General features: G+C 42.0%; 1 protein-coding gene across 1 annotated transcript; it reads right to left on the reverse strand.

Annotated features, from left to right (window-relative positions):
* Positions 1-34,230: 34,230 nt before the first annotated feature.
* Positions 34,231-214,730, reverse strand: LOC124622404. Its single transcript, XM_047148092.1, has 6 exons — positions 214,675-214,730; positions 43,892-44,002; positions 43,206-43,342; positions 39,475-39,545; positions 39,206-39,289; positions 34,231-34,950 (listed from the first exon to the last, which is right to left on the reverse strand). Exons 2-6 carry the CDS (start codon positions 44,000-44,002, stop codon positions 34,829-34,831), a joined length of 525 nt encoding a protein of 174 aa, XP_047004048.1. The 5' UTR covers positions 214,675-214,730; the 3' UTR covers positions 34,231-34,828.
* Positions 214,731-288,358: the final 73,628 nt, after the last annotated feature.

Below are 288,358 nucleotides of genomic sequence, written 5' to 3' on the forward strand. Positions count from 1 at the left end.
TTTTTTTTTAGTGTTTATGTCTGTCTTTCACTACAGTCTTTTACGGCAGCAGCTTCCTCTAGCACAATGGTAGTTATTACCTGATACCTTAACACGTGTTTTAATGTACCGTCCCACCTCGTTCAGTTTAATTAATTTGACTGTGTTTATGGTACCTGCTCGACTGATATGGCAGAAGTTTCGAAAATTTTTAAATCAAGGGTATGGAAGAGAATACACCTTATCACTAAAATGACAATGCGGACGATTTGAATTTCAAATAACTAGTTACGATTATTCTTGGATTTGCGTAAGACCCATTTATACTGGCACTGAGGACGTCGCGGCAAGGTACAAATTATTTTTGTTAGCTTCAGAATAAAAAATTCGTAATCACCTAATACGACGACTAACGGAGCAACAAATTAATCTCTAACTGCAGTAATAATGGTGCTGCGACTCTTGACTATCACGAATCTGGTAGGGAAATTCCCTTTCTAAAGTACCTAATATTTTTCTTGGTTCAAATTCACCGAAATATTAGTACTTCTCAGCAAGATCCCACTAATACACTAATACAACACTGGAATATCACATTCATCACTATAAGAAGAAAAAAAAAGAAGAAAAGAAAGGAAAATAAAAAAAATTAAAGCAGTCTAAATTCATAAAGAGGATATCATTGAAATTGGTCGTATATACTCATTTCAGTACTTTTTACAAACTTTATCTTAAAAACTTCAATTAATGTTATTTTTACTCCAATTCGGATTGAGGGATTAACTACTTGTAAGGAATATAAACCTTCAGACGGAAATCAGTTTAATTTTTCTCTCACCCATTATTCATAGGGTGATATTCGGAATAAACAACAATAGGACTTAGATCCTGTTCTACTTAATAATTGCTTGGAAAATTGATCACCTCTGTCCACATTGACATACCGTGCCTATTTGTACTGGATGTCCCACTGTAAAGAGACCTCGCAAACGTATTGTAAGGCGTGTATATTTCTGTTGTCTATTGTCAAACCACAATTTATGAAAGATGTTTATATTTATTAATAGGATTAAGTACGAATAATTAATATTTGTCATGTTGGAAATAGTTGTAGTAGCAGGGAATGTCTGCACCAAAATATTGTTGGCAAGAGAGACCGCAAATTGACATAATTTTAAAAAGGGCGGGAGAGACCGCGTATAAATACATTTTAAGAAAAGAGCGGGAAAGACCGCGCATTGATACATTTTGTAATGGTAGCAGGGATTGTCTGCACCAGAAAGCATTGTTGGCAGGAGAGACCGCACTTTAGCGTTCGTAGGAAGTCAGTAGTAAGCGAGAAGTGAAGCGAGTCGGTAGCAAGCGAGATGTTGAGAGAAGCGGTGTGCCTGCCAGCCACCAGCTATGATTTACAAGAGATTATAAACGGATGTACAGAGACATCAGCTAACTATTATCATAAGAGGAACTAATATTATTGAATTATTTTTTTGGGAAACTCAAGACTACTGAAGGTATGTTTGCGCAATGCTAGTCGTAAGAGTATTGTAAAAGGTAAGTCCCATTAGAACGTTTGTAAAATCATTTCATTACCAGCAGTAATTATTTGAAGAAACGTTTTCAGAATATAATTAATTTTTGCCAGCAATGTTGCATTACTGATTATAATCCATCCCAAAAACCATCAACGTAAAACTTTGCAAAAATTTTATTTTTCTCAAGAAAAAGTGTAACTATGAATTACGTAACTTCAGTCAAATTAATTAAAGAATAACGTCAGCTTTGGTAATAAATACAGCCACTTATTATGACAGCCCACCAGGAGTTAATAGAGTATAGTAAACCAGAGTAAGTATATTCATGTCGGAGTTCGATGTAGCAGTCAGATGGCGATCCAGTAACAGTAAAAAAGGTAAGGAACAGCTTTGGGTTATTGCAGATAACGACTGAGGGCCACAACGACGACACATTTATGTTTCGTCGAAATAATCAGAAAATGACTTTTAATAAGCAGCAATTAAATTTGTATGCGAAGATTGAGAAATAGAATAAATTTCAAAGGGAGGATTTCATTTGTTATTATTGAGCAAGAGATAGAAATCCTAAGGTAAGGTGCATAGGTTATTGTAAAAGGGAAGGTTGCGTAACAAAAGAGATATAGAGGAGACGGTTATTGCGTAATAACAAAAGAGGTATAGAGGAGACGGGAAGGTTTCAGTATGTAGTAATTCCCCGAAATTGCACTGTGGACGTGGTAACACTGTACTCTGCAATATCGTTTGACGCAACAGTATGTCTTCCCGCGTAGCTTTGGCTGGAGCTCAGTGTTCAGTGTTTAGTGACAATGTATCGCTGTTCTGTCGAAGAGCGCGAGTTTCTTGTAGAGGAATATTAGGTTACTGGTTCTATTAAGACATGCCAGCAAATGTCTGTTGAACTGCTTGGTGACCAGCATACACGGTCTTAATGCTGCACACAAAATTTAGTGAAGAAGATTGAGACCAGTGGAACGATGTCGGATTTTGAAGGAGGCGGGTGGCCGCCATTATCAGAGGAAAAACTGAGTGACATGAAACAACGCTTGACGGTCTCTCCTGCAAATTCTGTTCGATGTTTATCTCAGGAATGTGGAATGTCACGGAGCACATGTTAGACAGGTGCGAAGGAAGCTGGCATGTATCCATGCAGATTTACACTTGTTAAGGAAATGAATCTCAATGGGGAAGTCAAACGCAGTACATTTTGCCATTGGTTCAAGCAATTTATTGCTCAGAGACCAGGAATACTGCAGTATACTTGATTCAGTGATGACGCTTGGGTCCACTTGCCTGTCTATGTAAACTCTCAGAATACACATTTGTGATATAACTAAAATCCACATGCACTGATCGAGCAACCGCTGCATTCACAAAAGATTGGCGTGCCCAGTACAACATCATAGCGTCGCATTATGGTACCAGCTTTTCTTGAGTCTACTCAGACAAGTGCAGTTTACATCGAAATGTTTCAGGAATTTGTGAACCAGCTGGACGATGAATAACTTATCCTCGGCTGGCACCAACAGCATGGCGCAACATGGCACACATTTCGAGTGACCATGGCTGCAGTCGAATCATTTTTTTCCTCGGCAGTGCTATTTCCAAAGGACTGCGTCCCCCAGGGACACCTGATGTAACACCACCTGACTTTTTCCGCTAGTGTGGGCTGAAAGGCAAGGTCTAGAGGAGAAAACCACACAATCTGGAAGCTCAAAAAAATGGTTCAAATGGCTCTGAGCACTATGGGACTCAACTGCTGTGGTCATTTGTCCCCTAGAACTTAGAACTAGTTAAACCTAACTAACCTAAGGACATCACAAACATCCATGCCCGAGGCAGGATTCGAATCCGCGACCGTAGCGGTCTTGCGGTTCCAGACTGCAGCGCCTTTAACCGCACGGCCACTTCGGCCGGCTAATCTGGAAGCATTATGAAAGAACATCATCCGTGAAATCCAGGCAGTGACACCAGAGGTCCTGGCAGCAACATTCGAGAATCTCCACAGCCATGTTAAGCTGTGTTTACAGGTCGAGGGCGGTAAGTTTCAGCAACTTTTGTGATTCAAGTTTATTTCCCAATGATCTAGCTATGACATGTTCAGTTCATTTCATTTCCCGATATTTATGGAAAGTCTTTAAGTGTTATTTAAGCAGATGTTTGTTCGTGGGGCCTCTTTCGAGCGGGTCGCCCTGTAATTATTCTCCATATAATGCAAAATACTTTCAAGTTCTTTATACTGCTAAACGTGATTAGTGCTCTTACCTTACAGTTTTACTGCTCCAGACGTGTAGTGGTAGCTCAGTGATAACAGTGTTTAATTTTTCCACAGTGTGATACTTCTCTTCGGAAAGCTAACACTTGTGGTGCTAGCAATAGCCAAGTGATCGCTGTTACTCGCCAGTACACAGCCTCAAAATTAGTGGCCCATGTAACCTGCATTGTAGCTCTAAACGAAAATAACTCCTTGCTCTCGTCTTTGCCACGCCAGAACCATGCATCCTCTCTCTCACTGTATCCCCCCCCCTCCCCCCTCTCTCTCTCTCTCCCAACTTACTCCTATCCCTCTGTCACACTCCCACGAGTTCCACTCTCGACGGTTACCACTCGACATCTCCCACATGATTTTGGTACAACGTCAAAGGTTCTGCTTCCCGTTCTCATTCAGTTTCATGACTCACGTAATACCAAGTCCCTCAGAGTACCAATATTGCTACTATATAGCTTTAATAAAAATAGTTCTCGTATTTCACGTAATATTGTAGTTAGAAACATATACACAGTTTGTATGTACTTCACAACAATTACGCAACATTCTATTTCGTCAGTCACAATGCCTAAACACACAAATACGCAAGCGATAAACAGACAAAATTAATACTCCAGTGGCGATAACTGTGTTGTAGCGTCGACTGTCATCCAGTTCATTCTTCCAGCTACCCAGATGCTGATTTCCTTGGACTTTCTTCGGATAACCTTCCCATTTCTTGTCAGTCCAATGAACCTGCAGCACCCGACTGTAACAAATTTCAAACCCTTCGATTCTTTAGCTTTCCATTTTTTCTCACAGTTTATAATTCAGTTCCATTCGGCGAAGAGCTCCAGATATATGTTGTCAGAAATTTGTTCCTCAAATTAAGACCTTTGCTTAATACATTCTAAGACAAAAAACAATGCACCACGAAAGGGCTTATGCAAATTGGTCACAAACTGATAATCATATAGGTACTGACGGAAAAAGCAAACCTGTAAACTTTGGAGGCCGATGGCTGCATGTGTGACACTGCAGAGCAATTCCACCGCACAGCTAGCAAGCAAAGTAAACAGGGAACGTGTCGGTACAATAGCACCAATTCTTAGCGAATTTCATTCGGAGTACCCCGCAGAATAATTACTATACCTCGCAGACAGGTGCTTGAACAATATATGCAAATATCGGCATTTGAGATAGGACGTGTAGATGGGCTAAAGTAGAAGGTTGGAGTAATCGGTGAGTCGCTCGACTTGTGAATATGAGCAATGCCACTATACAACGTCGTTGGCAGGATTGGGTGATACATGGCCGACCACAGCGCCACGCAGGAAGTGGTCGATCTAGAGAGACGATAGAATGTGACGACCGAGAAATCGCTGGAAAAGCACTCAGAGCCCTGGATTCAGCAATATCGTCGATCCAGTGTGCAGCTGGTGCTTCAGTGACCCCGGCTACCACTACTAGGCGGCCTACAGAAACGAGACAGGGTTCACGGCGCTCGATTGACATCGACCTCTGTACATCAACAAGCCCGTTTGCAGTGGTGTCTGGGACATTCTGGCTGGAATCTCATTAACTGGAGTAGAGCTGTCTTCAGTTGAGTAGTGCCGCTTCGAATTTAGTCCCGATGCCCAGCGAAGACGTATCTAGAGACACCCTTGACAGCGGTAGAATACCAACATGACTGGGACCACCATATGGCACGACAAACAGCGGTGATGATCTAGGATGCCATTTTATTCAATAGCGTGACTGGCATAAGTGAGATCCTTACAGCGTAGTGGTACGTCGATGGTATTCTGTGCCCCGTTTTGTTGCCCTTCTTGACAAGCCTTTGTGGTCTTGTATTTCGACAAGATAATGCACGTCTACACGCGGCGAGGTTTCTATTGCACGTCTTTTAAAAACGTCTGGATTGCTAAAGGGCACCCAACCTGATTGCGATTTTGACGAGCTAACATGCCAATTAGAGAGATTTTTTCGAGGTGATAATTAAACCGCAATAATTACCTGTCGTATTTACAATGCTTCAGCTCTGTACTATATTCATACAACCTAAATTGGTAAAAAAATGTCACTTATTGTCTGAAATATCACTTACTATTTCGAAAGAAATACTGTAGGACTGAGAACCAGCAACTTCCTGTACAGTTATGGGTGAAAATGTCGTGAGGGAGGAGGTGAGGAAGAGATATACAGACAGAATGGGGGAAAGGAGTAGATGCACGTAGGCGGGGAAAGGAACTGATAGACAGAGGTGGGAGGGGAAATGGATAAAAAATTAAGAGGCGGACATGCAACAAAGGGAGGAGACGAGGAAATAGAGAAAAGGAAGAGAAGGTGACGAACCTAGAGAGGGAGGAACATATGAGGGTGCTGTGGGAGGAGGAGATGGACAGAGAGAGGGAAGGAGAAAATGAGAAGATAAAGGAAAGAGGAGGAGGTGAATAGAGAGAGGGGACAGGGAGACGGCAGAGAAAGGAAAGCGGAGGAGATGGACAGGGACAGGGGGAGGCTGAGATGGATGAGAGGAGGAAGGAGGAAAGGACAGACAGAGGGGAGAAGGAAACGGACAGAGAGAGGAAAGAGGAGCAGGGAAGGTCATAGACAAACAAGAGATGATAAGATGGGCAGAGGGGAGGAGGAGGAGGAGGAGGTGATGGACAGTGAGATTTGGGACATGGGAGAGAGATGGCGGAGATAAGATGGACAAAGGGAAAGAGCGAGATTTACATAGAGAGGAGGAGGAGACAGACAAGGAAATGGGTAGGAGGAGATGGCTTAGAGGGAGTGAGGAAACACTGGAGGCATGTTTGAGACTGACTTGAGGAAGTGATGGACAGAGGATGAAGAATCACATAAGGAGTGGGTGGGGGTGGGGGGAGGAGTAGATGGACACAGAGAGGGGAAGGGGGAGTTGGAAAGGGAGGGGAGGAGGCGGAGAAGTACGGGGAGAGGGAGATGGAGGAGATGTCGTAACAGATTGTTGGAATAAATACATAGGTAACGGCGGGGACTCAGCTAATTAATGTATTATAAAGTAAAACATACAGGGTGACAATTACTGAACTATATGGAGAAAAACGTAAGTTAGCTACAAACTACGGTGTGCACACATTTTATTCGATATGTAAACGTCACTATAGACATGCGGATTTAGGTTATGACATGTTCGATATGTCATTGGCGATGATGTGGCGCAAACCAATTGCGAAATTCTGCATGACCCGCTGAAGTGTTGGAACGTCGATGCTGTCGATTACCTGCTGAAGGGGTGTTTTCAGCTCAGCAATGGTTTTGGAGTTATTGCTGTACACCTTGTCTTTAATACAGCCCCACAAAAAGTAGTTACATGTGTTCGGATCCGGAGCATACGGCGGGCAATCGAGAGCCATGTCAGTGGCCTCTGGGTGATCCAGAGACTGAATGCGGTCCCCAAAGGGACCGCACGATACTCCAGACGACGTCAAACAGGGCATCGAAGAAGCTTTTCTTTCCGTGACACCAGCAACTTTCGTCTCGTCTGCATCTCGGCTAGAACATGCATTTAGCTGTGCTTTCAGGAAAATGGGCACTCGTTTGAAAACCTTATTTAATCGATTGTTCAGCTACCAGAACCTATATCTGAACGCAGCCGGTTATATACAGTACGTTGCAACTTTGCAACTACCTCTAAAAGTTTGAACTTATCTAGCTCAATAAATTGATAGTAATTTCATTTCAATTGATATGTCCACGTTTTCAGTACATCGTTCATATTACAGAAGTAATTTTGTATTTAAAAAATTGTAACTCTTTGTTATGACCCACTGGAAAATAGCTAAAACTGAGTTAATAATTTCAAAGAAAGAGTAATGTTCCTCAAATTTACCAGGCTAAATATTCGTTTCATTTATTTTGTAAATTACATATAAGTCTGTATTATCTTTCTGAAAAATGTCACGTCTCTATGACCACATAGTTTCATTAGCTTCCTTAATGCATTATTAATTGCAGTGGTCTTGATCGTATTATAAAATTATAACAACTCAAAAATAAATAGTTTGGTTGACTAGCAACCATCCTTTGTTATAGTTGGTAACGATGGTGGTGTGCTTAGCATTGTACTTATGAACCAATTGCATGTGTGCATGACCTGAGAGTGGCTGATAATCAGCGCAGACTTGTTTTCATCTTGTTATTACATTGTATTGCGTTCAAGACCATTGAAACTCATAAGAAACAGCACATAATGCCATATTTACATTTTTTAAGACATCAGGTCTTACAAAATTTCATCGCGTACAATCTACGATAGTAATGACAAATAGCTACGGAGTATTGTAACATCTCCGATTTGTGTATCCCGCTCGATCGGGATCTGAATAGCAGACCAAATAAATATTAATTAATGTGACCGTGTACCTAATGGGGCTGGCAATCGCATTTGACTGCTACGGAGTTGTTACATTCCATTTTGTCCTTCTCAAATTCTGTAATAATGAAATGTCCGGTGACAAGAAGAAACGCCAACACAGCTTCACTAATCAAGGACCTATATTCGTCTCAAAAATACGCCAAAAAGAAGGAGACAGCCACTGCCTTCGTCATACATATTTCATAACGGCTAATCTCAGCACAGGCTTCTTCGTTATTCATAGTCGTCACACGCTAATACAATCCAACACTGCAATCCAACACTGCAATCCAAATGATGCTGGCGCGGTAGACGCGAAACCACAAATATCGGCACCGAAATATCACTGATCACTATCGTAATTATACTTCTTCACCTTCCCGTATTATTCTAACACAAAGGGGTTAAACCGCGGCGATGGCCACTCCCTTTGTCGGTAAGCCTTGTATCACAGCAACTGGCCTCCGCACGGCTCGGCCCGCAACCCGGAACTGACTTCAACTCACACTCGCTCACGCAACACGACACTATCGATTGTTTGCCCTATCGACCTGTGCCGAGTGCAAACTTATAGTGAGGACCTACGGACCCCTTGCAGTATGTATATTTGGTCGTTTTATGGCAGGATGATGAATCCTGGCAGCGGTGTTGTACTGAAGAACCCTTTTCCAGATTTGCAGCATCTCTGAGGCCGCACCACGAATAACTTGGCTCTCCGTCAAGTAGTAGGATATACTAAAAGATACGTACAATGACGAGATGTTGATCATGATAAAACTTTATTAATCGACATTACATTCCTCTGGGGCGAATTCTCTTTCGAAAACATAAGTTAACCACTTGAGTACCAAAAACTATTGCCAAAATTAAGGAATAGGGTATATAATTAAACACTGTGGTAGTTTATGTTGAAATTCTTTTATTTACTGTCTGGATCGACACTGGTTAAAAACTGACTTTCTGGAATTTGGATATGTCGATTTCAGGGCGAGCGTCGACCTCAGTCCGTATCTGGTTGACCAGGTCGTCACTGGGATTCTCGGCAGTGGTGAAGATGAATGCCATCTCGTGTGGAAAATTTAGAAAAATAATACGTCACGTGCAGCTGTTTCTCAATAGAATGTTAAGTATGAATTTAGGCTACGCAACGAATAATAGGAACAAAGGAAATGAAGGAATCCACAGAATATACAGGGTGTTTCAAAAATGACCGGTATATTTGAAACGGCAATAAAAACTAAACGAGCAGCGATAGAAATACACCGTTTGTTGCAATATGCTTGGGACAACAGTACATTTTCAGACAGACAAACTTTCGAAATTACAGTAGTTACAATTTTCAACAACAGATGGCGCTGCGGTCTGGGAAAGTCTATAGTACGATATTTTCCACATATCCACCATGCGTAGCAATAATATGGCGTAGTCTCTGAATGAAATTACCCGAAACCTTTGACAATGTGTCTGACGGAATGGCTTCACATGCAGATGAGATGTACTGCTTCAGCTGTTCAATTGTTTCGGGATTCTGGCGGTACACCTGGTCTTTCAAGTGTCCCCACAGAAAGAAGTCACAGGGGTTCATGTTTGGCGAATAGGGATGCCAATCCACGCCGCCTCCTGTATGTTTCGGATAGCCCAAAGCAATCACACGATCATCGAAATATTCATTCAGGAAATTAAAGACGTCGGCCGTGCGATGTGGCCGGGCACCATCTTGCATAAACCACGAGGTGTTCGCAGTGTCGTCTAAGGCAGTTTGTACCGCCACAAATTCACGAAGAATGTCCAGATAGCGTGATGCAGTAATCGTTTCGGATCTGAAAAATGGGCCAATGATTCCTTTGGAAGAAATGGCGGCCCAGACCAGTACTTTTTGAGGATGCAGGGACGATGGGACTGCAACATGGGGCTTTTCGGTTCCCCATATGCGCCAGTTCTGTTTATTGACGAAGCCGTCCAGGTAAAAATAAGCTTCGTCAGTAAGCTGCCCACATGCATATCGCCGTCATCAATCCTGTGCACTATATCGTTAGCGAATGTCCCTCGTGCAACAATGGTAGCGGCGCTGAGGGGTTGCCGCATTTGAATTTTGTATGGATAGAGGTGTAAACTCTGGCGCATGAGACGATACGTGGACGTTGGCGTCATTTGGACCGCAGCTGCAACACGGCGAACGGAAACCCGAGGCCGCTGTTGGATCACCTGCTGCACTAGCTGCGCGTTGCCCTCTGTGGTTGCCGTACGCGGTCGCCCTACCTTTCCAGCACGTTCATCTATCACGTTCCCAGTCCGTTGAAATTTTTCAAACAGATCCTTTATTGTATCGCTTTTCGGTACTTTGGTTACGTTAAACCTCCGTTGAAAACTTCGTCTTGTTGCAACAACACTGTGTTCTAGGCGGTGGAATTCCAACACCAGAAAAATCCTCCGTTCTAAGGAATAAACCATGTTGTCTACAGCACACTTGCACGTTGTGAACAGCACACGCTTACAGCAGAAAGACGACGTACAGAATGGCGCACCCACAGACTGCGTTGTCTTCTATATCTTTCACATCACTTGCAGCGCCATCTGTTGTTGAAAATTGTACCTACTGTAATTTCGAAAGTTTGTCCGCCTGAAAATGTACTGTTGTCCCAAGCATATTGCAACAAACGGTGTATTTCTATCGCTGCTCGTTTAGTTTTTATTGCCGTTTCAAATATACCTGTCATTTTTGAAACACCCTGTAGGATTAATGTTACAGACGAAAGTTTCCTCGATAACAAGTTCACTAAAACGAAATATGAAGTCAATGGAAGAACATCGGGTAGGATTTAGCTACGCCAATACAACTGAAGCAGATATATGTACAAAAAAATTGAGGTATACGTATTACAGACTCAGTTTGGGATGATATATATACAGGATGTTCAAAAAATAGTGTCGATTACTTTGCGAGGTGTATTACTTATCGAAACAAGAAAAATATAGCCAGTAACCATGTGTCCGGAAACGCATACTTCCTGAGATAAGCACGTGTTTATAGGGAGGGCAGTGCTGCGCTTCGTTGCGGATATTAGCACAGTCGTTGCATTGGCGCTCCATCAGATGTGTCGAGATTCAAGTCGTGTTGCAGGCTAATTTTCGTCGCGTTTGTGTGGCTTATTGTTCAGAACTGTTACCCATGGGTACATATCATGGTGCTTTACCTTCTCCCAAACGTGGATTCGCTTAAGTGTTGCCGGCCTGAGTGGCCGAGCGGTTCTAGGCGCTACAGTCCGGAACTGCGCGACCGCAACGGTCGCAGGTTAGCATCCTGCCTCGGGCAGGGATGTGTGTGATGTGCTTAGGTTAGTTAGGTTTAAGTAGTTCTAAGTTCTAGGGGACTGATGACCTCAGATGTTAAGTCCCATAGTGCTCAGAGCCATGTGAACCATTTTAACTTAAGTGTTCACTGTTAATGCGCAGTTTGTTCGTACAACTGGAGTAGTACATTTACATTTTCTCTCTTCCACCACTTGTTAGCAATGGAAGCCTACAACTCGACAAGTGAAATGGCGGATTTGGTATCCTACTGCGAAGTAGGATGAGTAATACTCACAGCGCAGAGTGCCCTCTGATAAGCTGTTGGCAGACGTGTCCAGCGTCTAAGGGACACAGGTACTCTTGCACCTCGGAAGACTGACAGTGGAAGACACACGCCCGACATAGAGGTGTAAGATGAAGAATAGCCTGGGACCAGTGTGAGGCGATTAGCAGCACCAGAAGATATGCTTCACTCTCTTGTCGAGGGGGGGGGGGGGCGGTACTTAACGAACAATTGCTGTACCGATATCATCTACAGCGCATTCAGGCCCTAAGGCCACACGATCATCATGGAAGACGATGACTCTGTCAACGGCATTTTGGACAACAGGGTTGTGGAGAGAAGTAGCGATTAGTATTAATCAATAATTCAAGAACAGTTTTAATCGCATTTATTATTGCTCGCTAACCGGTTTCAACCCTACGTAGGGGTCATCTTCTGGACGTTTACACCATTGGTCGACTGCTGGTGGTGTCACCCTGTCTACATAACGGCAGGAAACTATCTCAACGCCCAGAAGATGACCCCTACGTCGGGTCGAAACCAGTTGGCGGTATTATGACAATAATAAATGCGACTAAGACTGTTCTTGAATTACTGATCTGTCAACGGCTGTTGCAGAAGTGAGAAGCTGGTCCTCGGATCACATCCAAGATTTTATTTACCGACGAGGCAGAGTTCACACGAGATAGTGTTGCGAATTTCCATAACCAGCATGTATGGACAGATGTAAAGCCCCAAACAGCTCAGGAAAGAGGGCATTAACACCGATTCTCAATCAGTGTGTGGGCAGGCGTATTTGGCGATAGATTAATAGGGTAATACGTGCTATCACGAAGTTTAACGGGGGAGTTATCTGAACTTTCTCATTTATGTCTACATTGTTGCAGGCTGTGACACTGTAACAACGAATACAAATGTGGTTCATGCATGATGGCGCACCAGCACACTTCCGTTCCAATGTGCACGAACATCTGATACAGACATTTCGGGACCGCTTGATTGGGGGGGGGGGGGGGGCACTTTGGCTTACTCGTTCGCCAAAAATCAATCCTCTGGACTTCTGATTCTGCGAAAGCTTGAAGGAACTGGGCTGCGTCAAGCCAATCAACGATGTGTGGACACTACAGTGTGGCGTATTCAGTGACAGCAAGTGTAACAACGACAGGATGTGCTTCAAAGGCTGCGTAAGTCCTGAAGCCAGAGGGGCGAGGGATGCACTGTCGTGAATGGACGCCCCGTTGAACACCTTCTGTAAACACGTGTTTACGGCAGAAAGTATGCGTTTCGGGACCCATGTCGATTGGGGTTATTTTTCTTGTTTTGATCAGTACCACCAACTCTGAAAGTATTCTACACCTTTGTTTGACCACCCTGTACATAAAAAATCTTAATTTAAGTAAGATATTGCTGTCAACTCAAGGAGATCCTGGTTAAAGTTTTAGGGAGTACCGTTACGGAAAAGAGTTTTAAGAACACGTTTCGTTTACTATCGTTCTTTTGTGTTAGAAATATTATTTCCTTCTGTCTTAAAGACACTCAAAAACTGTTGCTGATATTATTTAAAGTAACCATAAACATATATTTTGTAGGTTTGCTATCAACTTACGGTAGTCATGCAGAATATCTCCATGGAGGCAGCGGACGTATACAGCCCACACTGTCTGAGGATGCACCCTCCGCCGGCATGGGCAGAACGAGAAGACCAGCAAAAACATCTGTTGGCAAAAACAACGTTCCCGTTTTATAGAAATTAGTGGAATATAAGATGTACAAGGAGACTCATGTGCCCATAATAATAGGTTTTATACAACTCACAATGCCTACGAAAACCACGAGCGAGGTTTTTGTATTCTCCTGCTCGCTACGAGCGAACTATGAGTCCTATGGAGAAAACTCAAGATGAAATTTCTGTAGGAAATTTAATGTAATTAAATTTTGTACTGGGATACGCATCCAATGGAGGCAACCGTTTCGACTGGCAACGCGTTTGAATGTCAATTTTGTACATATTTCTTGAATAATTCCTAAACTACGGCCTGTAGCGATAACTGAAACCTCCCCTTAGAAAAATTTATGAATGATTGTGCTGATAAACTCCTTACGTTATTTGATTTTCAAACAGCTGAGCAGATTTGAACGTACTCAGACATTGCGCTTTTTATTTATTCTGATCAACACTAAACTGACACACAATATTTTTAGCGCAACGCAATCTGACTTTCAATAATCCCTACAAAAGAATGGCCCTGACTAACAATAACCTATAACTTTCATGAATCATTTACCTCACAAAAACCTTCGTTACTCGAACTACTGCAATACAGCGAGCGCCAATACTCCAGCTAAATAAAAGATTATAACTACTGAAGTCACTAACTACTGGTAGGCATAGTTAGAAAATGAAAGATTTTAATAGAGAACAAACAATGCATTTACCTTATTTGTGTTCAAAAGGCATAATATATATATCAGTTCATGACATCCAGTCTTACAAATTTACTGTCTCTGATGGACACACGTCCAGATAATCCGCTCTCACAATTCTGCCATCTCTCTCCCCACATCCACCACTGCTGGCGGCTCGCATCCAACTGCACAACGCTACGTGCTGTTCACATCCAACTGCCCAACACTACAATAGCGAATATTCCAACAATGCCAACCAGCCGCAGACTGCACACAGCGCAGCCAGTGATTTTCATACAGAGCACTACGTGGCGTTACCAATATAGAAACCTAAACAGCCTACTACAATGCATATGCCATTACAGAATTTAGCTACACTAAATTTCCTACAAAAATGACCAATCTTATTTTATGTAGGATTAATAGTTTTCACGAAGCAAGCGAATGAATATGAAAAGTGGCATGTGGTGTTTGAAGGCATTGCAGGCTACATGAAACCCACAAGTAGGGGCAGCTAAATCACCATGTATACGACGCCATTTTAGCGTTTGTCGTTACGAAACAAAAGAAGCTGTTCGTTGCTCCAGCTAAAAACAAACACCTAGAAATAACGTCTCGTATAAATCCATACTTTGAAGACGTGGATAACGGATTAGAGGAAGAATGCTACTACGGTAAGCCATGCTAAATCAGTGACTAACTAGAAAGCGAAAATCAGAAGTCATAACAAGAGCCAGTATGCTGGTAAACGTCAGTTACTATATCTTCAGCATGTGAGATTTCAAACAGAATTCTGTCTGTTGACCGACACACGAGGGTTATCAGAGCGTGTGTTGCAATATCCCTTTCTTGTCCGTATAGCCTTGAACGTCTGAACTCGTCATATGTGTGGTGGATCGACGCTGCACCGTTGCATTAGTTGTGGGCCTATCTGTATCGACAATAGAACGGCGTCTGCGTCGAGATGGACGGATTCCTCACAAGTCATACCACATCTGTCCACTCTGCGCAAACTACATAACCTGCAGACCGTCAAATACCCTCACTAGCATGGAGGGAGACAACGTTTCCTGTTACGAAATTGGTCACACTTCAAGCTGCCCTGGAGGGAATATGTCGTGAATAACGAAAATCTATTTCAAATCAGGGCTAAACCTAGATATCCCGCGTATCACGAGCAGCAGCCTTAACAGTTAGGCTATCTGAGCATGCCTTCATCTCGCAAAAATGCATTAATTATCACTGAACTTTCATAAACTATAGCCAGAGATCCTCACAGTGAATATGTAACAACAACACCACTGGGATAAAGTTGTGGTAGAGAACTTTGGCTTTCCCTACACTAGGGACACAAATAAACTGAATTAATCTGACTGAGACAAAATGAACGCAGCCACTGGAACTAAAGGCTGTGAAGGTGTAATGACGTGACAGCTCTGGCAATCGTTCATAAATGCTGGGACAAGCAGAAACCTCGGGTATGAGTACCGACTTGACTCGATTTTCATTAGTTATGATATGTTCACTATACTGAAGTTCAGTATTTTCTGAACGCACTTTACTTATATCGTTTCATACCAGAGGATTTCGTGTCAATGAACTTAGTTCGCTGTGACCTGAATCGGTGGCATTGGTTAGACACTACAGCAGGAAACCCTAATCTCGCAGTCATCTGCGTCGGGCTGGACGGATTCCTCGCAGGTCATTCCATAACTGTCCATTCCCCGCAGACCATCAAATGCCCTCGCTGGCGTGGAGAGAGACAACGTTTCGTGATACAGAATTAGTCACAACTCAAGCTGCAAGTTCGGCAATCTGTGACGTTATTGATAAAACTGATATGACAATGGGTCTCGATTCCGTAGTAGGGGAGCGAGGGGGTTGTTGTAACAGCTTTCATGAAAACTAATATATCTTGAGATCCATTGATGAAATTGCTACTAAATAAACATGGACGGATGCCTTAACTCTCCCTCTACCAAATCAAGTAAAAATAATACCATAACTATTGGTCATTATTTTACAATAAATTATTTGCTAGAATAAGTGCGGTGTTACAACTTACCTCGTGCTTGGGGCAAGTTGTAACGTCTACCGGGGCAAGTAGTAACGACAATAAAAAAACAATAATACCTCTAATCATTTATTCTTTGTTTATTGTTAACAAAATTGACATCTTTCTAAAGTGGGTATTATGTAATTCTTATCAAAAATCAACTTAAATACACTTTTTAGGTAATCAGCACCTAAAAATTAAGTACTTAGCAGTTTTATTTACTTAAACACTGCTTATAATCATCATGGCACTTTTCAATCACAGTAAGTAATTAAATTATTTATATCTAAGGTATACTTCGTAATTATTTCTTTTTAATATCTATCTAACAAAGTATTGCACTTATATACGAATCAATATTTGGTGGGTTTTATTACAATTAAATTCAGTCTTCACATGAGCTACAATTAATACAAATAAAAGATATAGTGTCTCCTGTAACACATCCTACATGTGCCCACATCTTACAAATGCAACAGTCGACGCAATCTTCTTTATTTGAATCTGTGTAAGCGTCAACGCATACCAGACAATACCACTCTTCTGATTCAGATTCTGAATCTGAACATAAAATCTTTTTTTATTTTTTTAAATTTTTTTTTTAGCTCTGTGCACTCCGGTTTTATGTTTTGTTGATTTACCTTTGCCTTTCCCCTTTCCCTTTCCTTTACCTTTTCCTTTTAATTTTGTCACCTTTTTTCTGTTTTTTCTTCATCTTTTCCTCATATTCCTCTTGTAAAGCTTCTATTTCAGGAGTGTCCGTCAACATTGGAGATTTTCTTTTGTGTCTGCTATTTGTATTAGTTTTTCTTGGTGACGCCTTTCGTAGAGGTCTAATCTTCGATGGCGAAAAAAGTTATTGTAGACTGGAGCAACTCGGAATTTGGTTCTTTCGCAGTTTCGATTTGGTTTATAATTTCCGTGGTGCTGATATCTAATTCAGGGGCAGAATCTAATAGTTCTGGATTTTCAAGATTCAACGATAAATTTTCTGTGACATTTACGACATCTGGCTCTTGTGTACGATCTGGACGATCAGTAACATAAGATGGCGCAAAGTCGGAGGCTTGCAAAATATCAGCATTCAAATGCCACACACCAGGAGCTTTAAATCCACTCATACTATTCGCAGGGTTTAAGGCAGGCGGTAACGACTCTTTCACAATACCTGGGATGTCATATATTGTCAACGTTTTCCCCGGGTTGTTGTGCATCCATGCTGTCTGTGCCCTATTTATGTAATTTTTAAGAGGGCCTTACACTCCTATGTCTAAAGGTTGCAAATTGTGGGAGCAGTGCGGGGGAAGCGATAACATGATGACATTATTTTCTTTGGCTTTTTCAACAACTCCACTATTCACGTGTGAGCTATGGTTATCAAGTAGCAACAGAACTGGCTCTTCCTTGGTGGGTTTGGCGTGTTTGATAAAATGATCCATAAAAATGATAAATTCTTTTTCGGTCATCCATCCAGAGGAATTACCAGCTCCAATGCAATCTGGAGATCCACTACGAGTAAAAATTTCACAATATTTGAGCCTGGGAAAAACGAACATTGATGGGATAAAATTACCCGTAGCGTTAGAGGCACAAGCAAGTGTTACAACAATTCCCTTCTCAGCCGATGTGATAGCTCCAATTTGCTTTTGGCCACAAGCAGCTACTATTTTTTTAGATTTTTGAACCGTTGTGACCCCTGTTTCGTCAATGTTCAGTATTCGAGAAGCATTAAAATGATATTTTTGGAGAAGTCGTTGATATATTGCAAAGAATGAATTAACGTTAGTCTTATTGAACGACGTCGCTCGACTTAAAGACGTCGCTTCTGGTGTCCTTAAAAATGACTGTGGATTTCGGCGCATAAAATTTTGGAACCAGTCAGTACCAGCCATGTTATTTTGATGCCAAGAAGGAGGAATGTTTTTAGCATTAAGCTGCACATCGCATTGGTAAGCTAGTTTCCTTGCTTCTATAGGAAGTAGTTCAAACTATATTTCGGTGCAATTGAGTAGGTAGGAAGTCATCTTACCCTCTTCTTCTGCAGTAAATACTTTTGTAGGCTTAACATAACCAACTCTTAAACATTCATTATTCTTCTTTTTCTTTATGTACCTATAAAGAAAGACGCGACATAAACCGAAAGTCTGACTAGCTTTCCGAATACTGCATTTTTTTCCCTACAACTTCAGCTGCCGCTAACTCGTACACTTCTTGGCTTTGTGTTGCCCGCTCTTTCTTTTATACACCCTCATTCTAGAAGAAAGGAAAAAAAAAGTAGGTATCTACATCATAACGTGGGGCATGTTGTAACACGTTACAACAAGTTCCGGGATTTTTTTACAACTAACCTCATGGTATGATTTTTAACATTTATCAAGATAACTATTTAAACAATTTAGCAATCTGAGAAACTGTTACACATTATCAGAGATAGATAAATTTGAATGTAAATAAGATATAGAAAGTTTGCAATTAGTCGATAATAATAACGCAAACCAAAATGTTACGACGGTGTAATCTTATATTACCTGGCGAAAGTGAAGCGCGTGCACACTTCCCCTCACTGCACCGGCTGGGTATGGCAACATGATGCGGCGCGGTTTATATGTCAAATAGAGTCAAAGAAATACGCTACTAAAGTTTAAGACCCTAGTGAAAAGAACCTATTACTACTTACCCCTGTTACAACAAGCCCCTCGCTCCACTACTGAAGACGGTATGATCAGCTGAGATTTTACTACACGATATTCTGTCCACACACAGGAGTTCCACAAGTCCAGACAATGACCAGGCACACTTGATGAAGGCTGTGCAAGCTTACATCCAAGGACAGTGCCTGTCACCTTCCTATTAGATCTGTAGGCCACCGAAGGTATCTGGCGCATAGTTGAATGACATCTTGTCCGTCACTGATCTCTGCAAAACATTGAAAATCCGCTGTGGAATCACATATACAGATAAAAAGAACAGTAGGAACAAGGCTCCTTATTTGTTTCCATTTCCTGATTGCTGGCCTCTTGCTTAACAATCTCTTCCTCAGCAATACAGCTGGACGGCTTTATTAGATAATTCCTGATTATTCCTGACTTTCATTTTAATATGCTGCGTGTCGCATGGATACTCGTAGCAAAGTGTTTTCCTGTTGATCCGTTTCTTTTAATTTTACGTTTCAGATTCCTAACAAGAATAATCTTAAATCCGAAAAACAAGAATTTTGGAAGAAAACGACTTCCACCGTAATGAACGTGTTTCGGACACCAGTAAGTTTTACACCTAATTCAGGTTACATAATTTGACTCATGTTCTGGTTGATTATCGTTCGTTATTATTACAATATCCGTGTTACCCGGGGCACAGTCCCAGTTGCAGATAGCCTCTCTAACGGTTTCCAAGGCAACTAAAATTTTTTGACCAATTTGAAAAATTTAAAATGCTGTCACAATCTACTTATAAGAAGTGTAAGTCAGGTATTAAAGCTATAAAATGTTAATGTGTGTTGAGGTGAGGTAAATCACGACGCATAAATTACCCAGACCACATTTATTCACTATTTATAATATCATAATACCTGGGGACTTCCAACAAACCTCATGTATAATTTGAAATCTTCACGAATATTTTTCTCGCAGACACTCCCTACAAAATGATGAAAGAAAATTTTTTTACGCTTTCTACATTTCCACAGGTCATGTATTAAAATTGTAGCCTCAGACATGACGTTTTATTTATTTATTTTTTTAGTTGTTTACAACTACCTCTATTCGCAACATATTTTGCCGATGGTTTCCACATATACCACTGAATGTACTTGACATGTTATATCATTATACGACACGTGATTCAGGAGATGACAATTTATGTATAGAAGTTGGATTCATTAAGCAGTTGCGGGTGGGGGTTTACTAGAAGTAAACTGTTCTTCTTTCCAACCGTTAACTATCACACGGTATATATATAAATAAATTGTTGGAGTTTACTATCCGAGGTAACAGTCAGCCTTCTCTGTATCTAAACAGTAATTAATTTTCAGTTTTTGCAGAGAGCACAGAAAATGCTATTTTTTTAAAAAATCCGAGGAATATGTTTTAGATGTTTGGTTACTTACAGTTGCTCCGTGTGGGATGTCGTTACGTGACACCAGGTACTGCGTCTCCCTTATAGACAACTCTGTTCAAGGCTGCCTGTCTTGTATCAGAGGCACCTATGAACACTTTGAATCTTCTTAATATGTAGAACCAATTGCTCATGTACTGACCACACAGCGGCATGTGACATCTCTGGCAGCTGTCTTAGATACGACGGCTGAAGGTCGAATACAAAAGCGATTCAAAAGTCGTGTTAAGTAATTTCACAGACCAACGACAAAATACTTTTGATAAGTTTTTCTTACATAATTCCAAATTAGTAAAACATATGCAGTCTGAAAGGTGAGCAACGTAACTTTCCAATAAATGAAGGTTTTACTGAAGTAAAAAAACTCTTCATTGCACAGGAATTATGGGTCCATTGTCTTATATTCACTTTTATCACTTCTTTTTAGTCTAAAATAGATCATGATGATTTCTATTTCATAACAATTAGGACGTTGTTCAGAGACCACAAAAACGATGTTAGATGATTTTTCGACTTTAACAAACACAATTAGCCGAACTTACAAATGGCAGAAAAATTGAAATTGACATGATGTGAGCCTTAGTAATAAATAACGAAAATAGTCGTATTACGTCACGACTCGACCTTGGCAAGGTTACTCACGAACAGTTCGGTTAGCTGAGCTTTTTAAGCCTGAAAATGAAAATAATTTCTTCTTTATAGCCTCAGATAAAGTCTCCTGTAAAACAAAATGTAAGACAAGATGTTGGACACCAACGCATGCCATATACTGCAACTGAAAGTCATTAATGCAGGAACCATCAATAATGTAAATAGCGTCTGTGAAAGCCTGAATAATATCCTATATTACAGAGTTATCTCCGGTGAATTACCGATCGTATGTATTGGTGAAGCGACCAGTAGTATAGTATCTTCCTACAATATTAACATTCCAGCTTCCCTGATACCTTCTTAGCATCTATTGAATATCCTGAACAATGTGCTCAAATAACATGAGTACAATATTGTGGGAATAAATGAATGCGAATGTTCAAGATGCTCCAACGGAATATCGCCTTCAGTTTTCCAATATGTTGACTACAACTGAATTGCAGTGTGGGTCCTTTCTTAGTCCACTTACTTAGTAAGAACGTCATTGAATAATTCCTGAGCCTCGCTTTCGGTCCATCACTTTCGACTCAACGGTAAAACCGAGTATCGGTTTTTCAGTGTCATATCAACACCCATGAACCATGGACCTTGCCGTTGGTGGGGAGGCTTGAGTGCCTCAGCGATACAGATGGCCGTACCGTAGGTGCAACCACAACGGAGGGGTATCTGTTGAGAGGCCAGACAAACGTGTGGTTCCTGAAGAGGGGCAGCAGCCTTTTCAGTAGTTGCAGGGGCAACAGTCTGGATGATTGACTGATCTGGCCTTGTAACATTAACCAAAACAGCTTTGCTGTGCTGGTACTGCGAACGGCTGAAAGCAAGGGGAAACTACAGCCGTAATTTTTCCCGAGGACATGCAGCTTTACTGTATGATTAAATGATGATAACGGAATGGACAGTGTCTTGAAAGGAGGATATAAGATGAACATCAACAAAAGCAAAACGAGGATAATGGAATGTAGTCAAATTAAATCGGGTGATGCTGAGGGAATTAGATTAGGAAATGAGACACTTAAAGTAGTAAAGGAATTTTGCTATTTAGGGAGTAAAATAACTGATGATGGTCGAAGTAGAGAGGATATAAAATGTAGACTGGCAATGGCAAGGAAATCGTTTCTGAAGAAGAGAAATTTGTTAACATCGAGTATAGATTTAAGTGTCAGGAAGTCGTTTCTGAAAATATTTGTATGGAGTGTAGCCATGTATGGAAGTGAAACATGGACGATAACTAGTTAGGACAAGAAGAGAATAGAAGCTTTCGAAATGTGGTGCTACAGAAGAATGCTGAAGATAAGGTGGGTAGATCACGTAACTAATGAGGAGGTATTGAATAGGATTGGGGAGAAGAGAAGTTTGTGGCACAACTTGACTAGAAGAAGGGATCGGTTGGTAGGACATGTTTTGAGGCATCAAGGGATCACAAATTTAGCATTGGAGGGCAGCGTGGAGGGTAAAAATCGTAGAGGGAGACCAAGAGATGAATACACTAAGCAGATTCAGAAGGATGTAGGTTGCAGTAGGTACTGGGAGATGAAGCAGCTTGCGCAGGATAGAGTAGCATGGAGAGCTGCATCAAACCAGTCTCAGGACTGAAGACCACAACAACAACAATCAACAAACATGCTATATTTCGGTTTTGTCCTTGACAGGTGATGGATTTTGTCCGAGAGTTACTTGAAACATTTTTCGTCGTTTGTTAAAGCTATCAAAATGTGGTTCATTTTAGCAGATGTAATGGGCAGAATTTGAAATAGAATTTGCTGTGCATTGCACAAGGTTCTTGAACAACTTGTTTTCTCTCAACATTTCCTAGAATTTCAGACAGGCTGTTAGCTTGAAGCCAACTTGGTTCCTTGCCCTACTATGTTGTGTATTCATTATATTAGTAAAACAAATAGTATTCTAATTAGAATGGCTACAAATTAGTTTCTGAAGTATTCAATGTTAATTGTAAAAATGTTGTTTGAAATGGTTGTATTGTTATATTAGAATCCAGCAAACTAAAAGCCAAGTTATGTGCCTTTTTATTTAAATTGCATTTCATGCATAAACAGTGTTTCATTTATCGTTCATTTAAGATTTAATGAACGATAACTTAGCACACGTCCTTCAGATCCACACTTTAAACTCAATAAATACCAGTTCCTCTAAAAAGTCTTGATACAATCGTCGTTTCATCGAATACGATTTTATATTCTTTCTTTTATAATTTGACATCTGGTGTTATTTATGGATTGTTCTCAGGATATCAACCGAGTACCTTAAACTAAACTAAATCCGGCTCATGTGCCGAGAAGAACTCTTCAGTGAAATTCCTAGAAAGCTTTCATTCACATTAGCTTTTTGATAAAGAATTTAGTTTTCCATAGCTTAAAATATGTTGGAATTAGCTCACACCCATACTGTATCAAGTAATTAGAATGGTCTGGGCGAGGAGTGAGTTAGTGTAGTAAAAAAAAATGGCTCTGAGCACTATGGGACTTAACTTCTAAGGTCTTCAGTCCCCTAGAACTTAGAACTACTTAAACCTAACTAACCTAAGGACAGCATACACATCCATGCCCAAGGCAGGATACGAACCTGCGATCGTAGCGGTCATGCTAGTGTAGTAAGATTCGTTCATTACTTTAGTGGCTACTGAGCTATGCATTGCTCCTGTCCATTACTCTCCACTGTAATAATACGCTGGCTCAGTTATAGAGGGTCAAAACTGTGCAGGCTGTTCACGAAGAGAGCCTCTTTGTTTGATGTAAGGAAGGATGGTCGGAAATGCACACTGCATGAGATATTGACTGAACAAGGGACGTGAGATACGTGTTCCTGGAGTGACTGTGTCTGTGCATCGACACTGGTAATAAAATCTTGAAAACAAATGCACAATCCACTGCATGGTATCCGCGGTAGATCAGTTCGAATGCCGTTGCTTGAAGTCGAAAAAGTAGAGAAAGAGGAGGAATAGGTTAACTGAGTTGTAACTTCATCCCTAATGCTATTGTGGACAGCAGGAATATTAGAGAGTGCGGTGTTGTAACGCATGCACTGAAACTTGACGTCGTCAGTTTCAACAGCTGCCAGGGTATTAAGCTACAAGAAGTGACTTGTTCATATCTACAAAGACTAAATATTCTCTTCCGACTACTATTACCTTACGTCTAAGTACGCCACGTTTCTTCCATCTCTGTCATTTGTATCCTGAAGGGGTTATATTAATTATTTTTCGAACATAGCCGTAAACAACTTCCCATACAGGATAAATTGTCTGCGTTGTCCAAAATCTGATAGTATCATTAATTCAGTTCCGAACCATGCTCACCAATGGATCATTTGGATACAGTTGTGGATGTCTTTACAACTGCCAAACTGAATGAAGATATAAACCGTACACCTCCGTTATCTTTGTTTATACATGATGACTCGGTGATGATGCCACAAACATTTAGGGACGATGGAGGAAGATAATGTATATGTCTGAGCTTAGGGCTTCTAGTCTGGAAACGACCGAAGCGAAACTTATAAGCGAAAATCGTTGTCATATCACTGACTGGAATACACGTAAAGGCACTGTTGGTGCTAACAATGGCGGAAAGGGAAATTTCAGACGTAGTAGTATGAACAAAAACAGGGAAACAATGTCTGGTAAACGAGAACTCTACATACCTTGAGGGATATGATCACTTGTTCATCTTCGATAGTATGAAACATATATCTTCTACTGAACAAGTGCCCATAGCTCTTAATATAGGCATTTTAAATCCCATATTTAATGGATTTCCTTGTTTTGGCCCATACTACGGTCTCTAAAAATATAGAAATCATAGAGCTTGCAGTGGAAGAAATGTGTCTCAGAGTAGATGAAGAAGTCCTCATAACTCGTAAGGTATGAATTTTTGAGTCCGTATTTACTAGACAATTCTTTTTTCTTCTTTTGGTTCTGACTACCACCTATGAATGTGGCTCACCCTATAATCTTAGCAGCGACAGTACCGGTGCATGTATTTCACAGTTTCGGTTATAACCCTCGACTCGATCGTTTCCTCAAACTGATACCTTTACGTTTCTCCATCATCCCTAAAAGTTTGTAACATCATCATGGAATCATCTTGTATTTGAATGAGTGTGTAATCATCGTATGTGAGGCCTAAAATCAGAAGCCTAATCATTCGAACGGTGATACAGGAGATTGACAATTACTTTGACCTGATAATTTTATGCGAGTGACATCTGATACCAGCCGCTCTAGGTCAGATATAAATAGCAAGCAAAACGTTTATATTTTAGTACACACAGCTGTAAAGTTAAAGGGAGATAGTGGTAATCTATAAAAAAAACACCTGCAGTCAACAGTGTGTAGTAGTGATATTTACGTCAGCATGGAGATGTACGAACTACTCGCTGTTGAGAGGAATGTCGTTACACGTATTGCTAAATGCATTGAGGTTGACGGACATCATTTTGAGCATTTATTGCATTAATGCGGTATTTACAGGTAATCACGCAGTAACAGCATGCGTTCTCAGAGAGCCATATGTTTGTGACTATTACAGCGCCATCTACCACAAAGCGAAAAAAGTGGTCCAACTAAAACATTCATATTTCTTTACGTACTACACGAATATGTAATAAAGGCTGGGGGTTTCTATTTAGAAAAAGAAACGCAGTTGATACCCGTTTGACCTATGGCAGCGCCATCTAGCGGGCCAACCATAGCGCCATCTGGTTTCCCCCTTCAAGCTAGACAATTTTTTCGTTTGACGCTTATTTCGTGAGATATTTGGCCCGGTCACTATCAATGGACCGACCACTCTGTATACCAGCAAACAAACAATAATTAACTATATTTGTCAGGTGAATATCAAAACTTTATTACTACCTCTCGTATAGTTTGGGTCTGTGTCTGTACGAACTGACCGTCGATAACTACGCTACTGGTCTAGCCCACAACTGCTGTAGTTGCACCCAGGGCATGCTGCCGCTTCATACCGATTGCCGAAGATTCCAACTAAGGCATGTCCACAAGTGCAATCGTAAGTCTGGACGATGCTTCCGCTAAAGACAGACTAAAGGGCTGACTGGTTATAGGCGCCACCGAAATATTCTGGACAGAAACTTGTCAGAGCGCTAAGGGGTCATACCCAAAAGACACTGTCCCCTCTTAGGACACCGTCTATGCCTACTCACAGCAGTGTCGTTTGTATCGCCCCGTTCGGTACGTTCTGGTATTCGGAAATGTGCATTTCAACTGTCAGGACTGTCGTAACAATTTCTGTCCAAACAGTTCCCTTTTGTAGAGTTGGTTTCAAGTGGCGTGCCAATACGGAGGACGAACATCATGCAGGTGACAATCCTTCGGGGACTGGTTATCTAGCTGGAATGTTTTGTTATACGTTGTGTATGTGTGGCATCAGACCAGAGACAAAAGAGAGTCTCGCCTAAAGATAACACGAATTTGTGTAGCATGAAAATTTCGAAAGACTCAGAGAGAGAAGAAGTGATATACGATAGGAAGACAGAATCTCTGTAGCAAGAATACACACGATGGCTGAAGCGAGAGAGGTGGAAGAAGCAGACTGATATCGTCTCTGAGACAAGGGCTGTTCTACCGTTAAATACAGACAGGGAAGTGATGAAGTTTTTAAAATAATTATGTCGATTGGTTGGTTGGTTGGTTGTTTGGGGGAAGAGACCAAACAGCGAGGTCATCGGTCTCATCGGATTAGGGAAGGATGGGGAAGGAAGTCGGCCGTGCCCTTTCAAAGGAACCATCCCGGCATTTGCCTGGAGAGATTTAGGGAAATCACGGAAAACCTAAATCAGGATGGCCGGACGCGGGATTGAACCGTCGTCCTTCCGAATTATGTCGAAATGAATGTGGACAGTGAGATAATCATAAAAGGAGAAACTGACAGCGTTTTAAATTTGGTGACGTAGAGTAATTTGAATGAATTAACTTGAAGACAAAATACAAAATGATGATCTACGAAGAAGTATTACAGGAAAGTAGACACTTTCGTACGACTCCTCCTACGCCGCCAAGGTAGTGCTAAATTAGAGACAGTAGGAACTGCAAATGGAAACATTGTGGGAATAGACAAAGTTTAGGGCATACAGTACCACTACGCACGGTGCTGACTGTAGTTGAAATGTCATGATGGAAAGATAAGAACCAGTGAAGAAAGGGTAAAGGAAGTCATCAAAATGCTCGAAACGGTGCAGACAAAACAAGAAAATTTATATTCTGTCAAAGATCGCTGTTACTTTTTAGCCTTACCCCGCTTTGCTTCAGAAATAGTGACATGATTGCTTCTGTTTGTTTACTGTATCATTTCTGTTATAAATTATTGACAGTTAGATATAGGTCTTCGAGGATGGTAAGTTTTAATTTTGTTTGGTAAATATTAACTCAGTAGAAACGTTCATTTGTCATGACACATTTCTCCCGTTGCCATATTTAATTTAACACCACTTAGCTACATTGAACCCGTTTCCATTAATAAGCCTTGTCTTACTGTAAAATTTTTGTTCCATGCATCCCTTCATCTACAACGTAGCCACTACTTGATGTCCTACCAACCTGTAACTTCCATTAGCCGTTGTTTTGCAAAAAGAACCTCACAGTCTAAAGCCTACACCAATTCTATGACTGTAGTATACATTTTCTTGTTTTTCTCTAAATCCACCCATAGAACAACTAGTTTCGCAATGTTTGGTTCTTATGTAATAAGCCGGCCGGTGTAGCCGTGCGGTTCTAGGCTCTTCAGTCTGGAACCGCGTGACCACTACGGTCGCAGGTTCGAATCCTGCCTCGGGCATGGATGTGTGTGATGTCCTTAGGTTAGTTAGGTTTAAGTAGTTCTACGTTCTAGGGGACTCATGACCACAGATGTTAAGTCCCATAGTGCTCAGAGTCGTCTTAAGTAATAAAAAAAACTGCATGATGAAAATGGAAGTTTACTGTGTAATAATACAAATTATTACCTTTGTACACTGATTAGCCAGAAGATTAAGACCCATACCTAATAGCCGGTGTACCTACCTGTGGCCCGGGTAACAGCAGCGACGCGTCGTGGCATGGAAGCATTGAGGTCTTCGCAGGTCGCTGGAGGGAGCTGGAACCACATCTGCACGCACAAGTCACCTAGTTTCCGTAATTTCCGGGGAGGGGGGTGATGAGCTCTGACACCACGTTCTAACCACATCCCATATGTGTTCGATCGCATTCAGATCTGGCGAGTTGGGGGAAAGCGTATCTATTAGAAATGGCCACTGGGTTCTTCGAACCACATCACTACACTTCAGGGCTTGTGACATGGCACGTTACCTTGTCGAAGACTGTCACTGCCGTCGGGAACATGATCTATATGAAAGGGTGTACTTTGTCTGCAACCTGTGTACGGTGCCTGTTGATCATCATGGTGTTTCCCACGGGGTCCACTGGACCCATGGACGCCCGCAAGAATATTCCCCAGAGAATAAGAGACCCACTGCCAGCTTGTCTCCGACGTGCTGTGGAGGTGTCAATGAGCTGTTCCTTGGAAGATGATAGACTCGCGCCCTCCCATCGGCATGAGAAGAAGGTATCCGGATTCATCAGCCCACGCAACACTCTGCCATTCGCCAGGGTGAAGTGCCGTTGAACTGTGTGTTCAGACGTACTCAGCCTAGCATTAAAGCCTGCTGTTAGTTCCGCCACTGTTCGCCACCTGTCCTGTTTTATCAGTCTGCCCAGCATACAGTCGGGTCCACAATGGTTCGACAGAGTGTATCGACGTGTGGCCGCTCAGTCCCAAGATGTCTGGACTAGGTTTCACCTTGGTTTCGCCGCCTGTTGAAGACAGTCATCACAGCACTCTTCGAACACCAAACAAATCGAGCAGTTTCCGAAATGCTGGTGCCGAGCCTCCGGGCCATCACAGTCTGCCCTCAGTCAGACTCAGGCAGCTCACACTTCTCCTCCATTGCACACACAGACAGCGCGCTCTCTGCTACTACAAGAACCGTGCGTGTGCATGGCTGGCAGTTACTCCTCGCCAGGTGACACTTTTATTGCCTGGACGGGCTGATATCGATAACTGGTCGGTAGTCATAATTTTCAAGTTGATCAGTGTGTATTCCATTCTTGCAGCTGCTCCACCTCGTACTTAATTATGTACTCAGTTTGTAATGCTTCGTTCAAGTGAGTGTAAGTTATTCACTACAAATCAATGAGAATTGAAGTATAACACGTGATCTTATGTGAAGAGTTTCAGACTCCTCGTAACAAAATACGGTGGATATTCTTACTTTCTCGTAGACCTTCCCGTTAACGGCTTCGTGGTCTACGTTCGTTGCTGTTACTTAGAACATTGTGTGCAGCGGGAGACACCTCAGCATGACATATGCGACACGTATAGACGGCTCATTAGCACAGCTGTACATTACATATACACAGCTGACCATAAGTTTGTTAGTGCAGTTCTTCTAGGTACGTTACAACATGAATCGCCAGTGAAGCCTTTTAGACTGACACAAAATGATATTAAGTTAATAACAATAAGCGTCGGTCATTCTAGGCACTATCTGCTTGTGCTTTTTGCATTGACGCAATATGTACAGGAACATTGTAACACACTATAATTATTACAAACAGTAGCAATGAAGACACGACAGGTACATACCAACTTTCAGTATGCGAGTCAAGAAACAATGATAGAATTCACTTACCTTTGTCTGTCCTCTTACTGTGAGCGTAAAGTGAATTTATGGTATGTTACAACTTCCAAGTTGTTTCATTTAAGAAGTGTGATAACATTTACTTATACAAGTATTATGTAATCTCTTATAATACAGTATGAGCATAGATTGTGTTAACTGAAAATCTGTTACTACTCGTACTATTCGGCAATTCTACATTAAAGACTGAAACGGAGGCATTTGGCTTCGATCCTTTCTTTCGTTCTTTTTTGTATTTCCACCAATGTAACAGCAGTGTTGTCAAACCCAGCTCGCGCTATTCGTCCACGAGACTCAGAGGGCCGTAGATACGGGTTCCCAGGTAGATGCTGTGTTTCTTCACTTCCGTAAGGCGTTCTATATAGTTCCCCACAGTGTTTTAATGGACAAAGTAAGAGCATATGGACTATCAGACCAATTGTGTGATTGCATTGAAAAGTTCCTAGATAACAGAACGCAGCATTTCATTCCCAATGGAGATAAGTCTTCCGAAATAAGAGTGATTTCAGGTGTGCCACAGGGCAGTGTTGTAGGACGGTTGCTATTCACAATATGCGTAAATGACCTTGTGGATAACATCGGAAGTTCACTGAGGCTTTTTGCGGAAGATGCTGTAGTACATCGAGAGGTTGTAACAATGGAAAATTGTACTGAAATGCAGGAGGATCTGCAACGAATTGACGCGTGGTGCAGGGAATGGCAATTGAATCTCAATGTAGACAAGTGTAATGTGCTGCGAATACATAGAAAGAAAGATACTTCATCATTTAGCTACAATACAGCAGGTCAGCAAATGGAAGCAGTTAATTCCATAAATTATCTGGGAGTAGGCATTAGGAGTGATTTAAAATGGAATGACCATATAAAATTAATTGTCGGTAAAGATGATGCCAGACTGAGATTAATTGGAAGAATCCTAAGGAAATGGAGTCCGAAAACAAAAGAAGTAGGTTACAGTACACTTGTTCGCCCACTGCTTGAATACTGATCACCGGTGTGGGATCCGTACCAGATAGGGTTGATAGAAGAGATAGAGAAGGTCCAACGGAGAGCAGCGCGCTTCGTTACAGGATCATTTAGTAATCGCGAAAGCGTTACGTAGATGATAGGTAAACTCCAGCGGAAGACTCTGCAAGAGAGACGCTCAGTAGCTCGGTACGGGCTTTTGTTGAAGTACCTTCACCGAGGAGTCAAGCAGTATATCGCTCCCTCCTTCGTATATCTCGTGAAGAGACCATGAGGATAAAATCAGAGAGATTACAGCCCACACAGAGGCATACCGACAATCTTTCCTTCCACGAACAATACGAAGCTGGAATAGAAGGGAGAACCGATAAAGATACTCATAGTAGCCTCCACCACATACCGTCAGGTGGCTTGCGGAGTATGGATGTAGATGTAGATGTATTGATTTCGCCGTAAAAAAAGACTTACCTGACATACCATTCTCTTCTCTTGTCTTCTCTTTTTTCCCTTTTGCTTTGTTCGTGTTTCCGACGAGCCTCTATACCATGTTTTCGGATTTGTACGAAATATGCGATTAAGAATGTTCCGTCAGTTCTTGGTAGAATATTTTATACATTATGACGGAAAACGCAAGCGACAGGGATGTAACATACTACAACATTTATTATATCTTTCAGAAACCGGTTTTCGGCTGTTACGTCTTCATCAGGTACAAAGATAAATATGTGGTTGAGTGAATTTTTCGTAGCATCAAAGATTTTAAGCTTGTGCATCTAGTGAGTGTCTTTGTTTCCAAAGATGAAACATATTACTGTTAGACGTAGGAATAAAACGAGAGGAAGATTGTTTAAATAAGAAATTTGATACATTTACAAATTAAAAAGACAACAATTTATGATAATCGTTCTTAGAAGAAAATAAATTGAACAATAAATGTTGGTGACATTTCCAAGTCTGGCGATGAATAAAATGCTCTTGTCCGTAACAGGTCCTAAATAATAAGCAGCTTAGATACAAAAGTGAAATTAAGCAAGTAAGTGAAGCAAATATGATTATACAAAGTAAATTTTTTTAACATGATGAGAGAAATTATAGCAACTGAAATACGGAAAAACTGGGATATGTGAGTGAGGGGTAATGTAGGAGAAATTATAGCAACTGAAATACGGAAAAAATGGGATATGTGAGTGTGAGGGGTAATTTAAGAGAAATTATAGCAACTGAAATACGGAAAAAATGGGATATGTGAGTGTAAGGGGTAATTTACAACACGTCGTGGATGCGGTTGTGAATAGCGTCTGCAGTTTGCAGTGGCGAGTTAGGGAACTGTGTTTGGTCGTATAGTACTACCTTGGGCATATGCACATATGTGCATTAATTTCTATTACTGCAAGATAGTTCATCTGTCTTCTTTTATGGAGATGTTGCGCCTTGTACCCACGGGCTTTTTTTAAGTATGTGACCTGAAACAGTGGAGTCTCCTGTTCTAAGTATCCAGCTTTTGTAGTGTTCCTTCTAATCTTCTATCTAACAATTAAAATGTGGCTCTAGAGTATACTAAAATAGCAGCTCAAAGATGATATTTATTTCCCCATTTAACGAGCGGATTGTGCAAGAATACATTAACTATCTGGAAATGTATTAATCATTACGCATTACACAACGAAACCGACCGTAATGATGTAGTTGAAATAAGTCAGATGTGGACCTTAAAGCCTCGTAGAATAGCACGGAACAAGTTTACAGCCGCCCGTGGTGGCCGTGCGGTTCTGGCGCTGCAGTCCGGAACCGCGGGACTGCTACGGTCGCAGGTTCGAATCCTGCCTCGGGCATGGGTGTGTGTGGTGTCCTTAGGTTAGTTAGATTTAAGTAGTTCTAAGTTCTAGGGGACTTATGACCTAAGATGTTGAGTCCCATAGTGCTCAGAGCCATTTGAACATTTGAACAAGTTTACAGATCCATGCAGTAGCCTGTAGTGGAAAGCAACGAAACAAGATATTGAAGGGAATTCAAAAATGGTTACTTCAAGAGGAAACAGTACTCAGTATGAGCAAGGTAAGCACGGAGCAAGAGGTGGAGTGACTCACGTAAATCAATCCGAAAGAGAAATTGACAGGAATGAAATAATGATATAGAATTGAGAAAAAATTTCTTAGAGCGCAGGTTACTGTGGAAGTGATACATATATTGTATAAAAGCAGAGAAGAAATGCGAAGCGTTAAGAACTCTGTTGAATGGAAATAGCTTGTAACTTGAGTCGTCAGAAGCAACGTGAGAGGAAGGAAGGTCTGTGGAACGCTAACACCAGAAGAATGGGCAAGAGTGTGCGACATGAGTTATGTGTTCCAGAAGTAGTTAACACGGAACTAGGTGGCGAAATAGCACCCGAAAACTTTTAGAAGTAAACGAATATTAAAGCTGCTAGATAAATTACTGAGGACAAGATGCACGGAGACGAAAATTTTAATTAATTCGTGGATATAAAATAGTCATGAAAATAAAGAAGTGATGTACACAAGAACGAAGCAGTGACTTACTAGAGTCGTTTTCTTTGAGGGTGCAACAGCCATATGCTTATTTAATATTAACATGTGACTTGATTTATAAGATACTGATCAAAATTAAAATTTAATGCGCAAACATTTTTTTATGATGCCTTGTGCCACAATGTTATGCACAAATCATTCTGTCTTCTGAAATGACACTATGAAGAATATAGTATACAGCTGTTATTCATTAGTGCAGTGCATTACTGTCTATATGATTTGTCTGTTGTTGGGAAGACGACGTCGAAATTTTTTAATCACTACGCTTATGAGTACTTATACTCTCTATAGAGTTTCAAGCTACACATGTTTACACTGCATGCAGTGCACCACACAATCCCAGTCGTGACACCAATTGCTTGCAACCGTAGACGAGAAGTATGTACTCATCGTTTAACAAGTTTTATTTTGTGTTGAAATATATGTTCGAAAATAACCTACAGAAACTCTGTTTTTAGTGTCGTGTAACGGCTAATCACTGGAAGAATGCGTAACGCCTCTGAAGAACCCAACCGTGCTCTCGAGTGTCTGGTCGCCATCTGCAGTGCATCGAAGGCCATCGTTCCTCTGACAAGCGCACACGTATTTTTTCTACCGTCTCTGAGCCTGAGAATAACAATTTTGATAACGATTCTGTATTATATTTTGTCCTGTTGGATGTATCAAAATGTTTATGCCTTCGTTGACGCGAAGTAAAGTGCTGTGTAACTGCAATGAGGATAAGCTCCGGCCAGAGGTGAGATTCCTTTGCTGTATTGAGACATGATGGAGCCACAGATGTGTGCAGAATGCAGTTAATGCAAAGTTCAGCAGTTAAAAAGTTTTGGGTGATCTTGTTAAATCAGTATGTATAGCTCAGTTGTTGAGATACAGAAGTTAACTCGTTGCAAAAGTCAGCTTTATGTCGTAGACCAACGATAAAAGATAAAGTACATGGATAGAAAGTACTTCCCATCAGGAAGTAGGAACCGTTAAATCCTCGTTTCCTCAATATGTGCCTTAGTCTCGGCATGGTAGGGAAAAGAGAAATGACAACGCTATGAAGTACACTTTTCCATATATTTAATTCCTGAAACTTTGTTACAACTGCCATAGTTCGAAATTTGTTTACTGAAGCAGGAAGTGCGTTTGTTCTGTAAGAGCTGTTACACTTGACCAAAGGCTTCTAGAACATGGAAGACAGTTTCGAAAGGTTCCCCAAAGCGGGTACACAACCTTTCTTTGTGTCAACAGGTTTGTCATACGTTAACTTCTTAGATTGAACCATAGATAAAACTGACTAAGGCTAGTAACATAGAAACCATAACATACTAAAAAAATTACGCATTTACAGCAGATACCACCGTATCTTAAGTTGTTCGTTTTGGCGTACATTCTCTTTATCTGTACGTAGAAATAAATTTCCCAGACCGTGTCCTGGATGCCACTTGTTTTAATCTTTTTCTCAAACTACATACGAGTCTGAAATATGTTAAGTGAGAAATTGTGTTTAATAACATATCCTTTCAATGGTAAATAAATATACTTCCTATTTAACAACATTAATTAGCTGTTTCTATGGAAAATGAAATTTAACTTTAGGGTGAGAAATAAAAACGATATCAAAATGTACTACGTTAATAGTTTTTACCATGATTACAGCATTAACAGACCACTTTTTGAAACTTAGATCTGTCCACTTCACTGTGATTACCGACAATTTCCCATATCATCTCCATCAACTTGTCGCTGGGTTCCTTGACAGTTGTGAAGATTTGAGCCACTTCTGTAACAGAAACATTCGCTTTATGCAGTTCTCAACCGGTTAATTGACGGACAGGATTAAATGTGTCATGTATCCTTATAGCATGTGCAAATGCTGCAGATTACCGTAGATTTCCTTACAGCTACTGATGTAATGAATGCTCTTTCAGACTGAAGTTACTGCCAGGGTGAACTGACTAGAATAATACAATAATGTTTCCTAAATCTCATCTAAATTATCTCATGCTACTACAATCGTGCGAGCAAGAAATCTTTAACTGAAAAAGGCTTTGAACGTAAGAAATAAAAATTAAATTTAACGTCTTTTCGAACCTGTCATAAGTTCGGACTGGAGAAGAACTGGAAAAACCGGCAAAGTCTGTTTCAAATGAATTATTCCGGCATTTGTTTTAAGAGATTTAGGGAGATGTAAATGTCCAAAACATGAATGGCTGGATGTCGTTTTGAGCCAGCTTGCAACCAGATGAGTGTCCATCGTATTTCCAACGCTCCTCTCTGTCAGTGAAACTGGTCTGCAGATCGATGCCGAAAGTCATGTGAAAGTGTTAACATCATGTGACAAGAGGTGTTTGCTATCGTTGTACAGGGTTATTCTGAATGATGGAACCACTTTCAAAAATTCGTTTGTATTCAGGTACAAATACAAAATGAACAAGCTTTGTGCTAATGAAAAAAGGAAGTTTCAAAGTTTGTGGTGGGCGGTGACGGGCGGGCTGTGATGGTTTCAAAAGCGGCCGGTAGAGTTCGCACGGCATAGGACCGTCGTTCCGTTTCACTGTCAGTTGCGAGTCGGATGGCGACTATGGTGCACAAGGTTTTCTGCGCTCTTGAGTTTGCGAAAAGTGAGTGGCAAACACCAGCGCAGCGAGCATTTCGCACCAGATTCGGTGTTCGACCTCCAACTCACAAAAGCATTAGCCGTTGGTTTAAGCAATTTAAAGAGACTGGGAGTGTGTGCAAAGGAAGAACCATAGGCCAACCGCGTATGTTAGAGGTCGAAATTTACTTCGGAGAGCACTACATATGGCAAACATAAACCCTTCCTTGATTAAAATAATACAACAGATGTATAAAGATAACATTTGCCAAGTGGAAGTTGGTATTAAACTTTCACAGAAATTTAGAACAAGCAAAGGCATTTTACAGGGCTGTCCCATGTCACCATCATTATTTAAAATCTATATAGATATTAGCCTTAGAACATGGTCTCGTAAATGTAATAGTATGGGGTTAGAAATAAGAGATGGAGTCTATCTACATCATTTATTATTTACTGATGATCAAGTAGTCATAGCACATAATGGGGAGGATGCTAACTATATGTGCAATCAACTAGCAGTAGCATACAAAACTTGGGGTTTGAAGATTAATTACCAAAAAACAGAATACTTGACTAATGATTCAGATGAGCTATACATTGAAGGAAAGAAAATCAAAAAGATAAACACTTTCTCTTATTTGGGATCCATTTTAGAAATCGAGGGAAAATCAGAGTCAGAAATCAATAAAAGAATTAGTAGCGGACGGAGGGTCATTGGGATGCTTAACTCAGTCTTATGGAGCAGAAATGTAATGAGCAGAACTAAAAAATTATTATACAAAGCCATGTTAGAGAGTGTGGTTCTGTATGGAACGGAGACCTGGACAATTAACATGAAGCACATTAAAAAATTACAAGCTCTAGAGATGGACTTTTGGAGAAGATCGGCAAGAATCTCCAGGAAAGAAAAGATAAGGAACACCGAAGTAATAAGGAGAATGGAAATAAAAGACAGAAAATATGACGTAATGGATAGGAAGAAATTACAGTGGTACGGGCATGTACGACGAATGAAGAAAATCAGAATACCAAAATTGATACTGGAGTGGGAACAGGAGGAGAGAAGAAGAAGAGGACGACCTATGACCACCTGGCTCCAAAATGTACAGCACACAATGAGGAGAATGGGCGCAGAGGAAGAAGACACACAAGATCGAAACACCTGGAGGAATATTTTGAGAATATAGTTTAAGAACGTTGATTGTTTGCACTGTAATTTCCAAGTAAATTATTATGTTGGAGATAAGCCTCTGTAATGAGGAAAAGCTCAAAATAATAAATAATAAAAGCGACTGGGAGTGTGTGCAAAGGAAGAAGCATAGGCCGACCGCGTATGTTAGAGGATGAAAGTTTTAAACTGATATCGAACATTACGAAAAAAAATTTGAAACTTCCTCTTTTCATTTAGTATTTGTAGTTGAATAAATACGAAGTTTCGAAAATGGTTCCAGCGTTCAGAACAAACATGAATATGATCATTCTGGAAATAGTGTTACTACTACACTACGTTTGAAGGGGAAGAGATTCAGTAGGCAACGAAAAGGATAGAAATTTGTCTGATTAGGCCATACAAAAATTCAACGACTTTTTGTTATGATTGCGTGCGTCTTAATGGAACTGCGAAAACTGTCTTTTAAGGTAAAAGGAACTGCGAAAATGTGTTTTAAAGAAAAGAGACCTCTAATGCAACATACACTCCTGGAAATGGAAAAAAGAACACATTGACACCGGTGTGTCAGACCCACCATACTTGCTCCGGACACTGCGAGAGGGCTGTACAAGCAATGATCACACGCCGGCACAGCGGACACACCAGGAACCGCGGTGTTGGCCGTCGAATGGCGCTAGCTGCGCAGCATTTGTGCACCGCCGCCGTCAGTGTCAGCCAGTTTGCCGTGGCATACGGAGCTCCATCGCAGTCTTTAACACTGGTAGCATGCCGCGACAGCGTGGACGTGAACCGTATGTGCAGTTGACGGACTTTGAACGAGGGCGTATAGTGGGCATGCGGGAGGCCGGGTGGACGTACCGCCGAATTGCTCAACACGTGGGGCGTGAGGTCTCCACAGTACATCGATGTTGTCGCCAGTGGTCGGCGGAAGGTGCACGTGCCCGTCGACCTGGGACCAGACCGCAGCGACGCACGGATGCACGCCAAGACCGTAGGATCCTACGCAGTGCCGTAGGGGACAGCACCGCCACTTCCCAGCAAATTAGGGACACTGTTGCTCCTGGGGTATCGGCGAGGACCATTCGCAACCGTCTCCATGAAGCTGGGCTACGGTCCCGCACACCGTTAGGCCGTCTTCCGCTCACGCCCCAACATCGTGCAGCCCGCCTCCAGTGGTGTCGCGACAGGCGTGAATGGAGGGACGAATGGAGACGTGTCGTCTTCAGCGATGAGAGTCGCTTCTGCCTTGGTGCCAATGATGGTCGTATGCGTGTTTGGCGCCGTGCAGGTGAGCGCCACAATCAGGACTGCATACGACCGAGGCACACAGGGCCAACACCCGGCATCATGTTGTGGGGAGCGATCTCCTGCACTGGCCGTACACCACTGGTGATCGTCGAGGGGGCACTGAATAGTGCACGGTACATCCAAACCGTCATCGAACCCATCGTTCTACCATTCCTAGACCGGCAAGGGAACTTGCTGTTCCAACAGGACAATGCACGTCCGCATGTATCCCGTGCCACCCAACGTGCTCTAGAAGGTGTAAGTCAACTACCCTGGCCAGCAAGATCTCCGGATCTGTCCCCCATTGAGCATGTTTGGGACTGGATGAAGCGTCGTCTCACGCGGTCTGCACGTCCAGCACGAACGCTGGTCCAACTGAGGCGCCAGGTGGAAATGGCATGGCAAGCCGTTCCACAGGACTACATCCAGCATCTCTACGATCGTCTCCATGGGAGAATAGCAGCCTGCATTGCTGCGAAAGGTGGATATACACTGTACTAGTGCCGACATTGTGCATGCTCTGTTGCCTGTGTCTATGTGCCTGTGGTTCTGTCAGTGTGATCATGTGATGTATCTGACCCCAGGAATGTGTCAATAAAGTTTCCCCTTCCTGGGACAATGAATTCACGGTGTTCTTATTTCAATTTCCAGGAGTGTAGAAGTTAAAACAATAGATGGTGAGACGCTCGCAGAATCCCTCGAGCAATCTTACGGGGGTGTTATTGTCGGTGATTTGAGATCTAATATGTCCCGTTTTTTGTGTATATGAGTTTTGTGATGTCGTTACGGATAGTGATTGCTTCGGACGTTGAATACCTCCCAGTAGCCGTCATCTTAATACACGTGCAAAGTATGAAATGAATCGACAAACTGAATTTCCATCACACACATCGAAAATGAAAAACTACCGTAATAGTTCGTTCACGACACACACAACACAGTAGAAATGATTAATGGAAGAAGATGAGAGAGACTAACCATATCCCAGAAAACAGTAGCGGTCCATGATGAAATCCTCATGTGAGTACACTATGTTATACGGTCCGCTCAGTAGAGATTTCCCTGGAAAGAGAAGTAGATAAAAATGTTTATGTCTAGCTCCTCCACAAGAGTAAGGTAACTCAAAAACAAATGAGTTTGATAAGTTCTAAGAGCAACACGTGTGACCTGTTCTGCCAACCACGAAAAAAGGCTCTGCAGTTCTAGAAAACTAGCTTACATTTATGAAAGTATGAATTTGCCCTTACATACGCCTTCGTAGACCTTGTCTATCCTGTTTCCATTTCCTGTGGCTGATGCAACGCAGTTAAGGGGAAAGCTGAAAAAAAGAGAACAATACTAGTAAGTTTAAATGTATATATCTCACTCATGTGCAATATACTGATATTCTCTGTGGTAAATTCTGAAATTATTGCTAGGGCGCAGCCTTCTCGTTGAAATTGGCTCCAACGTTTTCCGAAGTCCTTCCAGCCAGTGCTGCAAACAATTGGTGTTTTATTATATTTTATGTGATTCTTTATAACAGTTTATGAATTTAGGAACCGAATCAAGAATTACATCATCCCATATGTAGTTTCCAAGGTGTGGCAGCTTAAAATGGCACACTGCACCGAAACAGAAACCCGAATTTGCTCTCCGCAAATAATTCTCTAATCGTCAGAGCAGGACAGCAGGTTATGCCAATATCTGTCCTACCGCAAGTTCACAGAATCACTCGTAACAAGCCATACAGTACTTGTGTCACATACCTGGACGAACGGATAACGCTGTCCTGCATGCAGGTTTGCTATCCTTCGAATTTCAGAACTGTGATCACTCCACCGCTGACTTTTAGATTCATTCTGTAGTTGTAACATACATTGAGTTTTCGCCTGCTGTCTCTGTGAATGGTGAACTTAATGGCGTGTTTCAGTTTACTGATACACCATGTTTATCGGCTGTAAAACCTGTGAATTTCAAAAATATAGAAAAATAGGCCCTATTTTGGTGATATATTTGCTGTGTAACATCATGGCTCCTGCATAACTGTGATTCACGTTCAGAATGCGTCTCAGCGTGAATTTATCTGTACAATCACCGGATCGAAGTACTTTCAATCGTTGTAAGATGCAGTCAAGTCGTTCGCAGTTTGATGCTTATTAAGAAAATCTAAAGTAATAAGGAAAGGAAAGTATTACAAAGTAAAGAACTTAAATCAACAAAACAAAAAACAACACAAGAATGAGGATACTGTATCAGAAATATTTACAGTCGTCCTCCTTATTACAGCCATCATTCAATTGTTCGGTTGAAGATACAGACAGCTGTTTTAGAAGTGTTGCAAACATTGAAAATTCCGGTAAAGAGAACTGTGTCTCTCAAGACTGCACACAGTTCGAAATATTTTTAGAAGCGTTTAGCAATCAACGGTTGCAGTAGCCCTTATAGCAAATTATACTTCGTAAACTATAAGTGACAACCAGTCTCTGAAAAGAACTACTTATATTACCAGCTGTCCCATAGGAACATAATGTCAAGAGCTGACAAACAAAAAGCTTGTTAAATATCTATACGCAATGTCCTTGTGAACGGATTAACATTTTTATTATTTGGTGTTTAACTTGCAGTTAGCAGCATATTCTTTTTGTATAAATTCTACTCATTGAGTGAGCAAGAAAATTAACACACAGACCGAGACTTAATGGCAAATTAAAACTGTTAATACACAAACAGGCAATACATGAAGCAGGCAAAAAGGAATACAAACGTCTCAAAAATGAGATCGACGGGAAGTGCAAAATGGCTAAGCAGGGATGGCTAGTGGACAAATGTAAGGATGTAGAGGCTTATCTCATCAGGGGTAAGATACAGCCTACAGGAAAATTAAAAAGACCTTTGGAGAAAAGAGAACCACTTGTATGAATATCAAGAGCTCAAATGTAAACCCAGTTCTAATTAAAGAAGGGAAAACAGAAAGATGGAAGGAGTATATAGAGGGTATATACAAGGGCGATGTACTTGAGGACAATATTATAGAAATTGAAGAGAATGTAAATGAAGGTGAAATGGGAGATATGATACTGCGTGAAGTGTTTGACAGAGCACTGAAAGACCTGAGCCGAAACAAGGCCACGGGAGTAGACAACATTCCATTAGAACTACTGACGGCCTTGGGAAAGCCAGTCCTGACAAAACTCTACCATCTGGTGAGGAAGATGTATGAGACAGGTGAAGTACCCTCAGACTTTAAGAAGAATATAATAATTCCAATCCCAAAGAAAGCAGGTGCTGACAGATGTGAAAATCACCGAACTATCAGTTTAATAAGTCACAGCTGCAAAATACTAACACGAATTCTTTACAGACGAATGGAGAAACTGGTAGAAGCTAACATCGGGGAAGATCAGTTTGGATTCCGTAGAAATATTGGAACAAGTGAGGCAATACTGACTCTACAACTTACCTTAGAAGAAAGATTAAGGAAAGGCAAACATACATTTCTAGCATTTGTAGACTTAGAGAAAGCTTCTGACGATGTTGACTGGAATACTCTCTTCCAAATTCCAAAGGTGGCAGGGGTAAAATACAGGGAGCGAAAGGCTATTTACAATTTGTACAGAAACCAGATGTCGGTTATAAGAGTCGAGGGGCATGAAAGGTAAACAGCGGTTGGGAAGGGAGTGAGACAGGGTTGTAGCCTCTCTCCAACGTCATTCAATCTGTATATTGAGCAAGCAGTAAAGGAAACAAAAGAAAAATTCGGAGTAGGTATTAAAATCCATGGATAAGAAATAAAAACTTTGAGGTTCACCGATGTCATTGTAATTCTGTCAGAGACAGCAAAGGACTTGGAAGAGCAGTTGAATGGAATGGACAGTGTCTTGAAAGGAGGATATAAGATGAACATCAACAAAAGCAAAACGAGGATAATGGAATGTAGTCGAATTAAGTCGGGTGATGTTGAGGGAATTAGATTAGGAAATGAGACGCTTAAAGTAGTAAAGGAGTTTTGCTATTTGGGGAGCAAAATAACTGATGATGGTCGAAGTAGAGAAGATATAAATTTAGACTGGCAATGGCAAGGAAAGCGTTTCTGAAGAAGAGAAATTTGTTAACATCGAGTATAGATTTAAGTGTCAGGAAGTCGTTTCTGAAAGTATTTGTATGGAGTGTAGCCATGTATGGAAACATGGACAATAAATAGTTTGGACAGGAAGAGAATAGAAGCTTTCGAAATGTGGTGCTACAGAAGAATGCTGAAGATTAAATGGGTAGGTCACATAACTAATGAGGAGGTATTGAATAGAATTGGGGAGAAGATGAGTTTGTGGCACAACTTGACGAGGGAAGGGACCGGTTGGTAGGACATGTTCTGAGGCATCAAGGGATCACAAATTTAGCTTTGGAGGGCAGCGTGGCGGGTAAAAATCTTAGAGGGAGACCAAGAGATGAATACATTAAGCAGAATCAGAAGGATGCAGGTTGCAGTAGGTACTGGGAGATGAAGAAACCTGCACAGGATAGGGTAGCATGTAGAGCTGCATCAAACCAGTCTCAGGACTGAAGACCACAACAACAACAACAACAACAATACACAAAAGTGTACTGACCCAAAGATTCTTGAAATTGTATGGACTGTTTTGATATTATCGCGTTTATCAAGAAACAATAATATTTGGCCAATCCTTCTGGGTATATGTGTATTTCGGAAGTGTCTACAAAATCCTTTTTGTTTTGGAATAGATTTTATTGCGATGGAGCACTAGGAGATCACTATCAACATGTGGTTGAATATCTCTTCTCTTACTTACTTTATTTACATTGGTACAGAATTCTGTTTCCGTTGCTGTCAGGGGAATGCATTATGTTAACTCAGTGAGGAATGTAGCCTTCTTAAGAAGATAAATAAATTATCACGTATTTATCGCTGTCCACTAGTATCTAGCCATTGTTATAACATGCCGAGCCTCACATAAAGCAGGTTATTCCAGTGACTTACAAAGGCACCTTGCTGAAGTTCCCGGTAAGGTTCATCTCGATCATGGTCTCCCCAGGCGACTGGACGTAAGTAACACAGCCCAGGTCAAACAGGCCGGGTACCTTGTACTGGTATTGCTGGTACCAGGGCTTCTCCTCCTGTGGATCCACGGCACAGCTTGTAAGTACAATAATCACAGCATGTGATATTAACTATTCCAGCTTATAAGTTGGAGCGTTAATACACTGATCAAGTGAAACTGTATAGGTTTTATGTTAAAGACTAAATTCTCTAACAGGTTCACGAGAACCGAATACGAGCTCAACGGACGAACGCAGGAAAGGATTTAACAACACACGTACAATTGAATTAGATATATAGCCAATACAACGTAGAAAATTTATGTATACGTTACACTGGGGCAGTCTAATGTGTCACGTGTATTAAAAATGTTATTTTCCTTTAGACATTGCTGTCAACTCAGGCAGTTCCTGACTTCAGGTTTTACTGACTCCTGTTACGGAAAAGATTGCAAAGAATGCGTTTTGTGTGACAATTTCTTCCAATTACTTTTTTACTGTCTTACATAAACTATGAATCTTATTTCCTTCTGTCATAAATACATTGAAAAATTGCTTGTAATATTGTTTAATCATAAAAGTATTGTGGGCTTGTATAATACCTTTCCTGTACTGCTACTAACTTACGGTAGTGATGTAGAATAACTCCGTGGAGGCATCTTGCAGTACACAGCCCACACTGTCAGAGGAAGCACCCTCCGCCAGCAAAGGCAGCACCAGGAGTAGCAGCGGAAACATCTGTCGGCAAAGACAACGCTCACTGTTTATCGAAATGAGTGGAATATAAGATATAGAGGGTGACTGAAATGCCCCTACCTACGGGTATAACCAACCCACAAGGCCTTCAGAAACCATGTGCTACGTTTTCATATTCTCTCGCTCGATACATGCAAGCTTTTAGTCCCATGAAAAAGTTGAACAGGTCGCTTTTACAAAATTTAATGAACATAAATATTGTACTGGGATACGCACCCGCTGGAGGCCAGCGCTTTCGAGTTAAACAAGAAAAATGCTTTTGGACATCACTTGTGTACGTATTTCTTGAATAGTTCGAAAACTACAGCTTCTAGCAGATAAAATCGTAGTGCAAAATTTTCGTACAAAAAAGTCCTGTCTTTTTTTATACAGGACCCTAGTTTGCACGTAGCGAGCGAAAGAATATGAAAACTAGCACGTGGTATTTGAGGGCGTTGCACTTTACATAAGACACGTTAATAGGGGCACCTGAAATCTCCCTGTATACGTCGTCATTAGCGATTATTTATTACGTAACAAACATATCGTAGCTAACGAAAGTCGCGTAACAAAAGAAGTTCTTCGTCGCTCCATCTAAACCATACACTAGAGTTGACGATAATTGGAATACCCAGAAACAACGTTTCGACAATATCCATACTGGAGGACGTGGATGACAGTGGACCCGCAACAAGTAATTAAGGCTAGAGGAAGAAGATCGAGACGGATTCAGAGTAGTGCCGTCTTATATGCGACAAGGGAACGCACTGCTAAATCAGTAACGAGCTAGAAAGTGAAACTGAGAAGACACAACAAGAGCCAGCATGCTGGTAAATGTCATTCACTACATCCTCAGCACGTGAGATTTCAGGTGGCGTATTGAGTCTGTGGATCCACTGGACACATGAGGGTTATCTGAGCGGGTTATTGGAACATCTCCTTCTTGTTCCTATTGCATTAAACATCTGTACTCGTCGTATGTAAGACGAATCGACAACGGAACTTTGCACTGGTTGTGGACCTGTCTGTGTCGACACTTCAACGGTGTCTTCTGGGGGGATGGACGGATGGCACGCAACTCATTCCATAGTCGTCCACTCTCAACAAACTAAAAACGCCACAGGCCGTTAAATGCCCTCAATAGCGTGGAGAGAGGCGATCTTTTGTGTTACAGAATTAGTCACACTTCACGGTGTCCTTGAAGGCATATGTCGCAGCTAATGAAAACCTGTTGCAGACCAACTCTAAACCTATATACCTCGCGTTTCACGAGCAGCAGACTTAAACTTAGGCCATTTGAGCATGCCTCCGGCTTCGAATAAGATCTTAATTATCACTGAACCTTCGTAACCTGAACCCAGTGGGTGTGTAATGTTAGCACCTCTGGAGAAGAGGTTATGGTAGAGAACTGTGGCTGGATTAGGGATACAAATAAACTGAATTAATTTCATTGAACTGAAATAAATGCAGTCACTAAAGCTGAAAGCTGTCAAGGTGTAATGAGATGAAATTAAAGCACCGGCTATCATATAACCCTGGGTTTGGTGTGGGGCGGCTGTGGGGAGGCTGGACTGCTGTGTCGTGCTGTGGGGTTGTGAACCACTGAGGGCCATGGCGGGACGAAGCCTCTCCTTCTTTTCTAGGTCCCCGGTTCAATACACAATACGCAATACACACAGGCAATCGCTCAGAAATTCTGACGATAAACAGACATCCCAGGTTTGAGTATTGGCTAGACACGATTTTCATTAGCTACGATATGTTCACTGTACTAGAGTGCAATGTTTTCTGAACACTCTTTGTTTATATCATTTCATACCAGAGTATATCATTCTAGCCACTTTCCGTGTCAGTGAACATGTCTCGATTGCCTTGTACTGAAGGCAGTCTGATCAGCAGAAATGAAATGATTACAGTTGGATTACTTTTTCTACCTTTATTACAACGGCAAAAAAATGAAATGATCGTGTGGCTTTGTTGAGGGTGAGAACCCATTTGGGGAAGGTCGATCGCCGAGTTTCAAGTCTTATTTCAGTGACGCCACATTGAGCTACTTCCATGTCGGTGATGATGAGATGATGATGAGGACAACACAACACTCAGTCCACGAGCGCAGAAAATCTCCAACCATACCGCTGCAGGGCAGGCAAGAACGTAACTACTCAGCTAAGAATGCGGACTGATCAGCAAAGGTTCTACTTCATGAGATTGTGTCCACACACAGCGATTCCACACGTCCAGACAATGACCAGTCCACTTTATGAAGACTGTGCAAACCTACTTCCAAGAACAGCGTCTGCCACCTTCGTATTACGCTTATTCGCTTGACCTGTAGTCCACCGAATTTACCTGGGACGTTGCTGAATGACATCTTGTCCATCACTGTCCTCTGCCAACAACGTTGCTAATATGCTGTGCAGTAACAAAAGAAAATGGATGAATGTTGCAAGACTCCTTACTTGTGTCCATGTCTGACGTTTTTCATTCGCGATTTCCGTTCAGAGGGACTTGAACTCTGGCCGCTGATTGGAGCCTCAGGAAAAGAACTGGACACCTTTATTAGTTAATTCTTGTCGATTCCTGACTTCTATTTTCAGCCTAGCCAAGTGTTTTTCTGTTGATTTTTTATTTTACATTTTCGAACATTAACAAGAATAAACTTAAATCTGAAAAGCTAAAATCCTGGAATAAAAAGCCTCCCACTCTATCGAACATGAGTCAGAGACCAGTAAGTTTTTCACTTAATTCAGGTTACATATTTTGACTCACGAGTTGGTTGGTTATCGTTCGTAATTGTTGCAGTATCTGTTCAAAATTGTTCAAATGGCTCTGAGTACTATGGGACTTAACTTCTGTGGTCATCAGTGCCCTAGAACTTAGAACTACTTAAACCTAACTAACCTAAGGACATCACACACATCCATGTCAGAGGCAGGGTTCGAACCTGCAGTATCTGTATTACTAAATGATTAACCGGCGGCAAACATCACTTGCGGGCTGCCTATCTAACGGCTTCCTGGGGCAACAAAAATTTATTGACCGAGTTAAAAGTTTTAAAATGCTGTTATAATCTCCGTATAAGGGGTATAATGTTGCATTAAATGGTTAACACAATGAGTCATGTATTAAAGCTATAAAATGGGAATAGGTCTTGAGTCGAGGTAACACACACGGTGCGTAAAATATCCAGACCACATTCATCCAATATTTGTATTATTAGAACTCTTGGCTACTTCTAATATACTTCATGTGTAGTTCAAACCTTCACGAAACTTTTTCTCGCTGACACTTCCTACAAAATGATGAAAGCAAAAAAGTTTTGCGTTTTCTACATTTTCGCCGCCCATGTTGTGAATTTGCAGCCTCAGGCATGACGTTTTATTTTTTTGCTTCTTTACCACTACTTTTACTGGCAACACATTTTGCGGATGATTTCCACGTATATCACGGAATGTATCTGACATTTTGTATCATTATGCGAGTTATTGTTCAGGAGATACGACAATTTATGTACAGGCATTCGATTCTTTTAATACTCGGGTGTGGGGTCTACAAGCTGCGTACTGTTCTCCTTGCCAACCATAACTACCGCACGGTAAGTATAAACAAATTATTGGTGTTTACTGTTCTAGGTAACAGGTAACCTTCTCTGTATCTAACTAGTAATTAATTTCCAGTTTCCACGGAGGGCAGAGTAAATGCTATTATTTCAAAAATCAAAGGAATATATGTTTGGTTACATAGGTTGTTCGGTGTGGGATGTCGTTATGTGACAACCAGGGACTACATCTCCCTTCAATACGACTCTGTTTAAGTTTACTAGAATGAAATTTTCACTCTGTAGCGTAATGTGCGCTGATATGAAACGTCCCTGGCAGATTAAAATAGTTTGCCGGACCGAGAACCCAGTTTCTGTGAAATTTGGAAGGTAGGAGACGAGGTACTGGCGGAAGTAAAGGTGTGAGGACGGCTAGTCAGGCGTGCTTGGGTAGCTTGCATGGTAAAGCACATGTCCGCGAAAGGAAGAGGTCCCGAGTTCGAGTCTCCGTCCGGCTCACGGTTTTAATCTGCCAGGAACCTTCTGTTCAAGGTTCTCCGTGAGTGGTCTAGTACCAGAGGCACCTATTTACACTGTGAAGGCAGCATACAAAGTGATACTTAATTACTTCACAATACGCAGAACCAGCTGCTAATGTGCTGAGCACACAACGACATGTGACATCTCTGGCAGCTTTCTTAGATTCGCACATGTGAAAGTCGAATACGAATGTGAGTCACACGGCACGTTAATTAATTTCACATTACAACGAGAAAATACATGTAATCAGATTTTCTTGTGTAATTGAAAATTAGTAAAACATATAGAGTTTGAGTGGTGAGCAATGTAGCTTTCATAATAAACGAATTTTTTATTCAAGATTAAAAAATCTCTTTATTGCACAGGAATTATGAGTCCATTTGCTTATATTTTCTTTCTCACCTACCTTTTATTCTAAAATAGATCCTTGGCGATATCTATTTGAATACAGTTAGGACATTGTGTAGGGCATATTTCAGTGACTAACGTTCCGTCTGCTAATCCTGGATAGCATCCTCAGGGACTACAAACACGATGCTAGATGATTTTCAGGCTTTAAGAAACTCAATCAGCCGAGCTTAAATAGAACAGAAAAATTGAAATTTGACGTGTTGTTGGCTTTAGTGTTAAACGACGCAAATCTAACTTTTCTACAGTACAAGTTCCATAAAACAAGTCTGTGCTGCTTTGAGACCTTATGCTTCTCTGAGATCTTTGACAGCGGTCGTATCAGGCTACGACTCGACTGTCACGTAGTTAGAGTGAACATCTCGGTTTTCTGACCTTTTTTTAAGATATAAAATCAACTGATTTCGTCTTTATAGCCTCTGATGAAGTTTCCAGTAAGACAAAATGTTTGACCGTGACACAACAGTTTTATACTAATAATACAGTAACCATCAAGGATGTAAACGACGACTGCGACAGCCTAAATATCATCTAGTACATCTTTCTTTCCGGCCAATTGCCAATTGTATGTTTTGATGAAGCGACCAATAGTAGTTTACCACCAAAACAGCATTCCAGGGGACCTGGTAACTTCTTATCATCACTCAGATGTCCTGATGAATGTCCTCAAATCATATCACCAAAACATTTGGAGAAAAAATGAATCAGACTGTTCAAGGCGCTCAAACATATTACCTTCTCGAATTTTTACACTATATTGACTACCCCTGAATTACAGTGTGGGTTCCTTCTATTGCCCAAGTACTTAGTAAGAACGTCACTGAATAATTCCCGAGCCTCCATTCTGCTTCATCACTTTTGATTCAAATGTGAATTCGAGTACTGTTCTTACAATGTAATATCAACAAACATGCCCTATTTCGATCTTGTCCTTGGTATAGGAGGAATATTGTCGGAAAGTTACTTGAAACATTCTTCATCGTTCATTAAGGCTTTCAAAATTGTTTAATTTGACCAGGTGTAACGGACAGAGATCGAGACAGAAGTTATGGTCGGATACGCAAGGTTCTTAAACAATTGATTTTCTTTCAAGTCTTCCAAGATTTTCTTGCAGGCTATGTAGCTCAAAGCCAACGTTGATCCTTGCTCTGCTCCTTCGTATATCCATTATGTTTTGAAAATAAATACTACACTAAATAAAATGGCTAAAAATTAGTTTCTGAAGTACTCAGTGTTTACTGTTAAAGTGTTATTAGAAATTGCTCTTTTGTTATATTAGCATTCTGAAATCTAAAAGCCAAATTATGTCCGTTTTCATTAAAAGTTCTATTCAGGCTTACACAGTATTTCAATCATCGTTCATCTAAGACACAGAGAATGAAAACTAAACACATCTAGTTGAAGTGCTAACTTTGAAAGCAATAAATAAAATTTTCCTTAATGTCTTGACACACTCGTCGTTACGTGGAACAATTAGGATTTTATACTATTTCTTTATAAATTTAAGGTCTGTTACTATTTATGAATTATTCTCGGGATATCAACCGAGTAACCTTAACAAGGTAAAATTTTGCTCATGTGCTGAGAAGAATTCTTCAGCGAAATTTGCGCAGAAATTGACAGTCGATTTATGATAAAGCATTTAGTTTTCCAGAGCTGAAAATGTTGCAATTAACTCACATCCATACATTATCAAGTAAGAATTAGACTCTGGGGAAGGATTGAGTTAATGTAAACAGATTCGTGAAAAATTTCGAATGTTCACGCTGTTGTCTTACGCATTATTCCTGTTTATTACTCGTCACTGTAATTAATTATTTTGATTTTCATACTCTGGCTCAGTTCTAGGGACTACTACAAACAATTAGGTCAATGCAGTACAGACTGTCTGCGATCAGAAACTCATTTTTTGGTACAAGGAAAGACGATCAGAAGTGAAAGTTGCGTAAGAACTTGACGAAACAATGAATGTGAAGTAGGCGTTAGTGAACTGGCCTTGTCTCTGCATAATCGCTGCTGATGAAGCGTTGAAAACCAATGCATAATCGATTGTGATGTGTCCACAACGGGTTTGTTCATATGAGATTGCCTAAAGTCTTTGGCGTATCAATACCAGTAGAAACAAGAGAGGAACAGGTTAACTGAGTTCTGACAGCACCCCTCATTACATTGTGTGTAACAGGAATATTACAGAGAGTGCGGAAATATTTTATGCTTTATTATAATGTATGCACTGAGAGTTTAAGTCGTCACTTTCAGCAGCTCCCATGATGTTAAGGTGATTCTGTAAGAAGTAAGTTGTTCATATCTATAAAAAAGTAAATATTCTCTTCCGACCACTAGTACCTCATGTCACGGTACTCCTGTACCATAGCTGTCATTTGTATCCTGAAAGGATTTTACTGATTACTTTTCGAACATAGTTGTCAACTATATCCCATGATGCTTTTCTGAGACACAGCACATTGTCTGCGTTGGCCATATTCTAACAGTTAAATTCGATCGGTTTGAAAGCATGCTCTATGAGTGAATCATTATGTGAGGAGAAAGTTTGTTATACAGTCGTAGAGGTAGTTACTATAGCGAAGTTGAATGAAGTTTAAAGCGGATACGTCTGTTTCCTTTGTTTATACATGATGACACCGGGACGATGTTACAAACTTTTAGGGATGATGGAGGAAGATAAATGTATCAATCTGAGGTTAGGGCTCCTAGTCTGCAAACATGTAAAGGCAATGCTGGTGCTAACACTGGCGGAAATGAAAATTTCAGAGGTGGTAGTATGAACCAAAACAAGAAAATAATGTCGGGGGAAGAAGGACTCTAAAGTACATACCGTAAGGGCTATGATCGGTTGTTTATCTTCGACACTATGAAATACATATCTTCTGTTGAAAAAGTGCTCTTAAGACATGCATTTTGAAGCCCATTTTTAAAGGACTTCCTTGTTTTGGCCCTACTACGTCCTCTAAAAATAAGAAAACCAATGAGCTTGCAGTAGAAGAAATGTGCCTCAGAGTATCGAAGATAAACACGTGCTCTCAGCGCTTGAGATATGAATTTTAGAGCCCATATTTACTACACAATTATTTTCTTGTTTTGGCCCTGACTACCATATCTCATTCTTGCCACCCTACAATCTTAGCAACAACAGCGCTGTTACATGTATTTCACAGTCAGAGGCAACGGAACAAGCTTTGGTTATAACTTTCTATTCGGCCGTTCCTTCAAACTGATAGCTCCCTGTTGGTTATCCGTCTTGGACTGACTGCAATTTAATGAAAAAGGATTACACCAGACGAATTTCGCTTTTATTTATAAAGTATCTCCGGTGGTTATTCGTGAGTCGTGCTTGGGTAGCTCAGTTGGTAGAGCACTTGCCCGCGAAAAGCAAAGGTCCCGAGTTCGAGTCTCGGGCCGGGACACAGTTTTGAACTGCCAGGAAGTTTCATATCAACGTAAACTCCTCTGCAGAGTGAAAATCTCATTCTGGACCCTGGCATTATTTTAGTAAGACTACGAATATGTAGTGAACAGAATGACGCTTAGAGGAGACATTTCCAAAGCCTTGTGCCAGTAACGCACAGCGAATGACTACCTGTTCTATTACATTGGAACATGAAACTGTCTTCGGTTCTATGTTAAAGGTCTCAGTTACATGTTGCGTAAACGAATGTGTGTTTCGAATGAATGCAGTTCCAGAATTCAATATTTTATTCACAAACGTTCTTATGCGTATTAAAACTTACTAAGCCTCCCTTTATCCAGACTTAGGCCGAAAACCCCTCTGGTACGGTTCATCTACATCTACATCATACGCTGCAAGCCACATAATCGTGTGTGGTGGAGGGTACTTTTGCTACCAGTATCTGATCCCTGCAACCCTGTTCCAATAGCGAATACTGCGTGGGAAGAATGATTGTCTCTAAGCTTCTGTATTGGCTCTAATGTCTCGAATTCTCATGGTCAATACGCGAGGTGTTTGTGGGGGGAAGTAATATGTTATCCGACTCCTCCTGACAAGTGCTGTCCCGAAATGTCAATAGTGACTCTCCGTGATGCACAACGTCACTATTGTAAAGTCTGCCAGTGGAGTTTGTTTAGCATCCGCGTAACGTTCTCTTGTCAGCTAAACGATTCCGTGACGAAACACACCGTTCTTCGTTGGATCTGCTCTATCTCCTCTATCAGTCCTACATGATAGGGATCCCAGATAGATGAACAATATTCAAGAACTTGGCGAAGAAGCGCCTTATAAGCCACGTCTTTCGTGGGCGAGTTACATTTCCTTAAGATTCTTCCGATAAAACGGATTCTGGTGTCTGCTTTTTCCAGTATCTGCTTTATATGGTCATTCCACTTATGGTAGCTCTAGATAGACAAGCCTAGATATTCTACGGTAGACGCTGTGTCCAGCTATTTGTCATCAACAGTGTAACTGTACAGTAGTGGATTTATATTCCTTTGTATACGCAATATGTTAAATTATTTACGTTCAGGGTCAACTGCCAGAACCTGCACCATTCATCGATTCTCTGCAGGTCTTTCTGCAAATTCATACTATCTTCAGGCGTTGCTACTTTGATATAGACAACTGCATCATCTGCGAACAGCCTGCCTGAAAGAGCATTCGACGCTTTCTACCATATCATTTAAACGGGGTGGTCCATTGATAGTGACCGGGCTAAATATCTCACGAAATAAGCATCAAACGAAAAAACTACAAAGAACGAAACTCGTCTAGCTTGAACGGGGAAACCAGATGGCGCTATGGTTGGCCCGCTAGATGGCGCTGCCATAGGTCAAACGGATATCAACTGCGTTTTCTTAGGTATGAAAGCCCATTTTTAATTACATATTCGTGTAGTACGTAAAGAAATATGAATGTTTTAGTTGGACCATTTTTTTCGCTTTGTAATAGGTGGCGCTGTATTAGTCACAAACGTATAAGTACGTGCGGACGGTATTTGCTTCGAGATACATTACCCGTGTTAAAATGGACCGTTTACCAATTGCGGAAACCATCGATATCGTGTTGATGTATGGCTACTGTGATAAAAATGTCCAATGGGCGTGTACTATGTATGCTGCTCAGTATCGTGCACGACATCATCAAAGTGTCGGGACCGTTCGCCAGATAGTTACGTTTTTTAAGGAAAAGGGAAGTATCCAGCCACATGTGAAACGTCAACCACGACCTGCAACAAATGATGATGCCCAAGTAGGTGTTTCAGCTGCTGTCGTGTCTAATCCGCACGTCAGTAGCAGACAAACTGCGCGAGAATCGGGAATGTCAAAAACGACGATGTTGAGAATGCTACATCAACATCGATTGCACCCGTACCATATTTCTATGCAACTGGAACTGCATGGCGACGACATAAACGTCGTGTACAGTTCTACTACCGGGCACAAGAGAAATTACGGGACGATGACAGATTTTTTTGCTCGCGTTCTACGAAGCGCCATACACCAACAGCGGTAACGTAACCGGCATAATATGCACTATTGGCAACGGAAAATCCACGATGGCTGAGACAAGTGGAACATAGCGACCTTGGCGGGTTAATGTATGGTGCCGCATTATGGGAGGAAGGATAATTGGCCCCCATTTTATCGATTGCAATCTAAATGGCGCAAAGTACCTGATTTCCTACCTAATGTTCTACCGACGTTATTACAAGATGTTTCACTGTATGACAGAATGGCGATGTACTTCCAACCTGATGGATGTCCGGAACATAGCTCGCGTGCGGTTGAAGCGGTATTCAATAGCATATTTCATGACAGGTGGATTGGTCGGTGGATTGGTCGTCGAAGCACCATACCATGGCCCGCAAGTTCACCGGATCTGACGTCCCCGGATTTCTTTTTGTGGGGAAAGTTGATCGATATTTGCTATCGTGATCCACAGACAACGCCTGACAACAAGTGTCAGCGCATTGTCAATGCATGTGGGAACATTACGGAAGGCGAACTACTCGCTGTTGAGAGGAATGTCGTTACACGTATTGCTAAATGCATTGAGGTTGACGGACATCATTTTCAGCATTTTTTGCATTATGGTGGTATTTACAGGTAATCACGCTGTAATAGCGTGCGTTCTCAGAAATTATAAGTTCACAAAGGTACAGTAGTGCTCAAAAGTATCCGAACGACTTGAATTGCATCCCCTGATTCACATGCAACCCACATAACGCAGCTGTCTAGCAGGTCCTCTAATCGCTCCTTGGTACAGTCGTTTGACTATTGAAAATGGTTCCAACAAGTCACCACTAGAAAACACTGCTCTGTATCTCAATAACCCTAGATGTAAAGTAATACTACCATACTACAAATAACAGGCAACACCTTATCACAGATAAGACTGTCCTTAAAGCTTGTAAGCTCACATTTATTACAATAAACGACATACCTGAAATTTCACCACTCTCATTATTACGTCAGATAGGTAATGCACGTAGTAAGTCCGTCGTAATCATGATTTCTTCTTCAAAGTAACATAACGTACTTATTATTTAACACAAAATGACATTAAAAATTTAAGTTATTCACGAGCAGCTAGTTGAGAATATGTTGTTGTTGTTGTTGTTGTTGTGGTCTTCAGTCCTGAGACTGGTTTGATGCAGCTCTCCATGCTTCTCTATCCTGTGCAAGCTTCTTCGTCTCCCAGTACCTACTGCAACCTACATCCTTCTGAATCTGCTTAGTGTATTCATCTCTTGGTCTCCCTCTACGATTTTTACCTTCCACGCTGCCCTCCAATGCTAAATTTGTGATCCCTTGATGCCTCAAAACATGTCCTACCAACCGATCCCTTCTTCTAGTCAAGTTGTGCCACAAACTTCTCTTCTCCCCAATCCTATTCAACACCTCCTCATTAGTTATGTGATCTACCCATCTAATCTTCAGCATTCTTCTGTAGCACCACATTTCGAAAGCTTCTATTCTCTTCTTGTCCAAACTAGTTATCGTCCATGTTTCACTTCCATACATGGCTACACTCCATACAAATACTTTCAGAAACGACTTCCTGACGCTTAAGTCTATACTCGACGTTAACAAATTTCTCTTCTTCAGAAACGATTTCCTTGCCATTGCCAGTCTACATTTTATATCCTCTCTACTTCGACCATCATCAGTTATTTTGCTCCCTAAATAGCAAAACTCCTTTACTACTTTAAGTGTCTCATTTCCTAATCTAATTCCCTCAGCATCACCCGACTTAATTCGACTACATTCAATTATCCTCGTTTTGCTTTTGTTGATGTTCATCTTATATCCTCCTTTCAAGCCACTGTCCATTCCGTTCAACTGCTCTTCCAAGTCCTTTGCTGTCTCTGACAGAATTACAATGTCATCGGCAAACCTCCCAAGGCTGTCAGTACTTCTATGGAATGTTATCTACTCCCGGGGCCTTGTTTCGACTCGGGTCTTTCAGTGCTCTGTCAAACTCTTCACGCAGTATCATACCTCCCATTTCATCTTCATCTACATCCTCTTCCATTTCCATAATATTGTCCTCAAATACATCGCCCTTGTATAGACCCTCTATATACTCCTTCCACCTTTCTGCTTTCCTTTTTTTGCTTAGAACTGGGTTTCCATCTGAGGTCTTGATATTCATACAAGTGGTTCTCTTTTCTCCTAAGGTCTCTATAATTTTCCTGTAGGCAGTATCTATCTTACCGCTAGTGAAATAAGCCTCTACATCCTTATATTTGTCCTCTAGCCATCCATGCTTAGCCCTTTTGCACTTCCTGTCGATCTCATTTTTGAGACGTTTGTATTCCTTTTTGCCTGCTTCATTTACTGCATTTTTATATTTTCTCCTTTCATTAATTAAATTCAATATTTCTTCTGTTACCCAAGGATTTCTATTAGCCCTCGTCTTTTTACCTACTTGATCGTCTGCTGCCTTCACTACTTCATCCCTCAGAGCTACCCATTCTTCTTCTACTGTATTTCTCTCCCCCATTCCTGTCAATTGTTCCCTTATGCTCTCCCTGAAACTCTCTACAACCTCTGGTTCTTTCAGTTTATCCAGGTCCCAACTCCTTAAATTCCCACCTTTTTGCAGTTTCTTCAGTTTCAATCTGCAGTTCATAACCAATAGATTGTGGTCAGAATCCACATCTTCCCCTGAAAATGCCTTACAGTTTAACACCTGGTTCCTAAATCTCTGTCTTACCATTATATAATCTATCTGATACCTTTTAGTATCTCCAGGATTCTTCCAGATACATAACCTTCTTTTATGATTCTTGAACCAAGTGTTAGCTATGATTAAGTCATGCTCTGTGCAAAATTCTACAAGGCGGCTTCCTCTTTCATTTCTTCCCCCCAATCCATATTCTCCTACTATGTTTCCTTCTCTCCCTTTTCCTACTGACGAATTCCAGTCATCCATGACTATTAAATTTTCGTCACCCTTCACTACCTGAATAATTTCTTTTATCTCGTCGTACATTTCACCTATTTCTTCATCATCTGCAGAGCTAGTTGGCTTATAAACTTGTACTACTGTAGTAGGCATGGGCTTCGTGTCTATCTTGGCCACAATAATGCGTTCACTATGCTGTTTGTAGTAGCTAACCCGCACTCCTATTTTTTTATTCATTATTAGACCTACTCCTGCATTACCCCTATTTGATTTTGTATTTATAACCCTGTATTCACCTGACCAAAAGTCTTGTTCCTCCTGCCACCGAACTTCACTAATTCCCACTTTATCTAACTTTAACCTATCCATTTCCCTTTTTAAATTTTCTAACCTACCTGCCCGATTAAGGGATCTGACATTCCACGCTCCGATCCGTAGAACGCCAGTTTTCTTTCCTCTGATAACGACGTCCTCTTGAGTAGTCGCCGCCCGGAGATCCGAATGGGGGACTATTTTATCTCCGGAATATTTTACGCAAGAGGACGCAATCATCATTTAATCATACAGTAAAGCTGCATTTCCTCGGGAAAAATTACGGCTGTGGTTTCCCCTTGCTTTCAGCCGTTCGCAGTACCAGCACAGCAAGGCCGTTATGGTTAATGTTACAAGGCCAGATCAGTCCATCATCCAGACTGTTGCCCCTGCAACTACTGAAAAGGCTGCTGCCCCTCTTCAGGAACCACATAATTGTCTGGCCTCTCAACAGATACCCCTCCGTTGTGGTTGCACCTACGGTACGGCCATCTGTATCGCTGAGGGACGCAAGCCTCCCCACCAACGGCAAGGTCCATGGTTCATGGGGGGGTGAGAATATGTATGAACTTCAAATGACACGACGAACCGTCTCGTTCTGCATATGGATTCAAACCCAGGCCATGCAGACGAAGCAAAGATTTCGTGACTAAGGGAAACTAACAGTCATTCCTGATTCGGTATACAGAGAGTGATATACCTCGATTTTAGACAGTATCAGTTAACAAATATCAACTTTAAATTACATAACGCAAACATTTTTAATGGACCCCCGAATTCCTACCCTGCACCTATTGTCCCTGTTAACGAACTACGAGAGATGTTAAATATTGCTTCTTAACAAGTAACTTACTTGAAATGGCATGAGGTAAAGCTTTGTGTTGGACAGGGATTCGAACCCAGAACCTAATCGGATAGATATCGAAGCACAATCAACTGTGACATATCGCATTTTCTCGGGCGGAGCTAGATGTTTTAACTGAAATGACGAGACGAAACACTAATTTTTTTCTTCCCAGGACTCCAACCCGGCACCTATCGCTGTTTTATTCTAGAGAAAACGAACGTTAAATATGGGTTTGTTGCACCAGCGACATGTGAGCATGTTTGAACTAGAAATAATATGACGAAGAGTTCAGTGCTGACTGGGAATAGAGCCCCACATATATCGTTGTTGACTACACACAAAGATACATCTGCTACCGAATTTTACTGCACCAGCAGCTGGGAATAACATCTTGAACTTACAGTGATCTCGCAAATAGTTCTGCGTCTCACTGGGAGTCAAAAACGTCAAATATCGTTAGTGTTGACAACGAATGAAAATACATTAAAAATCGAAATTATTATCCACCAGCAGATAGGCGTTCTCATGCTAGATCTTGATAATACATAAAGAAATCCTTAGTGCCGGGACAGGATTCTAACCCATTCACGCGCAATGTGTGGAGATGTTGAGGAATCTGCAGTTTTGGACAAACAACATTTTGTAGCTGAGCTGTATATGTCACGAAGGGAACAAATTCCGCGTTAAGGGCGGTCTGATTTGCATTCCCAGTTCAGAACCAATTTTATCGACATACGGAAGCTCTGATAAAAGATGGAATAAGTGTCCTGTGAGCCTATATAGCGTTTATTTCGCCACTAGATGTAAATGACTAGTATAAGAAAGATTACTGCCGATAGAGATTCTACATGTCGCCACTCCAGGCTTTATTGTGGCTCAACCTAACGTCTACTTGGTAGAGAAGGAATATCTCCCAATCTAAAATCACTAACCGAAGTTGGAATCGAACACACACCATATATAAATGAACCTCTCATCAGCCCAACAGACCACCAAATCCTCTTCAGAGTGGCTCATTTTTCTATCATAACGCCGTTGTGCCACACTGGCTGAGAATTCTGACACAGAGGCTCCCTTCATCAATTTGCAGCATGTTCAGTAAATTCATTTACTTGGTTGACCGCATCACCATGAACTAGCTGCCTTGGCTAGCCAGTGCATACATTCAACTTTATTTTGTAATCACCAAAATAAAATCACATAACTGCCACCAACACAGAACTGCCAACAGAGTAGGATGCAGAAATTTAAATAGGAAGTGTTCCTTTCCACTTGAGGTACTCTGTTGGGCTATCTGCATGTTGAAAACGTCGTACAGTGCAAAAGGAAAGGTATAACTGTTGTCTCTCATAAGTATTGACCTGGCCATATGCATTATCCCACAGCGCTGTGGAATCCAGAAGTTCTGTAGGATGTGTTGTTGACTTCTGGAGCTGTTACAGCTATGTGTCGGATAGTAGTGTAATGATAAATATCACGCTCGGTAGATAAGATGTCGCGAGTTCGAGTACATTCACAGCTTTTTTTTTTTTAAACGCAATTCTGCTGTCTACTAAAGTTATCAATCAAATGGAACTTGTAACATAATTCCCTTCACTTCTCACCGAAATAGTCGTATGTGGAAAAAGGGCTAACTTCTGCGACATTTTGTTCATTTCATGTTTAACACACAGCTAGACAGTAGGTGCTTTTGTATTATGTATGGGTAGAGCGCATTGTACCAAAATACGTCGGCAAAATATTTTCTACATTAGCTGTCGTCTGGTAGTGGTGTTTTATTCTTCTTCAAACCATGTTTCAGAGCTTTAACTCAGAACATGTTTTCTACATGCATGTAATCAATAAAGTTCATGTGCATTTTCAGACTGTTATAGATAACATCAGAGAATTCGCGTATATCGTTGATGATTAATTTCTCTCTCATGTTTACTATTGTTTTAACAACACTAAAGGAAACCTTAAGAAAATTGTGAGCTGTCTTATAAGAAATGCAATGAAACCAACCACAATAACCTTATGTCGAAAGTCTGTTTCAATAATACTGTGTATCTGTACACAAGCGTGCCTCTATCGTCACGATTTGGTTAAATAGTACTCACCTAGATTTTGATTGGGTCTGTGTTTAATTGGTATGCTGTGTCATACTCAAGATGTATGCAATTGTGATATTTCGTAAATAAGGTTATGTATTCCTAGAAACCCAAAATTTGCTTGATAGCAGTAGAAAGAGGCGTTAGCTGTTGTGCAGCATTGTAAGTTTTTCACCATGATCCGAAAGTATTTTCTTGATATTTCCTTAGCCATGTTCGATCTGACTGCTTGTAGCTCTTTCACAGAAAGGATAAAAACGCTACACTCAGTGCGACTGGAACTGCGAACCATAACAGACGCTGTTTTATAGCTCAGCACGTTACCACAGAGCTGGCGAAGAAGCATGTGGCTTAGTTTCCTCTTACGAGACCAACCGTGGCTAGAACTTGTAAACCGCTATTTGAGGGACAAGATTAGTTGCGATTTCCACGTGCAACGACTTTCCTGGGCTGAAAACCGTAAGTTTACAATCTTTTGTTACACCTCAACCGATAATAACTCAGATTATTCAATGGAAATGACAGGTAAAATCAAGTGAACTTTGAGACTTAATTCCGTGCACACCATGAAGTAACTCGTCGATCACAGAGTTGCCAAACATACATTGCCTTGTTGCCAAATCTCAGTTGCAATACCACCAGGAAGAAGACGAACCGATGTGATCCTACAGCGGGCTGGGAAGTGACCATAGCTGGTGTCTCCAAGTAGCGGCTGCAATGGCTTGGAATACGTCTGATTCGCATTTCTGTATCTATGTTTACGGACTGGAGCGTAGTTGCTAATAATACTCAGAACTGGCTGCAAACTAAGCATCATAAATCAGTACTTCCAGAGAGAGAGAGATAAAAATCAGAAAGAATGAGAGTGAAAGAGTAAAAAATTGTAAAGAAATTGAATCATGATGTGTAAAGAAATCATTCATTAAAATGACACATTCCACATTATTTCGAAATATCGTATTCATGATCTATTAAACAAGAATTAACCTAATGTAATCTAAGCTAATCATATCATATTGATGACTAGCCATGAAGAGTCATGAATTACCGATATTTTTGCTAGTACTAGTAACCAAATCTAAACTTGAAAAAAAGGACGACAGTTTTTTTAATAAATCGGGACTTCTTTCAAGACCCTTTCGTCCCTGTTAACTAACCACGAAAGATGTCTGATATACCTTTATTCTGAAGTTATAAAGTGTGCATGCATTTAAAGATGAAGTGCATGATGTGTAGTTCTGTGACGGAGATACGAACCCAACACGTAATTGGATTATTAACTAACTAAAATCAAATGTTTCGTATCCATTTTTCTTACCAGCTGCTAGGTGTTTGAATCTAAAATAAAGGATACAAACTTTTGTACCTAAGCGACAATCGAACTGCACACCTACCGTGCATCCACGAATATAGCTTAAGTATCAGTTGCTTATTCACCAATAGTAATACGTGTGCGTGTTTGAGCAGAAATAAGGACACTTATTGCGATTGTTGGCAACACATGAACAGACATTAAAAATGTACGTTAATTTTCACTAACAGGTCGGCGTGCACGTGATAGGGCTTGAAATAGAGTTATGAATATTTTGTACTGGATCAGGATTCGGACCCACATACTTACCTTTGGAGGAGACCTAGAGAAGATTGCACTCCTGAGAAAAGGAACGAAATGATTGAACTACACTGTTCCGAGAGATTCAGATCCTCGAAAGAGGAGATACGAATTTGAATCACAGTCCAGCACCAAATTTTTCAACGTCTCTAGTTCAATCAAGTACAAGTAAAGTAAGAGCCCTGTTTCTTTAAATGGCTATCGGTTCATCAAATAAAAAAAAAAATTTCTGATGTAAATAAGTTTATTTGCGACTATATTTCTGTTTACCATGACTTCCGCTACGTCATTTCCCAACGTAAACCGTCTCTGCCCTGTTGGTAATGAAGGAACGTGATGTTTAATGCGGATTCTGGATTATAACGCCTTTCTCTTGATGTTACCAGGGGTAAAGTAAATCTGCTTATGCCTCTTAAAAGTAAATGCCTGAACCCACGCATTGCACCTGTGATAGTTCGTTCCGCAAGACCATTGTGGGCACATTTCCCAGCCCCAGGAGTGTGCTGTAACAGATGATGTGTTTAGCTTACAAAATTAGTCAGGGTGGAAAAAACGCGAGTCTATTAAATGGTTAAGTGAAGCAAGCTTCTGAAGCGGAGATTATGCTGTTCTTATGTCAGCAGGATGTAAAGACTCTTCTAGGCATCATAGGCTCGAAGTGAAGCCATTTTGAAATTTTCACAAATTCAGCAAATTTCTTAGTTCGAGAAAATCCACTGGTAAGTGTGAAATTACCGGATAATTCGATTATTACCGTCATTATTACTATCACTTTCTTCATACCGCTGGTGGAACACTGTACTTCAAGATCATGTGATGCCTTTTGGTCACTATAGAACTTCCTCTGGGAAGTGCCGCAGTCTACAATGTTCCCAGATCGAGCACATTGCCGGACATAGGATTGTGAGAGGAGCACGACTGTATTGCCCACCTTGCGTGAACGACACGGCGGTCAATTTTTTGCTCTAAGACTGTATCTACAACACATATTGCACGCTGAAGACCCAGAAGAATTAAAAAACAAAAGTAGTTTATGAGAGCAACGTTAACTATAGCGTTCGAAGTATTCATAGTATTGTATACGTGTGTGTAAACGCCTTCCAATACCCACTCGAGGAAGATAAGGATACACAGTCTAGCTTCAATATAATAAATTCGCTTCAGTTTGCGGATGAACTCAGAATTAGCTTGATAATCATTTACAATATTTAGCAGTACTGTACCCATTTGTGTTAAACTCGTTTTCAACCAACGATTCCCACAGCTACAAGAACACTACTTGTGATACCTCATAGACAAAATACTTACGCAGTGCTATCAGACGAAAAGATCAGTCTGACACAAACTGTGGGAGGTTTTTTTTACAACCTTCGTACCTGGATAATGAGGTTTCTCCTATTTGAGATGTCTGTGAACATTGCTGATTGAGACGATTTAAGACGAAACTAAACTCCTTCACCTACGACAATGTTTAAAGAAATCGTCTTAACAGCACTAAATCGTGGTTTGTGAATCGTTTACCGGCCGTACTCTGCCGCATTCCTCTGGCTGGAAGGCAAAAAGCTTCCTAACAAATTTCACAGAAGGAAAAGAGGGACGAAATGTCTCCCACTGGAAGTTCATGTTGTTTTATTTAAACGATTACAAAATCAGGGAAAACGAACAGTCAGATTGTCAGTATAAGCACATTACTGTTGTCAGTATGATGTTGCACTGCCCAGGGCCTGTAATGACAAAGGGCTCGTTTAGGTCAGGCATATTGTATACAGAAGTGGAAGAGAGAACACCACTAAATTCTAATTCGTATGCATTGCATACACGCAGAAATTACTGTTACAGTATACTTATGGAGCCCAATGAGTGAATTGCGTAATTCCCGGTTAGAAAGAGCACTGGCAAACAGTCTTCGCTACATTAGGTTACTTAATCTGGTGTCACTCTGGGCTAGAATTTATGGTCAGAAACTAAGTGTAAGGTCAATGAGTCGGATGCGAGTTTTGCAACTGTGAAATACTTTCCTACATTACAGAAGCGAATATTAAATTTGAACTAATATTGCGAAAATTATGTACTTGGATACTTAGGATGAAAATCTTTCTGTTTATTGCAAAGGAAAACAATTGATTTTCTAAAACATTGTCTGTCATACACAACTAGAAACAGGTCATGCCGACCAAATCATATGGAAGAACTGACAGCGACGTATATCGGAAGGCAGTAAGATCTCTTGCCTTTTGGTTTGGCAGTACTCGATAGCTATTTCTAGGCGCAAGTAAATGAAGAAAGGCAGCACGTTTTTGTTATCAATTAACGTCTTCATCAATTACTTTAGTTTTAATGTAATCTACGAGTAATTACTGCTCTTTGATATTAACATAAAAAGTATTTCATAGACAGGGAAAGAACCGTGTTGGGTTCGTATCTCTATCACAGAATTTCACATCATGCACTCCATCTTTAAATGCATGCACACTTTGTTACTTCAGAATAGAGGTATATCAGACATCTTTCGCGGTTAATTAACAGGGACGAAAGGGTCTTGACAAAAGTCCCGGTTTATTACAAAAATTGTCGTCTTTTATTTTCAAGTTTAGATTTGTTTACTGCTATTGGCAAAAACTTCGGTAATTCATGACTCTTCATGGCTAGTCATCAATATGATACGATTAGATTAGATTACATTAGATTAATTCTTGTTTAATAGATCATGAATACGATATTTCGTAATAATGTGGAATGTATCATTTTAATGAATGATTTCTTTTACATACCACGATCAATTTTTTTACAATTTTTTACACTCTCTCCCTCTCTCTCTCTCTCTGTCTCACACACACACATATTTTTGTTTGTTGGTTGTGCTCGACTATCGGCGAGGAACGAAAACATCTGTGAATGAATTTCTTATTTTTGAGTACACTTACGAAAGAAATACAAAAGCAACTATAAGAGTTACTGATTTATGATGCTTAGTTTGCAGTCAGTTCTGAGTATTATTAGCAACTACACTCCAGTCCCTAAACATAGATACAGAAATGCCAATCAGACGCATTACGTATTCCAAGACATTGCAGCCGCGACTTGGAGACACCAGCTGTGGTCACTTCCCAGCCCGCTGCAGGATCACATCGGTTCGTCTCTTTCCTGGTGGTATTGTAACTGAGATTTGGCAACAAGGCAATGTATGTTTGGCAACTCTGTAATCGACGAGTTACTTCATGGTGGGCACGGAATTAAGTCTCAAAGTTCACTTGATTTTACCTGTCATTTCCATTGAATAATCTGAATTATTATCGCTTGAGGTGTAACAAAAGATTGTAAATTTACAGTTTTCAGCCCAGGAAAGTCGTTGCACGTGGAAATCGCAACTAATCTTGTCCTTCAAATAGCGGTTTACAAGTTCTAGCCACTATTGGTTTCGTAAGAGGAAATTAAGCCACGTGCTTCTTCGCCAGCTCTGTGGTAACGTGCTGAGCTATGAAACAGCGTCTGTTATGGTTCGCAGTTCCAGTCGCACTGAGTGTAGCGTTTTTATCCCTTCTGTGAAAGAGCTACAAGCAGTCAGATCTAACATGGCTAAGGAAATATCAAGAAAATACTTTCGGATCATGGTGAAAAACTCACAATGCTGCACAACAGGTAACTCCTCTTTCCGCTGCTGACAAGCAAATTTTGGGTTTTTAGGAATAGATAACTTTATTTATGAAATTCCACATTTGCATACCTCTTGAGTATGACACAGCATACCAATTAAACACAGACCCAATCAAAACCTAAGTGAGTAGTATTTTACCAATTCGTGTCGATAGAGGCACGCTTGTGTACAGATACTCAGTTTTATTGAAACAGACTTTCGACATATATTATATTTCTTATAATACACCTCACAATTTTCGTAAGGTTTCCTTTAGTGTTGTTAAATCAATAGTAAACATGAGAGAGAAATTAGTCATCAACGATATATGCGAATTCTCTGATGTTATCTATAACAGTATGAAAATGCACATGCACTTTATTGATTACATGCACGTAGAAAACTTGTTCTGAGGTAAAGCTCTGAAACAAGGTTTGAAGGAGAATAAAACGCCACTACCAGACGACAGCTAATGTAGAAAATACTTTTCCGACGTATTTTGGCACGATGTGCTCTACCCACACATAATACAAAAGTTTTGAGATGCACATACTGTCTGGCTGTCTGTTAAACCTGAAATGAACAAAATGTCGCAGAAGTTAGCCCTTTTTCCACATACGACTATATTCGGTTGAGAAGTGAAGGGAATTATGTTACACGTTCCATTTGATTGATAACTTTAGTAGACAGCAGAATTGCGTTAAAAAAAAAAAAGCAGTGAATGTACTCGAACTCGCGACATCTTATCTACCGAGCGTGATATTTAGCATTACACTACTATCCGACACATAGCTGTAACAGCTCCAGAAGTCAACAACACATCCTACAGAACTTCTGGATTCCACAGCGCTGTGGGATAATGCATATGGCCAGGTCAATACTTATGAGAGACAACAGTTATACCTTTCCTTTTGCACTGTACGACGTTTTCAACAAACAGATAGCCCAACAGAGTACCTCAAGTGGAAAGGAACACTTCCTATTTAAATTTCTGCATCCTACACTGTTGGCAGTTCTGTGTTGGTGGCAGTTATGTGATTTTATTTTGGTGATTACAAAATAAAGTTGAATGTATGCACTGGCTAGCTGAGGCAGCTAGTTCTTGGTGATTCAGTCAACCAAGTAAATGAATTTACTGAACATGCTGCAAATTGATACACGTAGCCTTCGTGTCAGAATTCTCAGCCAGTGTGGCACAACGGCGTTATGATAGAAAACTAAGCCACTCCGAACTGGATTTGATGGTCTGTTGGGCTGATGAGAGGTTCATATATCTACATTGTGGGTTCGATTCTAACTTCTGTCTGTGAATTTAGATAGGGAGGGACAGATTCCATTCTTTTCTGGCTACACCAAGTGAAGAAGATATAATGGCATTGTGGTCTGAAATTCACATAAAAAATGATATTCCTTCTCTACTAAGTTGACGTTTGGTTGAGCCACAATGAAGTCTGGTGTGGCGACATGTAGCATCTCTATCGGCAGTAATCTTTCTTATACTAGTTATTTACTTCTAGTGGCGAAACAAACGCTATGTAGGCTCACAGGACACTTATTCCATCTTTTATCTGAGCTTCTGTATGTCGATAAAATTGGTTCTGAACTGGGAATGCAACTCAGACCGCCCTTAACGCAGAATTTGTTCCCTCCGTGACAATACAGCTCGGCCTAAATTTGTTGTTCGTTCAAAACTGCAGATTCCGCAACATCCTCACACATTGCGCGTGAATGGGTTCGAATCTTGGTCCACCACTGAAGATTTCATTATGTATTATCAAGATCTAGCATGAGAACACCTATCTGATGGTGGATAATAATTTCAATTTTTAATGTATTTTCATTCGTTGTCAACAATAACGATATTTGACGTTTTTGACTCCCAGTGAGACACAGAACTATTTGCGAGATCACTGTAAGTCCAAGATGTTATTCCCAGCTGCTGGTGGAGAAAAATTCGGTAGCTGACGTCTCTTTGCGTGTAGTCATCAACGATATGTGTGGGGCTATATTCCCAGTCAGCGCTGAACTCTTCGTCATATTATTTCTAGTTCAAACATGCTCACATGTCGCTGGTGCAACAAACCCATATTTAAAGTTGGTTTTCTCCAGAAGGTGCCGGGTTGGAGTCCTGGGAAGGAAAAAGTTAATTTTTCGTCTCGTCATTTCAGTTAAGACATCTAGCTCCGGCCGAGAAAATGCGATATGTCACAGTTGATTGTGCTTTGATATCTATCCGATTAGGTTCTGGGTTCGAATCCCTGTCCAACGCAAAGCTTTACCTCATGGCATTTCAGGTAAGTTACTTGTTAAGAAGCAATATTTAACATCTCCCGCAGTTCGTTAATAGGGACAATAGGTGCTGGGTAGGAATTCGGGACCGTTAAAAATGTTTGCGTTATGTAATTTAAAGTTGGTATTTGCTGACTGATACTGTCTAAAATCGAGGTATATCACTCTCTGTATACCGAATCAGGAATGCCTGTTAGTTTCTGTCAGTCACGAAATTTTTGCTTAGTCTGGGTGACCTGGGTTTGAATCCATATGCAGAACGAGACGGTTCGTCGTGTCATTTGAAGTTCATACATATTCTCAACTAGCTGCTCGTGAATAACTTAAATTTTTAATGTCATTTTGTGTTAAATAATAAGTAAGTTATGTTACTAGACAGCTGCGTTGTGTGGGTTGCATGCGAATCAGGCGAAATGCAATTCAGGTCGTTCGGATGTGTTTGAGCATGACTGTACATGTATCACATTAGAACAATCGAAATGCAATGTTCAAATGTACCTACGTTCTGTATGTTAATTTAAAAAACCTACCTGTTACCAACTGTTCGTCTAAAATTGTGAGCCATATGTTTGTGCCTACTACAGCGCCATCTATCACAAAGCGAAAAAAGTGGTCCAACTAAAACATTCAAATTTCTTTACGTACTACACGAATATGTAATAAAAAATTAGGGTTCCTATTTTTAAAAAGGCGCATTTGATATCCGTTTGACCTATGGGAGCTCCATCTAGCGTTCCATCCATAGCGCCATCTGGTTTCCCCCTTCAAGCTAGACAAGGTTCGTTCTTTGCAGTTTTTTCGTTTGACTCTTATTTCGTGAGATATTTGGCCCGGTCGCTATCAATGGACCACCCTGTATATATTGTAAACAACAAAGGTCCTATCACACTTCCCTGTGGTACATAAGATTTTACCTTTACAACCATCGATTTTTTTCTGTTAAGAGCGACGGGTTGAGTTCTATCTAGAAGAAAGTCTTGAATCCAGTCGCAACTCTGCTCCGATACTCCGTAAGCTCGTATTTATTTTCATTAAACGGGAATGCGACACAGTGTCAGATGTCTTACTGAAATCAAGGAACACGGCATCAACCTGTGCGCCGTTGTCCACTGCGCTGTGGATCTCATGGAGGAACAAAGAGAGCTGAGTTTCACAGGATCTCTGTTTGCGAAACCCATGTTGATTTTTATAGAGGAAACGTTCGTTTTCCTAACACCGTCATAATTCTTGAGCGTAAAACATGTTCCATAATTCTGCAAAAGATTGACGTCAACGATATAGCGCTATAATTGTGTAGATCTGTCTTACGGCCTTTCTTAAAAACGGGGATGACCTGCACTTTTTTCCTGTTGTTAGGTACTTTTTGTTGCTCAAGCGATCTACTATAAATTTTTACTAGACGGAGAGCAAGCTCCTTCGCGTAATCTTTATAGAATTTTATAAGTATCTCATCCGGTCCTGACGCCTTTCGGCTACTAAGCGACTGTAACTGCTTTTCAGTTCCACGATTGGTTATCTCAATATCTGCCATTTCGACGTTCGCACAAAGATTGAAAGGAGGGACAGTGTTACGATCTTCCGTCATGAAACAACTTCGGAAGTCATTACATGCATTACAATCGAGGTCTGAAATGCATATTCTTTAAAAAATGTAAAAAGGGATTGAAGACTTCTAGTTCCTATGAAGTATCGCAGTGTGTAATATCAAAAACAGTATAAAGTAAACATAATCGTGTTAAGAAAGCAAATGAAAACATTACTGAAAAACATATGAGACAAGCAAGCAGAAGTTGTTGCTATGGGGAACGAAATGAGTAATTTTACAGTGAATGGATTTCTGTCTTAGTGTAAAAATACTTTATTTGTAAATATCCTAGACGTAACTGTAACGGAGTGCTAGTCATTTGTCTTTGTCTCATCCTGTACGCGGAATGAGACATTTCTATGGCTCAGCTTCCTATATTCTCAAACAGTTGTATTCCACAGAAAACTGAAAAAGCGTGGCAACTTAGGTGCTGCCCTTCTGTAGCTTTAAGTGCACTTCCCAGTCTAATTACTGTGACAGGAAGCCAACGTGTCTAGATATCTCTGTGTTCACTTCATTGGTGAACAATGTATGAACGATTGTTCCGTCCTAGTTCAATGAATATCTCGGATAGAAATTTAATTTTACACCTTAAACAGTTACAAATGTCAGAAAGAAAGAAATCAAAGTCCTTCACTGAAGTACCGAGAGCTACACGTGAGGCGTATTTTTTCATTCAGATAAAGACGAATAACTGTCGCTCTCGCTTCTGGTGGCATGTTTCGTTGATTTAGTGGTCCTGATTTGTAAGGTCTTATCGGACGAAGCTGCTGAGGTTATCTGTCCATAAACGTACGCACTACTTAAACCAACTTAAACTAACTTACGCTAAGGACAACACCCACATCCATGCCCGATGGAGGACTCGAACCTCCGAGCCGTGCCGACCGTGAGAAGGCGCCTAAAACCGCGCTGTCCTCATTTGGCGAAGAGTATTGCTGCAGCTTCGCGGGTATGATTTGGGCAGATGGAGGTCATTTCGATGTGGAAAAGGGAACTTGAACTTCCCTTAGATTTTATTTCAGATTTATTTATACACGAGTAACTACAATGCTAATTTTCCAACAATTCTATTAGTTGAAATGGTAGCAAAAAGATAGTATATATTTCCCCATTTAACGAAGGAATTGTCAAAGAATACGTTAACTCTCCGGAAATGTATTAATCACTATACACTACACAAAGACAGCCACGATAATAAGATAGACGAAATAAGACAGTAGTGGACCTTAAATTCTGCTGGAACGTTGACAGAACAGAACCAATGTTAAGATGCCTGCAGTAACCTGTGGTCGAAAGCAACGAAACCGGATATCACAGGGAATTAAAATTTTAACGATTGTTCACAGAGGAAACATTACTCAGTATGAGCAAGTTAAGTAGGTAATCCGAGGTGGAGTGACTCACATAAATCAGCTCAAAAAAGAAATTGACAGGAATGATATAATTATACGGGACTGAGAAAAAATGTTCCTAGTATGCAGGTTTCTATGGAAGTGACACACAGATGTATAAAACCAGAGCAGAAATAGGAAGTATTAAGAATTCTGATGAATGGAAATGTATTACAAACTGAGTGGTCAGAAAGAACATGAGAGAAAAAAAGGAGTGCCTTACTCCAACACTACAAGAATGGGCTAGACTGTGTGACGTCATTTGCGTCTTTCAGGAGCGGTCGAATAGCACCAGGAAACATGTAAAAGCAAACGAATATTAAAGCTGTTATATACATTACTGAGGACTAGCTGCGCGGAGATTGCAAATTCAGTAAAAACGTGGATATGAAATAATCATGAAAATAAATCTGGTATGTACACAAGAAGAAAGTAGTGACTTGCTAAAATGTCTTTTACATTTATGGTACAACAGCCATTTGCTTATTTAATATTAACAAGTGACTAGATTTGTAAGTTGCTGTGCTAGTAGTGAGGAAACACGGGGAAAAATGTTTTGAACGATTTCTTGTGCCACAAGGTCACGTAGATTCTGTCTTCTGTAATGACACTCTGAAGACAACGTTTTATAGGTGTTATTCACTAACAATCTAAAACCACTGAAGTAAAAGATGCTGAAATTTGATAACACTACGTTTGTGTCCTCTGTGGAAAGTGCTCGTTTAGCGGTTGTTGCCAAAGAGGGTAAAACGTAATTGAGGGCCTCCGATTTTCGGCTTTTTGTATCGATATATTAATCTAATCTTAGACGCTTTACGTCTGCAGCCGACATGATGAAATGTTATATCTCTAGAAGCGGAGATGTTATGTAAAACAGATAATAATGCAAGCTTATCAAGAACTGTATGTAAATATCAGTGTAAGAGCCTCAGCAGCGCTGGCAGATTAAATCTCAGAAAGGATAAATGTAAGTGAAATGGATGGCCTTGCATCGGGCTTGGATCGTCCGTAGGAGGAAAAGGAAAATAACACTGTGCAGCCACAAACCCACTAAGGGAGGGCATATGATCAATGGCCCATGACAGAGTATAGACGTAACGCTTATACCACGGATCACTTACACCTATATATACAGACCTACGTATATAGACCGTGTTTAATAACAGCCTTTTTTCTTTTTCTTCTGGGCAGAAGGGAGAAATTACCATACATAGTTCGTCTTAGTGTCATTTAGTCTTTCTTATTTCGTTCTTAATACCCCTTCACCAGATATGTTGTGAAGTGAGCAGAACCTAGAGATACTTACAACACACATTCTCTGACAGGTTCCACAGAACTATCTGTAATCTAGTAATCAGATATTATTGAAGTCATTTCGAGGTATTTTTGAACATTAGCTAGAAATTATTCATTTCTGAAAACAGCCATTATATGGAAACACCTTCTATTCCTATTCTCTAAAATATCAGATTAACCGTCTAAGCATTAGCAACTGATAATTTATAATTAGAGCAACACTTTAAGGCCGTATGGACTGTATTTATTACCGAAATAATTTCAAAATCTTGGCACAACTCTTGTGACACGTTTGGTACTTCCATACTTAAATGCAGCCTGGATGGAGATCATGCTCTGTCAACTACACCTGTTAATGTATTATACTATAAGTGCAGAAGTAACAGGCCACTGAAATATTTAATTCACCTTCAGTAAACACAGAATATACTAATTATCTTTTCCAGTTTAGAATTTTTTATGTTTGTGAAATAATCATTTCTTGTGGCAACTGTTCCTTGAGCACTTGTTTAACTTCCTACTGAGAGCCAAAACTATTCCTGCTTACCAATATCCGTACACTTGACGTAATACTTAAAAACGTTCTCATGGAAATGACGTTACACATAACATTCGTAACCAAAATCAAGTCCATGCTCCATATATTACTGTTAACTTACTAAGTGTGTTCTGCGGAACACACACACACACACACACACACACACACACACACAAATACACACACACACAAACACACGCAAAAATCATCTACCCATATTCATATGGGTTCATCTGATTCGATGCGTGCTTCAAACTAGCACAGAGTGGTTTCACGGTTTTTATAATGTAGGGAAAGAAAATGGTCGCGGCCGGTGCATCTGGTCGACACGTGCTTCAGTGTAACATAGCGCAGGTTATTATTTTTAATATGTTGTAAAAGGAATATTTTAAGAGAATCTGAAGATGCCCTACGAAGGCGAAACGCAATTTTGATTAAAGAAAAATTTACAAATAAAACTTTTTTTAATTCAAATTTTCCACATACGGACCGCCTAATGGAGTATAAGAAATTTCACTCTAACATTGTCATTTTTTATATAAATTAGTTGATCAGTTTTCTGATATATCACGCCATAATAACGCAAAAGACTTACGATATTCCAGTGAACTGATGGTCATCGACTCAATAATTATATTTGTTATATGTAGAGTACTTTGATCCTTATAGGGCTATACGTGGCTCATGGTTATCTTCAAAGTGCACCTCTTTGTACTGTTAAAATGATTATGGATGTGACGCATTTTTGAAGTTGGTGATTTAAAATTATGTTCTTTTAGGATTATGTTTGACATGTATCTAACAAAATGGTCAATAAGCTAGGAAATAAAGCAGCAAAAATATTCAGAAAACATATTTTAATTAGTATAGCAGTAATGTTTATTAATACCGAATGTGAAAAGTTTGAAGTAGGAAATAATCAGAAGTGAGAATACTGTTGGTTACAGACGAAAATGAGCAGTCAGAAAAAAAACTTTGACGAAACTTTATGGAAAATGATAACGCCGAGAAAAAGTTTTAACACATACGATACCGCACATGGCATTCTGTGAAGCCACACGATACTGCACATGGCATTCTGTGAATCAAAAACAATGCTCCACGAAACGCTGCATTTAACTACTGTTGATTATACGCCAGGCTACCTTCATACGGAGCCACTGAGATACTCTTTCTAGTGGTGCTTCCGCTGCAGAAGTATTAGTTTAAATGGGCACCGTAAGACGTGTGGCGCCACCACAATTCTTGCTGCCGACTACCACCACGGGTGGAGCAAAAGCGACACTGGGTCACCGCTGGCGGAACATTGTCTCCAAGAGCGGCCATTTAGTCTGCTATGTATGCTAATTCACAAGAAGAAAGCAGATCCAGTCTTGCTTCGACCTTTGAAACAGCAATTCGAAGATTCCATTCCAGCTGAGTTCGAAACCAATGTTTCATCTTGAACTAAAGACAGTAAACAGACGCGAAGGGTAGTAACACGTCCGCTGCCGGTCTTGCCGTATTGGGACATTCATTCCGAGTCGGCAACAAAAAAATTTCAAAAGACATCGATTTAAATTCTTTTCGAAGTGTTCTATTACTTTAAAGTTCTGTTGGTTCTTCTTGGTCCACCGTTGACAAGTGGTACGATATGATCGTATCGAATGGATTGTGGATCTAGTCATACTCAGATCAAGGCTCTGGAAATTTATTCTCGAACTGCTGACGAAGATTTTCGGACTGCACTATGCGAATTGCATTACTTTTAGCTACTCCCAACTCATTTTCCTCCACTGAATTATTCAGTTATCGTTCTCCATCCGTACAAGTTTTCTCTTAAATACAAGCACATTCTTCCTTAGAAAAATGATATTACTATTTTGGCCCTGAAGTGATACGTTAAGATCCTTTAGTTTCCGAAGAACATTGGCCAAATAGCACAATATTAGATGCCATTTTTCATCCAGAGACTGAGCCACACGTGTGGAACTACTGTTCAGTTGGAAAAGACGAACTTCATCCTTTAGCTCCACAATGCGACGAAGAGTTCTACATGAGACAACTAATGTACCTCCAAGAGCAGTAGAAGCGAACCATGCGTGGAATCCATCTCCTCGCAAAGAATGGAAAATAGTCTACTGTTTAAAGCTCGTGCTTTTACAATTTTTTTACAACTCTATTGCATCGTTTAGCAATTTATTGCTTTCTGTTGTACTACTTTAGGGGTCAATGCCTCCCTGTGAATCACGCAGTGTGTGAAATTTACAGAAGGAGAAAAAGTAAACACTCTCGTCATGAACCTATTTTTATTTCCAGTAAATGCTGCCACCCCATCCGTACATACACCAAAGAAACGAGTCCGTGACAGACTGGTGTCAACAGAAAAGGAGTTGTATATGTTTGACACTGCGTTAGTTTGCGGACGATCTGAAAGTTACTGTGATGTCAAGCTATTAGACTACGCTCGGATGTTAGCAAAATATGTATGTTTTAATTGTGTGTTATTTCAAGTGTGACGTGCTCATGTTCCCTTAAACATTGTATTTGACGTAACATCACTACGTGATTTTCAGTATTGTAACAAGCATGGACAATTAATAATGTTACAAGATGCTACGTTGACAGCGTATATCTGTCGAAACCGGTCATAGCAACGTAAAGAACTGCTAACGATCTTGGATAACTTGATTCTTGAGCAATAACAGAAAATGAATACACAAGAAAGAAAACGTCTTCGCCTGTAGTCTTACCAGGGATTTACAAAATAGAAAGTCCTCTGCATTTCATTTTCGTAATAGTAGCGTACAAAAATAAGAAGCCGGGAAGATTTCCGATATCAGAATTGTCATCAAATTACAGCTCGAATTTTGGCTCATGAAGACGTGGTAGCAATTTAGTTTTTATGTCAGTGACTATTGCATCAATATTACGAGCCACGATACCATGTTAGTGATATCGGCTTCAGACTCTTGCCCAACTTTCATCTTGCATGATTTTGCTGCAGGAGGTCCTAATTTCTCATCAATAATGTGTGACCATTTAAATGTTACAATTAGGTAAGGCGCCTCTATGAATGCTGTTAGAACTTTCTTAGGAGCCCATACATGTTGTTTGAGGAATCTGAAATCTACTTGTAGCTGGTGGTCATGACGCTTAAGAAATTAGGTGGATTTACCTACGTAGTATGGAAGTATTGTCTGCAGGTGTCTCTTTAGGTTTATGGGCTTCAAGGTGTCGTTAGCTACAATCTACGAGCAAAAAAGAAATTATTCAAAAGAACGCTGTTAAAGCCTAATTTCAGGTAATCAGCTTGAGATGTACGCACTTTGGTTTTGCATTTAGAGCTAACGTTGCTGATAGAAAATCGGAACAAGTGAAAGAAGTATGGAATTTGATGAAATTCCAATTTTTTTCTCCTTATTAGTGTAGGGTGACCAAACGTCCCGGAAAACCGGGATTGTCCCGGTTTTCATCCCTGTGTTCCGGTGTCCCAAAAATTTGTTTCGGGACGCTCAAAAGTCCCGGAATTCAGTTTTTAAATACATGTCGTGAAACTTTCTAAAATTTTTTGATTCCGCTATATTAAAGGAAATAAAACACAAGAAATTAATAAATTTTAGCTTACTTGTCTAAAACCTCCGTTGTACCATACTAGTAATCACAGTATCAGTATTGATACACTCAGGCAATAATTTACTTTCAGCGGTACTTTGGCCAACAAGTAGTAAGTTGTATTATTGTAACAGAGCTATGAAACCGTCCGATTGTCGTGCCACTTACTCACACACTCATTGTCAGAACGGTGTAGTAGTTGATGTTTTGTCAGACAAACTGCAATAGTTTTTTCTCGTATTAGTGGTATTATTGCTGCAGTACTGTGAAACTCAATGCCGAAACGTGCCTACAAGTTCTACATCTACATCTACATCTACATTTATACTCCGCAAGCCACCCAAAGGTGTGTGGCGGAGGGCATTTTACGTGCCACAGTCATTACCTCCCTTTCCTGTTCCAGTCACGTATGTTTCGCGGGAAGAACGACTGTCTGAAAGCCTCCGTGCGCGCTCTAATCTCTCTAATTTTACATTCGTGATCTCCTCGGGAGGTATATGTAGGGGGAAGCAATATATTCGATACCTCATCCAGAAACGCACCCTCTCGAAACCTGGCGAGCAATCTACACCGCGATGCAGAGCGCCTCTCTTGCAGAGTCTGCCACTTGAGTTTATTAAACATCTCCGTAACGCTATCACGGTTACCAAATAAACCTGTGACGAAACGCGCCGCTCTTCTTAGGATCTTCTCTATCTCCTCCGTCAAACCGATCTGGTACGGATCCCACACTGATGAGCAATACTCAAGTGTAGGTCGAACGAGAGTTTTGTAAGCCACCTCCTTTGTTGATGGACTACATTTTCTAAGCACTCTCCCAATGAATCTCAACCTGGTACCCGCCTTACCAACAATTAATTTTATATGATCATTCCACTTCAAATCGTTCCGCACGCATACTCCCAGATATTTTACAGAAGTAACTGCTACCAGTGTTTGTTCCGCTATCATATAATCATACAATAAAGGATCCTTCTTTCTATGTATTCGCAATACATTACATTTGCCTATGTTAAGGGACAGTTGCCCCTCCCTACACCAAGTGCCTATCTGCTGCAGATCTTCCTGCATTTCGCTACAATTTTCTAATGCTGCAACTTCTCTGTATACTACAGTATCATCCGCGAAAAGCCGCATGGAACTTCCGACACTATCTACTAGGTCATTTATATATATTGTGAAAAGCAATGGCCCCATAACACTCCCCTGTGGCACGCCAGAGGTTACTTTAACGTCTGTAGACGTCTCTCCATTGATAACAACATGCTGTGTTCTGTTTGCTAAAAGCTCTTCAATCCAGCCACACAGCTGGTCTGATATTCCGTAGGCTCTTACTTTGTTTATCAGGCGACAGTGCGGAACTGTATCGAACGCCTTCCGGAAGTCAAGAAAAATAGCATCTACCTGGGAGCCTGTATCTAATATTTTCTGGGTCTCATGAACAAATAAAGCGAGTTGGGTCTCACACGCTCGCTGTTTCCTGAATCCATGTTGATTCCTACATAGTAGATTCTGGGTTTCCAGAAACGACGTGATACTCGAGCAAAAACATGTTCTAAAATTCTACAACAGATCGACGTCAGAGATATAGGTCTATAGTTTTGCGCAACTGCTCGACGACCCTTCTTGAAGACTGGGACTACCTGTGCTCTTTTCCAATCATTTGGAACCCTCCGTTCCTCTAGAGACTTGCGGTACACGGCTGTTAGAAGGGGGGCAAGTTCTTTCGCGTACTCTGTGTAGAATCGAATTGGTATCCCGTCAGGTCCAGTGGACTTCCCTCTATTGAGTGATTCCAGTTGCTTTTCTATTCCTTGGACACTTATTTCGATGTCAGCCGTTTTTTCGTTTGTGCGAGGATTTAGAGAAGGAATTGCAGTGCGGTCTTCCTCTGTGAAACAGCTTTGGAAAAAGGTGTTTAGTATTTCAGCTTTACGCGTGTCATCCTCTGTTTCAATGCCATCATCATCCCGGAGTGTCTGGATATGCTGTTTCGAGCCACTTACTGATTTAACGTAAGACCAGAACTTCCTAGGATTTTCTGTCAAGTGGGTACATGGAATTTTACTTTCGAATTCAGTGAACGCTTCACGCATAGCCCTCCTTACGCTAACTGTGACATCGTTTAGCTTCTGTTTGTCTGAGAGGTTTTGGCTGCGTTTAAACTTGAAGTGAAGCTCTCTTTGCTTTCGCAGTAGTTTCCTAACTTTGTTGTTGTACCACAGTGGGCTTTTCCCGTCCCTCACAGTTTTACTCGGCACGTACCTGTCTAAAACGCATTTTACGATTGCCTTGAACTTTTTCCCTAAACACTCAGCATTGTCAGTGTCGGAACAGAAATTTTCGTTTTGATCTGTTAGGTAGTCTGAAATCTGCCTTCTATTACTCTTGCTAAACAGATAAACCTTCCTTCCTTTTTGTATTCCTATTAACTTCCATATTCAAGGATGCTGCAACAGCCTTATGATCACTGATTCCCTGTTCTGCACTTAAAGAGTCGAAAAGTTCGGGTCTGTTTTTTATCAGTAGGTCCAAGATGCTATCTCCACGAGTCGGTTCTCTGTTTAATTGCTCGAGGTAATTTTCGGATAGTGCACTCAGTATAACGTCGCTCGATTCTCTGTCCCTACCACCCGTCCTAAACATCTGAGTGTCCCAGTCTATATCTGGTAAATTGAAATCTCCACCTAAGACTATAACATGCTGAGAAAATTTGTGTGAAATGTATTCCAAATTTTCTCTCAGTTGTTCTGCCACTAATGCTGCTGAGTCGGGAGGTCGGTAAAAGGAGCCAATTATTAACCTAGCTCGGTTGTTGAGTGTAACCTCCACCCATAATAATTCACAGGAACTATCCACTTCTACTTCACTACAGGATAAACTACTACTAACAGCGAGGAACACTCCACCACCGGTTGCATGCAATCTATCCTTTCTAAACACCGTCTGTACCTTTGTAAAAATTTCGGCAGAATTTATCTCTGGATTAAGCCAGCATTCTGTACCTATAACGATTTCAGCTTCGGTGCTTTCTATCAGCGCTTGAAGTTCTGGTACTTTACCAACGCAGCTTCGACAGTTGACAATTACAATTCCGATTGCTGCTTGGTTCCCGCATGTCCTGACTTTGCCCCGCACCCGTTGAGGCTGTTGCCCTTTCTGTACTTGCCCAAGGCCATCTAACCTACAAAACCGCCCAGCCCACGCCACACAACCCCTGCTACCCGTGTAGCCGCTTGTTGCGTGTAGTGGACTCCTGACCTATCCAGCGGAACCCGAAACCCCACCACCCTATGGCGCAAGTCGAGGAATCTGCAGCCCACACGGTCGCAGAACCATCTCAGCCTCTGATTCAGACCCTCCACTCGGCTCTGTACCAAAGGTCCGTAGTCAGTCCTGTCGACGATGCTGCAGATGGTGAGCTCTGCTTTCAGCCTGCTAGCGAGACGCAGTATTCACCAAATCAGATAGCCGCCGGAAGCCAGAGAGAATTTCCTCCGATCCATAGCGGAGTTCAGTGACTGTTATTCCAAGGAATGGAATTTCATTAAGAAAGGTCCTTTTGATTACGAAGCAGAGCGTTCCGCATGTAACTGTTTTATTAGTATAAGTCATGGTGGACGTTCCGAGATACTTGATCACATCAGGTCAAAGAAACACATTAACAGATACAGTGCACCGAGCTGCAGTAAAACTCTACAAAATTATTTTGTGAAACATCAGTCAAATGAAGAGACGAAAGTTCGAGCAGCCGAGCTTATACTAGCCTACCACACGGTAAAACATCACCAAACTTATAGATCTAGTGATTGTATTAATAAGCTTAAGAGCATAATGTTTTATGATTCTTCCATTGCAAAATAGTTTACTTCAGCAAGAACTAGAGTGTCAGCCTTAGTGAAAGGAGTTATTGCTCCCCAGAGTGTAAAGGATGTCCTTGAATACATCAAAAAGTCTTCTTTCTACGGGATACTCACTGATGCCAGCAATCATAAGGCCACTAAAATATTTCCGTTTGTTGTTCAGTTTTTCGATATTAATCAGAGAATTCAGACCAAACTTTTGAAGGTGAGTTCCCTACCTAATGAAACATGTGACGAAATTTCAAGATTTTATATGAATACTATCGAAATGTTTGATCTTGAGAAAAATAAATGCGTGGCATTTTGTGGAGACAACACGAACACAAACTTTGGTGGTTTAACAAGACAAGGCAAATACAACGTATTTACCACAATAAAGGCAACATTGCATGAAAACATTGAAGGCATAGGGTACCCTGCACATGTTTTACACAATAGCGTGCGACATTTGATGACAGTTTAAGCTGTGGTGTTGAAACTATCGTCATGAAGGTATACTCATACTTTTACATATATAATGTTAGAACAGAGAGGCTTGAGCAGTTCTGTGATTATGTGGGAATTGAATATATGAATGTAATATGTCACTCGAAAACTCGCTTGTTATCACTGTTTCCAGCAGTTGACAGAGTAATCCGCCTGTTTGAACCGTTAAAAGATTTTTTTCCTAAATGAAGACAAAGCCCCCAAAATATTGGTTCAGTTTTTCAGCAACCCTTTAAGTGAAGCCTACTTATGGTTCATTCACAGTCAGCTTAGCACTTTGCAGCATGGGATAAAGGAAATTGAGGGAAGCACGAAAAGTGTAATAGAGGTAAATGATGTAGTGAAAAATACTCTGGAAACTGTTACTAAGAGGTGAGAACAGCAGTTCATTTCTTTTAATATTAAATCTGTCCTTAAAAGAGCAGAAGTATCAGAAGCGGCGGAAAGGAGTTTTAGAGAAGAAGTTAACAAGTTTTATGACATTTGTGTAGAATATCTCAGCAATTGGAGCGCCTCATATTTACCCTCATCGCCGGTGTTACTGAAGAGAGTGCCAAAATGGGAAAGTGTTGAACAGACAGTTTCTTATTTGAAGAGTAAAAAGATTGAAATCGTTGACTCCATTCTCTTTGATCAGTTCGGCATACTCACAAATTTTGTTGAAGAAAGCCTTCACAAGTGGAATAATGAAAAAAAACACCATTGGAATGTCTTGAGAAGTGGGTGAGTTTTTTAAAATCTGTGACTGTCTTCAGCATTACTCTGAGTTGGTAATAGTTGCAAGGTATTTATTTCCAATCCCAGCCCATAATGCCAATGTGGAAAGAATATTTTCGTTCATGAATATCCGGTGGACTGATGAAAGAAACAGAATGGAGGTGGACTCTCTTGAAGCAATCCTGCAGATCCTGTACAACTACAAAATGGCTTGTGCTGAGTTTTATCACTGTGTCTCAAAGAACAAAGACATGATCAAGAAGGCTGGAGGCAGTGAAAAATACCCTTTTCTCCAAGGATAGTCAATTCCATCTACAAGTGCTTAGTAATATTAAAGCTCATGTTAATATTAATTGATTAAAAGTTGAATGGCTGTAAAATTTTGTAAAATCGTAATAAATTTCTTTATTACTATATAAGTTTATTAAATTTCATTAATTATACAGATAATCTAGATTATATCAATCTTTTGTATCCTCTTATTAGTTGTAGTATTCGGGCTAACAAAATGTATCAACAAAACATTAATATTTAAAATTAAGAAACCTGGGTACATGTGGAATGAGGTGTCCATTGGCACCTGGGTGAATATGTCCCCGTTTTCACAGAAAATAATTTGGTCACCCTATATTAGTGTCACGTAGTGTCACGTACTTTCGAAGGGGACTTGGAAGAGCAGTTGAATGGAATGGACAGTGTCTTGAAAGGAGGATATAAGATGAACATCAACAAAAGCAAAACAAGGGTAATGGAATGTAGTCTAATTAAGTCGGGTGATGCTGAGGGAATTAGATTAGGAAATGAGGCACTTAAAGTAGTAAAGGAGTTTTGCTATTTGGGGAGCAAAATAACTGATGATGGTCGAAGTAGAGAAGATATAAAATGTAGGCTGGCAATGGCAAGGAAAGCGTTTCTGAAGAAGAGAAATTTGTTAACATCGAGTATAGATTTAAATGTCAGGAAGTCATTTCTGAAAGTATTCGTATGGAGTGTAGCCATGTATGGAAGTGAAACATGGACGATAAATAGTTTGGACAAGAAGAGAATAGAAGCTTTCGAAATGTGGTGCTACAGAAGAATGCTGAAGATTAGATGGGTAGATCACATAACTAATGAGGAAGTATTGAATAGGATTGGGGAGAAGAGAAGTTTGTGGCACAACTTGACCAGAAGAAGGGATCGGTTGGTAGGACATGTTCTGAGGCATCAGGGGATCACCAATTTAGTATTGGAGGGCAGCGTGGAGGGTAAAAATCGTAGAGGGAGACCAAGAGATGAATACACTAAGCAGATTCAGAAGGATGTAGGTTGCAGTAGGTACTGGGAGATGAAAAAGCTTGCACAGGATAGAGTAGCATGGAGAGCTGCATCAAACCAGTCTCAGGACTGAAGACCACAACAACAACAACAACAACTTTCGAAGGGGAAGAGGCACTCGGTAAATCACTTCCATGGGATGTCTTGTTACCACCTGTTAATGAGGCACTTACCCACGGGAAGGGCAGAACTCGGATCGCTTTATTTTAAATCCGGTTAACTGCCTGCACCGAAAACGCACTAGCATTCGACTTCCAGCTGACTCACTATCATTGAGCTGACTCCGGAAGCCTAGCAGAAATTGGGTGCACAGTCAAAATGGCTGTGAATAATGATGTCTTCTTGTAGTCAGTTGCAAGGAATCGGTGGTCGCATTGTCTAGCGGCTTATTATCGTAAGTGGCTATAAATAGCTAACCCAGTGGGTGATCGGTAACAGGGGCTATCTAGTGAAATATGACTCTTTCCACCACTCCTACTGACAGGTGCTACTGATCATATACTGTGGTATTTCAGGAAATCAACGATGCACCGGCTTGCTGACTTGGTTGATGAAAATGAGAATCTGACACTAGCAATATTTCTTCATTGGAAGTCTTTTTCTTACATAATACGAAATATAAATATTTCACTAAAAGTCAGCAGCCCTCCCCCTCTATTACTCTATGTGCCCCCCCCCCCCGCGCCCCCACTTTCAGGATAACTGGTGTAGGTCATGCTGTTGGCTAGAGATGAAAGTCAATACAGGAGATCTATCTGTAAAGCTAAAAAACATCCATCGACATGCAACGTGGAATGTCAGGAATACTTAGATGAAATACAGAAAATTAAAAATTTCACCAGACATTGGAGGTCATGGGTAGCGTAATTCAAATTTTTTCTCCCTTGTGTTGCATCTGTTAACATGTCATGTAAACCATAGTGCTCAGAATGTCTCTAGATCTGTAACTGTCTCTTTTACGACAAAAACTGTGCAACACACAGATAACATTTATAATATCTTCAAGAAATTCTGCAGATACATTCGAAGAACTATCGGAAATTCTGATCTCTTTAGCAATCAGTTACAAAGGTACAGTCAACATATATTCTATCCCAACATAGACAGTGACCGGAAACTCTTCGAAAACAAATTGTCTCCGTATTAACAAAGTAATCTTTAGCACCAACAACTGCAAGAGGAAAGTAATCCCAGCCTTCATACAACTGCCTGCTTTGTGGAAATTTAGTTTCACTGTCAGTTAACTTCTTAGGAAGGAATCGTTTCTTGAACACACATCAGTGTCGTGATGTTCGCTGCAACGTCACTGCTCATGAGTCTGTGTCAGGAATCACAAATGGCCTTCAACAATATCGAGAAAACGTTTTTGTTCTTTTAAACGATCCACAGTCAGCTGCCTTGATGACATGTATCATCATCATCATCATCATCATTGAAGACTGATTATGCCTTTCAGCGTTCAGTCTGGATCATATCTCCCCTTATAAAATTCCTCCATGATCCCCTATTCAGTGCTAACATTGGTGCCTCTTCTGATGTTAATCCTATTACTTAAAAATAATTCTTAACCGAATCCAGGTACCTTCTCCTTGGTCTACCCCCGACTCCTCCTACCCTCTACTGCTGAATCCATAAGTCTCTTGGGTAACCTTGCTTCTCCCATGCGTGTAACACGACCCCACCATCTAAGCCTGTTCGCCCTGATTGCTACATCTATAGACTTCATTCCCAGTTTTTCTTTGATTTCCTCATTGTGGACACCCTCCTGCCATTGTTCCCATCTACTAGTGCCTGCAATCATCCTAGCTACTTTCATATCTGTGACCTCAACCTTATTGATAAGGTGACCTGAATTAACCCAGGTTTCGCTCCCATATAACAAAGTTGGTCGAAAAATTGAACGGTGCACAGATAACTTAGTCTTGGTACTGACTTCTTTCTTGCAGAAGAGAGTAGATCGTACCTGAGCGCTCACTGCATTAGCTTTGCTACACCTCGCTTCCAGTTCTTTCACTATGTTGCCATCCTGTGAGAATATGCATCCTAAGTACTTGAAACCATCCACCTGTTCTAGCTTTGTTCCTCCTATTTGGCACTCAATCCGTTTATATCTCTTTCCCACTGATATTACTTTCGTTTTGGAGATGCTAATCTTCATACCATAGTCCTTACATTTCTGATCTAGCTCTGAAATATTACTTTGCAAACTTTCAATCCAATCTATCACAACTAAGTCATCTGCATATGCGAGACTGCTTATTTTGTGTTCACATATCTTAATCTCACCCAGTCAATCTATTGTTTTCAACATATGATCCATAAATAATATGGACAACAGTGGAGCCAGGTTGCAGCCTTGTCTTACCCCTGAAACTACTCTGAACCATGAACTCAATTTACCATCAACTCTATCTGCTGCCTCACTATCTATGTAACGACTTTTAATTGCTTGCAAAAGTTTGCCTCCTATTCCATAATCTCATAGAACAGACAATAACTTCCTCCTAGGAACCTGGTAATATGTCTTTTCTACATCTATAAAGTATAGATACAATTCCCTGTTCCACTCGTAAAACTTCTACATTATTTGCCGTAAGCTAAAGATCTGGTCCTGACAACCTCTAAGAGGTTTTCATCCAATTTGTCCTCAATTAACACTTGCAATTTCCTTTCAACAATACCTGAGAAGATTTTACCCACAACGCTGATTAAAGAGATACCTCTGTAGTTGTTACAGTCTTTTCTGTTTCCATGTTTAAAGATTGGTGTGATTACTGCTTTCGTCCAGTTTGATAGAACCTGTCGCAACTCCCACGCCATTTCAATTATCCTGTGTAGCCATTTAAGACCTGGCATTCCACTGTATTTGATGAGTTCCGACTTAATTTCATCCACCCCAGCCGCTTTATTGCACTGCAATCTATTGTTCATTTCCTCCACTTCTTCAAATCTGATCGTAATTCCATCATCATTCCTATCCCATTGTACATCGAAATCTGAAACATTACTGATCGTATTTTCACCTACATTCAGCAACTTTTCAAAATATTCCCTCCATCTGCCAAAGGCATCAACAGGATTCACGAACAATTTTCCTGACCTGTCCAAAATGCTTGTCATTTCCTTCTTACCTCCCTTTCGAAGACTGCTAATTACACTCCAGAATGGTTTCCCAGCAGCTTGACCCAAAGTTTCCAACCTGTTTCCAAAGTCTTCCCAGGATTTCTTCTTGGATGCTGCAGTTATCTGTTTGGCATGACACGTATAAGTTTAAGATTTGTAGCCGCCACACATTTGGATAAATTTGTTGCCCTCTTAGTCAGACTTTAACTACTCCTGCTTCTAGAAATGGTAAGCAGGGCGGCGAGGCAGCAGCGGAGACTGGAACGTCGCAGCGCGACTACAAAGGAAGCGCTTCTCTTTCCAGTAGCATCACGCCGCCAGCTCCGTGTGAAGGCTCGCTGCACTGCTGAGATGCGGAGGCTCATGTGAGGCGGCCCTTGAGAATATTGCGACGAGGGAGGTTTGATTGTACAACAACAGGGAAACCCATTGTAGCCAACCTGACAACAATACTTTGAAGAAGGCAACAAAGGAAGTCGGCACGACACAAAAGAGCGATTTTTTCCGTCTTCTTTTGATCCCAGTAAGTGCAGCTTGCTCGCTGTTAATGAAAATCAGAGCGACGTACAAACGGAGCCAGTGCGTTGTAATCGAACGTCCGGTGTTAGATTTTCTATACAGTGTGATTTTTTACACCATGTACCAACTCTAAGGGCTGACCAATGAGGAGATACTGAACAAGAAACGTGTGTTGAACTTATGTCAGGAAATGCATGGTTTCCAAGCTAGGGACCATTTAATCAATCTTACATTGTTACAAAAAGAGTGTTCAAATGTGTATGAAATCTTATTGATCTTAACTGCTAAGGTCATCAGTCCCTAAGCTTACACACTAGTTAACCTAAATTATCCTAAGGACAAACACACACGCCCATGCCCGAGGGAGGACTCGAACCACCGCCCGGACTAGCCGCACAGTCCATGACTGCAGCGCCAGAGACCACTCGGCTAATCCCGCGTGGTACATTGTTACAGAACTGCTGTCTAATATGCGCTGTACCATGAAGCCACAGTTACAGTACGTGTTGAAAATGGTTTCTATGTGCCTCAAGGCATGCGTGTATGCGCCGTAGCATATTCCACATCGGCCAGTGTCAAAGGCAGCACGAATATGCTGCTTTAGTGTCTCCATAGCTGGAACGGGCTCCTCATACACGTTTCTTTCGAGATGGACTCAAAAATAACGCCAATAGTTCCGGTCCGTTAGGCGACGTGGAAGGAAGACTGGTCCCAAAACATGGTCGCCAGTTATCCCATCCCACACATTCCCGCTGCACCGATTCTGATGATTCGTTGTCACCACGCTAAGGAGGTTCTGCTTACTATCCCACAGATGACTGTTATGTAAGTTGAAGATACCACTCCGTGTAAAGGTGGCCTCATCTGTGAACAGGATGAATGACACAGAGACGGGAATCGTGGTTGACTGGTGAAGAAACCAGTGACAAAACTGCTACTGATGTGAAAAGTCTGTCGCTAGTAAGCCCTGCACACGCTGTAAGTGATAAGGATAGTAACAATTGTAAAGCAGAATGTTCCAAAATGTCGTTTGGCTTACCCTGTACTGGCAGGCCAACTGTCTGGTACTGTCAAGGCGGTTGCCTTTCACAGTGCTATTCACATTTTCCTCTATTCTGGTGTCCGAACATTTCGGGTACGTCCTTCATGATTTTCGACTTCCTGAAACGACCCCGTCTCAGACAAACGGTGAAACACGGTTGCAAACATCGAATGCTGTGGTTCTTGTCTGCAGGGATAGGCCTCCTTGGTGCCCGCCGCTCGTTTCCATTGGCAACTCCGTAAGTAAACATCATGTCGGTAAGCACCCGATTTGAATACGGAACCACTGTGTACAACGCTGTATCACATTCACTATAGGGTGAGTCAGCAAGAGAAGTGAATCAGACACAACATTACCAGTTACAATGGAAGAATAGGGCGCTAGTGCATGACACACGGGGAACAGTATCATCCTCTGGGAGGAAACCGTACGTACTGCAACTGTGGCTGCATCGCACAGCGCATATCAGACCGCAGTCTCTGTAACAAAGTATGAGTAAGTGGTCTGTAGCATGGAAATTATGCATTTCCGGACATAAGCTCATTAGTCATATTATGTTCAGTACTCTTTCAATGATCAATCCCTAGAGTTTGTACAATCACTCTTTAGAGAAGAAGGTAATTATCCCATTGCAATGAGCCACATAATGCTGTACTTGGCTAAAGGAGAGGTTTTTCGGAATAACGGACCTTACTCCTAGAATGGCATGAGAACTCTCTGGTGTAGAAAAATTTTTTACTCCATATTCTGGGGGGTCAAATGCCCCTAATTCACTCCCCCCCTATCCAACCTACCACCACTCCCCAGTACCCCGGATGCATATAATCGTCATAATTTCCAGTGAACATCTACATGTACATCAGTACTCCGCAAGTGATCCTACGGTGTGTGTGTGTGGGGGGGGGGGGGGGGGATGGAATTTCTGGAACCACTAACTGATTCCCCCGCCCCCCGTATTGTCTGTGTTCCACTCACGAATGGCGCGTAGGAATAATTACTGTAGTGAAGTCTCTATATTAACTCTAATTCGGTATTGTTGCTTGATGTGTGTCACCTCCATTGCACATTACATTTACATTGTAACTTCAAAGATCATATGGCAGATGTAATGTGCAGCGGAGGGGACACGCAAGAAACAGTATGCAGAACACTACCGTCCCTGTAAGTTCAATTCGCTAAATTTTTATCATTAGAAAAAGACGTAAAATTACCTACACTGCCTTAGTATGCGACTGTAAAAAGGCTTCTGTGCTCTTCACCAACACCAGCCCTATAAATGAACAGTTGACCACCCGGAGATGATACTGTGAACCATTGAAACACGTAGTGGCAAAATAAACAAGTGACTGATGGAGACACTGTTTTTATTTCTGAAGTGCTAAACCTGAAGTTCAGTATATTCTCTGGCAACCTTTGCTAGAAAGTGAAAGGATTCTGCTGGTAATCATTGCTGAAACGTGAGAGAATTCTGTAACAAATAAAAAGCGTGTTCTCAGATTCCAGGAGAGGGCAAGTACTCCGTCTTGTCTCCCCTCCCCCCTTCCCCACCCCCTTTGCGGAGGCCTACGTACTGGACACAGGTGCAACGAGCAGCTGCAAGGCAACTGTTTGGATGTAGCAGGTGGCAGCAGTTGAAAATGTGACTTTATGGTGACAAAGACCGACTTGTGCAGATAAGTGTCGAGCAAAACTACGGAGCAAAGTGACACTGCCATGGGAACAGAAGGTACCATCTGTTGCTTACATTAAATCTTGTGGTTTTATTGTATTGATTATAAAAAATTATTTTCCACAAACCTCAATTTCAGAACAGTGTATTGTAAAATTGATTCCTCATTGTACGTTTTAGCAAAATTTTTCAAAAATCTAAAACTAAGCACTGAATATGTCCTCGTTAACCCAAAATCAAACAACAAAGACCTCATGCCCACAGCAATCATAACTGACGACGTCCTTGAATCGGCATGGGGACATGTAGCAGTCTACTGCTGTGGGGTTCCATGTTCAGTATGTGCACGGAACGGTGTGCTCCAGACACTTGTGTCCGCACAGGCTTCGTACTCTGTGGTCAGGTCTTACTCATGTCGCCACCTGTCTCGCCTTCCAGAGTGGGAGAGCCTCCTACCCCGACGTTCTTTGTTCAGACGTGGGCGTCCAACATCTTGTAGCGTGGTCATTGGTTTACGGTGCTACAGGCACTTTCGCTAACTGCTCACAATAACACAGGAAAATCCGTCAAGCTTCTCCCTCTTCCATTCTGTATAGAAGTCGCTTCTTTTTTTTTTTTTTTTTTTTTTGTCATCAGTCTACTGACTGGTTTAATGCGGCCCGCCACGAATTCCTTTCCTGTGCTAACCTCTTCATCACAGAGTAGCACTTGCAACCCACGTCCTCAATTATTTGCTTGACATATTCCAATCTCTGTCTTCCTCTACAGTTTTTGCCGTCTACAGCTCCCTCTAGTACCATGGAAGTCATTCCCTCACGTCTTAGCGGATGTCCTATCATCCTGTCCCTTCTCCTTATCAGTGTTTTCCACATATTCCTTTCCTCTCCGATTCTGCGTAGAACCTCCTCATTCCTTACCTTATCAGTCCACCTAATTTTCAACATTTGTCTATAGCACCACATCTCAAATGATTCGATTCTCTTCTGTTCCGGTTTTCCCACAGTCCATGTTTCACTACCACACAATGCTGTACTCCAGACGGACATCCTCAGAAATTTCTTCCTCAAATTAAGGCCGATATTTGATATTAGTAGACTTCTCTTGGCCAGAAATGCCTTTTTTGCCATAGCGAGTCTGCTTTTGATGTCCTCCTTCGCTCCGTCCGTCATTGGTTATTTTACTGCCTAGGTAGCAGAATTCCTTAACTTCATTGACTTCGTGACCATCAATCCGTAAGTTAAGTTTCTCGCTGTTCTCATTTCTACTACTTGTCATTACCTTCGTCTTTCTCCGATTTACTCTCACACCATACTGTGTACTCATTAGACTGTTCATTCCGTTCAGCAGATCATTTAATTCTTCTTCACTTTCACTGAGGATAGCAATGTCATCATCGAATCGTATCATTGATATCCTTTCACCTTGTATTTTAATTCCACTCCTGAACGTTTCTTTTATTTCCATAATTGCTTCCTCGATGTACAGATTGAAGAGTAGGGGCGAAAGGCTACAGCCCTGTCTTACACCCTTCTTAATACGAGCACTTCGTTCTTGATCGTCCACTCTTATTATACCCTCTTGGTTGTTGTACATATTGCATATGACCCGTCTCTCCCTACAGCTTACTCCTACGTTTTTCAGAATCTCGAACAGCTTGCACCATTTTATATTGTCGAACGCTTTTTCCAGGTCGACAAATCCTATGAAAGTGTCTTGATTTTTCTTTAGCCTTGCTTCCATTATTAGCCGTAACGTCAGAATTGCCTCTCTCGTCCCTTTACTTTTCCTAAAGCCAAACTGATCATCACCTAGCGCATTCTCAATTTTCTTTTCCATTCTTCTGTATATTATTCTTGTAAACAGCTCCGATGCATGAGCTGTTAAGCTGAATGTGCGATAATTCTCGCACCTGTCAGCTCTTGCCGTCTTCGGAATTGTGTGGATGATGCTTTTCCGAAAGTCAGTTGGTATATCGCCAGACTCATATATTCTACACACCAACGTGAATAGTCGTTTTGTTGCCACTTCCCCCAATGATTTTAGAAATTCTGATCGAATGTCGCTTACGTAGCTAATAATATCTCCATCTGTATCCCTGTTTGACGCCAGAGTGATTCTCCATTCGTTTCTGCTCCACGTCTATAATATTCTTACCGTATCGTGTGCTTTCAATGCCGCCACAAGCATTCATTCTTGCGATGAACAGTGGTCGCAATGTTTTGGCTCACCCGTGTGTAACAGAGTGTCAGAACTATCGAGAAGTATTCGCACATTTTTGTGGGAGCAAAAGTGTCTCATGGTCACTTTCAAACACATATCAAAATCAGTTTTGAAACATTGTTCATAATCACATTGATTTTCGTTTGCCTGACCCGTCAAGTTTACTTATGTGTTGTCTGTTAATACATTACATATTGTTTTTCGTCTTATTGAGCATTCTCACTTAATAAACTACATGCATCAAAAAAAGTTTTGCATTACTTCGGTTCCGAGAGTTTCGGAATCTGTACTGAAAATTGGAATAGAGATCAACATAACCATCATATCCGCCCTTTTTATTGGTAATGGAAACCACACATTGCATGTTGTATCACCATACAGCCAGACCTTCAGAGGTGGTGGTCCAGATTGCTGTACACACCGGTACCTTTGATACCCAGTAACACGTCCTCTTGCATTGATGCATGCCTGTATTCGTCGTGGCATACTATCCACAAATTCATCAAGGCACTGTTGGTCCAGATTGTCCCGTTCCTCAACGACGATCAGGCGTAGAGCTATCAGAGTGGTTGGTGGGTCACGTCGTCCATAATCTTTTTCAATCTTTCCCAGGCATGTTCGATAGGGTTCTTGTATGGAGAACATGCTGGCCACTCTAGTCGAGCGATGCCGTTATCCTGAGGGAAGTCATTCACAAAATGTGCACCATGGGGGCGCGAATTGTCGTCCATGAAGACGAATGCTTCGTTAGTATGCTGCCGATATGGTTGAACTATCGGTCGGAGGATGGCATTCACGTATCGTACAGTTATTACGGCACCTTCCGTGACCACCATCGGCATACGTCGGCCTCACATAATGCCACCCCAAAATATCAGAGAATCTCCACCTTGGTGCACTCTCTGGAAAGTGTGTCTGAGGCGATTAGCCTGACCGGGTGGCCTCCAAACACATCTCCGACGATTGTCTGGTTGAAGATGGACCTCACCATGGACGTCCGGAGTGAAGTCGAGCATCATGCAGCCTATTGCGCACACTTTGAGTCGTAACACGACGACCTGTGGCTGCACGAAAAGCATTATTCAATATGGTGGCGTTGCTGTTACGGTTCCTCCTATCCATAACCAATAGGTAGCGGTCATCCACTGCAGTAGTAACCCTTGGGCGGCCTGTGCGAGGCATGTTATCGGCAGTTCTTATCTCTGTATCTCCTCCATGTCCGAACAACATCGCCTTGGTTCACTCCGAGACGCCTGGACACTTCCCTTGTTGAGAGCCCTTCCTGGCACAAACGAACAATGTGGACACGATCGAACCGCGGTATTGACCGTCTAGGCATGGTTGAACTACAGACAGCACGAGGCGTGTAACTCCACCCTGGTGGAATGACTGGAAGTGATCGGCTGTCGGACCCCCTCCGGCTAATAGGCGCTGCTCATGCATGTTTGTTTCCATCTTTGGCAGGATTTAGTGACATCTCTGACAGTAAAAGAGATTGTGTCTGTGATACAGTATCCACAAAAAACGTCCGTCTTTAGCAGTTCTGGTAACCGATGTGATGCAAAACCTTTTTTGATGAGTGTATATGTGTATAAACTGTTAGGTATACGACGCTGTGACTCGGAAACATACATATCCCATTATATCTACACTCACATGCCATGTTATTCTTTCTCCTAGGACCTTTAAGCGCACCCATTCCCAATCATAAGAACTGGATACACCAACGTACGAAGTTGTGACGCAATCCCTAAACTTGTGCTGGAAACCTGCCGTGGAATACAGATATGTATTCAGACAAGCTCTGTGCCATGAATCAGTAATAGAACAATCTCTGTTACCAGCAACAAGAAGGTGTCTCAAGGAGATAGCAAAAGGTAAGGGGGGGGGGGAGGGAGGAGGCGAGTCCAGGCGGTCCGGACTCCTCCCACTACACACGAACTAGCTGACGAGTAGTAAAACTGAAAGATATTTTGTTTTCAGTCATACGGCGATAAAGGGAAACGCACTATCTATAGTCAGCAAAGTTAACGACAAGCTTAAACTATCTATGCATCCATAGCACTGTCGCCTGTCGCCCATCCTATTTTAGGGAAGATTAGTTGGTGACCTTGCTTGAGCTCAATTTTTTTCACTCAGTTCGGTTAGTACTTGGAGTAAGGAAACTCGATTTCGATTCACACGCTAGCGTTACTGTAAGTTAAAAGCATGTACGCACTACTATAATCGCCTACCTATGTTCCAGAAGCAACGACAGGAACTAAGCACTATAATCGCTTAATAACAACCCTATTAACCTTTTGCAGCGTTGGAGTCGTTATGTGGAGGGTGCTGGATCTTTGAGGTCGCAATATTTAAGTATTTCAAAAGGCAACGGAGCGGTAAATATCTTAGGAAAATCGTTAATTTGAAATAAGTGTATAAAAATACACTTGTAAATGTTTGTGTCGCACAGAAAACACTTAAGTCAACAAAAATATCGCCCAAATGTCGACGGATGTCGACGGTTGCATTTCATTGCCAAATTTTCTCAATTTTCTGTCATTAGTAACCCAAATGACGAAAAATCGCTCATGCTGGTTACTCGGGCGGTACTCAGATATGAAAACCATTTTCGATACGGAGCGATGGCGAGGGGTTTGTCGAGAGCGAAGACATAATTGATGCCAGCACATTCTGTAGACCGTTCGTTTGTAAATGATTTTTTTACCGCTAGCCTCTTGAATTCCTCCGAGCCAACTGTACCATGCCTCCCTCGTCCTCCCTTCTTTCGCTGAAAATCTATGTACGTTCTTGGAATACTATAATAACTGAAGTAGGCAGTTACATACACAATGAAATCTTAAGATATGCATCCATTCCGTAACTAAAGATGCACGATTACAGGAAAAACATACACCGTCAGAATTCAATCTGTTGTTTTGATGCGTTTTATGTTATTTCAAAACAAAGTACAACAACCAGTCTTTCTAGTTTCTCCACCGACTTGGGGTAGCTCAGCGTGTTGAGCCGCTGAGCTGGCAATCCCTGTATTCGGGAGGCGAAATGGTTTCAGCCCGTCCGCCGACAATCTTGAAAATGATTTTCTGTAGTTTCTCATTTGTAAATGCCGGCGTTGGTCCTTTAGTATAGGCCACAGCCAGTTCCTTCCGAATGCCTTTCTTTCTCGATAGATACCAGTCCCCTCGAAGATGCAAGCACTCTGTTTAAATGAAAAGAGTACTATCGGAGGCGAGCCGAGCATCTCTTCGGTGAGTCCCGGCACGAAAAACCTGTGATAATTAAATAAATAATAATCCAAATCCTCCTCATTTAAGCTCATCCTTTTGTCTATCATAAAATGACAGATGGATACTTAAATGAGAAAATTTGAGGAAGTTTAAGGTTGAGTAGACCGGGATCCTTGGCGTTTTCGACACCAAGAATTGTTCTTTCTATCTTCTCTGTCGAACAGAGATATCCTTATCCCAAAAGCCCTCTCGGTAATAGTGAGACTAACGTCTATTCTTGATCACTTCCTCAGCTCAATTCAGACTAAAAGAGGAGGAGCACAAACCGGTGCTTGCAGGGTGAAGGCAGATATGAGCATGACTGTTTCTTAGTGGTTTGCCAACACATACCACTCCTAAGTAACTAGATTATATCTCCCGTTCGGGAGAACTCCGAGATCATTGGCGAAAAAAATGATTTGTCGTTCTTTATGGAAATTTTCACAATAAATGAAAAACAAGAGTCTTTTAAAGTCCTCTTTAACAAATCGGAATCCTACTCCCTTTGACAAAATCATAGCCATACGTATAATACTAATCGCCAAATATTTATACCACAATCTTTATTTTGCCACTTCCTGCTTACCGCTCAGCTCTCTTCCTCTAAAGAAACTTTTTCAGTTTCTAAAACAGCTTTCTAAGAATAGTCTGCAGCAATGAAATCACATCAGTAAATATGCATGTTGAAGAATTTTAGGACCTATTTACCAAATGGGGTATTTTAATACTGTAACGCCTGTAGTACAATTCTCGTTAATTTATTTCATACTACGCGGTTTAATGCTGTTTTTGCTGGTTTGTTTAAGCAGTTTATACAAACATGTATTGTAATGAAGTTCAGTGCCCTCACATAGGGACGGCTTCATCCGTGACTATAATTTCGCTGCCGGCCGTAGTGGCCGTGCGGTTCTAGGCGCTACAGTCTGGAGCCGAGCGACCGCTACGGTGGCAGGTTCGAATCCTTCCTCGGGCATGGATGGGTGTGATGTCCTTAGGTTAGTTAGGTTTAATTAGTTCTAAGTTCTAGGCAACTGATGACCTTAGAAGTTAAGTCGCATAGTGCTCAGAGCCATTTGAACCATTTTTTTATAATTTCACTGAATTTGTAGAAGTACATATACTATATCCTCTTTTCTGCTGACACAGAAAATTGATATTTAGATTAACAAACCGTGTCAAAAGTTGATGCTATCACTGAAGCTTATAAGAGGAAATGGCAGGCTATCTACAGTTACTTAAAAAAAGGTCCAAGTGAATTTCACTGTAAGTAAAATCCACGCTAAAAATTCAGCTGCTCTTTTCCCTATCCTCGGTTTTCTGTCCAGCTGCTAAAATTGTATTTGTTGTGGCTCTATAAAGCGTTTCAAACAATCGCCGACACTATTGCTTGCAACTTATCTGGCAGATGCGCGAATTTTTTCGAACAATCTATTTGCTCTGTCTGCTTACCAGCATTGTTCCGGCGAACAACTGTATTACTAATTTTACCTTCATTTCTGAGTGCTTAGATATTATTTTAAAGTAGCACATGTGTTTAAAGACGACTTTATGGAAGGCTAATAATTACGTATGTAGAAAATGGAAAATTTCGACTCCAGTAACGGAACCGTAACTGCTTTTTACTTGTTTTCTTTTTCATCAATGCCGCCTGTGTTACACATCTTATCTAAGTTTACGTATAAAATATTATATTTGTATATTTACTGCTGCGTGAGTGCCATTCTCAGAGGAATTAACAGCTGTTTAAACACATAGAAACAGGGAAATGAGGAACAGATGTTCTGAAATGCGAGTAGTAGTTTTCTTTTTTGGGCCTTAATGGTCACACAAAGCATCAGAGGCACGAAAACTGGAGTTAGAGGAATCAATGATGTAAAGAGAGCACAGACTGTCGGAAGCCGGTTGGTAATGTTTGCGGAAGATAAAGCGGGTACCTGATGCGTTCTACAGAGCGTGTGTATTCAAAGGAAGAAAGCTAGCATTTGGAAGGTCGTTTACTGGTGAGGAAGCAGTAAAGTTGTGAGGGCTTTTGTAGTTCATACTCAATAGCACATACGTGCGCGCTCATACACGTACACACACACACACACACACACACACACACACACACACCAAAAGCACCCGATCTACCACATATAATGAAGTAAAGTTAGAGCTAATAACATTCCCAGTCGCAAAATTTCGAAGTATATTTCTTCACTAAGTTCTATATGGCTGTAGATGACGATCTGTGAAAGGAAACAAGTGCAATTACATAAACAGAAAGAGGAAAATCGCAGCATATGGTAACAAAGTGCACACACAAATTTTTGTTTCTCAAATCTGTAAACACGTCAAAAACTCAAGTTTACATGTGTACACGTAAGAGAAAGAAAATATAAACCCACTGAAAATTCAACACATGCCAGGGATATCGAGAAAAAATAAAATTATGTTTTCCGCAAGGAGGACCTCTCTAAAAACATTTCTGTAAAGTTTGTGTTTGATATCACAATACCTATCAGGTCTGATGTATGGCTATGTCAAGACTTTGTAATACTGTTGCGATATGATGTTATTCATATTGTCGAATGACGTGTATGGTGTACCTTGCTGGTTGTGTTGTGTTTATCCGTGTTATTTAGTTTTAACTTTGTTATGTCTCTTATATTATGGATTTAATGTTAATTTGTTGGTTACTCTCTGACTAGGATGTTACAAGTATTATTAACTATCCACATATGCATTGCGAGAGTCATAACGTACCTGCTGTGTGCTTAATTCCACAGTCAACGAACTAGTGATAACACATGATTTTAGTATTTTTATTTTGGGAATTATTTTTATTGGCGTTGAACCAGTACAATTAGGCTTACATTATTGCGTATTTTTAAAATAATTGCTTAAGGAACATTTTAGTTATAGTTTAGTGGATGTATTTGAATACATCCACTAAACTATAACTAATGTCGTTAATAAACGCCTTACTCCTGCAGAACCGCACAGTTACAATTACTGTACAGTCTCCGTTGCTCATTGTACCAATTTCTGCGTAATACCTGCAAAACAAAGAACTGGCCTGAACCTGCGGTTATCACAAGTCTTTAGTCAGAAAACTGATTACGAACATCAGAAAGTATATACAGGCATCGTGGTGTTTGGCAGTGAGGTATAGTAGTGATAAACGGAAGATTACAATTCAGGGGAATAATAGTATACATGGAACTGCGATAAAGGCTACTTGTGAAATCATAGAGAATAGGGAAAATTCTCCAATATAGCGTAAATAAGGACTGAATCACGGAGTGTTGTTAATTGTATAGGAGCATATGAATGAATAAGGAGGCTGAACTGAGTATGTAAAAATGTCTGACATTACTGTAAAGGGAAAACATTGTTCCTTTTCACCTTAATGAAACAGGAGTAGACTTTTATCAATTCAAGAACAAACATGTGTTCAGAAAGGAGAAGCCTTTTACTGGTATCCTGGTAAAGAATAAAGAGAAACTTCGCTTATTGTTGTCTAAGTTCAGTGGAAAGCGTCTGATTTCTTCCATTTGTCATTTTTTATGTATTTATCGATGAGATCAGTGCAATCAGATCGCGCCTGGCACGTAACACATGTACATATAATATTTGTTTGACAGAAAGAAAGTAGTGCCCTTGAATAGAAAGTATGTTTATTGACAGGAATCGTAGAGGCAAAGGTTATAGGTGTGGTGCAGCTGAATTTTAATTGAAGTTATGGGTGCAGATTGCTACGTCACAGGTGTGAACAATGGTGAGAAGTTATAAATTCTATGTCAGAGAATACGTGATGTGCCCATTCGCCAGCCGGCCGACTGATTTATTCCTGCTTCAGGTAAACTGTCAAATACTTTTTATCTCGTACTAGAAAGAACAAGCACAACCATAAAACATTTGGCATACGTATTAAAAATATTAATTTCATTAAGTGGTTTATTCCTATCAATAATATTCAAGGAAAAATTTGATGCTTCATACTATGCAACAATGAAAATGTATTTTTACACTTCACAGTATGTATTTATAAGATGGTGGTGGGTGCTGCAGTATATAATCATCTTCATCTCCAGTATTGTTAATTCTATATTATATGAATAAAGAATTTGCAAACAGTAACCTCACTATAATAGCACTTCACTCTCTCCCTACAGCATCTACCAGCTGTATATTATGTTATTTCATCCATGTATGCTTCTATTTTAACTTGCACACAATCTGATTCTAATTGTATTAGTGGCGTGATTTGAGGCCACTTTTCTGGTTAATGCTTTTCTTGAGAATAATATTATGTTTCACGTATCTTAGTGAATCGCTAGAATGTCAATGTCTTTTGACCCCATATTCTTGAAGATGCCTCTTAACCCAGAAGGATCAGGATCCCTAGATTTTTGACCTGAGGATTGGTAAATATGCACTTGTTCAGTGTATTCGACGGCATTTGTGTTATGTGGCGACATAACGCTATCTTATTTCACATAGTTGGTCTTTAACCTTCTCCATGTGCGAATACTGTATTTTTGTGATGCTAAAATAACCGGCCGCGCGGGGTAACAGTACGGTCATGGGCATCTTGCCACACGCAAGAAACAGTATGCAGAACACTACCGTCCCTGTAAGTTCAATTCGCTAAATTTTTATCATTAGAAAAAGACGTAAAATTACCTACACTGCCTTAGTATGCGACTGTAAAAAGGCTTCTGTGCTCTTCACCAACACCAGCCCTATAAATGAACAGTTGACCACCCGGAGATGATACTGTGAACCATTGAAACACGTAGTGGCAAAATAAACAAGTGACTGATGGAGACACTGTTTTTATTTCTGAAGTGCTAAACCTGAAGTTCAGTATATTCTCTGGCAACCTTTGCTAGAAAGTGAAAGGATTCTGCTGGTAATCATTGCTGAAACGTGAGAGAATTCTGTAACAAATAAAAAGCGTGTTCTCAGATTCCAGGAGAGGGCAAGTACTCCGTCTTGTCTCCCCTCCCCCCTTCCCCACCCCCTTTGCGGAGGCCTACGTACTGGACACAGGTGCAACGAGCAGCTGCAAGGCAACTGTTTGGATGTAGCAGGTGGCAGCAGTTGAAAATGTGACTTTATGGTGACAAAGACCGACTTGTGCAGATAAGTGTCGAGCAAAACTACGGAGCAAAGTGACACTGCCATGGGAACAGAAGGTACCATCTGTTGCTTACATTAAATCTTGTGGTTTTATTGTATTGATTATAAAAAATTATTTTCCACAAACCTCAATTTCAGAACAGTGTATTGTAAAATTGATTCCTCATTGTACGTTTTAGCAAAATTTTTCAAAAATCTAAAACTAAGCACTGAATATGTCCTCGTTAACCCAAAATCAAACAACAAAGACCTCATGCCCACAGCAATCATAACTGACGACGTCCTTGAATCGGCATGGGGACATGTAGCAGTCTACTGCTGTGGGGTTCCATGTTCAGTATGTGCACGGAACGGTGTGCTCCAGACACTTGTGTCCGCACAGGCTTCGTACTCTGTGGTCAGGTCTTACTCATGTCGCCACCTGTCTCGCCTTCCAGAGTGGGAGAGCCTCCTACCCCGACGTTCTTTGTTCAGACGTGGGCGTCCAACATCTTGTAGCGTGGTCATTGGTTTACGGTGCTACAGGCACTTTCGCTAACTGCTCACAATAACACAGGAAAATCCGTCAAGCTTCTCCCTCTTCCATTCTGTATAGAAGTCGCTTCTTTTTTTTTTTTTTTTTTTTTTGTCATCAGTCTACTGACTGGTTTAATGCGGCCCGCCACGAATTCCTTTCCTGTGCTAACCTCTTCATCACAGAGTAGCACTTGCAACCCACGTCCTCAATTATTTGCTTGACATATTCCAATCTCTGTCTTCCTCTACAGTTTTTGCCGTCTACAGCTCCCTCTAGTACCATGGAAGTCATTCCCTCACGTCTTAGCGGATGTCCTATCATCCTGTCCCTTCTCCTTATCAGTGTTTTCCACATATTCCTTTCCTCTCCGATTCTGCGTAGAACCTCCTCATTCCTTACCTTATCAGTCCACCTAATTTTCAACATTTGTCTATAGCACCACATCTCAAATGATTCGATTCTCTTCTGTTCCGGTTTTCCCACAGTCCATGTTTCACTACCACACAATGCTGTACTCCAGACGGACATCCTCAGAAATTTCTTCCTCAAATTAAGGCCGATATTTGATATTAGTAGACTTCTCTTGGCCAGAAATGCCTTTTTTGCCATAGCGAGTCTGCTTTTGATGTCCTCCTTCGCTCCGTCCGTCATTGGTTATTTTACTGCCTAGGTAGCAGAATTCCTTAACTTCATTGACTTCGTGACCATCAATCCGTAAGTTAAGTTTCTCGCTGTTCTCATTTCTACTACTTGTCATTACCTTCGTCTTTCTCCGATTTACTCTCACACCATACTGTGTACTCATTAGACTGTTCATTCCGTTCAGCAGATCATTTAATTCTTCTTCACTTTCACTGAGGATAGCAATGTCATCATCGAATCGTATCATTGATATCCTTTCACCTTGTATTTTAATTCCACTCCTGAACGTTTCTTTTATTTCCATAATTGCTTCCTCGATGTACAGATTGAAGAGTAGGGGCGAAAGGCTACAGCCCTGTCTTACACCCTTCTTAATACGAGCACTTCGTTCTTGATCGTCCACTCTTATTATACCCTCTTGGTTGTTGTACATATTGCATATGACCCGTCTCTCCCTACAGCTTACTCCTACGTTTTTCAGAATCTCGAACAGCTTGCACCATTTTATATTGTCGAACGCTTTTTCCAGGTCGACAAATCCTATGAAAGTGTCTTGATTTTTCTTTAGCCTTGCTTCCATTATTAGCCGTAACGTCAGAATTGCCTCTCTCGTCCCTTTACTTTTCCTAAAGCCAAACTGATCATCACCTAGCGCATTCTCAATTTTCTTTTCCATTCTTCTGTATATTATTCTTGTAAACAGCTCCGATGCATGAGCTGTTAAGCTGAATGTGCGATAATTCTCGCACCTGTCAGCTCTTGCCGTCTTCGGAATTGTGTGGATGATGCTTTTCCGAAAGTCAGTTGGTATATCGCCAGACTCATATATTCTACACACCAACGTGAATAGTCGTTTTGTTGCCACTTCCCCCAATGATTTTAGAAATTCTGATCGAATGTCGCTTACGTAGCTAATAATATCTCCATCTGTATCCCTGTTTGACGCCAGAGTGATTCTCCATTCGTTTCTGCTCCACGTCTATAATATTCTTACCGTATCGTGTGCTTTCAATGCCGCCACAAGCATTCATTCTTGCGATGAACAGTGGTCGCAATGTTTTGGCTCACCCGTGTGTAACAGAGTGTCAGAACTATCGAGAAGTATTCGCACATTTTTGTGGGAGCAAAAGTGTCTCATGGTCACTTTCAAACACATATCAAAATCAGTTTTGAAACATTGTTCATAATCACATTGATTTTCGTTTGCCTGACCCGTCAAGTTTACTTATGTGTTGTCTGTTAATACATTACATATTGTTTTTCGTCTTATTGAGCATTCTCACTTAATAAACTACATGCATCAAAAAAAGTTTTGCATTACTTCGGTTCCGAGAGTTTCGGAATCTGTACTGAAAATTGGAATAGAGATCAACATAACCATCATATCCGCCCTTTTTATTGGTAATGGAAACCACACATTGCATGTTGTATCACCATACAGCCAGACCTTCAGAGGTGGTGGTCCAGATTGCTGTACACACCGGTACCTTTGATACCCAGTAACACGTCCTCTTGCATTGATGCATGCCTGTATTCGTCGTGGCATACTATCCACAAATTCATCAAGGCACTGTTGGTCCAGATTGTCCCGTTCCTCAACGACGATCAGGCGTAGAGCTATCAGAGTGGTTGGTGGGTCACGTCGTCCATAATCTTTTTCAATCTTTCCCAGGCATGTTCGATAGGGTTCTTGTATGGAGAACATGCTGGCCACTCTAGTCGAGCGATGCCGTTATCCTGAGGGAAGTCATTCACAAAATGTGCACCATGGGGGCGCGAATTGTCGTCCATGAAGACGAATGCTTCGTTAGTATGCTGCCGATATGGTTGAACTATCGGTCGGAGGATGGCATTCACGTATCGTACAGTTATTACGGCACCTTCCGTGACCACCATCGGCATACGTCGGCCTCACATAATGCCACCCCAAAATATCAGAGAATCTCCACCTTGGTGCACTCTCTGGAAAGTGTGTCTGAGGCGATTAGCCTGACCGGGTGGCCTCCAAACACATCTCCGACGATTGTCTGGTTGAAGATGGACCTCACCATGGACGTCCGGAGTGAAGTCGAGCATCATGCAGCCTATTGCGCACACTTTGAGTCGTAACACGACGACCTGTGGCTGCACGAAAAGCATTATTCAATATGGTGGCGTTGCTGTTACGGTTCCTCCTATCCATAACCAATAGGTAGCGGTCATCCACTGCAGTAGTAACCCTTGGGCGGCCTGTGCGAGGCATGTTATCGGCAGTTCTTATCTCTGTATCTCCTCCATGTCCGAACAACATCGCCTTGGTTCACTCCGAGACGCCTGGACACTTCCCTTGTTGAGAGCCCTTCCTGGCACAAACGAACAATGTGGACACGATCGAACCGCGGTATTGACCGTCTAGGCATGGTTGAACTACAGACAGCACGAGGCGTGTAACTCCACCCTGGTGGAATGACTGGAAGTGATCGGCTGTCGGACCCCCTCCGGCTAATAGGCGCTGCTCATGCATGTTTGTTTCCATCTTTGGCAGGATTTAGTGACATCTCTGACAGTAAAAGAGATTGTGTCTGTGATACAGTATCCACAAAAAACGTCCGTCTTTAGCAGTTCTGGTAACCGATGTGATGCAAAACCTTTTTTGATGAGTGTATATGTGTATAAACTGTTAGGTATACGACGCTGTGACTCGGAAACATACATATCCCATTATATCTACACTCACATGCCATGTTATTCTTTCTCCTAGGACCTTTAAGCGCACCCATTCCCAATCATAAGAACTGGATACACCAACGTACGAAGTTGTGACGCAATCCCTAAACTTGTGCTGGAAACCTGCCGTGGAATACAGATATGTATTCAGACAAGCTCTGTGCCATGAATCAGTAATAGAACAATCTCTGTTACCAGCAACAAGAAGGTGTCTCAAGGAGATAGCAAAAGGTAAGGGGGGGGGGGGAGGGAGGAGGCGAGTCCAGGCGGTCCGGACTCCTCCCACTACACACGAACTAGCTGACGAGTAGTAAAACTGAAAGATATTTTGTTTTCAGTCATACGGCGATAAAGGGAAACGCACTATCTATAGTCAGCAAAGTTAACGACAAGCTTAAACTATCTATGCATCCATAGCACTGTCGCCTGTCGCCCATCCTATTTTAGGGAAGATTAGTTGGTGACCTTGCTTGAGCTCAATTTTTTTCACTCAGTTCGGTTAGTACTTGGAGTAAGGAAACTCGATTTCGATTCACACGCTAGCGTTACTGTAAGTTAAAAGCATGTACGCACTACTATAATCGCCTACCTATGTTCCAGAAGCAACGACAGGAACTAAGCACTATAATCGCTTAATAACAACCCTATTAACCTTTTGCAGCGTTGGAGTCGTTATGTGGAGGGTGCTGGATCTTTGAGGTCGCAATATTTAAGTATTTCAAAAGGCAACGGAGCGGTAAATATCTTAGGAAAATCGTTAATTTGAAATAAGTGTATAAAAATACACTTGTAAATGTTTGTGTCGCACAGAAAACACTTAAGTCAACAAAAATATCGCCCAAATGTCGACGGATGTCGACGGTTGCATTTCATTGCCAAATTTTCTCAATTTTCTGTCATTAGTAACCCAAATGACGAAAAATCGCTCATGCTGGTTACTCGGGCGGTACTCAGATATGAAAACCATTTTCGATACGGAGCGATGGCGAGGGGTTTGTCGAGAGCGAAGACATAATTGATGCCAGCACATTCTGTAGACCGTTCGTTTGTAAATGATTTTTTTACCGCTAGCCTCTTGAATTCCTCCGAGCCAACTGTACCATGCCTCCCTCGTCCTCCCTTCTTTCGCTGAAAATCTATGTACGTTCTTGGAATACTATAATAACTGAAGTAGGCAGTTACATACACAATGAAATCTTAAGATATGCATCCATTCCGTAACTAAAGATGCACGATTACAGGAAAAACATACACCGTCAGAATTCAATCTGTTGTTTTGATGCGTTTTATGTTATTTCAAAACAAAGTACAACAACCAGTCTTTCTAGTTTCTCCACCGACTTGGGGTAGCTCAGCGTGTTGAGCCGCTGAGCTGGCAATCCCTGTATTCGGGAGGCGAAATGGTTTCAGCCCGTCCGCCGACAATCTTGAAAATGATTTTCTGTAGTTTCTCATTTGTAAATGCCGGCGTTGGTCCTTTAGTATAGGCCACAGCCAGTTCCTTCCGAATGCCTTTCTTTCTCGATAGATACCAGTCCCCTCGAAGATGCAAGCACTCTGTTTAAATGAAAAGAGTACTATCGGAGGCGAGCCGAGCATCTCTTCGGTGAGTCCCGGCACGAAAAACCTGTGATAATTAAATAAATAATAATCCAAATCCTCCTCATTTAAGCTCATCCTTTTGTCTATCATAAAATGACAGATGGATACTTAAATGAGAAAATTTGAGGAAGTTTAAGGTTGAGTAGACCGGGATCCTTGGCGTTTTCGACACCAAGAATTGTTCTTTCTATCTTCTCTGTCGAACAGAGATATCCTTATCCCAAAAGCCCTCTCGGTAATAGTGAGACTAACGTCTATTCTTGATCACTTCCTCAGCTCAATTCAGACTAAAAGAGGAGGAGCACAAACCGGTGCTTGCAGGGTGAAGGCAGATATGAGCATGACTGTTTCTTAGTGGTTTGCCAACACATACCACTCCTAAGTAACTAGATTATATCTCCCGTTCGGGAGAACTCCGAGATCATTGGCGAAAAAAATGATTTGTCGTTCTTTATGGAAATTTTCACAATAAATGAAAAACAAGAGTCTTTTAAAGTCCTCTTTAACAAATCGGAATCCTACTCCCTTTGACAAAATCATAGCCATACGTATAATACTAATCGCCAAATATTTATACCACAATCTTTATTTTGCCACTTCCTGCTTACCGCTCAGCTCTCTTCCTCTAAAGAAACTTTTTCAGTTTCTAAAACAGCTTTCTAAGAATAGTCTGCAGCAATGAAATCACATCAGTAAATATGCATGTTGAAGAATTTTAGGACCTATTTACCAAATGGGGTATTTTAATACTGTAACGCCTGTAGTACAATTCTCGTTAATTTATTTCATACTACGCGGTTTAATGCTGTTTTTGCTGGTTTGTTTAAGCAGTTTATACAAACATGTATTGTAATGAAGTTCAGTGCCCTCACATAGGGACGGCTTCATCCGTGACTATAATTTCGCTGCCGGCCGTAGTGGCCGTGCGGTTCTAGGCGCTACAGTCTGGAGCCGAGCGACCGCTACGGTGGCAGGTTCGAATCCTTCCTCGGGCATGGATGGGTGTGATGTCCTTAGGTTAGTTAGGTTTAATTAGTTCTAAGTTCTAGGCAACTGATGACCTTAGAAGTTAAGTCGCATAGTGCTCAGAGCCATTTGAACCATTTTTTTATAATTTCACTGAATTTGTAGAAGTACATATACTATATCCTCTTTTCTGCTGACACAGAAAATTGATATTTAGATTAACAAACCGTGTCAAAAGTTGATGCTATCACTGAAGCTTATAAGAGGAAATGGCAGGCTATCTACAGTTACTTAAAAAAAGGTCCAAGTGAATTTCACTGTAAGTAAAATCCACGCTAAAAATTCAGCTGCTCTTTTCCCTATCCTCGGTTTTCTGTCCAGCTGCTAAAATTGTATTTGTTGTGGCTCTATAAAGCGTTTCAAACAATCGCCGACACTATTGCTTGCAACTTATCTGGCAGATGCGCGAATTTTTTCGAACAATCTATTTGCTCTGTCTGCTTACCAGCATTGTTCCGGCGAACAACTGTATTACTAATTTTACCTTCATTTCTGAGTGCTTAGATATTATTTTAAAGTAGCACATGTGTTTAAAGACGACTTTATGGAAGGCTAATAATTACGTATGTAGAAAATGGAAAATTTCGACTCCAGTAACGGAACCGTAACTGCTTTTTACTTGTTTTCTTTTTCATCAATGCCGCCTGTGTTACACATCTTATCTAAGTTTACGTATAAAATATTATATTTGTATATTTACTGCTGCGTGAGTGCCATTCTCAGAGGAATTAACAGCTGTTTAAACACATAGAAACAGGGAAATGAGGAACAGATGTTCTGAAATGCGAGTAGTAGTTTTCTTTTTTGGGCCTTAATGGTCACACAAAGCATCAGAGGCACGAAAACTGGAGTTAGAGGAATCAATGATGTAAAGAGAGCACAGACTGTCGGAAGCCGGTTGGTAATGTTTGCGGAAGATAAAGCGGGTACCTGATGCGTTCTACAGAGCGTGTGTATTCAAAGGAAGAAAGCTAGCATTTGGAAGGTCGTTTACTGGTGAGGAAGCAGTAAAGTTGTGAGGGCTTTTGTAGTTCATACTCAATAGCACATACGTGCGCGCTCATACACGTACACACACACACACACACACACACACACACACACACACCAAAAGCACCCGATCTACCACATATAATGAAGTAAAGTTAGAGCTAATAACATTCCCAGTCGCAAAATTTCGAAGTATATTTCTTCACTAAGTTCTATATGGCTGTAGATGACGATCTGTGAAAGGAAACAAGTGCAATTACATAAACAGAAAGAGGAAAATCGCAGCATATGGTAACAAAGTGCACACACAAATTTTTGTTTCTCAAATCTGTAAACACGTCAAAAACTCAAGTTTACATGTGTACACGTAAGAGAAAGAAAATATAAACCCACTGAAAATTCAACACATGCCAGGGATATCGAGAAAAAATAAAATTATGTTTTCCGCAAGGAGGACCTCTCTAAAAACATTTCTGTAAAGTTTGTGTTTGATATCACAATACCTATCAGGTCTGATGTATGGCTATGTCAAGACTTTGTAATACTGTTGCGATATGATGTTATTCATATTGTCGAATGACGTGTATGGTGTACCTTGCTGGTTGTGTTGTGTTTATCCGTGTTATTTAGTTTTAACTTTGTTATGTCTCTTATATTATGGATTTAATGTTAATTTGTTGGTTACTCTCTGACTAGGATGTTACAAGTATTATTAACTATCCACATATGCATTGCGAGAGTCATAACGTACCTGCTGTGTGCTTAATTCCACAGTCAACGAACTAGTGATAACACATGATTTTAGTATTTTTATTTTGGGAATTATTTTTATTGGCGTTGAACCAGTACAATTAGGCTTACATTATTGCGTATTTTTAAAATAATTGCTTAAGGAACATTTTAGTTATAGTTTAGTGGATGTATTTGAATACATCCACTAAACTATAACTAATGTCGTTAATAAACGCCTTACTCCTGCAGAACCGCACAGTTACAATTACTGTACAGTCTCCGTTGCTCATTGTACCAATTTCTGCGTAATACCTGCAAAACAAAGAACTGGCCTGAACCTGCGGTTATCACAAGTCTTTAGTCAGAAAACTGATTACGAACATCAGAAAGTATATACAGGCATCGTGGTGTTTGGCAGTGAGGTATAGTAGTGATAAACGGAAGATTACAATTCAGGGGAATAATAGTATACATGGAACTGCGATAAAGGCTACTTGTGAAATCATAGAGAATAGGGAAAATTCTCCAATATAGCGTAAATAAGGACTGAATCACGGAGTGTTGTTAATTGTATAGGAGCATATGAATGAATAAGGAGGCTGAACTGAGTATGTAAAAATGTCTGACATTACTGTAAAGGGAAAACATTGTTCCTTTTCACCTTAATGAAACAGGAGTAGACTTTTATCAATTCAAGAACAAACATGTGTTCAGAAAGGAGAAGCCTTTTACTGGTATCCTGGTAAAGAATAAAGAGAAACTTCGCTTATTGTTGTCTAAGTTCAGTGGAAAGCGTCTGATTTCTTCCATTTGTCATTTTTTATGTATTTATCGATGAGATCAGTGCAATCAGATCGCGCCTGGCACGTAACACATGTACATATAATATTTGTTTGACAGAAAGAAAGTAGTGCCCTTGAATAGAAAGTATGTTTATTGACAGGAATCGTAGAGGCAAAGGTTATAGGTGTGGTGCAGCTGAATTTTAATTGAAGTTATGGGTGCAGATTGCTACGTCACAGGTGTGAACAATGGTGAGAAGTTATAAATTCTATGTCAGAGAATACGTGATGTGCCCATTCGCCAGCCGGCCGACTGATTTATTCCTGCTTCAGGTAAACTGTCAAATACTTTTTATCTCGTACTAGAAAGAACAAGCACAACCATAAAACATTTGGCATACGTATTAAAAATATTAATTTCATTAAGTGGTTTATTCCTATCAATAATATTCAAGGAAAAATTTGATGCTTCATACTATGCAACAATGAAAATGTATTTTTACACTTCACAGTATGTATTTATAAGATGGTGGTGGGTGCTGCAGTATATAATCATCTTCATCTCCAGTATTGTTAATTCTATATTATATGAATAAAGAATTTGCAAACAGTAACCTCACTATAATAGCACTTCACTCTCTCCCTACAGCATCTACCAGCTGTATATTATGTTATTTCATCCATGTATGCTTCTATTTTAACTTGCACACAATCTGATTCTAATTGTATTAGTGGCGTGATTTGAGGCCACTTTTCTGGTTAATGCTTTTCTTGAGAATAATATTATGTTTCACGTATCTTAGTGAATCGCTAGAATGTCAATGTCTTTTGACCCCATATTCTTGAAGATGCCTCTTAACCCAGAAGGATCAGGATCCCTAGATTTTTGACCTGAGGATTGGTAAATATGCACTTGTTCAGTGTATTCGACGGCATTTGTGTTATGTGGCGACATAACGCTATCTTATTTCACATAGTTGGTCTTTAACCTTCTCCATGTGCGAATACTGTATTTTTGTGATGCTAAAATAACCGGCCGCGCGGGGTAACAGTACGGTCATGGGCATCTTGCCACGGTTCTCGCAGATCCCTCCGTCGGAGGTTCGAGTCCTCCCTCGGGCATAGGCGTGTGTGTTGTCATTAGCGTAAGTTAGTTTAAGTTAGAGCAAGGAGCGTGCAAGGCTAGGGACCGATGACCTCAGCAGTTTGGTCCCACTGAACTTACCACAAATTTCCAATTTTCCAAAAATAACCATTTCTTCTTACTGGGACTAAGATCTTTAAGGTATATCTTTCCTTTGCTTCCAGCGTGTCGTGAGGTCGTTCTTGTTCATCGCCAGGCATTCTGCAATCTACGCCAAAATTAGTGCAAGACTGTATATAAGCATAGGGTTTAATGTCACAAGTGTAAGCAACTTTAGACTGCCCGTACGCCACAACCATATTGTTAATCCTTGAACTGAAGACTTTTATCTCGTTGATATTCAGTTCTATACTCCCTCCCAGTTACTTGAACTTTTCTAGCCAAACGATTTTTAACTTATCTACATCTTGCCGTCTCAGCACTTGCTTAATGTATATAAATAACCCCACTTTCGTAAGGATGATACGGAACTTCCCATTAACCGCTTGCGTTCGAAGCTCACTGTTCGTTATCACCACTCATAAAAACTTGTATTTTTCATTGCGCAAAGCAGTGAGGCATTGCGACTGAGTATGCGTCGTTCAAGAAAAACAATGTTCCCATACTATGACGAAAAAGGAAGTCGACCGTCATTCGTCCCGCAAAGTCACGGATTGCAGACTACTTCTAATGTTACTAGGATGTTTAACCAGCTGCTTTCATTCCTGTGAGGAAATTGTCCATACATGCTCCCGTCAATTACAGCCATCGGAACAATTTGTAATTTCCAAGTAACTACGAGTAATCACTATCAGCATATAGGAATGAACTTAATAATTCTGTCGTGTAAATGGTAATGTCACATAATTGCACCAAAGTGTTGTTCCTTTAGGGGGAATGTTGTCTCAAAAGTGAATCCATTTGTAAATAGCGATAAATGCCTACAATTTAAATGTGGTGGGTAACTGTGTTCAATTTGTTGCGTTATGAGAAACTTACGCATAGCCATCATGTGCTTACGTCCACAATTAGCTTTATCATCATATAAACGTGTCAAATTCGCAAAGCGTTTTCCAACACTGCAGTTAATGTAACACAAAATTTACCATAAATCAAAAAGACTGGGGCTTCGGCAATCACAACAAAAACCAATTCATTTTGGGTAGTAGTTAACCATATGTTATTTCTACTTGACTGACGCAAGCGTCTGCTTCAAGAAACTATTCATTCCAAAGGATGTACTGATCACAATATACTATCTAATAAAGGTGCTGATCTGCTGACTAGCAAGCTGTTTAATAAATAGGCAAACGGTAATTGCTATTTATCAGACAATACCCTCTCTTCCCTATTTGCCAAAGAAATTTTCAGTAGTGAGCACATTTCATTAACAGTTCTTCGTCCTCGTGCAGTTACAGGAAATATGTGGTGCATCTGGTTTGTTTTAACACATAAGGATCCAAATACATTACCAGCTACCTTAAATATTAGAATTAGATAATTTTTCCAATTCTGAACAAATCATTCCTGGTGATAATGTTCCTATCATTATCGAACCTGTACTTAGTATGATGTTGGGTGCGTATAACACTTCATCCAACACGTGGAACCCCTTCAATTTTATATCTCTAAACTATATTATATACCAGCTCATACGATAACAGCCAGAGTGTTTCTGTCTCATCCCGCACGTTACTTCTTTATTGTGAATAGCAAAGTAATCACGTAGACGTCACGTAGACGTGGATGTAAGTCTCCCCTGATCCGGGGTTCTCGGTGAGTTTTGCGCTACCCCTATCCCTAAACCTCTCCAGTTCACTTAAGCCCCCTTCCTTGCTCTTCAAATCTTCTGCTGGAAGAAGGAGCCAGTGGCTTTGATAGCTGGCATAAGTAAAACCATTTTTAAATGTGTGTTCTCCTATCCAATTTCATTGTTTGTTCGCTGTTTCAATTAACTGCATTAACAACATCTTTGTTGTGTCTTATGTCCTTTATATTTATGTTGCTGCACAATAAAATAAATTCCATCACCTAGGAACTCCACCAACAGTGACCGTATTTTCCCAGGTCACTTAGGTCTCGGACTCTCGCTCTGGTGATATGCCAACGCTGTTAGAGTACCCCTTCACTGACATGGGTAGGCAACTGACATAACACAGCGCCTGTTGAGGTTGCATGATCGCAGGCGTTAATAGCATCACATTCAGCTGTCATTTTCCTCGCATACTGAATTTTTATAGGATGCAGTTGCCTACGTCCACATGACTTGCTCACCAGCTTCGTTAACATACTTCAATATATCACGGAAGGAAATCTTGGTGACCTTTACGGTCTTCACAACGATCTTAGCTCTGACTGAACAATAATGCAGTTTACATGATTCTTCTGCTACGACTAGCAATAATATTTTATACTACCTCGAACTGTGTGCAGTCACTTGCAAGTCTAGCGAATCGACGGGTCTTCTTTTGACTACTCGTATATATTTCATTGCCAGCCAGGCCGGTTATTACTGGTGGTATAAAACAATGGCTCTATCTCTAGTGGTTGCGAAAGTTTTGCCGAGTTGGTGGGAATGTCCTACAAGGCCATGTCAACGAGAGTCTTGAGATAACGGCCCACTACTCAAGGGGATACTAGAATCCCTGTAGTATGAAGTGTCGAATGCCATCTCGGAATTTTCATTTCTGTATCCTGATTAATCAGATTTGGATTTAAAATTGTTTCTTAGTTTCGTATTGGTGCGGTTTTGGTGAAGTTTTACATTTCAGGCCGTTGAGCCTAGTTTGTGAGGGTTTTGTTAAAACTGTGCTAACTGGGGACAATCCTCTTGTTTCCTTAAAAGTGAACACTGGGCACAACGACTTTAGATACGTCTTTAACTGTGCACAATGGCAGCGATGTACTTTTGTTCTCATTTATTTGATTCAATGAATGTGATAAAGAAAAATCGTCCCAGTTAACGAGCCCTTCCACTTCCCTGTTGCTACTGAAAGAAGAGCTATACCAAAGTTGACAGGATCACGTACTTTTTCAAGTATTATTTTTCAAGTACACGTTTCAGCCATACAAATGTTGAATAAAAACCTCTTTTATATATGAACTATTACACAACACCATTGATTTATGTTATGAGAATTCCCATTATGCCTAAACCCTAACGTCGACAAAATAACAGACCATGCTCCAAAGCGATAAGAACTCTTTCCTGGAAAAGCAATGCAGTGTCCTTCTTCAGGTCTGTTTTCCTTATCTCACTACATTTACCACTGTGAGAAAGCTACCTGTATGCCCCCCCCCCCACCACCCTCTCTCTTGCTCTCTCACTCTATCCAGTTGTGAACTCAACTTTCCAAACTGCCTCACATTTCTCTCTTACGGGAATAATGCTGCGACCCTACGAGCTGGTATAACACATGGATTATCTAGACCGTAACAAAATCCTAAGTTCTCGCGTCCTCTATATTTCCATAATTTTTGCCTCCTCCTAAGACTCACTGCTGATTCTACCATTTATCGGCTATAGAATTAAGACTTTCCAGCCTGTGTTTATACAGTTCCCTCAATCAGCCACCATGGCCCTGTGCTTACTTTATCTACAATCGCATGTTGACAGCATCGACCTCTTTTATTGTAAATTGTAGCAGAAATTACTAACCGTTATGTAAGCCTACTGTTGCAGTTGGAAAGGTAGCTATGCTGATCGTCTCTTTATTATAGATTATTCGATTTTCGTTGATGGAGTATGGAGTAGTGTATCTGAGTTACAAAGCGCAAAGACGAAAGGCTTTCACTGTAACCTCATAATGCTCATATCTTTTTATCTTTCGGATTCTCACTTATGTGCTTCAAACATGCTGTACGAAATAACTGGAGTTCCCATTCAAAGATTAAAATTTACATTTCACTGACTTTTATCAGAATTTACACGGTTGATATTATTTTTGAATTTTCATGTTTTATATTCAATACAAGTTATTACAAATATATAATGCAAGCTTACACTAAAAATTAACGACGGCGAGTGCTTTGTTACATAAAACGGTTTAATAACATCTTTGTTCCGTCTTATATCTTCTATAATTATAATGCACTACAGTACATTGAATTTCATCACCTAAAAAATTTCACCTCTCTATTCCGCGCAATTTAGGCTTGCACTCTCTCTTCTGGTAGCATTACAGCACTGTTATGAAAGTGCCTCCACATTCGCATGGTTCGACAACGGACAAAACTATGATGCTTTTGAGATTGCATGGTCGAAGGCATTAAAACCAGTCACATTCCAAGATCACTAAACATCCACTATTTCGTAGAGGGCAGTTGTCTACGTCAACATGACTCGCTTTTCGGCTGGGGGAACGTTACTCAGTATTGTTTTCCGAATTAGTAGTGCTTACTGAAGGTTATACTGTGCTTATAGTATTAGGAAGAGAAAGCTGATTGAAACCAGACGTTACTGATGACGAAATCCTAAGTTCGAATTCGGATATTTATCGTAAGGATAGAGTAGTCACCAATGGTAGCGGCGTGTTTATTGCAGTAAAAAATTCGGTGAAACTCTAGTGACTGTGAATTAATCTGGGTAAAGTTAAGTATCAAAGATCGGTAAAAAATAGTAAAAGGATGCCAAGATCAGAAGCTCCAGTCACAGAGACGCAACTTACAGAATATCGTTGGTTGTTTTCCCGATCAAGCTGTCGTAATAGGTGGTGACTTCATCTTGCCAGGTATAGATTGGGAGTGTCCTGCTATCAAAACTGCTGCCACAGACAGGGATTCGTATGACGTGGTTTCGGACACCTTTTCCGAAAATTAGTTTGAGCAGACAGATAGTGACCTACTGAGCGTAACGTCTTAGGCCTCTTCGCAACAGACTAATCTAAACTTATCGAGTCAGTTAACGTAGAGAAAGGTATCAGTGATAATAAGGCTGTGATATCACCTCTGACCAAGAATGTTAAGTAAGGTAGGAAGATATTTTTGAGTAACAAGAGTGACGGGATACAAATTTCAGATTATCTGAGCAGTCAGCATGAAATATTCGATGAAGAGGACGAAGATGCCGAAAAAAAAAAATGGAAAAAAATCAGAGCCATGGTGCAATATTCTCTAGCAAAGTATGTTCCGAGTAAGGATAGGATCCACCATGGTTAAATGAACATGTTAGAAAACTGCTACGTAAATAAAGAGAATTTTATCTCGTATTCAAGATAAGTAAAACATAGATTAGACATAAAGGCTGAACGAAGCGAAAACGAGCGAGAAGAGAACAATGAGAGAAGCGTTCATTGACTTTGAAAGCAAAACTTTGTCAACCAATGTGTGTAAAAACCCTAAGAGGTTTAGGTAGCATGTAAAATCAGTAAGTGGGACAAAATTATTATTTCATTCAGTGTCCATGCTGGTATCGAAACGGAAGATAACAGAGAGAAGGCCGAAATACTGAATTCTGTCTTTCGAAATTGTTTCACCGAGGTTGACTGTGACACGGTCCCTCCGAAATAGTCATACGAACGTCGAAATTGCGGCCATTGAGATAATCCATTTCGGAATAGATAAACAACCGCAACTGCTCAGTAGTGAACAGGTGTCCGGACCAGGTCAGATAACTATTCGTTTTTACAAAGGTTATGCAAAAGAATTTGTTCCCTTCTAGCAGTAATTTATCGTAGATCGCTTGAGCAACGAAGGAAAGCTAGCGACTGGAAGAAAGCGAACGTCATTCCCGTTTTTAAGAAGGGCCGTAGAACAGATGCAACTTGTGGTTGTACAGGTATGAGCAACCCTTAGAGGCTCGCCTTCATACATTCCTCTTAAATATTTTTTGACTAAAGCTCTTCTGGCCTGTTATTTATTTTATATATGACATGTATGTACTGTCTATGTCTTCTATTGTTAGTCAGTACTTACACTTTTTTGTATAAAAAATCCTTTCGTCCCATATATTTGTAATTATGTTAAAGACTACTTTAAATGTCTAAATTCTGATGAAGGTACTCTTAGAGGTGTTGAAACCTGGTGAATAATACTAAAAAATGGTGACCATGGGCTCATTTGTTTCAGTTTTACTGTACAGCTACACTATTGATGACAAATCGCTGGAAATAATATCTACCGCAGAATATCTAGGAGTAGCTATTCAGAGCGATCAGGAGTGGAATGACCACATAAAACAAATAGATAGAAATCAGACGCTAGATTCATGTTCACAGATAGAATCTTAAGGAAATGTAACATATCGACGAAGGAAGTGGCTTAAAGGCACTCGTTCGACCAATTCTTGCTTATAGTTCATCTATCTCAAATCTGTCTGGGGTGCCCACCAGGTAGGACTAATGGAAGAGATAGAGAAGATCCCACGAAGAGCGGCGCGTTTCGTCATGTAATCGTTTATCCGGTGCCAGAGCGTTACGTAGATGCTCAACAAACTCCATTGGCAGACGTTACAAGAGAGGCGTTATGCGTCATGAAGAGATTTATTATGGAAGTTTCTAGAGAGAAATTCCCGCGAAGAGTCGGTCAACGTATTACTTTCCCCAAGATGCGTCCCACGTAATGACCACGAGGAGAAAATTCGAGAAATTAGAGCCAGTAAAGAGGCTTGCTGACTGTCATTCTTCCCACGCGCTATTCGAGAGTGGAACAGGGTAGGATGACTCAGTTAATGATACAAAAAGTACCCTCTGTCACGCGTTATTAGGTGTCTTGTGGATTATGACGTAGATGTAGATGTAGTATATAACTGTAGGAAACCTTCGTAACATTTACATTGCAATTGTAAATGTCTCTTCACTTAAAACTAGCAATAATATTTCATGCTGCCTCGGATTGTATGCAGTCAGAAGTGTAGCGATCGAAGCAACTTCTTCTCACAACTCGTACATACTTCACTGCCATCCCAATATTTTTCAGTACTCATACTTAAAACTTAATATGAAATCTGAATATGGAAATTAGCAGTAGTTGATTTTTGTTGTCAGTTCTATCTTAGATGTCACAGTGCAGGTTTTCAGGGTAATGTAAATGAAAGAGATTGTAATAAGGGATTGTTTTGCCCCTGATTGTGAACTAACTACGTTAGTAGCGTCATACACTCAAAATCACAGATTTTTTTCTAATTCTGAAGTTCGGATCTTTCCTTAACTTTTCCTCTGCTTTTTATAACGTTAACTAGTGAAATAGTAATTTTATCAAATGAAATCTGCCTGAGAATATAATAGAGGGAATGAATTCGATTCTACAAATGGTACACTACTATTGTCTTTTTACGTTTATTGATCTGTATTAATGGTGATTATGTTATGTGGTTGATTTAGTTGAAATATATACCAATCAGGCAACTCGCAGAACATGGTAGTTACTTGATTTTCACTGCACAGTTACAGTATTCAAGATGCAACCAAGATTAGATGTTACACTGACGACGCTATAAAAGTGTTATTGAAGCTGAAGATTGATAAAATCCTGAAGTACTTACTCTCATAAAATATTGAACAATCTTTCAAAACCGAGTTCTAACCATACAACTTTCAACTAAACACTTCTTTCTTATTTGCGCTATCAAACAGCTAAACCCATTTACCTGAAGAGAATCCCCGTTATGCCTAAGCACTAAAATAACATATAAAGTCCCTAAGAAAATACACTCTCCTTCTTCTGGTTTATTTTACATATCTTAATATACTTTCCACTATGGGGAAGGAAACCAAGCGAAACTTTCGACTGCTTAGCCGGTTATATATTCTTTAGTTTGATCTCGTAAGAGGAGACACATCATCAGCTTCAGCATCAAACATACCAATAAACCACTCAGTCATTGCCACATTGTAATAGTTCATCCGATTAGTTTTCCACAGGTGCTTGTTCTTTCTCTATCGCCTCCCCCCCCCCCTCTCCCTCTGACTCTCTGTCTACCTGGTTAACTTCCGACACTGAATCGCATTATTCTCTCACAAGTACAGTTATGCAACTTCACCAGTTTCTCACAATTGTCGAGGCCTTAACAACGTCTTAAGATCTCATCTGCTCTGTATGTCTGTGGCAATCACTGCAGATTCCACTCATTTTTCGGCTACAAATTGTAGCCCCCTCTATCTGTCTATGCCAACGTTTCTTTCCCTTTCTTAGCTGTCGTATTTTGACAGGATGAACATCCTGTTTCCATTACGAGCTCCGTAGCCAATTGCATCGAACCGTCTCTTCAGTCAAAAGGCGGAAAGAATGTGGTTGTGTTATATAAAAGCAAGCAATTGGTTTCTATTAGCCTCTAATGAATCAGAAGGAGAGCTATTTGTAGCTTCTTGTGTACAGGATAATATCTCTACACTGATTTTCAAATAATGCCAGTTCTGAAGCTGCATTTGATCGTAATCGCCACACCGACTATATGTGTTGCAAAAACTTTGATCACCAACAGACTGTCTAATCGGTAATTAATTAGTAGCCTTTGGAAGAACTCATTTATATTAATACGTAAAACTTATTTTTATTGTCTCATTTGTTGAAATTGATTTGTAAGTACTATTCATATTCGGCATTTGGCCTGACTCACTTCTGCGTCTACGTGAACTATCGTATCAGAACCATTCGAACTGTATTTCACCGCATTTGTAAGCCACATAACATAAGTTTCCCCCAAGAATTCATGTCTCTTCCCGGTTGAGTCGCTTGACTATACAAAACTGTTCCTACAGGAGACCTAAAGAGATGACTGCCCTGTGTGGGTATCAGTCCAGATGGAAACTGATACCACGATAACTGCGGATCTCTGGAAATAAATTATTAGAGATGATGCAGTTTTCAGTGCTTATCAACTTTAGTTTATTACAGTAAATGACATTTCAAAACTCAAGTTTCAAACTTGAAATTACGCAACCAAAATTTTTCTACTATTATGGGACCGGGTACTCTTATCCTACAAATACTGGCTCTATTAACAGTCATGAAAGATCTGAAATGTGGTTTAAATCACAAGTAATACAAATGGATGTTAAGTATCGGTTTATTTCAACAGTATCGAAGTGAGCCCATCTATGAACCGAAAATGACGCGACGAAAAGTTCTGTACTGAGAATGAATCGACAACATACACATCATCGTAGTTGAATACACGTGATGTTAACTATTGAATTATTTTACACCTGTGGTTAGGAGTAGTATGTCTGGCTTCCGAAATGACAAGATGAAAAGTTTGTGTCTTAGCTGACGTTGGAAGACGTACCAATCGTTATTGTTGACAACGCGGGAAGAGAAGTTAAATGTAATAATTTTTTTTCATTTGTCGTTATGTTTGCGTATATTACAGTTTGAAATGACACGATAAAGTTTTTTGTAGGTGCGACCAAGGTTCTAAACTAGACACACGCCAATTGTAAGGACATTCAAGTGCTCATAATCTTGGGAAGGATCGGAGCTCCATTGTCCCGCAGGGTTCATTCCAATTTCGAATCCCAGTCCAGCAACAATGCTTTCATCATCTCAAGTAAGATAGGAAATGAGTGTCTTGTGCCCATGTATATCGAATAATGCGTTAATAAAGTAAAATTTGTGCTGTAAGAAGGCTTACTGGTTACAGAATGCCGACTTCCCACGACTGCTCCCCTGTTACCGTTTAACCTACACCAACTCTCATCCAGTCAAAGGGGAAAGGATATCAGGTATTAAGTGGATTTGGAACTATGGTACAACAATACACTGTTCGTCACTGGTATCATCAGAGATGAAGAGAGTCTATATCCTTGTTACAAATTGTTGCCCGAAGTGTCAATCGAATCAAGATGTGAAACATACGAGGCTAGAAGCATTCGAAAAGAACACAGGACTATGGCTGGCTCATCATTTTGTCTTAACGAAGGATGCTCCACAATGTACGACAGTTGTGGCTTCTGGAGGTTAATTACAGCGTTTCAAAAACATTCATTGCCTTTTATTGCCGTATCGACATTCATCAGCTGCCTCGGCAATGCAGTTAGCGGTTCCGGCCTGATTTTGTGATCACAGATATAATATCACAAAACGGCCACCTGCACGAACTGACACATCACAGAGAGCGGAAACTTTTGCAGAACTTGGAAGCAAATTTTCCTGCAAAGGTATATTGGTGCATACGTTCTTAGAGGTTTTGTTTGGAATGTTGACACGCAGGTTGATATATTCGCCATGATGTAGAACAATTGTTCTTGTAGTAAATTATCGAAAGTGGCGTAGCAGAAAGTTAAGAAGATCGTTGTTCAACCGTTTGAAAACAGAGAGTGAAGTGGACAAGAAAGTCTAACACGTGTGACATTTTGTTCTCTTTGGATTTAAAAGCGAGATGCAGCTAAAAACACTCATCGAAGAAATCACGTGAGAAAATGGTTTCCTCGTTTACAGTCGTGTGGTTTGAATGTGGAATTTTTTCAAGAAGGCCACCAGGCTTTGATTAGGGACATTTTTACGTTTTAACTTTACGGTCCACCACATTATTGATAAATGTGATGAACTTTGACTGTTCATGCTGCATGCACTCTGTGGACAATATTGGGGAAAAAAGGAAAGAAGTATGTCTGGGGTTAAACATCCCATCGATGACAAGGTGAATGGAGATGGAGAATTAGAACTGGGAAGGGTGGCGAAGAAAATCACCTCTGTACTTTCCAGGGAAGGATCTCAGCATTTGCCTTAATCGATTTAAGTAGACAATAGAAAACTAAAAATCAAGATAACAAGATAGACGTTAGAATCATGGTGTGTAATTTTCGTGGAAAGAAAATTGTTGCCCTACCAAAAATATCTGAAGGAAGGGCCAGTGCGTGTCAACAAAACGTAGCGTTATGAATCTGTTTGCACGAGAGAGGTGTTTTATGTTACGAACTGCATCCCAAGGATGTGTCCAAAGCTGTTGCCATGCGACGTCAAAAACGGAGACCCATTGCGGTCGCAAAATAAGAAAACCGACCAATGAGCTGCACAAAGGGCTGCTACTTTACGGGAACGCCAATCCGCGGTATGTTGATTGCACAAAAGCACCCGTTCAGCAGCCAGGCTAGAGTCACTTAGGTGCCCGAGATTCATCAGTGAATGTGAGAGGATATATTGATGGGTAATTATTGTTTTACGTTTTTCTATTATGTTAAGTAAACCAGCGAGAAATGTTCAGCGCTCTAATACAAATACACATACCACCACAGCAGCCTAAGTGGAACACAATGGATCCTGTAGCATTTTTTGCATCCTACCACGGAGTTACTTTATGTAATGGCCGTTTCGTGAATTTATTTGATTTATTATTGATTCAAGTCGAAAGCGCAATGGAATCAGTTGGTGAATGGTGATATGGCAATTCACGGTTTTGGAAGGCTGTAGTTCACTTCCGCGAAGTCATAATTACGATCCAACATGGTTCATTACGACAAAATCTGGAGTAGGCTTATGTGTAGTTCGGTTGGCTTTTCGAGCGCATGTAGCATGGTCTGTTTAAGGTTTGGGATTGGTTCACACTTCGGGCAACGATTTCAGCAAGCTCACGCAGCTAATCTTTACATCTCGTAACACTAATGGAACCACGAAGGGCTGCCCGTGGTTCCAGATTCATTTGAATCATAATTTCGCTGCACTACTGGCTGTAGGAGAGTCAGTGTAAGTTGGGCCGTGACAGAGGTGGAAGTCTTGCCAAGCCGAAACTCTGTAAGCTATAAGTTTCCTTACACCACAAATTTTATTTAATAACTGAAGTAATCATGATGTAAGTTCATAGGGCAGTCATTTTTAATTGTATCTTAAGTTGATTTGTTCTTAATATTGATGATGGATTGCGTTTCGAGCTCAGATCTTACCTTTGAAGGGGTTCGAACACTTAGGGACAGTACGCTTCCGTTGTTTTCCTAACTCAAACTCATAGTCTCTACTAATGTCGTGTGTAGCTGTTCTAAATTTTCATTGTGTCATTTCAGAAAGATGAGCTTTCTGAGGTTGTTAAAATTGTTGCTTGAAGTGTGAATCAAACCCATACCTTAAACAGACGATGCTAAATGTGTTGGAAAACCCAACCGATCTACAAATATGCCTACTCCAGATTTTACCGTAATCAATCATGCTCCATGCTGGATGGTAATTAACGCTTCATGGAGGTGAATTACAGTCTTCCTAAAACGTTAATTTTCTTGAATTGCCATATCACCATTCACAACCGCCTCCGTTACACAGTTCATACTTTCGACTTGACTGAATAGTTATTCAAATGAAATTGCACAAGCGCTACAGGTGAAAAGTAATTATATTTAATGTCTTATCGATTGGTGATTTCTTCAACTCCCAGTAAGACACTTTTCATCTCATCATTTTAGGTTCAGACGTGCCACTCATAACTACTTTCGAAAAATATTTCGATAATTACTTTCCTGTATAATCAACAACGATACCATATGTGTGGTTCGAGTCTCATTAAGCCCAAAAATTTTCGTCACTTTATTTCCAGTTCATATATGCACACACCTCGCTACTGGTGAATAAATCGATATTTAACATTTATTCCTGTATGAAAGCTGACGAAGGAAGGTGATGTGTTACAGTATATCCCGGTAAAGTGAAAGATTTCCATTTCGCCATTACGGATTCAGTCAATTCATCATTGGAAAAAATTTGTGATGCCTAATATTTGTTTGTGTTTAATTAAAAGTCCGATTGAGTTCTGGGTTCGAACCCCCAATGCAACAAAAAACTTTGCCATGTAATTGTGAGTTTAAACATTCATATAATTTATTACATGTGATTGGTAACCACATTTAAGTTTTTTTTTGTTTTTTTTTTTTTTTTTTTTTGTTTTGCTAAGAGCCTGTGGAACTAAACTGCTGAGGCCATCGGTCCCTAAGCTTACACATTACTTAATCTGACTTAAACTAACTTACGTTAAGTGCAACACACACACCCATGCCCGAGGGAGGACTCGAATCTCCGACGGGGGAAGCATCGCGAACAGTGACAAGACGCCTGAGACCGGACGGCTACCCCGCGCGGCACATTTAAGATATTTAGAGGTTAGTTAACAGGAAAGTCGTAGTTGGATGGATGTCCCGTGTCCCAGGACAATGGAAAAATTTGCTTCATGTGAGTTCACGTTGAAACTTCTATTTTGAAATGCCGTATGTTGTAAAAGTTTATTTTACAAGTATTTTATACTGTGCCATCTCTAATAACGAGTTTCCTGATATTTGTGTTATTGTGGAGTTAATATGTATCTGCATTGACAGGCATAAACCGCTGTGACCTTAGAGCTCACTTGTAGCAACCGGAAAGAGATTACAGAAAATACAAGGAAGTTGTGATACGCGGGTCGCTTGAAAGTCGGGTAGAAAGCAAGTCAAAATGTCTAGATTCCTTTGAGCATGATAGCACCTGCAGATGCGGATCAGAATCGGGTGAAATACTACTGTTCTCATCTGAATGTACACGTATAGTTAGAGATCTATCTCAATTAAATGACAATCACACCCATCTGCTCTATAAATTATACCATCTGCTAATGAATTACCGATTGAAAAGTAAACTGGTGATTAGAGATTTTGTGGAACATAAAGTTGTGGTTTCCTTCAACAGCTATTCAGACTGCGGCCATGTGTTATCTCAGAAATGCCTTTGTTTGCACACTTACGGAAAAGTATTCGGCGGTGATTGTAAATCAACGGACAACTTACCTTACATGTATCACGAGAAGTTAATAGAAACCTATCATATGGCTTTATGTAAGACATCTATATTCTTTGAGTGATGTGACTGCTTGTTTCATTTCTACTATGATGTTCAAAACGGAAAAAGGAGCTCGACGGGGTGTAAATAACACAGTAAATAAGGTAAGTGAATTTCCGTTTGGGCTAACTAATGGAAGTTAGCATACATATGCAAAGCGTCCGTCCTTTTGTAGCCGAAAAATGAGAGATGTTTGCATGAACATGTAGGAAGAATCAGAGTTTGTGGAAATATAAAGGATATTAGAAAATAAGACAGCATAATCCGTGCTTTGCACAAACTGGTGTGTAAATTTTTCTTTCATCCCCGGAAAATTATTTTGGCTTGAGTGTATTTCGAATGCCGCAGTTTCCCAGTGAAAAATAAGAGTTCATTTAGGTACAATCTTTTACGCGTCCTCTGCTTGGTTCATTTCTTCGTGTAAATCACTCTACAGCCACAGAGCTCAACCATAATTAATAAGAACAAATTAATACTAAAGGCTAGTCGAAGTGCACCATTTCGAAGGACTGAATTCATTTACTATATTTAAGTCTCAGACAGATAAAATTATACAGCCAGTAATTAAAGTTACAAGAAACAGAGGAAGGGGCAAAGAATGACCCAAGCTTGAGCACAAAAAAATTCGTTGGATTTGTCTAAAGGACGCTGCTAAAGTTCTTACTTCACAATCAAGCGCAAAACGATCGCTTCTTGTAACTTTACCCAATTGTCATACCCTGAGGACCTACACTATCATGTTGATGGTACAACTCACAACAATGATTAACTGCTATTAATTTAGGCATTAAAATGTAACATTAAATGACAATATGACTATTGACAGTAAAAATAAGAGTGAATTACGTTCGGGTTGTTAAATAGAGATCCGTCGTATATTTTGACATGCTTTCAAGATTTTAAACATGGCTGCAGCAGCAACTGTTATAATTCTTCACAATAAAGGATGGCAGCCAAAAACAGTTGCAGGATAGAATTTTTTTATTAAAATTCTTGACCAAGGTTTCGGTACATATAAATATACCTTCATCAGAAGTACATTTCCTGAATAGAAAGACACATTCATTAGAAAAGCCATATCAACGAAAGTTTTTTTTTTTTTTTTACTTTATTGTTATTTTAAAGCCTGTGCAGCAGGCAGGCTGTCAGCAGCATACTACGCTGCTCTTCAGCCATAGAAGGTACAATCAGCAAAAACAGGAGAAAAACATAAAAGTTACAAAACGGTGGGCAATAAAACAGGAGACACAAAAAACAAACACGGAGCCGTTCACACTCGACGAGAAGCCACACTGCAAACTGTTGAGACGACGCACAAACACTGAAGGAGACGATGGCACTGGTGAACGATGGAGTGTGACGGTAAACACTGAACACTAAACATGACGGCACACACGATACACTGATGGCGGTGATCTCCGGCGCGCGAATGTCCACTGAGCGTGTGCGAGTCCGGGGACCTGCCAAGAGGGCAACAGGGATGAGGAGGGGGAGAGGGGAGGAAAAGAGGATGCCATGGCTTAGGAGACGGGGACAGGAGGATAGGGACAGGGGAGGGGGGGGCCCGGGGGACGAGGGACGAGAAAAGGAGGAGGGAGGGAAAAGGGAGAGAAGGGAGGGAGGGTGCCCCGAGGAGCAAGCACAGGAGGAGGGTGGGAGGATCAAAGTTGGTAGGAGGGGTAGATGGAGGGGAGGAGGGCATCATCAGGGAGGGGGAGCTGGCGGAAGCCACCTTGGGAGAGGGTAAGGAGGGTGGAGAGATGGAGACCGGGTGGGACATGGGAGTACAGGCGTGGCAGCGGGCGGGGGTGGGAGAGGATCGGGGAGACGAGCGGGTGAGGAGGATCGAGTTTACGGGAGGTGTATAGGATGCGTATCCTTTCGAGGAAGAGGAGGAGGCGGGGGAAGGGGATAAGGTCATACAGGATCCGCGTGGGGGAAGGGAGACGGATGCGATAGGCAAGGCGGAGAGCATGGCGTTCAAGGATTTGGAGGGATTTATAAAAGGAAGGGGGGGCGGAGATCCAGGCGGGATGGGCGTAACAGAGGATAGGGCGGATGAGGGACTTATAGGTGTGGAGGATGGTGGAGGGGTCCAGACCCCACGTTCGGCCGGAAAGGAGCTTGAGGAGACGGAGTCGGGAACGTGCCTTGGCTTGGATTGTCTGGAGATGGGGAGTCCAGGAGAGGCGACGGTCGAGGGTGACGCCAAGGTACTTAAGGGTGGGGGTGAGAGCGATGGGACGGCCATAAACGGTGAGATAGAAATCAAGGAGGCGGAAGGAGGGAGTGGTTTTGCCTACAATGATCGCCTGGGTTTTGGAAGGATTGACCTTGAGCAACCACTGGTTGCACCAAGCGGTGAACCGGTCAAGATGGGATTGGAGAAGGTGTTGGGAGCGTCGCAGGGTGGGGGCAAGGGCAAGGAAGGCGGTGTCATCGGCAAACTGGAGAAGGTGGACGGGGGGTGACGGCGGCGGCATGTCCGCCGTGTACAACAAGTACAGAAGGGGGGAGAGGACGGAGCCTTGGGGCACACCGGCGGAGGGGAAAAAGGTGTAGGAATCGGTGTTATGGATGGTGACATAGGAAGGACGGCGGGAGAGAAAGGAACCGATCAGACGAACGTAGTTAATGGGAAGGGCGAAGGTTTGGAGCTTGAAGAGGAGACCGGAATGCCATACGCGGTCATATGCGCGTTCGAGGTCAAGAGAGAGGAAGATTGCGGAGCGACGGGAATTGAGCTGTTCGGAAAGGAGATGAGTGAGGTGAAGGAGAAGATCGTCGGAAGAGAAGGACGGCCGAAAGCCACACTGGGTAACGGGGAGGAGGCGGTGCTGGCGGAGATGCTGGTGGATGCGGCGGGTGAGGATAGATTCCAGGACCTTGCTGAAGACCGAGGTAAGGCTGATGGGACGGTAGGAGGAGACGGCGGACGGCGGTTTGCCAGGTTTGAGGAACATGAGGATACGGGAGGTTTTCCACAGGTCGGGGTAGTAACCGGTGGACAGGACTACATTGTAGAGCCTGGCCAGGGAGGAGAGAAAAGAGACAGGAGCTTCACGAAGGTGACGGTAGGTGACACGATCGTGACCAGGAGCGGTGTTGCGTTTGGTGCGGAGTGTATTGATGAGATCCTGTGTGGTGATGGGGGCATTAAGGTCCGTGTGTGGAATGTTGTCCAAGTACTGGAAACCAGGAGCGAGGGGAGGGACAGAGGTATCAGTTCGATCGCGGATATCTGGGAAGAGGGAGTAATCGAACTGGGGATCATCAGGGATGGAAAACGCATCGGACAGGTAGGAGGCAAAGTGATTGGCCTTACTAAGGGCGTCAGGAAAGGGGTGATCATCGTGGAGAAGAGGATAGTAGGGGGAGGGTTTAGTTCCGGTAAGGCGACGGAAGGCGGTCCAGAACTTGGACGAGTTTATAGGGAGGGTAGCAGTTAAACGGGTGCATGTCTGTCGCCAGTCCCGGCGTTTCTTGGCCACGAGCAAATTTCGAATGTGTCGCTGTAGTTGCCGGTGGCGTCGTAGGGTGTCCGGGTCACGCGTGCGGAGGAAGGCACGGTAGAGACGACGGGATTCACGGAGGAGGAGGACGGCCTGTGGTGGTAAGGTAGGACGGTGGGGGTGGATGGCAACAGTAGGGACGTGGGCCTCCACGGCCTCAGACAAGGTCTGCTGGAGAAAGGAGGCGGCATGGGTGACATCATCAGGACGGCGGTAGGCGATAGGGTGGCTATCGACCTGAGTGGAGAGGGTATCCCGGTAGGCATTCCAGTTGGCACGGGAATAGTCATGGATGTACTTAGGGGGAGGGTCATGACGAGGGTCGGGGCGGGGGCGACGGCCGTCTGAAACGGTGAGGAGGACAGGGAGATGGTCGCTACCAATAGGCTCCAGGACATCCACCGTAATGCGACCAAGGAGGTTGGGGGAGGAGAGGATAACATCGGGAGTGGAGTTGGATTCGGGACGAGTATGCTGGGGGATGGGGATGAGGTCGCCTTGGAGGGAGGAGAGGAACCGATGCCACCGCCGTAACTGGGCAGCGGAGCGACTATGGATGTTGAGGTCGGCGGCGATCACATAGGAGGAGAAGGTACGGTCGATGTGGGAGAGGAAGTCGAAAGGAAGAGGGGCGTTGGGGCGGACATAGATGGTGGCACAGGTAATGGTAAGGCCGGGGAAGAAGAGAATAAGGATCAGGTGTTCGGTGGGGTCGGGAAGGAGAGGCTGGAGCCGAACGGGGATCTGGCGGTGGTGGCCAATGGCAACTCCGCCACGCGCAACTGGGAGGGGATTATCGGAGCGGTGGAGGAGATAGGGGGAGGTGTGGATGGAGTGGTGGGGTTGGAGGAAGGTTTCATTGAGGAGGAAGGCATCCACACGGTGGGTATATCAACGAAAGTGAGAAACAGAAGCTTAAATAACGGTGAAATTGCTAAAGTAATACAGGCACACAATCTTTAGTACTTACTAAAATTACATCATGCACTGGAGAATAATGAAACAATTATGCCAAAAGGCGTCGTCAGTAATTAAAATATCATCTCCATTTGTACACCATGTGTAATGGGTACAGGATCAAAGCGAACAGTTTAACAATGTTACTTCGCCTATGAACTGTTGAGACACGAGTGTGAAGGCACTAAGGTAGATTGTTTCGCCGAGAGAGGGCACTTGCATGTGCCAGACTCGCGCATATTACAATCCATAAATACATACATAAGCGCATCAAAATTATTAAAGGTTGTGTTAATTCAAACTTTGTCTTAATAAATAAAGTGTATCACGCCAATTAAAGACATTTATGTGAACTAGAAATATAGAACCAAATTTACCTGTGTCCTAGTGTCAAACGGATAAAGCTTGCGCTTGGAACATCTAACGAGAGAGGGCACTACTGTAATGCGCGAGAGTCTCGCGTAACGTAGGCAGTGAAATACATACTAGCGAAACAACCAAAATGTTATAATAAAACGAAACCATCTGTCTGTATGAATAAACATAGTAGTCATTTAACCACACATACACATTGAAATTCATAATTAACAAACATCACAATATGTAGATCCCAACAAGATAGGAAAAGCGCATTTCACCGGCATCAACAAGCAAGAAAATAACTCCTAGTCAGCCAGACTATATTACATTAAGGCAATGAGGGGTTTGAAACTGTCTAAAAAAATTTTTTTTTTCGAAGCTGCACCTGTTCATTAAGAACAAAACCATCTTTTAGAGACAGATGCTTGAAAATCTCTAATTCTTCGAGCAAGTCTAGTTTGTCACCTTTATCAGCTTCATGAAGGTTGTGACCAAGATCTACAACAACTCTCTCGGCGAAACAATCTACCTTAGTGCCTTGACACTCGTGTCTCAACCGTTCATAGGCGAAGTAACATTGTTAAACTGTTCGCTTTGATCCTGTACCCATTACACATGGTGTACAAATGGAGTTGATATTTTAATTACTGACGACGCCTTTTGGCATAATTGTTTCATTATTCTCCAGTGCATGATGTAATTTTAGTAAGTACTAAAGATTGTGTGCCTGTATTACTTTAGCAATTTCACCGTTATTTAAGCTTCTGTTTCTCACTTTCGTTGATATGGCTTTTCTAATGAATGTGTCTTTCTATTCAGGAAATGTACTTCTGATGAAGGTATATTTATATGTACCGAAACCTTGGTCAAGAATTTTAATAAAAAAATTCTATCCTGCAACTGTTTTTGGCTGCCATCCTTTATTGTGAAGAATTATAACAGTTGCTGCTGCAGCCATGTTTAAAATCTTGAAATATGTACCTGCCCAGGTTTCAAAGGCTGTTTCAAAATACATGGACATCTCATTTAAAATCCTGAAAACAGGTATGGCTATTGACTTCACTAAACAGTGTGAGAGACACCATTTGACACCGAATTATGTGAAGGCTTTTATCAATGTGAAACAGTGTGAGAAGTTTCCATCTACTAAAGCTAAACTGGTGAAACAAGTTATGAGTGACAGAATCAGTGACCTTTATAAGAAGAAAGATAAACTAAATGAAGAAGCTTACTCTTTGTATCTCTATATTACTAGAACTTTTAAAGATTATTTTAACTTTCACGTAGACAGTGTTTGGCAAAGTGTTAATGAGTGGTTACACAATCGTAAGGTTGAAATTCAGTGTAGACATGATTTTAAACTTCATAAACTGGAAAATGTTACCCCAAAATCTAATGTTGTTCATGCAAAAAGAACTGTCAATTGCGAACACCAATTTTTCGACAGAGTACTAAATAAAACTTCTATAAGCTGTACCCCTCAAGAAAGCGCCATGCTAGCGAGAGGTTTTAAATACAATTTCATGCCTGATATTAACGATCCTAAAGTGATAGATAATTTTATTGTTGACCTTAAAGTTGGTCTTGACTCCGTAAAAACTGAAAAATCCCAACAAAATAGAATAGCTCATGAATGTAGCGCAATTATAGAAAGAGAGGTCAAGTCGGTAAAAAACAGTGATTTAAAACAGAGAGGTGGTAACATTATTACTAGTATTAACCGTAAATTAAAAAATAATGAGGCTCTCATCACTAAATCAGACAAAGGAATTTCGCTTGTTGTAGCCTATAAAAGTGAATACATTGCTAAAACTTTGGCTTTTTTCGAAGAAAATGGTATATTTGAAATTGAGCAGGATCTTACCCCTACGCTACAAAAGCAAATTAGAGATACGTTAAGGAGAAGTAAACATCTTATGAAAGAGTTTCAAAAGAAAACCTTAATTAACATGAACCCTAGAGCACCTACGCTTAGAAGTCAGTTTAAGGTACACAAAAGTCAACACCCAGTTCGTCCCATTGTTAATGGAATAAAGAGCCCACATCACAAATTAGCGAGATTTTTACACACTAAAATTAAAGAAGCCTTTGTTTTTGAAAACAATTACTCTGTTAAAAATAGTGCTGAGGTAATAAACAAGCTAAAATCAATAGAGATCACTTCTTCCTCTCGTTTGGTTTCTTTTGACGTCGTAAGTTTATACACTAATGTTCCAGTGGATATCACTCTTAAGATTATTGAAGGTAACATTCGACAACATAAAACTTTAAGTGAGCTACAGTCGTCGGAACTTATGTCACTACTGCAGGTTGTACTAGATTACAATTACTTTCTGTTTAGTGGTAAAATGTATGAGCAACCATTCGGCTTAGCCATGGGTTGCCCGTTAGCTGGCATCTTTGCTGACATCTTTATGAATGCACTAGAAGAAAATTTCTTCAAAAACAACCCTACGATAGGCAATAAGATTTCTTTTTATGCTCGTTATGTTGATGATATACTCATACTATTTCAAGGTTGTGACCAAGATCTACAACAACTGTTTCATGTTTTCAACAGTTTCCACGAGAAAATGAAATTTACAAAAGAGATACAAAATAACGAGAGAGAACTCAATTTTCTTGATTTGAAACTTAAGTTATCGGGTAACACCATTAGCTTCTACATTTTCCGTAAAGAAACTTTTTCTGATAATATTATTCCAGCAGATTCCTGTCATCCTCAAACTCACAAGATCGCCTTTTTTCATTCTGCAGTTCATCGCGCTGTGAGCACACCTTTAGCACAGAATTGTTTTGAAAACGAAATATTTTTATTAAAATCAATAGCCACTAACAATGGATACGACCCTAAATTAATTGACCAAATTGCTAAGAAAAAAACAGCTGTAAAATTTTCTACTTTAGGAGATAACAGGGCAAAAAACTATGAGAGTAATAACTTTATTTCTATTCCATTTTTAGGGAACGTTTCATATAAGATTAAAAGACTTTTACAGAAACAATACGGTTATAGAGTTGCTTTTTCCGTAAATAATAGCCTCAAACGTAGAGTAATTCATAATATTGAAGCACGAGAAGAACTCAGCACTAAGTCCGGTGTATACAAAATTACTTGTAACGACTGCCCAAATTATTACATAGGGCAGACAGGTAGACCCATTAAAGTTAGGTATAAAGAACACAAGTTAGGTAAAAATGGGGAAAACGTATATAATTCCACCTTTGCTGAACATCTATGGCTCTTACAGCACACGCCAAGAGAACTGGACGACGTAGAGCTGCTTCATGAAGCTGATAAAGGTGACAAACTAGACTTGCTCGAAGAATTAGAGATTTTCAAGCATCTGTCTCTAAAAGATGGTTTTGTTCTTAATGAACAGGTGCAGCTTCGAAAAAAAAAAATTTTTTTAGACAGTTTCAAACCCCTCATTGCCTTAATGTAATATAGTCTGGCTGACTAGGAGTTATTTTCTTGCTTGTTGATGCCGGTGAAATGCGCTTTTCCTATCTTGTTGGGATCTACATATTGTGATGTTTGTTAATTATGAATTTCAATGTGTATGTGTGGTTAAATGACTACTATGTTTATTCATACAGACAGATGGTTTCGTTTTATTATAACATTTTGGTTGTTTCGCTAGTATGTATTTCACTGCCTACGTTACGCGAGACTCTCGCGCATTACAGTAGTGCCCTCTCTCGTTAGATGTTCCAAGCGCAAGCTTTATCCGTTTGACACTAGGACACAGGTAAATTTGGTTCTATATTTCTAGTTCACATAAATGTCTTTAATTGGCGTGATACACTTTATTTATTAAGACAAAGTTTGAATTAACACAACCTTTAATAATTTTGATGCGCTTATGTATGTATTTATGGATTGTAATATGCGCGAGTCTGGCACATGCAAGTGCCCTCTCTCGGCGAAACAATCTACCTTAGTGCCTTCACACTCGTGTCTCAACAGTTCATAGGCGAAGTAACATTGTTAAACTGTTCGCTTTGATCCTGTACCCATTACACATGGTGTACAAATGGAGATGATATTTTAATTACTGACGACGCCTTTTGGCATAATTGTTTCATTATTCTCCAGTGCATGATGTAATTTTAGTAAGTACTAAAGATTGTGTGCCTGTATTACTTTAGCAATTTCACCGTTATTTAAGCTTCTGTTTCTCACTTTCGTTGATGGCGGATATGCCGCCGCCGTCACCCCCTGTCCACCTTCTCCAGTTTGCTGATGACACCGCCTTCCTTGCCCTTGCCCCCACCCTGCAACGCTCTCAACGCCTTCTCCAATCCCATCTTGACCGGTTCACCGCTTGGTGCAACCAGTGGTTGCTCAAGTTCAATCCTTCCAAAACCCAGGCGATCATTGTAGGCAAAACCACTCCCTCCTTCCGCCTCCTTGATTTCTATCTCACCGTTTATGGCCGTCCCATCGCTCTCACCCCCACCCTTAAGTACCTTGGCGTCACCCTCGACCGTCGCCTCTCCTGGACTCCCCATCTCCAGACAATCCAAGCAAGGCACGTTCCCGACTCCGTCTCCTCAAACTCCTTTCCGGCCAAACGTGGGGTCTGGACCCCTCCACCATCCTCCACACCTATAAGTCCGTTATCCGCCCTATCCTCTGTTACGCCCATCCAGCCTGGATCTCCGCCCCCCCTTCCTTTTATAAATCCCTCCAAATCCTTGAACGCCATGCTCTCCGCCTTGCCTATCGCATCCGTCTCCCTTCCCCCACGCGGATCCTGTATGACCTTATCCCCTTCCCCCACCTCCTCCTCTTCCTCGAAAGGATACGAATCCTATACACCTCCCGTAAACTTGATCCACCTCACCCGCTCGTCTCCCCGATCCTCTCCCACCCCCACCCGCTGCCGCGCCTGTACTCCCATGTCCCACCCGGTCTCCAACTCTCCACCCTCCTTACCCTCTCCCAAGGTGGCTTCCGCCAGCTCCCCCTCCCTGATGATGTCCTCCTCCCCTGCATCTACCCCTCCTATCAACTTTGATCCTCCCCCCCCTCCTGTGTCCTTTCCTTCAGGCACCCTCCCTCCCCCCCCCTTTTCCCTTCCCTTCTCTTTCCTTTCCCCCCTCCCTCCTACCCTCTCCTCCGGGCTTCACTCCCCCTTCCTCCCTCCCCCTCTCTCCTTTGCCCATGGCATCTCTGCTCTCCCCTCTCCCATTTCCCCTTCCTCCTCCTCCACCTCCTCTCTTGGCAGGTCCCCGGACTCGTACACGCTGAGTGGACATTCGCGCGCCGGAGATCATCGCCATCAGTGTCTCGTGAGTGCCGTCGTGTTTCGTGTTCAGTGTTCCCGTCTTACTCCATCGTTCACCTGTGCCGTCGCCATCTTCAGTGTCAGTGCGTCGTGACAACAGTTTGTAGTGAATTCTCGTCAAGTGTGAACGGCTCCGTGTTTGTCTTTATATGTCTACTGTTTTATTACCCACCGTTATGTCACATTTGTGTCTTCTTTCTGTTCTTTCTTTATCTCCTCTACGGCTGAAGAGCGGCGTACTGTGCTGCTGACAGCCTGCCTGTTTGTACGGGTTTGAAAATAACAATAAAGAAAAAAAAAAAAAACTTTCGTTGATCAGTGAGTCGAGTTCGCGATGCCGACGAGCGAGGACGATGCGCGCGCGGCCGGGGCAGCCGCCTCGGACGCGCTGGAGTCGGCCGCTGGTCGGTCGGTTGGGCCTGGCCCGCCGGACGCTCCAGCGGCCGCTCCACACAGGACGGATCCCAGGTTGACGACCCAGGCTACGGCACCGGTTCATGACAGGACAGAACGACGATCGACAGGCGCTATTCGACCGCAGAAAACTACACACCACACGACGAAACCATGTTCGGACGTCGGCCATACATCACATCACGACGGACGCAGCAATGAAGACGACCGCCAGGACTACGCCAGAAGGCTCGATATATGTCGGGAGGAGGACAAAGAAACGCTGAAGGACATACAACGCCTTATCCGCTATTCACGGGAAACGCAAGAGCAGGATAACGACACCTGTCTGGCATCTCCATCTGTGGACTCAGATGTCGAATCACAGCACTCCCACCAAACGGTCGATGACGCGGAGATGGCAGCGGCCTTTCCAGCCGACAACGACAACGACTCCCTACACGCAGAGGGGGACTTTACGCTCGTACACAACAAACGGCGCAGAAGCAACGCATTAGCCAAGGACTTAGCCAACCCGGCTAAGAGGCGAACGGAGACCATCCCCACAACGAACCGATTCGCCCCACTGACACCTCAAGCTGCGCCTCCATCAACCACCAACAAGCCGCAGGGACAAACTTCTAATGCCGCAGAAGCCGTGGACAGAGACAAGAATGTGCTTCGCAAAGTGCCCCCACTCACAATTTATTACACAAAGGATTACGTTCACCTCAATGAAACGCTCAACGGACTTCTAGAGGGCAACCTTAAAGCTATATACCAAAAGGACCGCATCAAATACCACTTTGAATCCTTCGAAGACCAAAGGCGTGCAATAAAATTCTTCACGAACCACAACTTCTCCTATTTTACACATCAAGCACCAGAAGACAGGGAACTGAAAGTAGTTGTCAAACGCCTTCCGGCGGAAGTTACCGAAGAACAACTTTACTATGCCCTCAAGGAAAAAGGCTTCAAAGTGCTACAAGTCTACCAATTTAAGGAACGCGACGAGAAGACGAAACAATTGATACCGCAACCTGTGTACCGAGTCACCCTCCCATCCGGAAAAGACAGTGACAAGATCTATGACGTCAAATACCTGCTCTACACACGAGTGATAATAGAAACCTATAACAGTAAAGAAGGACCAGTCCAGTGCCGACATTGCCAACGTTTCGAGCATACAGCGAACTACTGCAGCATGCCAGCACGCTGCGTCCGCTGCGGTGGATCCCATAAATCATCGAATTGTACCCATCCTAGGACGGCGCCCCCAAAGTGCGCCAATTGTGAACAAGAACATCCAGCGACCTTCCGTGGCTGCCCCAAATTTCAAGAACTCCTACGGAAATATACTAGAAGGACACCAAAGAAGTCGACCCCACAACGGCCTATAATTTTTAAGAACTCGGCCATGGCTGCGATTCCGGCCACCCAACAACAAGCGGCGCCTCTCCCTGTGGAAACAATCGCCTCTCGACCACAACCGGCACCCAGAGTGACTCTACGACAAACAAGACAACAGCGTTCTTACTCCGAAGCAATACATGCCCATCCGTCGACTCCAACACCAGCGGAGACGTCATCTGCCTGGTCGACCACCTTTACACCAGCGTTAACAGATATTCTTCAACTACTCACCGCCCTCCAGCAGAAGCTGACGTCTATCCTCTCGCTTGTAGAAAGCGTACTGACAGCTTTTCAAACACCCTAAATGGATAGACGGCATCACGCGAGGAATCTTAACTTCTGCATTTGGAATGCCAACGGCCTGAAACCGAAGAAAATAGAATTCACGGACTTCTTACATCGCCACAAGATAGACGTAGCATTTGTCTCCGAAACACATCTTCGCGAGTCAACCGACCTGCGCTTGAGGAACATGCACATCTACCGGACGGACAGACGGGACCAACGGGGTGGAGGGACCGCCGTTCTGATCAAAAAATGTATTCGTCACCACCAAGAACTTTTACCTCAACTCCAGACTTTAGAGGCCACGGCAGTAACAATCCACACGACGCTCGGAAACATTACCTGTATTGCGGCTTACCTTAGCCCAAAGAAGCCTCTCCACCTAGAAGATCTTTACTCCGTTACAGAGGGTTACGACAAGATCCTCCTTGGAGGGGATCTTAATTGTAAACATGTTGCCTGGAATTCCCGTAAGACTAACCCAAAAGGACATATGTTGTTTGCACTGGCTGAGAATTTACATGTTTCCGTCCATGGACCACGGGAACCGACGAGGATACCTTACGTCCAGACACAAGACGCTGATGTTCTAGACATCGCCATAATCAAGAACATCAACCCGAATCTCCATCTGCGGACGCTGGATGATCTTTCGTCGGACCACAGACCGGTGTTAGGACTCATTGAGAGGGCTACTTTGCAACTCCCACTGCCGACGACAAGAACTTACGACTGGCAGCAGTTCCAAGCGTACCTCAACAACAATGTGCGACCAACCCAGGTTGTTACTACCAGAGAAGCGATTGATGTGGCAGTCGCAGTACTCACGAAGAAGATTACCAGTGCGAAACAACGAGCACTCACGGAGCACCTGCGACCGGAAGTCAATTATGACGAGTTTCCACCACCACTGCAGGAGCTTAAGACAAGGCGCAATCGCTGTCGGAAACGATGGGTCCGTTACCGCCATCCGGACGATAGACGGGAAACTCACAGACTAACCCGAGAACTCCGGCGGAAGGTTCAGGACTGGAAGCAACACACATGGGAACTCAAAATGGACAACTTTCTATTACGCACCAAAGATGAATGGCGAATAGTTAAAAGTCTCAGACAGCAACAGCCCCCCAAAAGGGCAATTCGAGGACCCCATGGCCTCTTGTACGACTCACTGGCGCAGGCGGAGCTGTATGCGGATACATACCAACAACAGATGACTACGCCCCCCACGGAGGATGGAGATGATGCACTCCACCGTGCAGAGGAGGCCACAGCGGCGGAATGGGAAGCGATTCGGGACGCCCCGACTAACACTATGCCAAGGCTGACAACGCCGGAGGAAATTCGGAGGATTATCAAGTATAGCAAACACACCTCACCTGGAGCAGATAGAATCAGCAATACGGAATTGAAACACCTCCCGAGAAAGCCTGTTGTGCTTCTCACCCGGATAGTGAACAGCTGCCTCAGGACTGGATACTTCCCAGAGGCATGGAAGATTGCCAGAATAGTGCCAATACCAAAACCGGGCAAGGATCTCTCACACCCTGGCAGCTACAGACCCATAAGTTTACTGCCGGCGCTGGGAAAGGTACTGGAACGTGCCCTACTGAAACGCCTGCTGGACATCCTTGTGGCACACAACATCATCCGACCGGAGCAGTTTGGCTTCCAGGCAAAGCTATCGGCTGAGTTACAACTACTGCGCATCACGGAATCTATCCAGGACAATTTCAACAAGAAACGACGTACTATTGGAGTCTTTCTAGATATAGAGAAGGCTTACGATAAAGTATGGCGACGCAACTTGATCGTCAAGCTCCGACGTACCACTCCCCTACCAGACTGCTATTTAAAACTTCTCGACAATTTTCTTCAGGATCGCAGATTATATGTTCGCATTGATGACAAGAATTCAACAACACGGCCTGTCCTTGAAGGACTTCCACAAGGATCGGTCATCTCTCCACTGTTGTTTAATTTATATATTAACGACCTCCCGACGGTGCCACATGTTACTGCCAGTTTCTATGCCGACGACACAGCGCTCCTGACTGCAGGCACCAGAATGGACCTACTCGTCACACGGATGCAGCGCCAACTAGATTTAGTGGACCACTGGACCCACATGAACAAAATAACGGTCAATGCGGAAAAAACCAAAGTTATTGTCTTCACACGTCGGAGACCCATCGTCAATGTCCGCCTGCGGATATCAGACCAGCCACTCCCCTGGGCAACAACTGTAAAATACCTGGGAGTGCATCTAGACGCCAAACTGTTGTATAGTCATCACATTATGGAGAAGAAGACGTCAGGCCTCAAAATGCTGGGAGCTCTCCTCCCCTTTCTGAAGAGCTCATACCTCAGCCAACGCACGAAACTCCAGTTGTACCATGCCACAGTCGAACCATCCATTTTGTATGGATCGACCTCTTGGGGTACTACGTGTGCCACGAACTACAAGCAGTTACAGGTTGTACAAAGCAGATGCCTACGATGGATCACAGGAGCCCAATGGTGGATCCGAAATCAAGACATTCATCAAGCCTTGAGCGAATCTTACCTCTCAGACAAGGTGAAGGAGAAGGCACGAACCTTATTTCGGAAGTTTGACATGATACGTGACAGTACACCACAACTCACCACAGTAGGGGCGGTAGAACCCTTACGCAACCACAAATATAAAGTACCGAAGGCGATAGTATTTGAGCCTCCGTAAATGATATCCCTACGTAATTCTCCATAATTTAAGGACATATCGTCCTTTAGCACTTCTACACACATGTTTTCAAACACACACCAAAAGCAGCGAGTTAAAGGACCCTTCTGTGTGCCCAAACTAAAGCTGAAAGAAGAATAAATAAATAAAGAGAAAATTTTTACCCCTTCCATTCCCTACAGAAGTAAAAATCAACGAAGTTGATCAGACTTCAGCACCACCACAAAAAAAAAAAAAAAAAAAAAAAAAAAAAAGAAAGAAAAAAAAACTTTCGTTGATATGGCTTTTCTAACGAATGTGTCTTTCTATTCAGGAAATGTACTTCTGATGAAGGTATATTTATATGTACCGAAACCTTGGTCAAGAATTTTAATAAAAAAATTCTATCCTGCAACTGTTTTTGGCTGCCATCCTTTATTATTTTGACATGCGTTTGAATGCACACGTTGCAAGAGAAATCAAATTGTTATTGCTATTCTTAATAGCGAAACCATTTCGGATTTCATTATTGCTTACTCAGGGATACACGCACACACCCACATCCACACACACACACACACACACACACACACACACACACACACACACACACACACCGTGACGACAGTAATCTCGGGAAGTGACTGGCTTTAACGCCTTGGACAATGCAACCTGAAAAGCTGGGCTGCTTTGTCGGTTGCTTTACCACGCGAATGTAGGGGCACACTGACACCACTGTGATAATAGTGAGACGAAGAGTTAGTCTTAGCTACAGGGAAAGTATTACTAATGTCGATGGAGTTTTATGGTGATGAAATTCAGTTCACTGTAATGAAATAGAATTATTAAGGATATTCGACTGATGAAAGATGTTATTATTGGAATTCGTGAAATAGTGCACCCATGGTCACTGATTCACAATACAAGTTAGTACAACGTATTCATAACTGATTCCATTGAATATGAAATGAAAAATAGAAAATAATGTTAGCGGGGTAAATATTGATTAAAATATCTCCAGATTCCTTAAATCATATTCGTACGACTCCTGCAATTTATTGATTACTCAAGGGCTGCACCCAAATGAAGACTAAGCACCATTCGAAAAATGCATAAGACAACTTACTTAAAACTACATAATAAGCCTGAAATGCTGTCTTCAGAGAATATTTGAAACAATTTTAGTAGTGATAACAATATTTCGATTAACGCAGAACAAAACCTTTTGGGCTTCGTTAGAGAGTTGAAATAAAAACTGGACAACTATTCTACAGTGATAATGAGAAATCAACTCCCGAATTTAATCTTATTTAACAAGAATTATTAAGCACTTTTTGGACTTTGCAGGAATGATAATTAACTTTACCACCCAGGAACCCAAAACTGGAAATTATTATAATCAGGAATAACACAATAAATATACACATCAAAAAAAGTTTGGTATCCCCACGGATGCCAGTACTTCTGAAGATAGACGTTGACTGGGATTGTTGTATCACAGACAGTCTCTTCGACTGTTCAGAGATGTCACTAAACCCGCCCGAAGATGGAAACAACCATGTATGACCGAAAGGGCTCTCAACAACGGGTGTCCAGGGTCTCTTAGTGAACCAAACAACAACGTTCGGACATGGAGGAGGTACAGAGAGACAGAAATTGTCGATGACATGCCTCGCTCAGGCCCCCCAATGACTACTACTGCAGTGGATGACGGCTACCTACGGATTATGGCTCGGAGGAACCCTGACAGCAACGCCACCATGTTGAATAATGCTTTTCATGCAGCGACGGGACGTCATGTTACGACTCAAACTGCGAGCAATAAGCTGCATGATGCGTAGCTTCACTTCCAACGTCCATGGCGAGGTCCATCTTTGCAACCACGACACCATGCACAGCTGTATAGATGGGCCCAACAACATGCCGAATGTGGCGCTCAGAATTGGCATCACTTTCTTTTGACTGATGAGTATCGCATATTCGCCTTGGACACACTTTTTCTTCTTTGAAAATTCTGGATCGGGTCCTCATGGAAGGCGGGAGAGTGAGTCAGTGTTGGCATGCTCAGTAGTGTCACGGAAGTGAATCTCACACTGGTAGAGCGCCAAAAATAAAGCCCAGCGCCGGAGGCGGTGAACAGTCCGGCTTGGAATCTTTGCTGCTGGACTGAATAAGGAGATCAGCGGTTTATGGTCTCTGCCGAGGTGAAACGTCGCGCCATAAACAGAGACGCTGAATTTCTTTAATGCGAAGATGATGGCCAGCGCTTGGGAATACCTGCGTCGTTTGTCAGACAATGTTTTCGATCCATTGACCACAGGCTGCTCGGAGCCATCCGCCTCCCTCGGTGCGAGGACCGCTCCGACGCCTGTATCAGATGCGCTGTTGTTTTGGATCCAAATGTGCGAGGCACGGCACCGTCAACGACTGGGATTTCAGTCTGTGCAAGGGGCGCTCAGAAGCTGGTGTCCACTGGAAATGCAGACCCCTTTTACATAACTGTGACAAGGGAGAGTTTTCTATTGTGGCTGCGGGCAAGAACGTTCGGTAGTATGAAGTTTGTAAAGCGTTGTAGTTCTTGGAAGTTTGATTATGGGTTCGACATGTTTATCCAGTGGATGAATGCCTCAGCTGGAAATGATGTGGCCTAGGTACTCAATCTCCGACTGCAAAATCATTTTACTTTTGTGCATTTTAGACCAGCCTCCCTTAAGATGCTGAATAAAGAGTTTAGATCGCGGAGGTGTTCTCCCCGTTACAATGATGTCGTCTAAGCAGTTAACCCATCCATCCACTTCGAGTAATAAATGTTCCAAAAGCCGTTGCTACTTGGCACGGACACTTGCTGTACCAAACATTAAGCCTTTCAAACGATAAACTTAAGTGTAAGAAACTGTTGAGATCCTGCATCGAACTAAAATTTTATTTCTATTCTCAGTGGAGAAATCATATCAGATGTAATTATTGCTCTCTGAGGGGTATAAATTCTTTTTAAAACCGTGACGAAAGTAATCTCCATAAGTGACTGGCTCTAACGCCTTCGAGAATGCAACTTCGGAAGCAGCGCAGCTTTCTTGGTTGCCGCACCAGGCGAAAGTAGGGGCACTCTAACACCATTGTGATATTACAGTCAGACAAAGAGTCCAAGGTCTAATAAGGCCACTGTTGATGGAGTTTTATGGTTATGAAATTCAGTTCACTGTAATGAAATAGAATTATGAAGGATATTCGATTGATGAAAGGTGCTATTAACGGACTTCCTGAAATAACGCACCCGTGGTGGCCTGCCACTGTGGCCGAGAGGTTCTAGGCGGTTCAGTCCGGAACCGCGCTCCTGCTGTGATCGCAGGTCCGAATCCTGCCACGGGTATGGATGTGTGTGATGTTCTTAGGCTAGTTAGGTTTAAGTTGTTCTAAGTCTAGGGGATTGATGACATCGGATGTTAAGTCCCATAGTGTTTGGAGCCATCTGATTTGAGCACTCATGGTTACTATTTCATAATACAAGTTAGTCTGCATCAAGGGGAAGCTATTTTAGCTGAGAAGTTTCCACCTTTTAATTTTGACAATAATTCTTTCGGCTTAGGAATAGTATATGTCTCAATCTCTGATTGGCCGTTGACAGTTACTTTAAAATCTTCCCCAATAGCTGTGCATTATGTTTCAGTGCGATGTGCGCCTCAAAATCCTTTACGGTGATGAGTTCTGGAGTTACGAAGTCCTTATAATCCTGGCAAAGTGTCTCTAGGTTTCGAGTACGGAACATCTTTAGATTTCAAATTCACAGAGTCGTCTACTCAAAATAGAATTTTCCGAAAAGAGCCCAGTCCCATCAAGTTCTCAGCGGAATCACTGTGATCAACTACGAAGGTATTGTGGCAAATGATGTTACTATATGTCGTTGGCAGTTCGACTTGATCGCATAATGGGATAGTATGTTTATTATACAATATTAGACAACTCTTTGCTTCTTACAAGGCTGCGTCAGTGTTAACTTGTAATTGAAGTGTATTTTTTTTTTTTTTTGAAATTAGGACTACTACGAGAAACTTACTGGAGATCTCTTGATGGTCTATAGTGGCTGCCAGATTAACATCCATTTGTGGGCAGGAGGCTGTCTTGTCTGACAGGACTTAAGATATACAGAAACTAAGTGGCCATTGGAAGTGTAGTGTTGGCAATAAGCCCATCTGTCAGGAGAGAATTTACGTTGATTTTTTTAAGCAATCCGGACAAGAAAGCAATCGTTTCGGAACGCGAGACCGGCTTGATTGGCTCGAGCAGGGTGGAGGACGTTGTTGGCCAATGCTACGGCGTCCCTCCTGTACTGTTGCTACGCCCGAATCGCCACTAATGTGGCTATTGGCTGCTGGCTCGGATGTGGTTACGTCAACGGCTGCTATGTCGATCTACGACTAGTTCCTTGCCCGCTGCTCGGCTTACTTCGTAGCTTTGTGCTAAGTGCAAAACTTCACCTAATGACGGACCTTCGAACTGAAGTGCCTCGCGCCAGAAAGCCCTGGCTGGAGTATCCCTGATCATTTCTTCTGCATAGAACTCCATACTTTTAGGGGTAGCAAAATATTTTCCCCCTAAGCCTTGCAACTCTGCGGCCCTTCTCTATGAGTCTGGTTTGACTGTTTCTTGCACTGGTAAAATGCTATCCGGAAGCTAATAAAATTATGCCAGTGGAAATATTTAGTCAGAAACGAACGAATATTTGAAAAGGTGAGCTCCGAAGGTTTAGACAAGGGAGCCAATTTGCACAGTAGCCGGTAAATCTCATGTTTTGACCAAGACAGAAACAAAGGTTTCATAAGGCTGGAGTCCGATACCTTGAACGTTTGGAAATGCGCCAGTAATATTTATTCGTACGCTTCCCTACCCTCAAAGGCCTCATCAAAGGAAGGCAAAAGTCGGCACTTCCTTAGTTGCTTGCGTCTGCAGTAAGCCTTCAAGAAATGGTTGGAGGGTGTTCAGTAGCAGCTTCTGGTTCGGGTCCTGCTGATGAATAAGTTGCATGGGTAGAGCTTCCACTGCAGGTGGATGCTGGCTCGATGCCATTTTTATTGTGTTATGACCAGGAGTAACACAGTAAATATATCACCGTCCTACGGTTTATTGACAAAACACTGAAACAAAATAATTATGTTACCAAGCGCCAATCGACAGATGAACATTTTATAGAAATTATGTAAACTGTTCGTGGATATACCAGTGTCCAGGAAATGCAAGTGAAATGCAGTATTCCGGCCGGAATCACAAGTCCGTTGAGATACTAAGCCTAGTGAACGTTGAAGTCCAAGTTCCACTTTAGCATTCGGATTCTAAGCCATAGCGCACCCAAATCAACGTCGAACAGTAGGTCCCCCGCAGCGTAGCAGTTCCGACTTGTGGAGCAGAACGGAGCACGATGAGAACTGGCTTGTAGACGTCAATAGCGGCGTTCAATAAGGCTCCATAGTCAATGGAGCCGGCGGCTGGAGTAGCTGTATATTCTAGGTCTTCAATCGCTGTGGTTCGAAGAGCGCGAAGGCGGACTGCGGTGCAAGCAGCGACCCGTGCACGGAGGAGCGAGGCCGGCGATGCATTTCTCGGCCGTGCGTAATAGCGCGTCAGTGCTCGGAGAGGAGATTTAATAGTGGTGGACATCACAGAAACAGCAAGTGCTCCAAGCGCCGTAGCAAAGTTAAAGTAAAATTTTACCAACAAGGGCATTAACAGAATAACAGCAGTATCATAAATACAGGAACATCGGAATTGGTGCAAATTGCCTTAGCCACCCAGGCGGGAATACACTGTCACGTCCGACTGGCCAACCGACCCGCCGCACTGACCTTTAGGCTTCGCACAGGAGCGGGCCCTGTCTCTAACTCACGAAACATTCTGTTAGAAACGCACATAAAAATTAAATACCAATGCAAGTCTCCGACAGCAATATCAGGTGTGAGTTCAGGTTAGAGCACATCGATGAAACAAAAACTTCAGGCGAGCGAGCTAATAACACAACGAATAGCTAGTATTAAGATGCTATCTGCCTCTCCTTCCCCTGTAATACACTACTGGCCATTAAAATTGCTACACCAAGAAAAAATGCAGATCATAAACGGATATTCATTGGACAAATATATTATACTAGAACTGACATATGATTATATTTTCACGCAATTTGGGTACATAGATCCTGAGAAATCAGTACCCAGAACAACCATCTCTGGCCGTAATAACGGCCTTGATACGCCTGGGCATTGAGTCAAACAGAGCTTGGATGGCGTGTGCGGGTACAGCTGTCCATGCAGCTTCACCACGATACCACAGTTCATCAAGAGTAGTGACTGGCGTATTGCGACGTGCCAGTTGCTAGGCCACCATTGACCAGACGTTTTCAATTGGTAAGAGATCTGGAGAATGTGCTGGCCAGGGCAGCAGTCGAACATTTTCTGTATCCAGCAAGGCCCGTACAGGACCTGCAACACGCGGTCGTGCATTATCCTGCTGAAATGTAGGGTTTGGCAGAGATCGGATGAAGGGTAGAGCTACGAATCGTAACACATCTGAAATGTAAGTCCACTGTTCAAAATGCCGTCAATGCGAACAAGAGGTGACCGAGACGAGTAACCAATGGCACCCTATGCAATCGCGCCGGGTGATACGCCAGTATGGCGATGACGAATACACGCTTCCTATGTGCGTTCACAGTGGTGTCGCCAAACATGGATGCGACCATCATGATGCTGTCAACAGAACCTGGATTGATCCGAAAAATATGACGTTTTGCCATTCGTGCACCCAGGTTCGACGTTAAGTACACCATCGCAGTGGCTCCTGTCTGTGATGCAGCGTCAAGGGTAACCGCAGCCGTGGTCTCCGAGCTGATAGTCCATACTGCTGCAAACGTCGTCGAACTGTTCGTGCCGATGGTTGTTGTCTTGTAAACGTCCCCATCTTTTCACTCAGGGATCGAGACGGGGCTTCACGATCCGTTACAGCCATGCGGATAAGATGCCTGACATCTCGACTGCTAGTGACACGAGGCCGTTGGGATCCAGGACGGCGTTCCGTATTAGCCTCCTGAACCCACCGATTCCATATTCTGCTAACAGTAATTGGATCTCGACCAACGCGAGCAGCAATGTCGCGATTCGATAAACCGCAATCGCGATAGGCTATAATCCGACCTTTATCAAAGTCGGAAACGTGATGGTACGCATTTCTCCTCCTTACACGAGGCATCACTACAACTTTTCACCAGGCAACGCTGGTCAACTGCTGTATATGTATGAGAAATCGCTTGGAAACTTTCCTCATGTCAGCACGTTGTAGGTGTCGCCACCGGCGCCAACCTTGTGTTCTTAAAAGCTAATCATTTGCATATCACAGCATTATCCTCCTGTCCGTTAAATTTCGCGTCAGTAGCACGTCATCTTCGTGGTGTAGCAATTGTAATGGCCAGTAGTGTAGTAAAGAAATCGAAGAGAACGCACAAAAGTAGCAGGAAGTGCCAGAATATTTAGGTACGATCATTCACACTGCTGTTAAAACTGAACAAGCACACCCCAGACCGAATGCGCTACTATTCTAACGGCTAATTTGGACTTTAATCTTCCCGCGAAAAAGAAGCAGGTTACACAATAGAGTGGCCACAACCAAATAGGCCCGCTTGGTTTCACAGTTTAAGATACACAAGTACAACATCAAAATCAATATCCATGGCATTATTGTCTTACACAGAAAATAATGAGCAATGATAACACTAACGGCATCCGCAGGTTAACGTCCAGGCAGGCCCGGGCATTATGTTCAATCATACACAGAATATTACAAACTGGACACAAGTACCCCTAACCCGGGAACACTTAACACAGGGCCCCTGAGCAGCCCCACACTATAGGACTAGGTAAAGTATCGGCTATCGACAGTACAGCTAGCGACGTTGTGATTCCAGCGGGACCGTTTCTGCGCAGCTACGAACTAGTTGCGGAACTAATCTCCATCGACCACCATTTAAATGCAGCACAGGAACGGAACAGTAGTCGAAAGATTCGACACCCTGCGGTTTCTTGGATCGACGTTGAAGACAGCCGATCTGGGCAGCTGCAGCAATAAATTCGGCGGACGCAATTCCAATATGTCACACTTCCCAACACCCGATCCTGCTGCAAACAGACCAGCCCCTTCGGACCACCCTGCTGCGTTCCAATCCGACGTCCCAACCACTGTCACACTCTCCACGTCCCGCGTCTTGTGTAACCACGACGTCCTCTACTTCTAGGTCTATATATACATGGACACCCTGCAAATCACATTGAAGTGCCTGGCGGAAGGTTCAGCGAACCACCTTCACAATTCTCTATTATTCCAATCTCGTATAGCACGCGGAAACAACGAACACCCATATCTTTCCGTACGAGATCTGATTTCTCTTCTTATATCGTGGTGATTGTTTCTTCCTATGATGGTCGGTGTCAACAAAATATTTTCGAATTCGGAGCAGAAAGTTGGTGATTGGAATTTAGTGAGAAGATTCCACCGGAACGAAGGGCGCCTTTGTTTTAATGCCCTAATTCTCTATCATTTCAGTGACACTCACATTTTTTGAGATAGTATAAAACGTACTGCCCCTCTTTGAACTTTTTCGATGTACTCCGTCACTGCTATCTGGTAAGGATTCCACACCGCGCAGCAGTATTCTAAAAGAGGATGGACAAGCCTAGTGTAGGCAGCCTCCTTAGTAGATCTGTTACATTTTCCAAGTGTTCTGTCAGTAAAATGCAGTCTTCGGTTAGCCTTCCCCAAAACATCTTCTATGTGTTCTTTCCAACTTAAGTTGTTCATAATTGTAATTCCTAGGTATTTAGTTGAATTTACGGCTTTTGGATTTGATTGATTTTTCGTGTAACTGAAGTTTAACGGATTCCTTTTAGCACTCTTGTGGATGACCTCATACTTTTCGTTATTTTGCGTCAACTGCCAATTTTCACACCATTCACATCTCTTTTCTAAATCGTTTTGCAAAGTTTTTTGATCTTCTGATGACTTTATTAGTTGATAAACGACAGCGTCATCTGCAGATAACCTAAGACGGATGCTCTATAGGGCCCTGGAGCGTTGGAAGCCAGAGGGCCCTGAGATAATTCACCCACCCCTGCCAGCCCCCCCCCCCCGCCCTGCATCCCACTCATCCCCTCCCCGCAATATATTTATTAATTCTTTAGTTATCTTACCCGTGTAGTTCCGTACGATCAAATTGAGAAGCAAATTCCAAGGTCATGGAACGTGTCAGTACATGAAATAACAACATAAAAGTAATAACAGATAAAATAAAATGTTTATGAACACCCCCCCCCCAAAAAAAAACACAGGCCATAAGTTTGTGAAAAAGGCAACCAACAACACAGGAATCAGTTTATCTTTTTAAGGAAGTCCTCGACAGAACAGAAGGAGTGACCCACGACGAAACTCTAAAATTTTTGAATTCTTGTATAAGCTTACTGAAAACGGATAGAGCAGTATTCTGCACACTTTTCTGCACAAGGGTCAAGGAAGTGCGATCCAAATGCAGATTCAATATCTGTCTAGTATTAACTGAGTGACAGCTGCTAATTTTTGGGATTACTGCTAAGCAACTTAACGAATTTATTATTAACTAGTTGGTAGCCTCGGCTGTGCTTGCATATCAGGGGTTTTGTTACGGTAAGTGATGGTGAGTAAGTGTAGTAACTGTACGTCAAATAATACCATCTGCCCTCACGTGACTGCCTGTTAGGGCTTTACCTCATAATGTGTCCCTCGCCTTTCTCCGTCCTAATATGTCCCAACACATACTGCATCGGCATGTGAAGCGTCGCAGAAGAGCAGTGTGTACAGACGAATATAGGCAGGAACACACATCTATGTATCGCGCTACTGAAGAAGGTGTACAATGTTGTTGTTGTGGTCTTCAGTCCAGAAACTGGTTTGACGCAGCTCTCCATGCTACTCTATCTTGTGTAAGCTTCTTAATATCCCAGTACCTATTGCAACCTAATCCTTATGAATCTGTTTAGTGTATTCATCTATTGGTCTCCTTCTACAATTTTTACCCTCCACGCTGCCCTCCAGTACTAAATTGGTGATCCCTTGATGCCTCAGAATATGTCCTACCAAGCGATCCCTTCTTCAAGTCAAGTTGTGCCACAAATTTCTCTTCTCTCCAATTCTTTTCAATACCTCCTCATTTGTTATCTGATCTACCCATCTAATCTTCAGCATTCTTCTGTAGCACCACATTTCAAAAGCTTCTATTCTCTTCTTGTCTAAACTATTTATCGTCCATGTTTCACTTCCATACATGGCCACACTCCATACAAATACATTCAGAAACGACTTCCTGACACTTAAATCTATATTCGATGTTAACAAATTTCTTTTCTTTAGAAACGCTTTCCTTGCCACTGCCAGTCTACATTTTATATCCTCAGCTATACAATATACAATGTAAATATTATGCACCAAATATCGTGGAAGTTTGGATTCAACACAACGAAGACTGTGAAAGCATCGTATTCATTTCTCTTAATCGTATCACGTGGAATGTATCAACCAACGAATGTAGTTTCGTAAGTATAATAAAGACGGAAAGCCAAAAATAAATATAGCTTTCTAAAAGATTAATTATTTTTTCACAGTTAGCGTGATATTCCTCGGGGCAGTATGTGTATTGTATATTACCCCTATTTTGGCGCATATGTAAGTGGCTAATGGAATTCACTAATACATTTTATATTGAATTTCAGTGTGGCCTTAATTCTAGTGTTGGTGCTTTTGACACATAAGCTTTGAATATCGCATTTTTCCCAATATATTAGTGATTAATTCCAGTTCTGTGCTAATGATTATGAAAATGTCATTGTTAACCAGGTTTAATGATGTCCATAGAGTACAAGTTGGTACAAAATCTGAAGTAGACTGTGTTCTTTCTCACGGTTCAGACTACCCACAGCAGATTTCATCATATTCGGTTCAGCGAGCTAGTCTGGAAACGCAACAGAGTTACTTTCAGATTTATGATATTAATAGGGATAAAACTTTCAATTACTGTGTAGTTTCTTCGACGATCAGATTTTGATGGAAAAAAAAATGGTTCAAATGGCTCTGAGCACTATGCGACTTAACTTCTGAGGTCATCAGTCACCTAGAACTTAGAACTAATTAAACCTAACTAACCTAAGGACATCACAGACATCCATGCCCGAGGCAGGATTCGAACCTGCGACCGTATTGGTCGCTCGGTTCCAGACTGTAGCGCTTAGAACCGCACGGCCACTCCGGCCGGCTTTTGATGAAAGAAAGACCACAGGTATCCCAGTCTACGCCCAGGACGAAACTCACTTGAAATAGACCGGCGTGTTGGAACAGAGAGACACGATGGTATCATATAAAAATTTAAATCCCGGTTTCTTTTTCCTTTTCGAGATCTGATTTTGATGAAATAAAGCCTATACTTCTCCCCAAGCTATCCTCGAGTTACCGGCGAAAACCCGTGAAAATCCTTGTAGCGGTTTTGGAGAAGTGTGTTCAAACAGACACACAACAGTGTTTTATAGAATTATTATGGGTGTAGACATGTGATACAACAACACACTACAACCCTGCGCACAAAAAGAAGGAACGCTGTATGGTCAAATACTTCGCACAGCATGCGGAACACAAAATCCTGTAAATCTGCATATTACTTCTTCATAAAATGTAAATATAAAACTGAAGGATTTTTCATGTTTCGAATGAAAAGTAATATTTCCCTAGTTAACATACGAACACTATCAAGCAGAATTTTTTAATATTTAAGGTAGCTTATCATATTACTCGAATATGTATTTATTAACACAAACCTTCCAAAAGTTCTAGATATCTCATTATACCTTGTAACGCCACGGCTATGCTGAAGTGTCTCTACAGAAGGCTCCTTTGGCAAATCGAGTAATGACTGCTGAACCGCGTTTTCGGTTCTCTCTTGGATAAACATTTTGTTTATCATGAAATCGGCATCGTTTATAGCAAGTATATTATAATCGCGACGTACTTTGGGATATATAGTTTCTTGAAGCAAATGTGTGAGATAAATTCGTGTATGAAAACCACATAACGTACCGGTTTTTGTCGTTATGGCTGAAGCGCCAAACTTTTTTTTCCTTTTTTTCATTTTTCTTCGTGATGAGTTTAGCGTAGCGGTGTAACATTCACAACACTTTTGAAATACGCTCTGAAATTTAGCACGTTTATACGTTTATAAAGCTAAATGAAGACAAAAGCACAAAGTAGTTACTGAACTCTTTCACACTATGTAACAAGCTGAACTCAGTTACTTACTTTAAATACTTTACTTTAAATAGTAAAAAATGTTCAAATGTGTGTGAAATCTTATGGGACTTAACTGCAAAGGTCATCAGTCCCTAAGCTTACACACTACTTAACCTAAATCATCCTAAGGACAACACACACACACACACACACACACACCCATGCCCGAGGGAGGACTCGATCCTCCGCGGGGGCCAGCCGCACAGTGCATGACTGCAGCGCCCCAGACCGCTCGGCTAATTCCGCGCGGCTTTAAACAGTAGACTTTTTCACTGTTAACATATGCATACAAATGTGAACGCATCACATAACAGCACTTTGTGATGCAAATATGAGACTTTTTCAGTCTCACGACTGAATTGTAACATTCGTCGACACCTCTTGACAGTATTACTAGTTAAACGATGTTATTCCCATGGTGTACAACGTCGGTGGCAATTGTAATCTGACTCGATAGTAGTAACTGACAAGAGATCGTTCAGACTATTGCCTCTTAGGAACTAAAACACGTGTTTGGACGTCCAAGGAAAGCTGGAAGTAGTTTCCAATTCGAGACTTTGCAGGACCACTAACTGTCAATTTCCTTTCTCGTCATAGTGTCAGAATCCATTTCTCGTACATGTCATATCCACAGTCTCTATACCTCGTTGGTTTGCGCAATGAAACATAAAAATTTTATGTATGATGATAAAAAGCAATGCACTTAAAACACAAGCGGGTGATGAGACTCGATTTCTCCTGTAGAAAAACGAATTTTTTTTTATTAACACTGCATGCAAGTAAAATCATAACCTAAGATATAACATGGTGTACAGGTAGCAGAAACTAAAGCAGAGGAATGAAGTAATATTATAATGTGATGAATGTCGGTAATATGCTTTACTCATACAATACAGAAGTGAGAATATTATAGGAAGACTATTACACACATTAGCTCCACATCTACATCTGCATCAACACCATATTCCGCGAGCCACCTAATGGGTTATGGAGGATGGTACTTTCTGTACCTCTGAGACCTCCAACCCTGTTGAGAATAGCGCGCAGGAAGAATTATTTTCGGTAAGCCTCTAAATTGGCTTTAATTTCCCGAATTTTCTCAAAAATGGTTCAAGTGGCTCTAAGCACTATGAGACTTAACACCTGAGGTCATCAGTCCACTAGACCTAGAACTACTTAAACCCAACTAACATAAGAGCTGAAGTGCCTAGAACCTAGGTCTATAAGTGTGTGGATCTGTCCCATGGACCTTCTTATAAACAGGAATGACCTCGCTTTCTTCCAGTCGATAGTTACCCGTCGTTGTTCAAGCGATCTACGATAAATTACTGCTAGACAAAGAGAAAATCCTTTCTCATAACCAATGTAAAATCTTGTAAGTTACTCGTCTGTCCCTGACGCCTTTCCACTACTAAGAAGTTGCAGTTGTTTTAGTATTCCGCGATCGGTTACCTCAATGGCCGTCATCTTGACGTTCGTACGAAGATTGTAAGGAGGGACCGTGTTGCGATCTTCGCCGGTGAAACAGTTTTGGAAGACCTAACTCAGTATTTCGGCTCTCTCTCGGTCATCTTCCGCTTCGATGCTAGTGTTGTCACTGAGTGAATGAATAGATGATTGCGACCCACTTACTGATTTTACATGCGACCAAAACAACTTAGGATTTTTTCTGAGATCGGTTGACAAAGTTTTACTTTGAAAGTCATTTACGCTTCTCTCATTGCCGTCCTTACGCTCCTTTCGTTTCGTTCAGCTTTTGTTTGTCAGCTAGGTTTTTACTTCTCTTCATTCTTAGGTGAAGTTACCTTTGTTTACGTAGCAGTTTTCTATCACGGCTATTATACCCTGGTGGGTCTTTCCCATTCCTTAAGACCTTACTCGGAACATATTAATTTTTTTTCATCTGTCTTCATCAGCGAATATTTGATGCTGACTGCTCAGGTACTCTGAAATTTGTATAGTGTTATTCCTGCAAAGCAGAAATATCTTCCTTCTTAACATTCTTTGTCACACCAGTAGCCATATATGCTATCACAGCCTTACGATCACTGATAACGTCCTGTACGTTAAAGGATTCGAGAAGTTCTGGTATGTTTGTTGCCAGGAGGTCTAAGACGTTAACCTCACAAGTTGGTTCTCTAACTATCTGCTCAAAGTAATTTTCGAACAAGACATCCAGATCAGTGTCACACGAATCCCTGTTCCTGGCAGCAGTTTTGATACCATGACACTCCCAATCTACGTCTGGCAAGTTGAAGTCACCCCTATTACAACTGCATTATCAGGAAAATTACTAATGACATTCTGCAAGTTCTGTCTAAAGCGCTCTCCCACTAGATTTCGTGGCCCAGCCGGCCTATAAAAGCATTTGATTACTATTTTTGACTGATCTTTAATACTTAACTCCACCCTGATTAATTCGTAATCGAAATCCGTGATAACCTCCCTAGATTTTGTCGAATTCATTACTGCAATAAACACGCCACAACCATTGGCGCGTTCTCGCTTCCCACGCCCGGGTTCCCGGGTTCGATTCCCGGCGAGGTCAGGGATTTTCTCGGCCTCGTGATGACTAGGTGTTGTGTGGTTTCCTTAGGTTAGCTAGGTTTAAGTAGTTCTAAGTTCTAGGGGACTGATGACATAGATGTTAAGTCCCTTAGGGCTCGGAGCCATTTGAACCATTGGCGACTAACCTATCCTCACGATAAATATTCCAATCTGAACTTAGGGTTTCGTTGTCATTAACTTTCTGTTCCTAATGCTATACGTGCTTTATAGCCGTCAGTGAGAGCTATTAACACCGGGACCTTTCCTTGGATGTTCCTGCAGTTTACTAAAAAAGTCACATAAATCTTTTTTGTCTCTGATCTGCAACGACGAATGTTCTCTGAGGACATTGTGGCTAATTCTTCAGACAAATCGTTTTTGAACCCAAGAGAAGGTTTCCCTAACCCAAAAAAGCCCGTATGCAGGCCACACCTACTCCGCTGCTCCAGTAACCGCTTCCTGCGTGTAGTGCGTGCCTGACTTACTAAGCGGAATGCTGAAATTCTGTACCCGATAGCGGAGATAGAGAAATTCGCATCCGACACCGTTGCAGAGTCGTCTGAGCGTCTAGTTTAGACCTTCCACTCTGCTCCAAACCAGAGGACCGCGATCAACTCTGAGAACGATGCTGCAAATAAAGAGCTTGGTCTGCACCCAGCGTGTGGTGCTAGTTGCCTTCACCAAATCAGCCACCCGCCGAAAGGAACCGAGAATGCCTCAGAACCCAAGCGCCAGGCGACGTATGCACCCAGTGCGCTCGATAGAAGCCGGCAACGACTCTTCCACATCAGGGACGAGACACCGAGGTAAACATACCCAGTGCCTGCTGGTATTCTTTTTCGCCAGCTATTTCCCTGGGGGGCTCCATCACCCGTCTAAGATTGGAGCTTCAGAGACAAGCACGCCCACCCTCTGAACTTGTTCGTACTGTGCAGGAAAATCGGCTGCTGGCCCAACAGGAGAGGCATCTCGTGCTGGTTCAGGATTATCGTCAACCCTGGATATCTGTTGCGAAGACTAGGGAGCCAGCCGAGCGATCTGCTATCTCTTTCGCCTTCGTTTCAGTGACACACGAACCCATCACAGTCTGCCATCCACTTTCGAGTGGAAGACTGTGGTCTGTTCTTGTGAAGACGGACCGGTCACATGTTGCGAATCAGAAGATGCAGCGACATCTGGGTAACCAGGGGATTCCAAAGGCACCAGGTATCGTACCCAAAGCCCCGATGCCGTCACAACTCTGGACATCAGCCAGAAGCATGTCGACGGTAGCCGACGCTGGTTTCAGCTGTTTGCGAACATCAGCCTTGTGTCTACTCACAACAAGCACAGTTCCTAACCATCTCTTGGTGTCTAAAGATAGATACAAGGTCTCAAATGACGGTACTGAGTTTGGAATGTACACACAATATAACAAGGAAAATAAAGCAACATTAAAACTTGCTCTGCAGATTTCTCACTACGCCCTGAGACGGCAAACTCCGAACCAGAAATAAATTTCTCTACTGAAGTGGGTGTATTTACAGTTGTCTGTTACTAGAAACTCTGCTTACCCGAAAGCTACTGCACGAAATAAGTATGCAAACTAGAATGCACTCTTCTAAACTAGATGCTGTGTACCAGCACGAGATTTAAACTTAGTGGTGTGGCGTGGCGGTAATTACACTAGGAAGCCGCCTAATTTGCTAAACCCTAGGCTACGCAGTAAAATCGCAGGTACAGATCACTCCTTTGCAGAAACATGTGAAAAAAAAAGACAGAAACTGAATAACATTACTGTGTATCAGGCAAATTCTGCTGCTGCTGCTGCTGCTGGTGCGTCCGCACGCCTCGGCGTCTGCCGGGACAGTAACTGCGGTAGCCCTGTAGTCTACGGTCCCTGATTCAAATTGAGTTGCGTGACGTGTGACGAGGCGGGAAAGTTCCATTAGGAAGCCGCCTTGCACAAGGATATGCACGCAAAAACAAAGACAGTAATTTGCTAACCACTGGTCTACACAGTAACATTTTTTCGGATGAATCCAGGTTCTGTTTACAGCATCATGATGGTCGTATCCGTGTTTGCCGACATCGCGGTGAACGCACATTGGAAGCGTGTATTCGTCATCGCCATACTGGCGTATCACGCGGCGTGATGGTATGGTGGTATGGGGTGACATTGATAACACGTCTCGGTCACCTCTTGTTCGCATTGACGGCACTTTGAACAGTGGACGTTACATTTCAGATGTGTTACGACTCGTGGCTCTACCCTCCATTCGATCCCTGCGAAACCCTACATTTCAGCAGTATAATGCATGACCGCATGTTGCAGTTCATGTACTGGCCTTTCTGGATACAGAAAATGTCCGACTGCTGCCCTGGCCAGCACATCCTCCAGATTTCTCACCAATTGAAAACGTCTGGTCAATAGCGCCCGGGCAAATGGCTCGTCACAATATGCCAGTCACTTTATTTATTTATTTATTTTTTTTTTTTTTTGTGGTCATCAATCGACTGACTGGTTTGATGCGGCCCGCCACGAATTCCTTTCCTGTGCTAACCTCTTCATCTCAGAGTAGCACTTGCAACCTACGTCCTCGATTATTTGCTTGACGTATTCCAATATCTGTCTTCCTCTACAGTTTTTGCCCTCTACAGCTCCGTCTAGTACCATGGAAGTCATTCCCTCATGTCTTAGCAGATGTCCTATCATCCTGTCCCTTCTCCTTATCAGTGTTTTCCACATATTCCTTTCCTCTACGATTCTGCGTAGAACCTCCTCATCCCTTACCTTATCAGTTCACCTAATTTTCAACATTCGTCTATAGCACCACATCTCAAATGCTTCGATTCTCTTCTGTTCCGGTTTTCCCACAGTCCATGTTTCACTACCATACAATGCTGTACTCCAGACGTACATCCTCAGAAATTTCTTCCCCAAAGAAAGGTCGGTATTTGATGTTAGTAGACTTCTCTTGGCCAGAAATATCTTTTTTGCCATAGCGAATCTGCTTTTGATGTCCTCCTTCATACCGTCCGTCATTGGTTATTTTACTGCCTAGGTTGCAGAATTCCTTAACTTCATTGACTTCATCAATCCTGATGTTAAGTTTCTCGCTGTTCTCATTTCTACTACTTCTCATTACCTTCGTCTTTCTATTATTTACTCTCCAACCATACTGTGTACTCATTAGACTGTTCATTCCGGTCAGCAGATCATTTAATTCTTCTTCACTGTCAATCAGGATAGCAATGTCATCAGCGAATCGTATCATTGATATCCTTTCACCTTGTATTTTAATTCCACTCCTGAACCTTTCTTTTATTTCCATCATTGCTTCCTCGATATACAGATTGAAGAGAAGGGGCGAAAGGCTACAGCCTTGTCTTACACCCTTCTTAATACGAGCACTTCGTTCTGCATTGTCCACTCTTATTATTCCCTCCTGGTTGTTGTACATGTTGTATATCACCCGACTCTCCCTATAGCTTACCCCTACTTTTTTCAGAATCTCGAACAGCTTGCACCATTTTATATTGTCGAACGCTTTTTCCAGGCCGACAAATCCTATGAAAGAGTCTTGATTTTTCATTAGCCTTGCTTCCATTATTAGCCGTAACATCAGAATTGCCTCTCGTCCCTTTGCTTTTCCTAAAGCCAAACTGATCGTCACCTAGCGCATTCACAATTTTCTTTTACATTCTTCTATATATTATTCTTGTAAGCAGTTTCGATGCATGAGATGTTAAGCTGAATGTGCGAAAATTCTCGCACTTCTCAGCTCTTGCCGTCTTCGGAATTGTGTGGATGATGCTTTTCCGAATGTCGGATGGTATATCGCCAAATTCATATATTCTACACACCAACACGAATAGTCGTTTTGTTGCCACTTCCCCCAATGATTTTAGAAATTTTGATGGAATGTTATCTATCCCTTCTGCCTTATTTGACTGTAAGTCCTCCAAAGCTCTTTTAAATTCCGATTCTAATACTGGATCCCCTATCTCTTCTAAATTGACTCCTGTTTCTTCTTCTATCACATCAGACAAATCTTTACCCTCATAGAGGCTCTCAATGTGTTCTTTCTACCTATCTGCTCTCTCCTCTGCATTTAACAGTGGAATTCCCGTTGCACTCTTAATGTTACCACCGTTGCTTTTAATGTCACCAAAGGTTGTTTTGACTTTCCTGTATGCTGAGTCTGTTCTTCCGACAATCATATCTTTTTCGATGTCTTCACATTTTTCCTGCAGCCATTTCGTTTTAGCTTCCCTGCGCTTCCTATTTGTTTCATTCCTCAGCGACTTGTATTTCTGTATTCCTGATTTTCCCGGAACATGTTTGTACTTCCTCCTTTCATCAATCAACTGAAGTATTTCTTCTGTTACCCATGGTGTCTTCGCAGCTACCTTCTTTGTACCTATGTTTTCCTTCCCAATTTCTGTGATGGCCCTTTTTAGAGATGTCCATTCCTCTTCAACTGTACTGCCTACTGCGCTATTACTTATTGCTGTCTCTATAGCGTTAGAGAACTTCAAATGTATCTCGTCATTCCTTAGTACTTCTGTATCCCACTTCTTTGCGTATTGATTGTTCCTGACTAATGTTTTGAACTTCAGCCTACTCTTCATCACTACTATATTGTGATCTGAGTCTATATCTGCTCCTGGGTACGCCTTACAATCCAGTATCTGATTTCGGAATCTCTGTCTGACCATGATGTAATCTAATTGAAATCTTCCCGTAACTCCCAGTCACTACTCTTGATGAACTATGGTATCGTGTTGAAGCCACATGGGCAGCTGTACGTGTACACGCCATCCAAGCTCTGTTTGGCTCAATGTCCAGTCGTGTTAAGGCCGTTATTACAGCCAGAGGTGGATGTTCTGGGTACTGATTTCTCAGGATCTATGCACCCACATTGCGTGAAAATGTAATCACATGTCAGTTCTAGTATAATATATTTGTCCGATGAATACACGTTTATCATTTTAATGGCCAGTAGTGTAACTATATTTATTCATGAATATTATTAAAAACATCACGTTATGATATTTATATTTTAAAACATACCACAAATGTTTACAGCTGTGCTTGTTCTTTCCAGGAATAGATAGAAAAGTAATATTTTAGCCGGAACAGAAATAAATCGCAGTCGTCCCACTGATAAGTTATCGTGAACTCGGCTTATAAAGTACCTCCTTCTGGGAATCCGATGGAATAACTCAACAAATGTAGTTATCAGAATATAAGAAGTGAACAATTTCGTATTTTGTCCTCCACTTGTGAAACTAATGACAATAGAACTAAGGAGTAATATACATTACTGCATGTGATAATATATACAGAGTGGTCCATTGATCGTGACCGGGCCAAATATCTCACGAAATAAGCGTCAGCCGAAAAAACTACAAACAACGAAACTTGTCTAGCTTGAAGGGGGAAACGAGATGGCGCTACGGTTGTCCCGCTAGATGGCGCTGCTATAGGTTAAACGGATATCAACTGCGTTTTTTTTTAAATGGGAACCCCCATATTTTATTACATATTCGTGTAGTACGTAAAGAAATATGAATGTTTTAGTTGGACCATTTTTTTCGCTTTGTGATAGATGGCGCTGTAATAGTCACAAACAAATGGCTCACAATTATAGACGAACAGTTGGTAACAGGGAGGTTTTTTAAATTAACATACAAACCATAGGAACGTTTGAACATTTTATTTCGAATGTTCCAATGTGATACACGTACCTTTGTGAACTTATCATATCTGAGAACACATGCTGTTACAGCGTGATTACCTCTAAGTACCACATTAATGCAATAAATGCTCAAAATGATGACCGTCAACCTCAATGCGTTTGGAAATACGTGTAACGACATTCCTCTTAACAGCGAGTAGTTCGCCTTCCGTAATGTTCGCACATGCATTGACAATGCGCTGACACAAGTTATCAGGCGTTGTCGGTGGATCACAATAGCAAATATCCTTTAACGTTCCCCACAGAAAGAAATCCGGGGACGTCAGATACGATGAAAGTGCAGGGCATGGTATGGTGCTTCGACGACCAATCCACCTGTCATGAAATATTCTATTCAATACCTCTTCACCCGCAATCGAGCTATATGCCGGACATCCATCATGTTGGAAGTACATCTCCATTCTGTCATGCAGTGAAACATCTTGTAGTAACTTCGGGAGAACATTACGTAGGAAATCAGCACCATTTAGATAGCCATCGATAAAATGGGGGCCAATTATCCTTCCACCCGTAATGCCGCACCGTACATTAATCCGCCAAGGTCGCTGATGTTCCACTTGTCGCAACCATCGTGGGTTTTCCGTTGCCCAATAGTGCGTATTATGTTGGTTTACGTTACCGCTGTTGGTGAATGAGGCTTCGTCGCTAAATAGAACGCGTGCAAGAAATCTGTCATCGTCCCGTAATTTCTCTTGTGCCCCGTGGCAGAACTGTACACCACGTTCAAAGTCGTCGCCATAAAATTCCTGGTGCATAGAAATACGGTACGGGTGCAATCGATGTTCATGTAGCATTCTCAACACCGACGTTATTGAGATTCCTGATTCTCACGCAGTTTGTCTGCTACTGACGGGCGGATTAGCCGGGACAGCAGCTAAAACACCTACTTGGGCATCAGCATTTGTTGCAGGTCGTGGGTGACGTTTCACATGTGGCTGAGCACTTCCTGTTTCCTTAAATAACGTAACTATTAGGCGAACGGTCCGGACACTAGGATGATGCGTCCAGGATACCAAGCAGCATACATAGCACACGCCCGTTGAGCACTTTCATCACACGATATCGACCTTTTCCGCAATTGGTAAACGGTCCATTTTAAGACGGGTAATGTATTACGAAGCAAATACTGTCCGCACTGGCGGCGAGTAATGTACCACGAAGCAAATTCCGTCCGCACTGGCGGAATGTTACGTGATGCCATGTACTTTTACGTTTGTGACTATTACAGCGCCATGTATCACAAAGCGAAAAAGGTGGTCCAACTAAAACATTCATATTTCTTTACTTACTACACGAATATGTAATAGAAATGGGGATTCTTATTAAAAGAAAAACATAAAAAAACAGTTGATATCCACTTGACCTATGGCAGCGCCATCTAGCTGGCAAACCATAGCACCATCTGATTTTCCCCTCAAGCTAGACGAGTTTCGTTCTTTGTAGTTTTTTCGTTTGATGCTTGTTTCGTGAGACATTAGGCCCGGTCACAATCAATGGACCACCCTATACGGGGTGTTACAAAGAGGTACGGCCAAACTTTCAGGAAACATTCCTCACACACAAATAAAGAAAAGATGTTATGTGGACACGTGTCCGGAAACGCTTAATTTCCATGTTAGAGCTAATTTTAGTTTCTTCAGTATGTACTGTACTTCCTCGATTCTCCGCCAGTTGGCCCAATTGAAGGAAGGTAATGTTGACTTCGGTGCTTGTGTTGACATGCGACTCATTGCTCTACAGTACTAGCATCACGCACTTCAGTACGCAGGATCAACAGGTTAATGTTCATCACAAACGTGGTTTTGCAGTCAGTGCAATGTTTACATATGCGGGGTTGGCAGATGCCCATTTGAAGTATGGGTTAGCACGGGGCGCGGTATGTTTATATCGAGACTGGTTTCCAGAACGAAGGTGTCCCGACAGGACGACGTTCGAAGCAACTGATCGGCGTCTTAGGGAGCACGAAATATTCCAGCCTATTACTCACGACTGCGGAAGACCTAGAACGACGAGGACACCTGCAATGGACGAGGCAATTCTTCGTGCAGTTGACGATAACCCTAATATCAGCGTCAGAGAAGTTGCTGCTGTACAAGGTAACGTTGACCACGTCACTGTATAGAGAGTGCTACGGGAGAACCAGTCGTTTCCGTGCCATGTACAGCGTGGGCAGGCATTATCAGCAGCTGATTGGCCTCCACGGTTACACTTCTGCGACTGGTTCATCCAAGAATGTGTCAATCCTCATTTCAGTGCAAATGTTCTCTTTACGGATGAGGCTTCATTCCAACGTGATCAAATTGTAAATTTTCACAATCAACATGTGTGGGCTGACGAGAATCCGCACGCAATTGTGCAATCACGTCATCAACACAGATTTTCTGCGAACGTTTGGGCAGGCATTGTTGGTGATGTCTTGATTGGGCCCCATATTCTTCCACCTGCGCTCAATGGAGCACGTTATCATGATTTCATACGGGATACTCTACCAGTGCTGCTAGAACATGTGCCTTTACAAGTACGACACGACATGTGGTTGATGCACGATGGAGCTCCTGCACGTTTCAGTCGAAGCGTTCGTACGCTTCTCAACAACAGATTCGGTGACCGATGGATTGGTAGAGGCGGACCAATTCCATGGCCTCCACGCTCTCCTGACCTCAACCCTCTTGACTTTCATTTATGGGGGCATTTGAAAGCTCTTGTCTACGCAACCCCGGTACCAAATGTAGAGACTCTTCGTGCTCGTATTGTGGACGGCTGTGATAAAATACGCCATTCTCCAGGGCTACATCAGCGCATCAGGGATTCCATGCGACGGAGGGTGGATGCATGTATCCTCGCTAACGGAGGACATTTTGAACATTTCCTGTAACAAAGTGTTTGAAGTCACGCTGGTACGTTCTGTTGCTGTGTGTTTCCATTCCAAGATTAATGTGATTTGAAGAGAAGTAATAAAATGACATGGAAAGTAAGCGTTTCCGGACACATGTCCACAAATGTATTTTCTTTCTTTGTGAGTGAGGAATGTTTGCTGAAAGTTTGGCCGTACCTTTTTGTAACACCCTGTATAATGTCTTTTCTCGCCTCAGTGTATAAGCTCCACGCAGGTGTTAGACTTGCATTAATGGGGTTGTTGTTGTTTATGTCATACGTTAGTGAGTTAGGAAGTAGTATAAGTAGCACTCTCTCCAAATTTTCGTTGACAGTGGACTATATTGTATGAGAAAATACTGTGAGGTAAAAAATGCAGTGATGCCACTGACCCGTGCTGCGGCTCCCATTAGGGCCGTTGCTAGGTTGGCGTCGTTTAGTTGGTATAGTTACGGCTGTTGTCTTCTTCTTGTCTTCATTGGCGCTACTCGGTTGGCAAGCGCTGTCTGTCCGCTAGTGTCAGCAGCGGCTGTTATCGATATCTAGTAACGGTGGTACTGTCTTTGGGGTGACGTTGTGGTGTTTCCGGATGTTGTGAGTCGGCAGTTCGGTTGGGGACGGAGGAGCAGCCAGGTCCGCACTGCGCCAGAACACGCCGGGACCACTGGCGGCACGCATGGACTGCCGGATGGAAGGGCTGTAGACGCGAGGGGTACAACCTCGTTGTCAACCGGACCCAGGAAGTTGAGTGGACCTTAATTCAGGAAGTGAAACCTCCACAATTTCGAGATCTCGCCATTTGCTTGCGTGCTGCTGCTCGCACTGTCGCCGAGACGAAGAGCAATGAGTGGAGTGTTTGGGGAAGGCGAATCTAATTAGCCTTCCTCCACTTCTTGTTATTAATTGTTGGAGTCTATATGTTATTATTTGTGAAGTTCAAGGAGTGGTATTTTTCCTGCCTAGTGGCCGCTAACGCCCCAGTTACCTGCCCCGGATGCTCTAAACATCGGAGTCTGAAGACGTGATGCTGGCCGCCGGTTCCGGCTTGGGTGTGTTATTCCATCGTTGGATTGGTCAGTTGCTCATCGGACGTTAGTTAGATTCGGCAAATGATTACTGTTCATGCGTTTAAACTGCCACTAGTCTGAGTTACCATCTCCTGAAGTGAATTCAAAGCTTCGCTGCCTGTTTCATCGCTTGCAAAGTTTTGAGGGACTTTCACAGGTCGTTCCTGCCCCCCCCCCCCCCCCTTTCTCCTTGGTTTTGTCGGATTTGATGCTTGTTTAAAAAAATGTTGATAACTTTAATTTCAAGTTTGAAGTTGTTTAACTGGTTCTTAAAACATTTCTATTCAGGCCATCAGCCGTGGAACGGTTTTAAATCATTACTATTGGGGCCTTCAGCCGAGAAATGGTTTGAATTTGTTTTCATTAAGACCTTCAGCTGTGAGTGTAAATAAGGACTGAATCACGGAGTGTTGTTAATTGTATAGGAGAATATGAATGAATAAGGAGGCTGAACTGAGTATGTAAAAATGTCTGACATTACTGTAAAGGGAAAACCTTGTTCCTTTTCGTCTTAATGAAACAGGATTAGCCTTTTATCAATTCCAGAACAAACATATGTTCAGAAAGGGGAAGCTTTTTACTGGTATTCTGGTAAAGCGGATAGCGTCTGATTTCTGTTATTTGTCATTTTTTATGTATTTTTCGATGAGATCAGTGCAATCAGATCGCGCCTGGCACGTAACACATGTACTTTTAGTATTTGTTTGACAGAAAGAAAGTAGTGCCTTTGAATGGAAAGTATGCTTATTGACAGGAATCGTAGAGGCAAAGGTTATAGGTGTGGTGCAGCTGAATTTTATTTGAAGTTATGGGCGCAGAGTGCTACGTTACAGGTGTGAACAATGGTGAGAAGTTATCAATTCTACGTCAGAGGAAATGTGATGTTTCCATTCGCCAGCCGACCGACTGATTTATTCCTGTTTCAGGTAAACTGTCAAATACTTTTTATCTCGTACTAGAAAGAACAAGCACAACCGTAAAACATTTGGCATATATATTAAAATATTAATTTCATTTAGTGGCTTATTCCTGTCAACAATACTCAAGGAAAAATTTGATGCTTCATACTATGCAAGAATGAAAACGTATTGTTACACTTCACAGTATGTATTTATAAGTTGGTGGTGGGTGCTGCAGTGTATAATCATCTTCATCTCCAGTGTTGGTAATTCTATATTATATGAATAAAGAATTTACAAACAGCAACCTCACTATAATAGCACTTCACTCTCTCCCTACAGCATCTACCAGCTGTATATTATGTTATTTCGTCCATGTATGCTTCTTTTTTAACTTGCACACAATCTGATTCTAATTGTATTAGTGGCGTGATTTCAGGCCACTTTTCTAGTTAAGGCTTTTCTTGAGAATAATATTATGTTTTATGTATCTTAGTGAATCGCTAGAATGTCAATGTCTTTTGATCCCATAATCTTGAAGATGCCTCTTAACCCAGAAGGATCAGGAACCCTAGATATTTAACCTGAGGATTGGTAAATATGCACTTGTTCAGTGTATTCGACGACATTTGTGTTATGTGGCGACATAACGCAATCTTATTTCACAGAGTTGGTCTTTAACCTTCTCCATGTGCGAGTACTGTATTTTTGTGATGCTAAAATAACCGGCCGCGCGGGGTAGCAGCACGGTCATGGGCATCTTGCTACGGTTCGCGCAGCTCCCTCCGTCGGAGGCTCGAGTCCTCCTTCGGGCATGGGCGTGTGTGTTGTCCTTAGCGTATGTTAGTTTAAGTTAGAGCAAGGAGCGTGCAAGGCTAGGGACCGATGACCTCAGCAGTTTGGACCCACTGAACTTACTACAAATTTTCAATTTTCCAAAAATAGCCCTTTCTTCTTACTAGGACTAAGATCTTTAAGGTATATCTTTCCTCTGCTTCCAGCGTGTCGTGAGGTCTTTCTTGTTCATCGCCAGGCATTCTGCAATCTACGGCAAAATTTGTGCAAGACTGTATATAACACATAGGGTTAAATGTCACAAGTGCAAGCAACTTTAGATTGCCCGTACGCCACAACCATACTGTTAATCCTTGAACTAAAGACCTTTATCTCGTTGATATTCAGTTCTATACTCCCTCCCAGTTACTTGAACTTTTCTAGCCAAACGATTTTTAACTTATCTACACCTTGCCATCTCATCAGTTGCTTAATGTATATAAATAACCCCACTTTCGTAAGGATGATACGGAACTTCCCATTAACCGCTTGCGTTCGAAGCTCACTGTTCGTTATCACCACTCATAAAAACTTGTATTGTTCATTGCGCAAAGCAGTGAGGCATTGCGACTGAGGATGCGTCGTTCAAGAAAAACGATGTTCCCATACTATGACGAAACAGGAAGTCGAGCGTCTTTCGTCCCGCAAAGTCACGGATTGCAGACTACTTCTAACGTTACTAGGATGTCTAACCAGCTGCTTTCATTCCTGTGAGGAAATTGTCCATACATGCTCCCGTCAATTACAGCCATCGGAACAGTTTGTAATTTCCACCATCGTTATCCATTTTAGGATTACCGTAGTCTAACGAGTAATTATGAGTAATCACTATCAGCATATAAGAATGAAATTAATAATTCTGTCGTGTAAATGGTAATGTCACATAATTGCACCAAAGTGTTGTTCCTTTAGGGGGAATGTTGTCTCAAAAGTGAATCCATTTGTAAATAGCGATAAATGCCTACAATTTAAATGTGGTGGGTAACTGGGTTCAATTTGTTGCGTTATGAGAAACTTTCCCAGAGCCACCATGTGCTTACGTCCACAGTTAGCTTTATCATCATATAAACGTGTCAAATTCGCAAAGCGTTTTCCAACACTGCAGTTAATGTAACACAAAATTTACCACAAATCAAAAAGATTGGGGCTTCGGCAATCACGACAAAAACCAATTCGTTTTGGGTAGTAGTTAACTATATGTTATTTTTACTTCACTGACGCAAGCGTCTGCTTCAGGAAACTATTCATTCCATAGGATGTACTGATCACAATATACTACCTAATAAAGGTGCTGAACTGCTGACTAGCAAGCTGTTTAATAAATAGGCAAACGGTAATTGCTATTTATCACAGAATACCCCTTCTCTATTTGCCAAAGAAATTTTCTGTAGTGAGCACATTTCAATAACAGTTCTTCGTCCTCGTGCCGTTACAGGAAATATGTGGTGCATCTGGTTTGTTTTAACACATAAGGATCCAAGTAAATTACCAGCTACCTTAAATATTAGAATTAGATAATTTTTCCAATTGTGAAAAATCATTCCTGGTGATAATGTTCCTATAATTATCGAACCTGTACTAAGTATGATGTTGGATGCGTATAACACTTCATCCAACACGTGGAATCCCTTCAATTTTATATCTCTAAACAATATAATATACGAACTCATACGATAAAAGCCAGAGTGTTTCCTTCTCATCCCGCGCGGTACTTCTTTATTGTGAATAGCAGAGTAATCACGTAGACGTAGACGTAAGTATCCCCTGACCCGGGGTTCTGGGTGAGTTTTGCACTACCCCTATTCCTAAACCTCTCCAGTTCACCTCAGCCCCCTTCCTTGCTCTTCAAATCTTCTGCTGGAAGAAGGAGCCAGTGGCTTTGATAGGTGGCATAATAAAATAAATTCCATCACCTAGGAACTCCACCAACAGTGACCGTATTTTCCCAGGTCACTCAGGTCTTGGACCCTCGGCCTGGTGATATGCCAACGCTGTTAGAGTACCCCTTCACTGACATGGTTCGGCAACCGACAAAGCAGTGCGGCTGTTGAGGTTGCACGGTGGCAGGCGTTAAAACGATCACATTACGCTGTCATTTTCCTCAGATACCGAATTTTTGTAGGATACAGTTGTCTACGTCGACATGACTTGCTCACCAGCTTCGTTAACATGATTCAATATATCACGGAAGGAAATCTTCGTGACCTTTACGGTTTTCACAACGATCTTAGCTCTGATAGAGCAATAATGCAGTTTACATGATTCTTCCGTTACAACTAGCAATAATATTATGTACCACCTCGAACTGTGTGCAGTCACTTGCGAGTCTATCGAACCGACGGGTCTTCTTTTGACTACTCCTACATATTATTGGTGATATAAAAAAATTACTCTATCTCTTATGGTTGCGAAAGTCTTGCCGAATTGGTGGGACTGTCCTACAAGGCCATGTCAATGAGGGTCTTGAGATAACGGCCCATTACTCAAGGGGATACTAGAATTTCTGTAGTATAAAATGCTGAATGCATCCTCGGAATTTGCATTTCTGTATACTGATTAAGCATATTTGGATTTGAAACTGTTTCTTATTTTCGTATTGGTGCGGTTTTGGTGAAGTTTCACATTTCAGACCGTTGCGCCTAGTTTGTGAGGGTTTTGTTAAAATTTTGCTAACTGGGGACTACCCTCTTGTTTCTTGTTTCCTTAAAAGTGGACACTGGGCACAACTACCTTAGATACGTTTTTAACTGTACATAATGGCAGCGATGAAGTTTTGTTCTCATTTATTTGATTCAATAAATGTTATAAAGAAAAATCGATCCAGTTAAAGAGCCCTTCCACTTCCCTGTTGCTGCTGAAAGAAGAGCTCTACCAAAGTTGACATGATCACGTCTTTGTCAAGTATTGTTTTACAAGTACATGTTTTAGCTATACAAATTTTGAGGAAAAACCTCTTTCATATATGAACTATTACACAACGCCACCGATTTATGTGATGAGAATCTCCATTATGCCTAAACCTTAACTCGACAAAATAACAGTCCATGCTCCAAAGCAATACAGCCTCCTTCTTCAGGTCTGTTTTCCTGGTTTCACTACATTTCCCACGTCAGCTTCAACAGTAACAGTTATAAATATCTCAGCCGTTGCCGCATTCTAATAGCATTTTCATTTCGTTGTTCGTAGCTACCTGTATGTGGCCTCTCTCTCTCTCTCTCTCTCTCTCTCTCTCTCTCTCTCTCTCTCTGTCTCTATCCAGTTGTGAAAACTTTCGAAACTGTCTCACATTTCTCTCTTACGGGAAAAATGCTGCAGCCCTACGAGTTGGTGCAAGACATGGATTATCGAGGCCGTAACAAAATCCTAAGTTCTTGTGTCCTCTGTATCTATATATTCTTTGCCTCCTCTTAAGACTCACTGCAGATTCTACCATTCATCGGCTATAGAATTAAGACTTCCCAGCCTGTGTTTACACAGTTTCCTCAATCAGCCAATATGGCCCTGTACTTATCTTTTCTACAGTCACATGTTGACAGCATCGACCTACTTTATCGTAAATTAAAGAAGAAATTACTAACCGTTATTTAAGCCTACTGTTATCCTAGGAAATGTAGTTATGCTGATCGTCTCTTTACCAAGATAACGATTTCCATTGATGGAGTGTGGAGTAGTTTATCTCAGTTATCAAGCGCAAAGACGAAAGGCTTTCGCCATAACCTCATTATGTTTGTAAAGGAATTATATATAAAAAAATTTATGAATATATAGACACTAGTTCAACTACCAGAGATTAATGCGTAAAGCATTTGTGGAATAAAGGAAACTTTACGCTCTTCGTTTATTAGTTTTTGAATAAGTTACCTTTCCCCGTCATCCTGCCCTAGTGTTAAGAAGCGTTGTGCCATTTCTTATTGATAACATTGAGTTAAATAATGAAAGTGATTTTGAAGCAGGGCGATTTCGTCTTTTGTGATACCATGAGTCCCACCTCCTGAAATTCTGGAAAATTATTACTATTATTTCAATTTTATGCAGACAACTTAGATGGAGGCGACGATCTTCACGGCGACGGTGCTCAACAATAGAGGCACGTGAATTTGTTCATCTTTTTCCTTTCATGGCCGCTACCGTCAATTTCAATATATATGCCGCGATATTCAGAACCTGCAGTCTTTCTTTTCATTTAATTTCGAAGTCCACGGATTTACGTTCTAAGACGAATAAATGCATTTAATTGTAATTATTTTTATCCAGGCCACGGGGGATGATTACACTCAAAATGTACGTGCCTCTATCCCGTTCGCATGTTCGCATACATTTAAGTGTGTACAAGCGTAATTATATTTCCTACACAGTGTTAGCGCTTACTTTCTTTTGACTACTCTTTCACGAATGTACGTGCCCTCTTATTTGATGTAGTCAGTCTGCTGTATTCTTTAATAACATTATTTGTAATATTCAGTGGCTTAGTTTCCACAACTGATCTTTGCCTGTGTCACAACAGCGCTTCACGCGAAATATTTATTACGCGACGTCCACAATAACTTTTATTTCAAAATTTCGACGACCGACTGAATAAAGATTTTTCTAACAGTAAAAATAGCAAAACATAATAATACAAGAGGAAGCGCTATATACTCGTATTGTTTTATCTTTCAGATTCTCACTTATGTGCTTCAAACATGCTGCACGAAATAACTCGAGTTCCGATTCAAAGATTAAAATTTACATTTCACTGATGTTTCATCAGTATTTACGCGGTTAATATTCTTTTTGTTTCTTCATGTTTTATATTCAGTACAAGTAATTACAAATATATAATGCAAGCTTACACTAAAAATGAACGACGGTAAGTGCTTTCTTACATAAAACGCATTAGTAACATCTTTGTTCCGTCTTATACCTTCTATAATTATGTTGCATTACTGTGCATTGAACTTCATCACTTAAAAATTTCACCTCTCTGTTCCACGGGGTTTATGCTTGCACTCTCTCTTCCAGTAGCATTACAACACTGTTATGAGAGTGCCTCCACATTCGCACGGTTCGACAACCGACAAAGCTATGGTGCTTTGTAGATTGCATGGTCGAAGGCATTAAAACCAGTCACATTCTGAGATCACTATACATCCACTATTTTATAGAGTGCAGTTGTCTTCGTCAACATGACTCGCTTTTCAGCTAGGGGAACGTTACTCAGTATTGTTTTCAGAATTAGTATTGCTTACTGAAGTTTATACCGTAAATATAGTATCAGGAAGAGAAAATTGGTTGAAACCAGACGTTATTGACGACGAAATCCTAAGTTCGATTTTGGATATTTATCGTAAGGATATAGTAGTCGCCAATGGTAGCGGCGTGTTCATTGTAGTAAAGAATTTGGTGCAACTCTAGTGATTGTGAATTAACATGGGTAAAGTTAAGTATCAAAGATCGGTCAAAAATTGTAATAGGATGCTTTTATAGACCGCCTAGATCAGAAGCTCCAGTCATAGAGACACAACTTACAGAATATCATTAGTTATTTTCCTGATCGAGCTGTCGTAATAGATGGTGACTTCATCCAGCCAGGTATATCTGGGAGTGTCCTGCTATCAAAATTGCTGCCACAGACAGGGATTCGTATGATGTTGTTCCGGATGCCTTTTCCGAAAATTGCTTTGAGCAGACAGATAACGAACTCCTGAGCGTAACGTCTTAGACCTCTTCGCAACAAACTAATCTAAACTTATCGAATCAGTTAACGTAGAGAAAGGTATCAGTGATCATAAGGCTGTGATAGCATATCTGACCAAGAATGTTAAGAAAGTTAGGAAGATATTTTTGAGTAGCAAGAGTGACGGGATACAAATTTCGGGTTATCTGAGCAGTCAGCATTAAATATTCTCTGATAAGGACGAAGATGCCGAGAAACAAATGGAAAAATTCAGAGCCGTGGTGCGATATTCTTTAGCAAAATACGTTCCGAGTAAGGATAGGAGCCACCATGGTTCAATGCACATGTTAGAAAACTGCTACATCAACAAAAATGAGTAAAACACCCATTAGACATAAAGGGTGAACGAAGCGAAAATGACCGTAAGGAGACCAATGAGAGAAGCGTTCATTGACTTTTAAAGCAAAACTTTGTCATCCAATGTGTGTAAAAACTCTAAGAGGTTTAGGTCGTAGGTAAAATCAAGAAGTGGGACAAAATCATTTATTCATTCACTCAGTGACCATGCTGGCATCGAAACGGAAGATAACAGAGAGAAGGTCGAAGTATTGAATTCGGTCTTCCGAAATTGTTTCACCGAGGATGACTGTGACACGGTCCCTCAGATCAATAGTCATACTTGCGTCAAAATGGGGGCCATTGAGATGATCTCTTGTGGAATAGATAAACAACCGCAACTGCTAAGTAGTGAAAAGGTGTGAGGACCAGAACAGATAACTATACGTTTTTACAAAGGTTATTGAAAAGAATTTGCTCCTTTCTAACAGTAGTTCATCGTACATCGCTTGAGCAAAGAAGGAAACCTAGCGACTGGAAGAAAGCGAAGGTCATTCCCGTTTCTAAGAAGGGCCGTAGAGCAGATGCAACCTGTGGCTGTACAGGTTTGAGCAACCCTTAGAGGCACGCCTTCATACATTCCTTTTACATAGTTTTTGACTAAAGCCCTTCTGGCCTGTTATTTATTTTACTTACACTTTTTACTCACAATTTTCTATATAAAAAATCTTTTCTTCCCATAAATTTGTAATTATGTTACAGATCACTTTGAATGTCTAAATTCTGATGAAGGTACTCTTAGAAGTGTTGAAACCTGGTACATAAAAAATGGTGACCAAGGGCTCATCTGTTTAAATTTTACTGTACAGCTACACTATTGATGACAAATCGTTTGAAATAGTATCTACCGTAAAATATCTAGGAGTAACTATTCAGAGCGACCAGAAGTGGATGTGTTGTTTGTTACGGTCTTCAGTCCTGAGACTAGTTTGATGCAGTTCTCCATGCTACTCTATCCTGTGCAAGCTTCTTCATCTCCTAGTACCACCTGCAACCTACATCCTTCTGAATCTGATTGGTGTATTCATCTCTTGATTTCCCTCTACGATTTTTACCCTCCACGCTGCCCATCAATACTAAATTGGTGATCTCTTTATGCCTCAGAACATGTCCTACCAACCGATCCCTTCTTCTAATCAAGTTGTGCCACAAACTACTCTTCTCCCCAATCCTATTCAATACCTCCTCATTAGTTATGTGATCTACCCATCTAATCTTCAGCATTGTTCTGTAGCACCACATTTTGAAAGCTTCTATCCTCTTCCTGTCCAAACTAGTTATCGTCCATGTTTCACTTCCATACATAGCTACACTCCATACAAATACTTTCAGAAACAACTTCATGACACTTACATCTACACTCGATGTTAACAAATTTCTCTTCTTCAGAAACGCTTTCCTTGCCATTGCCAGTCTACATTTTGTATACTCCCTACTTCGACCATCATCAGTTATTTTGCTCCCCACATAGCAAAACTCCTTTACTACTTTAAGTGTCTCATTTCCTAATCTGATTCCCTCAGCATCACCCGACTTCATTCGACTATATTCCATTATCCACGTTTTGCTTTTGTTGATGTTCGTCTTATATCCTCCTTTCAAGACACTATCCATTCCGTTCAACGGCTCTTCTAAGTCCTTTGCTGTCTCTGACAGAATTACAATGTCATCGGCGAACCTCAAAGTTTTTATTTGTTCTCCATGGATTTTAACACCTACTCCGAAATTTTCTTTTGTTTCCTTCACTGCTTGCTCAGTATACAGATTGAATAACACCGGGGAGAGGCTACAACCCTGTCTCACTCCCTTCCCAACCACTGCTTCCCTTTCATGTCCCTCGTCTTTTATAACTGCCATCTGGTTTCTGTACAAATTGTAAATAGCCTTTCGCTCCATGTATTTTACCCCTGCCACCTTCAGAATTTGAAAGATAGTATTCCAGTCAACATTGTCAAAAGCTTTCTCTAAGTCTACAAATACTAGAAACGTAGGTTTGCCTTTCCTTAATCTAGCTTCTAAGGTAAGTGGTAGGGTCAGTATTGCCTCACGTTTTCCTATATTTTTACGGAATCCAAACTGATCTTCCCCAAAGTCGGCTTCTACCAGTTTTCCCATTTGTCAGTAAAGAATTTGCGTTAGTATTTTGCATCTGTGACTTATTAAACTGATTGTCCGGTAATTTTCACATCTGTCAGCACCTGCTTTCTTTGCGATTGGAATTATTATATTCTTCTTGAAGTCTGAGGGTACTTCGCCTGTCTCATACATATTCCTCAACAGATGGTAGAGTTGTGTCAGGACTGGCTACCATGGCTGTCAGCAGTTCTAATGGAATGTTGTCTACTCCCGGGAGTAGTCCCCCATTTGGATCTCCGGGAGGGGACTGCCAAGTGGACGTTACCATGAGAAAAAGATTGAATAATCAACGAAAGGTTAACGTTCTACGAGTCGGGGCGTGGAATGTCAGAAGCTTGAACGTGGTAGGGAAAGTAGAAAATCTGAAAAGGGAAATGCAAAGGCTCAATCTAGAAGTAGTAGGGGTCAGTGCAGTGAAGTGGAAGGAAGACAAGGATTTCTGGTCAGATGAGTATCGGGTAATGTCAACAGCAGCAGAAAATGGTATAACAGGTGTAGGATTCGTTATGAATAGGAAGGTAGGTCAGAGGGTATGTTACTATAAACAGTTCAGTGACCGGGTTGTTCTAATCAGAATCGACAACAGACCAACACCGACAACGATAGTTCAGGTATACATGCCGACGTCTCAAGCTGAAGATGAACAGATAGAGAAAGTGTATGAGGATATTGAAAGGGCAATGCAGTATGTAAAGGGGGACGAAAATCTAATAGTCATGGGCGACTGGAATGCAGTTGTAAGGGAAGGAGTAGAAGAAAAGGTTACAGGAGAGTATGGGGTTGGGACAAGGAATGAATGAATGGCTATAACTTAGAACTAATTAAACCTAACTAACCTAAGGACATCACACACATCCATGACCGAGGCAGGATTCGAACCTGCGACCGTAGCGGAATGAATGAGGAGTAAGACTAATTGAGTTCTGTAACAAGTTTCAGCTAGTAATAGCGAATACGCTGTTCAAGAATCACAAGAGGAGGAGGTATACTAGGAAAAGCCGGGAGGTACGGGAAGATTTCAATTAGATTATATCATGGTCAGACAGAGATTCCGAAATCAGATATTGGATTGTAAGGCGTACCCAGGAACAGATATAGACTCAGATCACAGTATAGTAGTGATGAAGAGTAGGCTGAAGTTCAAGACATTAGTCAGGAAGAATCAATACGCAAGGAAGTGGGATCCGGAAGTACTAAGGAATGACGAGATACGTTTGAAGATCTCTAACGCTATACATACAGCAATAAGGAATAGCGCAGTAGGCAGTACAGTTGAAGAGGAATGGACATCTCTAAAATGGGCCATCACCGAAGTTGGGAAGGAAAACATAGGTACAAAGAAGGTAGCTGCGAGGAAACCATGGGTGACAGAAGAAATACTTCAGTTGATTGATGAAAGGAGGAAGTACAAACATGTTCCGGGAAAAACAGGAATACAGAAATACAAGTCGCTGAGGAATGAAATAAATAGGAAGTGCAGGGAAGCTAAGACGAAATGGCTGCAGGAAAAATGTGAAGACATCGAAAAAGATATGATTGTCGGAAGGACAGACTCAGCATACATGAAAGTCAAAACAACCTTTGGTGACATTAAAAGCAACGGTGGTAACATTAAGAGTGCAACGCGAATTCCACTTTTAAATGCAGAGGAGAGAGCAGATAGGTAGAAAGAACACATTGAAAGCCTCTATGAGGGTAAAGATTTGTCTGATGTGATAGAAGAAGAAACAGGAGTCAATTTAGAAGAGATAGGGGATCCAGTATTAGAATCGGAATTTAAAAGAGCTTTGGAGGACTTACAGTCAAATAAGGCAGAAGGGATAGATAACATTCCATCAAAATTTCTAAAATCATTGGGGGAAGTGGCAACAAAACGACTATTTACGTTGGTGTGTAGAATATATGAATCTGGCGATATACCATCTGACTTTTGGGAAAGCATCATCCATACAATTCCGAAGACGGCAAGAGCTGACAAGTGCGAGAATTATCGCACGATCAGCTTAACAGCTCAAGCATCGAAGCTGCTTACAAGAATAATATACAGAAGAATGGAAAAGAAAATTGAGAATGCGCTAGGTGACGATCAGTTTGGCTTTAGGAAAAGTAAAGGGACGAGAGAGGCCATTCTGACGTTACGGCTAATAATGGAAGCAAGGCTAAAGAAAAATCAAGACACTTTCATAGGATTTGTCGGCCTGGAAAAAGAGTTCGACAATATAAAATGGTGCAAGCTGTTCGAGATTCTGAAAAAAGTAGGGGTAAGCTATAGGGAGAGACGGGTCATATACAATATGTACATCAACCAAGAGGGAATAATAAGAGTGGACGATCAAGAACGAAGTGCTCGTATTAAGAAGGGTGTAAGACAAGGCTGTAGCCTTTCGCCCCTACTCTTCAATCTGTACATCGAGGAAGCAGTGATGGAAGTGAAAGAAAAGTTCAGGAGTGGAATTAAAATACAAGGTGAAAGGATATCAATGATACGATTCGCTGATGACATTGCTATCCTGAGTGAAAGTGAAGAAGAATTAAATGATCTGCTAAACGGAATGAACAGTCTAATGAGTACACAGTATGGTTTGAGAATAAATCGGAGAAAGACGAAGGTAATGAGAAGTAGTAGAAATGAGAACAGCGAGAAACTTAACATCAGGATTGATGAAATTTCTGAGGATGTACGTCTGGAGTACAGCATTGTATGGTAGTGAAACATGGACTGTGGGAAAACCGGAACAGAAGAGAATCGAAGCATTTGAGATGTGGTGCTATAGACGAATGTTGAAAATTAGGTGGACTGATCAGGTAAGGAATGAGGAGTTTCTACGCAGAATCGGAGAGGAAACGAGTATGTGGAAAACACTGATAAGGAGAAGGGCAGGATGATAGGACATCAGCTAGGACATGAGGGAATGACTTCGATGGTACTAGAGGGAGCTGTAGAGGGCAAAAACAGTAGAGGAAGACAGAGATTGGAATATGTCAAGCAAGTAATTGAGGACGTAGGTTGCAAGTGTTACTCTGAGATGAAGAGGTTAGCACAGGAAAGGAATTCGTGGCGGGCGCATCAAATCAGTCAGTAGACTGATGACAAAAAAAAAAAAGTGAGATAAGCCTCTCATTCCTCTAGCCATCCCTGCTTAGCTTTTTGCAATTCCTGTCGATTTCATTTTTGAGACGTTTGTATTCCTTTTTGCCTGCTTCATTTTCTGCATTTTTATATTTTCTCCTTTCATCAATTAAATTCAATATTTCTTCTGTTACCCAAGGATTTCCACTAGCCCTCGTCTTTTTAGCTATTTGATCCTCTGCCGCCTTCATTACTTCATCTCTCAAAGCTACCCATTCTTCTTCTACTGTATTTCTTTCCTCTATTCCTGTAAATTGTTTCCTTATGCTCCCTGAAACGCTGTACAACCTCTGGTTTAGTCAGTTTATCAAGGTCCCATCTCCTTAAATTCTCACCTTTTGCAGAGTATTCAGTTTTAATCTACAGTTCCTAAACAATAGATTATGGTCAGAGTCCACATCTGCCCCTGGAAATGTCGTACAATTTTAAGCGTGGTTCCTAAATTTCTGTCTTACCATTATATGATCTATCTGAAACCTGTCAGTATCTCCAGGCTTCTTCCATGTATACAACATTCTTTTATCATTCTTGAAGCAAGTGTTAGTTATGATTAAGTTATGCTCTGTGCAAAATTCTACCAGGCGGCTTCCTCTTTCATTTCTTAGCCCCAACTATTTTCGTCTCCCTTCACTATCTGAATAATTTCTTTTATTTCATCATACACTTCTTCAATTTCTTCGTCATCTGCAGAGCTAGTTGGCATATAAACTTGTACTACTGTAGTAGGAGTGTTCTTCGTGTCTATCTTGGCCACAATAATGCGATCACTATGCTGTTTGTAGTAGCTTACCCACATTCCTATTTTCCTATTCATTATTAAACCTACCCCTGCATTACGCCTAAATGATTTTGTGTTTATAACCCTGTAGTCACCTGACCAGAAGTCTTGCTCCTCCTTCCACCGAACTTCACTAAGCCCCACTATATCTAACTTTAACCTATCCATTTCCCTTTTTAAATTTTCTAACCTACCTGCCCGATTAAGGAATCTGACATTCCAGGCTCCGATACATAGAACGCCCCTTTCCTTTCTCCTGATAACGACATCCTCTTGAGTAGTACCCGCCCAGAGATCCGAATGGGGGACTATTTTACCTCCGGAATATTTTACCCAAGAGGACGCCATCATCATTAAACCATACAGCAAAGCTGCATGACCTCGGGAAAAATTAAGGCTGTATTTTCCCCTTGCTTTCAGCCATTCGCAGTACCAGCACAGCTAGGCCGTTTTGGCTAGTGTTACAAAGCCAGATCATTCAATCATCCAGACTGTTGCCCCTGCAACTACTGAAAATGCTGCTGCCCTTCTTCAGGAACCACACGTATGTCTGGCCTCTCAACAAATACTCCTCCGTTGCGGTTGCACCTACGGTATGGTACGGCTATCTGTATCGCTGAGGCACGCAAACCTCCCTACCAACGGAATGGGGGGGGGGGGGGGGGGGGGGAGGGAACAAGTGGAATGACTACATAAAACAAATAGGTGGAAATCAGACGCTAGAATCAGGTTCTCAGAAAGACTCTTAAGGAAATGTAACTAATCGAATAAGGAAGTGGCTTAAAGGCGCTCGTTCGACCGATTCTTGAGTATAGTTCATCTATCTGAAATCTGTATGAGGTTCCCACCAGGTAGGACTAATGGAAGAGATAAAGAAGATCCCTCGAAGAGCGGCGCGTTTCGTCATGAAGTCAATCGTTTATCCGACGCCAGAGCGTTACAGAGATGCTCAACAAACTCCATTGGCAAACGTTACAAGAGAGGCGTTATGCTTCACGAAGAGATTTATTATGGAAGTTTCTCGAGACTGATTCACGCGAAGAGTAGGATTACATATTACTTTCCCCCACATGCTTCTCGCATAATGAACACGAGGGAAAACCCTAGAAATTAGAGCCAACAAAGTGGCTTGCTGAGAGTCATTCTTCCCACGCGCTATTCAATAGTGGAACAGGGTAGGATTAGGATGGCTCAGGTAATGATACAAAAAGTACCCTCTGCCACACGTTATTAGGTGTGTTGTAGATTGTGACGTAGATGTAGATGCAGGATATAACTGCGGGAAAACTTCGTAACATTTACAATGCAATTGTAAATGTCTCTTCAATTAAAACTAGCAATAATATTTCATGCTGCCTCTAAATGTATGCGGTCAGAAGTGTAGCGATCGAAAAAACTTCTTTTCACAACTCGTACATACTTCACTACCATCTCAATATTTTTCAGTACTCATATTTAATATGAAATCTGAATATGTAAATTAGTAGTAGTTAATTTTTGTTGTCAGTCCTATCTTAGATGTCACAGTGCAGGTTTTTAGGGTAATGTAAATGAAAAAGATAGTAATAAGGCATTTTTTTGCCCCTGATTGTGAACTAAATACTTTAGTAGTGTCATATACTGGAAATCACTGTTTTTTGCAAATGCTGAAGGTTGGATCTTTCCTTAACTTTTCCTCTGCTTTTATAACGTTAACTAGCGAAAATGTAATATTATCAAATGAAATCTGCCTGAGAATATAATAGAGGGAATGAATTCGATTCTACAAATGGTACACTACTATTGTCTTTTTACGTTCATTGATCTGTAGTAATGGTGATTCTGTTACGTGGTTGATTTACTTGAAAAATATACCAATCAGGCAACTCGCAGAACGTGGTAGTTACATTAAATCTTGTTTTTCACTGCACAGTTGCAGTATTCAAGATGCAACCAATAGTAGATGTTACACTGACGACGCTATAAAAGTATTACTGAAGCTGAACAATTGTTCAAAAGCAAGTTATAATCATATAACTTTCAACTAAACACTTGTTTCTTATTTGCGCCATCAAGCAGCTAAACCAATTTACCTGCAGAGAATCCCCGATATGCCTAAGCACTAATGTTGACAAAATAACGTATAAAGTCCCTAAGCGTAACGGTCTCAAAAGTAAAGAAATACACTCTCCTTTTTCTGGTATATTTTACTTATCTTAATATACTTTCTACGGTGGGGAAGGAAACCAAGCGAAACTTTCGACTGTTTAGCCGGTTATATATTCTTTAGTTTGATCTCGTAAGAGGAGACACATCATCAGCTTCAACCATCAAACATACCAATAAACCACTCAGTCATTGCCACATTGTAATAGTTCATCCGATTAGTTTTCCATAGGTGCTTCTTTTTTCTCCATCGCCTCCCCCCTCTCTCTCTGACTCTCTGTCTACCTGGTTATCTTCCGACAGTGAATCGCATTATTCTCTCACAGGTACAGTTATGCAACTTCACCAGTTTCTCACAATTGTCGAGGCCTTAACAACGTCTTAAGATCTCATCTGCTCTGTATGTCTGTGGCAATCACTGGAGATTCCACGCATTTTTCGGCTACAAAATGTAGCCCCCTCTATCTGTCTATGGCAACGTTTCATTTCCCTTTCTTAGCTGTCGTATTTTGACAGGATGAACATCCTGTTTCCATTACGAACTCCGTAGCCAATTGCATCGAACCGTCTCTTCAGTCAAAAGGCGATAAGAATGTGGTTGTATTATATAAAAGCAAGCAATTGGTTTATATTAGCCCCTAATGATTCAGAAGGAGAGCTATTTGTAGCTTCTTGTGTACAGGATAATATCTCTACATTGATTTTCAGATAAAGCCAGTTCTGATGCTGCATTTGATCGCAATCGCCACAGCGACTATATGTGTTGCAAAAACTTTGATCACCAATAGACTGTCTAAACGGTAATTAATTAGAAGCTTTTGGAAGGACTCAATTATATTAATATGTAAAACTTATTTTTATTGTCTCATTTGTTGAAATTGATTTGTAAGTACTATTCATATTCGGCATTTGGTCTGACTCACTTCTGCGTCTACGTGAACTATCGTACTCAAAAATATCAGAACCATCCAATCTCTATTCCACCGCATTTGTAAGCCACATAACATAAGTTTCTTCCAAGATTTCATGTCTCTTCTCGGTTGAGTCGTTTGACTATACAAAACTGTTACCACAGGAGACTTAAAGAGATGATTGCACCGTGTGGGTATCAGTCCAGATGGAAATTGATACCACGATAACTGCGGATCTCTGGAAATAAATTATTAGAAATGACGTAGTCTTCAGTGCTTATCAACTTTAGCTTACTACAATAAATGACATTTCAAAAGTCAGGTTTCAAACTTGAAATTATACAACCTAAATTTTTCTACTGGTATGGAATCGAGTACCTTTATCCTACAAATACTGGCTCTGTTAACGGTCATGAAAGATCTCAAATGTGGTTTAAATTACAAGTAATAAAAAGTGTGCTTATTTCTGCCTGAAATAACGTGACATTATTTTCGTTGGAAAGGATTCGAAACCAGAACCTAACCCGATTGTTAACTGAATTTAAAAAATGGTATATATTGCGTTTTTTCACCAGTCGTGGGATGAAGGGAACCGTAATGGCGACATGAAAACTTTTGCTCCATTGCAGTTCGAAAAAGAAACTTCTCGGTGAAGATTTATAACCACGAATGGTTGTGAAATATCGGTTTATTTCAACAGTATCGAAGTGAGCCCATCTATGAAACGAAAATGACGCGACGAGAAGTTCTGTACTGAGAGTGAATCGATAACACACATGATCATCGTAGTTGAATGCACATGATGTTAATTATTGAATTGTTTTTCACTTGTGGTTAGGAGTAGCACGTCTGGATTCCGAAATGAGAAGATTAAAAGTTTGTATCTTACCTGACGTTGGAAGACGTACCAATCGTTATTCTTGACAATAAAATAATAATTTTTTTCGTCTTTCGTTATGTTTGCGTACATTACAGTTTGAAATGACACGATAATTATTTTTATATCCGACCAAGATTCTACACTAGACACAGACCATTTGTGAGGACATTCAATTGCTCGTAATCTTGGGAAGGGACGGAGCTCCATTCTCCGGTACGGTTCATATACACTCCTGGAAATTGAAATAAGAACACCGTGAATTCATTGTCCCAGGAAGGGGAAACTTTATTGACACATTCCTGGGGTCAGATACATCACATGATCACACTGACAGAACCACAGGCACATAGACACAGGCAACAGAGCATGCACAATGTCGGCACTAGTACAGTGTATATCCACCTTTCGCAGCAATGCAGGCTGCTATTCTCCCATGGAGACGATCGTAGAGATGCTGGATGTAGTCCTGTGGAACGGCTTGCCATGCCATTTCCACCTGGCGCCTCAGTTGGACCAGCGTTCGTGCTGGACGTGCAGACCGCGTGAGACGACGCTTCATCCAGTCCCAAACATGCTCAATGGGGGACAGATCCGGAGATCTTGCTGGCCAGGGTAGTTGACTTACACCTTCTAGAGCACGTTGGGTGGCACGGGATACATGCGGACGTGCATTGTCCTGTTGGAACAGCAAGTTCCCTTTCCGGTCTCGGAATGGTAGAACGATGGGTTCGATGACGGTTTGGATGTACCGTGCACTATTCAGTGTCCCCTCGACGATCACCAGTGGTGTACGGCCAGTGTAGGAGATCGCTCCCCACACCATCACGCCGGGTGTTGGCCCTGTGTGCCTCGGTCGTTTGCAGTCCTGATTGTGGCGCTCACCTGCACGGCGCCAAACACGCATACGACCATCATTGGCACCAAGGCAGAAGCGACTCTCATCGCTGAAGACGACACGTCTCCATTCGTCCCTCCATTCACGCCTGTCGCGACACCACTGGAGGCGGGCTGCACGATGTTGGGGCGTGAGCGGAAGACGGCCTAACGGTGTGCGGGACCGTAGCCCAGCTTCATGGAGACGGTTGCGAATGGTCCTCGCCGATACCCCAGGAGCAACAGTGTCCCTAATTTGCTGGGAAGTGTCGGTGCGGTCCCCTACGGCACTGCGTAGGATCCTACGGTCTTGGCGTGCATCCGTGCGTCGCTGCGGTCCGGTCCCAGGTCGACGGGCACGTGCACCTTCCGCCGACCACTGGCGACAACATCGATGTACTCTGGAGACCTCACGCCCCATGTGTTGAGCAATTCGGCGGTACGTCCACCCGGCCTCCCGCATGCCCACTATACGCCCTCGCTCAAAGTCCGTCAGCTGCACAATCGGTTCACGTCCACGCTGTCGCGGCATGCTACCAGTGTTAAAGACTGCGATGGAGCTCCGTATGCCACGGCAAACTGGCTGACACTGACGGCGGCGGTGCACAAATGCTGCGCAGCTAGCGCCATTCGACGGCCAACACCGCGGTTCCTGGTGTGTCCGCTGTGCCGTGCGTGTGATCATTGCTTGTACAGCCCTCCCGCAGTGTCGGCAGCAAGTATGGTGGGTCTGACACACCGGTGTCAATGTGTTCTTTTTTCCATTTCCGGGAGTGTAGATTTCGAATCCCAGTCGAGCAACAATGTTTTCATCATCTCACGTAAGATAAGAAATGTGGGTCTTGTGCCCATGTATATCGATTAACGCGTTAATAAAGTAAAATTTGTGCTGTAAGAGCGCTTACTGGTTACATAATGCCGACTTTCCACGACCTCTCCACTGTTATCGTTCAACCTGCACCGACTCTCATCCAGTAAACGGGGAAAGGTTATGAAGTCTTAAGTGGATTTGGAACTATGGGTACAACATCACGTTGTTCGTCACTGGTATCATCAGAGATGAAGAGAGTCTATATCCTTGTTACAAACTGTTGCCCGAAATGTCAATGGAATCAAGATCTGAAAGATACGGTGCTAGAAGCATTCGAAAAGAACGCCGGACTATGCCTGGCTCATCATTTTGTCATAACGAAGGATGCTCCACACTAGATGACCATTATGGCTTCTGGAGGTTAATTATAGCGTTTCAAAAACATTCATTGCCTTTTGCTGCCGTATCGCCATTCGTCAGCTGCCTCGGCAATGCAGTGCGCAGTTCCGACCTGATTTTGTGATCACTGATATAATATCACAAAAGGGCCACCTGCACGAACTGACACATCATAGAGAGCGGAAATTATTACAGAACTTGAGAACATGCAAGCAAATTTTCTTGCAAAGGTATATTGGTGCATAAGTTCTTAGTGCTATTGTTTGGAATGTTGACACTCAGGTTGATATATTCGCCATGTTGTAGATCAATTGTTCTTGTAGTAAATCATCGAAAGTGGCGTAGCAGAAAGTTAAGAAGATCGTTGTTCAACCGTTTGAAAACAGAGCGTGAAGTAGACAAGAAAGTCAAAGACAAGTGACATTTTGTTCTCTTTGGATTTAAAAGCGAGATGCAGCTAGAAACACGCACCGAAGAAATGACGTGAGAGAAAGGTTTCCTCGTTTATAGTACTGTCGTTTGAATGTGGAATTTTTTCAAGAAGGCTACCAGCCTTTGTTTAGGGACATTTTTACGTTTTAACTTTACGGTCCACCACATTATTGGTAAATGTGATGAACTGTGACTGTTCATGCTGCATGTATTCTGTGGACAATGTTGAGGAAAAAAGGAAAAAAGTATGTCTGGGATTAAACATACCATTGATGACAAGGTGAATGGAGATGGAGAATTAGAACCGTGAAGGGTGGCTAAGAAAATCAACTCTGCCCTTTCAAGGGAATGATCCCAGCATTTACCTTAATCATTTTAAGTAGGCAACAGAAAACTAAAAATCAAGATGACAGGATAGACATTAGAATCACGGTGAGTAATTTTCATGGAAAGAAAATAGTTGTTGCCCTACCAAAAATGTCTGAAGGAAAGGCCAGTGTGTCCACAAAACGTAGCGTTACGCATCTGCTTGCACGAAAGAGTTTTTTATGTTACGAACTGCATCCCAAGGATGTGTCCATAGCTGTTGCCATCCGATGATGAGAACGCAGACCCATTGCGGTCGCAAAATAAGAAAACCGACCAATGAAATTCACAAAGGGCTGCTACTAAACGGGAACGCCAATCCGCAGTATGCTGACTGCACAAAGAACCCGTTCAGCAGCCAGGCTGGAATCACTTAGGTGCCTGAGATACATCAGTGAATGTGATAGGATATATTGATGGTTAATTTTTGTTTTACGTTTTTCTCTTGTGTTCAGTAAACCAGCGAGAAGTGTTCAGCACTCTAATACAAATACACATACCACCACAGCAGCTTAAGTGGAATGCAATGTATCCTGTAGCATTTTTTGCATCCTACCACGGTGCTACTTTGTGTAATGGCCGTTACGTGATTATTATTGGTTCAAGTCCAAAGTATAATGGAGACAGTTGGTGATGGGCGTTATGGAAATTAAGGAAATTAACGTTTTTGGATGACTGTAGTTCACCTCCGCGAAGTCATAATTACGATCCAGTATGGAGCATGGTTCATTGTGACAAAATCTGGAGTAGGCATGTGTAGTTCGGTTGGTTTTTCGAACACATCTAGCATTGTCTGTTTAGGGTCTGGGTTTGATTCACACTTCGGGCAACGATTTTAAGAAGCTCACACAGCTAATTTACCTCTGGTAACACTAATGGAACCACTACGGGCTGCATCGTGGTTCCAGATCCATTTTAAACATAATTTCACTTCACTACTGGCTGTAGGAGAGTCAGTGTAAGTTGGGCCATGACAGAAGTGGAAGTCTTGCCAAGCCGAAACTCTGTAAGTTATAAGTTTTCTTACACCACAAATTTCATATAACAGTTGAAGCAATCATGATGTAAGTTCACAGGGCAGTCATTTTTAATTGTATCTGAACTTTATTTGTTCTTAATATCGATGATGGATTGCGTTTAGAGCTCAGATTTTACCTTTGAAGGGGTTCGAACACTTGGGGACAATACGCTTCCGTTGTTTTCTCAACTCAGACTCATAGTCTCCACTAATGTAGTGTACAGGTGTTCTAATCCTGATTCGACACTAAAATTTTCATCGTGTCATTTCAGAAAGATGAGCTTTCTGAGGTTGTTAAAATTGTTGCCTGAAGTGTGAATCAAACCCATACCTTAAACAGACGATGCTAGATGTGTTCGAACACTCAGCCGATCTACAAATACGCCTACTCCAGACTTTACCGTAATGAATCATGCTCGATACTGGATGGTAATTATGACTTCATGGAGGTGAATTACAGCCTTCCTAAAACGTTAATTTTCTTGAATTGCCATATCACCATTCACAACTAACTCCGTTACACAGTTCATACTTTCGACTTGACTGAATAGTTATTCAAATGAAATTGCACAAGAACTACAGGTGAAAAGTAATTATATTTAATGCCTTATCGATTGGTGCCTTTTCCAACTCTCGGTGACTTGTCATCACATCATTTTAGATTCAGATACGCCACTCAAAACTACTAGCGAAAAATATTTCGATAATTAACATACTTTCTTGCATAATCAACAACGATACCATATGTGAGGTTCGAGTCTCATTAAGTCCAAAAATTTTTGCCACTTTATTTCCAGTTCATATATGCGCACACCTCGCTACTGGTGAATAAATCGATATTTAACATTTATTCCTGTATGAAAACTGACGAAGGAAGGTGATGTGTTACAGTATATCTCGGTAAAGTGAAAGATTTCCATTTCGCCATTACGGATTCAGTCAATTCATCATTGGAAAAAATTTTGGATACCTATTATTTGTTTGTGTTTAATTAAAAATCCCATTGACTTCTGGGTTCGAAACCCCAATCTAACAAAAAACTTTGCCATGTAGTTGTGAGTTTAAACATTCATATATTTTATTTGATGTGATTGGTAACCACATTTCACTTTTTTTTTTTTTTTTTTTTTTTTAAAGAGCCTGTGGGACTATACTGCTGAGGCCATCGGTCCCTAAGCTTACACATTACTTAAACTAACTTACGTTAAGCGCAACACACACACCCATGCCCGAGGGAGGACTCTAACCTCCGACGGGGGAAGCCGCGCGAACCGTGACAAGACGACCCTGACCGAACGGCTACCCTGCGTGGCTTATTTAAGATATTTAGAGGAAGTAGTAGTTGGATGGAAGTCCCGTGTCTGAGGACAGTGGAAAAATTTGCTTCTGGTGTGTTCAAGTTGAAACTTCTATTTTGAAATGTCGTATGTTGTAAAAGTTTATTTTACAAGTTTTTTATACTGTGCCATCTCTAACAACGTGTTTCCTGATATTTGTGTTATTGTGGCATTAATATGTATCTGCAATGACAGGCATAAAGCGCTGTGTCCTTAGAGCTCACTTGCAACAACCATTTTTTTGCCATCAAATGATGGTACCGGAAAGAGATTACAGAAAATACAAGGACGTTGCGATACGCGGGTCGCTTGAAAGTCCGGTGGAAAGCAAGACAAAATGTCTAGATTCCTTTGAGCATGATAGTACCTACAGATGCGGATCTGAATCAGGTCAAATGCTACCTTTCTCGTCTGAATGTAGACGTATAGTTAGGGATCTATCTCAAATAAATGACAATCACACTAATCTGCTCTATAAATTATACCATCTGCTAATGAATTACCGACTGAAAAGTAAACTGGTGATTAGATATTTTGTTGAACATAAAGTTGTGGGATTCCTTCTACAGATATTCAGACTGCGGCCTTGTGTTGTCTCAGAAATGCCTTTTTTTGCACACTTACTGAAAAGTATTCGGCGGTGATTGCAAATCAACGGACAACTTTCATTATATATATCATGAGAAGTTAATAGAAACCTATTATATGGCTTTATGTAAGACATCTATATTCTTAGAGTGAAGTGACTGCTTGTTTCATTTCTACTATGATGTTCAAAACGGAAAAAGGAGCTCGACGGGGTGTAAATAACACAGTAAATAAGGTAAGGGAATTTCCCTTTGGGCTAACTAATGGAAGGTAGCATACATAGACAAAGGATCCGTCCTTTTGTAGCCGAAAAATGAGAGATGTTTGCAGTGACACGTAGGAAGAATCAGAGTTTGTGGAAATATAAAGGATATTAGAAAATAAGACAGCATAATCCGTGCTTTGCACAAACTGGTGTGTAAATTTTTCTTTCATCCCCGGAAAATTATTTTGGCTTGAGTGTATTTCGAATGCCGCAGTTTCCCAGTGAAAAATAAGAGTTCATTTAGGTCCTCTGCTTGGTTAATTTCTTCGTGTAATTCACTCTACAGCCACAGATCTCATCCATAATTAATAAGAACAAATTAATACTAAAGGCTAGTCGAGGTGCACAATTTCGTAGGACTGAATTCATTTACTATATTTCTCAGACAGATAAAATTATATAGCCATTAATTAAAGTTACGAGAAACAGAGGAAGAGGCAAAGAATGACGCAAGCTTGAGTACTAAAAAAATTCGTTGGTTTTGGCTAAAGGACGCTGCTAAAGTTCTTACTTCATAGTCAAGCAAAAAACGATCGCTTCTTATAACTTTACTCAATTATCATGCCCTGAGGACCTACACTATCATGTCGATCGTAGATCTCACAACAATAAATAACTGGTATTAATTTAGTCATTAAAATGTAACATTAAATGTCAATATGACTATTGACAGTAAAAATAAGAGTGAATTACGTTCGGGTTGTTAAATAAAGATCCTACGTATATTTTGACATGCGTTTGAATGCACACGTTGCAAGAGAAATCAATTTGTTATTGTTATTCTTAATAGCGAAAATATTTCAGATTTCATTATTGCTTGGTCAGGGATACACGCACACACACACACACACACACACACACACACACACACACACACACACACACACACACACACACACACGCCGTGATGACAGTAATCTCGGGAAGTGACTGGCCTTAGCGCCTTGGACAATGCAACCTGAAAAGCTAGGCTGCTTTGTTGGTTGCTCTACCACGCGAATGTAGGGGCACTCTAACATCACTGTGATAATAGTGAGACGAAGAGTTAGTCTTAGCTACAGGGAAAGTATTACTAATGTCGATGGAGTTTTATGGTGATGAAATTCAGTTCACTGTAATGAAATAGAATTATTAAGGATATTCGACTGATGAAAGATGTTATTATTGGAATTCGTGAAATAGTGCACCCATGGTCACTAATTCACAATACAAGTTAGTATAACGTATAAATAACTGATTCCATTGAATATGAAAATGAGAAATAGAAAATAATGTTAGCGGCGTAAATATTGACTAAGATATCAGCAGATTCTTTAAATCATATTCGTACGACTCCTGCAATTTATTGATAACTGAAGGGCTGCACCCAAATGAAGATTAAGCACCATTCAAAAAATACATAAGAAAACTTACTTAAAACTACATAATAAGCATGAAATGCTGTCTTCAGAGAATATTTGAAACAATTTTAGTAGTGATAGCAATGTTTCGATTAACGCAGAACAAAATCCTTTGGGCTTCGTTAGAGCGTTGAGAAAAATACTGGACAACTATTCTACAGTGCTAATGAGAAATCAACTCCCAAATTTAATGTAATTTAACAAGGATTATTAAGCACTTTTTGGACTTTACAGGAATGATAATTAACTTTACCACCCAGGAACACTAAACTGGAAATTATTATAATCAGGAATAACACAATAAATAAACACATCAAAAAAAGTTTTGTACCTCCACGGATGCCAGTACTTCTGAAGATAGACGTTGACTGTGACTGTTGTAACACAGACAGTCTCTTCGGCTGTTCAGAGATGTCACTAAACCCGCCCAAAGACGGAAAAAAACATGTATGACCAAAAGGGCTCTCAACAACGGAAGTGTCCAGGGTCTCGTAGTGAACCAAACAATAGCGTTCGGACATGGAGGAGGTACAGAGAGACAGGGACTGTCGATGACATGCCTCGCTCAGGCCCCCCAATGACTACTACTGCAGTGGATGACGGCTACCTACGGATTATGGCTCGGAGGAACCCTGACAGCAACGCCACCATGTTGAATAATGCTTTTCATGCAGCGACAGGACGTCATGTTACGACTCAAACTGCGAGCAATAAGCTGCATGATGCGTAGATTCACTTCCAACGTCCACGGCGAGGTACATCTTTGCAACCACGACACCATGCACAGCTGTATAGTTTGGCCCATCAACATGCCGAATGTAGCGCTCAGAATTGCCAACACTTTCTCTTCACTGATGAGTGTCGCATATACGTCTTGGACACACTTTTTCTTCTTTGAAAATTCTGGATCGGGTCCTCATGGAAGGCGGAAGAGTGAGTCAGCGTTGGCATGCTCAGTTGCGTCGCGGAAGTGAATCTCACACTGGTAGAGCGCCAAAAATATAGCCCAGCGTTGGAGGCGGTGAACAGTCCGGCTTGGAATCTTTGTTGCTGGACTGAATAAGGAGATGAGCGGTTTATGGTCTCTGCCGAGGTGAAACTTTGCGCCTTAAACTGAAACGTTGGATTTCTTTAATGCGAAGATGATGGCCAGCGCTTGGGAATACCTGCGTCGTTTGTCAGACAATGTTTTCGATACGTAGACCACAGTGTGCTCGGAGCCACCCGCCTCCGTCGGCGCCATGACCGCTCCGACGCCTGTATCAGATGCGTCCGTCGTAATAACTACCTGTTTTTTTGGATCAAAATGTGCGAGGCACGGCACCGTCAACGACTGGGATTTCAGTCTATGCAAGGGGCGCTCAGAAGCTGGTGTCCACTGGAAAGGCAGTCCTCTTTTACATCACTGGGACAAGGGAACGTTTTCTATTGTGGCTGCGGGCAAGAACTTTCGGTAGTATGAAGTTTCTTAAGCGTTGTTGTTCTGGGAAGTTTGATTATGGATTCGAAATGTTTATCCAATGGATGAATGCCTCAGCTGGAAAAGATGTGGCCTAGGTACTCAATCTTCGGCTAGCAAAAAATTTTGCTTTTCGGCATTTTAGACCAGCCTCCCTTAAGATGCTGAACAAAGAGTTCACATCGCGGAGGAGTTCCTCAGTGGTTCCGCCCCGTTACAATGATCTCGTCTAAGCAGTTAATCCATCCATCCACTTCGAGGACTAAATGTTCCAAAAGCCGTTGCTAAATGGCACGGACACTTGCTGTACCAAACATTAAGCGTTTCACACGATAAACCTCGTGCAGCGTGTTAAGTGTAAGAATCTGTTGAGATCCTGCATCGAGTTAAAATGTTATTTCTATTCTCAGTGGAGAAATCATTTCAGATGAAATTATTGCTCTGTGAGGTGTACAAATTCTTTTTAAAATCGTGACGAAAGTAATCTCGGAAAGTGACTGGCTCTAACGCCTTCGAGAATGCAACCTCGAAAGCCGCACAGCTTTGTAGGTTGCCGCACCAGGCGAAAGTAGGGGCACTCTAACACCATTGTGATATTACAGTCAGAGCAAGAGTCCAAGGTCTAATAAGGCCACTGTTGATGGAGTTTTATGGTGATGAAATTCAGTTCACTGTAATGAAATAGAATTATGAAGGATATCCGACTGATGAATGGTGTTATTAACGGACTTCGTCAAATAACGCACCCATGGTAGCCGGCCGCTGTGGAAGAGCGGCTCTAGACGGTTCAGTCCGGCACCGCGCTGATGCTGTGGTCGCTGGTTCGAATCCTACCTCGGGCATGAATCGGTGTGATGTCCTTAGGCTAGTTAGGTTTAAGTAGTTCTAAGTCTAGGGGACTGATGACCCCAGATATTTAGTCCCATAGTGTTTGGAGCCATTTGATTTGAGCACCCATGGTCACTAATTCATAATACAAGTTGGTCTGCATCAAGGGGAGGTTTCCACCTTTTAATTTTGACAATAATTTTTCCGGCTTAGGAATAGCTTACGTCTCATTCTCTGATTGGCCGTTGACAGTTACAGCCCCGATGGCTGTGGCGCAGTGACTATTGGGGTTGTCCACTGACTACAAGGAACAGATTCTAAAATTCCAACTGCAGTTAGGCGAGTCAATTCTTCTCTTACTTGGTCTCTGAGAGTTAACGGAATGGGGTGGGCTCGAATGTACCAGGCCGAGCATTATGGTTCAGTGCGATGTGCGCCTCAAAATCGTTTACGGTGACGAGTTCCTGAGTTAACACGTCCTTATAATACTGGCAAAGTGACTCTAGGTCCGAGTACGGAACACCTTCAGATACCAGATTCTCAGAGTCTTCTACTCAAAATCCAAATTTCTGGAAAGATTCCAGTCCCATGAAGTTCTCAGCGGAATCACTGTCAACAACTACGAAGGTAGTGTGGCGGATGACGTTATGATATGTCGTTCGCAGTTCGACTTGAGCATATACTGGGATGGTATGTTTATTACACAATATTAGACAACTCTTTGCCTGTTACATGGCTGCGTCAGTGTCGACTTGTAATTGATGTGGTTTTTTTGCAATTTGCAGTTCTACGAAAAACTTATTGGCGATCTCTTGATGGTCTATTGTGGCAGCCGGATTAACATCCATCTCTTGGGCAGGAGGCTGTCTTGCCTGACCGGACTTAAGATACACAGAAACTATATTGCCGTTGCAAGTGTAGTGTTGGCAATAAGCCCATCTGTCAGGAGAGAATTTACGTTGACCTTTTTAAGCAATCCGGACAAGAAAGCAATCGTTTCGGAACGCAACACCGGCTTGATCGGATCGAGCAGGGTGGAGGACGTTGTTGGATGCTACGGCGTCCCTCCTGTACTGTTGCTACGTCCAAATCGCCACTAGTGTGACTGTTGGCTGCTAAGAGGAAAACTTCGCCTAATGACGGACCTTCGAGCTAAAGTGTCTCGTGCCGGAAAGCCCTGTGGGGATTACCCCGGATAATCATGTTGTTGTTGTTGTTGTGGTCTTCAGTCCTGAGTCTGGTTTGATGCAGCTCTCCATGCTACTCTATCCTGTGCAAGGTTTTTCATCTCCCAGTACCTACTGCAACCTACATCCTTCTGAATCTGATTAGTGTATTCATCACTTGGTCTTCCTCTACGACTTTTACCCTCCACGCTGCCCTCCAATACTAAATTGGTGATCCCTTGATGCCTCAGAACATGTCTTACCAACCGATCCCTTCTTCTGGTCAAGTTGGGCCACAAACTTCTCTTCTCCCCAATCCTATTCAATACTTCCTCATTAGTTATGTTATCTTCCAATCTAATCTTCAGCATTCTTCTGTAGCACCACATTTCGAAGGCTTCTATTCTCTTCTTGTCCAAACTATTTATCGTCCACGTTTCACTTCCATACATGGCTACACTCCATACGAATACTTTCAGAAATGACTTCCTGACACTTAAATCAATACTGAATGATAACAAATTTCTCTTCTTCAGAAACGCTTTCCTTGCTGTTGCCAGCCTACATTTCATATCTTCTCTACTTCGACCATCATCAATAATTATGCTCCCCAAATAGCAAAACTCCTTTACTACTTTAAGTGCCTCATTTCCTAATCTAATTCCCTCAGCATCACCCAACTTAATTAGACTACATTCCATTATCCTTGTTTTGCTTTTGTTGATGTTCATCTTATATCCTCCTTTCAAGACACTGTCCATTCCATTCAACTGCTCTTCCAAGGCCTTTGCTGTCTCTGACAGAATTACAATGTCATCGGCGAACCTCAAAGTTTTTATTTCTTCTCCATGAATTTTAATACCTACTCCGAATTTTTCTTTTGTTTCCTTTACTGCTTGCTCAATATACAGATTGAACAACATCAGGGAGAGGCTACAACCCTGTCTTACCCCCTTCCCAACCACTGCTACCCTTTCATGTCCCTCGACTCTTATAACGGCCATCTGGTTTCTGTACAAATTGTAAATAGCCTTTCGCTCCCTGTATTTTAGCCCTGCCACCTTTAGAATTTGAAAGAGAATATTCCAGTCAACATTGTCAAAAGCTTTCTCTAAGTCTACAAATGCTAGAAACGTAGGTTTGCCTTTTCTTAATCTTTCTTCTAAGATAAGTCGTAAGGTCAGTATTGCCTCACGTGTTCTAGTGTTTCTACGGAATCCAAACTGATCTTCCCCGAGGTTGGCTTTTACTAGTTTTTCCATTCGTCTGTAAAGAATTCGTGTTAGTATTTTGCAGCTGTGACTTATTAAACTGACAGTTCGGTAATTTTCACATCTGTCAACACCTGCTTTCTTTGGGATTGGAATTATTATATTCTTCTTGAAGTCTGAGGGTATTTCGCCTGTTTCATACATCTTGCTCACCAGATGGTAGAGTTTTGTCAGGACTGGCTCTCCCAAGGCCGTCAGTAGTTCCAATGGAATGTTGTCTACTCCGGGGGCTTTGTTTCGTCTCAGGTCTTTCAGTGCTCTGTCAAACTCTTCACGCAGTATCACATCTGGCATTTCATCTTCATCTACATCCTCTTCCATTTCCATAATATTGTCCTCAAGTACATCGCCCTTGTATAGGCCCTCTATATACTCCTTCCACCTTTCTGCTTTCCCATCTTTGCTTAGAACTGGGTTTCCATCTGAGCTCTTGATATTCATACAAGTCGTTCTCTTATCTCCAAAGGTCTCTTTAATTTTCCTGTAGGCAGTATCTATCTTACCCCTAGTGAGATAGGCCTCTACATCCTTACATTTGTCCTCTAGCCATCCCTGCTTAGCCATTTTGCACTTCCTGTCGATCTCATTTTTGAGACGTTTGTATTCCATTTTGCCTGCTTCATTTACTGCATTTTTATATTTTCTCCTTTCATCAATTAAATTCAGTATTTCTTCTGTTACCCAAGGATTTCTACTAGCCTTCGTCTTTTTACCTACTTGATCCTCTGCTGCCTTCGCTACTTCATCCCTCAAACGTACCCATTCTTCTTCTACTGTATTTCTTTCCCCCATTCCTGTCAATTGTTCCCTCATGCTCTCCCTGAAACTCTGTACAACCTCTGGTTCTTTCAGTTTATCCAGGTCCCATCTCCTTAAATTCCCACCTTTTTGCAGTTTGTTCAGTTTTAATCTACAGGTCATAACCAATAGATTGTGGTCAGAGTCCACATATGCCCCTGGAAATGTCTTACAATTTAAAACCTGGTTCCTAAATCTCTGTCTTACCATTATATAATCTATCTGATACGTTTTAGTATCTCCAGGGTTCTTCCATGTATACAACCTTCTTTCATGGTTCTTAAACCAAGTGTTAGTTATGATTATGTTGTTCTCTGTACAAAATTCTACCAGGCGGCTTCCTCTTTCATTTCTTAGCCCCAATCCATATTCACCTACTATGTTTCCTTCTCTCCCTTTTCCTATACTCGAATTCCAGTCACCCATGACTATTAAATTTTCGTCCCCCTTCAAAATCTGAATAATTTCTTTTGTTTCATCATACATTTCTTCAATTTCTTCGTCATCTGCAGAGCTAGTTGGCATATAAACTTGTACTACTGTAGTAGGTGTGAACTTCGTATCTATCTTGGCCACAATAATGCGTTCACTATGCTGTTTGTAGTAGCTTACCCGCATTCCTATTTTCCTATTCATTATTAAACCTACTCCTGCATTACCCCTATTTGATTTTGTGTTTATAACCCTGTAGTCACCTGACCAGAAGTCTTGTTCCTCCTGCCACCGAACTTGACTAATTCCCACTATATCTAACTTTAACCTATCCATTTCCCTTTTTAAATTTTCTAACCTACCTGCCCGATTAAGGGATCTGACATTCCACGCTCCGATCCGTAGAACGCCAGTTTTCTTTCACCTGATAACGACATCCTCTTGAGTAGTCCCCGCCCAGAGATCCGAATGGATGACTATTTTACCTCCGGAATATTTTACCCAAGAGGACGCCATCATCATTTAATCATACAGTAAAGCTGCATGCCCTCGGGAAAAATTACGGCTGTAGTTTCCCCTTGCTTTCAGCCGTTCGCAGTACCAGCACAGCAAGGCCGTTTTGGTTACTGTTACAAGGCCAGATCAGTCAATCATCCAGATTGTTGCCCTTGCAACTACTGAAAATGCTGCTGCCCCTCTTCAGGAACCACACGTTTGTCTGGCCTCTCAACAGATACCCCTCCGTTGTGGTTGCACCTATGGTACGGCTATCTGTATCGCTAAGGCACGCAAGCCTCCCCACCAACGGCAAGGTCCATGGTTCGTGGGGGGGGATAATGATGTCCCTGATCATTTCTTCTGCGTAAGATTACTTACTTTTAGAGGTAGCAAAATATTTTCTGCCTAATACTTGCAACTCGGCGGCCCATCTCTATGAGTCTGGTTTGACTATTTCTTGCACTGGTAAAATGTACCCGGAAGCTAATAAAATGTGTATGCTACTGGTAATATTTTGTCAGTAACGAACGAATATTTGGAAAGGTGGGTTCTGAAGGTTAAAATAAGTGACGCAATTTGCACAGTAGACTGTAAAACTCAGGTTTTGACCAAGACAGAAACAAAGGTTTCATATGGCTGGACTCCGATACCTTAAACGTTTGGAAATGTCCCAGTAATATTTATTCGTAGGCTTCCCTATCCTCTAAGGCCTCATCAAAGGAAGGAAGACCGGCCAGAGTGGCCGAACGGTTCTAGGCGCTACAGGCTGGAACCGCACTACCGCTACGGTCGCAGGTTCGAATTCTGCCTCGGGCATGGATGTGTATGATGTCCTTACGTTAGTTAGGTTTAAGTAGTTCTAAGTTCTAGGGGACTGATGACCTTAACAGTTAAGTCCCATAGTGCTCAGAGCCATTTGAACCACTTGAACCAAAGGAAGGAAAAGTCGGAACTTGCTTAGTTGCTTGCGTCTGCAGCAGGCCTTCAAGAAATGGTTGGAGGGTGTTCAGTAGCATCTTCGGGTTCTGGTCCTGGTGATGAATAAGTTGCATGGGTAGAGGTTCCACTGCCGGTGGATGCTGGCTCGACGCCATTTATATTGTGTTATGACCAGGAGTAACACAGTAAATATATCTCCGTTCTACGGTTTATTGACAAAACACTGAAACAAACTAATTCTGTTACCAGGCGCTAATTCGTAGATGAACACTTTATGGAAATTGTGTACAATGGTAGTGGCTATACCAGTGTCCAGGAAATGCAAGTGAAATGCAGAATTCCGGCCGGAATCACAAGTCCGTTGAGATACTAAGCCTAGTGAACGCTAAGCCATAGCGCACCCAAATCAACATCGAACAGCAGGTCCCCCACAGCGTAGCAGTTCCGACTTGTGGAGCAGAACGTAGCACGGTGAGAACTGGCTTGTAGACTTCAATAGCGACGTTAAATAAGGCTCCACAGTCAATGGAGCCGGCGGCGGGAGTCGCTGTATATTCTGGGTGGCCAATCGCTGTCTTTCGAAGCGCGCGAAGGAGGACTGCGGTGCAAGCAGCGACCCGTGCAAGGAGAAGTGAGGCCGGCATTGCATTCCTCGGCCGCGCGTAATAGCACGCCAGTGCTCGGAGAGGAGATTTAATAGTGGTGGACACCACAGAAACAACAAGTGCTCCAAGCGCCGTAGCAAAGTTAAAGTAAAATTTTACCAACAAGGGCATTAACAGAATAACAGCGGCATCGTAAATACAGCAACATCAGAATTAGTGCAAACTGCCTTAGCCGCCCAGGCGGGAATTCACTATCACGTCCGACTCCCACTGGCCAACCGACCCGCCGCACTGACCTTTAGGCTTCGCACAGGAGCAGCCCCTGTCTCTAACTCACGAAACATTCTGTTAGAAACGCACATAAAAATTAAATACCAATGCAAGTCTCCGACAGCAATATCAAGTGTGAGTTCAACTTGGAGCAGACCGATGAAACAAAAACTTCAGGTGAGCAACCTAATAACGAAAAGAATGGTTAGTGTTAAGATGATATGTGCCTCTCTTTCGCCTGTAATAGTGAACAAATCGCGAGGAGCTGAAGAAAGAAGTCAGGTTGAGCTAATGACAAAATTTAACACTGGACAAGAGAGCGCACAAAAGTAGCAGGAAGCGCCAGAAAATTTAAGTATGCTCGTTCACACTGCTGCTAAAATTGAACAAGCAAACCCCGGGACGAATGCATTACTATTCTACCGGCTGATTTGCACTTTAATCCTCCCGCGAAAAAGAAGCAGTTTACACAATTCAGTACCCACGATCAAATAGGACCTCCCGGTTTCACAGTTTAAGATGCACAAATACAACATCAAAATCATTATCCATGGCATTATTGTCTTACACAGAAAATAATCAGCAACGGTAACACTAACGGCATCCGCAGGTTAACGTCCAGGCAGGCCCGGGCATTGTGTTCTATCATACACAGAATATCTCAAACTGGACACAAGTACCCTCTAACCCGGGAACACTTAACACAGGGCAACTGAGCAGCCCCACACTATAGGACGAGGTAAAGTATCGGCTATCGACAGTACAGCTAGCGACGCTGTGATTCCAGCGGGGCCGTTTCTGCGCAGCTACGAACTAGTTGCGGAACTAATCTCCATCGACCACCATTTAAATGCAGCACAGGAACGGAACAGTAGTCGAAAGATTCGACACCCTGCGGTTTCTTGGATCGACGTTGAAGACAGCCGATCTGGGCAGCTGCAGCAATAAAGTCGGCGGACGCAATTCCAATATGTCACACTTCCCAACACCCGATCCTACTGCAAACAGACCAGACCGTTCGGACCACTCTACTGAGTTACAGTCTGACGTCCCAACCAGCGTCACACTCTCCACGTCCCGCGTCTTGTGTGACCACGACGTCTGCTACCACTACATCTATACCTACATGCACACTCTGCAACTCAAATTTAAGTGCCTGGCGGAAGGTTCATCGAACCACCTTCAGAATTCTCTATTATTCCAATCTCGTATTGCGCGCGAAAATTTAATAGTCATGGGTGACTGGAAGAAGCCTGGAGATACTAGAAGGTTTCAGATAGATTATATAATGGTAAGACAGAGATTTAGGAACCAGGTTTTAAACTGTAAGGCATTTCCAAGGGCAGATGTGGACTCTGACCACAATCTATTGGTTATGAACTGTAGATTAAAATTGAAGAAACTGCAAAAAGGTGGGAATTTAAGGAGATGGGACCTGGATGAACTGAAAGAACCAGAGGTTGTACAGAGTTTCAGGGAGAGCATAAGGGAGCAATTGACAGGAATGGGGGAAAGAAGTACAGTACAAGAAGAATGGGTAGCTCAGAGGGATGAAGTAGTGAAGGTAGCAGAGGATCAAGTAGGTAAAAAGACGAGGGCTAGTAGAACTCCTTGGGTAACAGAAAAAATATTGAACTTAATTGATGAAAAGAGAAAATATAAAAATGCAGTAAATGAAGCAGGCAAAAAGGAATACAGACGTCTCAAAAATGAGATCGACAGGAAGTGCAAAATGGCTAGGCAGGGATGGCTAGAGGACAAATGTAAGGATGTAGAGGCTTATCTCACAACGGGTAAGATAGATACTGCCTACAGGAAAATTAAAGAGACCTTTGGAGAAAATAGAACCACTTGTATGAATATCAAGAGCTCAAATGGAAACCTAAGCAAAGAAGGGAAAGCAGAAAGGTGGAAGCAGTATATAGAGGATCTATACAAGGGCGATGTACTTGAGGAGAATATTATAGAAATAGAAGAGAATGTAGATCAAGATGAAATGGGAGATGTGATACTGCGTGAAGAGTTTGACAGAGCACTGAAAGACCTAAGTCGAAACAAGGCTCCGGGAGTAGACAACATCCCACTAGAACTACTGACGGTCTTTGGAGAGCAAGTCCTGACAAAACTCTACCATCTGGTGAGCAAGATGTATGAGACAGGTGAGATACCCTCAGACTTCAAGAAGAATATAATAATTCCAATCCCAAAGAAAGAAGGTGTTGACAGATGTGAAAATTACCGAACTGTCAGTTTAATGAGCCACAGCTGCAAAATACTAACGCGAATTCTTTGCAGACGAGTAGAAAAACTGGTAGAAACTGACCTCGGGGAAGATCAGTTTGGATTCCATAGAAATGTTGGAACACGTGAGGCAGTACTGACCTTACGACTTATCTTAGAAGAAAGATTAAGGAAAGGCAAACCTACGTTTCTAGCATTTGTAGACTTAGAGAAAGCTTTTGACAATGTTGACTGGAATACTCTCTTTTAAATTCTGAAGGTGGCAGGGGTAAAATACAGGGAGCGAAAGGCTATTTACAATTTGTACAGAAACCAGATGGCAGTTATAAGGGTCGAGGGGCATGAAAGGGAAGCAGTGGTTGGGGAAGGGAGTGAGACAGGTTTGTAGCCTCTCCCCGATGTTATTCAATCTGTATATTGAGCAAGCAGTGAAGGAAACAAAAGAAAAACAGAATGGACAGGTCTTGAAAGGAGGATATAACATGAACATCAAGAAAAGCAAAACGAGGATAATGGGAAGTGGTCGAATTGAGTCGGGTGATGCTGAGGGAATTAGATTAGCAAATGAGACACTTAAAGCAGTAAAGGTGTTTTGCTATTTGGGGAGCAAAATAACTGTTGATGGTCGAAGTAGAGAAGATATAAAATGTAGACTGGCAATGGCAAGGAAAGCGTTTCTGAAGAACAGAAATTTTTTAACATCGAGTACATATTTAAGTGTCAGGAAGACGTTTCTGAAAGTATTTGTATGGATTGTAGGAAGGAAGGCTCTGAGCACAATGGAACTTAACATCTGTGGTCATCAGTCCCCTAGAACTTAGAACTACTTAAACCTAACTAACCTAAGGACATCACACACATCCATGCTCGATGCAGGATTCGAACCTGCGACCGTAGCAGTCGCGCGGTTCCGGACTGAGCGCCTAGAACCGCTAGACCACCGCGGCCGGCGTATGGAGTGGAACCACATATGGAAGTGAAGCATGGACGATAAATAGTTTGGACAAGAAGAGAATAGAAGCTTTTGAAATGTGGTGCTACAGAAGAATGCTGAAGATTAGATGGGTAGATCACATAACTAATGATGAAGTATTGAATAGAATTGTGGAGAAGAGGAGTATGTGGCACAACTTGACAAAAAGAAGGGACCGGTTAGTAGGACATGTTCTGATGCATCAAGGGATCACAAATTTACCATTGGAGGGCAGCGTGGAGGGTAAAAATCGTAGAGCGAGACCAAGAGATGAATAAACTAAGTAGATTCAGAAGGATGTGGTTTGCAGTAAGTACTGGGAGATGTAGAAGCTTGCACTGGATAGGGTAGCATGGAGAGCTGCATCAAACCTGTCTCAAGACTAAGACCACAAGAACAACAAACATAGCGCGCGGAAACAACGAACACCCATATCTTTCCGTACGAACTCTGATTTCTCTTATTTTGTCGAGGTGATTGTTTCTTCCTATGATGGTTGGTGTCAACAAAATGTTTTCACATTTGGAGGAGAAAGTTGGTGATTGGAATTTAGTGAGAAGATTGCACCGGAACGAAAGACGCCTTTGTTTTAATGCCCTAATTCTGTATGATTTCGGTGACACTCCTTCTCATATTTTGAGATACTATAAAACGTGCTGCCCCTCTTTGAACTTTTTCGATGTACTCCGTCACTGCTATCTGGTAAGGATCCCACGCCGCGCAGCAGTATTCTAAATGAGAATGGACAAGCGTAGTGTAGGCAGCCTCCTTAGTAGATCTGTTACATTTTCCAAGTGTTCTGTCAGTAAAATGCAGTCATCGGTTAGCCTTCCCCAAAACATCTTCTATGTGTTCCTTCGAACTTAAGTTGCTCATAATTGTAATTCCTAGGTATTTAGTTGAATTTACGGCTCTTAGATTTGATTGATTTTTCGTGTAAGTGAAGTTTAACGTATTCCTTTTGGCACTCTTGTGGATAACCTCACACTTTTCGTTATTTAGCGTCAACTGCCATATTTCACAGCATTCAGATATGTTTTCTAAATCGTTTTGCAAAGTTTTCTGATCTTCTGATGACTTTATTAGTTGAAAAACGACAGCGTCGTCTGCAGATAACCTTAGACGGATGCTCTATAGAGCCGGGGAGCGTTGGAAGCCAGAGGGTTCTGAGATAATTCACCCACCCGTGCCAGCCCCCCCCCCCCCCTGCCCCCACCAGCATCTCCCTCATCCCCTCCCCGTAATGTATTTATTAATTTTTTAGTTATCTTACCCGTCTTGTTCCGTAGGATCAAATTGAGAAGCATATTCCAAGCTCATGGAACGTGTCAGTACATGAAATAACAACATAAAAATAACAACAGATAAAATAAAATGTTTATGAACTCTCCCCCCCCCTCCCCAAAAAAAAGAACACAGGCCGTAAGTTTATGTAAACGCAACCTAGAACACAGGAATCAGCTTAATTTTTTAAGGAAGTCCTCGACAAAATAGAAGGAGTGACCCATGACGAAACTCTAAAATTTTTGAATTCTTGTATAAGTTTACTGAAAACGGATAGAGCAGTATACTGAACACTTTTCTGCACGGGGGTCAAGGAAGTGCGATCCAAATGCAGATTCGATATCTGCCTGGTATTAAATGAGTGACAGCTGTCAATTTTTGGGAATAACCGGATGTTGTTATCAAGAAACGATAGTAAAGAATATAAATATTGAGAGGCCAATGTCAGAACACCCAGGCTAGTGAACAGGGATTGACAAAAAGTTCGTGAACTTACACCACTCACTGCCCGATGCGCCCATATCTGAGCCAAAAATATCCTTTGAGAATTGGAAGAGTTACCCAAACTAAAATACCATATGTCATAGTCGGATGAAAATAGGCAAAGCAGACTACTTTTCGTGTCGAACTATCACTTACATCATATACCGTTCGAATAGTAAAAATGGCAGCTTTAAGTCTTTGAACAAGATCCTGAACGTGGGTTTTCCCCGACAGTTTACTGTCTATCTGAACACCTAAAAATTCGAACTGCTCAGCTTCACTTATCATATGCCCATTCTGTGTTTTGTTGAATTGCGTGTTAGAAACTATAACAAGTAAGTTTACTGTGATTTAGCATTAGTTTACTTTCTAAAAGCCATGAAGGTATGTCATGAACTGCACTATTTGAAACAGTGTCAAAGTTGCTCACGACATCCTTTACAAACAGACCAGTGTCATCAGCAAACAGAAATATTTTAGAGTTACCACTAATACTATGGGCATGTACTTTATATAAATAAGGAACAGGAGTGGCTCCAGCACTGATCGCCATTTCCAGCACATGCGCTCCCTTTCGCTGATCCGTTTTGCGCACCAGAATCTTTGCCTCAGAGACGTACTAGGTTTGTCCATAAGTCGTGGCACAGCTAACATATACCTATAAACGAGAATCTTTTTGACAAAGTACTGTGAACAAAGTGATATGAACTTTTTTCGTCTTTCAAGTCGATAACTGAGATCAGTTAATACACATGCCGGCACTCGAAGCTGTAATTTATGCAAAGAGAACGATCAACGAGAGTATCAGGTCCAGTACAACAGTAGGTTTCGATAAATGCGGAAAATTCCTTTCATAATTTGCGCTAAGGTAGCAAGGCCGCAGACGGCAGGGGGAGATTTCAAAACTCTTTGGAAGTATCGAGATCAGCGATTTCTGCTAAGCAAGTTAACGAATTTATTATTGTCTAGCTAGTAGCGTCGGCTGTGCTTGCATATCGGGGGTTTTGTTACGGTAAGTGATGGTGAGTAAGTATAGTAACTGTACGTCCAATAATACCATCTGTCCCCACGTGACTGCCTGTTAGGGCTTTACCTCATAATGTGCGCTCCGCCTTTCTCCGTCCTAATATGTCCCAACACATACAGCATCGGCATGTGAAGCGTCACAGAAGAGCAGTGTATACAGACGAATGTGTGCTGGAACACACATCAATGTGTCGCACTACTGATGAAGGTGAACAGTGTTGTTGTTGTTGTGGTCTTCAGTCCAGAAACCGGTTTGATGCAGCTCCCCATGCTACTCTATTTTGTGCAAGCTTCTTCATCTCCCAGTACCTAGTGCAACCTAATCCTTCTGAATCTGTTTAGTGTATTCATCTCTTGGTCTCCTTATACGATTTTTACCCTCCACGCTGCCCTCCAGTACTAAACTGGTAATCCCTTGATGCCTCAGAATATGTCCTACCAAGCGATCCTTCTTCTAGTCAAGTTGTGCCACAAATTTCTCTTCTCTCCAATTCTATTCAATACCTCCTCATTAGTTATGTGCTCTACCCATCTAATCTTCAGCATTCTTCTGTAGCACCACATTTCAAAAGCTTCTATTCTCTTCTTGTCTAAACTATTTATCGTCCACGTTTCACTTCCATACATGGCTACACTCCATACAAATACTTTCAGCAACGACTGGCTGACAAATCTATACTCGATGTTAACAAATTTCCTTTCTTCAATAACGCTTTCCTTGCCACTGCCAGTCTACCCATTTTAATCTCAGCTACGCATGGCCACACTCCATACTAATACATTCAGAAACGACTTCCTGACACTTAAATCTATATTCGATGTTAACAGATTTCGTTTCTTCTGAAGCGCTTTCCTTGCCACTGCCAGTCTTCATTTTATATACTCAGCTATACAATATACATTGTCAATATTACGCAACAAATATTGTCGGAGGGCGGATTCAACACAACGAAGATTGTGTAAGCATAGTATTAATTTCTTTTAATCGTATCACGTGGAATGTATCAACCAACGAATGCTGTTTCGTAAGGTTAATAAGGACGGAAAGCCAAAAATAAAAATAGATTTCTAAAAGAATAATTTTTTTTCACAGTTCGCGTGATATTCCTCGGGGCAGTATGTATCTTGTATGTTTCCACTATTTTGGTGCATATGTAAGTGGCGAATGGAATTCACTAATACATTTTATATTGAATTTCAGTGTGACCTTAATTCTAGTGTTGATGCTTTTGACACATAAGCTGTGAATATCTTACTTTTTCGCATTATATTAGTGATGAATTCCAGTTATATTGCCCGCATCTCGTGGTCGTGCGGTAGCGTTCTCGCTTCCCACGCCCGGGTTCCCGGGTTCGATTCCCGGCGGGGTCAGGGATTTTCTCTGCCTCGTGTCGTCTGGGTGTTGTGTGCTGTCCTTAGGTTAATTAGGTTTATGTAGTTCTAAGTTCTAGGGGACTGATGACCATAGATGTTAAGTCCCATAGTGCTCAGAGCCATTTGACCCATTTGAACCAGTTATATTACTCGAATCTGTATTTATTAACACAAACCTTCCAAAAGTTCCAGATATCACATTATACCTTGTATCGCCACAGCCGTACCCGTGGTCTAGGTGTAGCGTCTTTGATTCATAATCAAAACGTCTTCGGTCCCGGGTTCGATCCCCGCCACTGCCTAAATTATGATAAATAATCAGCATCAGCGAAGATTTCCGGCATAAGAAGTCAGACTCATTCTGCCAACGGCCTTGTCAAAGAGGGCGGAGGAGCGGATAGAGGTTCAGGGCACTCTCTTGTCCTAGGGGTGGGAAATTGCCCCTAAAGGCGGAAGAATCAGCAATGATCAACGACATGAGGATGCAGAAGGCAATGGAAACCACTGCATTAAAGACACGTAACATGTATCCACAGGACATGTGGCCTGTATTTGAAGAAGTGTCGTGATGATCTCTCCATTGGCAAAAAATTCCGGAATAGTCCCCCATTCGGATCTCCGGGAGGGGACTGCCAAGGGGGACGTCACCATGAGAAAAAGACTGAATAATCAACGAAAGGATAACGTTCTACGAGTCGGAGCGTGGAATGTCAGAAGCTTGAACGTGGTAGGGAAACTAGAAAATCTGAAAATGGAAATGCAACGGCTCAATCTTGATGTAGAAGGGGTCAATGAAGTGAAGTGGAAGGAAGACAAGGATTTCTGGTCAGATGAGTATCGGGTAATATCAACAGCAGCAGAAAATGGTATAACATGCGTAGGATTCGTTATGAATAGGAAGGTAGGGCAGAGGGTGTGTTACTGTGAACAGTTCAGTGAACGGGTTGTTCTAGTCAGAATCGACAGCAGACCAACACTGACAACGATATTTCAGGTAAACATGCTGACGCCGCAAGCTGAAGATGGACAGATAGAGAAAGTGTATGAGGATATTGAAAGGGCAATGCAGTACGTAAAGGGGGACGAAAATCTAATAGTCATGGGCGACTGGAATGCAGTTGTAGGGGAAGAAGTAGAAGAAAAGGTTACAGGAGAATATGGGCTTGGGACAAGGAATGAAAGAGGAGAAAGACTAATTGAGTTCTGTAACAAGTTTCAGCTAGTAATAGCGAATACTCTGTTCAAGAATCACAAGAGGAGGAGGTATACTTGGAAAAGGCCGGGAGATAAGGGAAGATTTCAATTTGATTACATCAAGGTCAGACAGAGATTCCGAAATCATATACTGGATTGTAAGGCGTACCCAGGGGCAGATATAGACACAGATCACAATATAGTAGTGATGAAGAGTTGGCTGAAGTTCAAAACATTAGTGAGGAAGAATCAATATGCAAAGAAGTGGGATACGGAAGTACTAAGGAATGACGAGATACGTTTGAAGTTCTCTAACGCTATAGATACAGCAATAAGGAATAGCGCAGTAGGCAGTACAGTTGAAGAGGAATGGACATCTCTAAAAAGGGCCATCACAGAAGTTGGGAAGGAAAACATAGGTACAAAGAAGATAGCTGCGAAGAAACCATGGGTAACAGAAGAAATATTTCAGTTGATTGATCAAAGGAGGAAGTACAAACATGTTCCGGGAAAATCAGGAATACAGAAATACAAGACGCAGAGACATGAAATAAATAGGAAGCGCAGGGAAGCTAAGACGAAATGGCGGCAGGAAAAATGTGAAGACATCGAAAAAGATATGATTGTCGGAAGGACAGACTCAGCATACAGGAAAGTCAAAACAACCTTTGGTGACATTAAAAGCATCGGTGGTAACATTAAGAGTGCAACGGGAATTCCACTGTTAAATGCAGAGGAGAGAGCAGATAGGTAGAAAGAATACATTGAAAGCCTCTATGAGGGTGAAGATTTGTCTGATGTGGTAGAAGAAGAAACAGGAGTCGATTTAGAAGAGATAGGGGATCCAGTACTAGAATCGGAATTTAAAAGAGCTTTGGAGGACTTACGGTCAAATAAGGCAGAAGGGATGGATTACATTCTATCAGAACTTCTAAAATCATTGGGGGAAGTGGCAACAAAACGACTATTCACGTTGGTGTGTAGAGTATATGAATCTGGCGATATATAATCTGACTTTCGGAACAGCATCATCCACACAATTCCGAAGACGGCAAGAGCTGATAAGTACGAGAATTATCGCACGATCAGTTTAACAGCTCATGCATCGAAGCTGATTACAAGAATAATATACAGAAGAATGGAAAAGAAAATTGTGGATGCGCTAGGTGACGATCAGTTTGGCTTTAGGAAAAGTAAAGGGACGAGAGAGGCCATTCTGACGTTACGGCTAATAATGGAAGCAAGGCTAAAGAAAAATCAAGACACTTTCATAGGATTTGTCGACCTGGAAAAAGCGTTCGACAATATAAAATGGTGCAAGCTGTTCGAGATTCTGAAAAAAGTAAGGGTAAGCTATGGGGAGAGACGGGTCATATACAACATGTACAACAACCAAGAGGGAGTAATAAGAGTGGTCGATCAAGAACGAAATGCTTGTATTAAGAAGGGTGTAAGACAAGGCTGTAGCCTTTCGCCCCTACTCTTTAATCTGTACATCAAGGAAGCAATGATGGAAGTAAAAGAAAAGTTCAGGAGTGGAATTAAAATACAAGGTGAAAGGATATCAATGATACGATTCGCTGATGACATTGCTATCCTGAGTGAAAGTGAAGAAGAATTAAATGATGTGCTGAACGTAATGAACAGTCTAATGAGTACACAGTGTGGTTTGAGAGTAAATCGGAGAAAGACGAAGGTAATGAGAAGTAGTAGAAATGAGAACAGCGAGAAACTTAACATCAGGATTGATGGTCACGAAGTCAATGAAGTTAAGTAATTCTGCTACCTAGGCAGTAAAATAACCAATGACGGACGGAGCGAAAGAGGACATCAAAAGCAGACTCGCTATGGCAAAAAAGGCATTTCTGGCCAAGAGAAGTCTACTAATATCAAATATCGGCCTTAATTTGAGGAAGAAATTTCTGAGGATGTACGTCTGGAGTACCGCTTGTATGGTAGTGAAACATGGACTGTGGGAAAACCGGAACAGAAGAGAATCGAAGCATTTGAGATGTGGTGCTATAGACGAATGTAGAAAATTAGGTGTACTGATAAGGTAAGGAATGAGGAGGTTCTACGCAGAATCGGAGAGGAAAGGAATATGTGGAAAACACTGATAAGGAGCAGGGACAGGATGATAGGACATCTGCTAAGACATGAGGGAGTAACTTCCATGGTGCTAGAGGGAGCTGTAGAGGGCAAAACTGTAGAGGAAGACAGAGATTGGAATACGTCAAGCAAATAATTGGGGACGTAGGTTGCAAGTGCTGCTCTGAGACGAAAGAGGTTAGCACAGGAAAGGAATTCGTGGCGGGCCGCATCAAACCAGTCAGTCAGCCAGATGACAAAAAAAAAAAAAAAAAAAAAAAAAAAAAAAAAAAAAAAAAAAAAAAAAAACGCCACAGCTATGCTGAAGTGTCTCTGCAGAAGACTCCTTTGGCAAATCCAGTAATGACTGCTGAACCGCATTTTCGCTTCTCTCTTGGATAAACACTTTGTTTATGATGATCGGCATCGTTTTTAGCAAGTATATTATGATCGCGACGTAGTTTGGGATATGTAGTTTCTTGAAGCAAATGTGTGATATAAATTCATGTATGAAAACCACATAACGTACCGGTTTTGGCTGAAGCGCCAATTTTTTTTCCCTTCTTTCATTTTTTTTCGTGATGAGTATAGTGTAGCGGTGTAACATTCACAACGCTTTTGAAATACGCCACTGAAATTTAGCACAAAGTAGTTACTGAATTCTTTCGCACTATGCAACAAGCTGAACTCAGTTACTTACTTTAAATACTTTAAATAGTAAGAAATGTTCAAGTGTGTGTGAAATCTTATGGGACTTAACTGCCAAGGTCATCAGTCACTAAGCTTACACACTACTGAACCTAAATTATCCTAAGGAAAAACCAGACACACATACACCCATGCCCTAGGGAGAACTCGAACCTCCGCCGGGACAACCGCACAGTCTATGACTGCCGCGCCTGAGACCGCTCGGCTAATCCGGCGCGGCTTTAAATAGTAGACTTCTCACTGTTTACACATGGATACAAATGTGAAATCATCACTTAACAGCACTTTGTGATGCAAATATGACTTTTCCAATCACACAACTGAAGTGTAACATTCGTTGTCACTTCTTGACAGTATTACTAGTTAAACGATGTTATTCCCAAGGTGTACAACGTCGGTGGCAATAGTAATCTGACTCGTTAGCAGTAACTGACAAGAGCATGTTCGGACTATTGCCTCTTAGGAATTAAAACACGTGTTTGGACGTCCAAAGAAAGGAAAGCTGGAAGTAGTTTCCAATTCGAGACTTTGCAGGACCACTAACTGTCGATTTCCTTTCTCGTCATAGTGTCAGAATACAATTTCTCTTACATGGCATATCCACAGTCTCTATACCTCGTTGGTTTGCGCAACGAAACATAAAAAATTTATGTATGATGATAACAAACAATGTACTCAAAACACAAGCGGGTGATGAGACTCCATTTCTCCTTTAGAAAAACCAAGTTTTTTTATTAATATTGCATGCAAGTAAAAACATAACCTAAGATATAACATAGTATACAGGTAGCAGAAACTAAAGCAGAGGAATGAAGTAATATTATAATCTGATGAATGTCGGTAACATGCTTTACTCATACAATACAGAAGTAAGAATATTATAGGAAGACTATTACACACATTAGCCTCTATATTGGCTTTAATTTCCCGAATTTTCTAAAAAATGGTTCAAATGGCTCTAAGCACTATGAGACTTAACATCTGAGGTGATCAGTCCCCTAGACCTAGAACTACTTAAACCTAACCAACCTAAGGGGTGAAGCACCTAGAAGCGCTCGACCACAGCGGCCGGCCACCACGGTGCGTTATTTCAGGAACTCCGGTATTAACACCTTTCGTCAGTCGAATCGGCAGAATTTTCTCCTCACGTGTGTAGGGGGGAAGTGATATGTTGCCCGACTCTTCCCGCAAAATGCTCTTTCGAAGTTTCAGTGGTAAATCTCTCCGTGATTCAGAACGTCTCTCTTCTAACATCTGACATAGGAGTTTGTCTAGCATCTCCATGAGGCTCTCGTGCGCGCTAAACGACCCTGTGACGAAACGTGCTGCTCTTCGTTGGATCTTCTGCATCTCTTTATCGGTCCTACCTGGTAGGGATCCCGTATAGTTGAACAATAATCGATAATGGGTCGAACAACCGCCTTATAAGTCACTTCCTTCATGGATGAGTTACGTTTTCTTAAGATTCTTCCTATGAGTCTGTGTCTGGAATCTGCTTTCCCACTATTTGTTCTATATGGTCATTTCACTTAAGGTCGCTCCGGACAGTTATTCCTAAATATTTTACAGCATATACTGTTTGCAGCGATTTGTCATTAATAGTGTAGCTGTAGAGTAGTGGATTTCTTTTCCTGTGTATGCACAATATGTTACATTTATTTACGTTCACTGTCAACAACCAAACCCTGCATTATACATGCATTCTCTGGAGGTCATTCTGCAAATCGTTACTATCCTCTGGCGTTGGTACTTTGTTATAGTCTACCGCATGATCTGCGAGCAGCCTTATAGAGCATCCTATACTTTCTACATTTATATGTATACTGTAAACGGTAACGGTCCTACCACACTTTGTAACACCTCCGTTTATTATCCCGACCTGATCTGATCGATTAGCAGCCCAATATTTATTATTAACATGACTGTGAACCTAATGGGGCTGGGAGTCGGAATTGACTGCTACGGAAGTTGTTACTTTCCAGTTCGTCCTGCTCAATACTATAATACTGAGTGTCTGGTAATAAGGAACACCACACAGTTTACTAATTATGAACGTATATTCTTCTCAAAAGAACAAAAAGGAGATAGGCACTGCCTTCGTCATACATATCTAATTACGGCTAATCTCAGCACAGGCTTTCTTCATTTTCCATTATCGTCACACGCTAATCCATCACTGCATCCAACACTGCAATCCAAGGTTAGGCCGACGCGGTAGACGCGAAACAATCGATTGTTTGTCCTATCGAGTTGTGCCAAGTGCAAAGTTATAGTAAGGGCCTATGGACCCCTTACAACTTCTTTGGGGTACACCGGAAATTACCTTTATATCTGTCGAATTTGTTTCGATAAGAGGGACGTTTCGAGTTCTGCCTGCAATCAAGTCTTGAAGCCAGTGTCAAATCTGCTGCAGTACTCGATAAACTGGTATTTCTTTCACTAAACGGCAGTGCGGGACGGTGTCAAATGCCTTCCTGAAGTCAAGGAAAACGGTGTCGAACTGAGCGCCATTGTCTAAGGCCCTGTGGATCTCATGGAGGTACAGAGCAAGCTGAGTTTCGCAGGATCTCTGTTTGAGCAATCCATGTTGACTTTTATGGTGGAGAATTTGCTTCTTCAGGAATGATAAAATTCTTGAGTATAAAATATGATTCATTATTATACAACAGATTGACGTCAACGAAATAGATCTATAAGTGTGTGGATCAGTCCAATGGCCCTTCTTAAAAACAGGAATGACCTGCGCTTTCATTTAGTCAATAGTTACCCATCGTTGTTCAAGCGATCTACGATAAATTACTGCTAGAAAGAGAGAAAATCCTTTCTCATAACCATTGAAAAATCTTGTGAGTTCCTCGTCTGGCCCTGACGCCTTTCCACTACTAAGCAGTTGCACTTGTTTTCCTATTCCGCTATCGGTTACCTCCATGGCCGTCATTTCGACGTTTGTACGACGATTGTAAGGAGGGACTGTGAAGCGACCTTTGGCGGTGAAACAGTTTTGGAACACCTAATTCAGTATATCGGCTTTCCCTCTGGCATCTTCCGCTTCGATGCTAGTGTTGTCGCTGAGTGAATGAATAGATGATTGCGACCCACTTACTGATTTTACATGCGACCAAAACAACTTAGGATTTTTTCTGAGATCGGTTGACAAAGTTTTACTTTGAAAGTCATTTACGCTTCTCTCATTGCCGTCCTTACGCTCCTTTCGTTTCGTTCAGCTTTTGTTTGTCAGCTAGGTTTTTACTTCTCTTCATTCTTAGGTGAAGTTATCTTTGTTTACGTAGCAGTTTTCTATCACGGCTATTATACCCTGGTGGGTCTTTCCCATTCCTTAAGACCTTACTCGGAACATATTAATTTTTTTTTCATCTGTCTTCATCAGCGAATATTTGATGCTGACTGCTCAGGTACTCTGAAATTTGTATAGTGTTATTCCTGCAAAGCAGAAATATCTTCCTTCTTAACATTCTTTGTCACACCAGTAGCCATATATGCTATCACAGCCTTACGATCACTGATAACGTCCTGTACGTTAAAGGATTCGAGAAGTTCTGGTATGTTTGTTGCCAGGAGGTCTAAGACGTTAACCTCACAAGTTGGTTCTCTAACTATCTGCTCAAAGTAATTTTCGAACAAGACATCCAGATCAGTGTCACACGAATCCCTGTTCCTGGCAGCAGTTTTGATACCATGACACTCCCAATCTACGTCTGGCAAGTTGAAGTCACCCCCTATTACAACTGCATTATCAGGAAAATTACTAATGACATTCTGCAAGTTCTGTCTAAAGCGCTCTCCCACTAGATTTCGTGGCCCAGCCGGTCTATAAAAGCATTTGATTACTATTTTTGACTGATATTTAATACTTAACTCCACCCTGATTAATTCGTAATCGAAATCCGTGATAACCTCCATAGATTTTGTCGAATTCATTACTGCAATAAACACGCCGACACCATTGGCGACTAACCTGTCCTCACGATAAATCTGAACTTACGGTTTCGTTGTCATTAACGTCCGGTTTCAACCAACTTTATGTTCCTAATACTACACTCCTGGAAATGGAAAAAAGAACACATTGACACCGGTGTGTCGGACCCACCATACTTGCTCCGGACACTGCGAGAGGGCTGTACAAACAATGATCACACGCACGGCACAGCGGACACACCAGGAACCGCGGTGTTGGCCGTCGAATGGCGCTAGCTGCGCAGCATTTGTGCACCGCCGCCGTCAGTGTCAGCCAGTTTGCCGTGGCATACGGAGCTCCATCGCAGTCTTTAACACTGGTAGCATGCCGCGACAGCGTGGACGTGAACCGTATGTGCAGTTGACGGACTTTGAGCGAGGGCGTATAGTGGGCATGCGGGAGGCCGGGTGGACGTACCGCCGAATTGCTCAACACGTGGGGCGAGAGGTCTCCACAGTACATCGATGTTGTCGCCAGTGGTCGGCGGAAGGTGCACGTGCCCGTCGACCTGGGACCGGACCGCAGCGACGCACGGATGCACGCCAAGACCGTAGGATCCTACGCAGTGCCGTAGGGGACCGCACCGCCACTTCCCAGCAAATTAGGGACACTGTTGCTCCTGGGGTATCGGCGAGGACCATTCGCAACCGTCTCCATGAAGCTGGGCTACGGTCCCGCACACCGTTAGGCCGTCTTCCGCTCACGCCCCAACATCGTGCAGCCCGCCTCCAGTGGTGTCGCGACAGGCGTGAATGGAGGGACGAATGGAGACGTGTCGTCTTCAGCGATGAGAGTCGCTTCTGCCTTGGTGCCAATGATGGTCGTATGCGTGTTTGGCGCTGTGCAGGTGAGCGCCACAATCAGGACTGCATACGACCGAGGCACACAGGGCCAACACCCGGCATCATGGTGTGGGGAGCGATCTCCTACACTGGCCGTACACCACTGGTGATCGTCGAGGGGACACTGAATAGTGCACGGTACATCCAAACCGTCATCGAATCCATCGTTCTACCATTCCTAGACCGGCAAGGGAACTTGCTGTTCCAACAGGACAATGCACGTCCGCATGTATCCCGTGCCACCCAACGTGCTCTAGAAGGTGTACGTCAACTACCCTGGCCAGCAAGATCTCCGGATCTGTCCCCCATTGAGCAAGTTTGGGACTGGATGAAGCGTCGTCGCACGCGGTCTGCACGTCCAGCACGAACGCTGGTCCAACTGAGGCGCCAGGTGGAAATGGCATGGCAAGCCGTTCCACAGGACTACATCCAGCATCTGTACGATCGTCTCCATGGTAGAATAGCAGCCTGCATTGCTGCGAAAGGTGGATATACACTGTACTAGTGCCGACATTGTGCATGCTCTGTTGCCTGTGTCTATGTGCCTGTGGTTCTGTCAGTGTGATCATGTGATGTATCTGACCCCAGGAATGTGTCAATAAAGTTTCCCCTTCCTGGGACAATGAATTCACGGTGTTCTTATTTCAATTTCCAGGAGTGTATATGTGCTTTATAACCTTCAGTGAGGGCTATTAACCCCGGGACCTTTCCTTGGATGTTCTTGCAATTTACTAAAAAAGTCACATAAATCTTTTCTATCTCTGATCTGCGACGACGAACGTTCTCTGAGGGCATTGTGGCTAATTCTTCAGACAAATCGTTTTTGAGCCCAAGGGAGGGTTTCCCTAACCTAAAAAAGCCCTCGTGCACGCCACACCTACTCCGCTGTTCTAGTAACCGCTTCCTGCGTGTAGTGCGTGCCTGACTTACTAAGGGGAACCTTGAAATTCTGTACCCGATAGCGGAGATAGAGAAATTCGCATCCGATACCGTCGCAGAGTCGTGTGAGCGTCTAGTTTAGACCTTCCACTCTGCTCCAAACCAGAGGACCGCGATCAGCTCTGAGAACGACGCTGCAAATAAAGAGCTTAGTCTGCACCCAGCGTGTGGTGCTAGTTGCCTTCACCAAATCAGCCACCCGCCGAAAGGAACCGAGAACGGCTCAGAACCCAAGCGCCAGGCGACGTATGCACCCAGTGCGCTCGATAGGTGCCGGCAACGACTCTTCCACATCAGGGACGAGACACCGTGGTAAACATACCCAGTGCCCGCTGGTATTCTTTTTCGCCTGCTATTTCCCTGGGGGGCTCCATCACCCGTCTAAGATTGGAGCCTCAGAGACAAGCACGCCCACCCTCTGAACTTGTTCATACTGTGCAGGAAAATCGGCTGCTGGCCCAACAGGAGAGGCATCTCGTGCTGGTTCAGGATTATCGTCAACCCTGGGTATCTGTTGCGAAGACTAGGGAGCCAGCCGAGCGATCTGCTATCTCTTTCGCCTTCGTTTCAGTGACACACGATCCCATCACAGTCTGCCATCCACTCTCGAGAGGAAGACTGTGGTCTGTTCTTGTGAAGACGGACCGGTCACATGTTGCGAATCAGAAGATGCAGCGACATCTGGGTAACCAGGTGATTCCAAAGGCACCAGGTATCGTACCCAAAGCCCCGATGCCGTCACAACTCTGGACATCAGCCAGAAGCATATCGACGGTAGCCGACGCTGGTTTCAGCTGTTTACGAACAGCAGCCAATTCTCCTTGTGTCTACTCACAACAAGTACAGTTCCTAACCATCCCGTGGTGTCTAAAGATAGATACAAGGTCTCAAATGACGGTACTGAGTTTGGAATGTACACACAATATAACAAGGAAAATAAAGCAACACTAAAACTTGCTCTGCAGATTTCTCACTACGCCCTGAGACAGCAAACTCCTAACCAGAAATAAATTTCTCTACTGAAGTGGGTGTATTTACAGTTGTCTGTTACTAGAAACTCTGCTTACCCGAAAGCTACTGCACGAGATAAGTATGCAAACTAGAATGCACTCTTCTAAACTAGATGCTGTGTACCAGCACGAGATTTAAACTTAGTGCTGTGGCGTGGCGGTAATTACACTAGGAAGCCGCCTAATTTGCTAAACCCTAGGCTACGCAGTAAAATCGCAGGTACAGATCACTCCTTTGCAGAAACATGTGAAAAAAAGACAGAAACTGAATTACATTACTGTGTATCAGGCAAATTCTGCTGCTGCTGCTGGCGCGTCCGCAAGGCTCGGCGTCTGCCGGGACAGTGACTGCGGTAGCCCTGTAGTCCACGGTCCCTGATTCAAATTGAGTTGCGTGACGTGTGACGAGGCGGGAAAGTTCCACTAGGAAGCCGCCTTGCACAAGGATATGCACGCAAAAACAAAGACAGTAATTTGCTAACCACTGGTCTACACAGTAATATACAGAGGTACAGTTCACTCCTTTGCATAAGCACGTGAAGAGAAAAAAAAACAGAAACTGAACCAAATTACTGTGTTTCAGGCAAATGCTGCCATTGCTACCGCTGCTGGCACGTCCGCACGCCTCGGCGTCTGCTCCCAGAACATTTTTGAAATCTGAGATGTAAATATAAAAATCATTTTTTTTTGTTTCATAGTATAAATAACTACATTTATTCATGAGTATTATTCAAACGATCACGTTATGACATTTATACACTACTGGCCATAAAATTGCTACACCACGAAGATGACGTGCTACAGACCCGAAATTTAACCGACAGGAAGAAGAAGCTGCGATATGCAAATGATCAGCTTTTCAGACCATTCACACATGTATGACGCCGGTGGCGACACCTACAATGTGCTGACATGAGGAAAGTTTCCAACCGATTTCTCATACACAAACAGCAGTTGACCGGCGTTGCCTGGTGAAACGTTGTTGTGATGCCTCGTGTAAGGAGGAGAAATGCGTACCATCACGTTTCCGACTTTGATAAAAGTCGGATTGTAGCCTATCGCGATTGCGGTTTATCGTATCGTGATATTGCTGCTCGCGTTGGTCGAGATCCAATGACTGTTAGCAGAATAAGGAATCGGTGGGTTCAGGTGGGTACTACGGAACGCCGTACTGGATCCCAACGGACTTGTATCACTAGCAGTCGAGATGACAGGCATCTTATCCGCATGGCTGTAACGGATCGTGCAGCCACGTCTCGATATCTGAGTCAACAGATGGGGACGTTTGCAAGACAACAACCATCTGCACGAACAGTTCGACGACGTTTGCAGCAGCATGGACTATCAGCTCGGAGACAACGGCTGTGGTTACCCTTGGCACTGCATGACATCAGGACCGCCTGCGATAGTGTACTCAACGACGAACCTGGGTGCACGAATGGCAAAACGTCATTTTTTCGGATGAATCCAGGTTCTGTTTACAGCATCATGATGGTCGCATCCGTGTTTGGCGACATCGCGGTGAACGCACTTTGGAAGCGTGTATTCGTCATCGCCATACTGTCGTATCACCCGGCGAGATGGTATGGGGTGCCACTTGTTACACGTCTCGGTCACCTCTTGTTCGCATTGACAGCAACCACTTTGAACAGTGGACGCTACATTTCAGATGTGTTATGTCTCGCGGCTCTACCCTTCATTCGATCCCTGCGAAACCCTGCATTTCAGTAGGATAATGCACGACCGCATGTTGCAGATCCTGTACGGGCCTTTCTGGATACAGAAAATGTTCGACTGCTGCCCTGGCCAGCACGATCTCCAGATCTCTCACCAATTGAAAACGTCTGGTCAATGATGGCCGAGCAACTGGCTCGTCACAATATGCCGGTCACTACTCTTGATGAACTGTGGTATCGTGTTAAACTGCATGGGCAGCTGTACCTGTACACGCCATCCAAGCTCTGTTTGACTCAATGCCCAGGCGTGTTAAGGCCGTTATTACGGCCAGAGGTGGTTGTTCTGGGTACTGATTTCTCAGGATCTATGCACCCACATTGCGTGAAAATGTAATCACATGTCAGTTTTAGTATAATATATTTGTCCGATGCATACCCGTTTATCATTTTAATGGCCAGTAGTGTAACTATATTTATTCATCAATATTATTAAAAAGATCTCGTAATGATTCTTATGTTTTAAAACATACTACAAATATTTACATGTGTGCTTGTTCTTTCCTGGAATAGATAAAAAAATAATATTCTACCTGGAACAGAAATAAATCACAGTCGTCCCACTGACGGATTATCGTGACCTCTTCTTACAAATTACCTGCCTCTGGGAATGCGATGGAGTAACTCAACAAATGTAGTTATCTGAATGTAAGAACTGAATAATTTCTTATTTTGTCCTCCACTTGTTGAACTAACAACAGAGCTAAGGAATAACATACATTAGTGCATGTGATAATATATACAGGGTGGTCCATTGATCGTGACCGGGCCAAATATCTCACGAAATAAGCGTCAAACGAAAAAACTACAAACAAAGAAACTCGTCTATATTGAAGGGGGAAACCAGATGGCGCTATGGCTGGCCCGCTAGATGGCGCTGTCATAGGTCAAACGGATATCAACTGCGATTTTAAATAGGAACCACGATTTTTAATTATATATTCGTGTAGTATGTAAAGAAATATGTTTTAGTTGGACCACTTTTTTCGCTTGGTGATGGATGGCGCTGTTACAGTCACAAACATATGGCTCACTATTTTAGACGAACAGTTGGTAACAGGTAGGTTTCTTAAATTAAAATACAGAACGTAGGTACGTTTGTACATTTTATTTCGGTTGTTTCAATGTGATACATGTAGCTTTGTGAACTTATCATCTGTGAGAAGCATGCTGTTACAGCGTGATTACCTGTAAATACCACATTAATGCAATAAATGCTAAAAATGATGACCGTCAACCTCAATGCATTTGGCAATACGTGTAACGACATTCCTCTCAACAGCGAGTAGTTCGCCTTCCATAATGTTCGCACATGCATTGACAATGCGCTGACACATGTTATCAGGCGTTGTCGGTGGATCACGATAGCAAATATCCTTCAACTTTCCCCACAGAAAGAAATCCGGGGACGTCAGATCCGGTGAACGTGCGGGCCATGGTATGGTGTTTCGACGACCCGTCCATCTGTCATTAAATATGCTATTCGATACCGCTTCAACCGCAAGCAACATATGTGCCGGACATCCATCATGTTGGAAGTACATCGCCATTCTGTCATGCAGTGAAACATCTTGTAGTAACATCAGTAGAACATTACGTAGGAAATCAGAATACATTGCACCATTTAGATTGTCAGCTATAAAATGGGGGCCAATTATCCTTCATCCCGTAATGCCGCACCACACATTAACCCTGCAAGGTCGCTGATGTTCCACTCGTTGCAGCCATCGTGGATTTTCCGTTGCCCAGGAGTACATATTATGCCGTATTGAGTTACCGCTGTTGGTGAATGACGCTTCGTCGTTAAATAGAACGCGTGCAAATAATCTGTCATCGTCCTGTAATTTCTCTTGTGCCCGGTCGCAGAACTGTACACGATGTTCAAAGTCGGCGCCATGCAATTCCTGGTGCATAGAAATATGGTATGGGTGCAATCGATGGTCATGTAGCATTCTCAACACCGATGTATTTGAGTTTCCCGATTCTCATGCAATTTGTGTGCTACTGATGTGCGGATTAGCCGCGACAGCAGGTAAAACACCTACTTGGTCATCATCATTTGTTGCAGGTCGGGGTTGACGTTTCACGTGTAGCTGAACACTTCCTTTTTCCTTAAATAAATTAACTATCAGGCGAACGGTCCAGACACTTGGATGATGTCGTCCAGGATACCGAGCAGCATACATAGCACATGCCCGTTGGCCATTTTGATCGCAATAGCCATACATCAACACGATATAGACCTTTCCCGCAATTGGTAAACGGTCCATTTTAACACGGGTAATGTATCACGAAGCAAATACCGTCCGCGCTGGCGGAATGTTACGTGATACCACGTACTTATACGTTTGTGACTATTACAGCGCCACCTATCACAAAGCGAAAAAAGTGGTCCAATTAAAACATTCATATTTCTGTACGTACTACACGAATATGTAATAAAAAATAGGGATTCCTGTTTAAAAAGAACGCTGTTGATATCCGTTTGACCTATGGCAGCGCCATCTAGCGGGCCAGCGATAGCGCCATCTGGTTTCCCCCTTCAAGCTAGACGAGTTTCATTCTTTTTAGTTTCTTCCTTTGATGCTTATTTCGTGAGAAATTTGGCCCGGTCACGATCAATGGACCACTCTGTATATATATTTATGAAATGTCTTTTCTCGCCTCGGTATATAAGCTCCACGCAGGCCCTGCTGCTACGCTGTTAGACTTGCATTACTAGGAGAGAGATAAAGAGGAGAGTTGAACTTGCGAATGTTAAACTGCATACGTATCGCAAGATATCCTCACAACCAAGGTTACAAGTAACCGGGTTGAGTCGATATCTGTAGACTTTTGAGAAGCATTAGATTGGTTCAAATGGCTCTGAGCACTATGGGACTCAACTGCTGTGGTCATAAGTCCCCTAGAACTTAGAACTACTTAAACCTAACTAACCTAAGGACATCACACACATCCATGCCCCAGGCAGGATTCGAACCTGCTACCGTAGCGGTCGTGCGGTTCCAGACTGTAGCGCCTTTAACCGCTCGGCCACTCCGGCCGGCCTAAGCATTTGATTCACAGATCTAAACCTACCATAGCAAATACATTTCCATAGGATGCGACTGTATTAAAAATTTCCTGATGAGCTGGGCAAAACGTTGCCGAAGATGGGGGTTCATCTACAAACGTGGAGCGTATGTATCTTCATGGGAGCGTGATGGGGTTGCTGTTGTTTCTGTCATACGTTAGTGAGTTAGGAAGAAATATAAGTCGCGAGGGGTATAACCTCGTTGTCAGACGGATCCAGGAAATTGAGTGGACCTTAATTCAAGTAGTGAAACCTCCACCATTGTGAGATCACGTCATTTAATTGCGTGTTGCCGCTCGCAGTGTCACCGAGACGAAGATCAGCGAGTGGAACGTTTGGGGAAAGGCGAACCTAGTTAGCCTTCCTCCACTTCTTATTATTAATTGTTGCATTCTATATGTTATTATTTCTGAATTTCAAGCAGTGGTATTTTTCCTGCCTAGTGGCCGCTAACGCCCCAGTTACCTGCCCTGGAGCTTAGAGTATGTTACAGCAGTGCACTTTTCTTCATCTTGCCTCTGCTGTCCGGTAAGGCGTGTAGTTCGACAGCTTCCTTGATTTGTGGGCCGGGTGGTGTGTTTTTTTCCCACTATGATAATAGTGGTCCTTTCTGCTTCTGGATGCTCTAAACACCGGAGTCTGAAGATGTATTGCTGACCACCGGTTCCTGCTTGTATGTGTTATTCCATCTTTGTATTGGTCATCGGACGTTAGGTAGATTCGGCAAATGATTATTGGTCATGCGTTTAAACTGCCAATAGTCTGAGTTACCATCTCGTGACGTGAATGCAACTCTTGGCTGCCTGTCTCATCGCTTGCAATTTTTTGAGGGCTTTCCCAGCTCAATCCTTGGAGCAACGTCTGCCCCCCCTCCTTGGTTTGGTTAGATATTTGATGATTGTCTTTAAAAAAATTTGATGACTTTAATTTCAATTTGAAGATGTTTCACTAGTTCTTAAAGGTTTGCTGTTCAGGCCTTCAACCGTAAAACAGTTTTTAAATTATTACTTTTGCAGCCTTCAGCCGAGAAATAGCTTGAATTTTTTCTCATTAAGGCCTTCAGCTGTGAGGTGTTACTTGTCTTAAAATTTTATTATTTTTTTTTTAATACGGGACTTAACATCTATGGTCATCAGTCCCCTAGAAATTGCAACTACTTAAACCTAACTAAGCTAAGGACATTACACAATAACCAGTCATCAGAAGGCAGAGAAAATCCCTGATCTCGCCCGGAATCGAACCTGGGAACCCGGGCGCGGGAAGCGAGAACTCTACCGCACGGCCACGAGCTGCGGACAAAATTTTAATTACCGAATTGTATTCTAGCAGTGAGACTTTCATGATTGTTCTTTTAAAATATTTTAATAACTGTAATTGCAACTTGAAGAACTTAACTGCTATTTAAAAGATTGCTATTCAGGCCTTCAGCCGTCAAACAGTTTTTAAGATATTACTACTGGGGCGTTCAGCCGAGAAAGTTTGAATTTGTTGTCATTAAGGCCTTCATCTGTGAGTGTTACTTGTCTTAAGATTTTAATTAGACAATTGTATTCTAGCAGTGACATTTTGGTAACTGTTGTTTTAAAAATATTTTAGTTACTTTAATTGCAAGCTGAGGAAGATAACTGGTTCCTAAAAGATTGCTGTTCCGGCCTTAAGCCGTGAAATAGTTTCAAATTATCATTATTGTGGCCTTCAGTCTAGAAATAGTTTTGAATTTGTTGTCATTAAGGCCTTCAGCCGTGGAACACTTCTTAATTTATTGTCACCTTTTATGTGTTGTTGTTTCCAAATAAAGTGTACGTGAGTGAAAAGTAAACTAACCAACAGCAATTGATCACGGACACGTCCACAATCGTAACCCAATCCTGGTACCAGGTCACAACTGGTAGCAGAGCGTGGTTACGATTGTAATATTGCCATTCAAGTTGCTGTTGGTTTGAACTGTAACTCTGCCAGTGTTATACGGCATTTGTGTTTGGTGTTGTGTTATGTTTCAGGTGACCAATTGTAATGGCGGTCAGGCAGAGCCCCGGCATCGGCCTGTTGAGGAAGGACCAAGTTATTTATGAGCTGGCGATAAGACGCCAGCTATTGAGTTTAGTGTTCCGGACTTAGCAGCCCGATTACGTGCTACCGTGCTTCAGCCGGTTGACGTAACGCCGGAGGTTGTGGGTGAGACAAAGGCAGCCATTGAGTTCTTGTTTAAAACCGTTAGTAGTCTTGAGGATAATATCGGTTTCTTAGAGGGAACTTACCTAGTGGCAGTCAGTTAGACAGAGAGCGGGCGCAGTTGATACACTTGAGCACCCGGATATCTGATTTAAGGCGATTTAAGTTAGAGTATCGTGATAAGGAATCAACAGCTGAGTTAGGGTCCTTGGTTAGTAAATTTCAGCTTAAGGTCACGTGCTTAGACCTTGATGGGAGGACCGGGGAGAAGGATTTGTTAACTTCCCGGCGGTGCGGTAGCGAGCCCGGCAATGACGCCCTTATGTCTCCCGAGAGGTTAAGTGGGGCGTTTGCTAAGCTGCCTAATGCCCTCGTGCATGTGTTTCGAGACATCACGGAATTAGTTGTCGACCGACTCGAGCAAATTGAAAGGTTGTTATGGTTGTTGGTTCACTTCGAGCAACATGGTTCAAATGGCTCTGAACACTATGGGACTTAACATCTGAGGTCATCAGTCCCGTAGAACTTAGAACTTCTTAAACCTAATTAACCTAAGGACATCACACACATCCATGCCCGAGGCAGGACTCGAACCTGCGACCGTAGCGGTCACGTGGTTCCAGACTGAAGGGCCTAGAACCGCTCGTCCACACCGGCCGGCTCGAGCAACATGCTGATGCGTTTGGTGTTTCGCATCAACTAGCTTTGTCGCTATTGTATCCTTGAACTAGAGGCAAATTGAGGACCCTGGTATCCATAGCAATGGCAGAAGGGTTTTCCTTGCAGCAGTTGAGGAAGCTTGTAATTAGCGAGAGGTTGACCATGGGAGTGCGCAAGCAACTCGAGTGTAGATATATTTGGCAGATGCAACAAGATAAAAGGAGTTACATCAGTACGTGGAAAGGGTCAAGACGACCTGTTTGACCTTGTTAGTTGAGTTGCCCGAAAAAGAGTTAGTTTCTATTGTCCTGAGGGGGATACAAGACGCGGATAAGTCACACTTTGTTTTTCGTGGTCGTCCCTCCACTTGGGAGGAACGATAGCCGCGTTGACGCTCTAGAACGATAGATGCCGTGAAGTTAAAGTTCAGTCCGCGGGCGTTGTCGAGGAGAATTCCGGTTATCTACATGAGCTGAGTCTGCTAAAATGGAATCGCGTCGTTGTTTTAGGTGCGGTCTTACAGGGGATTTAGTTCGTACTTGCGTTCAGCCGCGGACACCCAGAGTCGATAAAAGACGCCTGGCTTGGCAGCGACACCGGGATCGAGCCTTTAAACCCTGGTGTGCCCATGTCGCTGCTCGATCATCACCTCCTCTGCCTTATATTTGTTCTCGAGTAGGTGGCGAACCTATTTGTCCCCTTTTGCATTCCGGTAGCTCCTTTTCAGTGTTGAGTTTGGAATGTTTCCTTGAATTTGGTCATCTTGCGAGGCTTAGGTCGGTCCAATTTCCGGTGCAGACATGTCGGGTTGCCAACGGGCATGTGTTGCCTCTACATCGTTAGGTCCGAGGCAGCATCTCGGTTGGCGATTTGTCATGGTCCTTGTCTTTGGCGTTGGCTAAGAAGCTGCCGTTCGATTTGATTTTGGGGTGTGGATTTTATCGGTAAAACTGGTCTTGTCTTGGCTTATTCCGGGTACACCTTTTTCTTTAAGTTCGCTTCAACTCAGAAATTTGGGTTCTGTGAATGTGCTAAACGTAAGGTGCTTCGAGATGCAGGAATGCTGGCTGTTGATACTAAGGTTAGTGAATTTGATCTCACCCATCTTTCTTCCTAGCAGGCCTCTGAACTAAAGAGTTTGTTGGAGAGCTTCCCAGAGCTTCTCTGTGATAGACTGGGAGTTACTAATGTTCTTGACTATCATATTCGTCTATCTGTCCATATTCCCGTCAGGCAGTCCGCATAACGTCTCTCACCGCCTAAGATGAAGATACTAAGGGGAAAGATCTCTAAAAAGCTTGAGCAAGGAGTTATTAGGCCTTCTACATCTGCTTATGCCTCCCCTATATTCCTCGTCTCTAAGTATCAGGGGAGGGATTTTCGGCCTGTTGTTGACTACCGTCGCCTAAATACGAAGGTTATCCTAGAAGTTCCTTCACCTATCTTCGTAACTCTTTTACTTAGTTTTCCGGGGCTAATTGGTTCACTGGGCTCGATCTGAATCAGGGCTATTATCAGATTCCCTTAGCCGAAGAATATAAACACGTTATGGCATTTTGTACTGATTGGAATCTGAGTTTAACAGGGTCCCCTTTGGTTTGGCTACTGGCGCAGCCGCCCTTACTCGTTTGCTGGGTAATATTCTTGGAGACTTGAGGTTAGTCTGTGTTTATAATTATCTGCACGATTTGGTAATTTATAGTCGTTCGTTTCAAGAGCATTTGGGACTTATCTAACAAGTTTTTGCCAGGTTGCAGGGGGCCGATTAGACTGTTAAACCCAGTAAGGTGACATTAGCCAGGTAGCAGGTATCCTTCTTAGGTCATCTAGTATCAGGTGAGAGCATTCACATTGATCAGGAGCGGACTATGGCAATGAGAGCTCTGCCGCCGCCTACTGATAAACGACGGATTGCCAGCTTTATATGCATGGCGAATTATTTTAGGCGTTTTGTCCCTAATTTGGCTCAGCTGGCGGCTCCTTTAAATGAACAGGGGGTGTGTTTTGAATGGGGACCTGCCCAAGAGGCCTCTTTTGACCTCTTTAAGGCAGCTATAGCCAGTCTTAAGGTACTCGGAGTGCCTGATTTTAATAAGAAATTTACTGTCCAAACCAACGCATCTCCTCCAGGAGCTCGAGTGTCAAAGGCAGCCATTAGCATATGCGTCTCGTTTGTTAACCAGCGCCCAGGTCACATATTCTGTTTACGAATGTGAGGCACTGGCCGTCTTGTTCGCGCTGGAGAAGTACCTGTTTTATCTCGAACATAGAGTATTTCAGCTAGAGCCTGACAATCAAGCCTTAAGCTATGTGCTAGCTAGACCGCGCAAAACCGGCCGTATCGGAGATGGGCGGTACGCATTTCTGCGTTTCAGTTCGAGGTTAAGCACATCAGGGGCACTGAGAAAGTGCTCGCGGACGTCCTCAGGCGTATGTTTACGGAACATCCATCTAGCTAGGGCGCCCAAGAAACTGATGAGGGCAATCTCAGTTGTGTCGTGTTAGGCGGTATTCCTCATTTGTTTAGTGACATTGCCGACCATCACGATAAGGACCCCACTTGGGGGCAGGTTAAGAAACGGGTTTTGGCCGGAGAACGTTTGGATGAATATGTTATCGGCAAAGGCATTTTGTGTAAAGGGGTGGGGCGTGTCAGGGAGATTAAGATCTGTCTACCAGCCACCCTAGTGCGCCCGGTTTTTCATTACTTTAACAACTCTTTGATTGGCGGCATTTAGGAACCTATAAGACCTTTCAGAAGATTAAGGAGCATCTGACTTGGCCGGCTATGGACCAAGAGGTTGCAGAGGTGGTTTCTCCGTGTCAGTTGTGTCATGTGGCCAAACCGAAGAACGCTCTTCAGCAGGGCTTCCTGAGTTCTGAGCGCGAATCCTACCCCTTGGACAAGCTCTATATTGATTATGTGGGGCCCTCACCTCTCACCAAAGGAGGCCATCGGTACGTATTAGTTATTATTGATGCGTTTTCGAGCTTTACGTGGCCTTTTTTCGAGTCGTAATGTGACGCCGCTACCACCATTGCGCATTTAACTAACGTATTTAGTGTTTTTTGACCCCTTACGCAAATCGTTAGTGATAACGCGCCGGCCTTTCTTTCGGTCCCCTTCAAGGTCATCTGTTTTCAAAGCGGTGTGAAGCACGTGACTATCACTCCGTATTATCCGCAGCTCTCCTTCACGGAAAGGATCAATCGTGACCTTAAATCTACACTGATTATCTTTCATCGGAAGTCTCCCAGTAAGTGGGATTCTAGCTTAGACTTCAACACCGCCAGCCATGTGGCTTTGAAGGCTACCCCGGTTTCCCTGATCTTTGCTTATCCTGTTAATTCCCCTCTTTCGAACTTATTGGGGATTCAAGATCTAGTTCCTGCGGACATTATCCCTCAGGTCGTCAAAGAAAACTGAAATCGCGTTAGGCGCAATATTCTCAGGGCCCACAACAGACAAGCTGATCGTTATAACTGTAATCAACAAGCCTTCAGAGATAAGCTGGGAGATCAGGTGTACGGTATGTCCGTAATTTTCCCAGGAGGGAGGTGCGTGTTTGCAACCTTGGTAAGTTTACTCCCCGTTTTCTGGTTCCGTGTACAATTATGATTAATTTAGGCTCAGTCAATCTTCCGTTTGACAACTGTACCAGTGAGCAATACCGGATCCATCTTAATCAAATGAAGTCTGGCTAGACCGCTAGTTGGGTTGCCCCCGGCTTTGTATTTGAGAGTGGGAGGTTGAGCCGTGCAGCGGCTCGCGTTGGTGCCATTTCTAGGTTGGCATTGTTTAGTTGGTATAGGTACTGTTGCCGTCTTCTTTTTGTGTCTATTGGCACCACTCCGTTTGCAAGCGTTGTCTATCCGCTAGTGACAGGAGCGGCGGTTATCAGTATCTAGCAACGGGGGTATTATCTTTGGGGCGACGTTGTTGTGTTTCCGTGTGGTGTGAGTCGCCAGTTCGGTTGGGAACGGACGAGCAGCCAGGTCTGTGCAGCCAGGACCACTGGTGGCACAAATGCCCTGCCGGATGGAAGTGCTGTAGTCACGAGGGGTACAACCTCGTTGTCACCCGGACCCAGGAAGTTGAGTGGACCTTAATTCGAGTAGTGAAACTTCCACGTTGTGAGATCTCGCCATTTGCTTGCGTGTTGCTGCTCGCAGTGTCACCGAGACGAAGATCAGCGAGTGGAGCGTTTGGGGAAGGCGAACCTAATTAGCCTTCCTCCACTTCTTATTATACATTGTTGGATTCTATATGTTACTATTTTTGAAGTTCAACCAGTCGTATTTTTCCTGCGTAGTGACCGCTATCGCTCCAGTTACCTGCCCTGAAGCTTACTGTATGTTACGGCTGTGTACTTTTCCCCGCCTTGCCACTGCTGTCCTGCGTGTAGTTCGACAGCTTCCTTGGTTTGAGGGCCGGGTGGTGTGTTTTTTTTTCCTACTATGATAGTAGTGGTTCCTTTCTGCTTCCGTATGCTCTACACACCGGAGTCTGAAGAAGCAGTGCTGACTGCCAGTTACAGCTTTGTATTGGTCATCGGATGTTAGGTAGATTCGGCAAATGATTATTGGTCATGCGTTTAAACTGCTACTAGTCTGAGTTATCATCTCGTGAAGTGAATGCAACTCTTGGCTGCCAGTCTCATCGCTAGCAAAGTTTTGAGTGTCTTCCCTAGGTCAATCATTTAAGCATATTTTGCGCCCCCCCCCCCCCCCCCCCTCTCCTTGGTTTGGTCAGATTTGATGACTGTTTGAAAAAAACTTTAATTTCAATTTGAAGATGTTTAACTGGCTCTTAAAAGATTTGTATTGATTCCTTCAGCCGTGGAACAGTTTTAAATTATTAATATTGGGGCCTTCAGCCGTGAAATAGTTTCAGTTTGTTGTCATTAAGGCCTTCAGCTGTGAGTGTTACTTGTCTTAAAATTTTAATTAGAGAATTGTATTCTAGCAGTGAGACTTTCATGATTGTTCTTTTAAAAATAATTTAATATCTGTAGTTGCAGTTTGAAGTAGTTTAACTGGTTCTTAAGACTGCTATTCAGGCCTTCAGGCGTGAAACAGTTTTAAATTATCACTGTTGGGGCCTTCAGCCGATAAATAGTTTTGAATTTGTTGTCATTAAGGCCTTCATCCGTGGAACTCTTCTTAATTTATTGTCACCTTTTATTTTTTGATGTTTCCAAATAAAGTGTACGTGATTGAAAAATAAACTAAACAACAGCAATTGATTACGGTCCCATCCAAAATCGTAACCCGATCCTGCCCTCCTCGGTACCATGTGTCAGCCAAGTTGGATTCCGATAAAATATGAGCCTGGTTCAAAGACTGAAAACTAGTTACAGATGTTGACAACTGAAAAGTTGTTTCCTTTCAGGTACACTAATCATGGCATCTTTTGACGACCTAATTAATGAGCTAGAACTGGAGTGAATAATTTCATAAAAGTTAGTGAGTGGTATGATCCGGAGAGAAATGAAATGGAGCTACAATACACGCTCAGTTGTTTGCACGGTGAAGTAAAGTGTACGATTATTTCGTAGTATATTGGAAAACTGTAGTTAGCCTTCCAATAAATTGTATACAAAACAGTTTTGTGGCCCATACTTGGACACTGAGCACGTGCATAGGTCTCCTATCAGCCAGAATCATGAGGGAAACTGCGCTTAGACAAGGAAAGGGATGTGCGAATGCACAAATTGTTTGACAGGCAACAGAGGTTAACAGAAATTTTGTAACTTCTTAACTGGCAAACAGTCGAATAAAGGCGTCATACATTCCACGACCGCATGTAATTTGTTAAAATTTATTTGTATGTTGACCTGTTTCGATCGTGGTGCGATCATCTTAGACCATTAACACTCCATGATGACGCCAGCAGAACCAGCCCACAATGCAGTCACGATAAACGAAGATCGTAAAGATGCAAGAATTGACTTTCAGGACAGAAACTATGTATGTTCTTCAGCCTCCTACGAACGTAGCCCTTGCAGATCTTACTTATCTCAGATTAGGCTGTTAGCAACTCGCACTGACAATCCTTACGCTTTCTGATACGAAGCCCTTACAGAAGTGATGATCTGCCGTCACAAAGTGATTATATAACTAGTGAAGTCGAACATTATAAGTCATTTGATTGATGATTGACGAAAAAGAGTCTCGTATTACGTTGTTTATCTTGTAAAGAAACTAAATACTGTTATCATTACTATAATTACAGTTTCTGGGCTCTCTGACAATTAAACTCGGGAGCATGTTTATTTTGCATACTATCTCAAAATGTATCCATTGATACCCTATTATCCGGCTACTCTGCACGATCGTAGACCGGGAAAGAGCAGTCACAACCAACTGCAGTATCAGTTCACGAACATTTTGGAGGTCGTTGTTGAATAATTTCTGAATTGTCAGCCCTGTACATATAATCTCTCAGTATTGCCATAGTGATAATAAGGCTTCATTAAAATGATATGACACATTCGCATCAGGGGACACAAGACGGAAAAAGCTTTGGGCTTGAATTAACTCTAAACCCAAAAACTTCTTGTCTAAGTTTGAAAGACTGAAATTTATCTGAGATCAGTGTAATTCACAGACAGCGAACGACTATAAACGGAGTGAAAAGGAGCATGAGCAATAGGAAGGCAAAGCAATGTCTGAGCTAAATAAATCCGACTAGCGCCTGAGAGGAGCCACAACTCCCCCCCCCCCCCCCCTCCACCACTACTCCCCTGGCACAACCCACTAACTTTGGTTCACCTACCAGCTGTGACCCTTACCTGAGCCATCACTGTTGAAACGATACAACCAATCACAACCTAGTGTCCTACCAGGTAACAAAACAAAACAAGCCATTAAGTATGCAGACACCATCTTTACCATGTTAGCCGGCTGGAGTGGCCTAGCGGTTCTAGGCGCTTCAATCTGGAACCGCACGACCGCTACGGTCGCAGGTTTGAATCCTGCCTCGGGTATAGATGTGTGTGATATCCTTAGGTTAGTTAAGTTTAATTAGTTCTACGTTCTAGGGGACTGATGACCTCAGAAGTTAAGTCGCATAGTGCTCAGAGCCATTTGAACCATTTTACCATGTTCAAAATTATCGTAACGATCTGAGTTTAGCATTAACTGTTAACACATTCTAAAGTATTCTATTGTGTGTCAAAAATACGTAACTAGATTGCCAATACTGGCGTAGCTTGGCACTAGTGATGTAGCTTACAGGTGAAGTTGCACTTATCAATGAGCACAGTTCGATATCTGTGTCATACTTGGTGTAAGGCAGAATTCTCCTCAGATTTAATATTTTTAATTCCATATTTTCTGTATCACTTATGAAAAATTTTTCCTTCTCTGAAATTCGTAAATATAATTACAATACTAATATAAGTACGTTTCCTCCGCGTCTAAAATAGCAGCGAAATATGTTAGCAACACACTCAATCTTCATGTCAAATATCACAAAATCAAGTATCAGAACGTTCTCAACACATATAAAATGGCTGAGAAAATGTATAAATGATATTACCTACAGTATTTCCACCTCTGCGTTGTTTATCAATAACATGTGAGCAAAAATGGTTCAAATGGCTCTGAGCACTGTGGGACTTAACATCTGTGGTCATCAGTCCCCTAGAACCTAGAACTACTTAAACCTAACTAGCCTAAGGACATCACACACATCCATGCCCGAGGCAGGATTCGAACCTGCGATCGTAGCGGTCATGCGGTTCTAGACTGAAGCGCCTAGAACTGCACGGCCACACCAGCCGGCTAACTTGTGAGCACTTACATATTGCTGTCACCATGTCTAGATTGTCTGTGCTATTGTTCTACAAAACCCATGTTCTTTAAAATTGTGTGTTAATTAATGGGAAAATGCAATTCAGCCTCGCAATACCAACGTGTCGACCATAATGTATATTATCAAATGAAAGGGAGATACTTTATGTGCACCACATAAAAAATTAAGAAAAATTTTTGAATTGTTTTTCTCTTAAAACACCATACTTTTTAAAGAGATACTGATGTGTAAGTAGGGTTTAGGATATGAAAATATCTTTTAGTAGGTTCTTAACAATGACAACATATTTCCAATAAGGTGTACTATCAAGGGGGCTACCACAAAGAAATTTTAAAAAATTCAAATTTGGTTAATTGTTGCTGACTTTACAAACAACATACATTTTAAAGAAGTAATGACGTGTAAGGAGGAAGGAATTTTGCCACTTGTTACTGTTCAGTCATTCAATGAACAATTATACGTTGTCACATAACCAGTACACATACTGATTAAATATCATAGAGCCACGACTTGAGTACTCACAGGTAGCTATAGTTTTTTTCTGTTGCTTACCAAACAATTCGCACACCACAGACGAATTGATTAAATATATTTATGACATCACATTGATGATAAGGGAAGTTACCTGATGCTACAGTTTACATCATCCATGTCTTTTACGACATCGAAGAAAGCCATTAAACGAAAATTACATTGGAATGTATGCTCACTGAGATGAAGTAAAGGAGTGTTCTTACCACCCTCAGAACACATTTTAGCCTGTGTTCTTGCAGGGGTTTGGTTACATGTGAGTCAAAATATCTTACTTCTGGGCTACCAACTACACTGAAGAAATCGCTGTTATGTAAATACATAAAACTAGAACCAGCCACTTTCTTGAATAATTTATTATTCCAAGAACCGGTTTTCGAACCATTTCTCGTTCATCTACAGATGATTTTCTGGAAGTTACATCACTATTTCTAGCGTAATGCTCGGTGGTGGCTCTGTGACAAGAAGATGGGACACGCCTTAATTTATCGCTATGACTCGTTTATCTGTCGATATGGATGCAAATAAAGTTTTTTACTTACTGCAACAGTATCGGTAACTTTTTTCTTTAGTGTCCATCTGTCTGTTTCCATTTTGATGGCCAGCTTGTGTAAAAGTTTGTGAAGTGATGTACCAGCTGGCCATCAAAATGGAAGCAGACATATGGACACCATCGAAAAAAGTCGCCCATACTGTCGTAGTAAGTAAAAAATTAAATTTCCATCCATGTCGACAGATAAATAATAGTCACAGCGATACAGTGCAGCGTGTCCCATCTTCTTGTCACAGAGCCAGCACCCAGAATTATGCTAGAAATTGTGCTGTAACTTCCAGAAAACCATCTGAAGATGAAACTGAAAAGGTTCGAAAACCGGTTCATGGAATAATAAATGACTGTTTAAAAAAGTGACTGGTTGCAGTTTTACGTATTTACCTTCAATTAACTGTTACGGGTTCTAAAATATCCGTAATGGATAAGCGTAATCAATCGCCATAATAGTTACGCGGGTATGACTCTCCACATTAAACATGGAAATGAACACAGGACCCTCAATTTAGCTATCTTCCTAGATGCCCTTGATGCAGTAGGAGTGCATTTAAGGCCTTCTACTTGCAACATGAATGTGTTATACATACACCGAGCACTGGTCCGGAAAATAAATGGAACAACTATGTGATTTTATCAGCGCTGTTGAGCATCCGGAACTAATAGACATTACCAATATGCATTATATTCCCTGGGATCTGACGTCTATTGACAGAAAAGGAAGATTACTTGCAGTGATAATAGCTCTTAAAGATGAGTCTTCAACCATCAAAGGCATACTGAGCAACCGAGACCAGGACAACATCTCAGTGACCTGGAAATTTGCTTCTCCTCGCCAAGAACTGCGATAGCCACAACAAGGGCAGTACTGCAGGAACACTTTGACTCGGAACATCTATCTTTTTTGATAAAGTTATCAAACAGCATAACGGCCAATAAAATGTACTCCTCCATTTACAAATGCAACAACCGGAAAACCGACTGGGAAGAATATAAAAAGAAGTTTATAGAGGACCTGAATTACGAGGTGCATTCAAGTTCTAAGGTCTCCGATTTTTTTTCTCCGGACTGGAAAGAGATAGAAACATGCGCATTGTTTTAAAATGAGGCCACGTTCATTGTCAATACGTCCCAGAGATGACAGCACCGTACGCCAGATGGAATTTCACCGCCAGCGGCGAGAATGAGAACTGTTTTAAATACTTAAAATGGCGACGTTTTCCTTACTTGAACGGCGTACAATCATTCGTTTTCTGAATTTACGTGGTGTGAAACCAATTGAAACTCATCGACAGTTGAAGGAGACATGTGGTGATGAAGTTATGGATGTGTCGAAAGTGCGTTCGTGGGTGCGACAGTTTAATGAAGGCAGAACATCGTGTGACTACAAACCGAAACAACCTCGGGCTCGCAAAAGCCGGTCTGACGACACGATCGAGAAAGTGGAGAGAATTGTTTTGGGGGATTGCCGAATGACTGTTGAACATATCGCCTCGAGAGTTGGCATTTCTGTGGGTTCTGTGCACACAATCCTGCATGACGACCTGAAAATGCGAAAAGTGTCATCCAAGTGGGTGCCACGAATGCTGACGGACGACCACACGGCTGCCCGTGTGGCATGTTGCCAAGCAATGTTGCCGCGCAACGACAGCATGAATGGGACTTTCTTTTCGTCGGTTGTGACAATGGATGAGACGTGGATGCCATTTTTCAATCTACAAACAAAGCGCCAGTCAGCTCAATGGAAGCACACAGATTCACCGCCACCAAAAAAATTTCGGGTAACCTGCAGTGCTGAAAAAATGATGGTGGCCATGTTCTGGGACAGCGAGGGCGTAATCCTTACCAATTGCGTTCCAAAGGGCACTACGGTAACAGGTGCATGCTACGAAAATGTTTTGAAGAACAAATTCCTTCCTGCACTGCAACAAAAACGTCCGGGAAGGGCTGCGCGTGTGCTATTTCACCAAGACAACGTACCCGCAAATCGAGCTAACGTTACGCAACAGTTTCTTCGTGATAACAACTTTGAAGTGATTCCTCATGCTCCCTACTCACCTGACCTGGCTCCTAGTGACTTTTGGCTTTTTCCAACAATGAAAGACACTCTCCGTGGCCGCACATTCACCAGCCGTGCTGCTTTTGCCTCAGCGATTTTCCAGTGGTCAAAAGAGACTCCTAAAGAAGCCTTCGCCGCTGCCATGGAATCATGGCGTCAGCGTTGTGAAAAATATGTACGTCTGCAGGGCGATTACGTCGAGAAGTAACGCCAGTTTCATCGATTTCGAGTGAGTAGTTAATTAGAAAAAAATCGGAGGCCTTAGAACTTGAATGCACCTCGTATGTCACCGAACGTGACAAAGTCTGTAAATACTATGCTAGTTTACTTGCAGTGATGGAAGATGTTACAGACACTTTTCTCTAACTCTATATCACGTTCCGTCCGAATTGTGTATTTTCAAGAGTTTCTGCTTTTACAGCATTGACGCTAATAGTCGACGCCCTACAATAGAATTATATACAACTCTGTTACTTACAAGCGACGGTGAAGAGTATATTCAAAGGAAAGAAAAATCCAACTAGAAAATACTTTGTAACAGTTTCTCCAAAGCTGCTACCACGATTCGCCTGCTTAGCTGGGTGGTAACGGGTTCGATCCCCGGCTGGGTTGCAGATTTTCTCCGCACTGGGACTGGGTGTTGTGTTGTGATCATTATTTCATCCTCACCAACGGTGTGCAAGTCACCCACTATGGCGTCGACGCACTTGGCGGCCGAACTCTCCCGGCCACCAATGCCTTACGCTCATTTCAACGTGGAACAAGATAAATTTTGGGAACACAATCTGGCAGACATTCAACTGGTTAATGACTTTTAGCAGAATCTCAAAGAAACATTTCCTCAAGGCCTTGATACACAGCTTCACGAATACCGTTTCACGACCAACCGCTTATCAAATAATATAATTCGGCCTCCACAAGGGGGAGAAACAGTTGCTCAAAATATTTCCTGCAGTACGGTTCACTCAAATTGTTATGCCAGAGCTGAAAACTGAATGCTCTATACGTATTTACAGGCAGTAGCTACTTCACACAGAGCTATAACGCGACTATTTTTACAAAACTTTAGAACACATGATTAAACACAGACTGAAATGTTTTGTAGAAAATCAGAACAATCTCGCTGAGGTGCAGTCAGTTTTAGGTAAGGTCAGGTCACCTCTGTTGCTCAGACATGCAGATCTCACTTAGTGACAACAAATATCTGCTGTCTGTTATACGGATCTCACTAAAAGCTACGACTGCGTCCTACTCCCACTATTACTACAACAGTTAAAGAAGCTTGGCACGCCAATTATGTTAATTCGCATTCAACATCTTTTATTGAGAAACAGAGCGTTAATTACATGTGTAAATGAGGCAGACATAGGGCCCCGTTGTGTTAGCAAAAGTTTGCAGAAAGGTTCGACCTTATGGTCTGTATTACTTTGTCTGTACTCTGCGGACCTATATTGTCATTTGCAAGGCAACGTCAGTGTGATGCGATTATGAAGACTACAGATCCTTCTACACTGCAATAGGGAACCTCATGGAATGTCGTCTTCCTACGAAGAAATTTCAGGATTGATTTGCTCGGAATTCCTTACAAATATTGACAGCTAAATCCGCGGCTTGTATTTAGGCGTAACATAGATGACAACAACGAAGATCTATGTTATTGGGTCATTTTCGTATCTCGAACCAATTCTTTGATTCCTTGGTCTGTATTTCGACCAGAAGTTCACTTGTTCCGCTTGTATAAATATATTCCACAAATATCGAAAAAACAATTGAAAATTTTACATTCTATTACGGGAAGGTTGCGGGCGTTGCCGACCCTAGAGTATGTCTTACTCTATATCGAAATCCAATTCAGCCTGTGTGAGGTACTGCACAGCTCACCCGATGATGCTGCCCTGAAGACAGAAGCCAATATAAAGCGATCAGGTGCAAGTTAACCTCCAGGAAGCTAATAATTCTCCCTAATGATTCTCCTCTCGAACTCAGGAGACAGTGAGCTGGCTCCAGATATGTGCTCATACTCGCACAATTTGGAAAAGACCCTTTGTTGTTCACGATTCTCATTTGGCCTAGAAGTGCTTCACTAGTAGATTCTGACTTATACAAAAATCTTCCACCACTACCATGTACCTTTATGATTTTTCACCACTGTGTCACCGAACTGCAACAGGTTCGCATCGGCGCTGTTTCATTATGGATTACTGGAATATAACAACAGATTTAGGCAGTCACACGGATAAGCCTTAGACGAAACCTAGTATGAGCCCAGAATTGACAATGAACTATGTAAGTGGATGGAAACAAGAGTACAGCCTCTACAGAGGTGGATCACATACTTTAGACAGAGTTGACAGCGCGTGTTATCACCAACAGAAAGATCTTCGTAATTAGCACCAACTCCCTACAGAAACCTCTGTGGAGTGGAGCTCGCTGCGGTACTAGAGGGACTTAAATATGCTGCCGTTTTGGTCAAAGATACAGTCACTAATCTCACAGGTTCCCGTTCAACGTTGATAATCATGCGGAATTATGTTGTCAATAATACCAACAGTTACTTGGAATCCAAATTATACACTAAAATAAAATGTCGTGTGAGTAGGGCCTCCCGTCGGATAGACGGTTCGCCGGGCGCAAGTCTTTCGATTTGACGCCACTTCGGCGACTTGCGCTTCGATGGGGATGAAATGATGATGATTATGACAACAAAACACCCCCTCCCTGAGCAGAAAAAATCCCCGACCTAGCCGAGAATCGAACCCAGGCCCTTAGGATTGACATTCTGTCGCGCTGACCACTCAGCTACAGGGGGTGGAGAATTATACACTGTCCGGCCGCGGTGGCCGAGCGGAACCGCGTGACTACTACGGTCGCAGGTTCGAATCCTGCCTCGGGCATGGATGTGTGTGATGACCTTAGGTTAGTTAGGTTTGAGTAGTTTTAAGTTCTAGGGGACTGATGACCTCAGGTGGTAAGTCCCATAGTGCTCAGATCCATTTGAACCAATTATACACTGAGGTCACGGAAGTCACGGGATAGGGAGATGTACTAACACAGATGGCTGTAGTATCCGGTAGACAAGGTGCAAAAGGGCAGTGTACTGGTGGAGCTGTCATCTCTACTCAGGTGGCTCATATGGAAATGTTTCCGACGGGATGATGCCTGCCTGACGAGAATTAACAGATTTTGAAGGCGGAATGGTAGTTAGAGCTAGACGTATGGGACATTCCATTTACGAAAGCGTTAGGGTATTCGGTATTCCGAGATCCACAGTGTAAGAAGTGTGCGGTGCGGAGAATACCAAATTTCAGGCATTATCTCTCACCACAGCCAACACAGTGGCCGACGGCCGTCTCGTAACAAGCAAGAACAGCGGCATTTGCGTAGAGTTGTCATTGTTAACAGACAAGAAACACTGCGTGAAATAGCCGGCCGGGGTGGCCGTGTGGTTCTAGGCGCTACAGTCTGGAACCGCGCGACTGCTACGGTCGCAGGTTCGATTCCTTCCTCGGACATGGATGTGTGTAATGTCCTTAGGTAAGTTAGTTTTAAGTAGTTCTAGGTTCTAGGGGACTGATGACCTTAGAAGTTAAGTCCCATAGTGCTCAGAGCCATTTTTGAACTGCGTGAAATAATCGCAGAAGTCAATGTGGAACGTACGACGAACGTATAGGACAGTGTGGTGAAATCTGTCGTTAGAAGGCTATGGCAGCAGCCGACTAACACGAGTGTCTTTGCTAACAGCACGACATCGCCTGCAGCACCTCTCCATAGCTGTTGGACCTCAGGCTGCTGAAAAACAGTGGTATGGTTTGATGAGTTCCGATTTGAGTTGATAAGAGCTGATGGAAAGTTTCGAGTGTGGTTCCATGAAGCCATGGACACAAGTTCTGAACAAGGCAATCACAGAGAGGCAGGGGACGAGGACGAGAAGATGGACAGACAGAGGGGTAGGAAGGAATAGACGTAGAAAGAAATGAGCAGGACAGAGAGAGTGGAGAGGAGTAGATGGGTGAAGAAAGGAAAGACGAGGAGGTGTTTAGAGAGAGATGGGAGGAGAGGATAGACAGAGAGTGTAGGAGGTAGACAGAGAGAGGTGGTGGAGTTAATTGATAGGGAGTGGAAGAGGAGTAGAAAGATAGAAAGAGGGGGAAGAAGGAAGTGGACTAATAGAAGATCGGAATAAATACACACACTATGTTATCAAAAGTATATGGACACCCACAGAAACATACGTTTCTCATATTAGGTGCATCGTACTGCCACCTACTGCCAGGTACTCTCCATATCAGCGATTGTCAGCGAGCAGATTGGGGCGCTCCACAGAACTCACGGACTTCGAACGTGGTCAGGTGATTGGGTGTCAGTTGTGTAATACGTCTGTACGCGAGATTTCCACACTCCTAAACAGCCCTAGGCCCACTGTCTCCGATGTGATAGGGAGGCGGAAACGTGGACACATACAGCACAACAGCCTACAGGCCGACCACGTCTGTTGACTGACACAAGCCGCCGACAGCTGAAGAGGTTCGTAAGGTGTAATCGGCAGACCTCTATCCAAACTCCATCAGAATCCACTGCAAGTACTATGAAAGTTAGGCGGGAGGTGAGAAAACTTGGATTTCATGGGTGAGCGGCTGCTCGTGAGCAACACATGAAGCCGGTAAAAGCCAAACGACGCCTCGCTTGGTGTAAGGAGCGTAAACATTGGACGATTGAACCGTGGAAATACGTTACGTGGAGTGATGAATCACGGTACACAATATGGCGATCCGATGGCAGGTTGTGGGTATGGCGAATGTCCGGTGAACGTCATCTGCCAGCATGTGTAGTGCCAACAGTAAAATTCGGAGGCGGTGGTGTCATGGTGTGGTCGTGTTTTTCATGGAGGGGGCTTGCACCCCTTGTTGTTTGGCGTGGCACTATCACAGCACAAGCCTACATCACCTTCTTGCTTTCCACTGTTGAAGAGCAATTCAGTGACTGCAGTTGCATCTTTCAACACGATCGAGCACCTTTTCATAACGCACGGCCTGTGGCAGAGTGGTTACCCGACAATAGCATCCCAGTTATGGACTAGCCTGCACAGAGTCCTTACCTGAATCCTGCAGAACAAAAGGCTCTAAGGACTATGGGACCTAACATCTGAGGTCATCAGTCCCCTAGACTTAGAGCTACTTAAACCTAACTGACCTAAGGATATCACACACATCCATGCCCGAGGCAAGATTCGAACCTGCGACCGTAGCAGCCACTTGGTTCGGGACTGAAATGCCTAGAACCGCTCGGTCAACGCGGCCGGCCCGATGGAGCATCTTTGGGATGTTTTGGAACGCCGATTTCATGCCAGGCCTCACCGACAGACATCGATACCTCTCCTCAGTGAAGCACTCCATGAAGAATGGGCCGCTATTCGTCACGAAACCTTGAAGCTAGTGACCGAACATATGCCTGCGAGAGTGGAAGCTGACATCAGGGCTAAGGGAGGGCCAACACCATACTGAATTCGAGCATTACCGATGGAGGGCGCCACGAACCTTAAAGTCATTTTCAGCTAGGTGTCCAGATACTTTTGGTCGCAGAGTGTACCTGAGAAATACCAGGCAATCAGCTAGTGGATAAATATATCGATGTATTGTATTCGCCATGTTACAGCGGACGACATTCCTGTCTTTCGAAAGTAATTTTTGTCGTTTATAATCGCCGAGTTACGACATCTTGATTTCGAATGGTTTTTATTGACTTTTCTGCATTTTTTACTAATGGAACTATATACATTTGAAGACAAAAAATGGCGTAACCACGAAGGAATTATCCGAATGGGCCAGAAATCGGTAGATGTGATGTGTATCTGCAGACAAACGAACGGTTACAGTTTTAGAAAAATTGGATGATTTATTCATCAGAAAGAACTCTGTAATCTAAGCAAGTCAATAACGCTTTGGTCCATCTCTGGCCTTTATGCAAGGAGTTATTCGGCTTGGTATTGATTGACAGAGTTGTTGGCTGTCCTTCTAAGGGATACCGTGTCAAATTCTGTCCAACTGGCACGTTAGATGGCCGAAATACTGAGATGGTTGGAGATCCCAGGCCGTAATGCTGCTAACTTTCTCAACAGGGCGGAGATCCGGCGACCTTGCTGCCAAAGGCAGAGTTTGGATAGCAGGAAGAAAAGCAGTAGAAACTCTCCGTCTGTGGGCGGCATTATCTTGCTGAAATGTAAGCCCAGAACGGCTTTCCATTAACGACAGCAAAACGGGGCGAAGGATGTCGTTGACGTATCGCTGTGCTCTATGGGTGCTAAGGGGAACAACTAAGCAGCTCCTAGTATGAAAGGAAATGGTACCCCAGACCAACACTCTTGTTTGTCAGTCCGTATAGCAAGCGACAGTCAGGTTGGTATCCTACCTGTGTCCAGGTCGTCTCCAGAGAAGTCTTTGGCTCGGAATCTCAACTCTTCGGCCTGGAATCTCATTGACTGTAGTAGAATTGTCAGTGATGAGTACAGCGTCGAACTCAGCCCTAAAGATCAGCGAGTTTTATCTGCCGCTATCTCAGCTACGTAGCTGGTGCCACAGTAATATTTTATTGGTTTTGATGGCTAGAATCTCTTTATTGCGGTGAGGAGCGACAGCGGCGAGGTAGAAACACGCGTACGGTGATGTATCTCGACCCGAAGGTCGGCTGAAGTCACCTGCGGTAACATGGCGTGGTTGCCACTCGACTGTTGTTTGAGGTCTTGAAACTACAGAACACTCTTCTTCTTTCGTTACATCACCGTGGAGTGTCAACAGTGTTTCCGTAATAGAAAGCGTGCTGTCCTCCTTCCTCAGGTTTCTGTGTTTCTCTTTCTTAGACGAAAGGATTAGATAGTCGATTCTGTCTGTGCGGTCATGAACCTTGAGTGTTGTCTGATGGATGCATCACGCACCGAGGGTGTCCGACTCCAATCCTCTAGGTTGGACTGTAGTGCAGAATTCGATGTCAATGATTGACGAATATTCTCTTGAACGAGAAAAGTTACTACCTCCTACCTAGTGTAACATCATAGATTACGGGTCGACCAGCGACAGCAATCGCACAACTTGCGTACGGGCCGCTAGACACCGCCGCGAGCGCTAAGAGTGCATTGCGATCGCAGGCGCGCGTGTTGCGTACGGGCCGCGAGGTGCCGCCACGAGCGCAACCGTATATAAGTGCCAACGGAGTTCGGCCAGCTCTCATTTCGTTGGCATCTCATTTTTGCCTATTCTCTTATTTGCTTAGTTGCTTAGCTCTTATTCGTTTATGGCGTATGTTATTGTGCTCTCTTTCAGCCATTCTGATTGTTTTGATTTACTCCCAATTGAGAAGTGCTCATTTTGGCATTTCACTTTTGCATATTTCTCATTTTGTTAATAATACGCTTCTTAACTTTTTACAGTAGAATTGATTAACACAGTCTCATGCACTGTTTGTTCATTTCAGCCTGTTCATATTTTGATGTTCTTTAAATACTGTAATAATTATCGGAAGCATTTCTTCCCTTAAACTTGTGTAAAGTATTCTCGATGTAGGATTTGTTCTGTGACACAGGTGTAAGGTTTTGAATATAAATTATATAGGAAACTGTGCTTTAGAAGGAATTTATTTTTTCAGATTGCACTTCATCAGAAGACAATTTTGTGATACGAGGGAGAAATCTGAGGGGCGAACCCATGGAAATAGTCTTAAGTGATCCCCTTTAAAAATAAAAATTTGAGTGACACTGAAAGACGTGACACTGTAGGCGCCGAACATTTATATATATAAAATTATACGTCACACTAGGTTTCACACTCAACGTTGCTGCTTCCGCCCTCAGGATTCGACATTAACAGTCGTATTTGTTCCCATGCTCTTTGCCTCATTAAATACGAGGTGCCCTGACGGTCTTGACTGCCTGTTTAACGTTTTTTTCTAGTACACAGCCTAGATTTTTTAGTTTTTTAGTGACTTGCTGTAAAAGAAGTGGTGGATAGACATAACTTTCCACCGCCTTGATTAGGAATGAAGCCTTAATGGCTTCCGTCATATGGAGTTCACTTTGTGGAAAGTGCCAAAACACTCTTTATACGACTGTGGCGTCGCCTGTAGGCCGTGTCCTCTATTTTCAGTTGTTTTTTGCCCATGTTCTCTAGAGTTACCTCGTTTTCAAACCAGTGCTGGACTGTACCGATCAAAGCACTTCATTTCATCCTGGATGTTGTCTTTAGCTATTATGTCGAATCCCTTTACAAATTTTGGTGGTATCTTACACTGCGTCTACCGAGCGAGGTGGTGCAGTGGTTAGCACACTGGACTCGCATTCGGACGTCGATTCAAATCCGCTTCCAGCCATCCTGATTTAGGTTTTCCGTGATTTCCCTAAATCGCTTCAGGCAAATGCCGTGATGGTTCCTTTGAAAGGGCATGGCCGATTTCCTTCCCCATCCTTCCCTAATCCGAGCTCGTGCTCCGTCTCTAATGACATCGTTGTCGACGGGACCTTAAACACTAATCTCCTTGTCTACATCTACATCTACATTGATACTCCGCAAGCCACCCAACGGTGTGTGGCGGAGGGCACTTTACGTGCCACTGTCATTACCTCCCTTTCCTGTTCCAGTCGCGTATGGTTCGCGGGAAGAACGACTGTCTGAAAGCCTCCGTGCGCGCTCTAATCTCTCTAATTTTACATTCGTGATCTCCTCGGGAAGTATAAGTAGGGGGAAGCAATGTATTTGTTACCTCATCCAGAAACGCACCCTCTCGAAACCTGGCGAGCAAGCTACACCGCGATGCAGAGCGCCTCTCTTGCAGAGTCTGCCACTTGAGTTTATTAAACATCTCCGTAACGCTATCACGGTTACCAAATAACCCTGTGACGAAACGCGCCGCTCTTCTTTGGATCTTCTCTATCTCCTCCGTCAACCCGACCTGGTACGGATCCCACACTGATGAGCAATACTCAAGTATAGGTCGAACGAGTGTTTTGTAAGCCACCTCCTTTGTTGATGGACTACATTTTCTAAGCACTCTCCCAATGAATCTCAACCTGGTACCCGCCTTACCAACAATTAGTTTTATATGATCATTCCACTTCAAATCGTTCCGTACGCATACTCCCAGATATTTTACAGAAGTAACTGCTACCAGTGTTTGTTCCGCTCTCATATAATCATACAATAAAGGATCCTTCTTTCTATGTATTTCTGGATATCTAATGTCCTCCTCATTACAATGCGTCTCTCGAAATCACCACTGGATGTCCGTCTCCTTGAGTGAGTGGTATTGCGCCATCATTGACACGAAAGTTGCCACATGTGGTTTTAACTGCGACGATTTCCAACTCGGTGGCCGAACTTCCCCAGGTGGGGCATCCCGGCCATCGGTGCCTTGCGATCATTTTCTGGATATCTAATGTGCATCTCACTAATCTAATTAATATATTTGTTAGTAGTATGACAGTGAGCTCTGTAAGAAAAGCTAGTATACTCTAAGGACTTATCCGAATGGAGTGGAAAACAGTAGATGTGATGTAAATGTAGAAACAAACGATAATTACAGTTTCAGAAAAACTAAACAACTTATTTAGGAGAAAGAACTTCACAAACTGGCCAAGTCAATAACGCGTTGGTCCATCGTGGGCCTTATGTAAGCACTAATTGGACTTGGGTTTGATTTGAAGAGTTTTTGCATGTCCTTCTGAGGGATATCGTACTACATTCTGTCCAGCTATGGCGTTATATCGTCAAAATCCCTAGATAGTTTGAGGACCCTGCCCATAATGTTCCAGACATTCGCTGCTGGGAATTGAGGAAAGGCCTTGAGAACTTGGTGCCAACGTAGGGTTCGGCAAGCACGAAAACAAGCACTAGGAAGTCTCACCACATGGGAGCAGGTTTTATCGTGTTGAAATGTGAGCCCAGGATGACTTGACATGAAGGGCTGTACGTCACGTTTCCAGACACATATTCGCCGGTCATCGTGGCTCAACTCTAAGCGGCCTGCATCCCGCTGTACCGCCCGACAAGCAGGAGTGATGATCGGAGGCGCTTATTTTTTTTTTTTGTAGCATGACCCCTATGGTTGTCATCTAGGGTACCCTTATAGCAAGTAGTTACCAAATCCTACCTCGGGGAGCAAGGTCGCCGGATTTCACCCCAACTGAGAACTTTCGAAGCATTATAAGCAGAGCAGTTCTAGGCGCATCAGTCTGGAACGGCGCGACCGCTACGGTCGCAGGGTCGCAGGTTAGAATCCTGCCTCGGACATGGATGTGTGTGATGTCCTTAGGTTAGTTAGGATTAAGTAGTTCTAAGTTCTAGGGGACTGATGACCTCAGATGTTAGGTCCCATAGTGCTCAGAGCCATTTGAACCATTATAAGCAGGGCATTCCAACCAAATCGGGATTTTGATTATCTAAAGCGCCAATTGGACAGAATTTGGCGCGATATCTCTTAGGAGCAATCCAACAACTCTGTCAATCAATTCCAAACTGAATCACTGCTTGCATAAGGGCCAAAGCTTAATCAATGTGTTATTGACTTGCTCTGTTTTGTAAGTTGATTCGCTTGAATGAATGATAGAATTTATAATTTGTCAGAAATTTTGAAATTTTAATCCTTTCTTTCTCTGAACATCTACATCTGATTTCAGTTCCATTAGGATAATTCTTTCTGGGTGCGTTGATTTCTTTTTTCTTTTTTTTTTTTTGTCTTACACTGTATATGTATTCCCAGCCTTACTGGAGAGACGCCAATGTCACTACTCTATAAAACTATGTCGCGTAGTATCTCTAATCATGTACCACTTACAACAGCAGAGTCGTTAACAAGAACAAACAGATTAATTAGAACTTCCGCGGTAAGAGGCCGTGGTCGAATAGTAGGAATTCTTCCTCCTGACGTTTCGTTGACGACTGCGGGCAACATCTTCCGAGGTGGGTAAATGTTGACCCATCTCTGAAGATGTTACCCCCAGTTGGGAACGTAACGTCAGGAGAAAGAATTTCTACTGTTCGACCACGGCCTCTTAGCCCGGCAGTGAAAGCCTTCATGTTATGATGAGAACTAACACTTCACAATGAAAATACTTTTATTGAGCATATACAGCAGTACTGGCAGAACAAACGAACTTACCGCCTCAAAGAGCTGTTCCTGTTCCTACAGATGTAGAACGTTCTCGTAATATCAATGCTGCAGACTTGGAAATTGTAGTTTTTCTATGAAGGACACTGCAAACTAAACTCCTGTGCGACTCATACTTGAAAACAGCTCAATTACATTGGAGCTATATATGGTCGCACTGACAGAGACGATGAATAGTTTACAAATTACAGCGTTATGAATGGCGACGTTCTTTACTGACTGATGGGGGAGAATGGCAGAAATAACGAAGAATCTTAGGTGGAGGATCCTCGCAGCACATAACTAAGACGAACCTAACAAAAAACTTTAAGAAACATCTTTAAGAGCCAAATCCATTCGTATCCTTCAACTCCATACGTAACATTCGTAACTATCGTGTAGATTGGGGGGGTTGTGGTTTGGCGGCGCCCTTGTAAGCTCCACACATCTAGCTGTCTGATCTAGGGCGATACACTCTGCTACAAAATGGTTCAAATGGCTCTGAGCACTATGGGATTTAACATCTATGGTCATCCGTCCCCTAGAACTTAGAACTACTTAAACCTAACTAACCTAAGGACACCACACAACACCCAGCCATCACGAGGCAGAGAAAATCCCTGACCCCGCCGGGAATCGAACACGGGAACCCGGGCGTAGGAAGCGAGAACGCTACCGCACGACCACGAGCTGCGGGTACTCTGCTACTTAGCCATGGAAAGCTGTGAGAAACTACGACAGTGCTGCGCTAATTTTACAGTTCAGAATTTCGTTTGCTAATAATGAATTTAGTGTTTTAAAGAAAAAATTGCATATGTTATCTGAATAGCCAGTCCACAAAAGAAAAAGTCCAACCCTGAGTCCAACTCCAAATCTCTGATGCACTGTTTCTATTTAAGTTTCAGCTGTAATTTCACATGTGACATTCAAAGTAACAGCAGATAGTTACATCGAACCGACGACATTCTGTTACTAAACGTCAAAGTAATCAGTTTACAAACTGCCTTTGTTTCACTCAACATTCCATTTTTAATTACGCTTGCCAAAGATACCACATAACGTCTAACTTCATTTATAAGCAACTTCTTCGTAACACGTCACGAGAAGCTACGACGTGTACTGAAACACTGGTTCCCTTCATCAAATTAACTTACCCGAAATGTTACTGAAATTGGTTATCCAAAATATCGTCACCTTTCACTGTTCGATTTCTTTTGGTTCTCTTCAAAACGTCCTTAGAGAGACTTAACGAAATCACGGTAGCCACTGTGGAAACAATTTTAAGCACTGTTTATCTCCGACTTCAGCCTCGCAGTAAACCACCTCCCTTCAAAATACTGTAACGTGTGCTTCTCCGATTTTCTGGCTCTAGATATGGCCTGTGAGAATTGTACTTGTTCTCATGTAACTAAGAAAATACCCATGACTGACTAATTATATATCTTACATGGAATTTATGCCAGGAGTCAAAATATTAATTCCAAAATGTCTGATGAACCTGTAACACTTAAATTCTGACTTTTGTTATGGACCGGCGTAAATTATTATTTCTCCAATGTAATTACCGGCTGTTTTCACATTTTGCCTTTGAGTTGGTGTACGTGACTCACTTCACAATTGCACAACGTTTTTCACACACAAAGACATTCTCAGTTGCTCACAAACTGAAGATGCAGTCTTCACGCACGATTCCCACTCAGTCCACACACATTCTAATAAAATGGCAATTGTAATTATATTTATCTCTTAAATAATTTGTGTGTGAAGAAAACTTCTGTACTTCCAGAAAAATGAAACACGTTGGCTTGAAATTTGTATGGTGAATTGATATTTATACATACGAGTATTTGCATAGTGCAGTTGTACAATTGTAGTAATGGACCATATAAATGAATTATAGAGGAATCACAGGCTGATATATGATTTGGTTTGTCTCTATATATGTGTGTATTACAGCACACTGGATGAGTCATTGAGTAGTGTTGGAAGAAGCCACCAGGACACTTCTCCAGACCGCACCTACAGAGGCTCAGAATTCCATTTAAGACTGTACTACGTCCTGCTATGCCACAAAATGAAATGAGTAATAGGTTGAACAGAGGAAACGTTATTGTACACTACAATAATAAGTACCTGACACTAATTAGTTCATCTGAATTTAGATGTAAACTGGACGTAGCGTCTCCCAAGAAAGCATCCGAAATTTCTGTGATTCTCCATCTGAATGACTAGATTTCGTAAGATTTATCGAAACTGACTTCTTGTCAATATCCTGGGTAAAACGTTTTGAAATTCCTAAAAAAAAACTAGACTCCATGCCATTATTTCAATGGGCCCTGTAACTCCTTGTTTGGCAATAAAACGTTTGCCATTGGACTGATATTGTTCAGTCATACGTATTCTATTCCAAATAAATCGGAAATAACGAAGATAGGACGTTGTAAGGAGCAAAAGTTAGCAGAAATATCTTAGAGGAACTCTGAAATGCAGAAAAAAATTAGAAGAGAACGTGATTTATTTATTGTGATTTACTTATTGTCGTCACACTATCTACGCAGTTACGTGTGTTGCATGACTTGTGTTCCATTGTGCTACCGGCTTTGGCACTGGTACATGTTCAAACAGTCCTTCAGCTAACTACTCGTTGGTTTACTTAAGCAGTTCCTCATTGTGGTACATTCGCCACTTGTACTGCTTGAACATCATTCCGGCAACAACACCTGAACAATCACAGATGTCTGGCGTGTGTCGTGACTCCTAACACGCGCTTACCACTTTACGAAGCAGACAGACTCGCACGTGCGACAGCTGTATGCAGAAGCAGTTCCCGCAGCTGTCCAGCGCTGGCACACCCACAACCGCACACACCCTGGATTCAGTCAATGTGGCAACAAAAAAAATGGTTCAAATGGCTCTGAGCACTATGGGACTCAACTGCTGAGGTCATTAGTCCCCTAGAACTTAGAACTAGTTAAACCTAACTAACCTAAGGACATCACAAACATCCATGCCCGAGGCAGGATTCGAACCTGCGACCGTAGCGGTCTCGCGGTTCCAGACTGCAGCGCCTTTAACCGCACGGCCACTTCGGCCGGCTAATGTGGCAACACCGTAAGCCGTTAACCCGGACCTATTGCCCGCGACCACTGTCTAACACAGTGGTCGTCAAAATGCGGCCCGCGGGCCACATGCAACCCTAATCCAGTATTCCTGCGAACTGCGGTTCACAGCCGTATTTTACAATGATATGCTTCTTGCATCTTGCCGCATACTTCAAGGGCAGTGCGGTAAGTAGGGTGGCCACTGTGAGTGGATAGTAGAAGTGAGAGGGGGAATATTTTATTGTTTGTCTTCTAATGCTGACAAATCACGAACGTGCGCAACGCGTACCGATCAGCTGCTACGGCGTAAATGTCAATTGGAGGTAACATGGATTCGTGAACGCGCATTATGCAGACGGTCATCTTCGAATATATTGCATCAGAACGTGTTTATAGTAAATAAGATGAACTGCAAATTTAGACTGCTTTAATAGAATGCAATGAATAGAACAATAATGGCATTCAAATCAATTGGTAAGCATCTGTGATCATTTCTCATTTTGTAATTACTGTTATTAGTTAATGTAACATAGTTGTTTTTGTAGAGTACCAATTATTTGTCGCATCGGTAGGGGAAGGTGTGGTAAAGTCTCCAGGGCGGGAAAAACGGTCATCGCATACTTTTTTGCCCTGAAAAGAAATGGTCAGACTTGTTCTAATGAACAACGCCATTGTTGTCAGTGAGACATACAGAGAAGCTTGCTCCGTCATTTTTACTAACAACTCTCTTGTTTTTTGTCGTCTATTCTTTTTATGACCTCACTTGTATGGAGAGTAATAAGTTTTGCAATACTCATGTTTAAACAACTTGCCTTTGTGCACAAATGTAGTGTCTTTTCTGTCAGAATGCTAGTATCTTGTGTTTATCACTAATGCCGTAATGGCCTTCGATCGGGAAACGTGGTCACACTACTCGTCGGGAAAAGTGCTCAAGTTGTTTACCCAAATAACAGTTACCTGCCAAAAATACGCATAATACAACAGACAAAACCGACCTATAAACACTTTTATATACAAAACTATCATCCTCCATTCTAACCCTTTGTGCCTCTTTTGAATTAATTATCTCATATTATTTAAAATAGTGTCTGTTCTACTTTGGCCTAAAACAAAATTCCTAGTCATACCGGCTGCTGCAGCAACTTGGTAGTGGTGGTAAGCTCCTATTGGACCAAACTACTGAGGTCATCAGTCCCGAAGCCTACACACTACTTAATCTAACTTATGGTAACCTGCCCGTGGGAGGACTCGAACCTCGGACGGGGAGAGCCACGCGAACAGTGGCAAGGACCCTCTCAGACCGCGCGGCTGTCCCGCGCGGCCACTTGGTATTCTTTCAGATAGTAGGGAGGGGAGACGCCTGGAAGACATTCCCAGAAATTAGAAAAACGTATGATCTTGTTGCAATGACGCTGGCCACAATTATCGTCTTAGGGACGGAAAGTTTATGTAAGCCATGAAAGCGCACGTGCACTTTCTATACGCAATATACATTTTCACTTAAAGTATTTGGTGTGATACCTTATATTAAAATGTGCAAGCGGTGAGCCGCACCACGACCATCGACAGTCACGTCATGCGTTAAATGACATCTTCGCCTAAGGGGGGCGAAAATGCCCTGGAGCAGCAAGCAGAGGCGGTTGTCGTCAACTGGTTCTTAGCGGGCGTGAAGGAAGGACGTCAGACGACCTAAGCAGAGTCTGCGCACGATACAGCAGCCGATGCACGGTAACCAACTAATTTTCGTCGAAAGCACTAGGTGAGTTCATTCGTTTGCTGGAAAGGGAAGCCGATATTGTTTTCCCGCTTTAGGCAGTTTGGCAATGACAGAATGGAGTCGCACGCCCCACAATCTTTCTCAAACGATTCTACACAAACTAGTAAGTAAGACAAAAATCATTTTCGCGCTACTCATAGCTCTATATGTCAGCTTCATGATGATGTGCCTATCATTTCATTAATGGCCATAGTTCTTGCGGTATTTTTATTTAAATAAGACATTGCGCAAAAATTTGGAAAAGTTTGCAATGAAAAATAGGGGTAGCTTTGGTTTTGTATTTGGTGCATATTACATCACATATTCCTGATTATGAAATATAGCTACCACACTGGATTTTTCTTTAGACTTGGATGGACTTCATCTGACATCAGTCTCGAGAAGATTGATCTTATGTAGGAGACTCATCTGCGATCGAGTGCTCTAGGAAAAAGAAAGAATATCTACAAAATTTCTCAAATCTTATAAACAGTATGAGATATCGAAATGCTATTTTAGCAAACGATAGCGTGAAAAGAGGAGAGTGTTTTGCCATATGTTTAATAAGTGAAACTTAATTGTCTACTGCGCTATTACACTAAATACAGAATTTTTTGATCAAATAATGCAATTTTTAAGGTCCCTCAATAACTGACGAAGTGCTGTGGGTTTTGGAACAGTATGACGACAATATACGATTATTTTTGTACAGAAGATGTGCTTCTTCATAAGCTGTTGACTTTACTCTTCATCATTTCCTCACTTAATAAACTATTGTTTCAGATTTCTCTCACACATATCATGTGTCTGCATGATATGTTAGCGAGGTGACATTCTCTAAACTCCACTGTGTTTAGGCAAAAGTGACAAATTTTAACATGGCAACAAGAGAAATGAATATTTTACTCAAAATTCGCCACTCCTTACGCTTCTCTGAAAGTTACAACGGTTAAGAAGAAAGATGAAAATAAATCGCTGGTTTTGTTGCATTTTCGTCAGATTGCTTATAGATACTAACCAAAGCTGAGTTTACAGTTGCTCTTCTGAATGGTCACCATGAAAGTGTGACCATGGAGGGGCTTCGTTTGATATTTACAAAAAGTGTGAATGTAGGCTTCGGTATAGACCAGCGCTTCCCCTCCAGTGCTCGCCATTTCCTCTGCAGCACCTGCCCGCTACCCCCACCACTACCACTCTTCCAACACTTAGCCCTAGCCAAATGCACATCTACTGGCCATGTTATTCTGCGTGCACTCTGCAGCATGTATGCTGAGATGGCTGTGTGGCACTGGTGACAAGTCGCACAGAGACCATTACTAAGCCGAGGAATTCTGGCCATACCTCGGGTACTCGAGGAAGGCTACCTTGACTAGATTTGGATTACTCACAACATCCCAGCAGAGTTTTCAGCTTTCTTCCACTGTGGCTTCTTGCTGTCAACTGCGAAGTCCTAACACCAGAGTCAATTATTGCTACTGTGACTTACTGTCCAGGTATGTGTGTCTGAGCATTACTCAGACTTTGATTATTTAGTGAGCTGATTTTAATGTTCTGCTTGCTGATTTGCAAACTTTTCAAAATTTTGCAAAACACGTGATGTTTTCCTGTCCGTCCGTTTGTTGCCATTTGGAGTGGTTTTACTGCTAGGTTATTGTTACCAGTGTTACCTCACAGCGTCAAAACGCCCAAAGGACTAAGTGGAAGGGTTGGACCTTACGGCAGGGGAGCATTCACCTTCTATTGTTCACAATATTCATTGAAGTCAATCAACAGATATAACAATTGTCATTAACTTCAAGCGAGAGAACATTTGTACATGAAGCCCACCAGATGGCTTTAAATACCAAAGAAAGTATGTCAAGTTCAAATGAGAAAGATAATGCCTTTTTATACAGAATAGAATACACTGAACTCCTAGAAAGCTACCGTAAGTTCACTTACGGACAGTTTTAAAACCTTGCCCAAATATATTCGTTTAAAAGAAACAGTAACCATAACTACGGACTCCCAACTAGATAGGCAATAATATGCATCAGACACTTCTCTTACAAATAGGCATCGGCCAAGTGCGGACATGAACGTCCTGCAGAGCGGCCAGCCAACACGGGCCAGACCTGGTTGTGCCGCTCGGGCCCAATTTATCGGCCCGACCCAGGGTGCGGAGTACAGTAGGTGCGTCCGACTTCACTTTCCGGGTGCCCCTCCCCCTAATGGTTAACTCAGAGGGCTGTCATTGGGTGCACCTGGGCGTTAACGGAACATTCAATACCGTCATATTCAAGAACAAGCGAGAACCCGAAAGTGTAGCCCAGAGCCACCTCCTAGACACAGACGTAGGACAAATTGTCAACAATTATAGTCCGACAAATCGCTTGTGCTGAAGCAGCAACAGCACGCTACAACCAAATATCTCAAAAGTGCAATGTTAATAAAACCAAAATTAATCACTTAAAACAACTTTAAATAAAAGGGCATAGTAGCAGTATCTGAAATATTAAAAAAAAAAAAAAACATCGCGACTGCCAAATTTAGCTTACATGTAACAATTACACAATACTCAGGAGTGAGATATTTTAAGTAACTGACGTCCTATCCAAAAAAACAACAAATGATATTTTATCGTAATGATAATCGAGCCCTTGGTGGATGCCGACATTCAAACCTCCGTGCAAGTGTCTCACGGAGTTAGCGTACTTTGGTACATCATACAATGCAACGATCCACAGTATTGTCTGGAACAACTAAAACTCAGTTTTAAAACATACACAATAAGCCCCACGGCATGGATGGTAAGGCAGCATGCTGATGCTATTAGACACCAAGCAACAACAGTTCGATCAGAATGGCGCAACAAATTGCGTGGCGTCCGACCAGAACATGATTACTCACACAGATTTTCATAACTATGCAGTCGCTAATAGTTTCTCTCAGTTGAGGTACACTTGCAATACGGACGGCAGAAGGTGCATGGCCAGTGAAAGACAAATAGAATTATGTCACCTTATCAGGTCAGCCAAATAATCGTCCAACAGCATCAACGAAATAGGTCGGTAGTACAATGGCCCAATAAAATTTAATCGGTTAACGGCCACCAACTGCTTGGCTGCGCAGACCATCTCAAGATACAGCCGCTGCAACTGTCGCATGTAGAATGCCTTTTCAAAACACCTCTTCACCGACCGGGTTACCTCCCCTCGTCAGGCAATCGCGCCGTCTCCCTCTCACCTCCCAACGAAACTAGCCTGTTGTGGGGTTGTGCACCACTGCGGGCTATGGCGGGGACGGAGCCTCTCCGTCATTTCTAGGTCCTGAGTTCCATACAATACAATACAGTACTAGGTAATGAGAAAATGATGATAGTATTACATGTGTAATCATTACCAATGAAGATCAATTCCTTAAGGCCTGGTTCTTCCTCCCAAATAAACAAAACACAAGTACCATGTTACAAATGGTAGCAGAGCGTAGTAGACTTCGGAGGTAGAGACTGTTGGAGTTTGTATCGAACATCACTGTGACTTGTAGAGTTAATAGTATTTTGTAGTGTGTAATTGTTGTGCCAGAAGCTATTTGCATTCGGCCTGTTTCAGGTATGCTTGGTTGACCATGGAGCGCAGGACGGTTATTGAATCAGTTACCCATAGAGGGACCAGCTGAGGTACGAGTTGATGCTCCATGGAGAACCAAACGAAATAGACGTGACAGAGTTAGTTAGTTACGTTTTCCATTGATCAATAGCACGAAAAAACCGTTATGATGTGTAATGTGTCAAATGCACCAGAAATTCGCACAGGAAAGAACGTTTTTTTCACATTATAGTGTTATACCTAAATATTTCTACTATCTATCCCATTCCCTTAAATGCCACGAATTGCATATATTATATCTCCAGATTTATTTAGTCATATTCAAGAATTCATCTATGGTATAGAAGCAGTTGTCAAGGAGGTATGATTTCAATTTGTTTTTGAAACTACTACTGCTGTCTGTCAGACATTTTATTTCATCTGGTAATTTATCAAAATCTTTTATGGTAGCATATTTTACCCCTTTCTGTGCCAAAGATAGGTTAAGTAAAGGATAGTGTAAGTCTTTCTTTTTTCTGCTATTGCAATCTTGAATGTCGCTGTTGATTTTAAACTGGTCCATGTTGTTGAGAAAAAATTTCATTACTGAGTAAATGTACTGTAAAGCAGTAGTAAGAATTCCTAACCTTTTAAACAGATACCTACAAGATGTGCGACTATGACCCCCACACATTATTCTAACTACTTTCTTTTGAGCAGTGAATACCTCTCGCCTAAGTGTTGAGTTACCCCAGAATATTATTCCGTATTGCTTCAGAGACTGGAAGTATGCAAAGTATGTTAGCTTACTAATTTCTACATCCTCAAAATTGGCAATTATTCTGCTTGCAAAAGTTGCTGAACCTAGTCATTGTAGGAGATCCAAAATATGACTTTTTAAATTAAGATTCTCATCTATATGTACACCCAAAAACTTAGTGTGCTCTACCATGGCCACTGACTTCTTTTGATGAGTTACGTTTATTGAAGGAATAATACTTTTGATAGCAGAAAATTGGATGTACTGTTTTTCTTCAAAGTTCAGAGCAAGCCCATTCGCAGAAAACCAGTTAATAACTTTTCCAAAGACCTTATTTGTATTATTTTCTATCGGAATTTCCTTTTCTGGATTAATAATTATGCTTGTACCATCAGCAGACAGTGTCAGTTCAGCATCTTGTTTCACACAAGAAGGGAGTTCTTTCACATATATCAAGAACAGGAAGGGACCCATGATCGAACGTTGTAGAACACCTAATGTAGTTTCACCCCAGTTAGATGAAGTGGCATTTTCCTATTTAAAGACTCTATTATGTGGACAGTGAAACTGTATATTGCTATCCCAGTGGAACAACATTTCTGAAATTCGACCTGTGATTTACTAAGTATCCCATTACTGTTCTGATGGCTAACCACTCTTGAGTACACCACTTTCTCAAAGATGTTTGAAAATTCTGTAAGCAATGATACTGGCTGGTAATTAATTTATGTCTGGTTTCCCCCTTTTTCTAGAGAGGCCGTACAATGGCATGTTTCAACTTGTCTGGAAAAATATCCTGAGTCAGTGATGCATTACTTATGTGACTCAAAACATCAGCTGTAATTGCTCCACATTGTTTTAATAACTTGTTAGAGATGTCATCTACTCCAACAGAACATTTACTTTTCAAAGATTTAATAATTTTCCTTATTTCATAAGAGGTTGTCAGGTGAAACTTAATGTGACTGAAATTTTTCAAAACTGACTCTTCTATGTACTGCCTGGCTTTTCCTTTTGAACTATTTTCACCAATTGTTCCTCCTAAACTTAAGAAGTGATTGTTTAATACATTGGCTATGTGTGTACTGTTGGTTAAGATGGTCTCATTCTCTTAATACTACCTAATACTACCTACCTCAGTGGTTACGTTTCCTGTCTCCCTTCTAACACCATTCCATATTGATTTGATTTTATTGCTGGAGTTGTTAATTTCTTCTCTAACATACATATTTGTTGATTTCCTTCCAACTTTTCTCAGTATGTTACAATAATTTGTATAGTGTAAAACTACTCGTGGATCTTTACTAGTTCTTGCTGTCTCATACAGTTTTCTTTTTCTTTCTGAAGACACTTCAATACCTGTAGTAATCCAAGGTTCCTTTGAAAAGTTTGTGGTGTTACATTTAATAATTTTCTTTGTAAAACAATGTTCAAAAAGGGATACAAATTAATCAAGAAATATGCTGCATTTATCATTAGCATTTGGCTCATTATACACATCTTCCCAGTTTATTTTTACTAAACATTCTCTGAAGTGATCTATAGATACCAGGTTGAGCAACCTCACACTTTTACTTAATGGTTTCTGAAGTGTACGCCCTGTTAGGTTTTGTAAGTTAATCAGTTGTGCATCATGCTCAGATAATCAATTTACCACAAGGAAAGCATGTGTTTGTTCTACATCCTCTTGCTGTACAAATACATTATCTATTATAGTACTAATGTCCTGAGCTATACATGTAGGGAAATTGATCACTGATTCTCAGTTATATGTTGTTAACAACACTTCTAGTTCACTTTTCCTATCAGAATTTCTTAGAAAGTTAACAATGAAATCACCATGGATTAATAACTTCTTCTCTTTGTCTGACAGACAGCATAATAGGGAGTCAAACTTTTTCATGAATAGCTCCCAATCTCCTAGTGGAGATCTGTTCACTGTTGCTAATATTAACATAACATTATCTAGCTGAAGTTCACATGCACAAACCTCAAAGTGATGATCAACTCAAAACTTGCTTACTTCAACAATTCTGTATTTATATCCTTGTTCTATGAAAATGGCAACTCCTTCTTTATCCATACTAGACCTACAAGTGTAAAATACTGAATTATAACCATTTATACTGACATTTTCCATCCCCACAGTTACATGATGCTCAGACAGACAAAGTATATCAATTTCATTCTTATTTTTGAGATCACCTAAACACATTATCAGCTCATCTACTTTATTTTTTATTCCCTTGATATTTTGGTGAAGTAAGTTGATACCGCCCTTAGCTTTATCCCTATTTGCTGTGCATGAAGTTTCTTTCTTCTATTTTCCTTGGTTGTTGTCTGTCTGGAATTTGGCTTTAACCTAAAAAACCTGTCTGCCTGATCCCAATAACCACAGGGATCACCCCTTGTGTGACTGTGTCCCCCCTTATAGTATCTGCTAATAGAGAAGTTAACTTATCTTTCCCCTTCCTATTAAGGTGCAGGCCATGTGTAGTGTAGCCCTACCTACCAATAGAATCGACTGGAACAACACTCATGTGAGACTTTGCTGGTGTCTGGAGCACCGTGTACAGCTCAGTGTTAACACGCCTTACAGCAATGTTTACCCGGGCTGATAATGGCGCTGAAAGACCTCCACAAACTCCACGTTCTTGTGCCCAGTTTTTGCTCCTACTTTATCCACGTCACTCATAATACTACAACTTGGATACATATCCAGGCTGTTTCCTGGTCCCCCAACTATAATTACCTGATCTTCCTTCCCAAAGTCCTTGCATAGCCAACCTAAGTTTTCTGTGACCTGGCTAAGTCTAGCACTTGGTTTCACAAAACTTGTGACCTGGTACTCTGCCCCTAATTTCTCCTGAAGCTGTTGGCCCACACCCCTCCCATGACTGCTACCTATAAGCAGAATTTTTCTTTTCCTATTCTGGTTTGATCCCGGCCTATCTTTTTTCTTTATGCTAGTATTCTGCTGCAACCTAAATTGAACTACATCTGAATGAGGCCTTTCCTCCACTACTTCAGATAGCAAGCCAAACTGATTCCCTAACTGAATTTCAGAAGTTTTATCAATTGTTTACCTTTTTCGCTCTTTGCTTGCTACCTTTTCCCAGGTCACAGAGTCCTTTTCCTCCCTTAGCTTAAATAATTCCAAATTCGCGATTTCTAATTCAACCTTAAGGGCACAAATCTTTGCCTCCGTTCCGCGATTTTTCTACATAGCCTACACTGCCATGGAAGAGCCTCATTATCTATCCTCGTTTCCTCTCTGCTGCACTGGCCCCAATGAAACCACAACCTACAGTCTATGGAGAACACCCCCTCTTTAAAATTTCTACGGCAACCACCACACCTGTCACGTATGGTTTGATAGTAAAACGTAACACAAAAGCAGAAAATAACTTCAACAACACAATAGTTTTATAACCTGTACTAATACGTAACTAAACACTAATATAAACAAACTTATAAACTTGCTTCAGAAACATTTAACTAACCACACAAATTCTGGATAAGAGACACGAATTAATTTAACTTTGAAGAGCTAATTCTAGTCAAAAACGCTGCTGTGTATGGCGCTAGGGATGGCAGTGCTGGTTAACACACCTGTTGTTGGTCTGGTGAGTGCTGCCATTGAGCATTGTGTGCCTTCTCTCAAGGACATTAAGTAAAATTTACACTTTCTGGAAGGAAGTCATCGTTTACGTGCACATGTTTACCATGTCCAATTCTAGATCACACAATGGTTGAGGTAAATAAGTGATTTCAATTTGGTGGTTACTGAACACAGACAGATGTTGGAAGTCAGTGTGTTGTAGGTGCGAGTGACGCAATTGTAGTTGACATCAAGCACAATTGGATGGGTTGGAAGTACCCAGGAAATCTAACGTCAGTAAATAATGCTAGCACTCCTTGAAATGTGGGAATCTTGCTAAATTACCAAATCTTCTCTTAAGAGTGTTGTGCAGAATGGAATATCTTTTTATAAATACTGTGCAACGCTTGATAAAGTTCTTGTTCTTTTGTGTTGCCTTGGAAACACTGGAGATTGTGATAAAGGTAGGTTGGGAGGTAGTTTTTCAATTACTGTACCCTTTGTGTCAGGGTTTCTTAACCGCAATAATGGGAGATATATTGGCACAACAGTGTTGTTTGCATGATTGGTGTTCCTGGGACTTAAGAGAGATGTTATCAGCTAAAATTAAAAATTAACTTATGAAAGAATACCTGTTTCAGGTTCAGCGTACAGGTGACTGATTAGAGTAGTATATACACTCCTGGAAATGGAAAAAAGAACACATTGACACCGGTGTGTCAGACCCACCATACTTGCTCCGGACACTGCGAGAGGGAGGTACAAGCAATGATCACACGCACGGCACAGCGGACACACCAGGAACCGCGGTGTTGGCCGTCGAATGGCGCTAGCTGCGCAGCATTTGTGCACCGCCGCCGTCAGTGTCAGCCAGTTTGCCGTGGCATACGGAGCTCCATCGCAGTCTTTAACACTGGTAGCATGCCGCGACAGCGTGGACGTGAACCGTATGTGCAGTTGACGGACTTTGAGCGAGGGCGTATAGTGGGCATGCGGGAGGTCGGGTGGACGTACCGCCGAATTGCTCAACACGTGGGGCGTGAGGTCTCCACAGTACATCGATGTTGTCGCCAGTGGTCGGCGGAAGGTGCACGTGCCCGTCGACCTGGGACCGGACCGCAGCGACGCACGGATGCACGCCAAGACCGTAGGATCCTACGCAGTGCCGTAGGGGACCGCACCGCCACATCCCAGCAAATTAGGGACACTGTTGCTCCTGGGGTATCGGCGAGGACCATTCGCAACCGTCTCCATGAAGCTGGGCTACGGTCCCGCACACCGTTAGGCCGTCTTCCGCTCACGCCCCAACATCGTGCAGCCCGCCTCCAGTGGTGTCGCGACAGGCGTGAATGGAAGGACGAATGAAGACGTGTCGTCTTCAGCGATGAGAATCGCTTCTGCCTTGGTGCCAATGATGGTCGTATGCGTGTTTGGCGCCGTGCAGGTGAGCGCCACAATCAGGACTGCATACGACCGAGGCACACAGGGCCAACACCCGGCATCATGGTGTGGGGAGCGATCTCCTACACTGGCCGTACACCACTGGTGATCGTCGAGGGGACACAGAATAGTGCACGGTACATCTAAACCGTCATCGAACCCATCGTTCTACCATTCCTAGACCGGCAAGGGAACTTGCTGTTCCAACAGGACAATGCACGTCCGCATGTATCCCGTGCCACCCAACGTGCTCTAGAAGGTGTAAGTCAACTACCCTGGCCAGCAAGATCTCCGGATCTGTCCCCCATTGAGCATGTTTGGGACTGGATGAAGCGTCGTCTCACGCGGTCTGCACGTCCAGCACGAACGCTGGTCCAACTGAGGCGCCAGGTGGAAATGGCATGGCAAGCCGTTCCACAGGACTACATCCAGCATCTCTACGATCGTCTCCATGGGAGAATAGCAGCCTGCATTGCTGCGAAAGGTGGATATACACTGTACTAGTGCCGACATTGTGCATGCTCTGTTGCCTGTGTCTATGTGCGTGTGGTTCTGTCAGTGTGATCATGTGATGTATCTGACCCCAGGAATGTGTCAATAAAGTTTCCCCTTCCTGGGACAATGAATTCACGGTGTTCTTATTTCAATTTCCAGGAGTGTATGAGAAATATGCCCTGCGAATCTCGCCTTTGAAGTGCAATTGTCGTTAGCGGAAATTCTGCCTACAATATTGCAAGGACTTAATTGGGAGGACTGCTTGCATGTAAAGTTGGCGCAAAAGCCGCTAACACTCGCTGCATTACATTACTGAATCACCCACATTGACGGCATTAAGCAAGCAGACTGGAGTCATAGATGTGAGTGCATATCCGAAAATGTGAATGGTAAGGGCTGGCAGTTAAGGGACCTACCTGATAGTATGATTTTTAATAAGAGTCATTGTTACCAATGCAGAGCACCAGGACAATTTTCTACTTATTGTCGACCTGGAGTGAAACAGGAGTCAGACCACTATGCCAGAGGAGGCAAGATGGGCGCTTTAGTGGTGCTCTGCACAATTATTGTAATTAAGGCATATCCATAACTACGAATTCCCTTCCTAAGTGTAAGGCTAATATTAACCACGAACCATTGTACACTCTCTTGGACTCTGGTAGTAGTGTTTCTTTACTGAGTTATCAGTGGTAAATCAGTTACCAAAGCGTTTGGAAATTTTCTTAGACCTGTAAAGCCATAAATTGTCAGGTGTTACCTTTAGCTGGATCATAGCACGTGTTTTGTAGTGTTGAAATTTTCTTGGTCCTTTAGGTGTTTTGATGAAGGGTTGGTACTAATTTAGTATTGTGCCGCGATTTTATGAAAAATTGGAATTAACGTTGGATTATTCTGGAGGGGGGTGTTGCTTTGAATTTACTCCTACTTTTAAGTTTCATTTGTGTCAGCATGATACGGATCCCAGGTGCAGTATCGTAGCCAGTGAGTTCGCAACGTTTGGTGTGTGTCATTTACCATTTGAGGACACCTAAGAATTGTTGTGGGTTGTGGAAGAAATTCCGGAAGTGTCACAGGTAAGTTAAGATTTACCAACAAGACTGAGTATTGTACTCAGTTATCCGATCAGATCCCAGTCAGGCAGGCCACCATGGACCGTTACCTCCCAAAACGAAAGCCTGGTAGAAATTTGTGGAAGGCGTGTTGAAGGATGGGGTTATAAGGCCTTCTAGAACTCAATATGCGAGGCCGATTTTTCTGCTATCTTAAGCTAATGGAGCTGGGTTTCAACCTGTAATGGATTATCGTATGTTGAACAGTAAGACCGTCTTGGGGTCTGTTCCCTTCCTAGATTCCTATTATTGCTTTGTGCGTTTTGCTCAAGCCAACTGTTTGACAGAGATGGCTCTTAATCAGATCTACTGCCAGATTCCTTTAGCAGAGGAGTACAAACCGGAGACAGATTTTTTCACTGACTGGCATCTTTATGAATTCAGCCAGGTACCCTTTGGTCAAGCTACCAGTGTAGTGGTGCTGTCCACTTGATACGGTTTTTGGAGACATCAAATTTAAATTCGTTTACAGTTACGTTGGTGATGTTATCATTTACAAATAGAACGTTTACAGAACACTTGAATCATTTTAAAGAGACCCTTGAATGATGAGGAAAGCAAAGCCATCAGAGGTCAACCTAACACGAAAGGAGATATTCTTTTCGGACATCTTGTCTTCACCCAGGAAGTCCACACATCAGATGCAGACACGCGGTATCGACATGCATCGAACTACATGGGCCAAGAAAGGAATAAATCGGTTCATAGGAATGCTGCATTTTTTCATAAGTTTGTGCACAGGTTCGCTGACCTTATGGACCCTGTAAATCAGTTACAAAAATAAGGCGATCCTTCTAAAGGGACCATAAGGCAGCAGGCCACTTTTGATGCTCTGAAGGTCGCCTTGAGCAATGCTTCCATGTTAGTGGTTCCTGATGTTGAACAGGATTTTATCGTGTAGAATAACGCTTCCAACTCAGTGTTGGCAGCGGTCTTGTTACAAGAGCAGAATAAATTTCGTATGCAGGTTGCATACGCATCAAGGGGTTTGACGCCAGGTGAAAGCAACTGTTCCACCTGCGAGTTAGATCAACACCGACTCAAAAGAAGGCCTCGGCGCTTGTTCGTGACGTCACGTCAGCTAGGCACGGCGAACGCCAGGTATGCTGCACGCATACTCATAATGGTGGTGTCTCCCTCTCTGACAGAGGAAAATGTGAAACTATTGGCGGTAGTTGACCACCACACGTTGTTCTGAGAGATTTTTGCAATCGATTAATTGTGCTATTCATTACACTTCTTAACAAATAGTGTATTCCTGAACTTAAATTTCCACCAGTTTTAAGGAGTGACATACAAAAACAACTTCATGGTCCAGCAGCAACATAATTCGTGCTTCTTTACCTTATTTGTAAATCTGAGGAAGTTACGTTTGTACTGGGTTGCTTTTACAAGAAACTGTGAACATATTGCTGCTCTTCTTTAGGTATCTTGGTGACTATGGGGTGAGGAGCACTGATGTTAATAAAATATCTTGCGATTGTAAACGTTGGGAGAGGGGATGGGGGACAGAAGAAGAGGCAAAGAGAGATAATTCCTTTATCAACTTACTTACTCACTGGTCATACTGGACTCGAGAGTCCATTACTGCACCAACGTATTTTCGCCATCTGTCCCTGTCTTGGGCTATTTCCTTCCATTCACCTTCAATACCTAGGCTCCTCAAATCAGCCTTCACATTGTCCTCCCATCTACGCCTCGGTCTCCCCACAGGACGTTTTCCTTCTAGGTGCCCTACCAGTGCTCTGCGTGCTGCCCTGCCCTCATACATTCGAGCTACGTGACGCGCCCATCGCAGCCTAGGCGATTTAATAGTACTGAGTATGTCAGGGCTTGAATAGAGTTCGTGAACCTCTTGTTTTATCAAATAAATTTTTTTTATCTTATAAAGTTTCTCCTTTCAGTTGCAAGAGGGGAATATTTATCTTTTCTAATGTGCATGTTTAATAAAGTTTAAGCTCAGCAGTATTTTCGATGTATGAAGCTATTTTGTTTTCTGTTGAGAATTCCTTTCGTTGAAAATGACTGTAATCTAATGACTGGCAACAGCTGTAAATTACTTCACATTTCCAGTGACGATCTCAAACGAAAATAAAGAAATAAATAAAAGAAACGAGTTCATTGTAAGGGGGTTGGGGTAAGTTTCGATAAAAAAATGGATCAAGTAAATATAGTTACTTGAATGTAAAATTTTCGAAGCTTGCAATGGGGCAAAGCATCTTCTCATATTGATCTACGTTTGTTTCGACAGGATTCAGTAATACAGAACTATGATCTTCATCTGTGGCTTTACGATAATAAGAAAACCTTTCATCTAAATAAAGCTGCGGAATCCAAAACAATACCAAACAATTTGTCCAAAAATAAGAGATTTATAGTGATAAACACGCCCAGGCGTTTCTGCCTGCAACAGAACTGGCGTTCGCCGTGCCTAGCTGACGTGACGTCTCCAACAAGCGTCGAGTCCTTCCTTTGAGTCGGTGTTGGTTAGATGCCCTTGCGTTCGTGTTAGCATTTGAAAAGTTCAGATTTTAACTGGAGCACTGGGAATTCTGTATTTCGACGGACATCAGGCTCTCAGTTATATCCGAGTGTGTCCTAGGAAGACTGATAGAATAGTGCGCTAGGCTGTACGAATTTCAGCCAATAGATTTATTGATAAACGATTTGTCTGTCCGAAGTCCTTATACCAGCGTATTTCAATATTAGTATGGTTCAGTAATTAGGGTACATCTGGGGGTTTGTAAGACTATTCATAAGGTGAAGCAGTTGTCGCCGTGGCACTCGCTTCACAGGGATGTAAGAAGAATGGTGGGACTGTGTCAAACCTGCGAGGTTGCAATGTTGACTGCTGATGGTAGTCCATTGTGAAGGCTCTATGGAGCGCCTATTTATTGATTACTTGGGTCTTTATCCCCTACACAATGGGAGAATCGACATATCCTGGTAGTGGTTGATGTGTTTTCTCGTTTTGTTTCGTTGGTGCCTAGTGCGGGATGAAAGACAATCTGAGCGTTAGGTATTAAATGCCATTTTTTAACTCGTTCGTTCACTCAAAATTCTTGGTGAGCGACGACGTGCCCGCTTTTATTTCTAGAGAGTATAAGAAATTTTGTTTTCAGCATTGGGGAACACACACGATCGTGATGCCTTTTTATTGCCACACGTCATTTGCTCAGAAAGTTAACAGAAATTTAAAACGAGGGTTCATTAGATAACACGCCGACTCTCAGATCAAATGGGCTCGTAGATTGCCATGGCTAAATTCGGCTTTTAATACAGCTCTTGATGAAGTGTGTAAGATTAATCCAGCTTTCTTAATATTTTCCTAGTCTTTGAACTCAACGTTTCAAGTAATTGGTCTCTTTGAGATTTGTTACCCACCAACCAACAACGGGAACAGGATAAAAATAACTGAAAAGAGCTCATCAAAGAGAAACTATACAGAACAACCGTTGTCAACAGCCAGGTACCATCAAAGTGGGAGGGAGATGATTTATGTTAAGCATTTCCAAGGGCGTGATCAAGCCAGAAAGACGTTGGGAAAGTAATCCACTTCTTTAGTGGGGTCACTTAAGAGTATTTAAGGTACCAACACGTATTAAATTAAAGATAAGAGATGTGAAGAAGGACCGGGTCAGTCATGTGCATTTGAGCCAAGTGAATGCTGGTTGTTCAGGGTAAGGAAAAAAAAAAGTATTACTGTGGGTAACACCTTCCCGAGTCTGACTTTATGAGGGGAAACTAGGTCGTGTCATGACGACCAGAAATTCGTTTCGAGGCATAAATGGCGTATTTGCTTAAACAAGACTTTAGTAGTCTGGGGCAGCGACCAGAGGCGGTGGCTCTCAATTACTTCTAGCGATCTTGGAACAAAGAGGACGGAGGCAGCCCTGGGTGCGATGTATTTGCTGAGTTGGCTGTACGTCGCTGATAGCGGCGCTTTCAGAGACCGTTACTCAGTCGAGGCGTGCCGCAAACGTTTTAGGCACACGAGGAAAGCTACCTCAGATCGGTTTGAATTACTCGCATCTTTCCAGAAGAGTTTTCAGCTGTCTTCCACTGTGGTTTCTTGGTGTGAACTGTGGCTTCCTAGCACCTGTCACCGTTAGGGTCGCTGCATGATTTTGACCAGATGTATGTCTTAGTGTCGCAATAGCCTCTGGTAGATTTTAATGTACTGGTTGGTGACTCAAAATTCTGCGAAACATTTGACGTTAGCCTGTCCGTCAACACATTAACGTCTTGTGTGGTTTCACTGGTGGGTGATCTTGCACACTTTTATCCGATGTTATGTTATTGAGCCGTGCGTGGCTCGCGCTCGTGCCATCTCTTATTTTACATCTTGTTTTTTTTCGTGTTGCCACCTTGTTACGTTAGTTTCAGTTTCTGTTGTCACTGAGTTGCTGCTTTGTCTGCCCATCAGCGGCAGCAGCAGCGCCTATCGATATAGCCCTAACGTGTTGTCTTTGCTGCACTGCTATTACTTCCCGGTTGTCGTCTGTTGTGGAGTGAGTTGAAACGTGCCAAGTTCAAGTGCACCAGCGGAATTTTCTGCCTTGTGGGCGTTAGTGTTCCGGTTACCTGCCTGGTCGCTGACGTAAATTCGGGCAATGTCCATTCCTCACCTGTGGTCGCTGTCCAACAGGGTGTGTAGTTTTTCATAGCTTAATGTATTTTTGGTTGTGCGTGGCTATGCCTGTAATGTTTTGTCTTTGGAATTCTCGTATACTGGTCGGTGGTTAGCAAGTCGTCTTGTCGGTGGGTCCCTGGCTGTCTGTTGGTTGTGTTGCCGGCGGATCGAGTATAGTTTGGCCGACTTCTTGTCTCACCTAAGCAAACGTTAAGATTTCAAAGGCAGACCGAGCCTCCTGGAAACTTCTGAACCCTGCTATCTATACTACCTTTCTTGTTTGCGTTTAATTGTGTATTTTTAATGGCTCATAGCCGATGGTTGGAATTTGTATGCTTGTAATTGTGTTTTTAAAATCAAAGGCCTTCAGCCGTTTTAAAAGTAAGTTTTTCTAAATTGGGATAGTCTTACATTGTCTGAAGATAAAGCTTGGGCCTCCTGCCTGTAGAAAATTTATTGTATTGTTTTAAAGCATCGGCCATCAGCTGCTTTAAGTTTAAAGAATCCTACTTACCAAGTATTACCTTTTGGAAGATAAAGCTGTGGACTTTCTGCCTATTGAAAATTTATTGTAGTTGTATTGTTTATATTTTTAAGCATGGACTCCAAGCCGCTTTAAGTTTTAAGGTTCTTACTTATCAAGTATTACATTCTTTCAAGATAAAGCTGTGGTCCTCAACCGCTTTAAAATTTTGGATTCTTACTTATCGAGTCTTACACCACTTTGGCTTAAATACTATTTATGGTTAAAAGCTTTGGGCCTTCTGTTTTGGAAAATGGGTTGCAAGTGTTTTTTTTAAAAAAAAAAACAAACAATCAAAGGCCTTCAGCCGTTTTGGAGTAAGCTTTCTTATTGGCCATAAAGACTGCGCTTTCTGCCTATTGAAAGGTTATTGTAGTTACGTTGTTTCAAATTTTTCAGCCTTCAGCCGCTTTTAAAAACCTTAATCTACCTGAATAGTCAAGTCTTACATCGCTTGGCATTAAATACTATTTAAGGTTAAAGTCTAGAGCATTCTGGTCATAAAAAGAAAAAAAAATATAGCAATTGATTTAATTCATCTAACTTCAGCCGTTTTCTGTTGATAGTTAAATTGTAAGTTGCGCTGTAATGTTTGAACAACTAAATAAAGTGTTATGTTTGGAGTGTAACTGACAGCCGCTCATTCTGGCCCCCTTCCACAATTCCTACTACTTGTCCTGTCCTCCCGTGTTAGCGGGGCGTCTCACTTGTGGTGCTGAAATTGTGTCTCGAAGTCTAGTACTCCGCTCAACCCCTCGCTTAATAAGCCTGCATAATTTGACGTTAAGTAGCATTTAAAACAGTAAAGTGTGCTAATATTTGCCAACTGTAATAGCTAATTAACTTGGATCTAACAATTTCTGAATTGTTTCCTTTCGCTAAGGCCCAACTGTCATTATGCGCTAATAAGTTATTTTCTTTAATCTCTTTTGATAAACTTCCTTTGCGTGTTGTAGACTGTAGGACTGGTGTCGTTTTGGGGATGTAGTTAAGCAAATTTTAGGAGGTATTGGCTTGTGCCGCTTACCTTAAACTGTAGTCGCTCGTCTAGACTTAAATGGGGACTACAGAAAACCTTTAATCCACAATTTGTATTTCTTATATTTCCACTGGTGGTTTTGTATAGGAATGCGTGTGTTTTAAAGGAGCTCCCGGTCTTCCAAAGTGCCCGTGTATAAGGCTTCCTGAAATTTTCCAGTGACGTTGTGCTGACACCACCAGTCCCAAGGATTTCTTAATTTGTAATATATGGTGTAGGGGTAAAGTCTTTGATTAGTATTCAGCTCGTCATCGGTCTCGAATTCGCACCTCACCACTCATTAGATTTTGAGTAAATCACTAGCAATGGTGGCCGATGACTTACGATATTAGAAGTCACGCTCGTTCTGCAAACGGCCTTGCGCGACTGCTACGATCGCAGGTTCGAATCCTGCCTCGGGCATGGATGTGTGTGATATCCTTAGGTTAGTTAGGTTTAAGTAGTTCTAAGTTCTAGGGGACTTATGACCACAGATGTTGAGTCGCATAGTGCTCAGAGCCATTTGAATTTTGCAAATGGCCTTGTCAAAGAGGGTGGAGTAGCCGACAGAAGGAAATTGCACTTTCTTGCTCTTAGCTGGGGAAACTCTCCCTAAAGATGGAAGAATCAGCAATGACCAACGGCACGAGGATGCAGCAGGCAATGAAACGACTGCATTAAGGACATCTAATGTGTATCTACAGAACGCGTAGCCTGTAATCGAAAAGATACTCATGATGATTTCTCCATCACTCCATTGGGAAAAGATCACGAAGTACTTCCCCATTCGGATCTCTGGGAGGGGACTCCCAAACAGGAAGTCATCACGACAAAAATGTTGAATAACCAACGAAAGGGTAACGTTCAACCAGTTGGGGCGTGGAATATCAGTAGTTTGAACGTGTTAGAGAAGCCGGAAAATGTAAAAAGGGAAATTCAGAAGCTCAGACTAGATACAGTGGGTGTCAGTGAAGATTTCTCGCCAGACGAGCATAGCGTAAAATCAACAGCAGCAGGAAAAGGTATAACGGAAGTAGGATTCGTTATGAATAGGAAGGTAGGACAGAGAGTGTGTTACTGTGAACAGTTCAGTGATAGGGTTGTTCGTCAGATTCAACAGAAAATCAACACCGACAACAGTAGATCAGGTACACATGTCGACCTCGCAAGCAGAGCATGAAGAGAGAGAAAGTATGTAAGGTTACTGAAGGGGTAGTTCCGTGCATAAAGGGAGACGAAAACCCAATACTCGTGAGGGCATGGAATGCCATGTATGGGATGCAGTAGAAGAAAGGGTTACGGGAAAATATGGGCTTGGTAGTAAGAACAAGAAATGAGAAAGACTAATTCAGGTCTGCAACAAATATCTGTTAGCAATAGCGAATGCTCTATTCAAGAATCAGAGGAGGAGGAAGTATACCCCGAATCTGTCGGAAGATATGGGAAGATTTCAGTTAGATGACATCGTGGTCAGGCAAAGGATCCGGAATCAGAAATCGTATTTCAAGGCTTACCAAGGAACAGATTACAACTTCGAAACGATGAAGAGTAGGCAGAAGTTTAAGAGATTAGGGAGGAAGAATCAGTGCGGGAGGAAGTGGCATACAGAAGTAGTAATGAAGGAAGAGACTCGCTTGAAGTTCAGTGCGGCTACAGATACTGCGATGATTAATAACCCAACAGGCAGTGCGGATGAATAGGAATTGTTATCTCTGAAAAGGTCAGTCACGGAATTTGGAAAGAAAACCGTAGGTACAAGGAAGGCAACTGTGAAGAAACCATGGATAACAGAAGAAAAACTTCAGTTGGTCGACGAAAGAAAGAAGTACAAACATATTTATGGAAATTCAGGAATGCGCAACATAATAAAAAAAACTGCAGGGAAGCTAAGCCAAAATGACTGGATGAAAAATGTGGCGCAGCTTGGAAAGAAATGATAGTCCGACGGACGGACTCAGTACATAGAAAAGTCAAAACAACCTTCGTTGAAGTTAAAGAAAGGACGGTAACATTAAGAGTGCAATGGGATTTACACTGTTTAATGTAGAGGAGAGAGCGTATAGGTGGAAAGACCATATTGAAGGTCTCTACGAGGGGAAGACTTCTCTGATGACGTAACGGAAGAAGAAACAGGAGTCAACAGATAAAAGGGGAAGGGATCCTCTATTAAAATAGGAAGTTAGAAGAACTTTGGACGACTTAAGATTAAATAAGACGACATAGATAAATAACATCAAATCGGAATTTCTAAAATAGTTCCGGGAACTGGCAACAAAGTGACTATTAACGTTGGTGTGTAGAATGTATGAGGCTGGCGACATACCATTAGATTTTCAGAAAACATCTTCCACAAAATTCCAAGATTGCAAGAGTAGACAGATTTATTGCACAATAAACTTAACATCTCCTGCATCCAACTTGCTGACAAGAATATTATATAGACGAATCTAAAAGAAAACTGGAGATTTGTTAGATGACGACCTTTAGGAAACGTGAAGGCAGCACAGAGACAATTCTGACGTTTCCGTTGATAGTGGAAGCAAGACTGAAGGAAAAACAAGACATATTCATAGGATTTGTAGACCTGGAAAAAGCGTTCGATAGTGAAAGACGTTGGAAATTCTGAAAACGATTAGCGTAAGCGGTAGGGAAAGAGGAGTAACATATACTATGTACAAGAATCAAGACGGAACAATAAGAGTAGAAGACTAAGAAAGAAGTGCTCGGATATGTAAGTGCGTGAGGCAGAGGTGTAGTCTGTTGCCCCTGTTGTTCAGTCTATACATCGAAGAAGTAATGGTGGAAATAAAAGAAGTGTTCAAGAGAGGGATTAATATTCATGGTGAAAAGATAGCAATGATAAGGTTCGCTGATGACATTGGTATCCTCAGCGAAGAATGTGGAAAATTAGGTGGACTAATAAGGAATGAGGAGGTTCTCCACAGAATCGGCAAGAAAAGGAACTTACTGAAAACACTTACAAGAAAAAGAAAGATAATGATAGGACACCTGTTAAAACGTCAGGGAATAACCTCTTTGGTATTAGAGGGAGCTGTAGAGGGTAAAAGTCTAGAGGAAGACAGAGACTGAAATGTAACCTGCAAATGACTGAGTACATATGTCGCATCTCCCACTCTGAGATGCAGTGGTTGGCACAGGAGTGGAATTCGTGATGGGCCGCTTCAAACCAGTCAGAAGACTGATGATTCAATCAAAAAATAGGGAATAAATGAAATAAAGTACGTCAGAATCTGCTGTTGTGATTGAAACTGTCATGTTCGTTGTAAATATTGTGATGAATTACTTTAATTACATCAAATGTTCAAATGTGTGTGAATTCCTAAGGTATCAAACGGCTGAGGTCATCGGTCCATAGACTTACACATCAATTATACTAACATAAACTAACTTATACTGAAGAACAACACACACACACAAACACACACACACACACACACACACACACACACACACACACACACACACCAATGCCCGAGGGAGAACTCGAACCTCCGGTGGGAGGGGCCACTTAATTGCTTCAAATCAGACTGAAGACTCAATTAAAAAATGAATAAATGAAATTAAATGAAATATAATAAAATATTCCAGAATTTGCTGTTGTGATACAAATTGTCATCTTTGTTGTTAATTTTGTGATGAATTATTTTGATTACATCACTGATACTTTAAAAGATTTCAAAATTTCCATATGACTTTTAAAAATTTTAATACCCTAGGAAATTTCTGCTTAACTTGTGAGATTTTAAGATTACCAAATTTCTGCTCAATTTCATTTTATTTTATTCCATGTATTCTTTTCAGTGTTTGTGTCTCCAAATATTACCAACGGTTCTCAGTCTCTTGAGGCCTGTTCCTTCCAAATCAACCAAAACGCAAGTAGCACGTTACTAGTAGTAAGTTTTTTATCAATAGCCGTGGTTTGGTGGAAATTGAATTTCACTTTGGAGGTCATTTTAAGCCCCTTCTCCCCTCCCCTTAACCCCATGTTTCTGCGGCCCAAGGTGTCGCCCCAAAATGTCAGTATTGTTTCTCGACCAAGATAATATGTCGTCCACTTGTCTAACACATACAGTGGCGACACTTCTGATCAACTTCGTTACATGCTGCGACAGCAGCGCTCTAAGCGGATGGATACCAATACTTTTGAAAATGTTACAGGATGCGTACGAATAGAGTAGTTTCTGTTAATCTGTGACACAATTTTTACAAAAGGAAGCATATGTAGTGCAATGAAAATCCCCAATAGCTAAAGATTAACACCACATTTGTCTTTCTTTAGCTTCATAATGACCCCGGAAGGTATGAGAAGTTATATTACAGTGCGTGCGATTCTTTGGTAGCGTACTGATGTTTACTGAAGAATGCCATTTTTCTTTAAGAACAAACCAAAAATCGATTTTAAACAGCAGTAGACTTCACCCCTTACTAAAAGACGTCGTATAACTACCCGATAACGTGACGCTTGGTTTGCCACACTTCTAGGCAAATCGGTGAGCGTAGAACGTCAAAAACCTGTATGGAATACACTACCTACGTTATTTAATAGAATAAATAAACCACCACAACTGTAGTATGACATTCCATGGCCCAGATTAGGTGAACTGGAAATGGAAATGAAGTCCCATGCTTCTTTACAGAGCGTAGGGGAACGATGCGGGAGACCCGCACCGCCTTACTAGGCAAGGTCCTAATGGAGGTGGTTTGCCGTTGCCTTCCTCCGACCGTAATGGGGATGAATGATGATGATGAAGACGAGTCAACAACACCCAGTCATCTCGAGGAAGGAAAAATCCCTGACCCCGCCGGGAATCGAACCCGGGACCCCGTGCTCGGGAAGCGAGAACGCTACCGCGAGACCACGAAGGGCGGACATTAGGTGAACTACCGAAGACTAAATATTTTTCTACGATATTAAGCAATTATATTTGTCATATGTAAAAGAATCTCTACAGAAAGTCAAGTAATAATGCGATTTCAAAAAAATATATCTTTAATATAATAATTATTATTATCTTTGTTCTTTTTGGGTTCGCCGTGAAACAAAAAGCGCCGGACGCTATCCTCCTTTGTCTTCTTCAGATAGGTCGCCATTGTGGGCAGTCCACATTATAAGGTGCGTACATATTTTATTATTTGAGCAGTGAGCTCCAATATATGCCTAAAGTATTTCTGTTGTTAGTTTTAACTGTAACCTGCACCACATATCTCGTTTGCTTGTCCCATCATTTTTAAAAGAATTTCAGACTTCGCGCCGGCAGCAGCTAACCATCGCTAGACGGCGACAATTGGCCGCCATTAAGAAGCAATTTAAAACTATCGTAATTAGTATACCGTTCCTTCCACAGGCGACTATGGAGATCTGTAGGGAACTGATATTTTCAAGGTACTTAACGATTTATTGAGACGATTTATGTTACGTACAATAGGACACAAAATTTGGCCTACACTAAAACGTCATTAGATCGCACGTAGGTTCTGGCGTATTGAAAATGGTGAAATATTTTTGTGTGTGTGTATGGCCTATAGTGATTAACTGTTTTTGAGCGTGGGTTCGTCTAAGTAATTTCAATAATTATAAAGGTCCCACGCTACATTTTTGTGTCGGTAAAATCTAAGAACGCTCCTTGCCTTCTAATATCCTTGCAGTGAAACCAAAATCGGATTAAGAATAAAATACAAATTAAATTAAATTAAATAATAAAACCCCACATTCACATTCCATCCAACAACACACACATTAATAGATTATAGATATATGTACTACAATTGGAATCCTTTGCCCTGGGGCCAGAATAATAGAAAATACACATAATTTCAAATAAAATTTCTTAGTAATATTTGTATTTTTGTGATTTTATGTGTATATTTGTATCCATGATTTGAATACTAACCAGACCCCAAACTTCTTTTAATGGAAATAACGAGCATCTAATGAATGTTATATGGATGTGAAGAAATCAGGCTCAAAGTTATATGAAACAGAGAGCTCCCAAGGTGAAAATAAGGACAAATAAACCAATACCGAACGCAATGATCGAGGTAAGGACTACCATGCATACTATCGTATTGTTGCACTAAAGTTTGACATCCACTGCTTAGCTAATGACTCATGATAAGACAGAAATTAATTTCAAGTTTCAACTTTAGAATAATTACTCATATAAAGACAGTGTAGTGCTATTGAGTTTAACTTTCACTTTGCCACAACAACCAAGGTTAGCATTGTGCATTTGTTATAGTACTTGCTTTTAACGTGTGTTATTGTAAGTGTATATGTTCATGTACTGTGTGTAAGCGTGTACAGACTTGTTACAATAGCAAACTCAAGTTATGGGCACAGTGGGCAGAATTTTGGATGGGAAATCAAATACAGATTTTGTTCAGCATGGTAACGTGCAGGACATGAGTAGATTCGTTGATGATAATACAGCCACTGCCTCAGCATGTGCGATTCTGGGGGCGGCTGGCAGTAGTTGTCACAGACACGAACAAATATATTTGATGAAGAGGATGTCAGACGGTTAACAGAAAATGTTTTGACACAAAATAGGTCAGTGCAGAGAATTTTTATGTCCGCTGTGTGCTCTCCACTGCCCGATCCATTTGCGGCTTTACTATGCAAATTGGAAGAACATGATAAGGACCGTGATTGGTTTCAGGCTGAAAGAGATGAAAGGCTGAAACAAGAACTCGACGAACGTGATCGATTACAAGCGGAGACAGATAAAAAATTAGAAGCTGAGAGGGATAGGCAACTGTTGTCACAGTTAGAGAACAAACTAATGATAAAATGCTATCAGATTACCTTGAGTAAATTGTCTCAGAGGAAATTGGATTTAAGAGTACTTGTCAAGGGCTGCCTGATCTGGTCAGCAACGCATCTTCGGAGGTAAAGGTAGATTCAATCACGACTCGCATGGAGCCACTAGAAGCTTCACAGCGAGAGTGTACTGAAAATAATTTAGCTGATCAGCCTGACGAAATCGAGAAAGAATTCCAGGAGTGGCTGTAATCGAAAGAACAAACAATAGTGCAACAGTATCACGAAAAATTAAAAACAGTGTTACAGCGTGTACTGGGGCGTTGACCTTGCTCACAATCGGCTAACGGAAAAGCTGCAAACAGGAGTCGTATATCTGAACGATAAGTAACGCACAGAGCTGCCACACTGGCAGCGCGACGTGACAGAGCGTAATGCCATCTTAGAGGGCGAGACGCTAGGATGTCAGAATATTAGAGAAAGTGTCACGTCTACTTGTAAAGTGTATAATTACTAATTATGATCAACAACATGACAGTGGCCGGAACAGCCACAATCCTAATAGAGTACCGACAATGCTACCTTGCATTCCGGGTGCGGCGGTATTGGAACCGAACCTGATCGTAGAGGAAAGCCCACTCAAAAATAGGCAATTCCAAATTTTTAACTATGATAACATGTTGGCTCACCCAGTCGTTTTCATGAAGAGTTTTTGGAATATCTTACCCAGTATGTGGACATACAGGCAAAAAGTTCAGTTTATTGTATCTCATATACAGGGAGATGCTGGACTTTGGGCAAATGAGGCAATGAATGTGTCACAATACTGAGCAATGTGAAAAAGGCTTTCTTAGGCAAGTATTGGTCACCAAATATTCAGTATCGATTAAGAAATAAAGTTTATTGTCCAGAAATGTGTAATTCCAGACACGGTAGTCTAAGGAAAAATGTTGATAAATGCATTAGTAAGACCAGGTACTGGTATGTGCGAATGGCTACTAAAGTTGCGGCGGCCTCGACATATCAAAGATAAATTAATTAAGATTCACGATGAAGATTTAGACAAATATGTTTCAGCAATAGACATGACTGTTTGGCACAAGAGGAGACGAAGGCAGAAAAAAAGTGATCAAATCATTCTTCTTCTTCTCAGAAAAATATCATCAGAATAACAAACAAGGCCACAATAATCACGATGTGAAAGATTATGATCAGTTGTCCAATAATGGAAGGCAAGTGAATGGTGATGGTTATCCAAGAATCGAATAGAATAAGAAAGTGGGGCGACAGTCCCAACACTGGATACCAAAGCAGTTCTAAGTGGCGAAATAGCAACAGTAACAACCGAAACCAGTGGCAGAGTAAGTTCTCGCCAAAGTGGAATCAAAACACAGGTCCTCCACCAGGACCGAACAGTGAAAAAAGGAATGAAATTCGCGGAGGAAATATATCAGCAACACTGGCCGCCACAGCAATCCAGTGTTATGATAATGAAGGTGTCAGATGGAAGCCGTCCAGGCCCCTCCCAGACGACAAACTAGTTTTGGCCAAAATAAGGTCCATATTTTTGGTCGGGGGCCAAAGTGGGGGCACACCAAAGCAGACTCGAGAGTCTGTTGTCCTGCTGCGGTATAATGATGATATCGCAATGTAGGATGAATTATTAAACGAACCTAGTAAGTTCAAAAGCAACAATTCAGAACGGATACTGGCCCTGATTAAAGCGCAGATAGAAGATATGACACTCGACGCGTACATTGATACTGGTGCGCCTAGCAGTATTCTGAGTTTGGAACTGCCTAAGACATCATGTTAGACAAATAAAATACTTACCCAATAAAAAACGGTTATGTGTCTGGAACTATTGGGGCTCAGACACAAACAGTTAAATTTCAGCAACACGTTGACCAGATATTTATGGAAGGATCGATCAAATGCACTTTCATAGCAGTAAAAAGTTTATCAGTAGCTTGTATCCTGGGTTGTGATATCCTGAGCAGTAGAAAGGCAAATCTTGCCCTTTAAACCGGGGAAATCAGTTTAATGTATGGTTGGAGGAGAAACGTACTGGATATGGTCAGAAAGAAAGCAGTATATGGTAAGTACTGCTGAAGTATTCTAATCGAATACCATGGTTTACAGATTTTATTAGTTAATTCGGGTGATTCTGAGGAAATTAGATTAGGAAATGAGACACTTAAAGTAGTAAAGGAGTTTTGATATTTGGGGAGCAAAATAACTGATGCTGATCGAAGTATAGAGGATATAAAATGTAGACTGGCAATGACAAGGAACACGTTTCTGAAGAAGAGTGTTAACATCGAGTATAGATTTAAGTGTCGGAATTCGTTTCTGAAAGTATTTGTATGGAGTGTAGCCATGTAAGGAAGTGAAACATGGACGATAAATAGTTTGGACAAGAAGAGAATAGAAGCTATCGGAATGTGGTGTAACAGAAGAATGCTGAAGATTAGATGGGTAGGTCACATAACTAATGAGGAGGTACTGAATAGGATTGGGGAGAAGAGAAGTTTGTGGCACCACTTGACTAGAAGAAGGGATCGGTTGGTAGGACATGTTCTGAGGCATCAAGGGGTCACCAATTAAGTACTGGAGGGCAGCGTGGAGGGTAAAAATCGTAGAGGTAGGCCAAGAGATGAGTACACAAAGCAAAATGGTTCAAATGGCTCTGAGCACTGTGGGACTTAACATCTGTGGTCATCAGTCCCCTAGAACTTAGAACTACTTAAACCTAACTAACCTAAGGACATCACACACATGCATGCCCGAGGCAGGATTCGAACCTGCGACCGTAACAGTCAATACACAAAGCAGATTCAGAAGGATGTAAGTTGTAGTAGGTACTGAGAGATGAAGAAACTTGCACAGGGTAGAGTAGCATGGAGAGCTGCATCAAACCAGTCTCAGGACTGAAGACCTCAACAAGAAACAACACTAGTTAACTATGATTTAAAAGGGAAGGAGTACTATTATCCTGGAAAGGGAATAGAGAACACTACATAAGTACAGGAAATAGTTTACCACAAGGTTAAGGAATCAGATTATTTTAACAGTAGCCAGCAACATGAGCATACACGGTTGCTGCCAAATTATTTAAATGTTTTCTCGGATAAACCTGGAGTAATAAAGGGTTGTGATTACGACACAGAGGTGTTGCCGGATGAAACCTTCTGTCACGCCACATATTCTGTATCGCTATAAAGACATCAAACTGTATATAAAATGATTCATAATGACATTGTAGATATAAGATTTTCTTTCAGTGTTTGGTGTATTTTTCATGTATATAGTAATATAGAAGTGTTTTCCATGGCATATTATTCTTTATTAGGACACAGGAAGTGTCATTCATGTGAGTGTACTTCACAAGAGAACAATATTACTTGCTTCTCAAAGATGCCTGGGAAGGACATTAGTTACTGGACAGTTTAATGAAGGAACACAAGTTCGTGATATTGATGAAGAATAGTGAATATAAAGTGAGATCCATTTTGAATGAGAACATTTGATTTAATTCCATACCCTATGGTAAAGTTAGGACTATTATGTCACTGGAAAGTTCAGCTTCTGAAAGTTTAGTAGAGATGTAAGTTTAATTTTCTTAAATGTACAATACTAATTTAATTGGTAATATTACAATTTCTAGTGTAAGAAGAAAGTCGACCATGAGTAAAACCTAAGTCAAAGGGAAACACCACAGGTCATGAGCAAAGCAGTTTTCGATGAAACAATTTTAGAATCAATCGAGCAGGGATATGTCATGCAAATTTACTGCATGACTTCGCTAGATTGGCTTAGATTGAGGTTGAGAAACGTGTATTTGAGACCGTGCAACACGGAACATGCTTGGCGGTCCTGATAAAATACAAAAATATAGACAATTTGTTGAGTATTATATGGTAAACCAATTATTATTGTAAAGTCAGGCCATAGTCTGAGTACAAGTCCTGGTGATCTATTGGTTAGACGAAGGTACATGGGGTGCAGGAACGTAAGCAATGAATTGTCTAATTCACAAATTGTAACACCTGCCTCTAAACAAAAGACAGATAACGTAAGTGAAGGTAATTTGTGATTAACTTGTTCTGTGGAGAAAATCTGTGTATTAACATGGACAACAAAAACCATGACTTGAACTATATGGAACGGTGTAATTTGCAATCTGTAGTATGAGAAAATGTTAAGTGAACGAACGCTGTAGTTTGCACAGACGTTGGCAGACGTCCTTTTGGAACAGATGTTAAGTGCACACAGTATTATTTCATCTCGTGTAAACAGTGCGAGCAATGTATTTGGAATAGGCAGCGTTTCACATGTGACAACATTCAACATTCCAATGCGAAGCGGTCACTTGGTCGGCGAGTGATGTATCACTCCCAGAGCGATGTTTTTAGAACAGATTATAAACAGTGAATGGTGATAGTTCTAAGACACGGTGATGTGTAGAGCGTTTGACGACTTTAGGATGCTTATATACCACGGAACATTAAGAATATCATAAAAAGTGAAAAAAGCTTCCATGTTTGGACTATGTGATTAGTGGAATTACTCACGTGGTTTGTAAGAAACAATTACAGCGTTGACCCTGAACTATACCTTAGCAGTGACTAATAACGAGTACATATTTTCCCTTAGCGATTTCCCATCTATGTTTTAAAATAATTATACTGCGTAATCGAACTTGTTTCATGGTCACTCATTGCTGTTACGCGAGGTTTGGGGAGACGACAACACAGGAAGCGACGCCAATGCAGCCTTGGTGGATGGTAGCGTGGTTAAATGTCAACGTGGGCGGCGGTGCCAGCCTCCACGCCGACACAACGTACGTTTCTGCCAGGCGTAGCCATGGCGACGCAGCATCGACTACGCGACGCCATGCCTGCAGCGACACCGCTGGGATAACAAGGCCGTCCAGCAGTGTTAGTGACGTCACACTAAGCGGCCCATAGCCGATGCAGCAGTCCACGGACACCTCCGTACAGACGCGCCTGATGCTAACGATCTTCTGTCCGTCGTACAGAAAGGAGCGAAGTATAATTCGAACCAAAGGCCAAATTATATCTATTCTTGTAAACAGCGTAAAGGTTCATAACGAAGTACCGATTACATATACGGGCAAGAATAGGTTCTAGAACTCCTCTGAAAAGTGTTTATCTTCAGTACCAGAATGAACATCAAATTGTCAGGTTTTCTAAATAGAAAAGCACTTTGTTAGTAACAGACAGCAATAATGAGACTTGCAGTTGGTGATTTCTACGTGGAAAAGCTGTAGAGAGATTGAAAATGGCAAGTAAAGAGAGCCTCAGCCTCTTCCTCACATTCTTACATGTAATGCACTTGGTTGTTTTTCATTTCCTTACCTTTCATAACATTTTTAATATTGTTTCAAGATGTGTATCTTCAATAGCAGAGTGAACTTCAAATTGTCAGGCTTTTCTTAAAGGAAAGAGCAGTCCCTTAGTATCACAGTGCAAGACAGAATCTTGTGTTCAGTGATGTCTATGTTAAAAGGAGAATATTTGATATCTATCTTTTGTTTCCATTCTTTATTACTGGGAATATACTTGTAAAAATTCTTGAAAAGAGCTGTCACCATGAACATACGAGTAAATTCACAATAGTCTTGTGTTTTATGAGATAAAGCGAGCTCTTGTTACCTTATTGTAAACGAAAGTTGTGAGGGTTTTGCTATGTATGACAGTGTTTAAGATAATTTACTTTGAGTGTAATAGCTTGAAAATGTTAAGTCCTGCTGTCAGCTGGCATTCGTCATCACCTGTATGCGAGTTTTAAAGCTAAATAGTGTTCTGACAATTACAAAATAGTGGCAAAGTTCCTCAATCGATTAAACTTATTCCTGCCCGTATATGTAATCGGTATTTCGTTATGAACCTTTATGCTGTTTACAAGAATATATATGATTTGGTCTTTGGTTCGAATTATAGTTGGCTCCTTTCTGTATGACGGACAGAAGATCGTTAGCACCAGGCGCGTCTGTACGGAGGTGTCCGTGGACTGCTGCGTCGGCTATGGGCCGCTTAGTGTGACGTCACTAACACTGCTGGACGGCCTTGTTATCCCGGGGGTGTCGCCTGCAGCGTCCCACGAACATCCGACGGCCGACGACGGTGCCTTCCAGCTGGCGACACCATCATCCAATGGCATCGTCATACAACTCTCACATTATCTAATCGATCAAATGAAAACTTTGCAAATCAAGAATGCAATACCTGATAATAATTGAAACATTAATAACAGATAGAGATGAAGGTTAGTCAGTTCCACTCCGCCCAGGTTTTCTCTGGTTTCCCTTATGGCCGCCGTCCGAATGGAGAGCGATAAAAAGTAAATGTCCGCAGCTTCAATTATAACAGACTATCTCTGCTAAAATAATATATATTGTTTAAATATATTCTTAAATATATGTACCAATGATGTTGAAATTTTGTAACCTTGTTAAACGATGTAAAGTCTACTGATGTTAACTCAAAATATCAGAAAATCATAGAAATCTATAACTGGAATAGTGTTAACTACTGTGACGCGAAGTAAAAACTTTAGTTAAAGGGCTTCATGTGACATAATGTGGAACGGCATTCCCAGACATTAGAACATATGTCCATGGTATTCCAGGCCCAGATTAGGTGAACTATAAATGATTAAATATTTTTCCACGATATTAAGAAATTACATTTGTTGTATGTAAAAGAAACTCTACTGAAAGTCATGGAATAATAAGGTTACAAAAAAAAAATGTATCTGTAACGTAGCTATTATTATTATTATCTTTGCTCATTTTGTTATCGGGGAGAAACAAAAAGCGATGGACACTATCTTGTTCAGATAGGACGCCATTGTGCGCAATCTACATAATAACATGTGTACATATTTAATTATTTGAGTAGTGAGCTCCAATATATGTCTAAAGTACTTCTGTTGTTAATTTTAACTGTGACCTGCACAAAATATCCTGTTTGCTTGTGCCATAATTTTTAAAAGAATTTCAAACGCCGTGCTGACAGCAAGCTCAACATCGCTGGACGGCGACAACTGGTCGCCATTAATCGGAAATCTCAAATTATTGTAATTATTATCCAGTTCTTTGCACAGGCGACGCTGGAGATCGGCTGAGTTATTTCTTTCATTCGTGGTCTGTAGGAAACTGACATTTTCAAAGTACTTAATGATTTATTCAGACGACTTATGTTACTTGCAATAGGAAGTAATTAAATCACACTTACGTCGTTACGTATTGAAAATGGTGAAATACTTTTTGTGTGTCTGTATATAGGCTGTAATTATTAACTGTTTTTGAGCTTGGATTCGTCTAAATGATTTCAATAATAATACAGGATCCCAAGCTACATTTTTGTGCCAGCACAATCTAAGAGCAATCCGTGCCTTCGCATATCTTTGCACTGAAACCAAAATCAAATTAAAAATAAAAGTAAAATAACATCAATTTTTTGTTTGGAGTTAATAAACACAAACGAGCAAAAGCAGGCGTTTCCATTCAAATTAACAAAGTTCTGAGCGCTTACATCAAGGGCTATGCATTTATATGCTAAAGAATTGTCAGTACCTACTACCGTCAAGTAATATGGCATTGAAACAGTTACAATAGGGGTGTATGCATCAAACGACGATGCGGCACAGCAAACCAAAGACCGTTTCTACCAGAAATTAGACCATCAACTCAACCAAGTCAAAAAGCACCAAGAAGTAATAATAGCAGGAGTTTTTAATGCGAAGATTAGCCCACATGCTGGGAGAAGTGGCCGTGTGGTTAAAGGCGCTGCAGTCTGGAACCGCAAGACCGCTACGGTCGCAGGTTCGAATCCTGCCTCGGGCATGGATGTTTGTGATGTCCTTAGGTTAGTTAGGTTTAACTAGTTCTAAGTTCTAGGGGACTAATGACCTCAGCAGTTGAGTCCCATAGTGCTCAGAGCCATTAGCCCACATGTAAATGATGCAGTAGTAGGAAGACATGGAGAATATGTCATTAATAGCTCTGGAGAAAGTCTTGTAGAATTCTGCAGCCAATACGACTTGAAAATTCTGAACACACACTATTCCCATAACGATATACTCAAATATTCATGAGAGAGACCATCATTACAGCAGAAATCAATAATTGATTACATTATTACCAAGCAACGGCCAAAAGTGGTAGTTGAAGACTGTAGAGTCACGCAGGGAGCAAATTGTGGGTCTGATCACTACTTAGTTTTAGCACAGTTGAAACAACCGTTTAGGAGAAAACCATCAACAAGTGGCTGATCACAACAATCATGAGAAAACAGAGCAGTTCAGCATCAAGGATTAGGAAAAAAAAGTCTCCACGAAAAATGGTTATTAACTAAATCACTACAGGACAGGCAAAACTACCAGACAACAAATTACGAATTAAGAAGCAGAATTAAATTAGAAACGAACAAGTTGTGTAAACGGAAATGTATTGAAATTCAGAGTGTAATAGGTGGATGAGAAGCAACAGAAGTGTGGAGGACAATTACCAGTGTCAAGAAGACACAAGTAAACAAAGCAGTAGACAATCTAATTCCCTTAAAGGAATGGAAAAAGCATTATGCAGACCTTTTAACTTAAGAGAGGCCATATTACACGCAAGGGAATGAAGAGAAGATGAAAGTAACTTACCGAAATATAAACATTAGAATAGAGGAAGTGAACTGTGCGTTAATTAAAATGAAGAATGGCCTATCACTTGGTCCAGGTAACATTCTTGTTGAATTATTGAAGTCTCGAGGAAGATATCTGAAGAAACGAATAACCTGCCTGATGAACAACTGTTGTAAAAGGATTGAAATTCCCTCAGAATGGAAAAAGTCATATATGGTTTCTATTTTCAGGAAAGGGAACAGAAAAGACACAAACTGCTATAGAGCGATAGCGTCAACTGTAAAATGAGCCGCTTATTTGGCAAGATAATGTTTGGAAAAATTAGAAAAAATGTTGGCCACCATATTGGGGAAGACCAGAGCGCGTTTGGGCAGACCAGATCATGTACAGATAACCTATTTATTTTACAGCAACTTACGGGGAAATTTATAGTAGTAGGGAAGGAGCTACACATTACCTTTGTAGATTTAGCAAAAGCTTACGATACAGTCCCTAGATCTAAGCTGTTGGAAGCTATGAAAGATATATGTATGGATTATCATCTTTTACAAAATTTTATTGAAATGTGCAGAGATAATGTGGTACAGATTAAACGAGGTTCAAAGATATCAGAACCTGTTAATGTCACTAATGGTTTGCGAGAAGGTTGCAGTATGTCACACGTCAATTTACGTGTAGAAGTGGCTCTCCGAAATTATAAGAACAGCTGAAGAGGAATGCGAATGACTGTCAACAATGTACAGATATTTTCATTACGTTTTGCTGACTATCAAGCTATTATAACACAAGATGATTATGACCTTGAGTTCATGATACGACGATTATATCAGGAATACAACAGATAGGGACTACAAATGATTCTAACAAAAACAGAGTATCTGGTGGTGAATAGTGATGCTAAATTTGAAGTATTCGTCAATGACAATGCAGTTATGAAACAGGCTGAGAAGTTTAAATATCCCTGGGCACATACTGACAAAAATCGATTGGTCCATAAAGAAGTAAAATATAGAATACAACAAAGCAGAAAAGTGGTAGCTTGTAAACATTCTTTTTCATGGGATAAGAATATTTACAACAGCGGCAAGAAAAGAGTAAGTAAGATAATGGTTGAATCAGTGCTACGCTATGGATCAGAACTATGGATCTTAATTGCTGATCTCGAAAGAAGACTAATGGCTGTGGAAATGGATTATTTGCGAAGGAGTGCCAGAATATCAAGAATCGTAAGGAAAGCTAATGACGAAGCAAGAGCTAGAATGATGGCAAATGTTACAGTGATAGATGAAATTGAAAGAAAATCATTAAAATGGTACGGGCATATAATGAGAATGCCAGATCATCGGTGGCCAATGAAGGTTTATGAGTGGAAACCACCCGGCAGACGTAAGCACGGAAGACCACGACGTTTTTGGACAGACCATATAAATGGAGTAATGGAACATCGCAACATCGATATGGAACATACGCGGGATAAAGAGGCTTGGCGGACGATAGCAGGAAAACAAAGAGATGTTGATATAAATAAATCTTTGCATTGATTAATCCTGTAATAATAATAGTATTAACTAAAATAAATAAAGTAATAGAACGCCACATTCACATTCCATTCAACGGCACACACATTAATAGGTTATAGATAGTTACACTACATAACCCGCCAGGGTAGCCGAGAGCGCTAACGCTCTGCTTCCTGGACTCGGGTAGGCGCGCCGGTCCCGGATCGAATCCGCCCAGCGGATTGACGACGGGAGCTGGTGTGCCGGCCAGCCTGGGTGTGGTTTTTAGACGGTTCTCCACATCCCGCTAGGTGAATACCGTTCTGGTCCCCATGTTCCGCCTCAGTTACGCAGCTAGCAGACATCTGAACACATTCACATTAATTCATGGACTCCACTAGACACAGACAGCTGGGGTACACTAATTCCGTCCTGGGGCGTACGGGTTGGCGGCTGGAAGGGCATCCGGGCACCCCTTAACCTTAACATGTCAAATCCGATTAACCATGGCCGACCCCGCGTAGCCACGGGACAGCGAAAGCGATAGAATAGATAGTTACACTGCAGTAGCTGGATATAAAAGCTAACGAACCTGATAACAAAACGCCAAAAGCAATAAAACTTTTATATCATAGACGAAACTATGTCTGAAATTGTCGCTACCTCTAAATTTGCGTCAGTACTTCACAGGCTACCTGACGGTGTGTGGCTGAGGGTATCTTTGGTACCAGTAACTGATCCCGCCATCGCGAATGGCGCTGGGGAAGAATGATTATCACTGAGCTTCTACATTGGTTCTAATCCCTCGAATTTACTCGTCGTGGCCGGTTCGGCAGCTCTACGTGGGGGAATGTTATCCGACTCTTCCAGGAAAGCACTCTTCCGAAATAGTGAAGTTGTACAGTAGTGGTTTTCTGTTCCAATGTGTGCGCAATACGTTGTACCTTTCTTGACATTCAAGGTCAACTAACAGACCCTGCACCATTCGTCAATCCTCTGTGGGCATTCTGCAAATCAATACTGTCTTCTTGTGTTGCTGTTTTCTTATAGACAACAACCTCATCGGCGAACACTCGTAAAAAGTTACAAACGGCCAGAATCTTCAGAACATTCGTATTCTGAAGAAAAAGTACTTACGGTAATAAAAATACTCGTGCGTTGGAAAGGCGAGTGAAGTGTAAGAATATGTGAATCATTAAACTTCATATAAAGCTTTACGTCTTACGAAAACTGGGTATCATGATAAGAACGGACAGCAACACAAATACAGAGTGTCCCAAAAGGTACTTGACAACTTTGGTGTCACATAACTCGACTACTTGTTAATTAAGAATAAAAGGTACAGTTTGTCTCATGCACCAACTCAAAAATCCTTATTTAAGTTCCTTACATTAATTAACTTTCCTTTGTGTTTGAAAAGTTGACTCACATGATGATGCTTCATGTCTTTGAAATTGTTCATCCCTATCGAATCGTAGGCCAACGGCCTCGCCGCAGTGGTAACATCGGTTCCCGTCAAATCAACGAAGTTAAGCGCTTTCGAGCTGGGCTAGCCCTTGGATGGGTGACCATCCGGTCTTGCGAGCGCTGTTGGCAGGCGGGGTGCACTCAGCCCCTGTGAGGCAAAGTGACGAGCTACTTGATAGAGAAGTAGCGGTTCCGGTCTCTTAAACTTACGAACGGCCGGGAGAGTGATGTGCTGGCCACATGCCCCTCCATATCAGGATCCAGTGATGCCTGTGGGCTGACTATGACACGGCGGCAACAAGTACTATTGAGCCTTCGTGGCAAGTTTGGGCACGGTTTATTTTTATCTGCACGTACAGTAAAGTTCTGAGTTTTGATTTGTCATCTGGTTTGATTTTCTGTGCAACTACAGTCTGTAGAGAAAGAGGTGAAGACAATTTCGGAGAACCCATTTCACTGATCGCGGTTTTTTTGACGTCTTCTCCCGTTACGAACCGTGGAAGACCCGTCGAATTCTCTCCGTACCTTTGTCACTTCCCCATGGCCTGCTACATGGCGCTTTGCAAGATGTCAGGCTATCTGACCTCTTCATACACTTACTATGGGCCATTAGACCATTCTATCTAGCTTTCTAAAATATGAATTTGCATATATACAAATTAATGTTATTTCACTGCGGTATTACACTGTCATGTAAATTACGTAATCGAATGCTTTTATACTGACATGTTCATGATCGGGAGCAGGGTACATATATATATATCTTAATTCTTTTCAAGTAGGAGAAGAGCGTGAATTTTTATGCTGTGAGCAGGCCAACTGTTGACAATAGGAGGTGGAGGGATGTCCGATTACTGGGAACTGAGAACAGAGTCTGGAACTCTAGCTGGTGGCTTTTCCTTTTGATGTCGGATGTCAGGGGTCAGAGCGACGTATGGTCCCTCTTTTTTTACAATGGCTGTGGGCAGGTTTCTCACTTAGGCCTCATGTTTTGGGGAGAAACACGCTAGCTCGGCGCCACGGCTGTACTGTTGTTTAGTACGTTACGGAGAAATGGTTGGAGAACTCCACAGGTGTAGGCGGAGGAACGGTGACACACATATCACCCCGATTATCGTGTTCTGTTTGCATTCGATGCCAGAAAACTTACTGCGCAGGGTCCTGGCAGATGCTATGACAGGCTGCTCGAACACACGTTTGCTGTCACAGTCGGGATTTGGCGGGAAGGAACAGTACTGGAGCCTAGGTTGACAGAGTACAGTAGTGGGAGTTTAGACACAACTGTTGTGAGGCTGTAGCTTTATTTATCGGTGACAATTGGCCGAATCCTGACTGCGGAGCTGTTGCTCTCTGGGCGCAGCGCGGAAGAGAATTTGGAGTGGGGGGGGGGGGGAGGGGGAGCTGGTACCTGGCCACCACAGGAGTCGTCCACGTACTTTGCCGCCCTTACTTCAGATAATTTCATTCGCTGTTGCACTAGTCCGCCCATCCGGACAAACACTGTTTTTCGCGCCTTGCGCCATACTAACGGTAGCATATGTAGCTTCGGCCTGTGCTGTTTCAGTCGCTTTTTCAGCTGCCCAAAATTCGAAATGAGCTTTCTCAGCGGTGGTATACATAGAACCACTTTGCCTCCTTAGGTGTATCGCAGTACTACATCCAATCAACCATTTGCTTATCCATTTGGAAAGAGATTTCATGAGCTCACTGATGAAGTTATCAGCGCGTTTGTCAATATTATACAATTCACCTGATCTTTTTGCTCTTTGTATTAGGTTCTTGTCAACAAGTCTATCAAGTAAGGAGTATTTACATACACTCCTGGAAATGGAAAAAAGAACACATTGACACCGGTGTGTCAGACCCACCATACTTGCTCCGGACACTGCGAGAGGGCTGTACAAGCTATGATCACACGCACGGCACAGCGGACACACCAGGAACCGCGGTGTTGGCCGTCGAATGGCGCTAGCTGCGCAGCATTTGTGCACCGCCGCCGTCAGTGTCAGCCAGTTTGCCGTGGCATACGGAGCTCCATCGCAGTCTTTACCACTGGTAGCATGCCGCGACAGCGTGGACGTGAACCGTATGTGCAGTTGACGGACTTTGAGCGAGGGCGTATAGTGGGCATGCGGGAGGCCGGGTGGACGTACCGCCGAATTGCTCAACACGTGGGGCGTGAGGTCTCCACAGTACATCGATGTTGTCGCCAGTGGTCGGCGGAAGGTGTACGTGCCCGTCGACCTGGGACCGGACCGCAGCGACGCACGGATGCACGCCAAGACCGTAGGATCCTACGCAGTGCCGTAGGGGACCGCACCGCCACTTGCCAGCAAATTAGGGACACTGTTGCTCCTGGGGTATCGGCGAGGACCATTCGCAACCGTCTCCATGAAGCTGGGCTACGGTCCCGCACACCGTTAGGCCGTCTTCCGCTCACGCCCCAACATCGTGCAGCCCGCCTCCAGTGGTGTCGTGACAGGCGTGAACGGAGGGACGAATGGAGACGTGTCGTCTTCAGCGATGAGAGTCGCTTCTGCCTTGGTGCCAATGATGGTCGTATGCGTGTTTGGCGCCGTGCGGGTGAGCGCCACAATCAGGACTGCATACGACCGAGGCACACAGGGCCAACACCCGGCATCATGGTGTGGGGAGCGATCTCCTACACTGGCCGTACACCACTGGTGATCGTCGAGGGGACACTGAATAGTGCACGGTCATCGAACCCATCGTTCTACCATTCCTAGACCGGCAAGGGAACTTGCTGTTCCAACAGGACAATGCACGTCCGCATGTATCCCGTGCCACCCAACGTGCTCTAGAAGGTGTAAGTCAACTACCCTGGCCAGCAAGATCTCCGGATCTGTCCCCCATTGAGCATGTTTGGGACTGGATGAAGCGTCGTCTCACGCGGTCTGCACGTCCAGCACGAACGCTGGTCCAACTGAGGCGCCAGGTGGAAATGGCATGGCAAGCCGTTCCACAGGACTACATCCAGCATCTCTACGATCGTCTCCATGGGAGAATAGCAGCCTGCATTGCTGCGAAAGGTGGATATACACTGTACTAGTGCCGACATTGTGCATGCTCTGTTGCCTGTGTCTATGCGCCTGTGGTTCTGTCAGTGTGATCATGTGATGTATCTGACCCCAGGAATGTGTCAATAAAGTTTCCCCTTCCTGGGACAATGAATTCACGGTGTTCTTATTTCAATTTCCAGGAGTGTATTTGGTTTATGTTAACATGCATGATTTCTCCTTGTACAATTCAAGATCAGTTTGTGTTCCCTTTATAGAAAATAAATGCAATTTTAACATCTTAGGACAGCATTACCTCCTAAACATTCGCACTCACAAGAACCCTTTCCTATCATCATTTTCTGAAGGACACTTTGATGAATTAGTTTAATGTGTAAATTATATGAGCGGCTATCCACCCCACGTAAGATTTATATCGGGGCCATTATAAAACTGCGTTACACACCTTGGTACAGATTCACTATAATCCCACTTGGGCGTGATTTTCGTAACATCGTAATTCTGCCCCCAAATTTGCGTATCAATTAAGGGTCCCATAATAATAAATACGCGGCTAGTTTCCAGATCAAATACACATTTCTTTTTTTCATGAATTTACTGCGCCATTTTGTTATGGATGGCCGAGGTGTTGGTGGTTTTCCGAATCTCACTCTGAAATTTCTCTTAACTTGGATGTCTGCCTTCGTTTCAATAAACCAACAGACACAGCGTGCTTTCTGCTGTGCAGACTCTAGTCCTCGATTCATTCATAGTTCTCCTACCACTCTGCAGTAATAACGAAAAAACGTT

The sequence above is a fragment of the Schistocerca americana genome, chromosome 7, assembly GCF_021461395.2.
Source record: "Schistocerca americana isolate TAMUIC-IGC-003095 chromosome 7, iqSchAmer2.1, whole genome shotgun sequence".
Taxonomy (NCBI): domain Eukaryota; kingdom Metazoa; phylum Arthropoda; class Insecta; order Orthoptera; family Acrididae; genus Schistocerca; species Schistocerca americana.

What these genes read in the sequence shown, in the direction of transcription:
- LOC124622404 (XM_047148092.1), bottom strand. Translation starts at nt 44,002, where the DNA reads ATGTTTCCGCTGCTACTCCTGGTGCTGCCTTTGCTGGCGGAGGGTGCT. An exon ending in AGTTATTCTACATCACTACC is followed by an intron (nt 43,343 to 43,891) that starts GTAAGTTAGTAG and finishes GTGGATCCACAG; the next exon opens with GAGGAGAAGCCCTGGTACCA. An exon ending in CAAGGTCTACGAAGGCGTAT is followed by an intron (nt 39,290 to 39,474) that starts GTAAGGGCAAAT and finishes TTCTCTTTCCAG; the next exon opens with GGAAATCTCTACTGAGCGGA.